The sequence below is a fragment of the Lycorma delicatula genome, chromosome 6 (assembly GCF_047948215.1).
Source record: "Lycorma delicatula isolate Av1 chromosome 6, ASM4794821v1, whole genome shotgun sequence".
NCBI classification, from domain to species: domain Eukaryota; kingdom Metazoa; phylum Arthropoda; class Insecta; order Hemiptera; family Fulgoridae; genus Lycorma; species Lycorma delicatula.
The window spans coordinates 162,177,573-162,412,156 of record NC_134460.1 but is presented as its reverse complement, the minus strand read 5'-3'; the positions used below and the strand labels follow the sequence as shown (position 1 = coordinate 162,412,156).

The window sequence follows — 234,584 nt, the reverse complement described above, 5'->3', positions numbered from 1 at the left end:
CAAAGCATACATATATTATATATATATATATAAATAATAACATTAGTAACTGTAAGAAATATAAAAACAAAATCGTCTTAACATAATTTTAATAAATACTACTATAATATTATTTTTGGAATTATTGAACATCAAGTAAATATTATACAGTTTGGTAAGGCAAACAGTAGTATACAGAAAGGAATGGTATACAAAAATACAATTTACACTAATTATTTTGACAAATATGAAATAAATAAATAATAATATGATAAAAATAAATCTGTCACCATATAATACAAAAAAAAAAAAAAAAAATACAAAATTTGTTGGATTAAAAGAAAAATGAAATTATAAAACTAATACAACTATGGGAGTGATATTTTATATACATATACATTAATAGAAAAAAATTTGGTCTGCAAAGAAATAATAAAAGAAGTGGAACTCAAGTGGAATGTAAGGAAAAAAGATAGATTTAAAGAAAACTACTCCATAAAAACTATGTATTTGTATTCAAAGGAACAAAAGAATTTGTAAAATTGTTTTGGTAATCTTACTGTTTACAGATTGGCACTTATAATCTTTTATATTAACTTTAAGGTAATATCTAAATAGCAGGGTAAGGATATTATTCCTTCTAAGCATGAGGACTCATGTAGAATTACATTAAATGAATTCTAAGAAATAACTTGTTATTCAATGCTGTGTTAGCAAATTTTGTATTTTGTTCAGCATTCCCTTTAACCATTTTGTCCCTTGTAAGCATGCTAGTATAAAAAAAAATTAAAGCGATGATTAAAGGTAAAACGAGCAAGACCTTCTACTTCAGAGAAGTAGATGTTTGTTATGAACCCACTATGGATCAGAATAAAGATTACTTATCCAGCATATTACTTATAGTAGCACATACACTTAAGAATTTCTCCCTCAGAATTCAATTGCAAGACATATTCTATATCGGTTAAGATTACAGTATTTTGGTCAACCTTGTATTATTTAAGTTTCAAATCTGATATTGAATAAGAAATTTACCACCTGTATTTACTGAAGAAAGTGAAGCCTAATGAAAAATCAATGAAATACTTAAAAACATTATTCTCATACTATATGCACATATCGCATAAATCACAAATAAATTACATTTCCATTTGTTTAAGAAAAAAATTGTAAAACGTGGTGCTCTGTTAACATGTAAGTACCTTTTTCTTTTTCACTTATATAGAAAATGATGATCAAATAAGTCATAGAAAATGCAGACAGGTAAAAGAGAGAGCTATTTTTAAAGGGACGTAGAAAAATACTGAAAATTATAGTTTGTCTCACGAAAAAGTGCAGCAAATAAAAAATATAAATTCAGCATGTATGAGTAATATCTCAGTAGTTTAGACTGAATCATTCTGTCATTTCCACATGCAATTATTGCTTTATGCATATAATAATCCACTGTAAGCTATCACTTCTCTAGCACCATGATGTGCCGATGATAAGCAATTAAAAATTTTGTTGAGTCTTTGCTTTATGTTTAATAATGATGAACTCATTTGTAATGCTTCACAAAATTATTCAGTTCGGTGAAAGAAAGTATTTCGATCTAAGTAATCGTGTTATTTTATACGATACAATCCAGTTTTATACTTAATTTTTATAACAATTTTAATCAGTGTTATTTTCATTAATTTTAATTTATCTTGTGTTTTGCCGATTGGGTTTTAGCAATGAATGATTCTGTTATGAAACATAAACTGGGAAAACCCTTATGTAGCTCAAAAAAAAAAAAAAAAAATCAGCAATTTATATATAACCTTAAAGCAAGATAATCCTGCAACTGCAGTCAGAGACATTGCTCGGAAAGCATACTTGCTTTCCAAGCAATGTACAAAAGTTGTTAGGGAAAGAACAATTTTTAATATAATAAAGAAGCACAAAATTGATGGTAAACATGTTAGCCCCAAAACGACTCAAAAGCATGCAAAAACAATTGAAAAGTAGGATGACTTCACTAAAACCGCTAGCAGAAAAAAAGTTCATACCTTTTAATTTCAATAATAAGTTTCCTAATGTGCTAAATATATTAAATTCTGTGAATACTGATTTTGAACTACCAAATTTTTTTATAAGTTTTAAGACTGTTTCTCAACATAGAAATCATAGAGTTCTTAGCGGAAAATATAATAGTAATTATTATCTTAATAATAAAAATTTTTACATTAGATTGTGTTTTAAAATCAATGAATTTTCATTTCAAGTCCCGAAAAAATAATTCTTTATTTATTGATTATTAATTTTTATTATTATCTAGATGAAACTTGAATAAACACAGGACATGTGCAGGAAAAGGTATCAGTGGATAAAGAAATAAAGAGCGCAAAAGATGCTTTTATGAAAGGTTTATCAAATGGGCTGAAAACACGCAGGAAGGGAAGATGGGTTTTTGAACGGTGGTTTATGGGTATTCCAGATTTTCCCAAGAGTACCATGATGAAATGAGTGGTGACAATTTTGTGCAGTGGTTTAAAAAAATTTACTGAAATTGTTGTTGTAGGATCTATCATAGTAATGGATAATGCACTGTACTGATTGTCTGAAAACTGAAAAAATTCCAAACACTTCAACCCAAAAATCAGAAATTGCCAAATGATTAAAATTGCACACGCTGAAAACATGTTAAAAATAGAACTTTTAAAAATAGTAAAAAAGTTAAACAGAAATAAAATCATTATCAAGTAGATGAAATCAAAAAATTGCCGTGTATCTTCATCCATACCACTAAAATTTTAACCCGACATAATTGATAGGGGCACAAATTAAAGGCTACAGTGGAAGTAATAACACGACATAAGTTAAGCGATGTAAAAAATCATTGGTAGAAGGTGTTAATAAAGTATAAGTAAACTCTTGGAAAAATCGCATTCAACAAGTAATTGAAGTAGAAAAAAGCACAGGTAGCGAGCAGATAATCTTGTGTGAAAATATTTTTGAACATATAGTGATAAATTTAAGAAATGATGACAGTAGTTCAACAGACAGTAGCTTATCAGGTATTGAAAAAATACATTGATGTAACAAATAATTTTTCTGTATTACTTGGTGAAATTTTATAACAGCGGCGGTAACATACTTTCTTAAAATTTTTATTTTTCAGGTAAATATATCATTTTATTACAATTTTCTAATATTTTTATTACTAGTTATTTTTACTTCATTTTTATGTTAAAAGTAAGAAGTATATTTGTCAGATGGATTGCACTAAATTAGAATCCCCATACTGTTAGGTTTTGGTTTACTGCATGCTTTGGTGAGACAAATTATAGGGTCAATTAGTGTTTGAAAAAAAACATGATTTTCATGTTACAGAGAAAATAGTAATTTTACAATAATAAAATGTGCTATTTCAATCATCTTTGTCATTTTTCTATCGATAATGAAATATAGTAAAAGGAAATCAATACGCAAATGAATTAACTTTATCAAATAACTAAAACAAAAATATAATTAATACAAATTTAAAACAAAAAGCACTATTTTAATCACATAACTTCATAAAACTCAGGTAAATTCTTACAATGTAACAGTACTCCTTTTCTTAATTCTATGTACACATCGCATACAAATATAAACAATATGTAACATGTGTGTGCACACACACAAACAAAACAAAAAAATTCAATTTTTTGCGGTTAAAACAAGAATCTTCAATATTATGTAAACAGCCATCTTAAACATTTTTATCAGTACAATTTTTTCAAATTTTTATTAATAATTGAAATGTTGATTCTTTACCAAACATTTTTTCATACAAAAACATTAAAATTATATTACAATAATAAAATCGAAAAACTCAGGTTAAAAATTCACAACAGATTTTATTAATAATTATCAGACTAATAAATAAATAAATAAATAAAAAAAGTGATCGCTGTAAAAAATATATGGTTTGAAATATACTCTAATTCTAAAAATTAATAAATATAAAAAATACTTTAGTAATTAACAGCAAGCAAGCTCTCTTAAAAGTAATAAAATAATACTCTAATAAAAAATTACAATGAAACAAGTATCCCTAAATATAGAAAATTGGAGGAACATATTATAGGCTACATAAATAATTTATAATTATTTAACTTTGGTCTTATTTTAATACAATGGTCGTTGTTCAATATATAATTTTTAAAGACTCTTAAAGATATTTTCAATAATAAAATATATTATATTGTCAATTGTAAGACAGCTATTTAAGCTGACATTTGTAGTTAGTCTAATATACAGTCTAGGCTAGTGAAATAATGTAAGTAAGCTTACTTATCTGAAGGCATAATAGTTTTTTTTCTAACAGCAACAATATAACAAGCAGGAATTATCTACTTATTAAAATAATTATGCTCTTGAGTTAATTGTTTAAATACTGAAGTCTGATAGTCTTGCTTTGAATATTATTTCATACTTATGCATTTATAATTCGACTCTAAAGATCTTTGTAGTTAGTGAAGTAAAAGCAAATTCTGTGATCTCTGAAAAATGAAACAGAATTGTTTTATGCATTAATAACAATAAAACTTTGAAGCTTGGTTACATTGATCACATAAGGTGGTAAAATAATTTTTTGTGGTATTTTTTTCTTTTTAATAAATATCATGAAAAGCAATATAAATTTTTAAATTGGCGCTGGAAAAAATAGAACTGATATTAATTACTAGGTCTTTGCAATTTTAGCAAATAATGAAAAAGAATTAATATTCATTCAAATTAATATTTTAAAAGAAAATGCACACAAAACAGGATCACAAACAAAGATTTAAAAAACTGAATTATTCACTAATTTTTAAAACCCAACAGGTAAAGAATAATTGTGTAAGACTGTGAATTACAATGTCAGAAATGTAGATGAAATCTTACATGTGGTCCGTAGTTTGTCCTAAAAAAAAAATCAATTTGGTTATCAAGGGATAAAGAGTTTTCCTGAAGAAAACAACATATTTTAAATATAAAGTTTGATGAAGAGAATTTTCAATTATTTGGAAAAATATAACTTCATTAATCTATTTTTGTAGTAATCATTTCAAAGTAATCCATATCAGATAAAATAAACGATTACTGTTTAATCTTCAAAACATTTCTAAAATGCACTTTACAGTACAAATTTCTTTTCAGTGGTTTCAAAAATTGTCATTTCATGGTTTCTCATTCTTAGAAAGAGAAAAAAAATTACATCAAGCCATTTCTTGTAAACAAGGACAAGAAACAGGATGATTACATTGTTATTTTTAACAAAATTTTCCTGTTGATAAATAACATGAGAGTTTGTGTGCTATCATAGAGTGATTTCCAAAAACAGTCCTTCCACAAATCTGTTTTTTTTTAGATAGCTTCACATAAACAACATTAAATACTCAAATACTACTCTTCACTGATGTTAATACCATTACAGAATTAGTGTCATAAAAATTCACAGAACAGTCAAGAAAAAAGTAGGAAGAATTTATATGCATGTTAGAACTTCAGATACTTTTTTCAGTCTCGATTCATTTGGGATCTTCTGTTTTGAGGATTGGCCTCACGGTCAGAACATTAATAATTCTTTTCACATGGACCACAGGGGGGTTACAAAATTTGTCAACTACTTTTCTAATAGTGATATCATGATTTTCTGTGACTTTTCTTCAATTTATACTTTTTCATCATACACTGATGTCTCAGTCTTCCAAATGTGTTGTCAACTTAACTGAATTCCACGATGGAAGTCTTGGTACTTTGTATTATGTATTTTACATAAACTTTTAGTGTAATTCTTTGTGCCTAAATTTTAAAAACTACAAATTTACCTTACAATGCAATGAACATAACAAAACATTCTTACAGCTTACTTCCAATTTGATGGTCTCAACTGTTGTGTTCTATATAACATAACAAATTGACAGGACGTTAATGTTGACATAATTTTACAATATATCACGACCAACTGTTATATTTTAAGCAAATAACATGACTTTTTTAAATTTTACAAGTGAAGTTTTAATTAATGGTATAAATAGGATGAATATGAGAGTTCCTGAAGATGGAATTTAATTCCGAAAGCGCATGAATGTGTCGAATTCAATCACTGGTAAGCAGTTTTTTGTATATTAACTATATACCAACAGGCCATGCTTAACAAAATTATTACTATAATTTAGCTCACTTTAAAAACTAATTTAAAAAAACTGTTAAATAAAATTTATCACAACTAAACATAAAAAATGAAGCAATAAATATCATATAAATTATCTTGAAATTTTATTAGCCAACAAATAAAAAAAATATTCAAAGCCGTAATCACCTGAGTCTGTTATGTACCATAACTGAAAAGTTGCAAGCAATCAGCCATGAATCACAAATTACTCCCCTAAAAACAGCAAAGCCATTTTCACGAATAACTAATAAATAGCACGTCAGGCTCATAAGGAAAATTAAAGAGTAAAACAGTTTCCTTTTTTCATACAGATTACACTGAATATAGTGCTGATTCTTATCAGCATGCTAAATGATATTGAGCCTCATAAGTGACACTTTCACTTGTTCACAACTCAAAGAAAATAATTATTACCGATGCCCCTTATATCTCTGGTCTTTTATATGCATCAGGCCGTAGGAATGATTGGGAATGTAAAGCAACAAATTTACATATTTCTTTTTACTGAAGAGAAAAAAAACAGATTTTAATATTGTAGAAAGGAGAAGGGTTGTGTTCAAAATAAACCAGTATCACATATCGCTGATTAGTAATGTTTTTAAAAACACAATTAAGTATTAATGTAAATGTAAAAATTACATTACCTACTTAAAATGGAAAAGTTGTATTTTGTATGCAATAAGGCATAATTCGACCATGACTGCAACGATCATCTGAACTAAATCTTATAACGATATGAAATAAACCGACAACAGCTACTGTTATACCAAACAAAGCTAGGCCAAATGCTGGTAATTTCCTTTTACAAAATACAGATCCTTCTTCTAATTTTAAATAACTAGCAGCAGGCAAAATAAATGCAAGCGGAACAGCTGATAAAACACCCTGAAATTAAAAAAAAATTAAATTGTTTTTAAACAAAATACATTACTGATAAAACAAATATTATTTTTTTACTTTAATGCTTATTTTACTGATTTTATGATTTTGAGTAATCAGGCTTTAGCAGTATTTTCACAGCCGGACACTCTTCTCAACATTTACCAAAAAGAGGGGAAATGTAATACAGTAATTTTTAGCGAGTAAAGAATGACAGCACACCTGAACGGTTTTTAAACCTGGAACCTTCAGATGAAAGATGAAGAAATAATGTGAAAACATATAACTTTTGCTTGTTTGGGCTACTCTAACTTTGATATTTTCCTCGCTTCACCATTTTAAAAATTTCTCAAACTACAAACCACTTCATCTTCTTATATATCATATTCCTTCAATTTAATATTTACTTGTTTTCTTTTCTACCACATTATAACTAATTACTTGGTGTTTTCTTATTTATTTTTATAAATAAAATCTCTCATGTATATTTTTAACAAACATTAAATGAATAATTTATAAGAGCAGATACTTTTTTATCCATGGAGTAATATACCTACTCGTTCCTAAACAGGTAAGTGTGTATACATACTTATCCACTTATACTGTAATCCAAGTAGATTACTGTACAATATATACAGAGAATTATTATACACCGATTAGAATACAATATTTATTTATTAATGAATCCTTAAATATTTTTATTTAGTTTTTACTCAGCTAAATTTTTCAATCGATTCTTTCACTGCTTTTACAATTTAGAAGCGATGAGAAAACAGAACTTCCTTTCTGGATCCGTCACCCTAACGTGAATTATTTCAATATCCCCTGTAGTTATAAGCCCTACCAGTGGTTGTGGTATATGATCAGTTCAACAATAATCTAACTGCTTGTAATCGGTTCGAATCTAAAAAGCAGACTCACCATTATAATTAGACAGCTCAGCTTTAGTTTTCAGAGTTTTGTCTTTCAAGAAGTAATGTTTGATTATCACACAAAATTCTCTTTTGTCCATTTTTCTCAAATTGCAATACTTGATTGACTCAGATGAGTGCCATCAAAAGAATTAGGAATGTATCTGACCAAAAGTCGGTGTTTGTTCCTAGTGGATATATGGGAAACTAAGAATGACCTCAACAGTGTACTGTGCGTGTCATCTCTTGATTTTACAGACTTATCATCACAATAACTCTTAAATCATAAGACAAATAAAAAAATTGTATATTTATGCAGGCAAAGAAATCCAAAACAAAAATGATATAAAACATAACTAATACTCATATCTTATAAAAAGTATGTTATATAAAATGCTGCATCCTTATGATTTTTCTAAAAGCTTATGATTTTTTCTTATTCTTTTTTATTTTATTCTTTTTAATAACATAAAGTTAATCATTACCATTTTATAAATGCAAAGCACCATTATCAACTTATATCCAACTCTCACCAATATAAAAATATTTTTCACATAAAATTATAGGAGAGGGAAATAATCAATTGATTAATAATTAATTAAATATTAATAATTAATATTTTTGTTTTTAAGTAATTAATTAATTAATTAAATTAATAAAATCAATTAATGATCAATAATCTGTTAATTGATTAAATCCAGTTAATCAATTAACTGGATAATTTAATAAATTAAAAACATTCTGTTATTTAATTTCCTTCCATATGAAGGTAAGAGTAAGTAGTTAATCAAACCAGTTTCAAAAAAATAAAGTGAATGCTCTGTATATGAATATAAATACTAATAAATTAATTCTTTCAAGTATCAATAATAAAAATAAAAAAATTTAAGTGATTACATTTAATTCAAGGACAACACCAAGACAATCAGTAGCTACAGATAAAATATACGTTATTGAAATAATTGTGAGTGTAACAGCATAATGACGAACAGATGAATCGGCAATATTAACAATTTGATCGATAACAGCTCGAGTCACCATACATTCAATCGGGTAAGTTAATAATATAGTAGCGCTAAATGCAATACGTGCTGCGTTCATCAGATCATCATCCCAACAATAATTTTCCAATAAATCGCCTGAAATAAAAATTAAAGTACAGTCAATAATTATGTTAATCAATTGATAATAATTATCTACAGAAGCTGGTTAAGAATTATAACTGATTTTAAACATAATTTAATTATGAACTTTTTATCTGATGGTAAAATTATGTAAAACAATAACCAAAAATCTAATTACTAAAATAATCGTAAAACTGTTTTTCTTTGAAGCCCCTTAATAAAACTATGAGCTGATTTTATGAAATATTATTATGCTTACATATATTCCTGTGTTAAATATAATGTCTCCCTCTTAAGGCTCCCTCAAAAATTAGAACAAGATTTTAAGATATAAAAATCATTGTTTGTCAGGTTTTACTTACGAAAAATGAACCCTTAGAAATTGTCTAGATCGATATTTAATAAATAAAAAAAAAACTTTCTTAAAAAATCTAAAAAAATGGATTGGTTACCCAGTAAATATAAATAGAAGATAATTTTGTTTTCAACAAAATAATGTGTATAACGTTGTCTATTTTCACAAGACCACAATGAAAAGCATGGGGCGCAACCTCAGTTTATTTTACACCTTAACTAAAGTTAACGTGTAAAATAAACGTAACTAACCTCAGTTTAAACTGAGGTTATTCAAAGAGTTAAAATAAAATTCTAAGAGTTAAATAAATAAAATTCAGGTTCATCCAAAGAGATTTACCAGATATTGTATACTGAAACTATCATCTCTATTTTGCATTAAAACCTTTAGTCGTATTTAAAGAATTTAAGTACATATTGAATATGAAAGCACGCCCATGCTTTTCATTGTGGTCTGGCGAAAATAGACAACATTATACATATCATTTTTTTGAAAACAAAATATCTTCTATTTGTGTTTACTGAGTAGTCCACTTTTTAGATTTAAAAAGCATGTTTTTAAAAATTTTTTATTTACTTACACCTTTTATTAGTATGATGTTTAAATATTTAAATACTATCACAAATGCTACCTAGATCGATGCAAAATGCAGGTATTATGGTAGTTACAGAATATCTTGAAAAGTTGAATATAATATGGGAGTTTTTAATATGCTATTCAAGGGTGTTAGAAGTGTTACTTTGGTTGATCGACTACATCGATGTTCATCCCAAAAACCTACTGCGCATGTGGACTACTCCTCTCCACCTTCTGCACATGAGCAAGTGGTAACCGTGGAATAAAAAAACTGTTCTCTGTGAATAAAAGTGAACTAAAGAAAAGCATGTAAAAATTAAATACGTCAACTTATTCTTTGGTTTATATTTGTGAAAATGCAATCTTTAATAAAAAGAACATCAAACGGACATCATGCCAATGGGTGAATGGTTCTAAGTGGTGAGTGTTGGATGATGTCCTCTGGGCAACTGGATGAATAGTTGTATGTAGCTCTAGCCTCTGTGCGCATGGGCTCTGTAGAGGTGGTCCCGTATATCCTCAGGAATTGTGGAACCAAAATTACTAGTCCTGATTTAAATCCTATGATGGTTGGTGGTCTATTTGAAAAAACAACCACTTGATGTCTTGTGAAAAGACATCACTCAGCGTTGTCTGAGGATAAGAAAAGTATTGAAGAGAATGGTTTAAATGGTGACGCATCTCATCTGCAGTATAAAAATATTATAAGATTTGTAGTTCTTCAAATCAATCAAGAAGGAGGCTCCATTCAAAAGATCTCACCTTTCCTGATAAATGAAGTGATAATGGGTTCAAGTGTTCACTGAAAAAACGTCAGGAAGTTAAGGTATGGATCGATACTGGTCAAGATGTTTAGTGATGAACAGAGCCGATTACTCTTGCATATCAACAAAATGGGTAATTTCAGCATAAAGGCGATATACCACAAATCCTTGAATACCAGCCGAGGAGTAATCTTTTGCCAGTTGTTCTGGAAATTGAAGTTAGTGAGATCGTCGATGAATTTTGTCCCCAAGGTGTTGTAGAGGTGAAATGAAGCATGAAACATCAGAGCAGATTGGAGGAATCTACTCCCCTTCTTATACTAACGTTTAAACTTCCTGTACCACTGGAGAAAATAAGTGTAGGTTACATGTCTATTCAAGTACAACCATTCATTCCCAACCCAATCCTTGGCGATATTTCCAGAGTCAAAGGTATGGCCACACTACAACTTCTTGCTTGAACACTGCTATATGGGACTCTGACTGCCAAGAGGAAGAAAAGTGTGTTAAATGGGGGGGGGGGGTCACAATCAGCTTGTTCACAAGATTGCCCAACTTTTAACGAAGTAAAGGCAATAATCAAAATTTGTACCAAGCAGAAGCTGTCTTTTCTGATCACAAGAAGAGAGTATTAAAAAAAAACTGAAAACTTATGCCATTTAATAAGCTCCCTATTAAGAAGCCCACACAAACACCTCCTCTGTGTTGTCGTCCGCAACTTTCCATTTTTCAAAATCTCCCCCACCAACCTCATATACTGGCGGGTACGATTGAAGAATCACCCAACTCCAGGGCATCAGAGGTTATTAAAATTAAAAATTCTAATAAGAAAAACCGAATCACCTACGATTAATTTTATACATATATGTAATTCTAACAGTTACCTTCATTTATGAACATTATCCAGTGGAACGTTTGAGGTCTTCGGTCCCACATTAAAGATGTTACAGTGTGATGCGTGCACAAAAACCTGCAATAATATGCTTCCAAGAAATGCACCTTCAGCAACAAAATGCAGTAACACTCACGGTCTATTTCTGTGAGAGATCGACTATCTTGTAGACAATAGAGGGAACGGTGGGATTGCTATCTTCATGCAGGATGGGCTGTCAGCTACAAGGTACCACTAGCTACTCTCATCCCTGCAGTCGCTATAAAAATCTCTTTTCCTTTCAAATAGTACATCTGCAATGTGTATCTCTCACTGAACTCCGAATTCAATGCGCTTGATGTACAAAATCTTCTAATCCAAATTGCACGTCCATCGTTAGTAGTAGGAGACTTTAATGCCCATCATATTTCATGCGGCTCAACAGTCTGTTCCTCTTGAAGAAATATCAGAAGCAGAGCGAGACAAGATTTGGATCTCTGCCTGCTGAATGATGGATCATAAATGTCGGTCATTATTGACAGGTATTTTGTCCATCATCAACCTCTCGTTATGCTTACCAAGTTTACTACCTTGTCTTAATTTGTCTGTTTGTGATGACTTTTACAGCAGTAACCGTAAATGATTTATTTTTGATTTTGGTGCTGACTGCTTGGTGAACAAAAGACCACAGAAATGGATTGTTGAAAGAGAAAATTGGAATGGTTATCATAAACTCTGTGTCAAGTAGCATCATCCTGGAAAAATGAAGCGATCCAAGGAACTGAATTAAGTGTCATCTTGTTACTATACCCATCAACAGTATTACTAAACACGTGCAGCCACCTGTTTCATGTTCTCTATTTGTTGATGATTTTGCTACACGTATCAAAACCACATATATCATAGCCACAACTACTACAGCTACAGAATATTATATCTTCCCTTGAAGCTTGATCCAAAGTCACTGACTTCACTCTCACCTGAGAAAACAAAATGTGTTGTCTTTTCTTGCCTACGAGATCCTTTTATTCCACCTATCCTTCTCAACAGAGAGCCAACTGCTATCTCTCCTGACATTAAAATTTTTAGTTTGCTTTTTAGCGGGTAAAACATAAAACAGTTAAAAGCGAGATGTTTAAAAATGAGTCCTTGGCAACACCAAATAGGGAGCTGACCGATCATGTATGTTGCACTTTTATTATTCTTTAGTTTTGTGTCATCTGGATTACGGTTGCATTGCCTACTCTTCAGCGCATCATTCCGTGCTTAAAATGCTGGTTGTTGTACGACACACTTTTCTTTGTCTTGCCGTATCTTTAGGTGACTTTAGATCACGCCCTATTGCAAGCATACTTGTTAAATGCACTGAGCTATCACTTTGGTATAGACAGAACCAGCTACTAGCACCTTACTCTGTCCGACTTAAAGGACAACCAAATCGGCTGGTTTTTAAAGCAGTCCTTGCAAATTCTGATTTACAATGATATGAAAACTACTGTTATACAGCACCAATGGGTATTCGTACCTTGCATTAACTGTACCTTTTAAAGTTTGATAGACCTTCCAGTTTCCCAACTTATACTTGTTCATATCCTCCATGGAGACTCAAGTGTTGTCAGTGCCCCCTCTGGCAAATATGACAGAGAGGCGGCAACGCTACCTTTTTAATCTTTAAAATAGGCTTTTTCAACTCCGTTCTTTCAAATTCATTTTCTTAAATAAAAAAGAATGATTTTGGATATGTGATTTGCGTTAAGTATCCTGAAAAAAAATGTAATCTTATGTGCAAAACAGTTTTTTGATTAGCATTCTTGTTTTTTTATTAGAGCGTATCAAAGTCCCACAGTTAATACTCTAAAAACATTCAGACTTCAGACTTGTGAGTGGTCCAACCGATCGGCCGATACAATAGTGCTCGCAAATAATAACTTCAATAATATATATATTAGGTATAATATACAGCAGCATGTATATATAAGGTTATATCTTCAATCAAGGGGTGCTATTTTAAATGATGTGCATTATATTAAAAAATGGAAATATGATTTAAAGTATTATTTTATTTTTCTTAAAAAAACTACCTCAGAAAATTGTTTAAAATATTTACTCCTATTACTAGGAATAACTAGCCTGTATTGCAACAAACCTTATTTATGAACCATTATTTACTTAAGTTATATTATTTTAATACTATAATTCTTGTTAAATTTTATCAATGTACCTTTATATACATTTCAGTAAGCAGAAATACTAAAATTTTGTAATTTAATATCGATGGAAGCTTATTTACCAAAAGTTATAAAACGGTATTAAATCCTGCACTCCTAGCCGATTTATTTTCCAGTTTTTGGAAAAAATACCAATTACCAAATATTTCAGTGATTATTGCATTGTCCCTTAAATATCTAGTTCTACAATTTGTGTGTATTAAATAATACTCAAATTTGTTATTTTAATTTCATGTTTTTCCATTAATTATTATTTATCACATTTTATTCTTGCTATTAAATTTAATTTATTCTCAGTTTCACAAAAGTATGACCGGAATTTGAACCTTTTGAAGAAAGACCTAAATGTAGCCAATTCAATAGCAGATGTTGACTAATAACAATAATTTATTAGAAGTATAATATTTTCACTACATAGTGGATTAAACTTTCATTCGACAATTTGCCTACAACATACAGTTTCTTTTTCATTTCAATATAAGATATTTTTATTAATTCGAAATGAAATTCTATGGACAATTCCATCTTCAACTTTATGCAAAAAATGAAATCAAAACATATTATATCTGACTTAAACTTTCATTCGACCATTTTCCTACTACGTGAAGTTTCTTTTATATTTCAATATAAGACATTTTTTCTGTATGTAACTCTTCGCCTAAACATAATTATGTTGAACTAATTTTATTTTGCAAACTATTTATGTACTAGATCTCAACAAAACAGTTGTGATAAACAAAATGCATCACAACCTATTTTTAAATAATATTCCTAATAGTGTTTCGTATTTTACTGAATTCATCCTGTAGAATTCGTTGTAGGATAAAAACAATATGTCTTGTATTAAAATGGAATCCCTATCGAAAAATGCAAACAACTAAGTAACCCGCATCGTTACTCAAATTTTCAATCGAAAACCGTACCACGGTTAAAGTCCTGTGTGTTACCATGGTCAAAGTGTCATGTGTTTTTTTGGAGGGGATATCAGTAATGCACGATAATAGTGCACGACTATTATCAACTGAATTGGGATCAGACATGGAGTCAAAATAATAGTAAAACTCAAGTTGTACAGACACAAATCTAGAAGTACACTACACTCACATTCCAGTAATCTTTAAAATAAGTATTATATCAACTTTAAATAACATTAGAGTAAATAATAAATAACAGAAACACAAAAATTGAACACGAGAACAAAAGAGTGACCATATGACAAGGGTTTTAATAGAACTGAGAAGACGTACAAGTTGAACTCATCAAGGGTAATTTTTTTATAAATTTATAAAATTTTATTTTATTATAAAAAAAATATTATAGAAACATATTATTTTCTATAAAAAAAAAAATAATAATAAAAAAAAATGAGCCATTAGTGAAGGATTTGGAAAGTTTTATACAAATATTTAATTTTTATAAAATAATAATTATTATTAAACAGTCTTTTTTAAAACTATAAAATGTTGAAAATATAATATTAGCTAGCTTACCTTGAACAAAACTGTTAAATGTAGCATAACCAGTTACACCAAACAGTACAGATACAATAAAACTAGTGAAAACAGAATAATGGGTTACTTTATCCCATCTAGTTTGATCAGCTGCTTCAATAGAACTATAGAGTAAGAATACATTATGGTGGCACATAAATGCTGAAATCACAATAAACATCATAAAAATTAATAAAATAAAAATAAGTCTTATAATAGCATTATAAATAACAGTTTGTGAGCACTATACTAACTAAAAAAAAAAAAAAAAAAACAGCTTTTAGATTAAATTTACAACTTCAGCCTTATTAATAAGCTGGCAATACGAGCAGTAATCTTCAACTGTTTTCTTTTTATCATTAATTTTTCTGTTTCACATGATAGTAATTTTACTACAGACCTCATCAACTTGACTCTAGATCCTCTGGTTTTGTCTAACCTCATTTATGCTTTTCACAAGAAATAATAGCACTTAAAAACTTGTTTAAAGACATAATTTAATAAAAAAAAATATATATGCATTTTATATAAAGGCAAAACCTGATACATAAATACAGTGGTGGCAAAGATATTTATAAACTATGCCTATAACAATTCTTATTCAAGATTCAGAATTTTCCAAAAGAAATCCTGTTTTAGGGTAGCTCAATAATAGCTACAAGAAAAAGCAATATGTTACAGTATTTATTTAAGTTATTTAAGCCAGTTAATGTAGTCATACAAATCAATGTGTCACTCCCATCCTGGGTAAGTGTATCATGATATCGTGAAGAATTGTGAATAATATGAAGGTCTATTGCCAGGAGAAGGGTTTGGAAGCTTTAAAGTGCTCTTTTGGGTGAGGTTATTAGATTTTTTAATTTTGTGTTCCCTTGATACCCAAAAAGAGAAAATATAAACACCAGTTCATCTTTTCCTATTAATCATAACCTTCCTTTTTATTAGGTCCCTTACCTCGACACCGTTATGCAGGCTTTAGAGGTCCATTGTATCCAATGCTAAGATATAAGGATATTTTTTTTTTATACCTGTTTTCTCGATGCTAATGTAGTTTAAGATCTGATTTCTTCTACGATAATTTTTCAATAATCTATGTCTCCACATCAGATACTTTAATTTTGGGAAGCTAAACAATATTAGTACTAAATACAACAATTAAGTACAGAAAATCTTTAAAAATGACTGCACCCACCCTATGATAGACATGGGTCGGTTTCAAAATCTGGACATAAGTTAAAAAAATATAGACAAATGAAATGAAATTCCTACAGAATATTTAGATAAATAATAAGTAAGGTAGTAGTATATACTAGGGATTAAGGATTAAGGATTAGGGATATTAGGGATTAAGAATGAATAGGGCAAAGTGGAATGAGATATCCATATATCTAAATAAAAAAACTGGGGAAAAAGAGTAGCTGAAAGAGTCTTCATTGGGGGGGAAAATCATGAGACATGGTGAAAAATTAAGAAGAAATGGCAAAGAATGTGCCTGAAGATGTTACAGGAAGAGAATAGGATAACAACATGATTTAGAATGAACAAATAAGTTTCAGAAATTAATGAAAGCTGCTGATCTATCTCTGGGATTAACTGGAAGAGCATAATGATGATAACACTGAACAGAAGCTCTGAATGAATAAACATTAAAGTAACACTAATCAGAATCCTTAAAGTAAACCGGTTGTAGAACCTGATATGTACAGGTGATTCCAAATTACTGGCAATCTCTTGGGAGATGATTCTACAGCCAAAAATAAGAAAAAATTTTCAAATAAACATAGGCAAAAGACAGTTTATTACGGAGTTTTGGCTTGTGAAACATTTAGCCTGCTTTCTGTTCCCTGTGTGAAATTATACCGAACTAAAATTTCTGAGGTACAAATACTCAGTTAAGTTTTAAGAAAAATTGGAGTAAAACACAAAAAGGTTTTGTAGAAAATACATTTATTTAGGTTTGGAATAAAATAACTTTATTAATTTATCAATAAACAAATAAAAATTTCTAATAACTCTATAGAGAAGTTAATCCTCAGAAAATTGATGTAAATAACTTTATTAAAATTAAATAAAAATTTCAGAAGTTCAAACTTTAATCAGAAACAAAACACACAAACTAGATTGTAAAAGTGATACGATTTTAAACAGAACAATTTACATACATATGCTAAAAATAAATTTGAAAAAGTTCCTTCTAAAACGTATTAAAAATTTTTATTTTTTTGTAGGTTGGCAATAACAGCTCATCAACAATTAAGTTTAGCGTCTAGCATTTGAATATTCATTTGCATGATGTTTGTGCTGTTGTTGTTTGGTCGGTCATTCACAATGGGTGATACCAAAAATTTGTTTTCATTTGGAGAGTTGAAGGACATATTGTTAATTAATGGCAAAGTAAATAAAAATGGATTGGCTGCTACGTATGAATACCAGGAAAATTATCCAGATTGAAGAATACTGGATTGTAAAACATTTGAAGCTTTGGTAAGGTGAGTTCGAGAAACAGGTATGAGTATGAGAAACAGGTAACCATTCAATGCTGGTTGTGAGAAATGACAACGCTGAAGAAGCAATATTGAATGCAGTACGATCATCTTCCACCTCAATCACCAGAAGGCTGTCACATCGCTTTGATGTTTCACAATCAACTGTGTGGCAAATGTTACAGGAGCAACAATTATACTGACTCCACACAACACGTGTGTGTATAAGAGTTAGTACCACCTGATTTTGATAAACAGATAAAATTCAGTCTATGATCAATTACAAAATGTGAACATTCATTTTTCCTAAGTAATATTCTAATTACTGATGAATCTTTTTTTACAAGAAATGGTATTATAAATGATCAAAACACTCACACTTGGACCCACGAGACTGCTACAAATCATTTTCAACGCACTTTTTTGTTTATTATGCGGTATGGTCTTTTTGGTGATAATCTCAAAGCCCCTTTTTTCTTACCACCAAGGCTCAATGGAGAGCAGTGCTTACATTTTCTACAAACAAATCTGATGAAACTCTTGGAAGATATTCCGCTTGCAGATAGTGCAGATGTAGTTTTTCAATGATGGCACACCTGCTCATTACTGTCATGATGTGATGAATTATTTAAAAAAGACATTTAGTAAGTAGTGGATTGGTCAAAATGAACCAGTAAAATGGCTATCTCAATCTCCCGATCTCACGCCAGCAGACGTTTTCCTTTGGGGTTGGATGAAATCGTTAATCTACTCCAACTCCACTTCCAGCACACAAGAACTGAGACATCATATAATAGAAGCTGGAGCTACTAATAGGAATAATAATGATACTGTTAGATGTGCTTGGCTAGCATGGATTCGCTGAGCTGAACTATGCACTGAACAGAATGGCGGCCACCTTAAGCGACTGCTTTGAAAAAATGTTTGCCGCTCTATCTAGTAACCGTTTTGATATTTAATAATTTTTATAAAAAAACAAAATATGTGATTTTTATTTTCTTAAATCAATTTTTTATTCATTTCTTTCTATTAGTGATAAGTTTTCTATTTGTTTTCATTTACATTATGTTGTTCAAACATTGATGAAAATTGTTCCGTTTAAAATCGTATCGCTTTTCCGATCCAGTTTGCATGTTTTGTTTCTAATTAAAGTTGAACATAATTATCCACTCCACAGAGGGAGCAGAAAGAAGGGATAAATGTTTAACGACCTGAAACTCACTAAGAAACTGTTTTCTGACCTATGTTTACGCAAACTTTTTTTCTTATTTTTGGCGATAGAATCATTTTCCCTAGATTGTTGTGCAATTTAGAATCACCCTTTATAATGCTCTATCTAAATCCATTTTCTACGTACGAACTTACAAAAATTATGATTTTTTCATACATCACAAACTTGTAGGGCCTGTCACCTAGTTAGCAAATCATCACTGTTAATAAGATGATGCATTTGTCTATTTATACTGTAATAGTGTAAAAAGATAATGTTATTAAAAGCAAAACACTTGAAAGTAAGCCTTTAATTAAAAGACTAATTATGGAAGACGTTATAAGAGATAATCACAAAATAAAAACTAACAGAACCACTATATCCATTAGAGAGTAATAAATTTTGTGAAATTACTTATTATTTACTTGCTTCAGTTTTGTAATGTGTTAATTAAAAGTTTTGATATTAGAGAGGAAGGCGAAAAAAGATCATTAGTAGCAAATTAATAACACAGAGAAGATAATCATGGCTTGTATCTCCCCTTCCAAGAAACTTTTATAAATCTACAATGCATTCTATTCATTATTCATGAGAATAATACTATCAATCTAAGTTGTGTAAACTTACTAATTAAAAATTGATATAATTTCCTAACACAAAATCCTACTTCCAATTCTTTAATCATTTTTACTCATTTGTTAAGATCATGTCAAAAAAGCATTTCTGGAGGGATTAGAATTAGATGCTTTATAACATTTTATATAATTAAGGACAAAAGAGAAGACATTCTAAAACTGTTACTATTATAATGAAATTTATAGCTATTTATCTTAATTAATATGCATACCATTTTATGCAACTGTAAATTGGATATGAATTAAATTGTGAACACATTCTTAGTTTTCTCCAGTTCGATCAATACATACTTCAATAATAATTAATTTTTATTTAAAAATAATCTATTTATTTCAGTTTTAGAGTTAAATATTTTATAAATTTATTTATTCCAGACTACTGCATTAACTAATACTAAAAAGAGTATATTAAGATTTGATGCAAATAAAAATTACCAATTTGTTACTCAGCTTTTATAGATTTTACAAAAAAATTAAAGTTAATCCTTCCATAATGATTAAAATTTACAAATATCTTTACTCTTATTTGTATTATTTTGCTTTTATTAAAACAAATTTAAATATATTAAACCTTATGCTAAAAGTATTGTGTTCTAAGTCATCATAAAATATCAATAAAAAGTATCCTACTATATTTTTTCTGAAAAATATGAGGAGCTGAAATGCAATGCATTCACTCATAACTCGCAAATGAAACAAATATGGAATAAAAGTCCATTCTATTTGCTATAAAAATGTATATTTATTTTTCTACATGGTCACCATTTACAGCTGCACATTTCTCCCAACATGAACCAGTTTTTTCATTCCTTCAATGAAGAATGTTAGTAGTTTTTCCTTGAACCAAGACCTAACATTGCATTCTTCAGTTAATCATCAGCCATATGAAATTAATACCCTTAATATCTCTTTTAAATTATGAAAAGATATGGAAAATCAAAGGGCATCATATCCAGTGAATAGGGTAAGTAGGATGGTGTGAAATAAATTAAAATTTCACTTTTTACCTTGGTAGTTGCACATGGTGAGTGTGGCCGAACATTATCATGTTGCAAAATTATCGGCTCTGTGGGTGATCAAACACAACATGTCTCCTAAGGTATTTTAATATCTTAGTGTATCACACATAAGTTACCCAGCTTCCAAATAGTTGATCATGTACACGTCTTTGGAATCCCAAAACACAAGATTTTTTTTGAAAGAAGAGTTTTGATTCTTGAAACACAAGAATTTTTTTTGATTATTTAAGTCATCTCCCTAGTCATGATAATATTTCACAAGTTGCTCACAACATTTCTTTTTTTGTTTTTTTTTTTCTGCGATTTTAGGTGGCAACTACTGCAAATTGATTTTACAGTAGCCCAGTTGTACAATACTGTGTCATACTCATTCTTTTGATATGCCTGTCTGGGTGGCAATGCGTTGTACGATGAACAGTCATTTTTAAATGATTCATCCACCTCCATCAGTCACAAAAATCAGGTGATCACTGTGAGATTCATCCTCATTATTCGCTTTATCAGCTTCTGTTGCACAAAATTTTATTGCCCGCTTACTCACAATAGTTCAATCAATAGTTTCATCAATAGTTTCATCATCTTTTAAACGATGATGAATGACCCTAGCGTTCACTTTTTCTGCTGTTAAAAATTCAATTACTGCAGGTTGTTATAGACGCGTTGATATAGCAGGCATATTTGACACCATAACAATAGTGACAGATAGAAAAACAGAGGATATAGGTCAATGAGTTTTGGAATGTTAGTAGTAGGAGAATTAAACTCCAAGATGACAGCACCAGTCACTTTTTGTGACATTTGTTCTATTGTTACGATCTAGTGTGTATTACATTTCAGATGCCTGCGGTAAAACTTGGCAGAGTACAGCACCACTACCAAGTATGTGTGCATGATTTTTATAACCAAACAGAGTGCATCAATTTTCCAGCAACCACCGAGTTTTGTTGGTGGTTACTTGTTTATGTGACAGGTGCCAATCTTGGGTAAATATATATAATGGCCCAGAAACCAAACTCAATCCAGAATAAGTCACTACCATCTCTGAGGCCAAAGAAATCAAGACAAGCGAGTAAAGTGAATGTAATTTCCACAATAATAATAGTGGTAACACATAATAGTGTTATGTATTGTTCCATATAATAATGTATGGTTCCGCTATCAATGAATGTTACAGATTAAAAAAATATATATATACTAAAAATGAAAAATATCTGTAACATTCCTCGATCAAAATGATAATTTTTACATTTTTGTGAGATCATCCATGAAATGAACATAATAGTAATAACTTATACGTTTTATTTTTTATATAAACTTCCACTTTAATTAAAATACTACATGTGTAAAATAATAGCTGTTTACAGAACATAAGGAAATAAAATAGTTTTATAAATTATGCATTAATATTTACCAAAAGCCATTATTCCAATAGCTGGAATAATACCCCAATTGAATGCTTGCCAAGAATTAATTCCATGAAAAGGTCTGTAAGTAAACAATAACTAATTAATAAGAAAAAAATTATAAATATGCTAAAAAATATATTATCTTAACTAAAAACTGTTGATTTATGTCTTCACTTGCTACATTTTTATTCCCAGTCTTAATCTGATATTAATAATAATTATTAAAAAAAATATTTTTAAAGGTTTTTTTCAATTTTGGCTAACTATGGACCATGTTTAACATTTTTCTTAGCATCTTTCTCTATCTTTCAAGTCACTACTACTTTTTAAATCTTTCACTGAAGTCTATTAGTATAACTTTTTATTAGAGCTTCTTGTTCATAGAAACCCCTACTTTCTAAGATTTATTTAAAATTTTTCTTGATTGATTCCCAACATTCTAAGTCTGGAATTTCTATTCCTCTTTAAGTTTTTTTTTAAATTTATATGTTTAGTTTTTCTTCCTAGATAAAAGAGGAGGAGGATCTTCTTAGGGATTCTATTTATCAATCAATCTTAAATATGACCTTCAAAAACCAATCTCTGCTCGTACATTATTTCTATTATTTACTTAAATTTCTGGTATAGGATTTAGTGAGGGTGGAATTGATATATATTGTGTTATCTTTTTAATAACAAATAATCTCCTTTTTTATTTGGATTTTTTTTAAAAGGGCCAAGTTGATCATTTTTAAACTGAATACTTTATGTAATAAATAACATTTATATTATTTTATAAATATTTAATTTTATTAAAAAAAAAAATTAATACTGAATATTTTAACGCAATAAATCCACCTTACCTCAAAAATGTTTTTAAACCATTCAGACATGTTTTAAGTTTAATCAAAACAAAAATACAAATCTATGTACAATGCTATATTTTAGATAATTAAAGATATACAAACAAAAATGTATATTAAAAATCAAATAAATATTTGCTTAAAAAGGCAAGTACAATCTGAAAGAAGTTCAGATACATCAATAAAAAGTTTATTCAAACACCCAAAATGATAAAAATGGACCACCCTGTTATTTAAAAAACATAATACTTTTAAAATTTACTCTTATTTAATATTCAATAAGATTTAAAACAAAAATTACATTACCAAAATAGAAAATAAATTCGTTAATAGAGAAAACATTTTATTTTAACTTTGTTTTGATCTGTATATTATTTTCTTTAAACTTTCTTAAAGTATAAATGCAAACCAACATATACTGTATATAATACAAATGCTCAAACAAATAGATTTGGTAGAAAAGCTAATATGAGTTTCAAAATAGTGAGTTTGTGATTAGCAATGAAAACTCCACACATAAATATCAACTCTGTTTTTATGATCTCTTGTCGCTCCAAAGATCACATTTTCAACTTGATCTGTGTCTTTCATAAATAAATAACAATCGTAACTATACAGAAAAACACAAAATAATACGTAAATAATTTTTTTTCAGAATAATTTAAATAAATTGTATCAAAAGATATCAAAGCGTGCTAAAAGCTGCAAAATTTATGCTTTATAGACCTAAACTTATTTCCTCACGAGTGAGTTTTATCAGAAACAAAAGTGAGTTTATTCTTAACATACAATATTTTATTTTAAGATTAATTAAATATTTTTTGTAATTAAAACACATCTAAACTAAGTATCTAAAAATATTTTAGATGCAGAGCTCTCAATAATGATAGTAACTGTAGAAAATTAAAATAAGATTTATTCTTCAAAACAAATAAAGATTTTACACGAGTACATTCTTGAACTTTTTTAATATAGCCCTCTGAAACTTACTTTTTGGATAACATCTCATATAAAATTTTAATAACTTATATAAGTATCATTTACAACATTTATAAAATAGTAAGATTAAACTGTTTGCATATTAGCTATTTCTTTTAACCTTCTAAGAATTATAAGCTTACTTGTTTTAACACTAGTAAATATTCTGATTTAGCATGCGGGTGAATTTGTGTTAAAAATTCTACTCATACAAATTGCAAAATAGATACAAAATCTTATCTTGAAACAGCTAGTGAAGAATGCTGCACATACATTTTAATAAATTACAAAAAATTCCTGAAATGTTCTCTGGAATGTCATACAAGCCATTTAACCAAGAAATCTTACATAAATAAAAATTTAAAATCTTAATGTGAATTTATCCTAAAAGAGAAAAACCCATTACTTCCATTTATTACATGCAATTTTTAACGTCAAAGCGTGTCAAGTGAAAAGTAAAGCTGCACTGACTTTTCTTAAAACCTGCATCACATACCAAATGCAGTTAAATTGAATTATTAAAAAAAAATTTGATTATGTCATACTCAAAAATTAATCGTCTTATTCCAAAAACATTACAAACGGTTCCTGGTTCTTCCTTAAGCTGAAAATGGAATTTTTATTGACATAACTGAAAAAGTTTTACACATGTGCGCGTGCGCACACACACACACACACACATATGTGTGTGTAAAAAAATAATTAAGATTTGATCAATACAAATATATAATTAATATTAATCCTTAAACATGTAACTTGTTAAGTTGGTTGATTTTAAGATCTCAGGTTTATTCCCCTGAAATACATCTTAATTTTCAAAAATATATCTTTAGTTCCACTTATAAAAAATGTTTTCTTTTTCTATAAAATCACAAGCATGATTACTGAATGTATCTGTACTGTAATCCTGAACTTACATTAGTTTCTAATGTAAAGTTAATGACTTAATCAGTTAACCTAACTGACTATTTTACAATGTTTTAAGACCGAAATCTAATTTTTTTTCTTTTTTTAGCTTTGTTTTTAGTACACAAAACCAATCTTTGTTTTTAGCTCATATTTCAAAATTAAAAAAAAAATTCTCACATAGAAAAATGTTCAATATGATGCAATCATACTTTGTAAGTAGTATGAGGTATACTGAAATGAATTTATACAATTAAATTTTTGTTTTTAATCAAAATTAGATTTTTTGTTTTTAAATTATTTTTACATATTAGAATTTGATTGTAAAAATTGATACTGTTAACATCTTTGTCTGCTTAACTTTACCAAAAAAAGAAATTAATGGAAAATAAAATTTGGAGAATAACTATTTTACAGAAAAGTTACTTTTCCATCTGATTAATAGTTTAGGCTTTACAAAATTTTGAAAATATTAAAAAAATTTTTTTATCAATAACTTGTACAACTTTCACTAGGAAAAAATATGTTAATATAAAGAGAATAAAATTTTTTACAATAAAGATGCAACTCCATTATTAAAACTACAAAATTTTAGAAACAACATTTGTAGCCATCTATAAAACTGTACAGCGTAGCATCAATGCTAATATGTAATACTGTATATTAGCATATCATGTACAACTTGCATATAGTCAACAGTGTTGTTTCTCAGTAATTTATGATTAAAAATAGAATTATGTGTTTCAGTTTTCAAATGTATCTTTTGTATTCTTTTAAACATTAATAAAAGTCTTTTCACATTTTCTAAAATAAACCTATTACTAGCAGATGTTTTTTTTTCTGTTAAAGATCGCTAAGAACTTCCTAGCTTAGTGATTTTTATTTCTGTTAAGCCACGGATAGGTTTAAAATGTATAAAAATAAACTTAAAATAAAAAAAATAAATATAAATGTATCAATACATACGTAACACGGTGGCTGAATGTAAAAAGACGTATAATAATTGCAACTAAGATAAATACTACAAAAAATAAAGATATTAAAGAAGCACGAGCCAGTTTTGCCATATCTCTGAATAAACATAATGGTATAGTAATAAATACTGTCGCTAAAAACACAACAAAATCTCTGCGTGCTAATAAAGACCACGGTTTCAGATTAAATATTCTAATTAGAACCTTAGTTACTGTATCGCCAACAACAACATTATAACTGACCATAGCTGAAACAAATGAAAACAATTAATTACATTTTTAAAATGACAGAATTAATACGTATTACAAATAAACCTAAGGGCAAAAATAAACCTATAACTATAAGAATCAATACATAATTACGGAAACCTAATTTTTCAGTCAAAACTACACAAATCAATGATCTGAAACATCAAAGATAATTATGAAATGGTGAAACACCAGTATTCTCAAATTTTTTTCATCAACTCTTTCAATCGATCATCTGTTATTACAGATGGCCAGCTGCTATGATCATCATGAACGTTCATTCGACCTCAAAATGAACAGCACCTCCGACTTATTTTAGCATCGATCATAACATTCAGCATGTTTTTTTAGTCATGGATAACCTATGAAGTCGTTAGACAAATTACAAAACCTCAAGAATTTCTTAATGAGAACTGCAGTATAGTACGATACGCATCTCCTCATGGGTTATTACACTGCCTGATTTTAAGCCAACATTTACGGCCTATACAAAGCAAAGGGAGATGTACTGTGCTGTTCCTTGTAATTTAGCAGGTTATTTATAAAACTCATTAAAAGGAGTAGACTAGGAATTGCAATCCGGTATAACTTGTTTCTATTCAAGTAGTTGAAATACCATCATACCGTAAACCGATACCGAGGATCAATACCATATCAAAGGCCATTAACCTTTGAAAAACACGCTTCTATTGATTCAAAGATAGTTGTGGATACATATTTTTCATAGGAAAAATATAATTTTTTTTTATAGGGAAGTCTTGCTTTTAATTTTTCTAAAATACACAGACTGGTATAGGAATTTGAAGGGACTGACCGGTTCCTTCATAATTGAGAAATTTCTTTATGAAAAGCTGTTATAGAGCTTACACTAAACAACATTTAAGAGCAAGAGATATAAGCAGATGCTGCATATACTTACCGATAAATGGATAAGTAAACTGTAGAAACGTCAATAAATAAAAACCAGGATTACCAAATGCAGCTTGCATTAAACCTTGATATGAAAATGAAGAACTGATGTGAGCCGATCTTACCATTAATATTAATGAATAATCGGTAACTAATGCTATAAAACCAAGTAACAATAGGCCAAAACCAAAACCAGCCTGTTTAAGTGCATACGGTATTCCTGTTAAAACATAAAACAAAATTAAACACCTGAATTAAAAGTAAATAATTTGTAAGTGTCAAACAAAAGAAACTGATGAAATGATTCTGAATGATCTGGGCATTTGCAAAAACCTTAAAATTTGGCCCTTCTCTAGGTGATAAAGTTGGGAATTATCATAACTATTACTTTACTTACTTTCTTATAAAAAGAGAAAGAAAAACATTTTAATAATCACATTTGAAATACATAAAAAATTATTTAAAATTAAAAAAGTCTGTTTTAAAGTATCCTTACTTTTTTGGTTCTAACTTACCAGTTTTCTTAATTATTGCAGGAGTAGAAATTTCATTTTTTCAAAATAATCAATTTATATTTATCTTGGCTTGTAAAATAAAAAAAAGTCCGCAAAGTGTTGTAGAACTTTCTCAGCTTCACCCTTCACAATACCTTTAATTCAAATATATCATTGGGCTTTTAAATGTTATTGATATTTTTATTTAAAATTGATCAAAAAAATTATGAAATAATTAATGTAATTAGATAACAAATTTAGTAAGTGGATTTTACAGAATGTTCCTAGAGGTTCTGGCAATATTTCACTAATCGGTACAAATGTGGCAATATTACCTCTTGTAAAAATTATTAACTCTTATATATTTATTTCCCTTATAAGCAACATTTCAATTAAATCTTGTGCATTAATATAACATTTGTTTAACATTATAAGAAAAGTAATAGATGTGAAATATTTATACCATCTTACCCACTTATCTTTAGGGGGTGCATATTGAAAACATATTCAGTCTCTCAATTTTATACCTGTTTCACGCATAATTTATGCGTTCTGCTTTAACACCTTTTTTTGGGCTTGATGGTACCACCACCACCACACAAGTTTGAGGCTTGGGCATGGGATATGGAAAAATGAAATTTCTGTAGCGTATGAAAAATGTCATGCACAACTGGGATTCGAACCCAGGATTTCAGTCATATTACAGCTGCTTATCGGTCGATTTGAATACACGAGATGTTATTTTATTTACAGTAAGACTTAACAATTTATCTAATAAAACTAGTATTTACAGAGGTATTAATGATTAAAAAATCTTAATCGCTGAGATTAAAAGATGTTGGTACATATATACAAAATTTCATTAAAATATCCTGGTCCCTTCTTAAGATATTAATTTTTATTGAAAAAATACAAAATAGCAAACAGAGGGAAAATAAAGCAAGATGGGGCAATTGTCTGCATTATTTTTTGTTTACTTTGATTCCCTGAATCAGCCCCTTACGTTTGGCCAACATAGGAGGTGTAAAGGCAGAAATGTCTTACAATTAAAATTTTGGGACAATTTTGATGGAAAGAAGCAGCCTATTGTTCCTTCTCCATGCAACACACCACCATATCCTAGTTAATTATACTCAGATATAGATAATTTCTTCCTTTTTTTTCTTTCACTTTCCCAGCTATAGCTATAAGGCTGAGGTCTCCAAAGTGAGGTACGTGTACCCCAGGGGATACGCAAAGTGATACTTGGGGGTATGTCAAAGAAGTAGTATAAATAATAATTTGATTTTTGACTAGATACACCCACCCATACACAGGATTCATTTCAATCACTCCAGTTTACGAGTTTTCTCGTAAACTGTGCACAATACAAAGTAAAGTAAAATTTTCTGCTCTTTTCATAGGTGGGGTCAAAAATAGGTCATTCCAATTGAAAATAATCATGTTAACCTTGAAATAAGGTCAAGGTCAAATCCAATGTCACCACGAGTTACCCTCCTCTTTAATCTGAGTAACTTTTGTTTAGGTAATTTTTTTGTTATGCGTAGTTTATGAGAAAATTGTCTGCTGGAGTGATTAAAATAAAACACCTCTCACACACACACTCACACTCACTCTCTCTCTCTCTCTCTCTCTCTCTTTCTATATATATATATATATATATATATGGGATAAAACTTGTACTACAAAAAAGTTAGGAGATCGCTGCTGAAATAATATAAATATAAAAACATTGCTTCAGAATTTTTGTCTTTTTTTTGGGAATGCTGGCATTTCATCCTGAGATCTAAAAACATAAAAAAGTAGAAATAAAAAATTATAAAAATTTCCAGATGTACATGTGTAAGTGAATCGGTCATTCTTTTTCTGTTTAGCCTGCAGAACCACCGTAAGGTATTATTTCAGAGGACGAATGAAGATGATATGTATGAATGTAAATGAGGTGTGTAGTTTTGTACAGTCTCAGGCTGCCCGTTCTTGAGATGTTTGGTTAATTGAAACCCAACCACCAAAGAAAACCGTTACCCACAATCTAGAATTGTTCTGCAGTTTGATTAATAACTCCAGACTGTTCAAATATAAATTCTTCAGAAATGGCAAAAAAAATTTCTATGTTTCACCGGTAGCATTAAATTTTAGAAAATATTAAAGGAAGGTAGTTTTACCACTTTGAATTTTTGACTTTTATAATGGTTGTAGAGAATAGAGCTTTAGTTTGATGAAAATACTTATAAAGAAATTTAAAATTCTAAAGTTTTAAATAAACAAGATTTAGGGGAGGGGGATATTCTACATTATTTTTACGTAGTTTTCATCTTAACTTGAAATCTCATCGATCAAAAAATTTGAATTTTGGCTGCTGTATATATCCCAGTCTCAGCCTGAATTTTTATCCCATCATCCAGGGGGCATGATTGTAACCGTATGTATTTTTACCCCTCGTTGAGATGTAGGCCAAACTTAAAGGATTTGGGACATCAAAGTTCACATGGAACATTTTTATCGTTTCTTTTTCCATCCATCTGCCATTTTGTGTTTTCTGATAAAAGTTTATATCTTAATTACTAATTGAGATATTTGAATAAAATCTGGTGTATATGTACCGAATGTCTTTTACAAAATAAATATCTGAAAATTTTACCTTGGAAAATTAAAAAACAGCAGCCATTAAAATTCTTTAATCATCGATTAATAATAGTTGGAGATTGGAATGCAAGCATTGGAGAAGGCAAGGAAGGAAATATAGTGGGTGAATACGGGCTGGGCAAAAGGAATGAAAGAGGGGACCGACTTATAGAGTTTTGCACGAAGTATAATTTAGTAATTGCCAACACCCAATTTAAAAATCATAATAGAAGAATATACACTTGGAAAAAGCCAGGCGATACTGCAAGGTATCAGATAGATTATATCATGGTTAAGCAAAGATTTAGAAATCAACTCGTTGACTGCAAAACTTACCCTGGAGCAGACATTGATAGCGACCATAATTTGGTGATAATGAAATGTAGATTGGGGTTTAAAAACCTGAAGAAAAGATGTCAGATGAATCGGTGGAATTTAGAGAAGCTTGAGGAAGAGGAGGTAAAGAAGATTTTTGAGGAGGACATCGCAAGAGGTCTGAGTAAAAAAGATAAGGTAGAAAATGTAGAAGAAGAATGGGAGAATGTTAAAAAGGAAATTCTTAAATCAGCAGAAGCAAACTTAGGCAGAATAAAGAGAACTGGTAGAAAACCTTGGGTTTCAGACGATATATTGCAGCTGATGGATGAACGTAGAAAATATAAGAATGCTAGTGATGAAGAAAGTAAAAGGAACTATCGGCAATTAAGAAATGCTATAAACAGGAAGTGCAAACTGGCGAAAGAAGAGTGGATTAAAGAAAAGTGTTCAGAAGTGGAAAGAGAAATGAACATTGGTAAAATAGACGGAGCATACAGGAAAGTTAAGGAAAATTTTGGGGGACATAAATTAAAATCTAATAATGTGTTAAACAAAGATGGTACACCAATATATAATACGAAAGGTAAAGTCGATAGATGGGTGGAATATATTGAAGAGTTATACGGAGGAAATGAATTAGAAAATGGTGTTATAGAGGAAGAAGAGGAAGTTGAGGAGGATGAAATGGGAGAAACAATACTGAGATCTGAATTTAAGAGAGCATTAAAAGATTTAAATGGCAGAAAAGCTCCTGGAATAGACGGAATACCTGTAGAACTACTGCGCAGTGCAGGTGAGGAAGCGATTGATAGATTATACAAACTGGTGTGTAATATTTATGAAAATGGGGAATTTCCAACAGACTTCAAAAAAAGTGTTATAGTTATGATACCAAAGAAAGCAGGGGCAGATAAATGTGAAGAATACAGAACAATTAGTTTAACTAGTCATGCATCAAAAATCTTAACTAGAATTTTATACAGAAGAATTGAGAGGAGAGTGGAAGAAGTGTTAGGAGAAGACCAATTTGGTTTCAGGAAAAGTATAGGGACAAGGGAAGCAATTTTAGGCCTCAGATTAATAGTAGAAGGAAGATTAAAGAAAAACAAACCAACATACTTGGCGTTTATAGACCTAGAAAAGGCTTTCGATAACGTAGACTGGAATAAAATGTTCAGCATTTTAAAAAAATTAGGGTTCAAATACAGAGATAGAAGAACAATTGCTAACATGTACAGGAACCAAACAGCAACAATAACAATTGAAGAACATAAGAAAGAAGCCCTAATAAGAAAGGGAGTCCGACAAGGATGTTCCCTATCGCCGTTACTTTTTAATCTTTACATGGAACTAGCAGTTAATGAGGTTAAAGAACAATTTAGATTCGGAGTAACAGTACAAGGTGAAAAGATAAAGATGCTACGATTTGCTGATGATATAGTAATTCTAGCCGAGAGTAAAAAGGATTTAGAAGAAACAATGAACGGTATAGATGAAGTCCTACACAAAAACTATCGCATGAAAATAAACAAGAACAAAACAAAAGTAATGAAATGTAGTAGAAATAACAAAGATGGACCACTGAATGTGAAAATGGGAGGAGAAAAGATTATGGAGGTAGAAGAATTTTGTTATTTGGGAAGTAAAATTACTAAAGATGGACGAAGCAGGAGCGATATAAAATGCCGAATAGCACAAGCTAAACGAGCCTTCAGTAAGAAATATAATTTGTTTACATCAAAAATGAATTTAAATGTCAGGAAAAGATTTTTGAAAGTGTATGTTTGGAGTGTCGCTTTATATGGAAGTGAAACTTGGACAATCGGAGTATCTGAGAAAAAAAGATTAGAAGCTTTTGAAATGTGGTGCTATAGGAGAATGTTAAAAATCAGATGGGTGGATAAAGTGACAAATGAAGAGGTATTGCGGCAAATAGGTGAAGAAAGTAGCATTTGGAAAAATATAGCTAAAAGAAGAGACAGACTTATAGGCCACATACTAAGGCATCCTGGAATAGTCGCTTTAATATTGGAAGGACAGGTAGAAGGGAAAAATTGTGTAGGCAGGCCACGTTTGGAGTATGTAAAACAAATTGTTGGGGATGTAGGATGTAGAGGGTATACTGAAATGAAACGACTAGCTCTAGATAGGGAATCTTGGAGAGCTGCATCAAACCAGTCAAATGACTGAAGACAAAAAAAAAAAAAAAAAAAATCATCGATCGTAAATATTATTTTTTTATAAATTACATTTTATGTTTCTTAATGAAAAAAATGACATCATTTGTTCAAATTGGTTGATAAACAAGTAATACATAGATTTATTGTTTAAGTGTATTAAAAACATTACGTGGGAAAACAGTAAAACAAACAAAATTACCGCATAATTTCAAGCATCCACCCCTCTTAACAAACAGGTACGTAAGGCAGTTTTAGTAATTAACACAGTAGTACAATTTTTACAATAAAAAAAAATCATTTGATCAAGAGGGTCATCTGATACCCAAATTTTTTTACTAAGATTTTGACTTTTTTTCTCAATTATAATTTTAATTCCGCATAACTTTTAAGGTAAAATTATTTGGTCAAAATGGTGAAATTAGATCCAAAATTTTTTTTTACCTAACATTTTGTTCAAAAAATTACCTACAAAAAATGTTTAATACACACATTCATTTGAAGTCTAACAGATTTTTTATTGACACCAAAGTCGATTATCCAGATGCTATTGCTTTTCTTGTTCTAAAATTTGTGTAGGAGTTTATCAGTGTTTTTGCTACGTATTTTATTGTGTGCGATTCACTCTAGAACTCTTTTGTGAAAGTTTAATATTGTTCAGTCTGTATATAAATAAATATTCTATTCTGATCGGTACATTACAACACAATATATAAATTATATTGGGAATGAGTAGATATGCTACTCTACGGATAAAAAACGTAACTGTCCTAACATCTGTATGGATGGAGTGAGGAAGCCAGATCCATATAACCCAACATCAAAAATGATTAGGGGTTATTATTTTGATCAGAACAGCATCACAAAGTGCATAATAAATTATAAAGTAAAAATAGATGTGATTTAAGTCCAAATTAATTATTTTAAATATAACACACACACACACACACACACACACACATATATATATATATATATATATACATATATATATGTTATATTTTAAATATAGCATATTGTTGAAATAATATCAACAAAAATACAAGAAAGTTACTAAACATGAAAATAGCTGCTAAATAAATCACAATCAGTAAATGTTAATGAAAATTATTCGAGCACATATAAATCCATATAAAGTGCAGAAAATTCAGGTTTTTTTAAAGTTTTTAATTAAAAACATTATTGAAAAAAATTCATTATCGATTGATATTTAGAAATTATCAATAGAATATTGTTTCTGTAAAAGAAAACATTTTAATTGTTTTTTAGTTAGATCGGTTGAAAAACTTTTTAAATAGTTCAATAATTAATGAAAAATGGCAATACAAACATAATAAGCCCTTTCTTGTAAGCCAAGGTATTGTGTTGAGTAATATGAAGATAATTTTGTCGTCGGTTTTGATCGAGGGGGGATATTGCTACTTTCCAATAAGCGACTATTCTTCTTAGCAAACATCGCATATTCATAAATATAAGAAAACATTGATAAGTTAACGCATTTAAATATCAATCTACAGTAGTTTTTTGACTGCTACTGTAAAATTCTCAAGTCCTTTAAGCAATTGCCTTTACATATTCCTTTAGATATCTTTATATAAAGGTAAGTTGTGTTTTAAGTAAAGAAAGTAACAGTGAATGTTCCAGATTTTGAGGCGTATCATTAATAAACAATAAGAAGAGCAAAGGGCCTGAGGACAGTTCTCTGTGACACTTTGCTCAGAAATTTTATATCGTATGAGCAATTAGAAGAATTGTTTACGATGAGAAAATCAATTACGATAGATATGTTTTCAGTAGATTTTGAATGCGTGTCAATGAATGGAAAGAATGATGTCATCTGTATATGTATACTAATAGATTATTTTGTATTTGTTATTATTTACAAGGACTTTTTAAAAATGTAAAAATATTTCAGCTAATACACCTAATACATTAAATAAGTAACAAGAGCTATAATAACAATAATAATAAATTATGTTTACCAATTACTCCGCTTCCAAGGATAGAATTAATGTAATTAAAACTAGCAAACTCTAACCCAGTAGTTTTATTCGGCTTTTCCTCCTTAAAAGAAAAAAAAAATTATTCTTCAACATGTAGGCATTAATTTAACATATTACTAAAATGATAAAATAAAATTAAATGCACTACAAATTACAATTAGTAAATGTATACATAAACAATTGCAACAAATGAAGTACTACAACTAAAAATATTGAAATTAAGTGTGAAATGAAAAAAAATTATATCACTTATTTGACACATTTCTCCATTTCTTTCTATTCCATTTAATCTTTTTACCCAAAAATATTTGTTACATCTTACAACCTCAATTACCTGCTTCACGTAATCTAATCTTTGTCTCTCCTTATAGTTTTTAATCTCTTTCCTCATTATCTAACCATGGATTAAAACACATTTAAACTGATATAATTCTTTTACAATACCTCTGTTCACAAATTTTTCTTAAAACTCACCAATTTTCATTTTGAATTCATCGACGTTATTTATAAATTCTATTATTTTCTTTACTGGTTTTTCCACTGACCATATTTTATCGATATAAAGTTTAACTTCTTGTGTTGAGAAATTCTTTAAAGGCGGGAAACCTGTGATTTAACAATTTCTCATTCCGTAGTCTTAAAGTATTATAATCCAATTTAGATGTTACAAATTGGACTACAATAAATTCATATGTATGAATGCATGAGGAAGTTGCATCGCTTCAAGTGAATTTACATGTGACGATATTTTGTTAATAAAATTAGACAAAGTATCTACAGATTCTCTTTTTATGGAATCTGACTAACATAGAATGAAAATGATTACATCAATAAAAAATTTTACTTAAAAATATTATTTAAATCAATCACTTGAGATTGGTAACAGGCATAATTTATGCAGGTCTTGCCTGCCATGACGAATCATAATTAGACAGATTGATAAGAATTTGTTTGCGGTAGTGGTAGTACATCACTATAACCAATGTAACTTTGTTCTTTGTTTGAAATTTTTTATTTTGGCCTTAAATCTTGATAAAGATTACGTTTATTATTACTATCAATATTATTATTTTTAATACTATTTTGATAATCAGGATTCTGTTGTTCTTGAAAATAAGGTAACGCATTTAAATCTATATTAATGTTAAGATTTGTTTTTTATACACATGATTGCTTTATTGTGAATTGAAGGTTTTCAATGGCACCTGTAGGTTTTTTGTAAAGTCAAATCGTTATTTTTTAGGGGTTATAAAAAGAAATTTCCTTTTCTTTTTATACAAAAAAGTATTCCCTTTTTTATACAAAATTCTTTCCTAATTTTAAAATCAAAACTTGATATAATGACATCTATCTCTTCCATTTTGCTTTTGTCATCTTCCATACAACTACATCAAATCTTAAGAATTTTATTACATAAATAACAAAATGCTTCAACATTAGGATTACGCATTCACATTGCAATGTAAGGTTTATCCTTATCCCCTTTTCTGTCATATTTCTCATAACTTTTGTTTAATTACCATCATTTCCTCTCAAATAGAAGCGATGTAAAAATAATTTTTTTTCAAAAGAAAAAGACATATACAGATTTGTTGCTTTACACTATTTGCCCGGTCTCTCTTACTACTATTATACTTGTAAAGCACCTGGTAGTAAAAATCAGAATTGCTTCCTCTGAGTTATGATGACTAATACAGCCGGTTTCTACAGTAAACGATGGGGAAACCGCTTTCCTTATACGCCTGACATGGATTATGTTGTTATAAATGGTTTTACTATTTTCTGATGTGATTTGTGTATTATGTCAGTTAGTTATCAATCAATTTAATTATGCATGGTTCCAACATCTATTTTCAATCCTAAATTCTCAGTGGGGTAAAAATACAAAAAAAAAGATATTTGGAATCTTACTTATTCCAAATATCGGATAAAAAAAATCATTAGCAATATTAACCCGTATTTTCTCTCCTGATATAGTTTCTACAGAATTTTTTTCAGGTTTACAGCTGTTTCTATTTGTAAATCAGAAAAACAATAAGAATAGACTTCATTCTTGTTCACTCTTTTCTAAATTGAAGCTTGCCTTGCCTTTTTTTCTTCTATTTGTATCATAGTTTCACAACTTGTACAAAGAATCTAGACAATACGTTCGTTCTTTTTAATTCGATCCAATTTGTATCAAATTTAAAACATTCTATACAAACAATATATTTATTTAAACAGTAAACAGAAATAAATATATTAACTAATAAAACATTGTTAAAGATAAACAACAAATTTATAGGTAATTTAAAATTAGACCATTGTTAACACACAATAAAAAAAACTATTTATAAATTAATAAAATAGAACAAATAAATAACACACACACACACACACATACGTGTGTGTTGAATAATAATAACATTTTCAGACCACCCGACAATTTTATATAATTTTTTTAAAATTTAACTTAATATCTGTATTAACTTAAACCTTTTATCTATAAATAACCTGTTCTGCAGAATAAAGATAAATTTATTTGATAAATAACTTTTTTTCTATGGCTATATTATAACATTCAAATGATGTGGCTGGAACCTGTATAATAATGAGGGTTATTATGATACAGGTGATCAACTGATCAAAAGCCTACTACTATTTTCAGCCACTGACCAATCAGAAGCGAGTATTGTTTAACATATCAGCTGTTTTTTTTACTTTAATTTTAATCTGATTTCTAAATGAACTGAAGGTTTGCTCTTGTCTTTGTCAACCAAACTGTTGTTTGGCTTTGGTGGAATGGGTGAGTGGGGTTTGTTGTACTATCTAACCAGATAACATCATCTGATTACTAACAACATGATTCATTTCTATTTAAATTCATACACATTAACGATTTTGTTGTTACAGTTTAAATGTGAAGTAGTGCGTGCTGTGTAAAATTAATCTGTTTATACTCATCTATATTTTGGTTTTTCTTGTGTTGAGTGCATTATCCGGCATAAAATATCTTTGCACGTGTATTTTAATATTAATGAATATTTATTTTCTTGCATACTTTTAGTGTTCTGTGAACAATTACGGAGGGTTTTACGTTAAAACTTAAGAGAGGGAAAACTCTCTTTAGTCAAGCTCGGGAAATTATATGGAACATTAATCAGTTTTTAGAAAGAGAGGCCAAACAGTTCCAAGAACAAGCGGTTCCAAGCATACCATTTATTATTTCTCTGAAAAAGTGTATAGAGAAAACCAGTCCTGGCCAAAACCCCTGGTGTGGGGTTTTGGCCAGGACTGTTAAAAGTATTAGAAAGGAAAAAATGGGATGTCGGAGGGTAAATGCTTGTTTCAAATCCCCCAAAAATATAAACAGGAAATCAGACTTACTAATTTAGATGGTTTTGGTACATGTTTGCTCAGGCGAATTGTTTACGATTTTTATTAGCAAGAAAAGTACTTCCTACAGCTAAACGTGCTTATAATAAACCGAAAGAGGATATTAGTATTCAGGGTGATGTATGGAGCATCAGGAAAATTTTGAAATCCTCAGGATTTCAAAGGAGAAAAACAAAAAATAACAGAAATATTCTCATCGAAAATTATGAAATATGAGAACAAAGAATACTTTATTTAAGATGTATTAAACGTTAGAGAAGAAATCGTCCCGCTGTTTGTGCAGATGAAACGTACATTTTATCTTCTCATATCTCAAACAAAATGTGGTCGGACAATTTTGATCAGAGCATACATCGTCCTATATCAAAAGGAGACCAAGCGATAATCGTGCACGGTGGCGGTGAGATGGGATTCATAAACAAATCTCTGATGATATAGAAAAGTAGAACAAGTGGGGATTATCATGACAAAGTGAACTTCAAAAATTTCATGAAACGGGTGGAAAGCAAACTCTGTTCAAATCTAAACCTGTGATCAGTTGTGGTACTGATAAAGCGGCGTAACGATAAGGCACCTACTACAAAATCTGAGAAATTGGAAATTGTAACTTGGTTACAGGAGAAGCATACACCATTTCATCCTAAAATGCTTAGACCGGAACTTTATAAACTAGTTAAGCTGCACAAGCAAAGGCATAAGACGTACATTTTGGAACGCCACATCACCTGGATATGAACCCCATTGAAATGATATGGGCAAACGTAAAAGGAAATGTGGCATAAAGAAACGTCACGTTCAAGTTAAATGCCGCGATTACGCTGTATGAAGAAAAAATTACTAATATAACAGAGAAAGACTGGTCACCAAAGTGAAAATGTGAAAAAACTAGAAGATGAGTACTTGGAGAAAGAATATTTAGCTGACATTGAAGAAAAGTCTGTTATCAATTTGCGAAAAAATAGTAATGAGACAGCGGTTATTCATTTACAAGCGAAGATAATTTTGGCGACGAAGATTTAGCGACACCTTTTGGGTAACAGTTTCTCCATTACGGTAAGTTAAAAATAAATACAGCAAGTTCGGAAAGTTGCTGTACACTGGAATTATGGAAGTGTAATGATGAAACTTTGTTAATTATTACTTTGTATTTTTATTTCGTTATTTTATAGAAACGGATATGACAATAACCGGAATAGTTTATTTTAAGGTATAGAAAATGACCTCCTCCAACATTAATACAACACTGTACACATTTCAATTGGTTTTCAAATACTTTAACCAGCTGATGTACTGAAATGTCTCGTACGTATGCCGTCTCGTAATTGCGGTTTTTAGTTCGTCAAGAGTGCGTGATCTGTTGCGATACAGTGCTTGCTTGGTCGCCCTCCCCCTTCATGGAGAGTAATCTGGGAATCAGATCGAGCGATCGTGCAAGGTACAAACCCCTCGAAACGATTCGTTCACCAAAGACATTTATAAAAAAAAGTCACCGACCTGTTAGCTGTGTGCGTTGTGGCGCCATCTTGTTCGAACTAACTGTGACTGATATTATCTTCTGTTAACCGATTATGCTGTTAAAACAGCATAATAACGATCACTATTAATTGTATTTTCCAAAAAGACTGGACCTTAAATGCGCTTTTTACTCGCACCGACCCCCCAACTCCAATTTTGGCTTCGTATCAAAATTGTTCCTGTAATTCATGAGGGGTTAGTTGTCGATCACAGTCGTGCATTTTGCGAACTAATATATCCTTCCAGATGAAACTACGCTTCATTTGTAAAAAAAAAACCCGTAATATCGAGGATACCTACGGAATTTTGGTAAATAAAACGTTTAATCCAGTGACAATAATTTGGTTTTTGGCATGATCTGTAGGTTTCGGTTCTTTTCTTACAGCTTTATGTGCGGTAGCAAGTCCGATATCTTGCTACTGTGCTAGCTTACGCATTGACTTTGATAGATTTTTATACCATCCGAAATACCAAGCAGCTTCTGTTCGTGTAGTTTAGATGGTCTTCCACTTCGATCAGCGTCTTCAACAGAGACGGTTGCCCGAAATTTTTCGATACGAGTTCGAACTGCATCGCTGTGAAAAACAGGAGTATTTGGAAACGTTTTAGAAAATTTGTGCTTCATTAAATCGGTATACTTGTCACCTTCACGAAAGACTTGTTCAACGAGAAAAATAAGTTCCTCTACCGAAAGAACCATTTCGTTTCTCGCAACTACCGATTCCGACAAAAACGAAACAACACGAAACTAAGCGGGTGCAATCACAACTCATCGGCTGACGTCTTGGTTTGCTATTGAGTAATGCCCAACAAATCCAGAAGGCAACCAACCTAACGCCGAAAGAACAACATACGCCACATAATTCTAACGCATACTGCACAGCGACTTTCGGAACGCACTGCATTTTTATGTTAATAGCATTTATCTGTAGTTAAAGTAAATACGTGAAATAAAAACAAGGTAAAAAAATAAATAATATATATTAAAACGCGGGTTAATAAATTTAAATCGTGCATAATAACGAATAAAACATTGGAAATAAAAAAAATTAATAAGAACAGGCGACGAATGTTTTTTGTACGACTAGTATACTAGACACAGCAGTTGGCGAGGGGCAAAACTATCAGCTCATGTACTGTAGCAGTTGGCAAGCAGAGGTTAATTTGAAAGTACAACAAGTAACTAAGTTTCTATACACTACTTATCCTTTCTTTCGTTAATCGGATTCTAAGGAAGAAATGTCTTTAACACCGATCGTTAATAAAGAAATGGCAGAACTTACGACTAATAACCTGTCTAACTAATAATTACCTGATACAAAACTAATAATCTGTTAACAGTGGTATCTGTTTTCTGTGGCAATAACAGATTATTGCCACAAAAATATATAAAGTGTTTTTTAAAAAATTAAAAAAAATATATTCCGTAAACAATGTGTTCTATCGTTGATTTAAATCAATAAATCCAGTATCTTCTCGCTGTGGAAAAAATACGGTGGGAAATTCTCTATAATGGCCATTAATGCACTCTTGAGAGGAACTTACTTCCCAGTCGTGCATTAATGGTTATCATTAAAGGGTCACTGCATAATATACTACTTGAAGTTAATATAGTTAAAAATTAAAAAGGTGAAAATTAGAAAGTAAATAGCCTAACGACTAACAAAACTGAAAAATTTTCCACGATGTTCCTTAACAAGAGATAACTCAACGATTTTTCAAAAACCAACCTTAACCAACAACAACCTAATTTTAATTTAATTGAAAATTGTAAAAATCTGTTAGCAGAAATCAAATGTTTATTAAAACATTATTATATAAATTTATTCTAAAAGTTAAAAATATAAATTACAATAAAAAAATAAACCTAAAAAATACGTTTGGCTTACGGTTCTATTCTTCATCATTTATTTATCATTTTTATTCTTTAACAAAATCGTTTATTTTAATTTGAACTTAGATTCTTTGCATCTTCTAAGGCAAAGAACTGTATGTTATGTCGTTTCCCAGTTAAACTCACAGTCTTCCTTCGTATTTTATTCATTAGATAATATTTTCTACTTATTCAACAAGAAGCTGACACTTTATAACAGCCGCTGATATATGATAACGGTTTTGTAACGAGTGGAAAGCAAATTATCTGGCAGTCCAATCCGGACCCCTCCAGATGAAAGGGGGATACGTTACCGCGTAGCACAGGCAGAGAGAGATACACTGCCAAAGATATCGGCGTTTAATCAGAGATACGTCTTTATTTTAAACAATGATTTCGTCTTCACGATGGAAAATTTTGAATCCAGTACCTTGTCCAAGTTCTAAGGTTCAAATCCTAGTAAAGGCGGTTAATTTTATACGGATTTGAATACTAGGTCGTAGATACCGGTGTTCTTTGGTGGTTGGGTTTCAATTAACCACACATCTCAGTAATGGTCAAACTGAGACTGTACAAGACCACACTTCATTTACATTCGAACGTATCATCCTCTGAAGTAATACCAGAACGGAACGCAAGGATGGCGGTAGTTTATTATTTTCTCTCTACTAATCGCAGAGTCCGGACGAATGTCCCTCGATGCTGTGTCTTTCGTTTATAACATTATTGTTTAACGGCGGTGATAATCGTTTTGTTTTGTTTACGGAAGGAATTGGTATTTGCGTTCCGATCTTTTAGACCGGCGAGAGATTGTTGACAGTAGTTCATCGTGGGAGACTAGCGCACATGAGCTTCCGGCGTGATTCCAGTTCAATCCGTCCCGTGAAGTCCTTTCGGTGATAGCGCCTTTCGGCCTAACAGGAATACGGTTTTCGGGGGCCCTAGTGTTTGGAGGAAGCAATGCGCACCCCTTTTCGAAGGAAGTCGCATGGGCTGGCCGAGACGTAATTGTAAGTATTAGGAAAAGGACGGTGAGTGTTTGGTGAGGTGAAGTTAGGAGACTTTCTTCCCTCGGGCTGTCTTCGGTTAACACTTAACGTGGTTCCGGAGGCTGTACAGAAAAAAGAGAGAGTACCTTGTCTGATACGTTCTATTAAATGTTCCTTTAAGACGTTTTCAGTTCTGGATCTATTCTGACGTGAAATAAAAGAAATATCGTACCTTTTTTTCTATAATAATACCAATGTTTAAAAATGGAGTGTTATTTTAGTAAATTTTGTATTTAAACGTATTTCAACGATATCATTTTATACAATACAGTTTTAAAATTTACAAACGATATTTGTTAGCGTTACTTTGTCGTGCGATGTTTACAATCGGTGAAATAGTGTAAGCCGAAACAATTTAGTCTTAAAAATTTGCTTAGTTCTTAAGTAAAAAATAGGCGAAATGAAACACAGCCTTTTATTTTTACGTACAGTTAAGGTTAAAATAACACAAACACTCAAACACTGCGTATTTTTCTTTGTTTAACGGTTGAATATACAAATGTTTAATTAAAACACAGTATCTGCTCTATTTTAATGATAAAATATCTATATAATTCCCCTAACAATAGTAATAAAGTAGAATTCAACAGGAAGTTATTAAAAAAGTAGTTATTGAACAGGAAGTTCTGTTTCGTTAACCTATGTAGGTGGCTGGTTTATTTTTAATAAAAATATTTTGATACTTTAAAATAAAACATATTATTTACCTGAAATAATTGCTGAGTGTCATGTCCATTTCCACTGTCACTTGGTGATTCCACACTCTAAAAAAAAAAAATACACCAAAATGAAATTATATTGTAATGAAATTTGAAATAAAAATGAAAATGTAACGATACAAAACCGAGCCGCAGACATCTAATTAATAAAATACTATAGTTTGCTAGCAAACAGATTGAATTTACTAACGACTAGTAAAGTTACCCCGTGTAACAATTTTGCTTAGTAAAAAAGTATTATTTTTTTCACTAGCCAAAATGATTGATTTGTAAGTTAAAATTCTCGTAGGTTTGTAGTATAATTCATTCTAGCAATTTAATTTCGATTTTACATTTTAGTTTTTTAGGTGCAAAAAAAAATGTTCGGATGAAAATTTACTTAACTCATTTTATCAACTAGTACACGTTTTTACCATTACATAATGAAAAAAATAAATTTTATGTTTTAACAATAACGATTTCAACTAATTCAAACGAAACTATCGATCGATTATCTATCTGTTTTTATTTAGAAATTTACAATCGACACACAGTACTCAGGAATGTAAACGAAAACATTAATTTACTTGTATAAACGGTAAGCGTTTTAAAATATAAATAAACATTTTTGTTTTACGAATAAACATACACAGATATCATTAACCGAACGCAAAGTAAAAATATACACTGATAATAAAGAAACATTCTTAGTTAAGTATTTAAATAATGTCATTCTAAATAAAGAGTAACTTTGAAGGATCGATAGAAATTAAGGCAAAATTTCAATCGAATAGCATAATAAAATATAAAATTATACGCTAAAAAAAAAGTACGAAACAGAACCGGTTAAACTTTGTATCGGTACAAAAAAAGTAATAAATAATATGAAATATATACCGATGTAAACTTTTGAATAAGCAAAACAGATAAGATCAATACGAAAAAAATATAAAAGAACTCGACAGAAGGACATCGGGTCTGTAAAAAGAAATTTACGTTTATTTTAAATAAATTGGTGGGAAGTTATTTTAAACAGGTCAGTAATACTTGGAAGAGGAAATGAGAAAGTGATCGGACCAGGTACGAACGGTTAAGGGATAGTGCAAGACTAAAAAGAAAGAAAAATTTAAACAGAAGGAATTAACAAGTAAGATTACGGAATTTTACGGTTAACGAAGGCAAAAGAGATGAATAATTAATTAGGTAAATAACACGTTAATTAAGTTTACATAAGTAAGATATGTAGTCTACACTGATAATAATCAGTTATTTCTTTAAACATTTAATGCGGTCACTACATGACTTCCTTGTAAGAATATTAAATTACATATATACATTTTTAAAAGTATCTAAATTTTTTTTCACTAATCACTTCTGATTTTTTTTCATAATTTTACATCCTTGTTCGAAGTAAAGAAAGTATTGTGATCGCGAAAAATCTCGGTTTTCAGATTTCAACGAAAATATCCATTTTGACTGGTTTTGGCGCATAACTTATGTATCTCGCATAACTCGAAAACGATTAGTCGTAGGATGTTGAAATTTTGGATGTACGACTGTTGTAACATCTAGTTGTATACCTCCCCTTTTTATTGCAATCGACAGGAACAAAAGTGTCCAAAAAAATGAATTTTGGACTTTTTCATAACTGCATTAATAAGCCCTCATTGAAAAATGTTTATGGATATATCATAAGCGGTAGTTATTTTCATCGGTTCCAGAGTTATAGCCAAATTAAATTTTAATTAATGAAATATTTGGATCTTACAAGGGGAAGGCACATCGGTTCGAATCCGACTTCATCTCCTTTTTTAATTTAAATATATTGATTTATTAATAATTATTTACCTGTAATTTAAAAAAAAAAATTGTACAATAAATAATAATTCAATAATAACAATAAAAAAAATATGAGAAGCTATTAATGAAATAAAACTTTATGTACTTTTCATTTAAAAATAATGTGTATATTAATTTAATAGGCGTAAAAGGAAGTCATGTGATGCCCAAATCAGATTATTTATTGTTGTTATTGAATTATTATTTACTGTAAAAAATTTTACAATCACAGGTTAATAATTATTAATAAATCAGTATATTAAAATTAAAAAAAAAGTGAAAAGAAAGAAGTTGATTTGAATTGATGTGCCTCCCCTTGTAAGATCCAAATATTTCATTAATTAAAATTTAATTTGGCTATAACTCTAGAACCGATGAAAATAACTACCGCTTATGATATATCGTTGAAAATTTCTTAACGAGGGCTTATTATTGCACTTCAAAAGTCAAAAATCCAAATTTATTTTGATTTAGGGCTTTTTTGGACATTTTTGGTCAAGTCGATTGCAATCGAAAGGGGAGATGCACAATTAGATGTTGCAACAGTCCTAAATCCAAAATTTCAAAACATCCTACAGCTAATCGTTTTTAAATTATGCGAGATACATAGGTACAGACGTCATGCCGTAACTAGTCAAAACGGATTCAGGGATGACCAAAATGGATATATCCGTTGAAATCTGATAACCAACATTTTTGCGATCTTCGTACTTAAACTTTACTTCGTACAAGGAAGTAATAAAAAATTCTAGTAGTTTGATTGAATAATTAGTAATTTTATTATTATTATTATTACGATGACGTTTATTATATTTATACATAATTTCTTTAACGTTACATAATCAAGTACTTATGCACATTAACTGCTTTTATACAGTTTAAAGATCGATATAAAATTATGAAATACAAACAGAACATAAAACATATTTTCACGAGAGCAAAGAAATACAAATTAAAAATTTACCTTTATTTTATAAAATTAGTATGTAAAGAAAAAAAGGATATTAGCTATAACATACATGGCGGCCTCCGTTGCGCGAGTAGTAGCGTTTTGGCCTTTCATCCGGAGGTCCCGGGTTCGAATCCCGGTCAGGTATGGCATTTTCACACGCGCTACAAATCATTCATCTCATCATCTGAAGCGATTCCTAAAGGTGAACCCAAAGGTTAAAAAAATTCAATAAGCTATCCAGTCAGATGTGTTTTTTTAAATTTATTAATCGATAGGGTCAAACGAAAGTATTACTGCGCATAGATACATCCCATTTGTAATACAGTTTGTTGTACATTAAAAAAAAAAGTTTTTAATGTTTTAAATGTTTTTAGAACAAACTGTATTACAAAAGTTTTACTACGTACTTCTATCCAATAATTATACTGGTCGATAACTGTATCCATTTCAAAAAAAAAATTGAAGAACTATCAGGTCCGAAAACTTGCATGTTCCTCCTCAAATATGTCTGATGAGATTCATTAGCGCAATCGATTTGATCGAGCACAGTCATTTTTTTCTAAATCTACATATTAAAATTAACCACAAGACACTGCAAGGTAATAACCTAGTTCTAAATCAAAGTTAAAAGACTGCTTGTAAAATAAAAAAGTGTGAAATTAAAATTAACAAATATCCTGATTGTTAATTAACTTCATATAAACGATCTAATTATAGGAAAGTTTTTTTTAAATATTATTTTGAAAAAACGATACATCAAAGAAATCGTACGTTACAGAATACATTATAGAACCCGGGAAGATTTCTGTTCCTCTACCAGGCGTGTCCCCAGGTAGCGGATCGAGGAAGGCTCTATAGATATGTAGGGTAGATGGGAAATAAAATACCATCCGCGGACCAAAACAGAAATCAAAAACCAAACGCATCTGTTCCCGTAGCGGGCGGCATTTTGATCAGCGTCTATTTGAAAATTCTAGAAGTTAAAACTAGTCTTAATGATGTTTACTTCTTGCACGGCAGTTATTGTCGAATTAACTTCAACGATACGCAAAAAGGTCTTTTTCAAAGAAGAAATCCGCAAGCAGAAAAAATCCACCGTATCTCTAAAAATACGCGATCTTGGATTTTGCGGCGCAGGATTTGAAAGAGAAGAACGAATCGGAGCTTTCTGGAAGCTTAACTTCAAAACTCAAACTTTCTTTAGCATCCTAAATTTTAATTCTCTTTTAAAAACAGGAAAACTGATGGCGCTAATAAAAATTCTAAATAAATTTCAAATTAAAATTTGCGCTGTACAAGAAACTAAATTTAATAATGAAAATAATATTGTTTATAAAAACTTCAAAATCCTAAAAGGAAAACCCGCAGAAATAATTAAGTCTACCACTAACCTTCTAACGTTTGGTAAAGATTTTACAGTGAAACAATCTTATGAAAACAACATTATAGGATTTAACCTCGAATAGAATCTCAATCCTTACAATTATGTAATAAATGAGAAAATTTTATTAACTGCCGCGCAGCAATAAACCGTGATAACATTAGAAACAAGGAAAAAATGGAAAACGTTTGGCATCAGATAGAACATGAAATCTCTAAATTAAACTCTGAACATATTAAAATCCTCCTGGTTTAATTAATGCGCAAATTGGAAAAGAAAAAGTTGTTAATCGGGGAAACATCCAACTCGTAAAAATACAAATGTAAATGGAAAACGATTAACAGATTTGGCAAAAATTTAAATCAAAATTAATGTCTACACGTTTATGAAAATATTCAAGAAAATTAAAGACGTGGAAATCCCCTAACCCCTTGTTAGAAGAGTTTCAAAGAGACCGTGTAGCAATTTCAGAAAATAACATTCGAAAAATTCTTAATGTAAAAGTTAGATTTTGATTCGGTATGTTATCTACGCAAATGAAATTCAAATCCCTGCCAAAATCTAACTAAAAAAAAACAGAAGAATAATATAAGAAATATAAAATAGAAGTGAAGATCGATAAAATTTTTATTTAAAGTATCTGAAAAGACACTTCCTAAAGTGAAAAGAAAGAAAAATGTTTGGTAGAATGAAACCTGTGAACAAATTTTTAAAGAAAAAGGCTATGGAAAGAATTCAACTCAAACCCTAACAAAATTAACACGGAAAGGTGGAATAAAATTAAAAAAGAGACGCCTAAAACGATTCAAAATGAGAAAAGAAAATACGGTAATGAACGATTAAACATCATTACAGGAAAACTTTCAAAAGATCAACTCTCGAGATTTCTACAAGACTTTCAAATTTAAAATAAACGGATAACAACCGCTTTGTAAAAATTTTCAGAATTAAAAACTAGAACCGATAATGAACACGGAAGAAAATCTTTAAGAAGCTGTAGAAAAATACTTTGAAAACCTACTCGACTGTTTGGATCCATCAAAAAACTTTAAATTTAAAAAAAAAGAACAAAGTACACTTTGCAACAACCAGACAAAAAAAGGTTAAGGAAGTAAACAAAATTAAAAAAAAAACAACAAAGCAAGCGAAGAAGACAGCAGCATTATTGTAGAGATGTTTAAATTTGGTACTGATACTTTAGGGGAAAACTAAAAACTATTTAAAGATATCTGGGTTGCTGAGAAAATACCAGATGACTGCAAGGATGTGCTGATACATCTGCTTCTTAAAAAGGGAGAAAAGGCAGATTTGAATAACTATGGAGGGATCTTCCTTTACTCGATACCGTACAAAATTCTAAACAAAGTTCTATTAAATCGAATTCGATTAGAAGAGTATCAGTACGGTTTTTGACTAGCAAGAAGTTGTGCCGAACAAATTTTCAGTCTTAAAACAATTCTACAGTACCGTAAAGTTAAAAACCAAAATTTATTAGCGATTTTTGTCGACTTTAGAAAAGCTTACGAGTCTATTTATAGTGAATCACTTTTACAAGAATTTGAAGTCGATCAAAAAACTGTAAATATTAAACAAGCATTAAAAAAAAAAACATTTTCTAAAGTAAAATTTCTAGGAGCAGTTTCTGATCCTTTTGAAATTAAAACTGGTACGACAGGGAGATAGTCTCTCCTCAATACTGTTTAATTATGCTTTGAAAAAGGTTATAAGAGAGCGGATCAAGAAGCTTATACGGTTAAATATGTATGATTCTGTAAAATTGGTATTAAAAATAAATCTCTGTGGAAGTAATCTCTCCTAATGTTCTAAAAGAAGAAAACACGAAAGCAAGAGTACATAAAATGGTGAAAGCCTACCGGGACAAATTTATTATAAAAAATCAACATCGGGGAATGCTAGATTTAGGCACAACAGTAATTTTACCTGCATCATCATATGGATTTGAATGCTAGTAATTTCTTTACAAAAAGAATCGAAAAGCGTAAGAAAGATAATAAGAAAAACTGAAGGTCAGATTTTAGAGGAAGGAAATTTAGGAAAGAAGATTTTTAAAAAAACGGGACAGAATCGAACATCTTTTGAGAAAAAGAAGATTGAAATTTTACAGTTATCTGTATACAATGGAAAAAAGTAAATTAACAAAACAGATATTTAACTTTTTACTTCCTTGCACGAAGTAAAGTTGTGATTGCAAAACATTTCGTTTTACATAATTTAATGGAAATATCCATTTTGAACATCCCTGAATCCATTTAGACTAGTTCTGGCATGATGTCTGTAAATGCATATGTATGTATGTATGTACATATGTATCTCGCATAACTCAAAAAAGATTAACCGTAGAATGTTGAAATTTTGGATTTAGGACTGCTGTCCTAAATCCAAAATTTTCTTAACTGCAGTAATAAGCTCTCACTGAGAGCTTTTCAACGATATATCGTAAGCGGTACTTATTTTCACCGGTTGCAGAGTTACAGCAAAATGAAATTTTAGTTAATGAAATATTTGGATCTTACAGGGGGAGGCACATCAATTCAAATCAACTTCTTTCTTTTCACTTTTTTTTTTAATTTTAATATATTGATATATTATAATTATTAACCTCTGATTGTAAAAAAAAAATTACGATGAATTAATAATTCAATAACAAAAAAAAAATATCAGAAGTTTTTAATGAAATCAAGTTTTATGTACTTTTCATTTAAAAAAGTACTTAAATGTAATTTAATAGGCTTACAAGGAAGTTATGTGTTGTCCGCATCATATTTTTTGAAAATAAGAAAATTAAAATGAAACGATTTCAAGAAGTCAAGAAGGCTTTTAAGCTTAACAGGTTAAGAGATCAAAAGAACATATACTGGACAGATCTTTTTTCAGAACGTTGACTTCAAAAGCTCAGTTTCCAGAAAAAAAAAACAACTTTTACCGTCATGAACAGTAGAAAGAATAAATTATCACCAAGAATGATTAAATATTGGTAGGGCAGGAAATTGAATGCTATTCATTGCGATCCGTAGATGGTCCAAACGAAAAAAATAATGCTGTTCCAAAAGCCTACACACATATTTTTGAAATTAATTTTTTTAAATTTATTTCATACTCGATTAATAATTTCAAAAAATGTTGGAGATTTTTGGTTTCAAAAGAAATGTTATTTACCATTTACAATTCTGGTTTTTCTATATACAGTGTCATTAACTTGAAACTGAATCGTCAAAAATTTAATTCATAAAATCTGTCAAAGCTGTTATGATATTACAGGGTCTAGAATAAATACTCTTACACATCACCCTTCCTTTGGTATAAATTGATAAATTTACAGATGTCATTGTTAAAGTTGAACAAAAAATTCTCCAAGGCAATTCGATAATGTAATTTGAAAACTGTTGAGTTCAGTTTAACAAAAAAAAAAAACTATGATAAATCTGGTAGTTTTAAAATAACATGTATGATTTGTAGTTAATAAAAGAGAAGAAATATAAAAAAAAAACTACAAATTACTTGTAAATTTACTAGTAAAATTTAAACACAAAAACACATGTACTTTATATATATATATATATATACGTATGTATGTATGTATGCATGCATGTGTGCGCGCACACATGCATGCACACACAATGTGCATAATAATGTACTAATTTTTTTTTTAATGTTTAGTATTCTTATAGAAATCTCTGCTTCATCAGAATCTATAAATTGAAATTAATCTAACAAAAATATATAGTTAATAATTAAAAATATGTACAGACACATTTAACCTAAATTTCCTCAAATACAATCTGATGAAGGAGATCTAAACAAAAGCAGTAAACATAAAAAAAAAATAAATCAATATGAGGCAAAATTTAATTTTTATAAATAATTATAATATTCTGCTGGTAACGTGCAATTTCCTTGATTAAACAGATACGCAAATTATTATTTGTAAATATGATTAAACAATCCCCTATTCAACAGTTTAATAGACCACGGAAGAAATAAATCCTAATATTAAATTACCCGATACAAATATTGTAAGATTAAAAAATTATAGGTACATAAGAAAGAATAAATAAATAAATACATAATAACTGTATCTAGTTAGCACTAGATTTTGCCAAGATCAATTCAGTTTCAGTTATGTCTAGATGGTACCGGACAGAGCAACAAATCCAGTATGAGTGAGTACTGGATATGATTCAAACCAGAGTAGGAAGGAGTAGGGATGATACATTTGTAATGAGAATCGAGCCAACACTAGTGAAATTATTGTGAGAATAATCTGATGTAAAAACTATCATACAAACCGTACAGCATATTTAAATACAACGTAAGAAAAAATAAGGATTCCTAGAGTTAATAAAATAAAATTAACTAAAGAATGCATTTAACCAAAAAATTTGAATTTTATTTAATAAATAATTTTACTTATTTTTATTTTGAATTTTGTTTAATATGATAAAATTAAACAGCATGAAAAAATTACAAAAAAAAAAACAAAAAAAAAACTAGATGTCTATAATTTACATAATATGATTAACATATATATATATATATATATATATATACTGTATAACTACTAATAAAAAAGTTTAGTAACAAAATTTGGGGTTCGATTTGACTCACAAGTACTGAAGTCCATAAAACCCAAACAAAAAAGTCAAATAGGAAAAAAAACAAAACAGTAACATAATATATACACATATGAACATTTTTGATTTTTTGCAATTATATCCTTAATACTGCATAATAAAGTGACTGAGACCTCCCTTTTAAAAAAAAAAAAAAAGTTCCTATGCTGTTTACATTAATGTAGTAGATATAGGCTAGATTTTTAATTTTGAAAATTATAATTTAAAATAAATTTATATTTTAAATACGTGTTCCATTTCAACTCCCTTGTTTTTTGGAGATTAAACATTTATTTATTGAAATAATTATTTATTTCAATAAGTTAACCTGATTTGCCACAAATATTCTTCACCAAGGCTAAAAAATTATAATTTACTTAAAAAAATACCATCATGCCCCTTTGTCTGATGGGGTCAAGTCGGGACAAAGCTGCTACATATAAATACAAAACAAAATATTTGTGCTACACGTGAGTTGAATTTCAACTATTTTTTTTGTCAACAGGTTTTTGAGGCGAGGCAGAAACCGCTCAGAAATAATGTTAAATATCTCCACCCCCTAAATTCGATCAACTAAACTTCAAAATTTTAAATAACTTAATAAATACCTTCATTGTACCATAGCTAATCTACAACCCTACAAAAAAATCCCCTTCCATAAAATTTTACCCCACCACACAATGTTTAATTTTGTCCAAAATTTAACGTCAAAATGCCTCATATATAAAAGTTTTTTTGGACCTATTTTCAAAGAATATATATCGAGCCGATCCAGAGATAGTGGTCACAACACTCTTTTTTTTTCTTCAGTCATCTGACTGGTTTGATGCAGCTCTCCAAAATTCCCTATCTAGTGACAATAGTTTCATTTTGGTATATCCCCTAACTCCTACATCACTAAAAATTTGTTTTACATATTCCAAACGTTGCCTGCCTCCACATTTTTTCCCAGCTACCTGTCCCTCCAATATCAAAGCGACTATTCCAGGATGCCTTAATATGTGGCCTATAAATCCGTCTCTTCTTTTAACTATACTTTTCCAAATGCTTCTTTCTTCATCAATTTGCTGCAACACCTCTCCACTTACCACTTTAACCACCCATCTGATTTTTATTATTCTCCTAAAGCACCGCATTTGAAAAGCTAATCTTTTCTTCTCAGATACTCTGATCATCCAAGTTTCACTTCTATATAAAGCAACGCTCCAAACATATACTTTCAAAAATGTTTTCCTGACGTTAAATTACTTTTTTATGTAAGCAAATTATATTTCTGACTGAAAGCTCATTTTGCCTGGGCTATTCAGCATTTTATATTACTCCTGCTTCGTCCATCTTTAGTATTTCTACTTCCCAAATAACAAAATTCTTTTACCTCCATAATCTTTTCTCTTCCTATTTTTATATTCAGTGGTCCATCTATATTATTTCTACTACATTTCATTAGTTTCGTTTTGTTCTTGTTTATATTCACGCGGTACTTCTTACGTAAGGACCTCATCCATGCCAATCACTGTTTCTACTAAATCTCTTTTACTCTCGGCTAGAACTACTATATCATCAGCAAATCATAGTATCTTTATCTTTTCACCTTGCACTGTTACTCCACATCTAAATTCTTCTTTAACAACATTAACTGCTAGTTCTATGTAAAGATTAAAAAGTAACGGGGATAGGGAACACCCTTGTCAGACTCCCTTTTTTTATTACAGCTTCTTTCTTATGTTTTTCGATTATTGTTTGGTTCCTGTAAATGTTAGCGATTGTTCTATCTCTATCATTGAACCCTAAATTTTTTAAAATGCAGAACATTTTATTCCAGTCTACGTTACCAGATGTCTTTTTTAAGTTTGTCATGCATGTTAGATTGTTTTTCTTTAATCTTCCTTCTACTATTAATCAGAGCGCTAAAGTCGCTTCCCTTGTGCTTATAATTTTGCTGAAACCAGATTGGTATTCTCCTAATACACAATTCTTCTGTACAGAATTGTAGTTAACATTTTTGATGTGTGAGTAGTTAAGATAATTTTTCTGTATTCTTCATATTTATCTGCTCCTGATTTTTTTGGTATCGTGACAATAACACTCATTTTGAAGTCTGACGGAACTTCCCCTTTTTTGTAAATATTACACACCGGTTATCGCTTCATCACCTGCACTGTGCATCAATTCTGCAGGTATCCCAACTATCCCAGCAGCCTTTCTGCCATTCAAATCTTTTAATGCTCTATTAAATTCAGATCTCAGTAGTATTGTATCTTTCTTTTCATCCTCTTTGTCTTCTTCTTCTTCTTACTCTGTAACCACCAGTTCCTAATTCATTTCCTCCGTATAATTCTTCAATATATTCCACCCACCTATCAAACTTTTCAGAAATACACTTATAAGTACATAATTTTTCATCAGTTTCTACAAATTTTTTTCCCTGTTTTTTTAGTAAGGGGTGTAATCTTGAAATGTCAACAATTGCAAAAATCTTGATACCCAAAATTTAGGCTGATCGTTTTACTTTTCCTTTATAATTGTACTGCTACATTTACAGACCTATAACTAGGAAAATAGGTATTGGAAAATTTAACGTCAATATCTTATGTCACTTTTCTGACCAAAATATTTACTGCTATAATCTATCATATAGATTATAGCAAGAATCTGAATTAATATTTAATAGTATATACAAATTTTTTTTTTCAAATCTTTTGGGGTTTCAAATCTTAAAAAACCAATGGGAAGACTCTTCTGGTTGGTTGCAGCCTGGGAATTGTGTATAACAACATAATAAATTATATTGTATATTCACGACTAATTTTATCATGTAGAACTCCAGAAATTTCAAAATTTTACTTGCAAAGTTTTTAAAATTCTCTATCTAGTTAACTTTTTTTTTGTAAATCATTAAAAAAAATGTTTTTCAGAGCGGGACGGTAAATTGATTTTTTTTTATAGAAGATATTTTGACCAAAGTAAATCACAAAAGACATTTTTACCAGGGTTTTTTTGTGTGGCGGGTCAGAGCTCACACAAAATATATATATATGTAGATACTCTTAGGAAAATTGTAGGAAATAAATTTTATGGAATTCATTTCATTTTTAATTGGTTTTTCAAGAAAGGGCAGACACACTTTTTTTAAACCTATAATTTCATTTGAAATCTCTTGCATAAACTGAAAAGTTCATTCTCCAAGTTTTGTTAATTCCGGTAAGTCCATGATCAAGAGACAGCTAAATTGAAATAATTGCCTTTTGGTACAATTTTATAAAAAATACAAAGTATCTTGAAAAAAATGTACTCTTGGCAATATTTTAACAAAACAGCACTTATAAAGGCTACTCAGATGAAGGAAGGTCACTGTGAAAAAATGTATCCTTTCTCACAACAAATGTAAGGAAATAAAATGTTCACTAGATATTTTTAATATATTCAGAATGGATAGCTTAATTTTGATATACTAAAAATCAAAATAAGATTCAGAACACCTTCTAAATTTAACTTGTAAGAACCATATAACTATCTTTTCCATTCAGTTAAAGGCAGGCCACATATTCCTGTATCTGTTCACAGATTCAAAATATCCACGTACATTAAATGATAAAAAAGGCAACATGCTTTTTATTATGTCATAAATCCCTAATTATGTAGGTAACCAGATAAATAAAATAACAAGATAAAATAAAACTTTTTCAAAGTTCAATAAAGAATCTACTGTGATCAGATCAGCAGTTCTTGAAATAAAGCTAGACATTGATACATGCATACATACAGATAATCGTTGTTTGATAAATATGACAACTAAAAACATTATCACATGCAAACACTTAAAAAAATAATGTACACATATGTTTTTCTTTTACAACATATAATTTTCAGCAAGTAAAGAGTTGAAATCAGTTATGCGAGATGACAGTCTAAGCGAGATGTTTTCATGTCAGTCTGTGAAATCAGTCTAAGTAAGACATTATGATGCGAGTTCTATGAGAGTGCTACGATAGAGGAATTATTATGCAAGTTTGACGTGATTAAGGTGTCACAAGTAATTGCAGTACAAGAAAACAAGAAATGGTTTGGTGAGTTACTGTAAGACTATAATTGAAAGAGATAATGCACTAAATTTCATTCGTAAATTCTCACAGTAATTATATTTGTGAAGAGCAAATTTGTAGTAACTTTATACAGTAAAACCTCCTCAAAACGGAATCTGGCAGGACCGAGTAGGATTCCGTTTTGATGAGTTTTCAGTCTTGCCGAGTTTTTTTTAAATCGAGCTAATTTATCGTTATGAATTACACAATTAATTAACACTAATTAGTGTTATGAATTACACAAATGTAAAATGAAGTCAGAGAAGGATAAACGTTTGGAATAATCCGGAAATTATACTGCATACAGAGAACATTAACCACCAATTTTCAAAAAATTATTCAGTTACACTAAAAGAAGGTTTTTTTATTTTTATAAGTAGTAACTTTTAATTTAAAAGTTACTTTTAATTAGAAAAAATATACTTAGCATAAAAACACAAGAAGATCTAACACTAATTCTAAAATAAAATCATTTTCTAAAATAGTCAAGTACAGTTTTCCGTTTCAATTATATACTCTTGGAACTTTCGTTTTCAATAATATTTCTAGCGGTTAACATATTCTGTCGCAATTCATCGCTGTTTATACGAATCGCGAATTCTCCCAGCCGCGCGACAATACCCAATGCTTCTCCGAAACTGTTAATTTTGTTTTCTCTGTCTTCTTCTGAACTTTCGTTAACGTTGCTAGTTTCAGACAAAATAATTTCGACCCACCGGGTTGGTCTAGTGGTGAACGCGTCTTCCCAAATCAGCTGATTTGGAAGTCGAGAGTTCCAGCGTTCAAGTCCTAGTAAAGCCAGATATTTTTACACGGACTTGAATACTAGATCGTGGATATCGGTGTTCTTTGGCGGTTGGGTTTCAATTAACCACACATCTCAGAAACGGTCGAAATGAGAATGTACAACTACACTTCATTTACACCCGTACATATCATCCTCTGAAGTATTATCTGAGAGGTAGTTACCGGAGGCTAAACAGGAAAAGAAAGAAAAGACAAAATCATTTCATGTAGTCTGAAATCCTTCTTCGATCACCAAATCACTATCAATACCCACGTTGTCTTCAGCATGGACCGATGTTTGACCGCTTTCCTGCAACATAAATTTAACTTCACGCAATATTGTTGTATTGCGCAAAGTACATGAATCGGGGACATAATTATTATCGGTTTCCGTTCAGAAATCAGCTTCTTTAAACGCATTTTTAACACGCTTATTTGTAATTTGTTAGTGCGATGAAGAGAGCCGCCTAAGTGCATCCAGAACAATAATTTTATGCGTCAATTCTTAAACGGATGAACATGAATCCATATTGGCGACTAGCGACTGCAGAAAGTGTTTTCGATAATGAATTTTTATGTTTTTAATAACCGCCTGATCCACCGGTTGAGTTACACTAGTTGTGTTTGGAGGAAAGAACACAAGTTTTATGTTAGAATAATTTCCATGAGAATGACACGACGGATTATCTAAAAACAGTAGAATATTTCTATCTTCACTAACCATTTTTTCATTTAAATTATGTAGCCATTTTTCCATATGTTAGACGACGTCATCCAAGACTTTTCATTTGCGTACCATTCCAGTGGTAACTGAACGAAACTTTTGAAACAGCGTGGCTTCCCCGATTTACCTATCACCGATGGTTTAACTAGCGTGCCATCCTCAAAACCGCACACCAGAACAGTCGGTCTTTCTTCATTTTTGAAACACATTGTTTTGTTCGGTAAACTCGAACAGATAAACCGGTTTCATCGCAATTACCGAAATTTTTTGGTTCGTAAGCTGCAATTATTTCTTTAATTTTATTTTTCCAGTCGATAACTATTTCTTTGTTTACATATTTAGCCTCACCTGAAATTTGATTGTAAGAAACAGAAGCCTCATACGAAATTTTTCTACCCATCCATTAGAAGCGCTAAATGTAGGAAATCCTAACTTAGCTGCAATTTCTTTCGCCTGTTGTTGCAGGATAGGCCCCGAAATAGGAAGATTTTTTTTTGATCTTGCTTGTACGAATCATTTAAATAAAATTGAGTTTATTTCTTAATTTTTGTTTATAGTCTGCCGTCTACAATTAGCATTCCTTTCACCTTTCAACCATTCTTCCTTGATTTTAATCCTTATTTTTTAAAATGCCGTAAATTTGTGTTTTTCCACAACTTCTTAAACGTTCGTTTTAGAAATTAAATTAATAACTTGCATTTTGTCCTTTAAACGTAAAGTATTGTTTGTCGGCATAATTATGATCAAAATTTTAAACGAAGAAAAACTCGCGTAACTAAAATAAGTATCTTTTTTAAAGTGTTAGATCAAACTAAAAATATAGGCACGTATGTACTGTATTTAAACGTTCAACAGATAACTAACAGAACCCGTCGGGTTGGTCTAGTGGTCAACGCGCCTTCCCAAATCAGCTGATTTGGAAGTCGAAAGTTCCAGCGTTCAAGTCCTACACGGATTTTAATACTAGATCGTGAATACCGGTGTTCTTTGGTGGTCGGGTTTCAATTAACCACACATACAGAAATGGTCGACCTGAGACTGTACAAGACTACACTTCATTTACACTCATACATATCATCCTCATTCATCCTCTGAAGTATTATCTGAACGGTAGTTACCGGAGGCAAAAAAGAAAAAGATAACTAACAGAACGGGAAACTATAACAATTTACTTCTACGACAAAATGAAAACTATACTGCTGCGTACCACGGTGTTCGAGGCACTGAATGATATTACTCTCAGAACTGTACACCGATTGTTTACATAAGTTGTCGCCCGCTATCAAATTTTATTTCTGACCATCGGCTTATATGTCGGAAATTTAGGGCCAAGAATGTGACGGCTTATAATGCAAATGGACTCGTCCAACATCTGAACATCGCGGCGACGCAGTAGAACACTACCGATAGTAACAACAATGCAATCATAACGTTCAGTGTATCGCTAGAGACAAGATGGTGTTTTCGCTAGAGGAACGTGTTTTCATTGTCGAGTCGTACTTCAGTACGAAATCAGCGGTTGCAGTGCAAGATTTGTTTCGCCATAAGTACCCAGATAAACCGGCTCCTAACAAAACATCAGTATTAAGGTTAGCAAAATTTAGAGAGACCGGTTCTGTTAATAACAAGGAACACAAAAGATCTGCGTCGGTGTTGAATACAGATAGTCAATGAAATCAAAGACCGATTACTCGCCTCGCCAAATAAATCGATCAGACGTTTGTCTGCTGAAATTAATTTGTCTAAATCAACTGTTTATCGGACGACCAAACGATTACAATTACGACCTTATCGCATTCAAACGGTTCATCGACGTCTTGAGCCCGACAAAGAAAAACGGCTACAATAACCGTTGTCAACGGTTCCGTCGATTTCTGCGTAAGGGAATTAATGTTATGGAAACGTTATTTTTCTCAGGTGAAGCACTGTTTCATTTGGATGGCTACGTAAACAGCCAAAACGGTAGAATTTGGAACGCTGAAAATCCCCACGTTTATCACGAAAAACAATTACACCCGCAGAAGTCGAGTGTGTGGTGCGCGATATCGCGGAAGAAAATAATCGGTCCTATTTTTTTCGAGTACACCATTAATGTTGAACGATATCAGGATATTATATTTCAGTTCATCGCACTCTTGGAAGAGGAAGACAGACACACTGCCGGCTACAACATGACGGTGCGACATCGCACTACGCAGGTTCAACTTCTGATTTCGTCGAGCAATTCTTTGGTAATCGTGTTATCGGCCGAGGCTTGTGGCCACCAAGATCTCCAGATTTGACTGCGGCGGATTTTTTTCTACGGGGTTACCTCAAAGAAAAAGCCTACGGCGACAAACCACGAACACTTGAACGATTGAAAGTCAATATTGAACAAGCTGTATTAAATATCCGGCCACAAACTTTGAAAAAAGTTGCAAGAAACGCTGTAAAAAGAATTGAAGCTTGTATTCAAGAAGATGGCGGCCACTTCCAACATTTACTCTAAATGTAAGGTAATGGATAGTAATAATAAAAATTACATTTACATTTACACATGTCTGTTTATTATTTCAATGCCTACCGATATAAGGTTGGGTTGCGTTTTATATGTGACACACTGTATATAATACTCGTACAGTTAGAACAACATCGCACAAAATAAAATTAAAATTACGTTACATATTTAAAACGATTAAATTATTAAAAAAATTTCAAGGTCGTTTTTATAGAGAACCATTATTTCGATATACGAAAGGGTAAAAAAGAAAAATGAGAGAAAGAATGAAATAAGAAAAAAAAAACGATAAAAAGATTGTTGAGGGGACTAAAATGAGAAAATTCATTTTACTCATTTTGCTATATACCTCACAAACTACCCACCCAGCCGGCAACCACCCACTACTCTCCTACTGCATGTAATATCTGTAATGAGAATTCCTCATATAGCCGTCTTTCTCGATCTTCTCAAATTCACGCTTCCCTCCGCTCTCGTCTTCCATGAAACTACCTACCACCCTACATACTGTAGTCCTTGAATCCTTTATACCGCAGTCTCTTACCCTTAAAACACACGTAAACAACATACACATGCGCACACGTTTATTCATAAATGGACACTTACAGTCATCTACATACGTCAAGTATTCGATTTACATTTAATTTGTAACCGGCAAAAGCATTACACAGCAGTCTACAACAAACGCTAATTACGCAATCATTTTTCCCATTATTTTACCGTCACATTTACACCGAATGTAGAAAACTGAAAAAATAAATTACAGCGTATACAAATTTAAAGCATTTTAACCAATTAAATACATATTTCATTATCATTTAAAATAATTCAAATTTAATACCGGCACTTTTTAATGATTGCCATTAAAAATTAACTGTTTCATAAAATTAAATACTCTTACTAAACAAGAAATACCTTACAATCTTGAAGGTATTTTCAGCGTTGGTTCTCTATCCAATTCCAAACGATAGAAAGTAGTTAATTATTAATATATTAATAATATATATTATATAATATATATATTATATATATATATATATATATATATATATATATATATATATATATATATAATATATATATATATATAGAGAGAGAGAGAGAGAGAGATAGAGAGAAACATAAAAGTTTATTCCTGATAATATTAATAAAATATTTAATAATAAGTAGTTAACTTATGAACATTGATAATTGTTAATAAAGAAACTTGGTTTTGCTAGTAAATTCCACATAATACTGTTTTATTTTATACCGTTTTAATTTTTATGTTCTAATATAAACAATTAAATTTATTGACATCAAATTAAAAATGACTATCAACAACCAAATAACCCTTATTAATTTGGTACTAGCTTCAAAAAAAGTTAAAACTGAAAAAAATTTTTCTTGGTATTACACATATACTTACTAATTTATTTACATTTTTAAATTGTATTTTTATTTAAAATACGGATAGGCGAACAAAAAATTCCTGCCGGTATGAGAAAAGTTGTTTGCAAGAAACTTGTTTGTTGTCTTGTTAAAAATAAAAACAACGAAGAGAATTGATATAAAGAGACCGCTATTAAATATGAGCTACGGTTGTATGAAATAAAAGAATGCATATTTTTCTACCGAAAGTTTTTGAATCTTCACAAAAATAATTTGAATACTAGAATGTTAGCAGTTTATGTATAAACAGTTTATAAATCGATTAAACCTCTAATAAGAACGTACTCTGTGACTCTCTGTTCTGTTTCGCCTTCCAGAGGGAAGTCGATGCCTACAAGAAGGGGAATGTGTCATTCGTTTCAATTTCTGGTGACTATATCATTCCGTGACCCCTGAAACACTGGATTCCAATATTTTAAAGTCGGCGTAGGTATAACTTAACGGACCTAAAGAGCATTGTACGTATGCAGAACGTTGTAGACACTGAAATTCAAAAATGTTCTGTAACCGGTAAACATGAAAAATACTTTCGAACTGTCACCGTAGACGTGTAATTTTATGTTTAAACTCTTTGGCATTTACATATTTATGAAACCGCCTGCTTGATTTTATTTTACATATATCGTACGATCGAGTCCATAATTTACGCGTAATTTAAGTACTTTCTGACATTTAAATGTATCATCGATTCGATAATATCTGCCAGGAGTCTTTAATAGTACGGGAATCTCTACGAAAGGGATACATATGAGAATGCAGATAACACATGCAAGTCTACACGATTACCCTCGCTGTACGTCAAGGTTAATTATTTTACCGTTTTTTAATTCTCTCCACGATTCTACAACGTTCTGCATATGTACAATGCTCTTTAGGTTAAGTTATACCTACGCCGACTTTAAAATATTGGAATCCAGTATTTCAGGTGTCACGGAATAATATAGTCACCAGAAATTGAAACGAATGACACATTCCCCTTCTTGTAGGCATCGAAGTCCCTCTGGAAGGAGAAACAGAACAGAGAGTCACAGAGTATGTTCTTGTTGGAAGTTTATTCGATTTATAAATTTGTTTCTTGATTTCCAGACAAATCAAGACGGGATTTGAGTAAGCAGAGAATTGTAGGACAAAATTGTGTATCAACACTTGTTTTGACGGTACGAGAATAGTACTTTGATATTTAAAAGGCTCGATCAAATAATAATCAGAGAGTGCATAATCTCATTGAAGTTAGACATGGGAGTAGTTTTTGGATGAAATCTTCAGTGCTAGAGAAAGCCGCAGGAATCGTGCTTCCATGAATCTGTTAATTTGATAGTTGAGAGAGTTGTAAATTACAGTAGGTGGTTGAGATCGGAAGAAGTCTTATACGAAGGTAAAATAGTGTAAATACAGTGATGAAAATCTGTACACGGGCATTTGCATCGGTAGCATCCTGACAAGAGGCCAAACTGATGACTGTGACGTGTTATCGGGTTTAGAGGATGAAAAACGCAACATCTGCCCAAAGTCATCACGGCTAGGAATGGACGGGACGGTGTGGCTAACCGGATCGTCACAAAGCGTCTTCTTCTACGGGGTCAGAATGCTGCGATATCGATATCCAAGTCTCTTTCATATAAACGTTCGATAATATTAAGCGACCGATAAAGCAAGCAAATGTAAGAAAGGGATTTATTTTTGACAGAGAATTCTTCCAAGTAATACGTAAAAACTTGTACCGAAAGGATAACCGGATAGTTTAGCTTGTGTACAATATTCAAAATAATGAAAAGATATTTCGCTAGATTTCAAAATACGTATACATACCTGCAATTACTAGTAATGTCTGAGTTCACAAATACTAATATCATTAATACAAAAACTACACGACATTTAAAATACGTAATTATCCCAGTTATTAGACAAAGGCCGGTTTCCTTTTCCTCTGCGTAAAAATAAATTTCTATAGCGTGATCTATTATACTGTATGAAAAATAATATGAAATTAATAACCTCTGCCGTACACTATACGATGTAATCTTATTTAATTTATTACTCGGCCACAAGAATGTACACGTGAAAAAACAAAACTGTTGCAACACCAAACATCCTGCAACATTGTTGTTGCACTAAATCCGATCGGAGAATATTAGCATCATGCACACATTAAAATTAGAATAAGAGTTAGATACTACCTTGTATTTGAATTTGTATCGTCGTAGAACAGTTGTAGTAACAACTCTTGTAACATATACGATCACACAAACCCTATACATTTGTGCAAACGGTTGCAATGCATTCTCAAAGATTCTAAATTTGTATTTATCATTTAAAAGGGCAAACTAAGAAATTTTCACAGCTACAATATCACAATTTTCATTAATTTATATTTATTTTTATTAATTTTTTCTTACGGATAAAAAATAATAAGAATATATAATATATTCTAAACGTTATAAAAATATTAAATAAATAGTCACTTTTACCTTGCTCATAACGATTTTAATAACCGATAAAATTAAATAATAGGTAAAATATATTATAGGTAAAATTTTACGTTTGACTGAAAGTTATAATTTGCTTACAACTAGTTCTTGTTTGATGATTCATCAAAATGATGTCACCGATTCAAATAGCATAATTCTTAACAGTATCTAATTAAAATCTAAATGCGAACAGCATAATCAGAATTATTATGATTTACATAATTTTTAAATTAAAACCGTAAGAATGAAACAAATGAATTATATTACACGTAAAAGTTTTAATAAACCAGGAAGATAATTTTGATGCGCAAATTACGTAGGGCACAGATAAGTAATTCTTATAAAATATTACACTTCTGTTAATGAAATTTAAAATATCAAGTCTTTATCAGTTTAATTAATGCTTACCCGGTACCTACTTAGGGACAAATTTTATTTACTAGATAGATTAAATTAATAAAATTTCAATTTTCAGAACCGTAAAATAAATATTTTATACGTAATATACATCTTTCATGCGTAATATATTTTATGGATCGATGAATTAACAAGTTGCTTTATATATTTACACTCTTCATGTATTTACTTTCATATCATTTATATTTTAAATTATAAACCCGGTCTTTAATCGCTTCTATTTTTTACTTTATAATTAACCGTGTGTTTTTTTATTCTGGACTGATCGAGGTTTTACCACGGTTTCTCTTGATCTACCCAGACAAATCCTGAGACGGTGCTTTTGTTTATCAGTAGAGTAACATACCTACCTGTTCCTGACGTAATATGTATAATGCAGTATTACGTATCGATCAGAATAAATGATTTATTTATTTGAACATGCGTGAATCATTTCAATTAAACTTTATGAAATTATTTAACTAGACGTAACAGTTTACAGAAATTTTAACAATACTACCATTTCTTAATTTTAAATATTTATCTCTGGGCCACCCCCCCTCTCGATGAATAACTTTCTGCTTTTGCTCGTTCATGATATAAGGTCAGTTCCCTTTCAGATAATATACGGTATCCAGAGGAAACACTGGACGGTTCAAATTATACCAAATCTAATATAATAATGACGATTAATTAATTATTAATTGATTTGTCGACCACTCGATTTCTTGTGAAAGAATTAATCAGTAAAATAAATAAAATAATGATTAAAATGATTATACAGTAATGCGACTCTTGGTCGACTATTTTTTTTTCTGAAAATCATTTTATAACATGTGAACATCATTTTACAGCATGTGAATGCATTTTTTGAAAGGATGTTTAAAGGACTGTAATACGAGGGTTATTTTTTTCAAGGTCCGATCGATCACGAAATTAAAACCACCGTGAAAATAAATAAAAAATTTATTTGTAACCAGTGCTTACATAGTCACGCTATAACTCTACATAGTCGCCACTCCGATTTAGACATTTATCGTAGCGCGGTACCAACTTTCCGATACCCTCGTCATAGAACGGAGCCGTCTGTGTTTTCAGCCGTGTTTCTACGCCGGTCTGCAGCTCGATGTCTGTGCCAAAGTGTTGTCCTTCTAGCCGGCGTTTCATGTGAGCAAAAGAGGTGAAAATCGGATGGAGCAAAGTCCGGACTGTACGGTGGGTGATCAAACACTTCCCGACGAAAACGCTGCAGGAGCTTCTTTTTTACAGCTGCAGTGTGCGGCCGAGCATTGTCGTGGAGAAAGACAATGCCTGATGACAACATTCCTCTCCGCTTATTCTGAATCGCCCTTCGTAGACGTTGAAGAGTCACGCAGTATGAGGCTGCAGTGATGGTCGTGCCGCGTTCCATGAATTCCACCAATAGAACTCCATTCCGGCCCCAGAACACAGTAGCCATACGCTTTCTGTTGGAGAAGGTTCGCTTGAACTTCTTTGTTTTACTGGAAGAATGAGAATGCATCCGCTGTTTGGATTGTTCTTTTGTTTCTTCGGTTTCGAAATGGACCCGTGTCTCGTACCCTGTGACAATTTTGTTCAAAAAATCTTCACCTTCATTGCGGTAGCGCTGGATAAACGTTAGGGAGGCGTCCATTCTCATTGTTTTGTGATGGTCGGACAGCATCGTGGGAACCCATCTCGCACACAGTTTGCGGTACTGAAGTCTCTCACTCAGAACGGTGTAGAGAGCTGACCTTGAAATTTCAGGAAACGAATCGCTCAATACAGAAATTTTGAACCGACGATTTTCTCGAATCGCCTCATCCACTCGCTCAACCAGATCATCGGTTGACACTCGCTTTCTTCCCTGACCGCCTGCATCATGAATATCTGTACGTCCTGCTCTAAAGTTCCTGCACCATTGTCGCACTTTGCCGTCAGTCATTGAAGTTTCACCATACACATTACCTATTCGTCGATGAATTTCAGCCGCATTACACCCCTCAGCCTGAAGAAATCGAATTACCGCACGCACTTCACACTCGGCGGAAGATGCTATTGTTGTAGATATGTTTACGTGCTAGCTGCGTGTTCAGAACTAAACGAAGTGACGCGGCGTGATTGAAGGCCATACTAGAGACACTGCGCAACACATATACGCAAAGGCACATCCGATTTTTGCGCGGGTTTTTATTTCGCGACCGATCGGACCTTGAAAAAAATAACCCTCGTAATATCAAAAGAACATATTACAATTTTTGTAAAAATGTAATGCAAATTGTAGTCTTCTCAATAAAATTTAATTAGTAATGGTGTAAGTTTTCGTAACAAAACATATTTACAAGCTGCAATGTGCAAAGTTTTTAAAAACGTCTTCAGGTTGTCAAACGATGTAATAATACGCCTTCATAACACGGCGCGTTATGAATTGACCTCGTTTAAGTGAATCGATGTACTCGAAGATTATTTATGTCTTTTGCTGCAAGATCCTTTGCTACCGATTTAAATTGCGATTCCACTTTCATTTTTAATAATACACCGCACGATCTTTATATTATTTGAATTAGATATTCAAATAATATTCAATTGAGGTCAATTCACTTAATATACATCCAATTACCCCAAACAGTTAACTCACTCTGATTCTCAGCAGGAGATTTTACTATTTATACATACATATTGTATCAGTTAATATTATATCTGTCAAGATTTGGACTTTAAACAGTGAAGACTTGTAACGAGTACCGGTTTTAACCGAGCTCATTCACATATTCCCAGCGTTTGTATACAGTGCAATTGATCTACAAGAATTAAAATTTTAAGTTCAAATTTAATATTTTTTTCACGTTTCAATCTGTTTATTTTTGTTTATCTATTATTCCGACTTTATTTTTAAATATTTGGGTACTTTGATTGTTTTCAACATTTTACGTTCTTATTTCTTCTATCGCCTTCCATTTCAAGCGTTAATTTTTGTTATTATTTAGTATATTATAAAATGGAATATTCAAAGTAAGTAAGGTTCCTGACCTGAGGGAGAGATATTCTAAACTTGTTTGCTCATTAACCGGGGAAAAGTATTCGTTACATTATTGGAAATCACCGATGCCCTTGATAAGGTAGATCAGGGCGAAAGTGATTCTTAACATTCAGATATGTTGTCTCTTGACGCGACAGGTTTAGTATTTTATTCTTTGAAACAACCAACAGATCGTGAATGTTTGGTACGATGATGTCTCATTGTTTTTTACGGATCCAAATGCGAGTTTTACACATCAAATGTATACAGCAGAAGGGTTGTATTTAAATTCAGACGGAAAAGCAACGCTAGATGAAGGCTTGTCATGGGAAATTCTGAGGAAGGATTTTTTTTTATACGCTAGAGGAATCCTCCATTTCTGTCTTTGAAACTGCTCTTTCCTCTTAAAATCTTTTAATAAAATCACAAAAACTACTCGGTCTAAAAAGTAAAAGAAATTTTCACAATAATAATATATATTTTTTTGGCTGCAGGAATATTCATGACTTTTTTCTTAATAAAAGTTACAATCACGACAAAATTCTCAACATTAACATTCAGCGCTAAAAAAATAAAACTAAACAAGTTGAAATATTTATTTGAAACTACATCAGATTTTACACATCGGCTTACCGATAAGATCATTTTAGGTTTAGATAATTTTAAGTCTGCTCAAGATTTTTAATAAATCGCACCTAAAAATGAAGGTATTTATTTTTTTTAAATTTCGTTTCTAATGAAATTATTACTTTCTTATTGGAAAGTTGAAATTACGGTGTATCTTGGAAAAAATTAATCTGGAATGATGTGAAAATCAATATCCTAAAGTTTATTTTGACAATTTATAAATCTCGTTTTGGTTGTTTTGAAACCTTCCTAAATAACTTTTTTTTTGAACTTCCATAAAATTCAATATGCGAATCGACATATCAGTCATTATGGCCGCACAGAAAGCTCTCACAAAAATTCAGTTACGAGAAAAATTAATTCAAAAAGAGAACGCCAATTTTAATAAAACCGCATTGAAATCGGTCAATTTAAAAAGTTACGGATACAAAGAAATGCAGATTCTGCTCGAAAAAAAATCCGCTCTGGCAGTCAAGTATAAAAAAAAATATACGACGATAATCGAATATCTAATTCAAATAATACAAAGATTGTGCGGTGTATTACTAAAAATGAAAGTGGAATCGCAATTTAAATCGGTAGCAAAAGACTTACATAATCTTTTCGAGTACATCGATTCACTTAAATGAGGTAAATCGCCTTGAATATTTTTGTTCGTGAAAAAATATTTTTATTTTCCGAAGAATATCCAAAAAGCTGAAACTTATAATTTGACAAAGAGTAAATGTTCAATCGATATTAAAAATTCCTGTCACTATTTTAAAATAAATCGTAGATGAAATAATTATTATCTTTCAAAATATTTAATAAACGGACCTTTAACCGGTGAGATATTTCCCAAAAGCCTTAAGTCTTCAGTCTGTATTCGACTAAATCTGTACTTGATTTACAAAATTACAGGTCGATTTCATTATTCCGTACTTTCTAAGGAATTCAAAAATATTAGGATAGATTATAATCTAGATTTAAATACGGATAAAACCATTGCACCGTGCTTCTTGGGCAGATGTAGCGTTGCTGGTTGTATGGATAGAATTCCCACTAATGATAACCGCAGTATTGTATTTGCTTACAGAATGAAATTTTTGGGTATTTTATTAGACGGCAGGTTCAAGTGGAATGATCAAATTGATTTCACTTGTAACAAAATTAGGTGTAATGTTTTCGTCTGAAGCGGCTTAAATAAAACTCGACACGTAATTATATATTTATTACGCCTACATATAAATTCTCGTATAAAGTATAATGTCATTTCTTGTAAAAAAGTTAGAACGGGTTTTTAAGATGCAAAAATGTTTTATAAGATCCAAAAGTACGAATCGTGAATCGTGTAGACCTGTATTTAGACGATTAAATACATTAACTTGTTCTTAATATTTATATGATACTAGCTCTACCCGCCACGCTTCGCTGTGGCACATTGTGGTTGCACGGATGAGAAATGAGAAACAAAACAAAGCATACGATTCATAGAAGTTTAATTTTGCAATACTTGTGGATATACAATATTTTTTTGTTTTTCCACTGTCTGCGTAGATATACAGGCTATCTGGTTTGCCGACTCGGAAACACGCAACATACAGTTGCCCGTGTGAGAAGCAATCCGCATCTAAATCTAAACCACACGATTCTAAAGATTGACCTTGAGCTTTATCGATTGTGATTGCAAATGCCAATCGAACTGGGAATTGCAATCTTTTAAATTAAAATGGTGTATCGGTCGGGATTACGGGTATTCGAGGAATGAGGACATCTTCACCTTTGAAAGGCCCCGTTAAAATCGTTGCTTCCACTACGTTATTCATCAATATCTTAACTGCAAGTCGCGTGCCGTTGCAGTTTTGGCAGATTAATATTCCGCAACAGGATAATTGTCATTTTTGATCGAACCGTTGCTAGAATCAATCTAATGAAGAATGTTTTCCCAGTTCCTCCTGGCGCATCCAAGAAGAAGGACCCCCCAACTCCATCATTTATCATTTGCGTTATGCGATCATAATTGCCTTTTTGTTCACGCGCTAATTTGGGAATGTTTGATCGGACATATGACTGAAGATCACCGATGTTGTAACTCTGTTCACGGCGTAAATCCACATCAAATGAAGCAGTCGCAGATCGGGTAGGTGCTGGCATTTCCGATCGACTAAGAACTTTATTTGCAATAGCTAAGCACTTGTCTTCAATATTTATCGACGCTTCGTTGTAAATGCCTTCTGTAAATTCCATTGTTATATTGGTATTTTCTAGGCGTACTCTATGCAAAATATCCTCAGCCATATGCGATCGATATCTTTCCCGTAACTCTGTGGGAGATGAAGGGAAGCAAATGCGCGAATAATGCGCGAATTTGGTTTGGATGTGCAGTGTTGCACGCGTCATTAATACATATATCCCGCTGTTGGTCGTTTTCTAATAAATTCGGAGCTTGGTGAAAGGCGCAGCTCAATCACGACACGATCACGCAAAAGTACCTCGATTAAAGTGAATATTTAATTTAGATTGTATAATAATCTGAATCGGATGCAAGTGGATACGTTTTTTTTTTTTTTTTTTTAATATACAATGTAATTGGGAACAGGTATTGTTTCAAATGTGACTGCGGTTGTCGTTAGCTAGTATGGCGAGTGTTCCCCTCGCTTCAGGCAGATGGCACGGTCACTGGTACACAGCTGACCGTTATAAAAACTGTTTTCTCGCGGTCGCGGGTATGTGACTGATGCGAAAAATAGATAAAAACAATCTTTGATGCGGGTTATATATCGTGCTAAAATTTGAGCTCAATCGGTGCAGAACATTTTGAGTTCTTAAAGCGTACACAAACGAACTTAACATTTTTATATATAAAGATTTGTGGGCTGCGAAAAAACACATCATTTTAAATGCTTACAAAAGCAGAGTAATGCTTACAAATTACAGAATAATCAAACGGCGTTGATTTCAGATGTTAATAAACTGCTAACGTAAGTAGAAGTTGTGCTGCTTCAGTATACAACGTGATTCTCGAGTATGAATCTACTAATGAATTACGGTCTCCAAAGAAAACAAAACCCCGCAGGTCGATTGAGAAAAAGGTGAGATTTTGATAAAAACGCGATTCGTAAAAAAATTACACGAATTTGAATTATTTAGAAATAGTTTAGCGGTGTATTATGTCCTTTGGAAGAGAATTCGGTTATTGTCTTCGACAACGCTTCTTATCATTAAACGAAAAGAATTCCAGCCGTGTTATAGAAAAACAATGATATCAAAATGCGGCTTAGTTCAAAAAGAATAATTTTTGAAGAGGTTTAAGTTAATGTTCAATCATCGCAAAGGGTTTCGCGTATTAAAAGTAGTTATAGTCCGTATAAAATTGGTTTGACACAAAGCCATATTGGTAAGTCGTGTTTTTATTCGGTTCCTAACGAATATTTTTGCCGGCCTCCGTGGCGCGAGTGGTAACGTTTCGGACTTTAATCCGGTGGTTCCGAGTTGGAATTCCGGTCAGGCATGGCATTTTTATACGCTATAAATCATTCATATCATCATCTGAAGCAATGCATAACGGTGGTTTCGGAGGTTAGAAAAAAAAAAAAACGAAACTTAGTTGTGTGGTTTCAGTGTTACTATTTGTGAATTTTGTTCTTTGCTTTTACATAGCAAAGAACGCTAAATGACCAAAAAACGATTGTTTGGTCATATATATGTAAAAAAACAACCTATCAAAGGATTTTTTAGTCATTATGTAGGGATATTATTTTCTGTGTATTTGGTTATTTCGACTTTTTTTGTTTGCCTAGTCTTAAGTCTATCTGGGCTATAAGAAAGTCGGGTGTTTTAATTATGTGTCAGGTGTTTTAAAAGATGACCAAGAAATCATCCTTCTTGGTGCCTTTTCTTTTTGTTTTGGTGTTTTTTTTGTTTTTTTAAAATAAAATACAGATGTTTTAGCTGTTAAATATAATTCAAAGAAATTTGTTACTTAATCAGTTGTGATTTTGTTTATATTGGCAACGGCCATACGGGCTCTTTGTGATTGGTCGTTGTGTTTGACAGCGGCCATCTTGCATTGATCTGATTGGTTTTCCTTTGTTTACATTTCCATCTGATTTATTAGCCTCTTATTTATTAAAAAACTGTACAAATTAAAAATAGATGAATACAATCTTTGATGCGGGTGATATATCGTGCTAAAATTTGAGCTCAATCGGTGCAGAACATTTTGAGTTTTTGAAGCCGTACACAAACGAACTTAACATTTTTATATATATAGATAATACAGGCGATTACAAATGAAATATACACTTTCGATATGTTATTAAAAATTTATTTTTTAAGAGTTGAGATGATTACTTACATGATTATACAGAAGAAGTTTTTTAAGTTTTTAAGTCAACGGTATAAACAGCATTTGTGATGCGTTTTAAACCGTGTTTCTTCTTTGGATGATCAATCCATCGTCTGGGAAGGTATTCATCCCAATAATTTCTGACATTTTACACAAAAATGAAGCTGTCATCTTCCTCGAGTTGAGGCATTAGCCATTTACTTAACATGTGCAGATAAATTACTCTGGTTACCGTCACTTCGTGAAAAAATAACAGCCCGTACACCCTTTCATAAGCTACAGCCCCAAACACGTTCACTTTAGGGGAATCGCTTATATGTTGTAAACTTTCTCTTCGGTTTTCTGTACCCCGTATTCTTACATTACGACTATTAACTTTTCCGTTAATGTCAAACGTACATTCATTACAGAAAATTAGGCGATGAAAAAAGCCATCTCATTTTCAACACGTTCCTACAACTTCACACAAAAATGTTTACGTAACACTTTATCGACATTTAGACTTTTTACTAACTGTAATTTATAAGGCGTCATTTTCAAACGTTTCCACAGAGTCGGTTGAGGAATTTGCGATTTTAAACTCGCTGATCTAATCGATTTGCCCGGGTTACATTGATAAACATCACAAACACGATCGATTTGTTCTTCTGAAACAGGAGGTCTTCCAGTAGTAGATTGATTTTCTTGTCGGTGGTAATTTACCATATTTTGTTTTGAGTGTCTGCACGACAATAACAGAGTTTGTTTTGACAATTCGAGCACACGAAGCACAAAAAGCTTTCTCTACTGTAGTAGCAGCCATCTTCCAGACTGGTAACATGATACATCAATCAGACTGACATTAGCAACAGAGCAGATACAACACATAAACTTTAAAAAACTCCCTGTAAAACCATATAATTTACTGTATTCACATACACCGGTTTAATTTTGTATAAGCTATTGAAAGCGTATAAAAATTTGTCTGGCGATAAAACTACCGACTAAAAATTAATATCTTTAATTAAAAGAAAATAATAAAAAAAAAAATCTTTCTGATAGTTTTGCAATCTCACTTAAATATTTAGCGTTTTATTTAGACACTAACTAAAAAAAAAAAAAAAAAAAAAAAAATTATTATATAAAAATTAATTTTTTTTTTTTTTTTTAAATTTTCTAAAAATAATTTGTATGTCTTATTGGACAATTAAGAGTCTTAATAAAACGGTAAATGTATAAATTATTATTAAACATTATAAATAGAAACCTTTATTCCATTATCATACGTTATACGATCTCTTCCACGTAAATTTTTAATTTCTAAATGGCGTTTCTTTTTAAACGCCTATAATTTTTAATATTTTTTCGATCTTTTTTTTTCACACCTTCCATTATATTTTTTATTACGCTTACGAATAAAATCACGTTTAAAATATAATATCATTCCTTGGGACTAAATCACAAAAATCAGACAATCAAACAAGTTTTCATATTTAGGAATTACGTACACCTATTAAATAAAAACTTCTAACTTACCCGTAGATATATATTTATGAATGCACTAGTTTAAAAAAAATTAAACAGTCAGTTATTCCTAAAGGAAATAATAAACACGTTTACCAAATAAGGCAATTGAAGTGCTGTGTTACCGTGAACTCAGCATACGAGAAAGGATCTTATTACGCTTCAGTTTCATTATTAATAAATTATTATGGAGAGGCCTCTTTTCAAATAAACTACATACGTGTATGCGCTCGAATAATTTTCATTATTTTTCTCTTCAGTAATTTGACCGGTTTGATGCAGCTCTCCAAGATTTCCTATCTAGTGCCAGTCGTTTCATTTCGGTAGAGTACACTCTACATCTTTACAGTGTACCTACATCGGTACACTCTACATCCTTAACAATTTGTTTTACATATTCCAAAAGTTGCCTGTCTGTATAATTTCTCCCATCTAGATGTCCCTATAATATCAAAGCGACTATTCCAGGATGCCTTAATATGCGGGCTATAAGTCTCTCTTCATTTAACTAGATTTTTCCAAATGCTTCTTTCTACATCAATTTGCCGCAACACCTCTTCATTTGTCACTTTATCCACCCACCTGCATTTAAATTAATTTTTAATGTAAGGAAATTATATTTCTGACTGAAAGCTCGTTTTGCCTGTGCTATTCGGCATTTTATATCGCTCCTGCTTCGTCCATCTTTAGTAATTCTACTTCTCAAATAACAAAATTCTTCTACCTCCATAGTCTTTTCTCCTCCTATTTTCACATTCAGCGGTCCATCTTTGTTATTTCTACTATATTTCATTACTTTCGTTTTGTTCTTGTTTATGTTTATGCGGTAGTTCTTGCGTAGGACTTCATCTATGCCGTTCATTGTTTCTTCTAAATCCTTTTTACTCTCGGCTAGAATTACTATATCATCAGCAAATCGTAGCATCTTTATCTTTTCACCTTGTGCTGTTACTCCGTATCTAAATTGTTCTTTAACACCATTAACTGCTAGTTCTATGTAAAGATTAAAAAGTATCGGGGATAGGGAACATCCTTGTCGGACTCCCCTTCTTATTAGGACTTGTTTCTTATGTTCGTCGGTTATTACTGTTGCGGTTTGGATCCTGTAAATGTTAGCAATTGTTCTACTATCTCTATACTTGAACCGTAAATTTTTTAAAATGTAGAACATTTTATTATAGTTTACGTTATCAAATGTCTTTATTAAGTCCATAAGTACTATGTATGTTGGTTTATTTTTCTTTAATCCTTATCCTTATTCTTAAAGTATATCGATAGGCCAAAATGTTGGGTATCGCAGTTTTTGCAAACATCGACTTTCAAAACCTTCTTATTACAAACATCATAAAAAAAACGTTATAGAAATATTCGGAAGTTACAAGGAGAAATTTCGACCCTTTTTTTTATTAATATTGCCGGCATTAATACTTCGACATAAATTCTTCGAAAACGGCTCAAAAAGTTTCAGTATACGAAACACTGATAATATTAAATTTTGAAAAAAATTAACAAAGGGCGGGCGACAGGTAGTTTTCCCCGTTTTTGATTTTTGATTTTTAGTACAGTGCTCGTAGAAAATTAAATTTTAGTGCGACGAAAGTAGTTATTACATCATTTTAAATTTCAAAGTTTTAATTCGATGTGATCGATTGTGATTGTGATCGACAAATACTCAAAATTATTTAAACAGTTTTTTCCTCGTATCTTGAAAACTCCAAGAACAAAATAATTTAAGTCTGTCACAAATATTTGCTACACATATTTCAGCTTTGCCCTATTTTACGACCGTATCGGAGAAGGGGATATCACGGTTTATTTTCTTGATATTTATTTTATTTTTAATGGAACCGATTTATTTTGTTTTTTTAGTAAATAATAATTTATTTTTTATCTTTGCTGAATAACACTGAACAGAATCTGGCTACGTTATCGAAGTAAATAGTTACTCGATTAAATAAACTTTTAACCCCAAAAAACAAGTGAGCAGAATGGGACTTAACATATCGATGTTTTAATCTATAATTCGCAAAATCGTAAAGCCCACTAACTGAATGTATTATTGTAGATGACATGGGAACAACTTTAAAAGTAAGCATTTCCAAAAGATCCGGCCTAAGAAATAAAAATTTGTTTTTCATTTTTTTATAATTTCTGATAATTGATCTCTTTTTCAGTTTGTGGCTGTCATTAACAATAATATACGAGATGTTTTGTAAGAGGGACAAACCGCATCCAATTTTTTTTAAATTTCCGGCTACAGCGATATATGTTGCTATAATAGTTATATAGCTATAACGGGAAAATATATAGATCGGTTAAAAAAAGATCTAAAAAATTGGTCTTTTTAAGTTTTGTGTCAGAAGGGGCAAGATCAGGACTATAAGGAGGACGAGCCGGTACTTCAAAGTTGCGTTTCTGAAGCGTTTCAGCAGTGTCGGCAGCAGTATGTGGATAGGCATTGTCGTGCAACAACACAACACCTTTCGACAGCAGTCCTCGGCGTTTGCTTCGAATTGCAGGCTTCAGCTTGGCAGTAAGCATCCTCTTCTGTGCTATCACTATCTTCGTCAGTAGATATAATATGTTCCTTCTAGCGCAGTAACCAATCAGAGATCAGCATTCAGATCACGTGACTTAAGCCGTGCACACTCTATTTTAGAGAAAAAGTTACATATATGCAGCATTTACAGGCAAAATTCACATATTTCGCACTCTTTTGCAAACACCATTTTCTCATTAATGGTTCTAATAATTATTATCTACATTATTATTAAATAATTAATTATCTAATTAACTAATAATTAGTACAGGCGTCAAAGGAAAATACACGATTACGTTACCATCTCGTATATGAACATTTTATACCGCTCGCAATCAAATACAAACTAATACAATATAGAAGCGATTTAGCGAGCATACGATATGCAGCATGATTCGTACTGCTGCATACACAGATTGGCTTTTTCTCCATCCTACAGTATAGGGCCGAATCCGGTACACAGATAAAGTGTCCCTGCGGCAGCTGTTGACCGCAGGCGATCGTCGAAAGATTCGACCCGTTCCCTAGCCGCCTGAAAAAAAAAAATTATTTTCAATTTTCTTCAGACCTGCCGACCCGGAAAGAGCCGACACCTATGCGACGGTAGAGTTTGCAACTTCAATCAATATCATCATAAACAACTTACTTAAGCCGTGCACACTCTATTGTAGAAAAAAGTTACATATCATGCAGCATCTGTGACGCGAATTCTTTCACAATTTTAGAAAAGGCGTTTAAAAAAAATTTAATCACATATTATTATAAAAAATGGAAACAAAACAAATAAAGATATTTATTTATTTTTAAACAGTAAAAGAAATTACGTTCTCAACATCTTAAAATCACACGTAACAACAGACGCTGTAAAATTAAAAATATATTGTTGGAATGTACATATGAAAAAAGTCGGGGCGACCAAATAGATAATCGAGACATTGCTTTTAAAACTAAAAATACACCCATATATAATTGTAATGATTTAGATCGTATAGCCGAAGCGTTTGAAAAACTATTAGCTGAAGAATCCGAATTTCAAGGTAAAGGCAGCAGTTGGTCTTTAATCAGTATCGACAGTTTAATGTTGCGTATAAATAAATTTAAACCGTTACGCGGTTCTTCATATATAGATTTACCCGATAGAATAAAACAAAAAAAGGCCGAGATTAATGTTAACAATGATGATGTTTACTGCTTTAAATGGGCTATTTTATCGAAACATGTAACCAGTCGTGACCCACAACGCTTAGGTAAACGTTATACTGTTGATTCAAAAAGTACATATGACTAGCATTTTAAAGTTTCCAGTTGAGATAAAAGATGTTAAAAAATTTGAATCCACCAACAATGTTTCAATAAATGTATATACGGTGACAGATGATGATGAAATTAGACCTTTAAAAGTTTGCCAAACCATTGAAAAACAAAATTTTGATTTATTGTATTTAAAGAAAAATGATGTTGCACACTATTGCTACATAAACGATTTTTCACAACTGGTTAGGTCTCAATTAACGAAACACAGATCCAAAATAGATGTATCCAAACGTTGTTTTACATTCTATTATAAAGATGGAAATAGTGAAGATAGAATGAAAGCCCATTTAAAACGGTATATGCACAATGAACCGGCACATATAAAAACACCAAAACCAGGTGAAAATATAATGAAATTTAAAAGGTACGAAAATCAGTTTCCAAAGCCTGTTGTAGCATACGTCGATTTTGAATGTACTTTAAATCCGACGCCGATTCATCCAACGTATACAAAATCATATAGTTATACGACCCATGTGCACGAACCGATGAGTTACTGTTTGTATTTCGTTTGTCACGAATCGGTTATCGATAAAATAAAACTAGTCCTCCCACAAGAACCTGTGCTTTATAGAGGCGAAAAAGCGGCTGAAAATTTCATAAATGTTGTATCCTATCTCGCGAATCAAGTTGCGGATGAAATGATACAAGTTGCAATGACACCTCTTTCCGTCGATGAACAAAGAAAATTCGACAACGCTAAGCGATGTGAAATGTGTAATGCAGGATTCGGTTTAGATTGCAAAAAAGCTCGCGATCATTGTCACTTAACCGGTCGTTATCGAGTCGCGTTATGCAATAGCTGCAATTTACGCAGACAAGCACAAAATACGATACCGATATTCATTCACAATTTAACCGGTTACGACTCGGATTATAGGACATTATAAGACAGCTGTCATTATAAGACAGCTGGATTACGATAGAGAGGATATAAACATCATACCTAAAACCACCGAAAAATATACAATGTTTACGAAACGGATGTCTGACGTTTTAAGCGTAAAATTCGTAACTTTTCAGTTTATGGCCTCGAGTTTGGAAAAATTAGCGTCCAATTTACCAAAGCAATCATTTAACCACGTCGAACAACACTTTGCAGCTGACAATTTACCAATGGTCACGAAAAAGGGCGTGTACCCTTCGATTAGTGATCCAAATTGGATGAAACACAGCTACCGTCAAGAGAAAAATTTTATTGCTCCCTCACCGATTCGCATATTACCGACGATGAATATGAACACGCGAAAATAGTGTGGACCATTTTAAATGTAAAACATTGGGCGAATACAGCGATGTATATTTAAAATGCGATGTGCTGTTGTTGGCTGACGTTTTTGAGAATTTCAGATCCCTATGCCTACGAGAATACCGCCTTGATGCCGCGCACTATATTTCAGCACGCGGTTTAGCTTTCGACGCCGTGCTATATAAAACCGGCGTTGAATTGGAACGGTTCACAGACGTCGAAATGTACATGTTTATCGAATCGGGCATCACAGGCGGCATTTCAACGTGTGTGCAAAAACACGCTGTGGCAAATAATAAATACCTCGAAAACTACAACCCCGACGCCCCCAGTAAATATATAGCTTACGTTGATGCCAATAACTTATACGGGTTCAGTATGAGTAAGCCTTTACCATACGGCAACTTTAAATGGGTGGATAAAGAGCATTTATATAGAATTTTAGATTCTATAATGAATCATCCTAACGATGCGGATACAGGCTACATATTCGAAGTCGATGTAACGTATCCGACAAACTTGCACGAACATCATAACGTTGCCGTTTCTGCCGGTGTCGGAAGCACCGCCCGGTTCAAACTGTAGAAAATTATTGACCACTCGACGATAAAACAAACTACGTCTGCCACTATGTAGTGCTCAAGCAGGCTATAGCGAACGGGTTGATTGTCAAAACAAGTGCGCAATATATTGTCCTTTGATCAGAAAGCGTGGCTCAAGAGCTATATAGATTTGAATACTGAAAACCGAAAAAGAGCCGCAAACGATTTCGAAAAAGATTTTTTCAAACTGATGAACAATTCGGTGTTCGGTAAAAGTATGGAAAACGTGAGAAACTACAAGAATTTTAAACTGTTGGTCGACGAAATCAAAGTGAGAAATTTAATCGCGAAATCAACCTTTATAGACAGGATAATATTCAAAGAGTCTTTAGTCGGCGTACAAATGGCCAAAGATACGGTGCATTTAAATAAACCGATTTATGTGGGCTTTACGATATTGGATCACAGTAAAACCGTAATGAACGATTTTCATTACAACGTTATGAAGCCAAAATACGGATTGAAAATCTCTCTATTGTACATGGATACTGATATCATCTACGACATTGAAACCGATGATTTTTACGCCGACATGCGAAGTGATGATCTGTTTCAGCATTTCGATACGTCAGATTATCCGAAAGACCATCCGAATTATTCTGTGAAAAATAAAAAAGTACTAGGCAAATTTAAAGACGAAGTAAACGGTAATCAAATCGTTGAATTTATCGGATTGAGATTGAAAATGTACACATTTAAAACAGCAAACGAAAAAAGCAAAAGGTGTAAAAAAAACATAGTCCAAAAAAGTATTACGTTTGACGATTATAAAGCATGTCTTGACGATTCAGATTTTGAAACTTACAAGACTATGACGCTCTTCAGAACGAGAAAATATACTGTAAACACTGTAGTTACGAATAAATTAGCGCTGTTGAACTACGATGACAAACTTGTGGCCACAGATAACATCAATACGCTGGCTTGGGGTCATTACAATATGCCGTTAGAATTGAAGCGTTTATATGGAAAAAATAAAAACTAGTCTACGTCCATTTTATTATCACAATCGATTTTGTTAATTAGTTTAGTTTTTTAATATACGTTAATTTAAATTCCTTACAAATACTGCAACTTGATCGTACTTTATTTTTTTCAACAACGACGCAATTACGCGACAGAGTTCTTAATCTACATTTCATACAAAACGAATACATTACATCTCCTCTAAAATATGTACATCTTAATAAGGAGCGTGTACAACTTAATATGGAGCGTCAATACTGCATGTAAATTCTATGTCATGATAACTGTGTCCATTATTCATTTTCTTTAATCCGTTATATTCTATATAAAGTTCTTCATTTTTATTGATTTCATCCAAATCCGATTCTGTAAGATTATTAAATCTTTGTGGTAAACATATTTTCCCGAATCCTTCAATTGACGCAATAATCGATTTACCGTTTTTAGTATTCATAAACTCCATCTTTTCAATTCTGTATTCCTTATTACAGGTCAATTAACTGATATGTTTAATAGTATTGCTATAATTTAAGCTATTCAATTTATAAGATATTAGACATTTTTATGATTCTATATATAAAAGTAATGAAACCTAAAATTAGTATTTTATTGATGTTAAAAAATATTTGTTTAAATATGAAATGAGTTTGTTACGAACAGATAAAAGACAACTATTTGGTGATTATCAATACAAATACCAGTTTTTTTGGCTTAAATACATTATTATTTATGTTATTTTTTCTTCTTTTAAGTACGGACACGTCTATTAAAGCTATTTTAGCGAAAGAACTCCAAAAGCCAGCCAGACGCAATTATCCAACCAGAAAAACGGAATTAAAAGTCTAAATGACTTGGTCCAAGCAGACATAGTCGAAATAATACCGTATTCACGACAAAACAACAGCTACAAGTACTTGTTGATGGTTATCGATTGTTTTAGTAAGTTTGCATACGCTATACCGTTAAAGAAGAAGACGGGTGTAAAAGTCGCAGTTACTTTGCATCCAATATTCGCAAATCACAAGATGAAACATTTTCAAACAGATCAGGGGAAAGAATTTTATAATCCGCAAGTTAAAGCCCTTTTGAAACAGTACAACATAAATCACTATTCTACATATTCAGATAAAAAAGCCGCCATAGTTGAACGTTTTAATAGGAAGCTAAAGACGAAAATGTTTACCAAATTTACAGAACACGGGAACTATAAATGGATTGATATGTTACAAAATCTCGTCGAAGAATACAATAATACGGTGCATTCGGCTACATAATTTAAACCGAAAGATGTAAATAAAAAATACAACAGGAAACCGAATATTGTAAAGATTAAATTTTCATGTCGACGATCCGGTTCGTATAAGCAAACATAAAAAGATATTCGACAAGGGTTATTTGGCCAATTGGACGAATGAAATATTCAAAATACACACTGTTCACTCAGAATCTCGACCCGTAACCTATGAGTTGATCGATTCTAGAAATAAAATTCTAAAAGGTCGTTTTTATCAACACGAATTGCAGAAAACAAAACACAAAGACATATATCAAATTGAGAAAATTCTCAAACGAAAAGGCAACAAAGCCTACGTAAAATGGTTAGGTTTTGATAAATCTTACAATTCATGGATAGATTTGAATGATGTTGTGTAGCACTAATTTTTTATTGATAATCACTTTATCAATTTATATAGATTCCCATTATGATGACAGAATTGATTGTTTCAGTCGTGTGGATGTATTATTTTTACTTTTTACTATTATTAATACTCTATTATAAAAATTGCGAATAGTTATTTGAAAAATCATTGGATATTTTAAATATAGTGAGAGATGAAGCTTCGAAATAAAAAAATTATCTGTGAAGATTGTTACTTTAAAAGTAATGATGAGTACGATTATATTCCTTCAACATTTAAGTTTGAATATTCACTACTTTTAGATGAGTATGTGTATAGTCAAATATAGGTAGAATCTAGAATTAAATTTGCACTTGATTCGTTGTATTATATTATTAAATATTTAGATAATTATTGCGAAGCAATATATTTGAAGATAGATTATCACACTCATCATAAAAGCATCACTGTTTTAGATAAAGATTATTTATATGATGTAGACATGTAGAAAAGATTTCACAATGATTTATCAAAAATTAATCGTAACTTTTTACTATTAGTCACTGGAATTGATATAAGTTTAACTTATGAATAATTTATTAGTTTAAATGTATTTTTTTAAGTACAAGAGAGATATGAAGGAAGTGCAACAGAAAAAAAAATTCCCATCATGAACGTAATGAAGGGAAACGGATTCAAAAAACGAAGTGGCACGGTTCCCTCTTTCCAAACACTATCAGATGTATTGCATGCGGCCCATCGAATTGTGGTAAAACAAATGTTGTTTTCAATCTTTTAGTTCAAGAAAACGGAGTACGCTTTCAGAACTTGTACATTTTCTCTAAATCCCTCCACCAACCGCTACATAGAATGTTATCAAACCTGATAATGTTGAATCCAGAATTGGTTTACTATGAATACAGTGAAAACGATCAGGTTCCACAACCGGAAGTGATTCAACCCCATTCGATAATGGTATTCAATGATGCAATCAAACAAAAGCGAAACAATATCGGTGATTATATTTCGAGAGGTCGTCACAATAAAATTGATTGCTTCTATCTGGCGCAAACGTATTAGAAAATACCAAACCAACTCTTGCGGGACAATTGCAATTTTCTAATTCTGTTCAGACAAGACTGTTTAAATTTACTACACATTTACGATGAACACGTAAACGTCGACATGTCCTTCGACGATTTTAAATCTTTATGCGAACATGTTTGGAACGCGAATCGGTATGGTTTTCTAGTTATCGATAAAGGAAGCGATAAAAATAAGGGTCGCTATCGGAACGGTATGGATAAATTTATCATCATCGATTGAACGCAGCGATGCTATATTGAACACACCGTCGAACGCAGCGTTGAACGCAAATAGATTATTTGTTTCAATTTTTTATTTTTTTATATATAGAACAATGTATAAGAAAGAGAAACAAATGGTGGAAATTGATAGACTGAATAAAGATTTTAAACGTAAACACGCGGCTTTCGTGTTGGGTTTAGCCGAAGAAGAAGGTTTAATCACTAAACGTTTCAAACCGATAATCGAACCGATCCAAGAAATTAGAGAAAAAATAACTAAACCAAAACCGCCTCCTCCACCTCCGACCGATGGAGAAATTGATATAGATAGAGTAGGACGCGAATTGGGTGATAGACTGATGAGTAAGTTAGAGAGACATCAAGAGAGATGTGAAGAGAGTTTGTTGGAACAAGATTTAGAACTTTCAGATGATGAAGATGTAGCTTCTTCTACCATGTTATTTGAAAAAACAACTCTACCATGCGAACAAACTCAAACTGCGTATCAAGGTCGCGAAGAACCTGTTAAATTTATAGATATTTTGCCAGACACTCCATCTACACAAATTTCTGAGACGCAAGAAACAATTACAAGTGAAGATTATTCAGAAGCTGTAAAACCGTACATACAAATGTTGAAGACTGGTCCAAAAGTACTAGATCATGTATACGGTGTGGAATATGATAAAAATACAGATACGGCTACATTGGGCGATATTAAAATTGAATTTGTCGGTGATAAAATGCATTTGGAAGATGATATATTCGGCCACACCGGGCGTCCTCGAGTTGTTCAAAAATCCAGATCTGACAAAAGTTCACACGGCAGATATGCAAACTTATGGGGAAATGTTGAAGCGTACCGGTGCTCACTTGACGGACTCCGGCGCAGTAAAAATGAATAAATCTTCCAAATACAACGAAGTCATCGGAAACCTGTTCCCTTCAAACAGACCCGTCATATCAATTTTCCCATATAAAACACCATCGACATCGTTCAGCGGCACCGGGTTGTTGCACGCGCAACTCAATTATAATCCGGTCTATTTATATTGGCACGATCCAAACGATCTGGTAGCTAGATTGCATACTCTCGTAGGCGAATATGACGCCGGAAACAAGGGCGTTTCTAACGAACTGATATCCATAATTAAAGAATTGAAACAAGTTGAATTTGAAGAATAGATTATTTGTTTTTAATTTTTATTTTTGCAAATATAGAAATGTCACGATTAAAATCAGGTCGTAATGGACGTCGAACAGCGGGAAAATGAGGGCCTCCCGGGGAAGGTTTTTCATTGACTGGTGTTGGAAATTATGATATAAATCACCATAGATTGTGCAACGTGTCCGATCCTATCGGTGATTTGGATGCGGTGAATTTGAAACATACCAAACAAATGTCGTCGGGTTTCCCCATCACAACTGATGGAAATTACGATATAAAAAATCATAGGTTGTGTAACGTGACCGATCCTATCGATGATGCGGACGCGTTGAATCTGCGTCGAACCAAAAGTATGTTTGATGAATACACAATCAATCTCTATGAAAAGTTTATAGGTTTGGAAAGATTAAATGCATACGATGTGGTTATTAGAAAATACATAGAGGATAAGGTGGAAACGCTTGCTAACGATACTTTACAATTTATAAATGATGAAAACATCAAGCTTAAAACAAAAGTTGATAGATATATAGATGATGCGATAGACAGCCATTAAGGAAATTTCGGAAGCGATTTATAAAAACAATGATGCCATAAAAATAAATTTGGTTCGTCATGATGAATATGTATTTGAATGAAAAAATAATTTTTTATATATAGCGATATGAAGGTGAAAAAGAAAAATATTTCCAAGAAAAAAGGGGGACGCGGTACAATCGGGTCAGTAATCAACAAGGCTGTAGATTTATTCCCGTTTGAAGCTCATATTCCAGGTTATAATTATTGTGGTCCGGGCACGAACTTGGATAAGAGGTTGAAGCGTGGTGATAGAGACATAAATAAATTAGATGAGGCGTGTAAACCGCAGGATATAGCTTATTCGAAATATTCAGATAATAAAACAAGATCTCAAGTCGAGAAAGCGCTTGCCGAACGGGCGTGGGAACGTGTGCTCGCGCTGGATAGCAGTTTGACTGAAAGAACGGCCGCCTACGCAGTAACTAACGCGATGAAACTTAAATCCAAATTTGGCGGTAGACTGAGATTGAAGAAAGGCGGCGGTACGGCTAAGAAAAAAAAATCGATTCAATACCAAATCGCGCTTTGTACGATCACGAAATGATTGAATACGCGAAACAATTGAAAATTCCACACTTCCGCGGTGTTTTTATGTTGGACGCTTTACCGAAAAAGATTTGGAAAAATGAATGCTCGAAAGTGAATTTAGACACCTCAAAGGGTCGCGGTACGCAATGGGTTTGCTTCCGAAAAATCGACAAAAACGTAGATTATTTTGATAGCATAGGCGATGCGCATCCGCCTCCAGAACTGATGAATTATTTCAGAAACTCCAACGTAACGTACATTATGACAGATAAAAAACCGACGACGATGTGCGATTTGCGGTCGAATATGTTTAGAATTTTTATCCGAATAAATTATACGTTTTTTGTTTTTTATTTTTTCTAAATAGATATGTCGTGTCTATTATGGATTAATGGTAACAGTTCGTTGATTAAAAAATCATTTTTTCCGCCGATCGACCTTTCAAAAGGTCAATACGAATTGGGTCTCAAATGGTTGATGACCGCCAACACTATCCCGAACGTCGAGGAAAACAAAAATAATAAATTTTGTTTTGCTTTGGAAAAGGATGTAAAAAAAAAAAATAATTACGTGTGACAAAAAAACAAAACATAACAATACCAACAGGTAGTTATGAAATTGAAGATATCAGTAACTATATATAGAATAAAATGAATAAAATTAATCAAACCATCACATTGCAAGCAAACCCAAATACGTTACAGTGTGAAATTAAAAGCACTGTATGGATAGACTTTTCGGATACATATTGCAGTAACGGCAGTCTGTTGGGCTACGGGCCGAGAGTTCTGAAAGCGAATACGACGCATCTTTCGGATCAAATAATAAATATCGCTCCTGTGAATGTAGTACGCGTGAAATGTAACATTATTTCGGGCATTTATAGAAATGAAAATCAAGACCGCATTTTATATGAGTTTCTGCTGAGTGTAGATCCGGGCGATATGATTGAAGAATATCCCCCTTATATTGAATTTCTACCGGTAGATTTGAGAACAATTTACGATTTAGTTATATCGTTGACCGACGAAAATGATAATTTATTGAATTTGCGCGGCATACGAGTAAACACGATGTTAGTTTTGAAAGAATCAAGGACCCATCGAAAATTCTGAATAGAATATTGTAATTTGGATTTTAATTTTTGTTATTTTATATAGACATGCCGCTAGTATTTGAAAGTGATGATGAAATTGATGTTAAAAAACGTTACAAATTGACCGAAGAAAGCGTTTAAAAATTAAAATCTTTAGGTTTTGAAATCGTCGACGGGAAACTTAAAAGCACCATTACGTTATTGAAATAAAAAATTAAACTTTGTCTATAGAGATGAATTATTTAACAGTTAATAAAGTAGCGCGTTCAGATGGGTCTCTAACATATAATCAATTTTACAATCATTATTCTTTAGCGAATAAAATCGAAAAGGAGATTAAAATCCCTATAAATCAACCGGACGTGTATACCGTTTCGGGTGAAAGTTATTTGATTGTTTCCGGCGAACTCGTCGGAACAGCCGGAAAAAAATCGACTACTTCAGAATTAGTTAATTTTGGTGTGGCCTTCTTATTCCAGGATATACGATATCTTATTAACGCGCAAGAAGTAGCTTCGGTGAGAAATGTAGGCGTGACAACGGTTATGAAAAACGCTCTTTCAATGACAAATTTTATGTTGACATCTGCCGAAATAGCGGGATGGATTAGTGGAAAAAATAAAGTCGATTTAGATAAAAATGGTAATTTCAATTTATGCGTACCATTATCGATGCTGTTGGGTTTCGCCGAAGACTATAAAATAATAATCATAAACAACAGACAGGAATTGGTGTTGAGACGTTTTGATAGCGATGCAAACGCGATACGCGCTACGATTCCCGACCAAAAATCTAAGATAGAATTAACAGACATCGTGTGGGTTGTCCCATACCTCAAGGTAGCATCCGAATATGAATTGGAATTAGCTAAAATAAGAGATCAAAATAAAGAAGTGCGTATGGCATTCAGAGCGTGGCATCTTCATGAAAATACAGCGGTTCCTCAAACGAATTCTTTTATATGGAATGTGACAACGTTGTCGCAAATAGATAAATCGCGCTATGTTGTTGTAGGTTTTCAAACCGATAGGAAAGATAAAGCCATGAAGGACGCGTCAGAATTCGATTCGTATAACGTTAATATAAAAATATTTGTGTAATGATTAATTCGAATAAATATCCATATGAAGATTTACAGGGAATCAAGCATTGATGTATAGAATGTTTATTAATTTTCAAAAATCATATTATAAAAATATAGATTCGCCGTACAAGTTTTCCGATTACAAAACCAAATATCCTTTATATGTGATCGACTGCTCGCGTCAAAATGAATCCGTAAAGATTGGTGTAATCGATCTGAAGATTAAAGTTGAAGCGGAAGAGAATTTTAAACCAAATACAGTAGCATATTGTTTATTGATATACGATAATGTAATCGCGTATTCTCCGCTGACGGGTAAAGTGATAAAGCAAGAATTATAAGTGAAAGGTCGAAGATATATATTGTTTTGTTACCATCAATAGATTATTAGTTTTGTATTACTTATTTTACGCGAACAAAGGTGAATGCACCAGACGAGGGAATCCCCATGATGTCATGCACACGCTTTATTATGTTATTTATATGAATGACTTACATTTATATACATTTCTGCCGTTTAATCGGTATTTTGCAACATCTCACAAAGGACTGAAGGAACATATACAATAAATAAATATATAATTTTTTTCCCTCAGTAGATTATTAGTTTTGTATTATTTATTTTCTAAATATAGACATTTCAGATGGAAGTTTTTAAAATTAAGAAATTGAATAATTTCGTTGATTTCCCTAAATATGCTACCGAACAAAGCGCCGGTTTAGATTTAGTTTCAACGATCGATACGATTTTAAAACCGGGGGAAATAAAAATAATCGCGACCGGCATTGCTGTATCGCTGCCTAAAAAGTATGAAGCGCAAATAAGACCTAGATCGGGAATGGCGATGAGCTGTGGCATTACAGTTGTGAATTCACCAGGCACGGTCGATGCTGATTATCGCGGTGAAATTAAAATCGGTCTTATAAATTTGGTTGATAAAGAATTTACCGTGCAAAGGGGGATGAGAATCGCACAATTGGTAATATCGAAATACAAACGCATATCGTGGACGGAAAGCGAAACATTAGATGGAACCGAACGTAATGATAAGGGCTTTGGTTCGACTGGTCTGAGACAATAATCTGTTACTTAATTCGTATGAATGACCTACGCACAGATAAATTTATCATCAAGGCCGCGATGTTAGATAATTTAACATTAACAACGAATATAATGTTTATTTATATAAAACGATGAATACATTTTATTTTTTCGTTACATTCCACGTATATGAAATTGTTTTTGCAAATGTTGTTCAGTAACGAATCATTAATGAGAAAATTGTGATTGCAAAAGAGCGCGAAATATGTGAATGTTGCCTGTAAATGCTGTTTTGCTAAACCGCTTCGATATTGTATTAGTTTGTATTTGATTGCGAGCGGTATAAAATGTACATATACGAGATGGTAACGTAATCGTGTATTCTCCATTGACGCCTCTACTAATTATTAGTTAATTAGATAATTAAATAATTATTAGCTAATTATTAGAATCATTAATGAGAAAATGGTGTTTGCAAAAGAGTGCGAATTTTTGCAAAGAGTGATTTTTGCCTGTAAATGCTGCACGATATGTAACTTTTTTCTAAAACAGAGTGTGCACGGTTTAAGTCACGTGATCAGAATGCTGCTCTCTGATTGGTTACTGCGCTAGAAGGAACAATCTATAACTACTTTCGTCATTAATTTGTATAACAAAATTTTCCATTATGTTTTCAATTAGTCCGTCATTTTTCCAATATTCTGTTTCCACATTCTCTAGCCTTTCACAGAAAATTCCCCGATCTTCTTTCTAAATGGATGAAATTGCTTCAGGTGTTTTAGTTATCAGCGTAGTTACTCAGATTTCCCCAACTTTTTCATTTCTTATTAATCTTTTTATTTTAGCCCAAATAAATTCTATTGGATATAATTCACCCATGTACGGCGGAAGCCGTAGCACTGTGTGACTTTTAATTTCATAATTTCATCTACACGTTAGGTCTTCTCTTTTTGTGGCGATCAATTAATGACGATAATTCGAACTTCGTTGAATGGAACATTGTTGCTAGCCAACCAGTTATTTAATTCATTTTTTGTCGCGTATTTTGTAGATGCCTTGTTTAGCTGAACGGTACGATAAGGCGCGCTGTCTATAACAACGACACAATTGTTTGGCAGGTTAGGTATTAATTTTTCTTGCAGCCACTATTCAAAATTTTCGGCATTCATGTGGCCATGAAAATCCCCAGACGCTTTTCCTGCCTAAAAAACAAGTTCTACTCCGGTTATGAAGCCATTTTTTTTGTGCCGGCGTGAACAACAATTAGTCTGTTTGCAGAACTATGATTTGCAGTTATGCCCACGACTTCATTGTTTTGCCGGCATTTTCCAAACGTAAGGTTGTTGTCCACCCGCGTTTCGTCGATGTAGATAATAGTTCTTCCGAGTTCTCTTTGACATTTAATGGACTGGAGATAGCGAGCGCGACAGTTCACAATATCTGGTCTTTTTATCAAAATCTTTCTCATACTTTAACACTTTTTCAATTTGAACCCCAGTTTTTTCAAAATTCTTCTGAGTGTATGCATACTCCGAGAAAAATTAATCGCTCCACCAACAGCCGACCACAATTTTTGTGCTGTTAGAACTACTTTTTTGTTTGTGTAGAAATCTACAATTAAATTACGTATTACGTTTCTATCGAATTCATCGACGGATGACGATGTTGTCTGATGTTTTGGTGTCTTTTTCCTAGGAGTTGTAAGAACACTTTCTCTTGCTTCTAAACTTCCTTCCGTATCTTAGATATGATTCGCTCGTGAACTCCAGTGTATGTCGATGCTCTCAGATTTCTTTTCTGAATGGAATGCTTCACTTTTACCCTCGCTATATTTCCTCATCGCACTTATTTATAACTCTACGAATTATTTCTCGGCCTTCACTATGTACTGTTTGTTCTCGTTTCAGTTTGGAACTCATTTTTTTAGAAAGTAATACTTTAAAGAATTGCTAGTAATGAAAAAACTTATTTTTGTAGCTATTAACTAATATATTTATACAAACATTAATAAAAATATACAATAAAACTTTACTATTTAAGAAAAAATAAAATTTTTAAACAACGCTATGCAGAACCAGCAGTTTCCTTATTGACCGGCAGTTATACACCTTATAAAACATCTCGACAATTAGAACGCTTCCTAACGAATGAACGAAGTAACAATACGTGTAATAATACGGAAGCTGAAATAACAAGGTACTTGCAACTGCAAACACAATGTTTTTGTTCGAACTAGTAAGAGTACCGTCGCTATAGAAACCACATCAAGGACAGTAAATGCCCCTCCGCCCAGCTAAAGCCGAAACTCGCACTCTCATTTGCAACCAACAGTACGTGTATGTATGCTGGTCTGTATTTGGTCTTATAACTGTGGACCCCGGTGACCGATTTCCTTCACGACAAGGAAGGCAAAGAATGTATTAAATCTTTGGAAAAATTGTAAAAAGGGGTGGGGGTGTTTTAGTCCAAACGTTTTTCAAATCTTTACCGATGTACTTTAGCAAAAGGTTTTTCTTATAAAAGTTGAAATTTTTTATCAAGTTCACAAATACCACGTTACCACATCGGGGAGAACCGTCTCGGTCGCGCCGGCGAAGGACAACCGACGCCGACCCGACACTGCGGGGCTCTGGAGGCCACCACTGCCACGCTGTAGTGGGGATCCAACTGCCGCTGAGGAAAAGCCCGGTTGGACTTCAATGGACGAGCCGCAACTCCCCGACTTCGCCGGAGACCAGCTTCCGGACCCAACAGCTCTTCTCAGAGCTAACGCAAGAAACGGTCCCCTTTTCAGGGCCACCACGAGGTTACGAACCGTCGAAGCCAATCGACGACAAAAACGTACCTTATGGTAGCCCTGAAAAGGGTTACCATTAGGTTAGTAAGTGCCACGTACCGTCGGAGCCATTCGGCGACAACCAAAACGTTTATTTAATATTCACCCCTTTCCCAAAAAAATGAATAAATGCTTTTCCTTTTTGAACTGTATCTAGCTTTAGAAAAGGAGTCGAGTGTTTTTTAGAAAAGGAGTTTATTTTCTATATCTCATCTATATTTTCTGCATCGATAGGCTTTCAATCCACTATAAGAATTGTTGGTCCATCCCGTTCCAGTGGTCTGCGGTAACAAAAAATATTTAATTAATTTTTTTTTTTTTAATTTAAATTCATGTCGCAAATTACCCGCCGCATTTAAAATGTAAAAAATCTCAATTTTCTGATAGTCTTTAGCATTTCTAGGAAAAAATAGACAAAAAATTTCACCCCTTCCTAGAGAATTACAACTGTGCTTATTCAAAATTACGGCTGTATCTTTTGTATTTTTTAAACGATTATAAAAGTTACTTTTTTAATATATTATCACCACTTCGGGATTATTTTCATAAAAATGAATTTTAACCGAATGCTTCCCCTCGAATACGAAAGTCCCTCAAATTAAATTTTTCTTTTTGGCTTCTTTTAAGCTAAATCTTAGCTTCAAAGCCGGCAATGAATTGCGTACCTTTACCGGATACGCCGGTCAAGTTATGCGATTTAATGTCTGTTTTTTGTTATTGAACGTTTTAATATTTTTCATAACTGAACTCTAAATTTTGTATTAATATTTAAAAAAAACGCTATGGCTTATTTGAAATAAAAATGTCAAGAGCAAAGTCGGAAAAGTTATGCGTACCTGTGCCTGGTTCTTTTTTATTATCCGCTTACCTGATGTGATTTATGTAATTTATATTATGTATCCCGACCGGTAAAAAATATCTATTTATAGAAATCGCGGACTTATCGAATAACAATAAGCTGTTAATTCCCGAGTAAAACAATTTTTTTTCCTTATTAACAAGATAAAACTATTGATTATAACAAAGGACATATACGAAATAAAAACGAAAGGGCGCAATATTTATATAAGTGCAAATAAAAGTTATTAATGAAATTAATTAAGATTTATAACTACATTCTATTAAAATATTACACGGGTAAAAATGCAGAAACAATTTTTTATTTACAGACAGTGTAGTTATTAACGGTGGATTAAACAAGAGGATTCGGTTGAGAAAGTAAGAAAGCCAAACGGAATGAAGATACAATTACGCGATATCAGTTCCGATATAGATGTATCGACCGGAAAACTATAGCGACTTAACATCAAGTCCTGCTCTTGCTACACGCTCATAAATCAAAACAAATGAAAACGTCTGATTCCTCGATCGTATACGGCAAATTTATTGTATAAATTTAAAAAAGAAAGGAAATATTCAGCGACAAGAATATTTGCATAATTTATTTCGTATTAACAAGGAATATTTTTAAAATCTAGCCAACATTTTATCGATGATGATGAAAATCCTTAATGTAATAACGTTTTGTTTTAATTTTACACTACGTGTTATGCGTTATAAACGATGTACTTATTACATTCGTACACGAAAAGACGTAAAAAAAAAACTTAGTTAAAGCCATAATTAATTAAAAAAATTAAAATAATAATGTAAAAATGTAATAATATGTAAAACATAATTTTTTACCATTAAAAACGATTTATTAGATGAAGCTTTGATATGTTTCGATAAGAATTTTTTTATTATAATTGTACAAATATTATAAACATTTCGGCAGTTATTTAATATCGCAAGTATTTAATACCGCAGCGCATTACTGTGCTGCGGTATTGTCGCCGCAACACAGCTGTAACAGTATGTTGTTATCGCTTCAACATGCCGATAAGGTATAGTACTGTAATATGTATTTGAATAATCGAAAACGATCAAACAAATTTTTTTTTAAATTACCGGTATTAGCCTCATATATACCAGGGTCGTTGAAATGCAGCGCACACCGAAAACTAACGGGAGAACAAAACGTTGAAGCGACAGGTGCTGCCATCTTTTACCTTACTACAAATTGATCCACGCTCTATAATTTTCTATCGGTCGCCATCGCTATCGTTGTAGAGTCGAGTACGTCTGAAAAAACAAGCGTCTAAAAAAAAAAACCTGCGACGATTGAGTTATTAAAAGCGGAAAAAGTGAAGGTCGATGACATTCGTCGCCGCCTAAATCCCGTTTACGATGATGAGACTGTGGATCGAAATACTGCGATGGGCAGGCGATAAAAGATTTCGCCCATCAGAAGTCGATAAAGCGAATATCGAGAACGAACCTCGCAACGGTCGACCGGTTTCTGTGACCGATGAGAAGCACCTCAAGGTGGAAACATTTCCTTTTACGAGGTGTTTTAACACATTCTACTCGTAAAATGCCTTAAGAGATGCGCATGTCGTGTTCAACGATCCGCTAGCCGATAATTCTGCAATACGATAAAGAAACCGCCGAGGCTCTTGTTAAGTTGAAATTTGAAAATATTCAACGCCTATCGTACTCCCCGGATTTAGGCCCTAAAATAGTCAATTATTTCTACAATTAAAAGAAGGATATTAAGGGTATCGATTTCACCAAGGATGATGAACAGAAGGACGCAGAGAGTTTATGGAACGAGGAAAGAACGTCAGCATTCTTCAAGAAGGGAAAGAGAAAACCGCTTCACCGTCGGAAGAAATACGTAACTGTAAACGATGACTAAATAAATGTAACTTTCTGTAGTAAATAAATGTTCTTTTATACCACATTTGTTTCATTTTGACTATCTTTTTCCATTTGCTAGTAACCGTGCATTAGATCCTCGTGAGGATTTATACATATATACCTTAAGAACTGTATTAATTCTTAAAAAAATTTTGTATTCGTTTTTTTTTTTTTTTATTTTAACGCAGATAAACAATTATTTTTTGATTACGAGCAAATATTAATTACCGATAAAAAGTAATACGTTTATCGACAACAATCTCCCGCCACAAGGGTATGCAATGTAATTCAAACATTTAAAAAAATTTAAATACCTAAATACATAATTTTAGATTCGGAGTAACAGTAAAGGTGTAAAGATATGCTACGATTTGCTGATATGTAGTAATTCTAGCCGAGAGTGAAAAGGATTTAGAAGAAACAATGAACGACGTGGATGAAATTCTACGCAAGAACTACCGCATGAAAATAAACAAGAACAAAACAAAAGTAATGAAATGCAGTAGAAATAATGTAGATGGACCAGTGAATATAAAAATAGGGAGAGAAAAGATTACGGAAGTAGAAGAATTTTGTTATTTTGATATATTTGGTAATTACTAAAGATGGACGAAGCAGGAGCGATATAAAATGCCGAATAGCACAAGCTAAACGAGCCTTCAATAAGAAATATAATTTGTTTACATCAAAAATTAATTTAAACGTCAGGAAAAGATTTTTGAAAGTATATGTTTGGAGCGTAGCTTTATATGGAAGTGAAACTTGGACGATCGGGGTACCAGAGAAGAAAAGATTAGAAGCTTTTGAAATGCGGTGCTATAGGAGAATGTTAAAAATCAGACCGGTGGATAAATGATAAATGAAGAAATGTTGCGGCAAATTGATGAAGAAAGAAGCATTTTGAAATGTATAGTTAAAATAAGAGACGGATTTATAGGCCACACATTAAGGCATCCTGGAATAGGCGCTTTGATATTGGAGGGACAGGTAGAAGGGAAAAATTGTGCAGGCAGACAACGTTTGGAATATGTAAAACAAATTGTTAGGGATGTAGGCTGTTGGGGGTATACCGAAATGAAACGACTAGCATTAGCATTAGATAGGGAATCTTGGAGAGCTGCATCAAACCAGTCAAATGAGTGAAGACAAGAAAAAAAACAACATTATTTTAATTAATTTGATGTCGATCGACAAACATATCGTTACAATAAAATCTTTGGTACAGTAATCCCGATTGAAATAGCAGAATTTTTACTTCCTTGTACGAAGTAAAGGAAGTATTGTGATCGCGAAAATTTCGTTCTTCAGATTTCATTTCCTTTTTTCTTTAATTTTTTAAGTTTTTTTTTACTTTCATTTACAAAGAAAAGGAAGTATTGTGATCCCGAAACATTTCGGTTTTCATATTTCAACGGAAATATCCATTTTGACTGGTTTCGGCGTGACGTCTGTATGTACATATGTGTGCGTAGGTATCTATCTCGCATAACTCAAAAACGATTAGCTGTAGGATGTTGAAATCTTAGATTTAGTACTATTGTAACATCTAGTTGTATATCTCCCTTTTTGGTTACAACCGAAATTAAAATTAAAATTCTAATTAATTACAAATTTGGATCTTAAAGGGAAGGCACATCGATTCGAATCAGAGTTCATCTCTGTCTTTTGTTTTTTCTTAATTTTTTTTTTTAATTTAAATATATAGATTTAATAATTATCAAACCGTGATTATAAAATGAGTTTTACATTAAATAATAATTCAATGATAATAAAAAAAAAATATGAAAAAAGTTTTTTGTGAAATAAAATTTAATGTACTTTTAAAAATGTGTAAATGTAATTTAATAGACATCACATATGTGCATGTGTAATAGATTTGAAGTAACATCTGATTATTTAATATTAATTGAAAATTATAATTTAGAATCTTATTATTTTTGGATTTTCTAGTTTAATTTCCGTTTAATTTTTTCTACATTAAAGTTAACTACAGAGCGACTGAAAAATAGAACTTCACAAGAACATATACACTGAGGCATACATATCCGATCTTTAATAAAATGAAAAAAAAATTTATCTTTTAGTTCATTACTCCTCTGATCTTGTCGGACTATATTCTCCCTAAGTCGGAGTTGATTATCATTTCTTTTTTGTTGCCGATCATTTAATCGCTCTTTGGTTTGATACAATTCTTCTGATCTTAATTTGTGTGTACGTTCTCTAGTTTTCAAAATTTCTCTTTATATTCATCATCCTCTCTTAATCTTTTTTATTCTTTCCTTGGTCTTAACGTTTTCTTTATATTTACCATCTTGTCGTTTTTTGTGATATTTTTCTTCATGTTATCTACTTTTTCCTATATGATTATTTCTTTTTAATTTTTGATTATTCATCAAATAATCCAATAATAAAAAGGCTGAATATTTTACACCGTAAGGTCAAAATTAAATTTGTAACCGGTATACAGGAGTTCACTAAACGGAATAAATTTGTTTATACGACGCGCCAGAAATCTGAAACTTTTGTTAATCAGCGACTCACGAGGATACGAGTAATACTGATCTAGTAATACGAGTAAATAAAGGAACTTTTACTCTATCCTAATATTTCATAAGATTGTCGAATTAATAACCGTACAAATATTTGATGTTAATAAAAACTAATATTTGAGCAATTACGTAACTGTCCGCTTTATTAAAGAACCGGAGGATCGTATTTCATTTTCAAATGAAATAAATTTAAATGAAGTGCAGAAACAAGGTGTGTACGTACTTTAATACGGGTACAAGGTCATGCGGTGTCCAAATCAGATTTTTAAATCTAGCATCGTGCCTTTTTAATCTATATTGTACGTACTTAAGTTACAAAAATGTCGCGTGCATGTATACATTGCATTTATAAGAGAAAATCGCAAATATGCTTTAAAAGATCAAATTTCTTATTAAAACTACAAATAAAGTTTTAAAGCGGGAATAATTTAAACCTGAATGAACACAGCAAACCTAACTTTACTGTTCTTTTGCTAAAGTAAAAACGTAAAATTTCTAATCCCATCTCTTTATTTATAGGATGCTTCCTTCGACACGATTTAAATTTTACTTGAGCCCACCCATCTTTATTTACTTCTCTAAATGTTCAATAAATGAAGTAAAACTTACGGTTGAAAAAGAGCGAGAAACGATCAAGACATTTCCACGATCATCGGTATAAAGTTTACGTTAATAATTAAAAAGAAAAACCGACCGGATTCATAACTATAGATCAATAAAAAAAAAATAAATAAATAAAACGACGAGGGCAAACAATGAATCAGGATTTATCGATATCGAGTATCTATATTAACTCTATACCACATCTTGACATACATGGCTCGAGGAGTACGAGAAGAGAATCGCTAATGGCTACTCATAGTAATTAAGCGAGTCGTGTATATATTTCAGGAATTAAGTGTGGGATACAGTTTCAGTCGTTTCGACGTAATACAAATTAATCACGAGGGACTAGTTTCACGCAAATATATTAGATTGTTGTAAACCACATATCCGATATATTTATAAACAAAAACCGTCGCCGTAAATTTTTAAAATAATCGTAGAATATAAATAATTTTATTTTGAATGAAATAGATTTTTATCAAAACTGTTATTATCCTACTCTTTTTTTCTTAAAAGTTGCCATTTTAGTTTATTAAGAACTAATAAAAAAAACTGACAACAAAGTTGTTATACTTTCCCGACATCGATTTATTCTCTTAAAATTGAAAAATAATTATATGCGAAAAAAAATTACCTAACATGTAATACTGGGGGCGGAGGGGGTTATTTACGATGAAGTTTTATTGTAAAATTCACATTATCTGTTTAAATAAAGCAAAAAAAATTTAAAATCCAAAAAAACGGTATATGTTGCTGCTTCTTCACCTCTATAATCACCTTCCAAGTTAATCTTTTCTTTTTTTTTTGTAAATTTACTATGTTAATTGGAAAAAAACTAAAAAAAATTCAACTGAAAATTGTACAACCGATAAAAGTTACCTAAGATTTCTTTTTTAGGAGTAGGGGTGAAATATGATGAAATTTTATCGTAATATCATTACTAAAAAGTTCATTATTTAAAGTTTGAATATTAATAAAATTTTGAAAAATTAAAAAAAATCGATATATCTAAACTTTGTTCGGCTCCCTCATCCCCGATATTGAGACCAAATTTTTGTTTGGGGGTGTCGCTCGCATTATTACTATTTCTAGGAAGAAGTTAAAAATAATTTCGGTTAAAAATTATGCAAAAATGAAAATAGTTTTTCGATTTGTGGGGAAGGAGGAATTTAGACAATTTTTTTTTTTAATAATACGATAAACACGCACGCATGTACTGACCTTAATATAAACTGGAGTTTTGTTTGCATAAGTTTGAGAAAATTGACCCAAAAAATCCCTGGAGATACTTACTTCAAAATTTTACCGACCGATTGCTCCGTAGACACGAGTCTCTGTACAAAATTTAATCCGATCGTAAGTTATTAAGCTTCAAACACGCAAATACACGTATCTACGAACATTTCCACCCACGTTTTTATTTTTTGGGGTTCCTGAATCATGAAACGTCGAGAAATGCAAAAAAAAAACCATACCCCATTTTTTTACTATTACCGTAGTTTCCTTCGAGTTATGATGCCGGAAAAGTGAAAATATTGTTATTTACCATAAAAAAAAACATATTTTCTGATTATTAGAAAAAAAGTTGGAAATATACCGACCGTAATTATGGAGGTCTATTTATCTACAAACAAAATAGTATATACATTTTTTTTTTTTTTGCTAATATTTTAGTCGATAAAAGAAATTCAAGTTAAAAAAACAAAGTTCTACAAAAATTGTATTTTATAAACACAATTTTTCACAAAAATACATACATACTAATTTACAACACTAATTCATAACTATTTAAAAAAGTAATGTTAAAAAAAAAAAAATTATATAACGTACAACTCATATGTACATAAACGCGTAGTTTATCAAACTTTGATCGATTGCAGTATTTCTTTGTTCGGTAGATGACGGTACGCTTTCTTTTCCGTAAAGTTATAACACCGTATTCTATTATAAAAGATACTACAACCGAATTAAATATATATAAGTCATCTGAGTTATTTGAATTAAAATATATAAGTCAAGGGAAAATTAATAAAGCGGGACAAAAAACAGTGACTTGTTAATTTGCACGTAATCTTTTCATTTAGTTTGTTGAAATATTACACCTAAATTAAAATTTTTACCGTTAAAAATTATCAAGGAAACTACAGCTATCTTAATTTTATAAATACGTATTTAAAAGAATTAAAATACAAATCAATATTTACAGAAAACCTGACTTATTATTTGGCAATCTTCTATAAAAACAATTAACAGGCGCGTGCAATCATTCACACACAATTTACAGGAATACTTTCTTTATCCTTTCTTTTTCCTGTTTAGCCTCCCGTAACTACCGTTTAGATAATACTTCAGAGGATGAATGAGGATGATATGTATGAGTGTGAATGAAGTGTAGTCTTGTACATTCTCAGTTCGACCGTACCTGAGATGTGTGGTTAATTGAAACCCGACCGCCAAAGAACACCGGTATCCACGATCTAGTATTCAAGTCCGTGTAAAAATAGCTGGCTTTACTAGGACTTGAACGCTGTAACTCTCGACTTCCAAATCGGCCGGTTTGGGAAGACGCATTCACCACTAGAGCAAGCCGGTGGGTTATGGGAATACTAGCGTCAGTTTTTACGGTACAAAATCAAACCGTTTAGTTTGTATAAGCAAACACCACTACCTATCTAAAAACAAATACAGATACCTACTAAAAATATCAGTACCTGGTTTAAAAACCATTAACTTCACTTGCACGGTGAAAATTGTTATTTTCCATTTAAGACCAAATATTTCAATATAGAACCGAATGATTTTACGGGATCCGGGAAAAACTTTTAGAAGTTTTTAAATAAAATTATATAACATATACTTTACGCTTTTATGTTTAAAGAGAGCAGAATAAAATAATTTCTCGTTGACTTCTTCTCTAAGTCTACATGGATGCGTTATATCGAAGTGCATATTAACATATCCTTTTATGCCACAAATAATATACGTTATATACAATCCCTAAAATAAATTTCAAGGAAAACGTGTCAATAATTTACAAAAGATTAATTTGATATGCTGACAAAAAATATTTACACGAAGTGGAAAACTCGATTACTTTCAAACGGTTTTGTAATCGACCAGGGTTGTCGCTAAATAAAGGTCATTTTGTATGGAAATTAGGAAACGCCACACAAAAAGTTTTATTCAATAAGGATGATGTTTTCTAAACGAGTGTTTTTCTGTACGGATTCACAACATATTGCGGGAAGTTAGTGCGTCCTTGGTGGGGTCCGGCAAAATTACATACTTCATCCTCTGTGGAATGCAAATTACAGTATGCAGTTTAACGGTAATCAGCGATGCCTGCAGGCCCCTTAGAACTATGTTCGATTCATTACAAAAAAAACAATAAACAGAGCTTGTAATATAACATTGATTTAAATATAAATATACCAGGTTTAGATTCAGGGAGGCCGTGCTTTACGATAAGCATCTAAGCCATTAATATGGCTTTTTCTGTAAACTCTGACGAAACAGATCGCCTGGGAGTTCTACAAGTAAAATCATTACCCAAATAAGTTGTAAAAGAATGGTCTGCGAAACCTGCAAGGAGGCAACCTTTACGATAGTTTTTGAAATAATTTCAATAGAACTTATCCGAGGGAAAAGCGATGAAGATACGGTATGAAAGGTCGAGGAAGAGGATTGTCAGTATGTGGAGGGTCTGCTTCTCATGAAAGTGGTTTACCATTCGTGGTTTTTTTTCATAAAATTAACACGCTTTAATATAATCATATGTTGAAATTTCCAGCATAAGTTTAATTATACTTGCACACTATAACAGAAGACTCTCATTCCCAAAATTAGCGACACTTGGAAATGAAGACTGATCTAAGTCTGAGTTACACCAACAATTTTAGTTGAAAATATCCAGAGGATTTTGATATAATAGCTGTTCTACAAATAGATTTTAAATTTAAACTTTTTTTTTAAAGAAACTGTCTGGTGAAATTAATCTCATATCCGTCTAGATACATAACTTCTGATTAAAGATGTCCATATAGGTATAGATATTATTTACTTAATGTGCACAATATGTTTTTTGTAATCGGTCAATGTGACACTGTTTTTATTTCATTTCTGTTTTGTCCTTAATATTTTAATTTGACCTTATTATTACATTCTATGTATTTAAAGATGCGTACATTCATCTTTGTCTTCCTCTGAAATTTTACCTTCAACATGACTTTCTAATACCGTATTAAATAAATCTGGTTGTCAGGCCCATCAGTTTACTTCAACTTAAGTTTCCCTCATAAACTTCTCTCCTCTCCTATTTGCATTAAGACTACTTTATTTTAAATTTTTCAACGTAATTTTGTAAAGGTTGTTTCCTTTCCATTTTCTATTTGTCCAAATTTTTTCAACAGGTTTTTAAAATTTTTATATCTACAGTTAATATTAGCAAACTTCTTTTTTTTTCCAAGATAGCTTTCTTTGCACGGGCTAGTCTGTATCCCTGTCTGTCATACTGTATGAATTTTTTACTCCTATCTGTTTTCAATTTTAATTTCCCTCTAGTAATGAACCCATCTCGATCAGAACTTTTTTAACTCGCTTTTAGTTTCTACCAAAAGAAAAATGTTATTATCAAATTTTAATATATTTTTTCTCTTTGGATAGCTGTATTCTCAAATTTGTCTTTCAATTCTTGTACTTCTTCTTCTGTATACAATCTAAAGTGCAACCGGGCACGATTACATCCCATCTCGTCTCTCTCATTCTTTCTGATCTTACCATTCTTCATGTTCTACTTTTATAATTACTATCCGATTCTTGTACAAATTATACATTATTTTTCTTTCCCTAAATTTAAGTCAAAATTTTCTAATTACTTTAAAGGGTTGGGGAAAAAGTCTCTGTATTTTAATGCAAAAGGTTTTTTTTAATATTTCAAATTAAGTTTATTAAACCAAAGATAAACTATTTTGATTGATCATCTTTTACCATTTTTGAGGTAAAATCATAATCAGATTGTTGTAGAACTTCTTGTTTTCCAGATGAAAAACTGCGATAAGTGATTTTCACAGGCCTCTTTTGAGGCCAACTTTATACCATTAAAGAGAGTTCTTCAGAAACTAAAACAAATGGTAGTATGATGGTGAAAGGTAGGGATTATATGGTGGAAGTATCCAAACTCTTTCAATTTTTGATGGATCACAAAAAGGTGTGGAGTCTGGCACTATTGTGATAAAAGGCAACAAATTTCATACTGATCAATTAATTGCTTTATCTCAAATGCTTGGCACAATCTTTCCACTTGTTGACAGTAGATGTTAGAATCAATTATTTGACCAGGCGATAGCAGCTCATAATGAACAATTTACGCGCGCGCGCAAACACACACAAAACCATCGCATGCAATAACTTTTAAATAAATAAACTAACAATCATAACCTTTCTAAAAATTCTCAGTAATGTCACCTTTCAAAACCACCCAAGTGTTGCCAAATTTGATTAGTATTATCAAAGTTAGGTGATCATACAGCCATCTTCTTCTTCTTTTGTTTTCAATCCTAGAATTGGTTTGTAGCTGATCTCCATAAGTCCCTTCAATTCCATGTAAGTTCCACAATCCATATCACCCATAATCTGATAGATGTACCTCAACAGCCTACCTCTAGCATTTCTCCCTTCCACAGTACCTTCTATTATTGTTTTAATTAACCCGACCCATCTTAACAAATGGCCAACCCATTTGTCTCTTCTTTGCTTTAAAATATTTAATAGATAAGGCTTTGCCATATAGACCCTCCTTCAATATCTCCTCACTGGACACTCCATCCAGCCGTAGAACTTTTATCAATCAGTGGTAGCACCGCATTTCAAAAGATTCATCCCTCCTAAAGTATGAAGATTTTTTCCCCAACCCCAATACTTATACATATAAAATAAATAGGCTATAAATAGCACTTTACATGGTTAATCGATTTAAGTGTTTGAACATTAATAATAAAATTAAAATTTTAGGGAGGGGAATATTTAACCTGGAAAAAGAATCTTCAAGTCTTGGTTAAATATATCTATAAAATATCCTCCGAGTTTACCCAACTATGAAAAGGTATTGCAATGTCATCTGAAGGCTTTATTTTTTAATTTTCTTCTTTTTTTAAGCATATATTAATCAAATGTAACATTTTGAAACATGTTTCATCATAAGATCAAATTATCATGAAAGCTGTAACGATATTAAAACTACAATAAACATTAATCATTAAACAAATTATGTCCAATACACAAATAAACGTTATAAAACAAACAGACAATATTGGTTTGCGCCTCAGCAATGCCAAAAGGAATCCAATCTATCATTATTTGAATCAAAATATACAAAGGGCTATATTGTATAATGAATTGGGTTTGAAATATAATTGGTCATTTAATGATTGATTCCAATTATTTGTATCTTACAAGTTTTGGTTTCAAACCATGTGGTTGTTTCAATTTATTTTCCTTTATTACACATAAGTAGAATTTAAAATTAGCCTAAAAATCAGCAGACTGTGATTATTTTTTAAAATACTCCTTAATAAGGCGACTTTGTAAAGTTTCTTATAAGTATGCTGAGACAACTGGAAGTTACAAATATCATATGTGTGTGTGTGTGTGTGAGCGCGTGAAAGAAGCCTGATTTCCATAAGAGAAGAGACCACTATCAAGTAAAACAACCTTAAACATTATTTGAACATTCATTAATGTAAAGACTACCCTGAATTCTATAATTTTTTTTTTGGAAAGTTCAATAGTAATAACTACACAATTTAGTAACTGTATGTATCAAATAATTATATTAAACTTTATTTAAACCTTATTTTTTGTTTTTTCCCCAAAATAATAACTTTAATTTATTACTTATTAACTTATCTATATGTGTATATAACATATAGATAAGCTTTTCCATTAAATTTATAAATTAAAACTGTAATTTTATATGTAATATTGCATAAAGAAAAATTATTATACAATTAAAAAATAATAATACAGCTTATAAAAACATCATGTAGGCTTTTTATTACTTCTGATAAATATTAATAAAATATAAATTTAAATAAATGTGGACACAAAAAAATCTATAAAATAAAACAATAATTCTGTATGACTGTTTAACAACTTACAAGCATTAAAATGGTTAATATTCAGTGATAAAATTCGAGTTTTAAAATGATTAGGTGAATATGGAAAAAAAACTATTACACTATGAAAAATTGTATCACACATCAAAAATTAACAAATACAATAATAAATATAACACTACAGTACAACAAAAAATATTCATCTTCTTGGATAATAAAGACCACAGATACATAATGTAAAATAAATTATACATCGTAAAATATTAAATATAACGTATTCCTGCATTCATTTAATTAAGATATGTGAGATATATGTAAGATTCATATTACATTATATTGTGTATACAAAAAAAGTATGTACGTTAAAATTAACCAAATATAGCGTGCAACATAAAACAGTTCACGGTTTTTATACCAAAACATAGTATTTTAAGGCTAAAATATTCCACAAATGAAGATGAAAAAATAAAACTTTCTGCATACATCGATTGGTTATTTTCAAAGTAATTTGAACCAACCCCCTCAAACTACCCGTAAACAAAGATGATTGAAGCTTTGTTGATTACGTAATGATATTATATAATTAATTCCAACATATGTTATTACGGTAGTATACATTACGGAGCTCATCGAGCACATTTTGAAATATCCGGGAGCGTAATGTCATAATAAATCAATAAATTAAATATTTCAAAATACCTGTTGCTCCAATACGGCTTTATGTAAATCAAGAATGTAGCTTTTTTCATTTGGAGACGGTTTTTGAGGCTCAGACATTTCAAATATTATTGTTAATTAGTACAATTCACACTGAGCATGACAATTTTGCACAAAGTACTCTTTCCATCTGGGCTAGAAATTTTCATTTAAGCAGCCACCCACGCAGCACACCGAGAACTGTCAAATACATCGTGAACGAGACCGTAGGCAATTCGCGTATCTGCGGTTTGTAGTGATGACTGTATTCGAATGGCAGAGTAAACATTGCAATTCCATTCATAATTTTAAAAAAATAAATCATCATTTTCGATTTATAAACAAATATTAAATGCCAGTGTAAATATTTTTTTTTTATTAAATAAAAAAAAGTTATGTCGAATGAGGATTTAAAAAATTATATTACACATTAATATTTTTTTTAATGCGAAAAATAATAAAGAAGTTAACAGTTTAAGAGTTGAAAAAGAAATAAACTGGTTGCTAAACACCACTGGAACATAATTTTTATCAAATTTTTAATGTCTTCAATATTCATATTTTAATTGTTCTCTTTCAGAGACTGGACATATTATAACAACGATATAACTGAGTCATACGTTGTGTAAGTAAAAAATAATAATAAAAATGGCTGACCCCGAGCTTGAAGAATTACGAAAGAAGAGGTTAGCTGAATTACAGTCTTCTTACAGTGTAAGTTTTTGATCAATTAATTATTTGTGTTTTTTATGTAAAAAGAATTGTCATGTTTATAAAAAAATTGTACTCTTACGTATTAAAAGTTGAATTTTTCTCGTCCTAATTAAACGTGTTCCATGTGGGAGTAAGTGTATGAACAGAATTTAAAAGTAAACATTGTGGCAAATTTGAAAATTTTGTAAATGTGACATAACAGAAGTAAATTTTCTTCACTAATGAGGTAATTTTAATTTTTTTAAATCCCCTTTATAATCGAAAATTGCTTTAATATGATAAATATCTTTGCTACCTGTATTTTTTCTTTGTGGTTATTAAAAAAGCCTTCACAGATATTTCATGGAATTAATAAAAATTTTATATAAATTATCCCTGGCTTCATTTACTAATCCACATTAATTGTTAATGTAGATATATGCAAAATTAATTTAGTAGACAGAATATTAAGAAAAGAATTTTTCCACATTACAAATTTATTCTAGTAAAAAGATAGTATAAAATTATCACTTTGCTTAATCTCATCCTTTCTTATGAATGAATAGAAACATGTATGATGTTGTTTAAGGTGTGAATTAAAAAAATTATAAAAAAGAACGGTAAATGTTCTTTTTTGTGAGTACTATTTGTTTATAATTATGGCATTTCTGATTGTATCCATTTGTATAGGGAGGTCCTGGTGGTCCACAAAATGAAAAAGCAATTGAGGAACGTAAGAGAGAGACTGAAGATCTAAAAAATTCAATTTTGTCACAAGTACTGGATCAGTCAGCGAGAGCACGGTGTAAGATTTTATTCTTTTGATTTTATTTAAAATAATACTGTTATTTTAAGTAGGGTGGAAGTGGAATATAAACAGACTAATTTGACATTTTTTGAGGTTTTAAGCTTGAAATTTATTTTAAGATTACTTATAATATTTAAGCATATAAATAGTAAATATGCACATGTTGATGTTTAGATTTACCTTCTGATGAGAATGCTCATGTAAAATTTATATCCTTACTTCAAGATGTAGAACACAGAGTGCATTAGGAAGTTTTGCAGTCCTTTGCCTTTTTTATTGTCTGTTAATAGCAAAACAGATATTTGATATTTTGATATTTGATATTTTCCCACCATTTGTTTTTACAGAAAACAATATTACTGTGTTGATGAATTTTTAAATAATACTAATTAAAAACGAAAAAAAAGAGCTGTATCCCATTCAATCTCTACATAAATTTGTGCCCAAAATACGAGTCATTTTCAATAGCAGCTGCTAAAATGTAGTTTATTTTATATTTAATTCATTTACCTTAGCATTATTTTTTTGAATTTGTATTTAAATAATAAATATGGACTTCAGAAACATTTTTTTTTATTATTTTTATTATTTGCCTTATATTAACATGAGCTATAATACATTTTATGTTCTGACCAGAATAAAATTTATTTATTACAGTAATTATTTGTTTGTATAATAAATTGTAATTCTCTGTTGTTTATATTTTCATTTCAAATTTATTATAGAAGCTAAGAGCAATCAACGATATACTGTCATAACAGAAACTACTACTTCACTAGCTACAAAGTCCCTATTTAGGTCAGCAGTCAACAGTGTAGGATTAATTTTGCTTTTATTAGTAAGTTTCTTGAATAGCTAGTTTTCTAAACTTTTTCAATGTTTTATAAATGGTACCCAAACCAAAACTATTCTCATTAGCATTTTGTCTAGAATCATGAATGCTTGCTGAGAACTAGTAACTTTTTTTATATGCGTTTGAGGAGATCTTTTACAGCATAAACCTACAAAAATAAATTACATGCACAGGAACAAACTATGGTGCTATTAATAACGTAACTTGAATTATAGTAATTATATTATTCATAAAATGAATAATTCAATATCATGGGAGTCTGGTTGCAGGCCAGAAGTGTTCATAATAACACTTATATTTCCTTCACCCAAATTAATTTGTTTGGTATAGTAAGCCAGGATTTTTTCCACTACAGGACTGCACGGCTTAAACTTTTTTCAATAATGAAATGAGTTATTTATTTAGATTAAAAATCAATGTTGTTATTAATAAGTTGTGTATAATATGTATGTTTAACATTAATTAGATGAGCAAAGCGAGCATATGCTACGTTTGGTTAGGTTTTGTTGAAATTTCCACTGACCGGGTTGATCTAGTGGTGAATGCGTCATCCTAGATCAGCTGATTTGGAAGTCAAGAGTTCCAGCATTCAAGTCCTAGTAAAGTCAGTTATTTTTACACAGATTTGAATTCTAGATTGTGGATACCAGTGTTCTTTGGTGGTTGGGTTTCATTTAGCCACACATCTTAGGAATGGTCGAACTGAGACTGTACAAGATTCCACTTATTTACATTCATACATATCATCCTCATTCATCTTCTGAAGTATTATCTAAAAGGTAATTACCGGAGGCTAAACAGGAAAAAGAAAGAAGAAAAGGTTTTGTTGACATGATTTGTCAGTACATGGAATCAACATAATTTATCCAAACATAACCTTCGCTCACTAATCATGACTAATTAACAATAATGTCTTGATTATTTAAATAAATTCAGTAATTACTGTTATATAATTATTTTAATACCTGACTTTTATAAAAAAATGTTTAAGCTGTGTGGTCCAGTAGTGGAAAATATCCATAAGACCAAATGGTTACTATATCTGGAGCTTAATTATTAATCATAATACTAAATAGAATAATATGATGATAATGAAAAAAATGTATTTGTTTTAGTGAACACTTTAATGCTCGGTAAGCCAGAGAAAGGACATATGGTTGAAAATATGTTATTAAGAATGGCTCAGACTGGACAGATAATGGGTAAATTAGGTGAAAATGAACTAATTAATATATTACAAAGTATCAACCAACAGACTACTAAAACCACTACTGTTAAGGTAAATTAGAAAACAAAATTATGATTTTTTTTTGTGAGTTTTTGTATATATTTATGTAACGGTCTCTAAAAAAATTCTTCATGCAGGGTTTTTAATATTGGTAACAGGCAACCACTAATAATCTCTTTTTTAATAAATTTAAATAAACTTATTCGCAATTCATATGCCATAGGTAAAATTTCATTATCTCTTCCATATAAATCTCGGTCAACTTTTCATTACTTATGAATACATATGACCACTCCATGTACTATGTTTTAGCACCATGGTGTCTTTTGTTATTTCATCTAGTGCTTCTGAAGCTTTCTGCATTCTGTGTTTGTATGTGAAGTAACAATAAAATTAAAGCAGTATTTTTTGCTTCAAACTGTGTCATGTGCAAATTCATAGTTGTAAAACAACCTTTCTGCTATTTTGCAAAAATCATCAGTCATCCCAACAAGTAAAGGTTAAGTATCTCTCAACTTGTATGAGATACTTTGATTTAGAAGTATCTTTATCTTTGTTTTATGTGACTGATTCCTTACAAGAATTTCAGTAGCAGAATCTATACCCCTGTTGGGCCTGGATCATTTGGTCATTAAACTTCATTTATTTTCAATAATATGTATTAATGCCTAATTATAATTTCTTAACGATAGATGTTTTTTGTAATATATGAAAAACATCATGCATAACTAAGAATGTCAATCTAAAGAAAAAAAGTAGCTTTTTATTTTCATGTAATAACCAGTTAAGTCTATTAAATATTTGTTCAAATGAATCAGCTCACCAGGCTGATCTACTGGTTAACTGGTGTACTTTGCTGATTGGGATACAATTAACCACATGTCTCAGGAATGTTCGGTCTGAGTCTGTACAAAGTACACCTCAGTCACATAAGCTGTACAAGACTACACCTCATTTACATATCATCCTCGTCGAGTTGAGGGGTTGCTTATTGTTTCCTTGATGATCAGATTGCAACATACACAGGGAAAGAAAAAATAATAAAATTTAATAGCAGTAGTATAGTAATGGTTTTTTAAATGAATATATTTTTTTTACAGCTTATTCTTCTTGTTAATCTTTTTCTAATTTTTATAATTAAGAAAAAAATAACTACAGTAATTATCAATTTGAGCGAAAATATTTCAAGATATTGATAAAAAAATAGTAATTAATGTGATAATTGTAAAGTATGATATATTGAATAAATTGGTCAAGAAAATGTTTAAAAATAGTAGTAATAAAACCTGAGAATAGAAAAAAGCCTGGAGAAAGGAAAATTTTCACCAAAATTTTAAAAGTATGAGAGCAGGCCGAAAGTAATGAGACAGCAGCTGTAATTAGAAAAAAAAAACTTTATTCTAAATCTCCCTTAAGTGCAGCGCACTGCTTCCAATGCTCTATCCGGTTAAAAACAAAATTCAGGCAATCTTTCAACAGTTCTTGCATTTTTCACCTCCACAGTTTTTCTGATCTCTAGATTCATCTCAAATTTTCATCCTTTCAGGTCCTTCTTCACCTCTGGGAACTGTTACATTTCACGTAGAACTAGATCTGAGCTGTATTGTGGGTGAAGAACCATCCTAACTTTTCTCCATTAAAAATCTGAGGGACATAGGGGTACACATTATCTGTAATTTGAGAGGAAATTACTATTTAGTGTGTTGCGGTGGTACCTTATGAGCTAGCCAATCAAAACATATACAATCGCTAACCGTTAACACATTCTGTTCTTCAGTTTTTCAGGCCATTTACCTTTTAAGCAAGTAAGCATTATCTTCAGCACATTGATGTACCAGAGAGTATTTACAGTTGCCTCTGTAGATACCTGATGTGGGTAAATGATTCCTTCATGATCAAAAAAGATGATCATCATGACTGTGCTCTGCATGCAGCTTTCGCTTTTTCTGAGGTGGTAAAAAACTTTGTCTATGTTTTATCTCAGGATCATAGTGGAACATCCATAACTCATCAATGTTTACTGCATTATACAAAAAGTATGTTCCTACCTTCTTGTAGTGAGCCAACAATTCTTTGCAGACGAATACATGATACTGTATTTGGTCAGGCGTTAAAAGCCGCAGAACCTAACAACATCTAATGCATTTCATTTGCATCTGCTTGCTCAGAATATTGTGTGTACTGCTTTGAGATGTGTAGCAGTTTCTCCAACTGCCACGCACTGACAATCTTCATAACACAGCAAATGATGATGCTTGCTGTGTTTGCCATAAGGCCGTTAATCAGCATGCTTGATCAATCCGCTCCCACCATGTCTTCCGCTCTCTCTCATTGTACCAAAAATTAGACATGGTTATAAAAACATGATACACATTCTTCATTGAATGCTTCTTTCAACAATTTGTACGTTTCAAAAGTAAATATTTTTAGATACAAAACTGAATTGTGTAATACTTGATATTTACTTCATTGATAAGAGATTACCTGACGCTCTTCATGCAAACCATCACTTACATACACTTAACTACAACAGCCAACTTTAAATTCACATGGGAAGTGGACAACACATCCAATTACTTGTATGCACGCAGAACAGCCACTTATTGCACTATAATTTTTCCTTTGAAAATCAGTCTCATTACTTTTTGTACTGTCCTCATATTTTCAAATAATTTTAACATGTAACTGAAAAATAGGTAGAGAAAATTGAAAAATAATAACTTACAGGATATTCATAAAGTTGCTTAACCCTGTTATAGAAAACTTAAATCTTATTTGTAAGATTGGTGTCAAATTTGGGTTCCGTGTGAATTTATGAACACTTTGTGTAAGTATTATAATATTAAAAATAAAAAGAGTAAAAAAAAATGTTATTCTCAAAGATGTAGTGAAATCATCATTAAGACATTAGAAACTCTTCAAACAAAACCAATTGCAAAATCTAAATTGAAAATTGAACAATGAATTGTATAATCAAGTAAGAACTATACAAGAAAAACAGGAACATATACCCAACTGCACCATTTAATCTGAAGATATTTAATATCTTACTAATGCACTGCTTAATAATTTAATTATTTGAAATATCAATTTAAACAATTTGAGATTATGATCACTTTTACAAGTAGTATAGATGTTTAAATACATACTGTTCAGTATACTGTACTAATAGCAAATGTTTTCACTTGTGAATGCAGCAGCGTTTTTACAATTTCTTTAGTAATCTATAGTTTTTTTTTTTTTAGTTTTATACATTTATCTATTTCAATCCTAAATATATAATGAAAATCTATTGAAAAAAAAATTAATTCATCAATTACTTACAGACTGCATTAGAATGTAATAAATTAAAAAGTGAAATCTTGTTTTTATGATCCAATTAAGAAAATTTATTTATTTACTTTTACAATAACAACAGGCTGACATCTTATTACAGCTACTTATGAATGATAATAAATTTTTGTAGCATTTAAAAAAATTCCATACCTCTGAATGAAAGGCAGAAATGCTATACTTCATTATAAAGATTGACATTACTAGATACCAAGATGCTCTTTATATTGAGGAGAAACTTTCAAAAATTATAGTATTTATAATTTTATTAAATCAATTTTATTCAGATGATTATGATGTCTGAATCAAAAATAAATAAGAAAATTTAGATGTTCTCAATAGTTTTTTTTATTCGAGACATAGCCTTGAATAATATCATGTAATATTATCTTATTTATGACAAAAAAAAATTACGTTTGAAAAAATTAATTTTTCTGAAATACTCGAGAGGTTCTGATAAAAAGCCTGTGTAAATATTATGAACAAATATTAAAGTACAAGGTCTGTTCAGAAAATAACCGAACTTTATTTTTTAATTTTTATTATTAATTTTCCAAATTATTGGTCCTTGTCCCCTTCAAAGTACTCCTCTCCCCTATTTACACACTTTTCCCAGCAATGTTTCCACTTTGTGAAGCAGTCCTGGATAACCTCACTTGAAGACGCCTTTAAGGTACGTAAAGATTTGCTTTACTGTCAACAATAGTCTCAAAACGGCATCCTTTCATTACTGAGTTTAATTTCAGAAGTAAAAAATCACAAGGAGTCAGGTCTAGTGACTAGGGTGACTGAGGGAGGACAGTCACCTGATTTTTGGCACAAAATTGATGAATTGACAAAGCTGAGTGTGCGGGTGCATTGTCATGGTGAAAGAACCTTGAGTTGTCTTGCTACAACTCTAGTCCATTTTTGTGCATTTTTTCACATAACTGTTATAAAATGCCTTGAGAGTACGCACGGTTCAATGTTTTACCTTGAAAGAATTCAAAAGCACAATTCCATTAAAATCGATAAAAACAGAGAGCATCCATCTCTTTGACACTGGATCGAGACTTGATATGTTAACCCGGCTTTTGTCTCCCATTATGATCGTTTGCATGAATGTTTCATTGTCATTGGCCTTGTTCAAGAAGTTGCCAACAAACGTCCCACTTGATGTTCTTTCTGCTGTTTGGTCATCAAACGAGGAGCAAACTGCCGCAACTCGATGCATGTTCAATTTTTCAGTCAAAATGTCATGGCATGATCCAATTGAGATGCTAACCTCTTCTGCAAGTTCTCTGACAGTCAGTCTGCAATTTGCATCCACCAGATCGCTGTTTTTCTGAACGCGGGTGTCATCAGTTGAAGGCCTTCCTGGTCAAGGGTCATCTTTAATAGACTGATGACTACTTTTAAATCGTGAAAACCATTCATAACACTGCGTACAACCCAGAGCATCACCTACCTCCATAAGCTTGTTTCAGAATTTGAAATGTTTCTGTGAAGTTTTTCCCAGTTTTATGCAAAACTTTACATTGTATCGTCGCTCCCAAAAATTGCACATTACAAAAATGGCTACTAACACTTAAACATATTGCACTCAAATAACAATAACATGAAAACTAAACGAGATATCAACAATCCAAGAACATATGGTTATAGAGGATGTTATACGGAACACAATGCTGCCACTAAGTATCTCCATTGCACATCACTAAATATCTCCATTGCATGTAATTAAAAATGTTTGGTTATTTTCTGAACAGACTTTGTATTAATACACGGTATGAAGTGTTCAATCTTAACAGAAACTATAATACAGCATTGTTTTTCTTATGTTGATTTTTAAATTTAGTCCATTTAATTTAGTTTAGACAATGATATTATTTCTCTATCTTTCCTTTAATTTTTCTGGATATTACTTCCTGATACAGTTAAACTGCTGTAATTTTATTTAAAACCTTACATGTTCTGCTGAAGGTCATAATATTTTTATAACGAATATTAATAAATATGAGGTGTTCCAAAAGAGACCAAACTTGCGCAATAAAAAGCTTATTTATGTATTCTAACTTTATACAGGCTTATCCCTGTTGTTGACAATACTTCACTCCCAGTGTTTCTTAAATATTCTGAAATGCATTTTTGAGGATAGCATGTGGCTATAGTGTTAAATTTTCCTCAATCTTGTTTATGATTTGAAAATTACATCCTTTCAAGGTTATCTTTAATTGGGGAAACAAGAAAATGTCTGTGGGACTGACTTAGAAGAGTAAAATAAGTGAACCAAAAGTTGTCTCATGCTTGGGTAGATAAGTGATGTATAAACTGGGGGTGTTGCCATACTGCAATCTCAAACTGTGGTTTTCTCACAGCCTAGGCCTCTGCCTATGTACAGTGTCCCCCAAATCCTGTAGATTTTCCTTGTAGTAGAACTTGGCTTAGATCATTATGAATCCATTTTATATAGTCAAACATTAAGTTCTCATTTAAAAAACCATCATCTCCTTCGTGTTTCACAGGTTCATCTTTTGGGGCTTTATTTTTTCAGGATGATCCTTTCCTCACCCATTGCAATGTTTGTGTTTTGGTTTCCACATCTTAGCCATATATTTAAGACTATCGCTTGTTACAATGTTTTTTTAAGTTTTCATTAGCACCGTCACAAAGATCTTGAATGATGTTAACTCGACTTTTTCTATTTAGTCGGCAAGAATCTCACAGAGATGCAGTCTATATTAGGTTTTTCCATTAAAACTGCTTGGTATGATTCTTTGCTGATGTCGACTTCATCAGCAACCTCAGGTGGTTAGCAAGGACCTTCACAAACTAATACGGTAATATTATCATTGTTGATGTAGAAGTTTGTCTGGGTCTGGAATTTTTATTCGCCATGTCTATGCTCTTTAAAATGATTGAACTATTTATATCGCTGATTTTTTCATACAGTCTTCCCCAAATGCTTACTGAAACATTTTAAATATCTCTGTGAAAGTTTTAAGTTTTAAGTTTAAAGAAAATTTTACAAAAACATGTTCTTTAAGATTATTCTTTTTTTTTGTAAGACGTCCAGTAAGAGATTAGCGCATGTGTATAACTGTTGTAATTTGAAAACAAATGACAGTATCATGAGAAGTTGTCACTATTGCTTTCTTATAATATTATTATTATTATTTCAGTTTGATAGACGGAGGGCAGCATTAGATGATTCTGATGACGATTTGTAGCAATCTTTTTATTACACTGCAAATTGAAGATCTGCAACAGTCAGTGATTAAAGAGATTTTATTTTATAAAAAAATATGCATGCAGTTAAGAAGTAGGCTTTTTGCACAAGTACAGAGTTATTTCAAAATTCATGTAATAAAATATATCAAACAATAACATGAATAAAGAAGTGAATTGTCTTGATTTTTTAACCGTTAAACATTACCCATAATTATTTAATTTAAAACACTTTTCCTTGTTTTTAATTTTCTTTATGTAAATAGTTAATCATTATCATAATCTACATACAAAACTAATTGTATTAACATTAATATTAAAAAAATATGAAATTTATTGCTAAATATTTTGTTTATTCATTTTCTCACTTTCCACTATTATTATATGTATTATTTATGATTTTAATAGTTTATTTATGGCTGTGATATAAAAAAATTATTGTAATAAGTGGGATAATATTTGTTAACGTGTAATTTTTTTTATTTACAAATAAAACTTCAAGCTTTATTGTTTTATTATGTTTATTTTGAGTGTATTTATGAACGCAGAATCTTAAATTCCGTTTGAAAACTTACATAAAAAATTACAGAAATAATTTTTCAGTCTTAAAATTTTCAAAAGCTTTATGTGAACTATTTTATATGAATAAAACATTGAAAAGTCTACATTATCTCCTTACAGCAAAGTTCTCAGATAAGGGGCATAAAGATGTAAAGGCTACACGAAAAAAGATTATTTATTTAAGAGGTATTCCATTTCAATTCAACAAATGATCAGTGCAGCACTATATTTGATTTTGGCATATGATAACTAGCCATCTTTTAGTGGCCAAAAAAAATATTTTTATATATAACATTTTTTTTTTAGTAATAGAGTATTTTCTAACTTGCCAACAGGTAAACAGCCATTTTCATCACTTTTCCCATGAGCTGTAGCATTCTTATTTTACATCATACTGAGGTCAAAAAGGGTGTTTTGGAAAGAGTAAAGATGTAACTTTATCTTAGTTTACTCAAAATTCATTTTGTTACATAACCAAATCTTGTAATGTTTACTGAAGTTAATTAAAAAAATTTTTGGCCTGAAATAAGTAATGAAGGACTTAGGGTAACAGGTTTGTTTTTTACCTTTAACTCTTAGGAACTAGTAGTACTTATAAAAAAATGGATTGTTACCAAGTGTCCATTAAAAAAAATGCCACCAAATCGTACGATTTTGAAAATGTCTCATTTTTGGGGCCCAAAAACCACATGTGGGACAGGTGGTAAAAATCTGAAATGTTTACTGCAGTAAGTACTTTTTATATACTTTAAAATTTATTTTGTTAGTCAAAGGGGTTGATGAGTAATGACGCCAACAAAACCACTTAAAACACCGTCCTTCTAATATAAACATATCCAATAATACTGATATGTATTTTTTTCAGATTATAAAAATTACAACTAAACTCAGAATGAATAAATTGATAATAAATAGTCAATTACAGAATGATAAATAACAATTAAAAAATGATGAACAATTAAAATACATTAAGTAAGAAATTGTTCAATTCACTTTTACCTTATTTTACTCCTGCTAATGGAAGTTATGAATAAATCTTGCACTTTTTGATAACAAACTTAACTTATGCTCTTGCCATTTTTTTTATTGAGTAGAACTGATAAGTCCTCATTCATCTTTGATGTAATGTTGTGTCTTCTTCCAGTAGTTGATAGAAAGAACTCTGAAAGCGTGAGAATCTTTAAAATATTTTCCAGTTGAACCCATGTTTCTTATCCCTCAAACTTCTTCAGATTCTTGACTGAAGTACCGGGACCCTGCAGATGGAAAAAGTGTATTCGATATTCCCCTTCATTTTCATATATTTTGACTTCGGCTGACCACCATTTGCCATCGTGTACACAGCAGGCATAATTTTTATATTGTGGCTTTGGTAAACTTATGAAGCAATCAGAAACATTAATGTCCTTGTGTACCAAACTAATATAAATGTTTCTGATTCAGAGGTCGCCCAGACTTTCAGAATACTGACTTGTTGGAACATAACTGTAAAAGGTTCTTGTTTCTTGGACTGTTGTGATTACCTGATAATAAGAACTGAGGTATTTTTCAGTTTAAAGTTGAACATCTTTATTAGAGCAGAAAATAAATGTTACATTTTTAAAATTGTCTTTGGAATAATTGTGCATTTCAGAATGTGTAACAATTTGATTGTTGACTGGCCTTTGAAGGTTTGCTTTAGTCACAGTTCTTTTTACATTTCCACCAATACCATCACATGGTCCTTTTCCACGAGGCAAAAAAATGTCATTCAGCTGCGATTTCAAAATCATCTTGATTGTGGCACAAACTTGTGGTAACTATTTTTACTTTATTTATATAACTTGCTTTAGGAAGTAGAAAAACGATATAGTATTGTGCTTCAAGTACTCATTAATTACATAGTAGCTTTGGCTTTGTAATTTTCCTTCTTTTTTTAAATATATGAGAAATGGATGTACTGTGGCATAAGTTTTTGACCAGTGATATGACTGGACTTCATCCTGTATCACAAAAGGAAAATTTTGAGAGACGTCTCCCATTATAATACATTCACCCTCCAACAAGTTTTTCTTTTTAATGTTGAGGAAATTAGCTTGTTTCTTTGCATCAAAATGATGCCTTTATAGATTATTTAAATTTTCAGTAAGTTTATCTAAATACTCTTGAAAAGGAATTTGAGTAGTTATTTCACAACGGTCAACAGAAACCCACTGTTTGAAGATAATTTCATTCATAATCAAAATCATCCCAGCTTTCTTGCAGTAATCTCAGCACTTCATTAGTGCCTGGACATTATTCACACTGTGACAGCATGCACGTCTCATTTTCTATATCGCATACCGTGGTTGAAAGGAAAATTATATAATCAAATCTCATTTTTAGAGCAGATAACATGAGTTTTACATTTTGATGGATGACACACACAGAGTGAATACCTGACACCCACCAGCCAGAACACAAAATTTAGGTCTTAAATCAGCAAATTTTGAAACACCAATTTTTAGATGATATTTTTCTTTGAAGACTACAATTCGTTTAAGTTACATAAGTCATTTTTGAATATTAATTTTCTTCCCGTCACCTTACAGAGACACAATCCTTCTTGCCTGGCACCATTCGGCTGTGCTCAATCTGGAAAAAATCTTGGACACATTTAATAAAATTTTTATTAATTATATGACTGGATTTCTTTTTGTCGATTTGTGGCAAAATTCCACTTGTTTTAACTAACACATGAAATTTTTTAATGATCCAGGTGTCATTAAATGTAGTGATTAATTCTTCATATTCCCTACCTAAATCAGCACAATTTTGTGGTACTAAACTGGTTTCTTTCGTAGAAATATTTAAATCAAAGGACTTGTTTAATTTACTGGAACTGACTCGGCTATTTTTGTAACTTTAATTTTTAAGATTGGTCCCTTTGCACTGCTTTAAAATTTTTGAACCCTAACGAGGGAAATGCTAAGTGCCTAACAAGCTTTATTCACAGACTACTATAACACATTGAGGCTCAAATATATCTTGACATTCCAGTTTGTTTTCTGCATTATCTTGTGGTTTTTGTATTTTTTAAAAGTATTTTGTACACAGTGCTGTGCCTGACATTAATTTTAAATTTGGATTGCTTGTTGAAAACATCAAAAGAGATTTCTTAACCGGTTTAATACAACAGGTAAATGGGTCGGAGCAACTTTTCCTATTAATATGAAAATATAAATCTAAATATTCAGTTTTATGAAAAGTACAGATATTTTTTGTTTCAGCACACCCACTTAAAGATATCAATATAAAATGGAAGGGTTCTTACAATAACAATACAGTTAGTATAAATTATAAAACTACCAATTGCACCTCACTTTGTCTTATCCCAGGTTCTCTATAGCTAAAATAAAAATTTCTCTAAAATTAAAAATAAAAGATAACGCATAAAAGTGAAGTGCACTGCTAATATAATTACCTAACCACAGAGTTAACACTAACATTCAGGATTACGCAAACATTCATGTTCATGCATGTCTATTCTATCTCATTACAGACATATAAATATATTTTGTATAGTAAGCATACATTATTATCTGAAAAAATACATGCTGTGAATTTTTTGGATACATTGTTCGTCGTTAGAAGGAACGTTGTTTTTAGTGGTTTTGATAGCTTCATTACTCGTCTACACCTTTCAATAACAAAATAAATTTAATATGATTTAAATTTAATATGATTTGGCAGCCATTTTTTTAAATGAAGGACACTCGGTAACAGTCCAGTTATTTTTTTATAAGTGCTACTAGTACCTAAGAGTTAAAGGTAAAAAATAGGCCTGTTACCCTAAGCCCTTCATTATTTATTTTGGGCCAAAAATTTGAAAAAAAAAAATTTGTAAATGTAACTTCAGTAAACATTACAAGATTTTATTATGTAACAAAATGAACTTTGAGTACATTAAGAAAAAGTTCTGTCTACTCTTTCCAAATAGCCCTTCTTGACCTCAGTATGATGTAAAATAATGTAAAATAAGAATGCTACAGCTCATGGAAAAATGACGAAAATGGCTGTTTACCTGTTGACAAGTTAGAAAATAGTTTACTCAAAAAAAATTTTTTTTTAATAAAAAAATAGTTTTTGGCTATTACAAGGTGTGGATAGTTATTGTATACCAAATATCATCAAAACCAAAATTAGTGATGCAACAAAATTTTTGAAAATTTTTAATTAAAATGGAATACCCCTTAAAAAATGTTACAACCATTCTACTAATTTTCCTGTTTTATTTTGAAATCAGTTACAAATAGATGTTTGGAAATTTAGCAACATCATTGATGACTAATCTGAATGTGGCTGTTGTAAAAGATAATGTAACTTTTACTACTTTTATTATAAATTCTTCCCTTATGCATAACTTATAACTTCATTTATAAGTTATTAGTGATATAAAAAAAAGGAAGAGATTCAAATAGCATTTTCAAAGACTTGCTCCTACAGATAGATGATTAAAATATAATTTTTTTTTTTAAATAAGAATTTTATTTTTTAATTACATAAGCAATATATCCTTTTAAAATAATTTATTACTTAAAAACTGAGGGAAAATGTTCTTCTGTTTATAAATAAAATTTATAGATAATTTATAGAAAATAATTTTTTTTGATAGAACTATAAGTTAATTCTTTTTTTTTTAATGCTAAATATAATCTGTCATGTTTATTGAATCATTTTTGGCATGAGTCTAGTAACAGATTCTTTAGTGCTTTCGTAGAACTGCCCTAAATCATAACCTCTCACAGGGTAAATCATATTCTTTGTAAATCCACTAAAAAATATTAACAGTGTGAAATCTGGATTCAGGCGATAGTTAGGAAATAGGGCTTCTCTAAAGATCTAACAATTAGGACAAGATATAACCATTAAAAAAACTGAGTGAGCTAGATTGTTTGTAGCTGTGATATATTTCTTTAACTAAATCCACATGAAAGTTGCAATTTCACTTTTTAGGTTGAATCCAATTCTACAGTTATGCCAATTCATACGACTGCTGACACAAAATGTTGCCTTAGAAGATGACTGATATCTTACGGCATTATTCTGTTAACTTGATATCTCTTCTTTAGCGCAAAGCTTTCCAGATTTACACTTTTCTATGCAAACTATTTCTTAAACTTTTAAAAGAATGCAGTTATAACAGCCATTAATACGAGGTCTGTAAATAAAGTAATGAGACCAGTTTTTTTGGCAGCCAAAGTGGCAACACCGTAAAGTTATTAGTAAACATATGGTTTTATGAACAGCTGATTTATATTAGGTATTAATATTTTTAGTCTATTGTTGCCACGTGAGACGTAAACAAACTTTTCATGAAAAGAATTTTTGTTGTGCATTACAAAAATGAGTGATACTAATTATGAGCAACATTGTGTAATCAAGTTTTGTGTTATTTCAAAATTGATTGGAGATGACGCTCTGTTACAAGCCCAAGTTTTTAGGTGGTTTAAAGCATTTTCAGATGGCCGAGAATCAATTGCAGATGATCCACGCTCTGGAAAACTGTAGCGTCAAAAAGTGATGACAATGTTGAGCGAATTGGAGACGATACAGTACGACAGATGATTAACTATCAGAATAACTGGAGAACAATTGAATATGAACCATACCACAATCCATCAAATTTTATCAAACAAATGGAAAAGATTTGTGCAAAATTGGTTCCAAAAAACCTCACTGTTAAATACAGAAGTGTGCTGCGATCTTCTAGGGCAAATTGAAACTGATCCTGATTTTCTAAAAAATGTTATTACTGATGATAAATTTTCGGTATTTGAGTACAATCCAGAAACAAAAGGAGTACGTCAGAGAGCAAGGAGTGGCGTGGCATACTTCAAACTCACCATATCCCAAAAAAGCAAAAATCAGCAAATCAAAACCACGCTAATTTGTTTCTTTGATAGTAATGGCACTGTCCATAAGGAGTTTTTGCCTACAGGACAGACTGTAAATCAATTTGTTTACCGAGAAATTCTTGTAAGACTGGTGGAAAAGAGTTGCCCGCGTGAAACCAGCCATTAGACAACTGGATGCTGCATTATGACAATGCACCAAATTAATGAGTTTTTGGCAAAGAAAAACATTCCTGTAGTTCCTCAACCACCTTATTCACCTGACTTTGGTCTCTGCAACTTTTTCCTGATCCAGACTTTAAAAAAATGTAAACTGGACCATCTGAAGGATATTCTGATTTTTGAGTTCTAACACTGCTGTGGGAAAACAGCTTTTTGAAGGTGATCCATATATAATTAATTGGATTGTAAATAAAAAAATTACAATCCAAGAGTATACTATATAGAGTATAAAAGTTATTACAATATTGAATTCTGTGATTATGTTCACAGAGATCCTACATTAACCCAAAAATATTTTACATCATAGTAAGTGGAAATATATATAGAGTAAAATTTGTAATTAAAATAAAGATCTTATTCTACTAATTTTGGTTGTAATATTACATTACTTAAATTTAGGAACAAAAAAAAATTTCTAAGAAAAATGAAGTTTTAGATAATTCATTAAGATTATTTTATTAACAGTATTGCATCAGATAGATAAATAAATAGACATAAAACAAGAACTAAAATTTATTCTGATATATATACAAATGTACAAGTTAATGGAATGGAAGCGTTAATAAAAGTTATTACAATTGTATTTAAACTTAAAAATAATTTACAATACGCGTTTCAGGAAATATGAAATGAATGTAATGTACTGTTCAGAATTGAAGATATTGTGAAATTGTTTTTAGCGATGTCTTTTTTTAATAACTCAAAATTTGTATTCCATTACTTTATTCCTTCTTCTCGTGGGTTTCATCTGAAAACAGAAATACAAAATATTTAGTTAATTTAAAAATAAAAGTATTTTTAATATTATCTGTAATTTCACTGACGTAATGCATTTTTCATTCCTTACCTGTCCGAGTCTTTTATAATCTCAATATATATAAATGTTGCATGATTCTCAACATACATAAAATGTTGCATGATGTGTAATCTTGCTGTCACCTCTCTCTCTCTCTCTCTCTCTCTCTCTAATGAATGTTAATTAATCTATATATATATATATATATATATATACTCAAATATAGCAATAGCGAAGCATTGCTGGGTCTGCTGGTACATCAATATTATAAAAACACAATTTTTTTTTAAATTTTCATTCGTGTTTTTTTTAAAAGATTACCTTTAAGAAATTTTTAAAATCTAACTGCTACTTAAATAGTTATAAAATTACAGAACTTTACTTCTGCTGTATCTGTGAAATTCTGTATAAAAAAAAAAAATGATTGGTTAGTAATAAAATTTACCTTCTTCATCGTCATCTTCATCAGCATCCATGATATCAGCACAGCATATAGAATAACAGATAAGACTCAGGAATCCTAATGGTAGTCCGAACAGAACCGATGTCAATACTGGGTTACCTTTCCACATTTCACTTAATGATGAACGAGCCTCAAAATATGAACGATACATACGAACTAACATCGTGTTACCACCATATGACTAAAAAAAAATAAAAATAAATATCATTACCTCTTTATAAATAAAATATCAAACAAAAATTTAGATATAAATTTTACATTTAATCACAAAAATCTTTATAAAGGATTCCTGTCCTGCATTAAATAGTGAATTTCACTCCTCACATATGACGTCTGAAACACTTAAAATTTCTAAGGGAGAACCATTTTGAAAATAAAATGATCTGAAGGGTAAACACAACCATTAAAACTGGTTTCTGTAGACTTCTGAAATTAATCCTTATATCACAAGCAAGCCAATATTGGAAAGTAGAAAATGCACAATCATTTTTGTGGGTTTATAATTGCAATAACTTTATTGTAGAAAAACATTAACATTGTATTTGTCAGAATTCTTATTTAAATCAAGAAATACATATTTATTTAATATATAACAAAAACATATTAGGTAATCAATAGTTCATACAGTAGCATGCAAATTAATCCAAACACAGATGTTATTTAATAAAAATTAACTTTATTTAGAAAAACCATCCATACCTGTACAATTTGTGAATATCTAATAATTAATATGTCCTCTATTCTTAATCACTTCACATACACAATCTGGCATCAATTCAACAAATTTACCTCACATTTTTTTTATTTCATCCTAAAACCGTACCAATAATATAACATGAGTCAATAATATACCCATAATAGTCAATTTTTGTGGTACTATTCATTTTTTAGAGTCATTTTTTGACAATTGCCTAAAAAGTTTCAATTTGATTTAAGTTTGGGAAATTGTCTGGCCATGAGAACACTTTAATTTTTGTTTTTCAAAAAATCTTTATCTTTCCAATTTTTTGGCAGTATTGCCTGGCATAATTTTTTTTTGGGACACTCTGTTGCCTTGTAGGAATTTGTTTTAAAGTTGTGTCACAACCCCTTTCCTTTAGAAAATTGAAATATCCATTACTTTTCAACATTCCATCCGCTACAAGTAATAAACAAGGGCCTTTAAATGTGAAACAACACCAAAAAAAATTTTCTGGGAATGTTTAACTGATTGTTGGATATGAGCCAGTGATGCATTTTTAATACATGGAACCTTTTTGCTCCTGAATATAAATATGTAACTCATCTCAAAATAAACATTTTTTCTTTGGAACTGTTAACATGTGCTTTGGCCCAAAAGAACCTTTTTTTGCACATTGTTGAGGTTAAAAGCTAGCTGGTTTTTAGCTGGCCAACAAACTTTCCATCCAGCTGCAAGAAGTCAGCGTCTGACAGTTGTCATGAGTAAATCTGTTCCATTGGCTGTTAATTCTCGATTTAAGTTCACAGTAGATAATTTTGGATCAAGTTTACTTTTTATCACTAATAACTGAAATTGTGTTGGGAGTATTTTGTCTTTTATGCTCAGATTTTAATTTCCTTTGAGGTATATAGGAACCAATTTCTTTAAATTGTTTTAAAATAGCATTCACTGTCTCTAGTCCAGCACCACATTCAGAAGCTATCTTTCCTTGTATCATAACTGGTATGCTCTGAAAAAAAAAGTTTTCAAATGTTTTCTTAGATTTATGTCCATTATTGTATATCCAAAACACAACAAAAAACATGAAAATATGATTTTGTAATACAAAATCTGATGTGAACACCACATGACTTCCTTGTATGCCTATAAATATTAAATGACATATACACATTTTTTGCTGCACTTCATTTAAAATTATTTAATCTGAAAGTGAGATACAATCCTCCAATTGTTACTTATTCACGAGAATGAGTACTTATCTTGCAGACAGTTTACACATTGTAAATATTCTTGTAAAATATGATACAGCTGTTCATGTGATCTACCCATTGTCTTAAAGAAAAAATGTCATTTTTCAACTGTCTAGTATTGGCTAGTTATGATGTGACAATTAATGATTGTACACGTGTAGATATGGTAACACTTCACCTGGTCAAGTAGTAGCGATGGTTTGTAACTACAGCCAGTATCTATGAAGAAATTAGATTCCCTCCACGAAAATTCTAGTGTTCAACTCTGAAAAATACATGAGTAACGGGCATTAACATATTCTAATTAAATATCTTCCTAATTCAATAAAACTGCTGATAATAAAAGCGATAAACAACTGCACCATTCACATGACCACAAAATTGGCAAACTATTTCTTTTAATTGTTATATTTAATAAATTTGGTTTGATATTTGTGATTAAAACACAGTAGTAAATTACTCATTTATACAAAATAGATTAATATTCAACAACTTACTGGAGCCGACTGATTTAGTATGGATTCTAAAAATAACTGAACAGCATCAGGGGTTAATCTATGTGGCTCATCATCAGGCAAATGGTGATGATTCGTTGTGGAATTTAGAACTAACAAATACGGCAGCGGTAATTCTGTCATCGCTATAGAATTTGCCAATTCAGGACTACCAACCCATCCAAACTGAAACCATCTGTAAAAAAAATGATGAACATTAATAGCTTGTTGATACTGAATAATTGTATTTAACATGATTACCAAATTTCTGTTTTATATTGTGCTTAGCGATATAAAACAATTTTGACTAAGTCTTGAAAAATCTGAATTATTTATACTACAATAAATTTAAAAAAAAAACTAGTTTCATTCTAGGGATTAATTAAAAAAAATATTAGAAAAAATCTGTCGAACTCTCAAAATTTTTTGGGTTTAAAAAATAAAAAAATGTGTTAGAATATCTAACTGCAATCCCAATAAGAACGTAGTCAATTAGACATTAAAAGCATTACTTCTTTAAAAACAAAGTTTTTCTTTAAAACAACATTATTTTAAGGATAAACCAGAGTAATATGTACCACATACAAAATAACCTGCCTCACTGGCTGGCAAAGAAAGAAAGGGTCAAAGTATTCTCAAACAAAAGATATAAAGAAGTGAAGAAAATAGTGGTAATCTTAAAATCCAATTCAATCCAAAATTATATAGTTTGACAAACAGTTGCCAGAACAGTGATATCTTTCTTTATAGCTTCACCTTGATGAATTTTATGACAGTATGATTTATGCACACAAAAGCACTTATACCCTTAAAATGTGAGCAGATTGAGCTTATAAAGCCTGAGTGCTTATGGCTGTTTTCTCCATTATAAAATAAATTAATAGAACTTATTCATACATAGATTTGTAAGAAGTAATGTGTTATAAGATTCTCTTGATGAAGGATACCCGTAAAAAGAAATAAGTAAAATGTATTTTTTAAATAATCCCAAATGCAAGAGATATGTCTACAAATTTACTAATGCACATTCAATTTACCCTCGCATGTGAAAAAAGTTTGGTTATTCCATCAACTGCAACATGTCCACGATATTAATAGTGACCAGACCAATATAGTGTTGATATTGTAGGTAAGTAAACATTTATCTTTACTAGACTTATTTACAATAAAAGAAGTATTACTTTTGGATTTTCTCCATGGACATCATAAAATGCTGCATTTTATTGCCAGCTTTAAAAAATAAAATGCTGTGAATACTGCCAACAAAAGCTTTATTGTTCAAGGTGGTATATCAACTTGGCTATTTTCTATGTCGGGTTTTCTTTTTGCTGTGATGCATGTCCAAAAGCTGTATTCACAGCTTTGTAGCTTTCACTTTGTCCAAAAGCTGTATTCACAGCTTTTGGACAAAGTGAAAGCCACCTACAGCAACAAAAGGCTCTGTCACCTAATCACCGATGCGATTCTCTATGACAATACCTCACACAACATTTAGAACTTGGCATAAACTGCACCCTGAAATTTATAAGGAAACCTTACAATATATCTCATACAGTCCAAATTTACTTCTCAGCAATTTCTTTTTGTTTGGGCCATTGAAGAAGGCACAGGAAGAACATCGATTCCAAAGTGAAAATGAAGTAGAGGAGTTCATGCAAAAATTGCCACATGTTCTTTAATGTTATATGAAGAAGGGATTCATAAGCTGCCAACACGGAAAAATTATATAGATCTTAGGGGATACATGAAAAAACTGTATTTTGAATTTTTATTCTGTACTAATAAATATTAACAACAAAAGTACGGTCTTATTTAACTGATCCTTCTAATTTCAAATTAATAACAGTCTCTAATCATTCACTGAATGATTACATAATTAGGAAAATTTTATGATTTTTCTCAATCTGCCTGTCTGCAAGAGGTATATATAAGTTGAATGCAATCTGATATGAGACATCGCATATCAAACTGAATAACAAAAATTTTCGCTAGAGAAAAAGAGAGTGATGATGTGGTTGCTTCTTCATTCAACAAGCCATATATACTACTCTAAATAAACATTCCAAGCCCAATTACATGCTGCACTATCACATGAATACACAGTAAGAATATTTGGTTAAGTACAGCAATGCAACTACACATCTAGTTACCTCAGCTGCTTTACATGCATCACAGCCAAAAGAAAACCCGACATAGAAAATAGCCAAGTTGACATACCACCTTGAACAAAAAATTTTAATTTAAAAAAATTTTTTAAAGTAATAAATTTTAATTCTAGTTAAAGATTTACAATAACTAGAATTAAAATTTAATACTGAATCAAATACTAAGAAATTTCTCACATGCTTCAATAAAAAAACAGTTTCAATCCAATATATAAAGTGGAGTTTTAATTTACATAAGAACCTCTCATATTAATATTTAATACTATAAATCTTTCTTACTGAAAAAAATAGTGAACATTTTGGTTGATTGAACATCGATTCTAAAAATTAAAAAATTAAAATTAATCATTAAATGAGTAAAGATAAAAATCTACTTTTAAAACATATGCTTCGTATTTTAGTTAAATTATTATAATTACCTGTGGAATTTATCTCTATTTCTCATTATGACGGATTTAATCATATCTCGAAACCTAAACAAATATAACCAGAAACTAAATTAAAAAGCACGTAATAAAAAAAATTAAATATGCGTAAAAATAATATATCTACATCATGTAATTCCAAATGTTAGATTTACTCGTAAAACAATAAAAAATATTAAGTAGGTTAATTTATTTTATCTTATTAACACAAAATAAATCTATTATGATTCAATACATTATTTAGTACAGTTTCTCAACACCTCAAAGTCCCTGGAGTATTACTTTGAAAAACTAATCTCAACACTTGGGAAGTTATATATAGTATCATATGCATCTCTTTTCAGCTATAATTTCAATTTTGTGATTCAGGATTAGATGAAAAAAAAATTTGATGTATATAATACACAACCTGTACAGCGTGTCTGTAAAATAATAGTGGGGTTTTAAATGTTTATAGCTTAAGAAAAAAGCATTATAGAAAGATGAAATGTATGTTAAATGAAAGAGAAACACTTCAAGTTTATGTGTGTAAAAGCTAGCGCATGCGCGTTGTGTTTCCAGTACACACAGCAGCACATGTTCATTAGTCGTCATGTTTGCAGTGCAGACGAATGTTTAATGATGTTGTGCTTGCTATGTTTAAGTCAGTTACATGTGTTAGGCGATGATGACAATCACGTAAAATGACATTCGGCGACGGGACAAACAACTCAAAGAAACAGGCAGCCTACTGAAACAAACACATTCAGGATGACTATCAGTGTCTGATGATGCGAACAAGTTTCTCATGTAACTTGAAATCCAAATGGAAATGTTCTAGACAGATGAGCATTTCTAAAACAACTATTCACAATATGGTGGTTATGTTTCACTGCATACAAAATTCAGGTGTTACAATTTTAGGATAGTTTCATATTTCTGGACAGGTACACAGGCGTGACAGTGAATGTGTTGTGCACTATTGGATGAGACGAGTTATTAACCCTTTCTTTTTTGCTGAAAAAACAATAACGGGGAACTTCTTGGATATGTCAGAAGGGTATGTGGCACCCCAAATATCAGAGAGTTCCAGTTAGACAGAGCTCCTCCACAGTTTGCTGCAATTGTGCAGGATTTTCTTAACAAAACATTTCCTAGCGATGAATCGAACAAGAAGGGTAGATTGTCTGGCCCCCCACGGTCTCCAGACCTTATGCCCATGGATTTCTATTTTTGGGGTTATGAAAAAAAAACAAGTGTATTCCATTCAGTTTGAAATCTGGACAGTTTAAAAGTAAGGATCACTAAAGCTGTTTCTTCTATCTTGCCAGATGTTCTCTGCCATGTGGTAATAGATTTAATATTGTCTTGATGTCTGCAGGGCGACTAAGGAAGCACACATTGAAATCTACTGAACAGCTAAGAAACTTGGAGTGTTCTTTTTCATTTAATATATAGTTCATCTCTCCACAAAGCTTTGTTCAAAAGCTATAACCACACCATTTTTTTATACACATGTTTTATTTGTTCCAAAAACTGATTATAGCTATTACCTGGAAAGCAGCAAAATACTAAAAATGCACTATCTAAAAACACCTGAAATTAGACAAGTAGAATGGGAATAGATCAGTTATAAAGCACAGCCCATAATGTTTACAAAATGTTTTTATCATTTTACACATGCATTCAAATCAAAATAAGTTGATGAGAGGGTAGCTATAATCAGTTAACTGCTTGCAATTGTGACTAAATAAATAAGCTTAAAATTAGGAAACAATTTTATTCTTTAATATTATATGAGACTCTCAGTGAACTGAAAAACATTTTTAACTAATGTCTATATTTATACAGATATTACACATGCCAGATAGATATTATCTCTGAACAGTAAGCTCAGATGTTCTTTCATTGTGTTCTGTATTTCTAGAATTTTGTAGAATATGAAAAATTCCAAGCCTAATTAGGATTCAAACTGAGAACCATAATAATAAATTTAACAATAATAAAAACTTAAGAAAAAAATATAAGTATAGTACTTACTCTATCATTTCAATAGGTACTTCTTGCAATTTATTTTCATTTACAACAGCAAGAACAAGATACTTGTTTGTTTGTAACACCTATAACATACAAGAAAAAACCAAGTAAATATTAAAAGTATTTTGTTTTTGTTGAACTAATATTCTATAAACTCTTTCAAGTAATCTAAGCAAAAAATAAATATTCAAAATAAATTAATAGAAAAATAATTATGAAAAAGACATAATTTATTCATAAAATGGTTCATTTACCTTTTTTTTATTTGAACAGTTTTCTTCTTTTTATCCACAGCACTTTCAAAATATCTAATGCTTCATCAGGTAAATAAAACGACGTTTAATCAATTAGTTATTTCCAAATTGATAAGCAGAAGTCTTTCTACTTCTCAAATGGCTGTCTAGTCTTTCCTCAGCCACAAATTAAAATTTTAATCAATTAAACTTATTTTTTTTATTCACCAGATGAAACAATATGTACTACAAAAGTGCTTATAATAAAAAATAATTATCAAGTAAACAAAAGTTACTGAAATTTTTGACTAATTAATATCAATACCCTGACATGACATGTCGGAAATGGAATCGACAAGAAAAGAAACTGAGAAAAAATGTAAACAATTAAATGCAAACTGAGAAAAATGTATAAACAATAACAAAGAAGAGTGATGGAAGAATTAGTAATAAATAGTGAAAAATTAGTAATAAAAAGAATTCTGGAAAAACAAAATTATAGTCTGAGTAATGAGTGTGTTTTGAAACCATTATACTTGAATGATAAAGAGGACGAATCACCCTGCTTTTACTAAGGAAAACCACTAGGCCTGGGATTATAAATAGTGCTAAGGACTAGAGGTACACAGTAACAGTCAGAGTGTACTTATGAAGAGCGTGTAATGAGTGTACTCCGTCTTGCGATTAAAGTGCAACAGGGTTCTGTTTGGAGATTTAGTGCGAGTTGCTGTTTTGTGGTTTCACTGTGAACAGGAGATAAGTTCATTATTTATCGTTAAAATTATAACCTACTTTTTGTAATATAATATAAGTAAATAATCAATCCTATAGTGTTTATTATTATCAATTTTTTAATTGTAATCTCACTGCCATAATCACTTCTTACTTTTGTATTTATTTTCATTAATTTTTATAAATTTCATAGGAGAATTAGAATTATTATTGATGACATACAATTTACTTATTTTGTAAATAAGATACTAGTTTGAATAGATTATATTTCTATAAGAATTTTAAATGTGCATAACCTCTCAATATCCTTGTCAAATCAATAGCTTGGGATACTGGGATCAGGAATTTTCTTATTTTCAGTTCTTATACTAACTTTTTTCTTCAATCTCCATAAACACAATCTTTCTTTTTGTTGAACTTAATTGGATATTCTTCAAAATTAATGCTGAATTTTTGTATCTTCATCACAATTTCCTTTTAATTTAACTTGAACAATCTATAAACCACTTCATATTCTCTATGTAAAAAAAAAAATCAAAATATTTGTTTTATGAAAATGTCAGTGTAATGAAAATGTTTTATGAAATATTTGTTTTATAAATTAAAATGTCAGGCTCTTGTGGACAGACCTGCCACTGGATTCCTTGCGGCTGATGCAGTAGAGGTCACACTACAAGGGGCCTCACTCCAATGGGGTGAGGAACTGGCCATCAGGGAGGTGCAGAAGCAGCTTTCCAAAATCATGGACACGTCAGATATGATTATGCTGGGTCTCAAAGTTCTATTCGACAAGTCAGGCTTTATGTTACTTTTTATTACTTCCTCTGAAGTAATACCATACGGTGGTTCCAAAGGCTAAACAGGAAAAAAATAAAAAAGTGCACATTGTGCAAGACCAGCAAAAGCACAGACAACATGCTGCCAAGTCATTTCACAAGACCTTAAAGAAAAAGATTGCTGGAGCTGATGTAACCTTCAGAGGGAACACCGATAATAAATCCTTCATCCACGTGAAGGAGATGATGAGACCACGACCTGAAATGTGAAAGAGGGTGTCTTGCGAGACCTTGAGGGCAAAGTCTCAGTGTCACCAGATGGGAGGAAGAATCAAAGTGCTTCAGATGCTAGGATACAGGCCACCTTGCCTCTAAGTGCAAAGGCTCTGACTGCTTGACGCTTTGTTTCAACTATGGCAAGGTCTGAGTGCAAAGAAGCACGAAGTGCGCACCCACCCTGCAAAGATACCAGCCACAGGACTGGTAATAAATAATGCCATAAAAATAGGAAATGAAAGTCCTCCAAAGCAATTCAAACAGGAGGAGCTGGGAGGTCTACGACTTGGTCTCACAGATCGCAAGATGTGAAAAGCTGCCTTTAGGCCATGCAGTGATCCAACTATAGTACTGGTCATTGAGAGGCAATAAGTCTGTGATGCTGACAGCAGCACCGCCATTACCGAAGTCTCTGGTGCCTTGCCAGTAATTCGCTACGGCAGCAGCCCAGGTATACCTAGTTAGAGACTTTGACAGCACTGTTGTTTAGTTGCTATATCTTGCTGAACCCGCAAAGAGCTTTGGCTCTGGTTAGGAATAGGCTTATTTCTAAGGTAATGGAATTTAAGGTAATGTTCTCTGCCACGGCTCAGGGTTTTGAGGGACTACCTTCTAAGTCAATTGGAGTAAAGGAAATAGTAACAGTTCCTACTGGAATTTCTAGACCTCTGGACACTCAATGGAAAAATACGCAGAGTTTTTGAAGGATTAGCATGAGGCAGCCAGAGACTATCTTACTGAATAAGCCGAAGGATTTGGCAAAAACGGCCAAGAAATAAGAAACGATTTGCAGGTTGTTCTTCATAAGAGGTCCAGCCTGAAGATAAGAAATATATGGGAGACTCAGAGGAGATTGGCTGTCATCACTGATAACAAAGACACTGTTTTAGGTTATCTCAAGAGTATTTAAAGGCTGAAAAAGTAGAGGAATGGGTCGATTCTAAACGTAAATGGCAACCAAGAGTTATTGTCTATGACATGGATTGTCGTCTCTCTGACGATGAGTTTATGACTTTGGTCAGAAAGCAAAATACCTATTTGGATGAGGTGACTTTTCAGGGTGTATGTTGGTTCCTGTTTAAGACAGGTAACATGAGGCAGAGTGTTACCATGCAGTGTTGGAGAAGGGACCTGGCCTTCTACAGAAGTTTGTTTCTGGAGGCAGGTTGTGAACTTCTCGTCTTGTAGGGTGAAGAAATATATAAATGTCCAGGGTTGATATAAGTAATGTCGTTATGGCCACAGGGCGAAGTTCTGCCAGTTTCTGTCACTATCTGCTCATTGTGGAGAGGAAGGGCACAAGCGAGAGGATTGTCCCAAGAAGAACAAGACATCGATTTGTGTCAAATATAAGAAGCTGCGCTAAGAGCATAAGTACTCTGTGGATGGTAGGATTGTGGGTCTTATTTGAGAGCTGTCGAGATGTACTTCAGTTCGTTATATGGTTAATTTTGGGCAGCTGAATGCTCAGAGTGCTTACATTGCACAGATTGAATTAGGTGAGGATGTAGATATTAGGAATTTGGATGAGATTCTTTTGCAGGATCATCTTTATGTTGTAGTGTATGATCTACCTGGTTTTAGAGGGTGGCAGAAATTTCTGTGTTGTCCTGCTAGTATGTGTGCAAGAAACATCTGGATTGTGTTTTTGTTCAGCAGCTCTCTAATTTTCACCATGTTGTTGTGAAGCTGGTAATTGGGGACATGCAACTTTATGTTGTAAGTTTGTATTTTCAATATAGGGACCCTGTTGAGCATCATTTTAGAGAAATGGAACAGGATTGTCCGGTTTGTTGGTGGCTGCCCTATTCTGATCAGTGCAGACATTAATGCAAAATCTTTGTGGTGGCACAATACTTTGACGGTTGAGAAAGGGAGCTGATGGTGGAGTTTCATTGTACAACATGGTCTCAAGGTTTATTGATTTGGGTGAGTTGCCAACCTTCGCAGGAATGACAGGGGGTAGAAGGTTGTTTTCTGGCATAAAATAGATGTGACAGTTGGAGAGAATATTCCCGGCACTGTTTGTTGATGGACAGTAGCTGACCATTCCAGTGATCACTGTTTGAGTTTCAGATAGTGAATGTCCACAGCGAGGTATACCAGTGTAATGTTCCCATTCAGCAGGGGCGTTTCCTGTACAGGAGGGCAGACTGGCAAAAATTTTTCAATATATTATCAGCCAGACATTGTGTCTTGAACCGGATTTTGGAAGTTATGGATTTGGAGGAGTTGGCAGAAGGGCTTTCTGTTGCTTGTGGATGCTGCGAACACTCTATCCCCCGTAGTTCTGGTGGAAGAAAATTGGAGAAAGGGAAGGATAAAATAGATAGGGTATGTTTTCATTAGAAGCTTATTAAATTTGTGTATTTGTTTCTTGATTTTTGAGTTAATCAAGAAGATTTTGACTCGATCAAGTAATAGATCTCAGCATGTACTCTAATTAAAGTTAGAGAGTTTTATATGAAACCTTCAGTTTTTGAGGAAGGCATGGAGATCATGCTTGGTGAATCAATTACTTTGATAGTTGAGGATTGTAAGATATGGTTGGTGGTCGTGGTTGGAAGAGGCCATAAAAAAGGTGTTACACTAAGTTGTGTAAATACACTGATGGAAATGTCTGTCGAGATATTTGCATCAGTGACATCCTGAAAGAGACCAAACTGATGACTGTGATGTGTTCACTGGTTTAGAGGATCTAAAAGATGACTTCTGGTAAAGCCCATCAGGATTAGGAATGCAGATGTGGTGTGGTGACCAAAATTGTCACAAAGAAGGTATCTTCTCTTATGGGGGTCAGGTAGTCCACCCTATTCCTGTAGTGAAATACTTCAGGGTGTGGATAGACAAGAATGTCATGTTTCAGAGGCACTTAATAGTGTTAGTTAAAACTGAGAAAACAGCTGCCGCTTCGGTTGGATAATGACGAACATCAGCGGTCTCTGCACATCGAAGTGGAGGATCTTGTCTCAGGTAATGTTCTTAAAAGTATTGTATGGAGCACCAGTCTGGTCCATCACGCTGGAGAGGAGGAGGGCCTGTGCAATTCTTAATCAGCTGCACAGGGATGTCTCTCTTAGGGTATGCTGTGGGTGCAGGACCATCTCAGGCTGATGCTGCCGGTATAGTGGCCAGACTTGCGCCCCTGGATCTCCACATCCGGAAAAAGGAGGAGATGTACAGGAGAGTGGGTGAGGTGGGTACCAAGGCATTGCTTGTCCACATATGGCAAGAAAGATGGGATCAGTGAATGAATGACAGATGGAGCTATAGACTAATCCCAGATCTCCAGAGATGACTGTCTGAAAACATGAAGGAGTTGGCCCAGTTTCTTACTGGTCACCATGGTGCAAGTAGTAGCATCTCAGCCTTTCATCCAGGGGTCCCAGGTTTAAATCCCATTCAGGCATGGCATTTTCACACCAAAAAATTGTAATTTCATCTCATCCTCTGAAGCAATACCTAAAAATGGTCCCAGAGGCTAAAAAACTTCCTTACCGATCATGGATATTTCAAGGCATACATATGCGCATGGAAATTGAGATGTGGAATGAAATTATTGCAGGGGTGGAGGAGTATACCGCAGAACACATGGTATTCATGTGCAATCGGTTCCTGCAGCATTGGGAAGCATGTAAGAGAGAATTCGGTGCGCTTACCCCAGAGAACATCATTGACTATGCTACACAGACTGAACGATGATCCTGGCTCACAGTGTCCATGATGTTGGTTATAAATATCCGAACAAAGTTGGCGGAAGATGTCCAGGAGTGAATTACTACCTCTGTATCTCCCTTGAAAAGAGGTTAATAAAAATCCGCAGGATTCTGAAAAATTTGAGGCATGAGGCCAGCCATGAAGCTGTGGATGTAGACAAGATGCTGTGGATGCTGTGATATTACCATAAGGTGGGTCCAGCATCCCATGTTGTAGAGGGGAAAGAGTTTTAGTGGGTAGTCCCACATTACTATGGCGTACGAGACCACATGGTGTCTATAAAAGGCACCATCTGATAATGAGAAAAAAAAAATCTAAATTTTGTAAACAAAATCTATCACTAAGTATATTTACTTTTTAATAAAATGTACGATGTATGAAGTCTGAATATATTTTCTTTTTAGAACAGTTGCGAGTTAAAACTTGGAGTTTAGTAAGGTAATATAGCACCACTGTGCTATAAGTCTTGCTTCACATTCAAAATGTTAATTAATTTTCCCGAGTTATTAATAAAATCACATAAATGCTTTAGTAGTATTATGATTATTTGTTTATTTTCTATCTACATTGAGGCCTGAAGTACACAATCTGCATGTGTGTGGTGTATATAAATGCGCAACACACACCTTCAACCAGTTGGTGCAATCCACCGGATGGACAACAATTATACATAACTTTTAAAAATAGCTATCACAAGATAAGAACATTAATCATTAGTTATGCCTGTCATTAATTTCATATTGTTAGTTATTATTTTGTAATTATAAATATTTTAGGTCTACAGCAATGTAAACAATGAACTGTTATTGAAAAATTTATACTAATTTCAAATTTCTACTTTTACAATATTCATATTATTTGTTACTTGAGGATAGAATAAAAAATGTTCCTTCTGTATGTTAGTGCAAGTATTTGAATTGCAATTTGTATTGCTATCTATATAAACAACAGCAATACTTTATAGCTATTTATAGATTTACGATAAAAGTTAAATTATAATATTTCTGATACTATTTTAAAAATGATTACTTGCTCTTATGTGAAACTTCATCGTTATTTTAACTATGGCGTTGTTAATTTCTTCTGATAGAAGTTATTTTGAGCAAGGTTGTTTTTTTCATTGATTTGATTTAAATAAGTATCATACTGAAATTTATGACTCATTTGCTTTATTACAATACTACCAATACAGGTTTTGTTTATAAATGTTTTTAAGTGTGGTGAAATTTAGTAATTATAGCTGAAAGTCCTTCTCGTTGTATAGTTAAACACAGAAAAGGTAAAATATTGGGAAATGGTGGAAAAGACAGTTCTTAATGTTTTCAATAAATTTCACAAAAAATACGCTACTTTAGAAATTAAACTAGTAGAAGCATTTAAATCTGAATTCACGGATGTATCCATTTCAAGTATTGTGAGATTGTGAGCCGAGAAGAAAAAATATGGGGTAGTGTACATGTCAAAAGAGAAAAGAAAATGTTCCAACCCCTTCTATGTCAGTTTTACAATTTCAGTAAAAATTCTGTTGGACCCAAAGTCCACATTTTCTTTCTTATAAATGAATTGCCCATACTCAATAAGGTACTTTCAGATGTTAAAAGTGAACTGAATTTACCAAAAATCAGTCAGGCTAGTTTACATAAACATATTTTATCAATGGGTTTGCAGGAAAAAATAGAAATAATTTTACACTGATAAGTTGAAATAAATATCTGGGGAAGGAAATATTTGAAACAAATTAAAGAGTTTAGAAAAATGGGAGAAAATATTTTTTATCTGGATGAAATTTAAGTTTGAAGATTAGTGTAAGACCACATTAAATATCATTAATCCATCTTAAAATTCATGTTACAAAAAAAAAATAAATAATATGACGTGTAGTTATTAAATAACAAGACTAATACTGCTATAGAAGAACTGTGTATATGCCAAATTCATACGACCGACAGCTTTCAGTTTCAATTGTTGCCACTTCAGTTTCTGTAGACATATTACTCTGGCCGTGGCCTTCGTTTGAATAACATCTGTTTTCTGTTTTGCCGAAAAAATGATAAGTGTTTTATTAGAGCAAAGAACTGTCATGAAATTTCATATGAAACTTGGTAAAACCGCCACTGAAACTTATCTTTTATTAAAAAAAAAAGTATATGGCAATGAATGTTTATCACGTGTGCGGGTTTTTGATTGGTTTAAGCTCAAAAACCAATCAACCTAAAGCAATTCCAAGATAACCAAGAAGATGTTGATGATGATGTTCACCCGGGTCGCCCGTCCACATCAAAAATGGATAAAAATATTGAAAAAATTGGTAATCTGACCATCGGTTAACGTGTGATTGCTGAAACTGTAGGAATTGACAAAGAATGTGTAAGGTAAATTTTATATAACAATTTTAACATGCAAAGAGTGTGCATGAAAATGGTGCCTAAAATTCTCACAGTTGAACAAAAAGAAGCTCGTGAAAATGTTTGTTCTGACTTTGAATGCCATTGAAAATGACCCAAACTTCTTGGAAAGAGTGCTAACAAGTGATGAATCATGGCTTTTCACTTATGGTCCAGAAACTAAGCATTAATCCATGCATTGGAAGGCCTCAACTTTACAGAGAGCTAAAAAAGCTCGAATGAGCAAATCAAAATTCTAAGCGACGATGATTGTATATTTTTTTATATATTCAATTTTTTTTTTATATTCATGGGATTATGTACCTTCACTGAGTTGTTGAAGGTCAAACTATTAATCAACATTACTACCTTGGGGTCCTTGCTCAACTCTGTGAAAAAATAAGAAAAAAACAACTTGAATTGTAGAAAAATTCATGGGTTCTTCATCAGGACAACACACCAGCTCATGCTGCATTGGTTGTCAAGATGTTTTCAGCCAAGTATAACATCCCAGTGTTAGACCATCTACCTTATTTGCCTCACCTGGCACCACGTGACTTTTATCTGTTCCCCAAGGTCAAATCTGCATTAAAAGGAACAAGATTTCAGATCAATGAAGCTGTGAAAGAAAAAGCGGCACATGTCATGAAACAGCTCACAGAAGAAGACTTCCAGCACAGTTTTGAACAATGGAAAATTCACATGGAGCATTGTAGGGATAGAGGAGGGATGTATATTGAAGGTTATAATAACTAAATATGTATAAATTTAAAATAAAATATTTTATAGCATTAATCTCATTATTTAATAGCCACACCTTGTATATAAAATCGGAAATCAACTATTACCAAGGATAACATGGAAAGTCATACAGCTTCACGGATATATATTGATAAGGTTTCTTTATGAAAGTAAGGTTCAACTAATTTAAAATCACTGTAAAATTTGATAACATAACAAAACGTCAAATGCATAACACCAAAGGTTGGTTTATATTAGCATTGTAATAAAAATCTGTATAGAATAATATAAGATATACCTGATGAATATTTCCTCTAGTAACTTTAACAAAAGTATTAAAACGTTCACTGTTGACCCATTCAGTGAGACTTGAGTTGAGTTCCAACCAACCCTTTTCATCAACTGAAACAAGCAGATAAAAAATATTCATAACTTTAGTAAAAAATTTACATAATCTAATATGAAGTTTTAGCCGATTGAACTTGCTATGAAGAGCCCGCATCAATTGAATACGCCATATTAGTGAAGCATATGAGATATTAAGCTCACTTTTTTTGTGAACATTATACACCTTATACAAGTGTACATAGATGTCATTACAAAACATTACTACCACCATAGCTTTACGCCTACTCTCTGATTTGTTTGCACAAAAAGTGAATCGCAAACAAACTTTCAGCTCATAAATTCCTTAATTCTGATCATGAGAAATTTAATCATTCCCACAGTAGTATGAGCATAGTCACATAAATTGTATACCAAATAACAGTAATTTTAATTATATTATCAATGAATGTCCACTAAGTATTTTTTGACATTCATTAAACTGTAAGTAAAATAAAACATACTGGAAGTAGAACTTTTGGCTATTTTTCACAAAAATGAATAATTATTCATTATTTGGTGTGAATGAATTAAAATAGCACATAAAAATCCAATGTTCATAAAAAAAAGGAATATCTAAAAAAAAAGTAAAATAGGTTAAGTTAAATAAAAAATTGGCATAATAATATTAGTTACTTTTCTATGCGATTAACAGATTTGTTCAACTCCTAATAAACTTCTGAATATCTTTCAAGTAGAAAATCTCCAATAAAGAAATTTTTTATTCTGATTAGTACATAATATAGATCATGTAAGGAATGAATATATAAGACACTCCAAGGTTAAGAAAAGTATCTGCTCTAGCATTTACTCGGATGGATCAAAAGAAACCGCGGTTAAACCTTGATCACAAAATACACATTAATTATAGAACTGGATGTGATTAAAGTCAATTTTAATATTTAAAATACACACACAAAATAATGTTAACATAAACACATGAAGATATTAATTATAAAAAATAGCAACAATTCACAATTCAAATAATTCACAAAATCATTTGAGCATACATTTTTTTTTTGTTAGAAGTTGAAAGACACAGAAAATTCATGGCTTTTAAAATTTTGTAATATAATTTAGAAATTTAACATTACCGTTTCAATTTAATTTAATTTATTTTCATAATAATGTTTCTAAAAGAAAATCTTTTAAATATATGGTTTGTAAAAGTGACTGTTATTTTTTAAGAATAAGTAACCGTTTTTTAAGTAAATGTAAATAACACATTTTTAATTTTCTAAATATGGTCAACATGATTTATTTTTATAGGTGTCAATAATGCGGAAATATGGAAGGTAAATTGAATGCTTTATTGAGATGGTAAAAATTTTAAAAATGGAAAAATTGTTCTAAAAACTGGCAAATGGTCATGTCTGTAGATAATTTTTCCTAAAACCAGCTAAAGGTTTGTCAATACATAATTCTTTACATGAAATATTAGAATTGTATTTTTTATAATCTTTTCAAATACTTTAGAAAACTATTCTTAAGGAGGGGACTAACAATGGAAGTTTTACGGCAGCTGGAAAATACTCAGTTGGTGAAAGACTCTTTAATTAAATTTATAGGAGGAATAAACAGTATCTATAACTTTTAAGCAGTAATTTCATCTGTACCCACTCAACGTTTATTCTTAAAGTTTAAAATACAAACATTAACAACAAAACCAAAAATACCAATTCATTACCAAAATTATTCAAGGTGGATGGCTTTGTTTGAAATGGATCAATATTACTGTTACTTTAATTATTAAATTATTTTACTCCTACGAATAGGGGATAGATAATGAAGCTGAGTCCTTTTGTATTTTTAGTGAAGCAAGATGATCTGTTTATTTTCAAATCTACTTTCATTTTTAATAATTCTCTACATATTTTTAGATTTATTGTTTAAATTAGGTATTACATACAATATCATAATATAACTTTTTGTATTATCGATAACTTCACCATAAATCTTTTTATAATTTTTCAAATAATTAAGGAGTTATTAGACAAATTATATTCATGCAAAAATGGGCTGTCAGATCATTATCTGCAGCCCATAAGTATGAATCGTGTACATCAATATTTAAATATCAAATACGTCAATCTATCCTTATTCATATTTATGAATGTGTAATCTTAACTAAAAAGAATGGTCACTTAATCTTAAAAAATAACAATACCTATTTTTACCAAATCAGACAACAGAAATATTTTCATATAATTCCACACAATACTTCAGCTTAGGAGAAAAGGCCTCATTATACTTCTGTAGCCATTTTTAATAAATTTCAAAACCATTTGAAAAATCTTTCTGACAGTTTACTTAAAATCCAATTAAATTTTTTTTTATGGAAATTATTACTCTGTTGATGAATTTTTGAATAATACTAATTAAAAATAAAAATTATCAGCATCCTGTTCAACATGCACATAAATATGTCCTCAAAATAATTTTTAATAGAGGCTTCTGAAATGTGAATTATTTTGTAGTAATTTTTTAAATTTCATTTATTTTCCATAACATTATTTAATGCGTATTTAAATTATTCAGGTTTTTGACCTGACAAAATTGAATAAAACAGCTTTCAGAATAATATCTCCCAGTAGGTTTCATAATATCAAACGTAAAACAGAAAATTTGTCTACAAACATGTTTTTTTGTGTTTGTAAAACAAAAACTTTGTTAAATGATTAATAAATATGTAAAATTTATTATCAAAACTTGTATAGAATTTAAATATGAGAAAATTCATACAAAATAACCAAATAAAAACAAATACAAGTTTAAGAAATTTGATCTATACTAACACATTCTGTACGAAAACTTTAAATGTTATCAACTACTGAAAATGAAGTCAACATAAACGATACAATGTTAAAAATATTAAAATGTAACTGATACATTTAAAAAGTTTACAGTGAATTTTCAAAAATCTTTTCTTCTACTTCAGTACATTTGGCCCTGAGAAAGGTGTCATTTACTAACACTCGGACTGCATTGAGTAGTCTCTATGATGGTTTCATCTGTATCGGCATCATGATTAGCAGAATGGTCGCAGTGAATACTAATGCTGAGAAGTGTACCCATTTCTCCTAGCATATGGAATGTTCCACTAAATGTTTTAGGAATTGGAACTCTGCAGTTAGGCAAATGTCTGATATTCTGCAGCAGCAGCAGTTGCAGTTCCATCACATATCCCAAAGATAAATAACATATTATCTAATATGATATTTATCTTGATCATATTTATTTACGACTGAGGAATATCTATTCCTCAGTCGTAAATAACAAAGGCACTGCTGCAGTAAGATACCAATTAAAACACACACACTTAAATTATTCTGTACTCGCAAAAATTCACAGCAGTAATGCAGAATACGTAATGCACTGATAACACAACATATAATGTATTGTTGGCCAGCTGATTTCTGCTTTACTGGCAAATAATAATTCTTCAAATTTCCAATTTGTGAATTTGAGAGCGATACATAAATCTTATTGTCTTAATAATATGATTCAGCATGCGACACCAGCGGGATCGGATATATTTGTAATAGCTCCACTTACAGTCTATAACAGCAGTTGTTTAGTTATTAATTAAAAGTTTTCTTGAATTACATAGGTTTTGTCATTTTGGTTTGGTTAATATTTTAGTGGTTAAAGTTAATCTTTATTATTAAATTTTAGGATTGTGGTTTTTGGATGGCTTATAGCCTATCTATATGACTAGTTTGAGTGAATGGTTTATTTCTTTAAATCACTCCCCTGTATCTGAACTATCTATGTGTTATTTCGTTTATGATTTTGTTTTGCAGTTTGATAATTTGTGATATTTATTTTTAATTTTTTTTGATATTATAGTTGTATAGTTTGTTGTTAGAGTAGACATTTTGTTTTCGTTGTCTGCCATTAGTTACTTTGTTTACAACGATTTTGATTGGTTTATTTTGTTGTTTGCGATTGGTAAGTTTTTATTTATATTGTTTTGGATTATTTATTTTGTTTATTTCTTTGTGTTGTATTTTGAGAAGAAAACATGCATTGTAAAAATTTTTCATTGAAATTTTGGTTAATTTGATCTACTCATAAATATGAGTAGCTCGGTTGAGTCTGCTAGGAGACGACAAAATCGTATTAAAGCGGATCGAGTTATAGCATCTCAGAAAGCAGCAGATGAAAGGAGGAGGTTGATAAGGGATGCAAAGGCTAGAGAGGCTGAGGAAAAATAGCAAAAAGAGGCACAGTTAAAATCGCAACGGGGGCTGAGGAGAAGTTGCAAAAAGATGCACAATTGAAATTGCAACACAGGAGGCTCAAAAAGCTCGTCTGAGATCGGTCGTGAAAGCTGCTGAGGGTGATAGTAGTGATGGCTTTAACAGCGACATTGTAAGTGTAGCTAATGCAGCAAATGGGTCAAGAGGAAACAACAGCGGCAAAAACCAGAATGAGATTGTCAAAGAAGGGGATTTCTGATTTTTTCTCGACTTGTGTAAAACAGTCATAAGCCTAGGAAGGCAAAGATTATTGGGCTGACATTTGCTGATGGTGAAAAGGCACAACAGATTGCAGGGGTTTATTGAAGGGTTTAAAGCTGGAATGGCTGAGCGGGCTAAGACCGATTCACCACAATCCACTAAGAAGCTGGCCTCTGATGTCATTCGAACAATGGTGTCAAAGCTAAATATTTTGTTAATAGGCAAACCAATTGGTGTCACTTCTGTGGCTTTTAAGGGTGACGTGGTGGATAAGTTAGAGGCTAGGAAGAAAGGTTTCAGGATTGCGAGCATCGGAGATACACCTAAAGGAGTTAAGATCATGGCAAATGATAACGAGATGGAATGTAGCATCAAGTGTAATGAGCGGATTAGTCAATATCTCATTAAGACGATGGCCACCAAGTTGTTGAGACCACATATGAGTGTGTATGATGCTTATCAAGAATTGGGGGAAGAGGTATTTTTGGAAGCAGTAAGGGAACTCACAATATTCTACACAAGAGTTCGCAACCATGATTAAGGTGGTTTTCCGAGCCGGTAGGAAAGTAAACAGCACAGCTGCAAGCAGAGAAGCAGCTACGAGCTGCTTTTGCTTCAAAAGGTCGAGTTTTCATAGATTTTACATCCTGCAAGATCAAGAATTATTTGAATGTAACATGGTGTTTTAGGTGCTGTGGATTGGAGCATGTGGCAAGAACTTGTTCTGTCAAAGAGCTTTGTTTGCATTGCAGCAAGGAGCGCCACTATGTCAAGGGTTGCTCAGTATGGAAGGATGGGGCTTCTCCTTTCTGTGTTAATTGTTCATGTGTTGGGAAGCCAGCGCAGCATAATTGTAAGTCAGATGAATGTCCAACATATAAGCGTGCGCGGGAGATGTTGAGCAATCGAATTGATTTTTAGATGCAGACATTCCAGTGAGAAATGGTAAGGGGTTTTTGGTATTCTTTTGGTTTATTATTATTGGCTTTTAGGTCATTGTTTATGTTCTTTGTTTGTTTTAAATTTTTCTTTGTTTTATGGTTTTTCTTTAGTGTTGTTGTTGGTGTATGTTTTTGTTTTCGTGACTTTGATGTTTTTGTTTTTGGAATAGTTGTTTTGTTTTAGTGTTGTTTATGTTTTTGTTGAGATTGGTATTACTGTTTTTGTAATAGTTGTTGATGGTGTTATTGCTTTGTCTTCTAAGTTATTTTGTTTGTAGTGTTTTTATTTATGTCAAGTGCTTTAGTTTCGTTTATGCTTTACATTTTGTGTTTTGGTTAGTATTGGGTTCTGATATTTATTATTCTTTGTATTGATTTTTCTTGTTAGTGTGTTCAGTTATCATTTATGTTTTGGTTGGCTTTGTTTTCTCTTAGATGTTGTGTTTTTTGTTATTTTCTGAGTTTTTCTTTACGATTAATTCTGTTTCTGTGATTTTGGCTCAAGTTGCTGTTTTGTCTCTGGATTATTTTGTTGATTGTTTTAGTTCAGTTATAAAGTTTTGTTGTTATTTTGGTTACACTGTTGTTTGTTTTTTATTAATGTTAATGTTACATTATTATTTGAGTTCTTCTTTTTTATGCTTAGTTCCATTTCTGTTGGTGTTATGTGTTGGGTTAACCTTTAGGATTGGTTCATGATGATTTCAGCTTGATCGGTGTAGTCTTGTTTAAAATTATATTTTGTTAGGGTTTGGTATTGTAGGATCCGTAAGGCATTTTTAACCCGATGGGAATGTCAAATGTGGCATTCACATAAATGGCATCTTGACTGTCGCTGGACTGCAATATGTCTTGAAGTTTTGAAGATGACCTCTGCTAAAGCCCCTAATGACTAGGTATGGAGGGGGTGGCATGACAATTGGATTCATCACGTAGCGGGTGCCTTCCCATCACGGTCAATAACATTAGTACATTTTATTCTATTTTTATCTTTAATACAACACTATTTTTGTATCATTGCTTTGTAGGAAAGCAAACATGCTTTGCACATTTAATCCCTTCGTTTTCATATAGTAAGTATTATTAATATAATCAAATTTCTTGAACTTGTATTTTTTTTATACAGCTATATTACAAGAATTTTCTTAGAATTAAATTCTCTACTAGTATTGATAAATTTTATGAATTTATTATTTAAAAAAGTTTTTGTATTGCAGACATAAAAAAAATGTGTTTGTACATAACAATTTTTTCTACTATTCAATTTTTTTCTATTATTTTTTTTTTCTATTCTTCAATTTTTTCACTATTGGAGATATGATTCCGGAATCTATTTTATTCAATTTTGTCAGTTTAAAAACCACAAGAAACCATCAAGTTTAGCCCTTATTTAGGTTCCTAGAATTTAAGTTTGGTTTTATTTCACTTTTTGCCCAGGAATCAGGATGAAATGTTTCATTAGCTATAATTAGATAATGGAGCATTTCCGGACTCATGTTTATATGAACTTTTTCATTATTTTCAGTATTAGAATAAGCTCAAAACGTGCTGGCAGTACTATGTGAATCACTCTGTATTTATATCTCATAGTGAAGTGATCTATATAATTTAATACTACATACAGATTGAAGTAAAGGATTTTTATTTATTTTTTTTTTATTCAGAAATTTCACAGAAATTCTTTAGAGCACAGGAATAATCTATTAGCATTCCCTTAAATAAACAAGTCCATAATAGAATCTTGCGCAACTCAGAAACTATTAAGATTAATCCTAATGTTATGACATGCTAAAAAAGAATGGATTCGTCGAGCAAAATCTTGAATTGAACAAAAGGTGAGCCACTTCAAGCAACTTTGAAGATGATTAATAATGCCTTCACTAATCATTTTTCCATTGTTTTCAAAGTTAAATTACATTTTATGTTAAAACTGTTTCCAACCCATGAACAAAATTAGTTATTTCATTATGTTAAAATTTTTTTCACAATTCAGTCTGTTTTGTTTTTTTAATAAACTTAAATTTCAATATTCTGTACTAAGTTTTTGTTAAGTAATTTACATAAATCTTTTCATAATTAAATTTTCTACTTTCTAATTGAAAAAAAAAAATACAACTTAATTAACAGTTTAGCAGTTTTCTTACATTAAACCCAAAAACATTTTATTTTTAATGCCCAATTTTTGTGTTTTACCACACATCTTTAAAACTAATGAAGGTACAGTTCTGGGACCCATTTTTTTAATACTTTCATCAAAAACAAATATGTTCTTAATTTACCTTCCCAGAATTTCAGGAAGTCTTCATTTCCCCAGGGAAACCGAAATCCGGGTGAAATCTTTCTTTCACTAGCTGTAACTTGCTAACGAAGTGTTTTTGTGCATATGTTTATATGAACTTTTTTCTTTTTTTAGCTACAGTATCAGCTCCTGAGAGACTGCCATATAGTTCTGAATCAACCTGTATATTATGAAATATTCTTTATTAATAAACATAGTTACAGATATGTGTATGTATAATAAAGTTGATAAAAATATATTTCATGTGAAATCTGTCACTTATTTTCAGATAGTTTCTTAATAGCAGGTTAATATTCCGAATTCTTAGTTTAACACATTTCACATTCAATCTATTTCCAAGTTTATTCCTGTTATAGATTTTATAAAGTGCATTGAGGAAAACAATTTTTCACACGAATATATGGTCATACAAATATATGGCCAAACGTCATTAAAAGAGCAAGTTTCTTCATTGATATAAAATTGTCTGGTAAAGAATCCTATATTTTTAATATCATATTTTCAATTTTTAGTGTGGGACTGTTATTACCTGCACTAATTTTAGAAATTTTTTCTTCTACTTTGGAAATAAAGTTTTCAATTTTATTTTTCCACACTATGGTGCTTTGAACTTCAGCTAATTCCATTTCTAAATCATGAATACCTAGCTAAATAAATTCAGTTAACTCCATTGTTTTAAATTCCATTTTGTATGGATATAAAATAAAGTGAAATGTATTTTAATTTTATACTGATTAAATCTCTCCTGAAAAGCTTGTTTTATTTCCTGTATAATGATTAAATATTCATCTATTGAATTTTCTTCAATGTCAAGCGTATTTTCAAAAATTATTGTGTTTCTGTAATTGAGGAAAATATTTCATGATTTTCATTTCCAAATCTTTAGTGAAGATGACAAGTCTCATCATAAATATTTTCAAACATCATTAATACAATTTACCCAATTCCCTGAAGTTTTTTATTCGGTTCATTGAAATGCTGAGTGATACAAGAACATTAAAGTTATAAGAACCAATCAAGTTATAAGAATCATTTAACCAATCTATATTTGAAAATTTGCCATAACTATTCTTTTTCTCATTCAAAATGAGCTCATTTATTCTAATAAATTGACAAACAGATTAAGAACTTGACCACACCTGAGCCATCGAACACTGTTGTACGTTAAAATCCCAGAATATTGGCACTCAATTTCTTCTAATAATTGTGCAAATTCTTGTTTATTAAGACCTGTTGCGTTTATAAAATTGATGACTAAATATTATGCAATGAAATTCAAACAGAGAAGGTCTAATATTTTGCTTAAGTTGCTGAATAAAACCAATATTTTTTCCCCACCATATTGCGTGCACTGTCAGTTGTTACAGAAAAATTTTCTGTAAGTCAATATCCATTTCTTTAAATGAATTATCAAATTCTTAAAAAAGTCAAGATCAGTACAATTCCCTTTCAACATTATTATTTTCATTAACTCTTCTTTCATTATGTTGCCTGATTTATACTGAGCAACAACTGCTAGTTGTGTTTCACCATAATTACTCTCATCTAAAGCAATTGAATATATTTCTACATACTTTAAAGTCACTTTGTATTTGCAAAGAAATATTTTTTCCTAATTCTATTACTCGATCTTTAATTGTATTGTGACTTACTGAAAACTCATTTATATAGTTTATCTTTGGAATCAATAAAGTTTTAAAAAACTGGTTTGTGAATGATTTTGTTTTTTCTTCTGTAAAAAATATTCTCTCCTTTCTTCATCTGCTGAGAAGCCGAAATCTGAATGCAACTTAAGCAAAATGTCTTTTTACACTGTATGCACGTTAAATGACTTTTTCATTACAAATTAGACACAAAGTCATTTTATTTTTTTTATCACATCATATTTATCAAACCATTCTGTTTTATGGTCTAGAACTTGTATCGTTTGTTTTTATTTTTTTAACTGCCAACATAGTGCAGAGCTACAACTAAAAATATTTATATTTAGAATACAATAATTTTAGAAGAAATTTCTTATTAATGAACTTGATGTACACACATATGTAGATGAGAAAATTTAATATTAAAAAAATAATAAAGTTGAATTATTAAACATCTTGATCCTATAGGGGAAGACACCCTCCCTTTATGTGGCAGTTTTGGTCGCCACACCACTCCCTCCGTACCTAGCTTTTATGAGCTTTACTGCATCTTCAGAACCTCAGCAAAAGGCATCTCTCAGCCTAGTTCTTACCTCAGTCAGGATGCCACCAAAGTGAATAATACCACGTGTGATATTCCCATCGGTGTACTATGAGGAAATGAACTGAATTAAAACAAAACACATCTATGTTGACTCTTCAACAAGACTGACTGAGATGACTTGAGAATGATTTGTGTTTTGAAAATGTTTTTGTAATTGAGGAAAATATTTCATGTGCAACGGGTCAATTATTAAACAGTTCTAGATGCATACTCCAAGGCTGTTGATTAGTTCACACTGCGAACTGGTACATCCCTGTTCTAAGATGCAATGAATATATGTGCCATATTTATAACTGACTGTCATGAATCATACAAAGTGCAATGATGGAGAAAATCAGTTAGCCAACATCCACTTGGAAATATTTATTTTTATGAATTTGACATTAGATATTTACAATTTAACTTTTTAATATTTTTGATTATCTGTTCTCACTTTTATTATTATTATCTTTTATGATCAGATAGGATCATTTTAGTCAGTCCATTATCTAAGTCTCTTCAATGGGACTGTTTGGGCCTTGCGTCCTTCCAGTACCTTTTCATACACTCTAATCTTTGTGCCCTTTCTAGTGTTGAAAATGTTCGTGTTGTGAGTTTTTTCTTGTGAGTGTGAAGCGAGTGTTTTTGTTTTTCTTGTTTAATTTTATTTTATCTGTGGTGTCTTCTGGTGTAAGGCCAATTTCCTTCAGATCCTCTCTTTTTTCTCTGATCCATTTGCATCCTGTCTTGGTGTTTTCCAAGTTGAGATTGTACCGTACTAGATGTTTCAGAAGTCTTGATTCTTGCATCCTTATATGTCCAAAGAATTCTAGTCTCCTCTTATAGACGGTAGCAGTGATGGCTTCTAACTCTTTGCACACGAATTTGTCGGGCACAATCCACCACTGCCATTGTTTTTAGTACTTTTTATTGATGCAGGTTCTTCCAATTCTTTGTTCGATTTTTTGGAGCCTGTCTGTCTTTGATTGTTCGTTCAGGTGGAAGAATTTTTCTGCTGCATAAGTGGCTTCTGGTTTTATAACTGTATTGCAGTGACTTATTTTTGCATTTATTGATAGGCATTTTTTATTTTAGTGTACCAGGTTCATTTCTGAGCTTTAGCTGATTTGTTTCTTCTTTTTTGTATCAAGGTTTTTCATTCAGATTGTTTGTTATTACTTTGAAGTATTTAAAATCGGGTTAATATTTTTATTTTATAGTGATTATGTTTACTTCTTTTGATCTTGTTGATTTTTGGGAGCATGATTTCTTATTTTCTGAATGATATTTTGAGGCCAATTTTATTTGCAATGTTTTGAAGTTCTAATATCTGTGATTTAGCTTCATTGATCTTGTTCTCTCAATTATGATATAAAATATTAGTTTATAAAAATCAATGTGTGGTTCATTTGAAAGCCTTCATAGGTCAATGTCTGACCCCTGGGTCATAGGTTTGTCACTATTGGTTTAAGGGAAAGGGATGGATGGTGATTAACAGACCACAAAGGACCAGGACACAAGTCAGGAAATCAGGCATCATTTCCCACAAAGAAAGCAATTCTACACAGACCATCTTAAATATAACAAAAATTATTTCTCTAAATCCTAAAGAGCCCCTTTAAGCTTCCTTAAAGAAAAAAAGGTTTTGCTTAAGGAACCCTGAGCCTTATGCAAGGCTACGGCCTATTCCAGAATTGTTCTTATAGCTATAGCACCTTATAGGTGTATATTATAATTGCAAAGAAAGTATGTAACTAAATTATACTAATGTTTAAGCCAGATCCCCACTGAAGAGCTGATATTGATAATATAATGCCTAAATCTTTATTTTCTGGTTCACTGATAGCAGCTCGTAACAGCTGTTAACTATTAATGTTTCACCTTTATGATCAACATAGCCAAAACTGGACTTTCCATACCTGGGATTAGTCATTATCAACTTTTCTACAGAAATGTTAGTTTGGAATTTTTTGCTGCAAAGATAATGTTACCCATTAAATTCCGCTATCCCTCAATGGTTATTATTTATGTCAGAAATTAATATACTTTGTCTTCATAACGTTTCAAATATCTTTCCTCATATTTCCAAAAAATTCTGTTAGAAAGTATATTTAATTTAGAATTTTTCACAGATGATCTGCATGAACAATTCAAAGAAAAGGACTTTCTCTCATTGTATATAGTTTGAAGTAAATTTTTTTTTTTAGTCTATTTAATTCACATTTTTAACTAAAATTTTAAATATGCTTAAGGTCGGTCTACCACAATAAAAATTATTATAGGTGATCGTCTAAATTTATAAATCATTCATCAATAATAATAATGATAAATTCATTTTAATAATATATAAAATTTTAACTATAGGTGTGGATTTAATCGATGAAAGTATATTAAGTAGGGGAGTAAAAGTATCTATCGCTTTCAATTATATCCAGGTTGTTTTAAAAATAAAAATGTTTTAATTCAATTAGCTTGATACCGTAATTGTAATTATAATTTTTAATAAAATGTGAACTAAATCATATCTAACTTAATAACATTTATTAATACTTATACGAGGGTTATCTTTTTTCAAGGTCCGACCGGTCACGAAATTAAAACCACAGTGAAAATAAAAAATTTTTTATTTGTAACAAGTACTTATATAGTTGCGGTATTTCTCTACATAGTCGCCACTTTGATTTAGACATCTGTCGTAGCGTGGTACCAACTTTCCAATACCCTCATCATAGAACAGAGCTGCCTGTGTTTTCAGCCATGTTTCTACGCTGGTGTGCAGCTCGATGTCTATGCCAAAATGTTGTCCTCCTAGCCAGCATTTCATGTGAGCAAAAAGGTGAAAATCAGATGGAGCCAAGTCCGAGCTGTATGGTGGGTGATCAAACACTTCCCAATGAAAACGCTGCAGGAACTTCTTTGTTACAGCTCCAGTGTGCGGCCGAGGCATTGTCGTGGAGAAAGACAATGCCTGATGACAACATTCCTCTCTGCTTATTCTGAATTGCCCTTCGTAGACGTTGAAGAGTCACACAGTATGAGACTGCAGTGATGCTCGTGCCACGTTCCATTAATTCCACCAAGAGAACTCCATTCCGGTCCCAGAACACAGTAGCCATACACTTTCTGTTGGAGAAGGTTAGCTTGAACTTCTTTGGTTTACTGGGAGAATGAGAATGCATCCACTGTTTGGATTGTTCTTTTGTTTCTTCAGTTTCGAAATGGATCAATGTCTCGTCCCCTGTGACAATTTTGTTCAAAAAATCTTCTCCTTTATTGTGGTAGCGCTGACGAAACGTTAGGGAGGCGTCCATTCTCATTGTTTTGTGATAGTCAGACAGCATCTTGGGAACCCATCTCGCACACAGTTTGCAGTACTGAATTCTCTCACTCACAATGGTGTAGAGAGCTGACCTTGAAATTTCAGGAAACTAATCACTCAATACAGAAATTGTGAACCGACAATTTTCTCGAATTGTTACATCCACTCGCTCAACAAGATCATCGGTTGACACTTGCTTCCTTCCGTGACTGCCTGCATCATGAACATCTGTATGTCCTGCCCTAAAGTTCCTGCACCATTGTTGCAATTTGCTGTCACTCATTGAAGTTTCACCATACACATTACTTATTCATCTATGAATTTCAGCTGCATTACACCCCTCAGCATGAAGAAATCAAATTACCGCACGCACTACACACTTGGCGGGAGATGCTATTGTTGTAGACATGTTTACGTGCTAGCTGCGTGTTCAGAACTAAACAAAGTAACGTGGCATGATTGAAGGCCATACTAGAGACGCTGCGCAATACATATGCGCAAAGGTTCATCCAATTTTTGCACAGGTTTTTATTTCGTGACCGATCAGACCTTGCAAAAAAATAACCCTCGTATTTTTCCACTTAAGTAAAAAAAATTGACATACCATCAAAGAAATAATGAGAATTTTCTTTGTATACTAAAACTGCAGGAGGATCTTTCAGCCAAACATGCTGTAAAAAAAGAAAACAGATATATTTTAAATGATAAAATAAGAAAAAGATGAAAAAAATACTAGTTATTTTATAAGCTTTAAAAAAAGGAATGGATATGCACTTTTCTAGATTTAACAACATAACACAATTAGTTATATAATACATAACACTAATTTATTAGTTATTTAATAATTTGGAGGATTATTATTAATAACATTATGATTTTTACTGTAGTTTCTCAAAATTTTCTTTTTCAATTTATACAATTACAACTGTACTATATTCAACAATTCTGAAACCTAAACTTGGACAGAGTCCCAACTTTAAAAAACGAGATGTTCATTTCTTCTTCTCTGACAGATGCAAAGAAAATAATACAAAAAAAAATAAGAATAGTTTCATAAAATGGATAATCTGACTAGGACAAACAGGATCTTGTGAATTAGCAAGAACACATATTATCTCAATAAATATTAATAACATATTAAAATATTATATATTAAATAGAATTAATCAGTAAATATTACTTAAGCTTAAGTTGAGGATAAATATCTCAGAAATATTAAGTCTTAATTTTCATACAGTATACATAAAAAATTAGCTTTGATTTTTCATATGCTACAAAAACTGCATTTCCATATCCCATGCAAAAGCTTTCAAGCTTATATCATGAAAAAAAATGTATTCAATGTCTATTTTTAAAATTTTCAACACTTCATCTGACACTTTTTTAACTGTTTAAAATTAGGACACTAACTATTTTACTAATATTATAAAGATAAAGCAACATTGTTTCTGAGGTTCAATTGTGTACCATTATCTTATCAATATAGATATGTTATGCAGCACAGTGTTCACCCCAACTTTTAAATAGCAATTATTAGTCCACTGTCAATCATGGCTTCATGTTCCAATTACAATCCCTCTTTTGCTCGTCACAAGTGCAAACTCAATTTGTTTAATTTAATTCTCATTACGGATGGTGAAAGCAAATCAGATAAATATTTGAATGAACATAATAAGGTAATACTGATGGCATGTAAATGTTCAGAGTGTAATAATGATATGGCCCTAAATAAAATCTGTTGTAATAACAATTATAAACAATAAGTGTAAAAAATATTGAAACGCTGCAGTATTAATTTTGCAATTATAAAGTTGAAAAGCCAGGAAAAAGGTAAACAGTTTTATAGTTTTGGGTGCTTTCATCTCCTCTGTGACAGGATTTCATCTCAAACAAGCTCAAAATATTTAGCGTTGATTTTAAGGATATTACGGATTTAAGTCAATGTTTACGTTTTATTTATAACATTTTTCAGTATTATTAGATCTCAATTTCAATAATCTAATACTACAGGAAACTATGTGCTGTAACAGGTTATCAGAGAGCCTGATGTCTCTTTGGATGAATAATGGCGTAAGTTACAAAATATTGATTTTTGGATCTTTAAAAGTATTTTAAATCTATAGTAAACTGAGCACTAGGAAGTAATATTATGAATATTAACAAAATTAAACTTGGCATCCTAACAGTAAATAATAACCTTTTTTTTTTTAAATATTATTTAGAGGAATGATTCTGAAGGTCTTCTTTGGCTGGTAATGACAAGCAAAATCTATAACCAAGGGATTATGTATTAGCATGCAGGCTTTTCATACAGGAAGTACAAAGCTTGAGGCCTGGCAAACTGATTACAGGTTAACACTAACGGCCCCTCGATACCATCCTCTGGCCAACTTTCAGGTGTTAGGTTCTAATTTATAAAACATTCTGGCCTAATAACCCAGCATGCAACAAGATACAGTTGTACCCTGTAAAGGAACAAGCAGACACCTACAAGTCCTGAATCAACAAAGCTCCACAGAGACTTCCAGAATACCATACAAATCGGTCAATACATATAATACAATTATTTAATTGTAGGTATAATCTGAAAATCATTGTCTTACATGCATATGTATTTGTCTTACAAATATATTGAGAATGTAAAAATAATCTGTATGTTCATTATCCTACGAGTACAAGATTAAATAAATAATATGCCAAGGGTGAACGTGGCTTTGGATTGTGTTATTTCCATAAAGCCCCATCGGGATAAAATTTTTATAAGCGGAAAAAAAAATTATGTATAATCTTATTGTCATTTAAGTTTATTTAGATAAATCGAAGGAGATATCTTCTTCAGTATTTGAAAGACTAATACAGTGTATAATGATTTTTTTTCAAAATTATTTTTAAATAATCATACAATATCAAACTGGTAAATTAGATAAATTTTACAATTTCCCCCTTTCTACATTACTGTTGGGTAAAAATTATTTATTAAATACATATGTTTCAAATATATCATAAAATATGTATATAATAAACTCATTATAAACATAAAATGCTATAATGTTTATTTAATATTAAAATATTTTTGTTAATAACATTAAGTAAAACATAATTATTTTCATAAAAAAAAAACAAAGATGTATATATAACAACTATATATATTTAGGAATATGAATGCAAAATAAAAATTCAATAACTCAGTTAAAAACAAAGTACAAGAGCAGAACAAGTTTTCAGGAATCTTTTTATTTTATATTTTTATATCTTTGTTCAGTAACAAAGCCTATAGGTCTATTTTGTTATGGCCATAACAAAGTAAGTTGTAGGCAACCTGACATGAGATACAAGTTACTGCCAAAACTAACATAATGATTCTCAAGACAACAAAAACCCCAAGCTAGGTTTACTAAGGAAAGCGAAGAGTGATGTGGTTTCCCATCGTCTTGTTCACAGAATCAAACGTGCAGCGGTAGATCACCACGCCCTGCCCATCAAAATAGAAGAGATACTCAATTGTAAAAGTGACACTTTCACTCTGTTCAACACAGAACTGGCAGTATAATGAACACCATTACTCTTAAAGAAAATAATTCTGACTATATCTCAGGTGCTTTGCATGAATCACAGTCGCAGTAAAGTTTGAGACAAATAGTACAAAACAACAAACAATCAACAATCATACCCCTTCTGTATAGAAAGAATACATCTTAAAAGTATATGATATGTCTTACTAGCAAAAATCAGATGATTGTGACAGGCAGGTAAAACATCATGCATGGTAGAGTTTGAAAGTAACTCAGAAATGAAATATCAAATTTTCATAAACTATTCACAGAAGTTTTACCTAATCTGTTTTTAATTTGTTAATTGTATTTGAACATGTTTTAGAAAATTTATCCTAGAGATTTTTTAAGATTGCTAAGATATCTGTTTTTAAAAGGTTGTTTTAAATTGCAAAGATCGTACTTTGGATGATTATCACTTTCGTTCACAAAACTTATTACCACCGTTTCAAATTTTGAAACATTAGTAATCATAGTGTTTTTAAATCAATCTACTAAATTTCAAATCGCTTAATTTTTATACTTTTCCACTTTTTATGAAGATATAATAAAAATTAATGGTGATACGGGACATACTGGGTTGATTTCATTAAAATTCTTTATTATAAATTAATTATTAAAGAGAGGTTAGGATGAGCAGATTTTTTTTATTACAATTATTTTTATATATTATTCTACAGTAAATATGACAGGGAGGGGTTCGATAGTGCCAGATTATTTTTGAGGAACTAACTTTTACAGATGCTAGAAGGCTTTTCTATTTTTCAGATGTAAAATTAAGCAGACTTGTCTTTTATTTGATCGATTTATTTTTATAGCTGAAAGTATATGGGTTAATTACTATCTATTGATTAAATACTTTCATTTAACCTTTACACTTTTAGTAAACATAAAAATTTCAAACCATGACTCAAACTACATGATTTATCTCATTAGAAGAAAAAAAAAAATTAATGGATTTATGAAACTATATGTATATCTGTTGCTTGAATTTGCCTTAATTTATTCCTAAAACTAAATCTGCAATGATCGTGTTTGTTAATTTCATCAGTCAAATGACCTTAAGGATCAAGTTTCAACAAAGATTAGTTTGGGAATCTTAAAAACTAGCATTTTACAAAAAAATTATGCTTATTTAGATGCTGTGGCATTGAGATGGCAGATCAATTAGTTAAAAAGATATGTGAAAACAGTTCTATGAGCCATGTGATAGAATTAAGACCCTTATTTAGAAATGAGCACTGTACAGAATATATATAAAGTGATCCTGAGGTGTCAAAACATGGTATTCTTTTTAAATAAAATGAACTGCAAAGTAATTGAACTATAATTGTGATATTCAGTGTGAAGGATCCTACAAAAATACTGTCAGATATATTAGTTAATGACTTTATGAGGCTTAAGTGAGAACTGTAAGCTGCAGAAGTAGGAATATACTTTTCTGTATATTCCCACCTTTTCTGGTAAGAATGAGTTTCAGCAGAGCTATTCAACCTTTAAGTTATGTTTTTAAATAAATTACTTATTGGAACAAAAATTTTTGAAAATGTATCTTTTCCATATGCATAAATAAATACACTTCTTCAAGATTTTAGTAAAATATGTATTTTAACATATATTACAATGCCAAAATTTTGGTAAAAAATCTTTTTGTAATTAACCAAATAATATAATGTAATAGAATTTGTTGCAAACCACAATAAGTTTGAAGGGAAAGTAATTGACATCAGAGAAGGAAGAAAGAATAAAGGAGAAGTGGCACAGATAGTACTCTACTATATACAAACATTGATCTGAACTGCTACTTATCAAATTCAAATCATAATGTTTTAATTCTTGATCTCATCACTGCTTATTTTGTCACCGCTTATATTTAAATCACTATCATCGCTATCACTATTTACATTAATAAAGACAATTTCAGTGCTTTATCAATTGCAGGTTCCCGAGGCAAATAAGATGTTTCTATTTTCTTGACGTGGTCGCACCTTGATTTCCATTCAGCATTTGTAACTGAATTTGCTTGTTCAATTAATGCAACAGCATCATCTAATTTAAAATTAACTTTTTTTTTACGACCAATAGTAGTGATAAAAGAGTAATGCATTCACCTTAATCAATCTGAAAATTATAAATTGCTTCACAAATGACACTTTTATCACAATTATCCATGGACATTTTACTTTTTTTGGTGTTACAATTTTTTTTTAGGAGTGCTAAAGCCTTTATTGGGCTTAGTTTTTGTTTCATTTTTTGAATTTTTTGAACACTACAGAGTGTGAAATTCCTATACTTGGGCGACACAATTCTGAACTTGTTTATGCAAGATCGGTCAATCTTTTGCCTACTTTGTCATAAAGTAAAAAAATTAAACATGACTTCTCTCATCTTTTTTTTTCCTGTTTAGCCTCCGGTAATTACCTTTAAGATAATGCTTCAGAGGATGAATGAGGATGATATGTATGAGTGTAAATGAAATGTAGTCTTGTACAGTCTCGGTTCGACCATTCCTGAGATGTGTGGTTAATTGAAACCCAACCGCCAAAGAACACCGGTATCCACGATCTAGTATTCAAATCCATGTAAAAATAACTGACTTTACTAGGACTTGACGTCTCTCATCTGGTTAGAGAATAAGTTTACGGCCCCCAATTTGTTTCTTGTACACCCCACTACTTTCACCTTCCATGATTAATAAAGTGGAATTATAATACTATCCTACGTTAAACTTATTGTAAACTAAACAAACAGAAACCGTAAAAATTTAAAAATTGTAACAACGCTGATAATTTTCATAAAAAAAACACAACATGATGTTTTCACAAAACTAATATAACATACTCACACAAAGACAGTAACAAACACATTACAACAGCGAAGAAGCAACTTAACAAACGCATACCACCCACTGCTGAAAATATATTGTCTCTAAGGAAATGCTTCACGGACAAACTTATTGTAGTTTGCAACTAGCTCTAAAATACTTCTCAATATTTGAAAAATAGTCACATATTTTTCTGCACCAATCGCATTTGTTATAATAAATTTTAATTAATAATAAGTATACATACTTTACTAGCAATTTCTGGTGGTACTGAATAAAAAAATCCATGCGGTTGAAATCTTTCAGCAACTTCACTGTATGTCGTCTGTAACATACAACATAACATATAGTTTTGCTAAATTAAATAGCAGTGGAAATAGACTTTTTTTTAAAGGAATAATTCTTTAACATATATTTATAATTAATATTTATTACTTAAGTTATCAATTTATTGATTTTAGTTAAATCAACTATAATAGAATAGTGTAATGCAATACAGTATTAGCAAAACCCAATAATAATCATTTAAAAGTAAGGATTAAGAGCAGCAGTAACATAGTCTGGGAATGTTAAAAGAAGGAGGAAAGACAGAATAATACTGAGATATTTAACTGTTAGAAAATGAGATGAGATGAAGAGAAAAAGCATGAAAAACGGCCAGTCACATTTAAATGGGATGATATTATATGTTGGAAAGGAAATGGTGCATTCATAAATTTCTGGTAATACCCCTACTACTGGCATAAGCAGCTATATATACAGGGTGGAAATCACTAATTGATAGGAGATCTAAATCCCGATAAACGCAACATGTAATAACAAAATTATATTATATACCTAAGTACCTACACATAATTACTGTCTTAAAGATTTCATTGAATAATAAAAAAAATGTGGTTTGATCAAATCCATTTTAATTTGTTATAGAGATAGGGGAACCGGTGTAACATTATTCTTCTGGAAAAAGTTAAACAATACCTAGAGACGGTTTGTTCATATTTAATTATATTGAAAATCAGAGAAGTTATTATCACTTGAAAATCAAACTAAAATAGCATAATACTCTATAGATAAATGAAAAAATAATTTTAATATTTTTTAAAGAAAAAGCTGAAAAAGAAAATCCCATACAATTATATCAAACCAAGAATGTTGCAAATATAAGAACATGAGAATATTTCATGTAAGAGGGCAGATGTCGTAGCTGCAACATTAGTAAACAGGAATGCTAAGAGCTCCTGTCAATATAGATTTCAATGGTAAATATTCTGAATTCTGACAAAAATAAAATTAATTTAATAATTTAAAAAGTTACATATCAGCCGCATGGCCATTTAAATACAGCTGATTCTGAACGCTAGTTTGAATTTTCAAGAGAATACCACATAATATACAAAATCAAAGTAAATGTGATGGAGTAGTATGCAATGATTATTCAAGAAGCATATCAGTACACAACTGGATGATGTATATGAAATCAACTTATCACTGCTGGACTTCTACACAAAAGATGAGTCACCAACAATTAGAAGAAACTGATTATTATTAGAGATACAGCAAGATGCACTTTCTTTTATTTTCTATCCTTGCTACAAATAAGTAAATGAAAAAACTTTCAGGCAAGGGTAAAATTTATATTACATTAAACTATTTTTTTAAATTTAATGTAGAACAGGAAACATTTTTTAAAAATTACCCAAAGCGGTCCTTCATAGCTTCCAACATAAGCAAAAAATAAAGGATTTGTAGCTTTTAAATTTTCAAGGCTTTCAGGTCTTGTTATTTGTTGTACTGGAGGTCCGCTCACTCGTATTGCAAAACTGATAATTTCTTCCTTAGTTCTGTCACCACGAAATGTATATTGTTGTGTATCTCCTTTTAAACTGTAATGAAATCAAATTAAAAAAAAAACATTTTTATATACATATCTTGTTACTACAAAAAAATGGTAAAATCAAATTATTCATTTGACTTAGAAAAAAATTTTGTTTAGTGTTTGTGGAAAAAAAAATATTGAAAATATATTTTATTTAATACAAAAATGTAAATTAAATTCAAAAGGATGCTTATATGTGGTGTTTTTATTAACATAACAGAAAAATAGTGCATACTAAATAACTTATGACTATTTTGCTCCATCTAAAAAAAAAAGATCACATAAAGAGAGCACAATCTCTACACATATTTGAAAAAATACAAAGTATTTTTAAATTATGTTGTAATTTAATGATGGAAAAATATCTTTAAACTATTTACAATTCAATACGACTGCTTCATTCAACATTATTAGACTGATGAGTGATTTCTTCTAGAAAGACAATATACGGCTCAATGTAAGCAGAGAATCATATAATAACAGAAAATATCTGAAATAATTTTATTAAGAATTGACTATTCTTTGTAGAATTCATAATGCCACTGTAGCATGGAAATAATTAAAGCCTACTACACTCATTATATAAAAGAAAAACAATTTATGCAGATTACATGTTAAAAAAGATACCAGCTTAAATACAAAATACAAATGATGATGCACTCAAAATAAGTGATTGCAGCTCATTTAGTACAAGTACTTCAATAGAGTTTCAGGAGGTGAACAAATTGATACCAAAAGTATGAATAATAAATTTAAAAAAAAAGAAAGGAAAATGATGTGAAGAAATAAAGAGAATATGGTTCATTTTGAATGAGTTTAATTTTGAAATAGTGTGCAAATCGAAATGTTATTTTTGAACCAGCCTTCAGAAATTAATTTGTAACTGTACAACAACATTTTTATTTTACTTATTATTTGTTAAATTTTAATAACCTTTAAATGTGATTCCAGTCATTTCAAATGGTTAAAAGCTATTAGAACATGTTTTAAAGGTTACAACAAACCATTTTTTATTAATTTTTATTTTTTAATAAAACTGATTTTTTCACACAATATATTTGTCTGGTGTTATGTGATATTACTTAGTCAACACCATGTCAAAAGCAAAAATAAAAATTAAGAAACATTTTTAAAAATATTTTTCATTTCTTTATTTTATGCTAAGATTAATGCTAGGATTAAATATAAAAAAAATCAAAGGGTTGGATAACTTTCCTGGGTTTACTATCGAAAGAATTTTACTTCAAAGACACCATATGGTTTTTAAATAAAGGGTGGGTGGGGTATATAACACACGTCAAATAGTAATCCACCTTCCCCTTAACTCAGGCACAAGAAAGGTGCTTATCATTTTAATGTAAAGCTCAGCATTATCAGCAACAGTACACCATTTTAATCAAAGAAAGGACCAATGATGTAATTCTTCCCAAATGTGAACCAAACTGTAACTTTTGGGCAGTGCAGTGGTTTTTGGTGGATTTCTTGGGGATTCTCAGCAGCCAAATAGCGACAATTTTGTTTGTTAACTGCACCATTGGGGTGAAAATGAGCTTCATAACTTATCAACAAGACTTTTTTTTTTTTTGTCTTCAGTCATTTGACTGGTTTGATGCAGCTCTCCAAGATTCCCTATCTAGTGCTAGTCGTTTCATTTCAGTATACCCTCTACATCCTACATCCCCAACAATTTGTTTTACATACTCCAAACGTGGCCTGCCTACACAATTTTTCCCTTCTACCTGTCCTTCCAATATTAAAGCGACTATTCCAGGATGCCTTAGTATGTGGCCTATAAGTCATCAACAAGACAATGTTTTCATTTTCCTCAAAAAGTGACAACATAGTGCATGTAAAATTCAATCACTGAGGATAATTGTTTCTTTCCCTTCCAGCACAACCACTAACTTGTATGGGTAAAAATGTAGTTCTTCATGTAAAATATACCTCACCGAGCAACTGCTGATTTGAAATTCCGCAGCATGTCTCCGAGCAGAGCAACCTGGACTTTGTGGCAATACTGTTCAACCTTTTCCGTATTTTCCAGTTCTCCAGAAAATATATGGAGCATCTGGTGATCTGTTTTTCTCCAACGAGCATCTTGAATGGACATTATTAACCCAACATAATATTGTGCATTGTGTTATGAGTCATTGGGAACAGTCATTTCAGTGGATGTTAAATTTGGTCAAAACTCGCATTGAACCGTGGTCACCGATTCAGCAATCTTCACAAAACACGTCATACAAAAACATTTTGTTCTAACCTCTATGGCTCCATTATGCCAACTTAAAGTAAAATCTATGAACAAGGAAATGAAATGCCCCTACTCACAATGTTTTCCCACTTCTACTGGTCGAATACTAGCTGCTACAAAATCATTCTACTCCTCTACCTCTCCCTGTATTAATAACTTAATTAATATTCAGAGCAAAATTGTAGAAAAAAATAAAAGGTTCAGCAAAAATTTGGTTCCCAACTAACCACTTGATCAAGTATCAGAAATTATAAAAAAAACTCCAAAAAAATGAATAACCTGTTGTATGATTCTTTTATAAGAAAACATTTTAAATAGATTTTGTGCTTTAATATAGAATCTTTTAAATGATGTTACAAGAAAACTAATAAACTGCAAAATTATACCACTCAATTTATATAAGTGCCTTAACTGCTTGACATCATCAGACTGGAGATTATGCAGTCTTACAATTTTGTGCCTGCTTTCACACATAATTTTTGTGATCGGCCTAAATGATTTCAGCCATTTCTCAACTCACCACAAGCTCATACCAATGTGGATTAATATACCTATCTGCTTAATATACCATTGTGGATTTTTTTGACCAAGAGAGCAATTTTTAAGTGTCCTGAGCATTCATCTTAAATGAATGAAAAACCAAATTTAAATTCGGCAACCCACTTTTTTACCATCAAAAACAGTGGTGAAGAATCCTTAAAGTGGAATGTAGCTTTTTTTGTATATCTGTTGTGGTTAAAGCTTTAAAAAACAAACGAGTTTTATTCTTATAAAGAACTTTGGATAAAATTATAACAAAATAATATCTTTATTGTTATAAATGTGTAACCATTATAAATTTTGACCAAATTAGGCTCATAGGGCTTAATTAAGTTGGTTACTTTATTTGTATTTTATACATTTTTTATTAAATCGACAAGACAATTTTAAAATGCAAGGTTAAATGGATTTATTCAAAGACCGATTGTGGATAATCCCCCATGATTAACTTTTTATTGTATTCTTTCTAAAAATAAAATTTTAATCACAGTTTGTGATTACATGTGCTGTTAGTAACATTTTTTTGATGTGTTGAGTTATTGTAACTGGTTTTTTTTTGTAAAACTCAAGATAGCAATCTTAGGATGTAATTTATCAAGCAGCATAGTCTTAGTACATTGTTTTGCAAATCCCAAGAATAGTAAGTTCATATATTTTATTCTTTAAAAATATTTTTTTAAAGTTAAATTTTTATTTTTGTAAATAATTTAAATTTAATTTAGTTCAGAAGCTTACAAAATGGCACCCGAACAGGGATCAGAAGCTTACAAATGGATAAATAAGAAGTTCAAGCTGTTGCTCTTGATAAATGCTGTAGTTATTTGGTCATACTTGCGCATCACCATGTAAAGCTGAAAACCTTCTGAAAGACCCTTGTACAGGTGGATGGGAAGTCCCTTTACACTGTAATAAATCCAGCTTAATCAGGCTCCACTTTTGACAATTCTCACAGTGGATATTACTCATTGCTGCTGGAAAAGGTGGGGAGGTTTTGCCATGGTGAATATCGTCCAGTGTATCCATTCATGGTTGGATGACCTTAGTCATAGTCGAGTGTGAAATGATTTTTTTTCTTTTTTCTTTTTAGGGCGAAAAACGATTGGTCGTTATCATCGCCCGGAAAATAAATAGATAAATAAAAGTAATTAAAACTTAAAACTACTAACACAGGAAGCAAAATCCGGAATGGGTGTAAAAGGCCCATTCTCAGATAACAAAAACACTAACATGTAACTTAAAACTACGTTAAAAACTATCATATTACAACTAAATAAAACTTAAAACTAAAAAAAGAGATAAAACTTACAACTAATATCACAACCGAATTTAAAAAACATAAAAAAAAAACAACAAAATATGAATATATATATATATTAAAAAAATTCCGATAGGGAGTGTAAAAGGCTCGCTATTCGGATAACAAAAACAATACATAGGAGTAGGGTAATTAAATTTTTTGTATTAACCCTATACTACGCAAAAACAGAAACATCCGGTTTAAAACCTCTTTATCATTACACAAGATACCACGGATGTTTCTGGGTAGTTTAAATTTATGACGCAATGCCGCATAACATATGCAGTCCACGAGTATGTGGCACACAGTCACGCGGCAGTTGCATCGTGCGCATAGCGGTGGTTGTCCTCTTGTAAACAGGTACTCGTGTGTGACTCTCGTGTGTCCTATCCGCAATCGACAGAGAACTACTTCCTCACGCCGGGGTTTTCTGTATGAGGAGTTCCATGGTAACACAGAATCTTTAATCTGACGGAGTTTATTATCAACGGTAGCTGTCCAATCACCTTGCCACCTTGTTCTTAATAATTGTTTTACATAGTTAATGAAATCAGAAGTAGCAACTCGGGTGGTGAAAGGAGGCTGGTTACATGCTTCTTTGGCAGCGGAATCTGCATGTTCATTACCTGGAATCCCTACGTGGCTAGGGACCCAGCAAAAACTTAATTCTGTGTTGCGATTATTCAACTCAGCGATTGCGTTGTAAATTTCAATGACGATAGGATGATTGGGATAAAAGTTTTTTAAGGCTTGGAGAGCACTACACGAGTCACTGCAAATAAGAATTTTTCTATATTTAGGGTTAATGATGTTTAGAGCCTTATTTATAGCGTATAGTTCAGCGGTAAACACACTCGTAACACCGGGTAGACCAAACATATAAGTTCTCTCATTAACAACAAATGCACACCCAACTGTATCATTTTGTTTCGATCCATCAGTGTATACAACCGCGTCTGGTTTCATCTTGGAGAGAACACACTGAAACATTTGGTGAAAGACAATAGATGGTGTTGATTGTTTATTGTATGTGGTCAGGTCAAAATTAAAATTTATAAGGTTTATTCTCCACGGAGGATATGAGCAAGGATATATAGGAAAGAATGACGGTTTGTCAACATTTATATGCTGCAGCAGACGCCAGGTACGGATACCTACCGGTGCAGTACGACGTGGATGGTCCTCATACTTTCTTAGATTAGGATTTCTAAAGACCGACTCAAGAGCCGGGTGATTTGGTTGTCCTCTGAGACGAGCAAAATACGATAATAAAAGCTGGTCTCGTCTATCCCAAAGTGATGGTTCACCACAGTCTACAAGTAAGCTTGTGACAGGACTAGATCTAAACGCGCCTGTGGCAAGCCGAAGGAAAGCATGATGTACACTATCCAGCATTTTAAGCACGGTTTGACGAGCTGATGAGTAGGCCACACAACCGTAATCTAAACGGGAGCGAACAAAGGAATAGTAAAAACGTATCATACATGATCTATCGGCTCCCCAGTTGGTGTTAGTAAGGACTCGCATCATATCTAGAATTTTGGAACATTTTGTTTTCAATTCTTTTAAATGTTTGACCCAAGTAAGACGGCTATCAAAAAATAAACCTAAAAACTTGACGTAATTAGAGATAATAGTCTCACCGTTCAGAAAAATTTGCGGAATAGAGGGGTTTCGTAGCCGAGAAAAAACTACACATTTTGTTTTTTCGGATGAAAATGTGAAACCCGTAATCCTGGACCAAGCTACAAGGTGATATATAGTGTTCTGCAGTAGTCTCTCTGCTGTAGGTGCCGAACGGCTTGCAATGTAGATAGCAAAGTCGTCAGCAAATAGAGAGCATGAGACAGGAGCCTGAACACATTTGGTAATATCATTTATGGCTACAGAAAATAAGGTGGCACTTAATACACTACCTTGGGGCACTCCATTCTCCAAGATGACACTATCTGAGAGCGAATCATCCACACGAACACGAGCCGTTCGGTGATTTAAGAATCCCCGGATAAAAGCAAGCATATTGCCCTTGATTCCCCATTTTTGGAGAGTGTTAAGAATACCACGTCGCCAGGCTGTGTCATACGCCTTTTTTATATCGAAGAAGATAGCGACGAGGTGCTGCCGATTTAGGAAAGCGTTTTGTATGGCTGTTTCTAGTGACACTAAATGGTCAATAGAAGATCGTCCTTGTCGAAAACCACACTGTTCTGGAGATAGAAAGCCATGTTTCTCCAAGTACCATGTAAGTCAGCGGTTTACCATTATCTCCATTATTTTACACAAAACGCTTGTTAATGAAATAGGGCGGTAGCTTGAGGGGTTCGTTTGGTCTTTACCAGGTTTTAGTATTGGTATAATAAATGCTTCTGACCAGCCGGGAAGACTTGTTCGGAGAATAAACCATTGAAAATATTCAAAAGTTGCGAAATGATGGCCAATACAAGTGGGTTCATCAAAGAGCATTTGTTAGCTTGTGCGCGAGTCCATGAACATCCATATGCTGGTAAGGCATTGGAGAACATTATGAATGATTTCTTTGAGTTTTGGGAAATTGTCATTATAATGGCAAATGTTACTGACATGGGAGAAGAAGACTTTTGCATCAAGAAAATGTTCTTGATGTACCACGCAGTGGGGCAATCGAGTTGAGACATGTGCTGCTGTGGAGGCATCAATTCAACAATCACCAATGAAATCAATTTGCAAACATTCAGTGGAGTTAGAATTTCGTGATTGATAATGTGAGACCAAATTTGAAAGTTAAAAACGTTTTCATTTAGCTACAATTAATGAGTCGAATGAAATGACCTTGATAAACATATTTATACATGATAATTATTGTTTGAATGCTTTCCGAAAGCAATAAAAAAAATGTCATGTTCTCAGATAAGTGTGCGATTTATCAACGCTCTTGAAACTGAAATGATTTTTCTGGGTGAAGACAATCCTCATTTTTCTGAGGAACCTAAACATCATCCACCTCATGTTACAGGGTCATTCACGGGAACCGGATGTTTTTGAAGTGGGTTGTACTCGGTTGTTCGTGGTGGGAGGGGCACGTGGATGGTGTCTGACGTTTCCTTTGTTCATAGCATTTACATTTTAGTCGTCGAGATGGAGCCGTGGACTCTAGACCACCGCCTGTACGCGTATGACAGATTTGTGCGAAATTACGAATCCGTAACTGCTGTTCAACGAGATTTCCGCCGCCAGTTTAATATCCATCGTAATGCAAGTGTCCCTTCTCGTAACACAATATTGCAATGGGTAAACAACCTTCGAACAAGCGGTTCAATATTGAAGAAAAAACCACCGGGTCCCCGACGAACTGCTAGCACTCCTGAGAACATCGAAAGAGTAAGGGAAGCCGTTGTCAGAAGTCCACGCCGCTCTATTCAGAGGCATTCAGCAGCGCTTCAAATGAGCACAAGTACGGTAAGACGAATTCTGCATACAGACCTGCATTTCCATCCTTACAAGATAGCCGACGTCCAGCAGTTAAACGAGCAAGATTTCACGCACCGATTACAATTTTGTCGACAAATGCTTACCGTTTTTGAAGAAAATGAAAATCTGTTATTGTTAATGAGTGACGAAGCCCATTTTCATCTGAATGGCTTCGTCAACAAACAGAATTGCCGGTATCGAGCAGAAAGAAACCCACATCGGCTTCACGAGAGACCACTTCATAGCCCAAAGGTGATTGTCTGGTGTGCAATAGGAAAGATGGGTGTTATTGGACCGTATTTTTTTTGAAGAGAATGACACTGCCGTAACTTTAACAGCCGATCGTTACATTGCGATGTTGAATACGTTTTTCATCCCTGAGTTACGAAACAGGGGAATCGATTTTCAAAATGTGTTATTCCAGCAGGATTGAGCTACAGCGCACACAGCGAGGGCAACGATGGCTGTTCTCCGTAACTTGTTTCCGGGACGGATCGTTTCCAGATTCGGCGACATTCCTTGGCCCCCTCGGTACCCCGACTTGAGTAGTTGTGATTTTTTTCTGTGGGGTTTCTGAAATCGCGTGTGTACGGCAATAAACCGCGTACATTGGAGGACCTAAAGATCGCAATTCGTCATCGCGTCACCCATATATATGTAGACATGCTGCAAAGAATTGAGGCCAGTTACCGTGAAAGGCTACAACAACAATGTATTGCCCACAATGGATATCACTTGCCGGACATAATTTTTCGTTCAGGAGTAAGTAACAAATGCTTTGATTTAACAAGTGTTTCAGTACCGATAAAACTTTTTTAAAGTAAATATTCAATTTTTTATGATTATTTTAAAAACATCCGGTTCCCATGAATGACCCTGTATAATTTGGGCTGGGATGACAGCTGAACACATCTCCTTGGTCCTTATTTTTTTTATGATGCAGTTAATCGACACATTTATCTGTGAATGATCAACAAGTGATTGCTTCCAGAATTAATGCCAAAAGGAATCACTGACGTCATTATGTTTTAGCAAGACAGTGCTCCAGCACATTTTGCTTTGAATCTCTGCAGATGTCTCGGTCAAATTTTTCCAAATTGCTGGATCAGATGTGGAACAAATGAGTTATCGGTTCCATTGTCTTGGCTAGCACGATGCCCTAACCTCACCACACCTGGCAATGCACTCTGGGGTTTTGTAAAAAAAATATCTGAAAACGCAGATATATCAACAATGAACAGTTCCAAAATGCTGTTCAGTCACCATTTGAAACGATACGCTGTTGCAGATGAACAACTGGATATGGAGGCGCATACAGCTATGCTTTGAACAAGTTTTAGATCCATATTAGGTAAGCTGCACCTATCCTAATAATTTCATAACTAGCATAAAGGGACTTCCCATCCACCTGTACATAGCGATTGAAACATTTTACGGATATTTATTTTCATTAGAAATTGTTTTGCGGGTACTGATAAGGAATATTTTATATCAAACGAATTAATAATAAAAAAGGGAAAATTATGTAAATAATTTAAACAGATTTTAAATGATACTTACAACATAATAGTCGGGAAGCCAGCAATATTAAATTCAGTTGCAAGATTAGTAAATCTTGTACAATCAACTCGTCCCACTCTGATATTAGTATTGTACAGGGCTTGAGCAACATGTGCCCATATCGGTTCCAATCTCTTACAGTGAGCACACCATGGAGCATAAAACTGGAAACAAACAACTATTATTATTTCTTATGTCTTAAAAACATTATCTGGTTTGATATAAAACTACTTAAAAACAAATATGGTTGATAGGTTCCGGAAAAGACAGTAATCTGCATCCCTTTCAATCTGTTGTTCCTATCGTAAAAATTGTCTTTCTATTCATCGCCCTCTATCGGTTCCTATTCTTTTAATCATTTAAACACAGTTGTTCTAGCTATTTTAAACATTTAAAATGTTTCAGCAGCTATTTCTCTAATCTTATAAAAAAATTAGTACTGGTCTTTGTTGTAATTTTAAACTTAAATACAAATAAAATCAAACCTCACAATAACAATTTTTGACTCTTGATTACATCGACTGAATTTATGAAAACAATCTAACTGGTGCCATTGATTCTCAAAAGATAGTGTATGCTTGAAATTTTATTAGCCTAAGAACATAATTTCATATTGTATATAAACAAAAATCTTAAAATTATTTCAAAATTTAAACATAAAAAATTTGATTTTACATAACTTCTTCAATATATTAAGATCTGAACCTTATTGACATCATAACCCAGTAAATAAGTTTCTTTATTAATTTTAAAATGTGTTATTAATGTTAATTTCACTTAACATTAACAACAAAAGCTTTGCAGCTTTTGTTGGTGATCTTTCAGCTTTCTTAAAGAAACCAAATAATTGTAAAACTCTACTGTTATAATTTTTAATATTCTATGATTTTTGTTTTATACATCTATGAGTTTTTGTCAGGCAAATTTTGTTGAATAATAATAATAATAATATATAAAATTAATGCATTTGCAGTGTATTATGTATTATGCCAATGTTGGACAGTTGGCACCCTTCTGTTCCATTACAAATGGACAGGCATTTTCTGGATGTATTAGTAATATTTCATAACATTAGTATTTTCAGAAAATGTAATATGATTTAATAATACTTATTATAAAATAGTATATTTAATTTATTAACTTATTACATCAGATAGAATAAATTTAATTAATTAGTAGTAGTTTATGCATATATATATATTTTTTAAGTAATAATTTTGTACAATATTTATTTAAATATTATTATTTATATATAAATTAATTTATTATTTTTATTTTTTTGGATGACAGCAGTAAAAAATTATCAGACGATTTGTGCCTATTGGTTGAATTGAACATATGTTTAAATTACATGATGTCAGAGATTCCTTAAATATGATAAGCCCATTGTGCTGAATTATATGAAAACAGTTCCACTATCTAGTTTGGGAAAGGTGGATATATTTGTTTTTTAAGAATAAGTGACCATTGTTTTTAGCAAAGACTGCACATTCATAAATATTAACACAAGGAGAAGATAACAAATTTAATTTTCTTAATTCCACCAGATTCATACTTATGGGTGCCAAATAATGATCTGACAACCCATTTTTGTATTTTAAAAGTTCATTTTTACTTTTTGAGGGAGTCTCGAGAGATGATATTAAACTTTATAAAAGAATATGTAAAGGCATAATAAACATTTAATAATGACATGCTTAGTGTTTTATTTAGATGTTTTGCTCTCAAAACAACATGGTTTGATTCTGTTAGAAACTAAATTAACTTAATCATCCCTTGAGAATTTGTCATCAAATAAACATCCAGATATTTCACTTTATAGGCAACAAAAATCGTAGTGTTATCATTAATGGAAATTCTATTCTTTTTATCAGCAATGTTATGTCAACCTGAGAAGCACAATGCAACAGTTTTATCCATATTTAAAATTACACGGTTACAATCCATCCAGTGAATAATTTTTGAGCTGTGTATCGTATAATTAAATTTTTTTTTTAAATATCTATATCTTCAAATAAAAACACAATTGTGTTATCTGCAAAAAAGGTTACAATGAATGGCTTAAGATTTTGAGGCAGGTCATTAATAAACAAAAACAAGCAGCGGTCGAGAACACTTCCCTGAGACACTCCACATTTGTACATCTTGAAATGAGAACATAAATTTTACATGTGTATTCTTAATAAAGGATGAAATTTCAACTACTTGTTTGTGGTTGGTAAGGTATAACTTCAACCAATTATAATCAGCTCCTCTGATACCATAGCTACTAAGTTTTTCATTAATAAAAAATATGAAACTAATTGAATGCTTTACCGAGATCGCAAAAAATTGAAATATGAATGATTTGTTAACTATGGAATCTAAAGTATTTTCAAAAAATTGAAAATGCTGTCGGCAATTTTTTCCTAAAACCATGCTGTAAGTTTGTTAGTATGGTAAGCTTTTCACGAAATCCTTAAGTCAATTGTTCATCATTTTTTCAAATACTTTAGAAAATATGGGCAATAACAAAATTGTACTATAATTCTGTAAATTACAACTATAAAAAAGATGTAAATTTTAAATATACACATAAAATATCTTTTTATATATTTATTGTATAATAAATAAAGAGTGTATCATGAAGTTCTCCTGGGATTTCATAACCTATTCTACTCGTGAAAATAGTGGAAAAAGTTCATACAAACCTATGTCCTACTAAAATGCTTTGTTCACGAGTTACAACTAGTGAAAGATCTTGCTTGGATCTCAGCTACCCTTGTGAAATGAGGTCATACTGAAATTTTTAGGACATTAACTAAGAAGCAAAATTAGTGATATATGGTTTTTGACCTTAAAGATCAAATAAAATGGGTCCTAAAGCCTTATCTACATTAGTTTTTGAGAAATCTGGTGTGAAAACCATTAAATTGGGGTAAAAATCCCTGTCTTTTACATTTGTCATACAATAACTTTGTTAAATATGCAATAACACACTGTAATAAAATATAAAGCTTTAAACAAAACTTGTAGAGCACTTAATTCTCAACAAAATGATGTAAGATAAGTTGAATAAAATAAAGGATAGTTAGAAAAATTTGGATTTTATTTAGAAATAGTACATTACTTCATTTGTCAGAAGAGTACCTATTTAATGTAAACAAAAACCAAATTCTTTTTTGGTGATGTGAAAAATTTTTAAAAACAAAATTTACTGATAAAAAATTAAAAAAAGGAAATTACACAAAAATTGTAAAATAGAAATTAATAAATAAAAATTACTTTAATAATAATTTTTTTATTACTACAGAAATACAATAAATTATTTGAAAAATTATTATATCAAAGTTAACTCTAAAATAAAATCAGCTGATCAATACACTGAGGAATATGCTGATATGGTGTTCATTTTGGGTGTATATAATGGTAATGCTACAGCTGCTGCAGTAGAATATTTTGCTTTTCTATTGTTTGGAACCTTTTTCCCCTGAAAATAAAAATATGACTTGACGGAAAACAACATTTTTGCAGTCATCTAACAGCTGTTACTTGAGTTCAACTGGTTGCTAATTCTTAATTTAAATCCACAATAGATAATTTTGGATCCAGTTTACTTTTCTTCTCAAAATAACTGATCTTGTGTTGGAGTAGTTTTTCTTTTAATACCACATTTGCCTTTCCTTTGAGGTGTAAAGGAACAGTTATTACCTTAAATTGTTTTAAAATAGCACTCACTATCTCTAGTCCAACACCACATTCAAAAGCTATTTGTTGTTGCATCATACTGGTATACTCAGAAAGGGAAATAATTCTTGAATGCTTTCTTGGATTTATGTCCATTGTTATATATTCAAGATGGACAGAACAAAAAATAAGAAAATATGATTTTGTAATAAAAAATGAAATAAAATTTTACAAAACTCTATTTATAAAATGAAAATAGTCAAAGAAAAAATAACTTCATGTTACACAGACAACTTAAAGAATGGGTGTGGTCAAGCACTGTACCCACAACATAGAAGTAAAAAATTCCCTGTGTTCGGATTAATTTTCATGCTACGGTAGCTGTGAAAAATATTAGACTGCTGCTATTTTACTTAGGTTGTCAGGGCCCAATGTTTCTTTTGTCAAACTTTTTTGCTTTTCAATGCTCTTTAAAAAATAATGTACCATTTTCATTTAGATTTTCTTACTTGCCCTGTAGGAGGCATATATATAATATAAACTTTTTCATCAACATTTTTTATTGTGTGGTATGTGTTTGTGTGTGTGTGTGTGTGTGTGTGTGTGTATGTATATATAATATTTATATATGTGTATGTATATACACATAAATGTATATACACATATATGTATATGTGTGTATGTATAAATATATATATTTAATGTAGAACATTAGAATACAGATATAGAGCAAATCAAAAAAAAATTATATATACAGGTGATTCCAAATTGCACGGCAATCTCTCAGAAGATGATTCCATAGCCAAAAATAAGTATTAGTTCATATAAACATAGGTCAGAAAATGGTTCATTAGCAAGTTTCCACTTGTGAAACATTTAACCCTGCTTTCTGCTCCCTCTGTAAAATTAAATCATACTAAAATTCTTGGCATACAAATTGAGGGGTAAACTTGGTGCTTCCATTTGGTTTTTGGTCTAAGAAATTGAATAAAAGTGGCCCCAGACTTCTATCTTCCTTAGGTTTTAAGAAAAATGGAGTAAAACATGAAAACATTTTATCGGAAAATACACTTTTTTAGATTTGTAATAAAATAAATAAATGTTAATTTACCAATAAACAAATAAAAATTTTTTATTTAACTATGTTTGGAATTGAATTCTTCATGGCATTAATTAAACAGTAACTAATATGTATTAGTAACTTTTGCAATACTATCATTACTATTTAATAATACATGTATTATATTCAAAAATATTTTTCTTCTTATTGCCATTTCACAACCTAACTAAGAACGAGTAAATCCTTCTTCTTTAATTTTAAAATTTCTTAACAATTTTTTAATACTTCTGATGAAATGTTATGCAATGTAGGATGTGCTAATACGGAAGAATTAAAAAAATAAGCAATAAGTGAATTTTTATTTTATTTATTATTGATAATAAATAAAATGTGCACACACACACACTTTCCCATTTAGAAGGTAGAGATGAATAGTTTTTATTTTTGTCTACACAACTAACTAACTGTTCTTGATGACATGATCTACTAATGATATAATATTAACTTTTTTAACAAGTAACTAAGAATAATTTTTTTTATTTAACAGGAAATACGATAAATAATGATAAATAAATACTAACAGGCATGCGCCCCATTGAATAATACTAATATTACAAAATAAAAAAATCTACTTAAAATAACTCAAATAAAAAACATTTATTAAATAATAACTCACCATAACTAACCACATTCCATCCTTTTTTATATCCAGAAAGCTAAAAAAAAAAAAAAACATAATTGCAATATGTTTACAATGCAAATATACATCGAAGTCTAATAACACCTCTTTCTTATTTATTAATTTTAAATTTGTGATATTGGTCCAATCTAGGTTTTACAATAATTTTTGTTGATCTTCCTGATAACTGTCAGAGCAATTCCTTTTGTTACTCATAGAATAGTGCATCTAACCAATCACAAAGTTTAGATTGGATTAGATTAATGAGGGTATAATCTTTTTATTGCTAGGCGCACCTCGGCCTCTACTTTGGCTTTTTATGCAACTTCGCAGGTAGGAAACAGATTTTTTTTTTTTTAAATGACTGTAGATAGAAGCAGAGTAAAGGCTAATCTACCAGTGACACACTCATTCATGGAAAGGGAATAAATAATGAGAGATCTAGCTGTATTTGATTCCAGTAGATCAGATAGTTTATAATTTGCCTGGCACCAAATCTTAAATGATCTGCATAATTGTATGTACATAATGATTGAATCCCTTGCAAATGTTGGCAATAAACAGAATAATCTTCTCTGCACAACAATGGAAGTGCCATCATATTGCCTGCCACAGTGGTGCAAAAGTGAAGGTGTACACAAAGGTTGCGTTGGTACTTTCTCTGTAGTTAAAGGGGGGAAGAAACACGTTTCGATGGGCTTGGCACTGACGAGGGAGACAGCAATGTGAAAATCTGAAGCCAGTCCTTAAAGGTAATGTAAAGGTTGAACATTGGGCCAACAACCCACCTCAGAAAAAAAATCAGGTTACAAAACATCAACACAATGCCTCGAAAAAAGGACAGGGACAATGGTATAAAAAACGAATTCGTCAATAAACCTTGAGATTTGGAAAATGGAATGTCCAAATATTAGCAGCACCAGGAGCTAGACATAGTAGCCGAAGAACTTGAAAGGTACAATATGGGCCTTGTAGACTTACAAGAAATCTATGTAGCAAAAATCAATATTAAGGAATAAATCATAACATCATATTCTACACTGGGAGTTACATTATTTGGAAACATACAGAGGGGAGTGGATTTTGCAATCCGAAGAATTGCCAGTTCTGTGATATGTTGAAGTCAAAGATGACAGGGTATGTAATATTAGGATTAAGGGAAGGTTTAAGAATGTATCAGCGATACATTACTCTGCACCTGTAAAGGATGCAGATGATGGAAAAGACAAATTTTACAAAATTCTAGAAAATGAGTAGAACAAGTTACTTAATTACAACATAAAAATCATGCTGGAGGATGCCAATGTAAATGTGGAAAAGAAGGTATATGGAAAAAGGTAGCAAGAGCAAAAAGTCTGCACAGGGAGTCAAATACAATTGGTCAAGACTACTCGGTCTAGCAGTTGCAGGAGATTTAGTGGTGACCAGCACTTTCTTTCTAAGAAATCATATACATAAAGTGACATAGACTTTCCTGAATTTGGGAAGTCAAAAATCAGATTGACCATGTCTTAACAGATCACAGACATAGAAGAACCATTTCAAATGTCAGAAGTATGAAAGGGACAGAAGTAGGTTCAGATCATAATTTAGTACTAGTTAATATAAACCAAAGAGTTAAGTAGTAAAAAAACAACAAACAATATCTTCCAACTATTAGCAGTGGAGAAACTGGAAGTAAAGAGACGGCTGAAGAGTTTAGAATAAAACTCGCTAACAAATTTCAGGTTTTAGAAGACAGTTTCCTGTACCCTTCACAGGATACAGGAACCAAGCTTAGAAAAGAATTGGGCAAACTTCAAACACATAGTTAGGGTGTACACCAAAGAGGTCTGTGGTGGTAGACAAAAGATGAAAAAATCCCTGGTTTGATGAAGAATATGCGAAGTTGATCAATATGAGGGAATAAGCAAAACATAAAATTTTGAGGGAACAAAATATTCTGAGGCTACTCAGAAGTGTAATACAGGTTCAAAAAAAGGAGAGTTAGTAGTACGGAAATAGGAGTACGGACGCCGGAAATGACATCATCCAAGATGGCGGCCGTCTGCCATATTGGAAAATGGCGGAAAAGGTGGCGGTGGTAGGCCATCTTGGATTGTGACGTCGGTGGCACCGTAGCCCGCAGTCTTTCCAATCTGTTTTTTAGGACGTTCCTCGAGGATGATCCTGGTCGTCGTGGCGACGATGACAAGGTTCTCGTCGTAGATTGTGCACCGGGAGGCGGTATCTGATGCGCGTGTGTTTGCGTGCGTGCGTCAGCGGAGCGACGTAGGAGGATGTTTACCGTACGGGATGCGGCGCTCGACTGACGAACCGTCCGGCCTACGCGTGACTTGAAGAGAAAACAGCTGCCTATCACCCCTCACATCCGCTCGACTCCGATTAAAACAAAAAAAAAACAGGAAAAAACCTGATTATCTATAGCCCACACACATACGCTCAATTTTTAACAACTATTTTTCCTTATGCACATTATCGGTCACTCACACATACACACACACGTGTGTGTGTGTGTGTGTGTGTGTGTGTGTGTGTAGGCAGTTGCAGAAAATTACAACCAACGATGTTGATGGTGTGGGAGTTCGAGTGCGACTGACACGAACAGTTGATACAATATATATACTTCCCCTTTGCAAAATTGTTTCATTCATTTACCGACTTGTGATCAGTGAACACGGTATTATTGTAAAGTTAAAAAACTATTAAGTGTAGTTTTTTCATCACCTTAAGCAACTAGGTAAGTTTGAATATAAGTTATTTTTTTTTAATATGACTAAGGTAAGATAAAATGACATACAATGAAATAAAATAAGTAATATAAATAATTTAATTAAATTTTAACAAAATAAATACATATAAATAAGATAAATAATATATAAATTAATAAAGTAAATAATTTATATGTCTTCTGTTACTCTCTGAAACACACAAAAAAACAATTACCTTTTTTTAAAAAAAAACAATGTTACGATATATGTTATTTTAATTTGTTTCAGATATTACAAAAAATTGAAATGGTATCACCGGCAGTTATCCAAGCAACAAATAACAACGTCATCCGTCTTCGATGGGACCTGTCTGACTTTGAGGAGATGTATCTCCTTTCAACCCTTCTATGAACATCTTGAACTGTTTGAAGGAAGAAGGCAGACGTTTCGACGGCAACATAAAATGGTATTTGAAAAACGTCAATATTTTTTTGTAAATGTACTGCTTTTATCTTTAAAAAATAGTAATCAATATGTACTACCCACTTGTCGCTACACAAAACCTAAACCAACATTTGATTGAGTGTAAGCGACACGGTGCACAAAGGATAAGAGTACCCGATCCCGCTAAAGAAAAGGAATGCGGTATGAAATTTAGGGACTACTCGTCCGACTACGCGTTCCGTGTATACGGTGTATGCAGACTTTGAATAGACTTTGAAGACCGATAAGGTAGCCCATCATCTTCTGTTCGGTTACGCATACGTAAACGTAGACGAGGAAGGGCAGATTTGCGAAGGTCCTGTAGTCTACTGAGCGAGAAACGATGGTGAAAATATCGTTGAAAAGATGCTGGCTGAATTGCTCTCTGAAGCAACACTGAAACATTTCAAAGGGCTACCGAGTGTTTTCTTTGTCATTGTGAGTTGAACGACGATCGTGTACGTCATCACTCACATACCACAGGACGGTTTCTTGGTGCATGTCATAACGAGTGCAATTTAAATTGTAAGCGCACCGAGCATATTCCGGTATTTTTTCATAACCTCCGCGGTTACGATGCCATCACATAGTTCAAGCTTTGGGAAAATATAAGGACGATGTAAAAATAAACTGTATCGCCAACACATCCGAGCGATTACAGTCACTGTCCGACAGTCCATTGAGGTTCTTTGACTCTACAATTTCTTTCGTCGTCCCTCGAAAAACTTGTAGAAAATCTAGTAGAAGATTGTCAGGACAAAGAAACCGTATTTAAACGTCTCACGAACTGTTACCCGCTACCCGAGAAAAGAGATTGTTTAATCCGTAAAGGCGTTTACCCGTACGAGTACATAACCCATATAAACAAGTTTTTCGAAACCCAACATCCACCGCACACGGCATTCTACAGTACGCTTCTTCTTCTTCTTCTTCTTTTTCCTGTTTAGCCTCCGGTAACTACCGTTTAGATAATTCTTCAGAGGATGAATGAGGATGATATGTATGAGTGTAAATGAAGTGTTAGTCTTGTACATTCTCAGTTCGACCGTTCCTGAGATGTGTGGTTAATTGAAACCCAACCACCAAAGAACACCGGTATCCACGATCTAGTATTCAAATCCATGTAAAAATATCTGGCTTTACTAGGACTTGAACGCTGTAACTTTCGACTTCCAAATCAGCTGATTTGGGAAGACGCGTTAACCACTAGACCAACCCGGTGGGTTATTCTACAGTACGCTAGAAAGAGAGAACATAACGGACGATGATTACGTCCACGCTCAAAACGTGTGGGAAACGTTTGACTGCAATAGGTTAAGCGATTACCACGATATTTACCTTCTTAGCGACGTAATATTGTTGGCAGACGTATTTGAAAATTTCCGAAGTACGTCTATAAAATATTACGGTTTGGACTCCTGTCACTTTTACTTCACCCCCCATTTCACGTGGAATGCCATGTTAAAATTTATCCGTCAAAAATTGGAACTATTGACCGACATAGATATGCATCTGTTTGTTGAAAAAGGAACACGAGGCGGTGTAGCCATGATTTCAAACAGATACGCCAAGGCGAACAATTCAAACATTCCAGATCAGTATGACCAATCCGAACCCACGTCCTGGGTTCAATTTTACGATTGCAACAACCTTTCGGGACAGCCATGGTTAGCCCTTACCACACGCTAAGTTTAGGTGGTTGAGTACTGAAGAGATTGACAATCTCGATATTAACAGCGTTGACGATCATGGTGAAAAGGGCTACATCTTGGAAGTGGATCTTGAGTATCCACAAGAATTGCACGATCGTCACAAGGATTACCCTCTCGCACCAGAACGATTAGTACCAACCGATGATATTTTATCCCCCTATTTGAAGGACATAAAGAGATGTCCCGTAAAGAAATTAATGACAGCATTGTACGAAAAGGAACGATACGTTTTACATTACAGAAACCTAAAGTTGTACACTCGACTAGAACTGAAAGTGAAAAACGTTCACAGAGTTCTGGAATTCTCCCAGTCGCATTGGTTGAAACCGTACATCGACTTCAATACTGAAAAGCGTGCACAAGCACGAAACAGTTTTTAAAAGGACTTTTTTAAGTTGATGAACAACGCGGTATACGGTAAATCCTTGGAAAACGTTCGAAACAGAATAGACTTCCAACTGATCACTAACAAATGTAAACTGGATAAGGTGATTGCAAAACCAAGAGTTAAGGCTTGGTACATCTATTACAAGGATTTCGTCGGGATAAGTCTGAAGAAAACGGAGATATTCCTCAATTGTCCGATCTACATCGGACTTACCTACCGTATTGGACATTACCAAAACGAACAAGTACGAATTCCACTATGGTTACATATTGGAAATGTACGGTCATAATATAAATCTTTTAATGACCGATACGGACAGTCTGATGTATCATATCGTGACCGATAACGTTTACAACGATATTCTTCACGATATCGTTCGGTTCGATACTTCAGATTACCCTCGCGATCACGTATGTTTTAGTAATACCAATAAGGAAAGACTTGGTAAATTCAAAGACGAGATGAATGGAAAAGCTATTCGTGAATTTGTCGGACTTCGTGCTAAGATGTATAGCATTCTCGATTTCAACAAGAAGAATGTTGCAAAGGGTATTCCTAGAGTATCCATTGCAAAGGATATTAGCCACGATCTGTACAAAAAAAGTCTTTTTAATAATTTCCGTTACGTACACAAGCGCGTACGAAATCATAAGCACTCTGCTCAATATATTTTCTATGAACAAGTCAAAGAAATCACTTTCGCCTTACGACGATAAACGTTACATATTAGAAAATAAAATCAACACAGTTTCATACGGGCAAGGGTTTGATGGAAAACAACACAGTTGGAAACATAAGGCGGATTTACTGCGGTGAACTGATCAGTCATAAACATGAAGTTATAACGTCAACAGGCTGGTAATATTACACTTGAAAACTTTGACGAATATACAGGGGCCGGGTGTGGAGAGGGAAAAAGGACTCGTCAAGGTCCTCTTTTGCCGAATACAACTACCGTCTAATTGCGGAAAAACAAATGTTCAGTGCAACTTGTAGTTCTCCCCCGACGGATTAAGATTCAAAAATATTTACGTGTTTTCCAAATCGCTGTACCAACCGAAATATAAATTTCTAGAATGTCATGACCGGTGTTCCGGAGATCAGCTATTTTGCCTATTCTGAAAACGATCATGTGATGGCACCTCTCTCTTTTTCCTGTTTAGCCTCCGGTAACTACCGTTTAGATAATTCTTCAGAGGATGAATGAGGATGATGGTATGCGTGTAAATGAAGTGTAGTCTTGTACATTCTCAGTTCGACCATTCATGAGATGTGTGGTTAATTGAAACCCAACCACCAAAGAACACCGGTATCCACGATCTAGTATTCAAATCCGTGTAAAAATAACTGGCTTTACTAGGACTTGAACGCTGTAACTCTCGACATTCCAAATCAGCTGATTTGGGAAGATGCGTTAACCACTAGACCAACACTAGGGTGTATAATGTGATGGCACCTGACGAAGCGGAACCGAACTCGATAATGATTTTCGACGATGACTTGCAACAATATTCGCAAGTACTTTGCAATGGGACGACACAACAACATCGATAGCTTTTATTTGTCAGACATATTCCAGTGCCGGGAAGCACCTTGTACGGGACAACGCAAATCTCCTTCTTATATTCAAACAAGACGATCTCAACTTACGTCACATATATCAAGATCATGTAAATACCAATATGAAATTCGATGGGTTTAAAAAACTGTGCGGTGTTGCATGGAGAGAACACACGGATTTTTGGTTATGGATAAGGAGAGCGATATCAACGGTGGACGGTATAGAGTAGGCTTCGATGTTTTTGTATACCTACGAGGACGGTATACCGTACGCTAACGCGATACATTTTATACAAAAACCACAAAACAACTTGTGTTCCAAATATTTTAGCGCCCGTCAGAAATTTTGCGGTAACTACGTTTGTCGTAAAGCGAATTACTGTAAAAATAAAGACCGACAATGTTGGCGACATGTAAAAAGAATGAATCGCGACTATCCGTTGGTTGTTTTGTTGATGATTACTAGCGAAGGTAAGATTTTCAATAAGCGTAATATGGTTAAAATTTTTAGAAGAATGCGAAAACTACGAGATGCCTATGAACTGGTGATCTACGATAAAAACATGTTCAACACAACGGTCCGACACGGATGGAACTTTATTTCAAGATTAAGACCCTCTCCGCTCGTGTACAAAAGCCTTTATTGGAACTTCGAAATTGTCATGCATCTATGGACTACACAAAAGTTTACATATTTACATGTTGGAATACGGTAGTCGTCCTTGCTCTTAATAATTGTTTTGCATAGTTAATGAAATCAGAAGTAGCTACTCGGGTGGTGAAAGGCTGGTTACATGCTTCTTTGGCAGCGGAATCTGCATGTTCATTACCTGGAATCCCTACGTGGCTAGGAAGACCCAGCAAAAACTTAATTCTGTGTTGCGATTATTCAACTCAGCGATTGCGTTGAAAATTTCAATGACGATAGGATGTTTGGAATAAAAGTTTTTTAAGGCTTGGAGAGCACTACACGAGTCTCTGCAAATAAGAATTTTTCTATATTTAGGGTTAATGATGTTTAGAGCCTTATTTATAGCGTATAGTTCAGCGGTAAACAAATACGTAATACCGGGTAGACCAAACATATAAGGTCTTTCATTGACAACAAATGCACACCCAACTGTATAGTTTTGTTTCGATCCATCAGTGTATACAACCGCGTCTGGTTTCATCTTGGAGAGAACACACTGAAACATTTGCTGAAAGACAATAGATGGTGTTGATTGTTTATTGTATGTAGTCAGGTCAAAATTAAAATTTATAAGGTTTATTCTCCATGGAGGATATGAGCAAGGACACACAGGAAAGAATGACGGTGTGTCAACATTTATATGCTGTAGCAGACGCCAGGTACGGACACCTACAGGTGCAGTACGACGTGGATGGTCCTCATACTTTCCTAGATTAGGATTTCTAAAGACCGACTCAAGAGCCGGGTGATTTGGCTGTCCTCTGAGACGAGCAAAATAAGATAATAAAAGCTGGTCTCGTCTATCCCAAAGTGATGGTTCACCACAGTCTACAAGTAAGCTTGCGACAGGACTTGATCTAAACGCGCCTGTGGCAAGCCGAAGGAAAGCATGATGTACACTATCCAGAGCATTTTAAGCACGAATTGACGAGCTGATGAGTAGGCTACACAACCATAATCTAAACGGGAGCGAACAAAGGAATAGTAAAAATGTATCATACATGATCTATCGGCTCCCCAGTTGGTGTTACTAAGGACTCGCATCATACCTAGAAGTTTGGAACATTTTGTTTTCAATTCTTTTAAATGTTTGACCCAAGTAAGACGGCTATCAAAAAATAAACCTAAAAACTTGACGTAAGTAGAGATAGTAATAGACTCTCCGTTCAGAAAAATTTGCGGAATAGAAGGGTTTCGTAGCCGAGAAAAAACTACACATTTTGTTTTTTCGGATGAAAATGTGAAACCAGTAATCCTGGGCCAAGCTTCAAGGTGAGATATAGTGTTCTGCAGTAGTCTCTCTGCTGTAGGTGTTGAACGGCTTGCAATGTAGATAGCAAAGTCGTCAGCAAATAGAGAGCATGAGACAGGAGCCTGCACACACACATTTGGTAATATCGTTTATGGCTACAGAAAATAAGGTGGCACTTAATACACTACCTTGGGGCACTCCATTCTCGAAGATGACGCTATCTGAGAGCGAATCATCCACACGAACACGAGCCGTTCGTTGATTTAAGAATCCCCGGATAAAAGCAAGCATATTGCCCTTGATTCCCCATTCTTTGAGAGTGTTAAGAATACCACGTCGCCAGGCTGTGTCATACGTCTTTTTTATATCGAAGAAGATAGCGACGAGATGCTGCCGATTTAGGAAAGCGTTTTGTATGACTGTTTCTAGTGACACTAAATGGTCAATAGAAGATCGTCCTTGTCGAAAACCACACTGTTCTGGAGATAGAAAGCCATGTTTCTCCAAGTACCATGTAAGTCTGCGGTTTACCATTATCTCCATTATTTTACACAAAACGCTTGTTAATGAAATAGGGCGGAAGCTTGAGGGGTTCGTTTGGTCTTACCAGGTTTTAGTACTGGTATAATAAATGCTTCTGACCAGCCGGGTGGAAAGACTTCTTCGGAGAATAAACCGTTGAAAATATTCAAAAGTTGTTGTAGTGCCAAATTAGGAAGGTGTGAAAACATGGAAAGGCGAATGTTGTCCGGTCCAGGGGAAGTGTCCCGTGAGTTTTTAAGTGCATGTAACAATTCTTTAAATACGAATGGAGTGTTTAATTCACCAACCGAATCACCAATGTTTAACGATAATACTTCTATTTGTATCTTGTAACGTTGAAAATCGTTATTATATGATGAGGTGAGAGACACCGAGCGGAAAGATTTTGCTAGACTATTTGCCACTTCCGAGGATGATGAAAGGAGTTCTCCTTCATCAATAAGACCGAGAATAGATTGTTTCGGTGATCCGAAAATTGCACGAATTTTCTTCCATACAGTAAACGTGGGAATAGGGCGTGAAATAGTGCTCACGTATTTCGTCCATGAATTCCTCTTAGCGTCCAAGAATATTCGACGGCACACCGCTCTAGCCCTGCGGTATAAATTTAGATATTCTGTTGTAGGCCTACGATTAAATTTTCGTAGTGCCTGCCGTCGATTCCTAATAGCATATTTGCAATCATCGTTCCACCATGGAACGAAAGGACGTCTAGGATTACCCGACGTTTGTGGGATATATCTGTTGGCATTCTCAAGTATCATGGACGTAAAAGAAGAATATTGGTCGAGGATGATCGCTCCATCGTCATACTGAGATTGGAATGCTTTATGGTATCCGTTCCAATCTACCTTTTCAACAATCCATCTCCGTGGCCTTCTTTTAATCTCGCAGTCTACACAGAAACCAATAATAATTGGTGTATGATCACTGCAGTGAAAGTCATCACAAACAAACCAATTAAAATGAGGGAGCACATTCGGTGAGCATATGGAGATCAAGGTTAGATACAGTATCAGTTGATAAGGACATGAATGTGTGTGATCCATTATTCAGTAGGAAAAGATCAAAGTCTTGTCTCAATCTGTTTATCATATTTCCTCGAGTGGAGCAGAAGGTTGAGCCCCAGGAAATATGATGGGCATTGAAGTCTCCTACTATTAACGATGGAAATGGTATTTGCGTGAGGAGATTTGAGACATCTAAAGCACTGAACTCAATGTTCGGTGAGATAAAGATTGCAGATATGCAATTTGAAGGGAATAGAGACCTTTACTGCAATAGCAGGAATGACAGTGGTTAGTTGAATTCTTGTAGCTGACACTCCATTCTTCATGTAAATCGCTACTCCACCACTCTCCCTACTGTCTACTAGGCAGTCGTATCTCTCACAGAAGTATCCTCTGAGTGTAATTGGGTCATGTTGTAGAAGGTGGGTTTCTTGGAAACACATGATTAGTGGATCATGTGCGTGCAGTAGTACTCTAATATCTTCAATGCGGGACCGAATACCTCTAACATTCCACTGAATAATGTTCATAAGTGTAAAAAAATAAATAAAAAAAATTAAACTTCGGAAATTATTTCGGTTTTTCTTTTTTGTATTTTTTATTTTAAAGAACTCCGATGCCCTGGGGTCGGGTGGTTCTTCAACCATATCCTCCAGTAAATGAGGTGATGGTGGAGGAGATTTATTTGAATGGGATGCTGCAGTTAACATCCCAGAGGTGGTGGTTACGTGGGTTCCCTTTCCGGGGAGCTTATTAGGTGGCTTACTGCCAGCTGTGATAGTCGCTACTCGTGCCGGTACGACTTTGGGAGCAGGAACTTTCGTGTGTATCACACTGTTGGACTCACTAACTGCGACGAAAGACGTTTTCTTCATCTTTGTCAGCTCTGAGATAGTGGCTGTAAGTGAAGCTACTTGATCAAAAAGTATCTGAACAAGTTTTTTAAGCTCATTGCAGGATCCGCACTGCTGATTATTAACATTTGTAGGAATTTGTTTAGATGTAGCGGTGGCAAAAGATACATCTGGTTTAACCAGGTTCCGTGAATTATTTAACTTTTTGTATTCTCTTCGTGCGGCCGGGAAAGATAGCTTTTGCTCCGTACAGATTTTGAGAATTGCCTTTTCTTCTTTAAAGATTGGGCAATCTCGGGAGCGGGCTGTATGTGGACCACTGCAGTTTGCACATTTTTCACTTTCTTCGCAGTTAGTGTCGTTGTGACCTTCTTTACCACATCGAGCACAGATCTCAGTTTTCGTGCAAGATGTTGTAGTGTGACCAAAACCTTGGCATCTGAAACATCGCCGTGGGTTGGGTATGAATGGTCGTACCCGAACCGAGAGGTAACCCACTTTAATCTTTTCTGGTGGAACAGGGAGATTAAATGTTAATATAAGAGACGGTGTCGGTTCTTCTGTTCCGTTCTGCCGTTTCATAATACGTTTCACTTCAACAACATCTTCGTGGCAAAGCTCGTCAACTATTTCATTGATATGTATATCTAAAAGGTCTCGACAAAAATTACACCCCGGCTCGTATTTAAAGTTTGTGGCTTTCAGCACTTATATTTAAACCACTCATATTACGGAGACGTAAGATTGATCAAATCTGTTCGTCGTTGAATGTTTCAACCAGAATCGATCCGTCGCGTAATTTCCTGATGTTCTTTGGGGAGCCACTTGCACCTGTTACAGTTTTGTTTATTAGGAAAGGTGAAACCTTTTGGAGGGAGCCACCTTCCTGACTATTTCGGAGAACAACGAATCGAATATTTTTAGTGTTCAAGTCTAAAGATTTGTAGTTCTCTTCCATAGGACTTTTATCCTCGTCAGACAAAGCTGATCGAGGTCTCTTCACAAGACTTAATTTGGTGGTGTTTTCAGATGGACCACCAACCATCTTGGAATTTAATATAGGAACAGAAATTTTGGTCCCACGAGTATCGGCGAAAAATGGACCACTCCAGCAGAGCGCACGCGTACTGGAGCTAGAGCTAAGTACAACTGGGTTCGCCCTGGTGCCCAGAGGACATCGTTCGAGACTCACTACGTAGAGCCATTCACCCATCGGCACGATTTGTTCCCACCTTGGGTTACGGTTGCGTTTCGTAAGATGTCGCACCACCACCGAGTGTTAATGTAAGAAATATCAGTGTAGGATGTTGTTGTGTAATTGTGTAAGTGTGTATGTTGTAATTTATGTAGTGTTCTTGGTGTAGTATATGAGTGTTCTGCAGCTCACTTTATAGTGGGAAGAATAGCTGCAGAGGCTAGGCCCGTGGGGACGCCAACCCCCAAAGTCTTAAAGAATAAGACTCCCCGTCGGGGTCGAAAAAAGCGATGCCGTTAACCGCAATTATTTACATAACAACGTGTTTGGTGAAAAGAATATTACTGATATGAAAGGAAGCGTCCTGATGAATTCTGGAAAGGCGATAAGAGCAAAGGATCTTGTCACAAGGTGGTATGTTGATCAAAGGGAGTTTCGCATAAAAAAAGATATCGATGATAGGTGTTTAGGAAAGATGGAATGGTAGATGTCAAACGAAGTGTTGTTACCAACGCTATAATACCAGTAGAGTGATCAGATCTAACTACAAAAGAATACATTGTGGAATATCTGTTATAATGCAAATTTATAATGCAATATTTAGAGGATTTTCCTAATTATCCGAATTATCCTAATTATCCGAGTTGATAGAGACGCCTTTATGCAACTTTTAGACAAAGCCAGGGTGCCAAGCAAACAACAGTCTGACGAAAATTGAAAACAAGATTTAGACAATGTTAAAGTGGAGTTACAAAAAGATCAACCGAACACAGATCTACAAAGACGCATTGAAGATAAGGGGAAGGAGGAAGTGACTAAGAATGAGGTTCGTCTACCAATCACAGATATACGACGAAGGAGAACGTGAATAAAAATATGATACGCCCTCCGATCTTGGATTCAAACAAACTTGGTTTTACAGTTTTGGTGAACCGTAATGGCAGGAGTGAATATGTTAAACGTCGGTGAAAGTGTTTCTTTCGACAACACCATCACCCAGTACGAATATCACACTCATCTACCGTCGCATCGTCGACTTACAACAACAACGATGAAATCCGGATACCAATACACCAACAGGATTTGTACACGTTACCGCATAAAAGCTATTTGATGGTCGAAGGGAAGTTATATACTATGGCAGGCGATAACAAGGCAACAGAATCGTGGTTAACAAACAACGCGATACCGTTTCTCTTCGAGGAGATACGATATGAGATAAACGGAACGGAGATGTGTCGTGTACAAAAGTTAGGAATAACGACAACGATAAAAAAACATCTTATCGTTGCGTAAAAGCGAAGAAAATATTTTGGAAAACGTCGGATAAATTCAATTTGGAAGAACAGACGGGAAGATTTTGCTTCTACGTACGCTGATGGGTTTCGCCGAAGACAACAAACACATAATATTGAACGTCAAACAAGAATTGGTTTTGCTTGGATCTTCCAACGACGTTAACGCACTAATATCTTCCAAAGAAGCACCCGATTCCAAGTTGAAAATTAGGGTAGCGTGGAAAATTCCATATGTTCATGTTTTTTTTTTTTTTTTTTTTTTTTTTTTTTTTGCGAAAAACGGTTGAACGTTATCATCGCCCGGAAAATAAATAAATAGAAAAATAAATAAAAATAATTTAAGGTTTTTAGATAACACTAAAACTTAAAACTACTATCACAGAAACAAAATCCGGAATGGGTGTAAAAGGCCCATTCTCGGATAACAAAAACACTAATATGCAACTTAAAACTATGTTAAAAACTATCACATTAAAAATAAATAAGACTTAAAACTAAAAAAGGAGATAAAACTTAAAACTATTACGTTTACAGTCTTACAACTAATATCACAAAAATCTTACAACTAATATCACAGACGAATTTAAAAAACAAACAAAAAAACAAAAAAAAATATGAATATATATATAGGAAAAAAAAAAAAAAATCCGATAGGGAGTGTAAAAGGCTCCCTACTCGGATAACAAAAACAATACATAGGACAATACATACAATTACGAAAGAATACATACTTATTAAATTTTTTGCATTAACCCTATACTACGTAAAAATATAAACATCCGGTTTAAAACCTCCTTATCGTCACGCAAGATACCACGGATGTTACTAGGAACTTTAAATTTACGACGCAATGCCGCATAACATATGCAGTCCACGAGTATGTGGCGCACAGTCACGCGGCAGTTGCATCTTGCGCATAGAGGTGGTTGTCCTCTTGTAAACAGGTACTCGTGTGTGACTCTCGTGTGTCCTATCCGCAATCGACAGAGAACTACTTCCTCACGCCGGGGTTTTCTGTATGAGGAGTTCCATGGTAACACAGAATCTTTAATCTGACGGAGTTTATTATCAACGGTAGCTGTCCAATCACCTTGCCACCTTGTTCTTAATAATTGTTTTACATAGTTAATGAAATCAGAAGTAGCAACTCGGGTGGTGAAAGGAGGCTGGTTACATGCTTCTTTGGCAGCGGAATCTGCATGTTCATTACCTGGAATCCCTACGTGGCTAGGGACCCAGCAAAAACTTAATTCTGTGTTGCGATTATTCAACTCAGCGATTGCGTTGTAAATTTCAATGACGATAGGATGATTGGGATAAAAGTTTTTTAAGGCTTGGAGAGCACTACACGAGTCACTGCAAATAAGAATTTTTCTATATTTAGGGTTAATGATGTTTAGAGCCTTATTTATAGCGTATAGTTCAGCGGTAAACACACTCGTAATACCGGGTAGACCAAACATATAAGTTCTCTCATTAACAACAAATGCACACCCAACTGTATCATTTTGTTTCGATCCATCAGTGTATACAACCGCGTCTGGTTTCATCTTGGAGAGAACACACTGAAACATTTGGTGAAAGACAATAGATGGTGTTGATTGTTTATTGTATGTGGTCAGGTCAAAATTAAAATTTATAAGGTTTATTCTCCACGGAGGATATGAGCAAGGATATATAGGAAAGAATGACGGTTTGTCAACATTTATATGCTGCAGCAGACGCCAGGTACGGATACCTACCGGTGCAGTACGACGTGGATGGTCCTCATACTTTCTTAGATTAGGATTTCTAAAGACTGACTCAAGAGCCGGGTGATTTGGTTGTCCTCTGAGACGAGCAAAATACGATAATAAAAGCTGGTCTCGTCTATCCCAAAGTGATGGTTCACCACAGTCTACAAGTAAGCTTGTGACAGGACTAGATCTAAACGCGCCTGTGGCAAGCCGAAGGAAAGCATGATGTACACTATCCAGCATTTTAAGCACGGTTTGACGAGCTGATGAGTAGGCCACACAACCGTAATCTAAACGGGAGCGAACAAAGGAATAGTAAAAACGTATCATACATGATCTATCGGCTCCCCAGTTGGTGTTAGTAAGGACTCGCATCATATCTAGAATTTTGGAACATTTTGTTTTCAATTCTTTTAAATGTTTGACCCAAGTAAGACGGCTATCAAAAAATAAACCTAAAAACTTGACGTAATTAGAGATAATAGTCTCACCGTTCAGAAAAATTTGCGGAATAGAGGGGTTTCGTAGCCGAGAAAAAACTACACATTTTGTTTTTTCGGATGAAAATGTGAAACCCGTAATCCTGGACCAAGCTACAAGGTGATATATAGTGTTCTGCAGTAGTCTCTCTGCTGTAGGTGCCGAACGGCTTGCAATTTAGATAGCAAAGTCGTCAGCAAATAGAGAGCATGAGACAGGAGCCTGAACACATTTGGTAATATCATTTATGGCTACAGAAAATAAGGTGGCACTTAATACACTACCTTGGGGCACTCCATTCTCCAAGATGACACTATCTGAGAGCGAATCATCCACACGAACACGAGCCGTTCGGTGATTTAAGAATCCCCGGATAAAAGCAAGCATATTGCCCTTGATTCCCCATTTTTGGAGAGTGTTAAGAATACCACGTCGCCAGGCTGTGTCATACGCCTTTTTTATATCAAAGAAGATAGCGACGAGGTGTTGCCGATTGAGGAAAGCGTTTTGTATGGCTGTTTCTAGTGACACTAAATGGTCAATAGAAGATCGTCCTTGTCGAAAACCACACTGTTCTGGAGATAGAAAGCCATGTTTCTCCAAGTACCATGTAAGTCTGCGGTCTACCATTCTCTCCATTATTTTACACAAAACGCTTGTTAATGAAATAGGGCGATAGCTTGAGGGGTTCGTCTGGACTTTACCAGGTTTTAGTACTGGTATAATAAATGCTTCTGGCCAGCTGGGTGGGAAGACTTGTTCGGAGAATAAACCGTTGAAAATATTCAAAAGTTGTTGTAGTGCCGAATTAGGAAGGTATGGTATTAGAAAGCATGGAAAGGCGAATGTTGTCCGGTCCAGGGGAAGTGTCCCGTGAGTTTTTAAGTGCATGTAACAATTCTTTAAATACGAATGGAGTGTTTAATTCACCAACCGAATCACCAATGTTTAACGACAACACCTCCATTTGTATCTTGTACCGTTGAAAATCGTTATTATATGATGAGGTGAGAGACACCGAGCGGAAAGATTTTGCTAGACTATTTGCCACTTCCGAGGATGATGAAAGGAGTTCTCCTTCATCAATAAGACCAATAATAGATTGTTTCGGTGATCCGAAGATTGCACGAAGTTTCTTCCATGCAGTAGACGTTCATGTTGCCGATACGTGCGATGGGAGTTGTTGAAAGTAGTAGAACGAGATAGACCGTTAGCGATAGCTTTTCGTACATGGCAAATCCACGAATATCCGGCACTACCACAAACAAACATACATTCATGGACGGTAAAGACATGTGCGCAAACGGAGAAACCGAGATACGTGATAATCGGTTTACAGACGGACAGAAAAGATAAAGCTACAAAATCACTGACGCTCTTCGATATGTGCGAATTGGTAAACGTTCGTCTGTATTTGAATTCGCAATACTATCCGTACGACAGTCTACAGGGTGATGTGAATATGATGTACGAAATGTTCGCAAGCTTTCGGTCCGGTTATTACAACAAACCGGAGGACGAGTGTCCCGCTTACAGTTTGGCAGATTTCAAAGCCAGTGTACCATTAATAGTTATCGACTGTTCTCGTCAGAACGAATCGCTTAAAACAGGAAAAGTAGATGTGCGTATCGATTTCGAGACCAAAAACAATATACCCGCCCACACGACCGCCTACTGTCTTATTATACGTGATAGCATCATCACGTACACTCCGCTTACGGAAATAGTGAAAAAGGTTATGTAATGACGGAAACGTTTCCATTTGATGAAGAAAAAAAGGGAGGCGGGTACGATGAACGTTCGGCATCACGATGGTAGTGGTGGTCGTTTAAGTTGTGGTTGGTAACATTGGGAGTATTTAAAACAGGCTTATTAAGCGGATTACTTTTGTCAGTATTATTTAACATCTATCCGGTACTATGTCCGAATATGAAACCGATAAGATGTAAAATTATTTTTTCTTCGTCACAGCCGTCGGTACCGTTAATATGGTGTAATTCATCGTCCGTGGAAGCGTTGTCCATTTTTTACAACACTTCACCTTCAAAAACACATCATCTTCAAAAAACATGTCTGCTGATACTGTTAGCAACATCACTGCATAACTACCTGCAGAGAAAGCAAGGGTGTTACCAAGGGTGTTACCAATGGTTCATGTTTCTAATACGAGATTCTCATTACCTAACGTAACGTTACACGCATTGAAGAAAACCAAAGTGAATGTTACGTCATCATTACCTTCAGCGAAGACACAGTACTACCAATAGTAAACGCTACTAATACCAATATCTCATTACCTAACATAACGTCACATGTACATAATGATGATGATGACTATGATAGATTTTTAAAAGAAGAAGAAAAAACTGTGGAGGGGGTTACCCCCACTACTTCTACTTTGAAAGTATAAAAAGGCTTAATCCGACTGCGTGCATACAAATCAGTAGTTGTTGGCCATCGGTCATGGAAGGAGGAGGTTCTTATTCGCCAGACGACACTCAATCCTTTCAATTCATGGAAGAAACTTTACATAACCTCAAAAACCAACCAGAAGTTACAAAGTCGGCTGAGAAGGAGGTGAAATCGAAACCAACGAAGTTCCGCAAAAGGAGAAATCTGCGTAAAAAATCTTATGATAAACCTGAAAAGACGATCACAAAGACCAATAAAAAGAAGAAGAACAAGAAGTTGGATAAGGGGGAGTAGAACGGAGGGGTATCCCCCACCGCCAACATTGTGATTTCGTAGACATCGTTGGTGATTACACATTATTGTGGTATATACACATTACGGTTGAGCGTTCGTCATGGAAGGAAATCGAGTATCACGGCTTTCTCGGCAAACGAGGTGAGTTTATAGTTAAGGAACTTGCTGTTGTCGCTAAAGGATGCTATATGATTCTTCATTTTCGATCATAGTACCCAAAGTCCGAGATGTCATCTAAATACAAACGGAAGGCCGGATAGTTAGAGAGGAATTTTTACAAAATCGATTGGAATTATGGCGAAGTCGTTTACAACGACATCATGAGGGCGTTATGTTCGCAGGTTGCCACGATATACACCAAAGGGCTGAAAAAAGTGGAATTTTTGCGTCGGTTTCATAACGATGTTCGTCAGATACCGGACGACGCACCGAAACCGAAATTAAACTTTATCGTAAATTGTCCGTACCACACCGCGCAGCAGGCGAGTGGAAAATGTGCGCTACATTCCGGTTGTTTCTACATGGAGTGGTTGAAGTTGAGTAAGAAGCCGTTGGATCTTGTAAGGGAAGCCGATGCGTTCGTTTGTGAACACAAACGCAGAAAACAAACAGGAATTGGAAAAAAAAACGGTTGTTACTATTCCTTTAACGAATCGTGTGTAAAATGTTGTTGGTGTAACGGAAAGGATGGATGTGCATCACCACTCACCTCGTTGTCAAGACTGCATCAAGGAAAACGTACCGCTTTCGTTTGAACATGTTGTTCCACGTCGAGAACCGCTGTAGAGCTCAGTCTGCTGCAAGATGTTGATGAATCAACAATCTTTGGTTAGAGATCTCAATTATAGTTATAGCCTTCCATCTTGGTTTTATGCCAGAAATATTATCTATGCTTGCACTGAATCACTTACAAAAATTTCCAAAAAAAAATATAAAAAAAAGATTCGAGTGTTTTACAGTAGGCCTATTGGGGAGAGATTTCATTCATGTAAAAAAAATCTCAACGCGCCACGGTTACTACCTTGTGGGTGGTGTGGAAACGTAACCAGGTTTACATCGGGAGGTTTACTCCCGATGTACAATTCTATCCGCAGTTTAGCGATGGATGTTGATATAGCCGCATCGGTGTGGACGATTAGATTTTTTCCGAATCGACGCGTAAGAACATTGCGTCATCTTATGAAACTTACAACCGCTGCGTTTCTATACGCAACAAGTATAATTGCAGACTTACACCGTTTCAATACCGTTAGAGTGGTTTTCAATTACGACGCTACTTACGCTGAACTTAACAACGGATTACAAGAATATTTAGACAGTTTAAAAATCGATACCGTAGACGGAATGTGTAGACATTATATTCGCTATAGTGGTTGTGGTGGGGGGTAAGGTATAATATAAAACCACAAAGCAGTAGACAATCATGCAAGCTTTAACGATGGAAGTGTCCACATGGATTACCGACTAGTCCGATAACAAATCTAATGCATTTAAAGGATATAGTAACGGTTCGATTTCCGATTTCAATAATCACAGAAACTGAGACTTTACCAAATACCGTACTCTTAGGAATACCGTACAAAACACACATTCAAAATACTGAAAATAAACTGACAGATATGATAGATTGGATTGTGGTGAGCGAGTGTTATATGTACATATTTTTGACAAAAAAACTAAAAAACTTAACGAAATAATCGCAAAGACCAATCGTAACTTGAACGATTACAAGGAGATATTGTTTTCCTGTAAAAAATTATCGGATTTGTATTAGCGATGGAGAAGACTTCTACCGATTCGGTTAACGAATTGAAGTTTATTGCATCGAATATTTGTAAATATTGTTTTATGGTGCTTGTCACTCACTGTTCACTGTGGTGGTGGTGATGATGATTATAAAACACATGCTATCGATTGTAAGAAATTCAACTATTGCGGACGTAAACTACCAGAATACTTGTGTTCGTGCGATTTGATTATTGAAAACGTAAAAAGAATGTACGCTATGGTACGTGCAAATAAATACGAAGTGTTGTGGGAAAATCCGTTTGGCTGTAGAGTTATCGACGGTAACGAACTCTACCGATTACTTTGCAAAATTACTGAGGGGTGTGGAGGGAATATAAATATCTACACGGTATTATCGTTAACCAATCATTTGAGTGTTAGCTCTGCGGGTGTGATGATGGATGCCATATCATTTGTTAACGCTTTCAACGATGAAGATTGTTTTCTCAAGAAAATACCCGTAGAAAAAGTTGTCCGATCCTTATGTTGGAGTAGACTACGTATTGTTGGATATGAGAAAGGTATTTACACCGTTATATGAGTATCGTATTTGCGCTATATTGTACGACACCGAAGCGGATGAACTTGGTTGCTTTCGAATCTATTTACCACTGAAATATACAAATAGATTTACCGATGACGAAATGACCGTTGTAAGACTTCATCCGATGAAATTAACTTATTACGGAATGAAAGAAGACGGCTTCACTGAAGATATAAAAGTAAGTTTGTAAAACTATACGTCGAATGTTTATAGGCCTCACGGGGAGAGATATCACTCGTTAAAAAAAATCTCAACGCGCCATGTTACTCATGGGTGGTGTGGAAATTGTAACTTTCATTCACTTGTCAGACCTTACAATGTTTACTAATAGCGTTTGTTATGTCTATCAAAGAAGGAAAAGTACGGGAATATGTGACTGGTGTTCAGTCATTAGAAGCATTAAGATGGCAAACAACTCTTAATACTATTCTAACGCATACTTCAGTAATTTACTATTATTCAGATGAAAGCACCATAAAGAAAGATCAAACGTATCAATTTTTAAAACGATATAGCGCGTTGGTACCGCAAACGTTTTATGTCGTTTGTGTTTGGTCTTATCCGAATATTAAAGAAGACGATGTATTTGAATTGTCGATGGCATTAGATAATTATATTTGGTGGATTGGCAGATTACGTGATCGTAGTGGACATGTAATGTGTAAATAGTCCTTTTAAGGACTACAACACTTAACACAAACAACACACATACACACAAAACAGAAACACTTTAAACCGCCATACAATAAGTTGTTACTAACTATTGTTTTAAAACAATATTTAATTGCACTTATTGAATGTAGTGGTTCCAAGGCCAGTGGCACGATATGATAGTGGATTTATCCACTATCAATTGTGTTACAAATGGTGAGGAGAGTGTTTACATTTAGTTTAAGGTGGTCATGAAAAGGACCGATTTTTTGGATAAAAGGATTGTTATATTCGTAAAGGTTTATATATTTTATCGTATTCAATAATTTAAAAAAAAAAATTTTTTCTTAAAAGATCTTCTTTGGTACATATATGTATTACGTACTGATTCAAAATAATCATATACTTCATCAATATTAGGAGAAAAGTTTTCAAGTGCATCGCTTTCAATTACGTACACTACAAATTCTTCATCTGCTAACAGATCCATTTTTGAAGTGGAAGTGTACTAGTTAAACTTCACTATTTATACAAATAGTGTTGTAGGTTGATCGTGTTTTCCTGTTTTATAAGGAAAAGATTAATTTTTTTTTTTAATCGGAGTCTAGCGAATGTGATCTTTGATAGGAATGTCAAAACATGTTCATGCGGTTGATAAGCAGCGTTTCCTGTTTTAAAGGAGAAAATAATTTATTTCTGTTTTCTTGTTTATAAGGAAAAAATAGTTGTTAAAAATTAAGCGGATGTGTGGACAATAGATAAGCAGGTGTTCTCCTGTTTTATAAGGAAAAAAATAGTTGTAAAAACTTGAAAGGATGTGTGTGCAATAGATAAGCAGGTCAAAAACATGATTATGTGGTTATTTAGCATTATCATAAGGAAAATAATAACGATTTATATGTATATCTTCGTTGACAAGCGGATGTACCGGGAGTATAAATAGCCACTCGTATCCGTTCTAGAATCATTCTAACAGCAGCTCCTGTAATAGAAACATCATCATGACTTACGGTAACAGAAAAAAATTTATTCATCAATTGAATAAGCGACTTATTGCTACCAACTTCGAAACAAAAAGCGTTGGTGATCTCACTATCGGTAAACCTTATGAAATTGTATGGTTAAGGAAAATCGCTACACGTTATGGGAAGAGCATAGTATGTCGTTTACGAGATGGCGAAGAAGAACAACCATTTAACGTATATTTACCAAGACGTTTTACCGAAACGCTTAATGAGGATGAATTAGAAACAATGGTATCTATGAAATTAAAACTCATATTTAAAGAACTCATTGGTAAAGCTTTCGATGTAACATTCGAATAATGATTAACAGGTAGCTATTTAAACTGTCCTTTTCAGAACAACAACACATTAAACAAACAACACAAAATTAAACATAAATGCACAAAACAAAAAACACTTTAAATCCCCATTCAATAAAAACTGCAACTAACTATTGTTTTTTTTAATGTGTTCTTTTAAAGAAAACTATATTTAATTACATTTATTGAATGCAGGTTCCAAGGCCCGCGACATGATGTGGTAATAGATTTATCTACTATCAAATTATGTTGCGAATGGTGAGGAGAGTGTTTAATGCATTGTTCTATTTTTTGAAAATGTTTCAGAATGCTGCTGTCAGAATATCAGATGATTTTTCCCGCGTCGTGGGGTGGGGAGACTGTGACGTTCTGATTGGTAGAGAGAGTAGGACGTGGTAGGTGTGGTGGGGAGTAGTATATAAATACAGTGTAACCGGGTGAAGTAGTGGGGGGGATTCTATCCTTGGCTTCTATAGTGAAAGGACGTGAATTATAGTGTCCCTGTGCAGTGCTACTAGGAACCGGCTTCTGCAGTACTTTATACCGGGATCGACTGGCTACCTGACCGACCATGTAGAGGAGTGCTGTTAGGACATCCGCTGGGCCGCACCTGCCTGTATAGCAGGCTATTGTCTACAATCAGATAAGCTTAGAATAGATTTTATTTCCAAATAACCATTGTATTATGTAAATTGAACTTTGCTAAGTCGTTAATAATACATTTAATAGCCTATACAAATTTTGTATAGGTCTATTGTTAAGCCATACAAAAGGAAAGACTAACTTTCCATTCTTTTTATCTCTTGTGTATTTTATTATTACAGGAAGTGTAGTTATAAGAAGTGCTAGTCTAAGTTTTAATTTTTAATTTTAATTTTTAAACAATTTTTTGGTTTTATTTTTTCTTTCATGGAAGGAAAAATAAGGCCTCCCCCACCCCGTTCTCCCACCCCGGAACTGTCCGACGGTGGAGAGGAAAGCGGGTCTGGCGCTAGGAAGCGCCAGAAACGCCGGAACTCCGCGCCTCCCATGGAGGCGGAGCCCGTAGCGGGCTGCAGAAAGGCTGCAGCAGCCGCCAACCCGCAGGCTGATGATGGGGCCCCATCACAGCCTGCTACCGTCAGGCGGGAGAAAATCCCGCCAATTATGCTGGACTGCCCTAAGGAGTGGCCAGCATTAGCGCGCGACATTAAGTCGCGTATCGGGGGACGCCTGGTGGCGAAAAGCACCGGGCTGTCGATCAGGCTGCAGCTAGGCAGCGAGGCGGATTACCGGGCGGTGCAGAGTTTCCTGCACTCAAAGGGAATCGCCTTTCACTCCTTTCAGCTCCCGAAGGATAGGGAGCTGAAGGTGGTTATACGGGGGATCCCCTATGGGGCTGCCCCGGAAGAAGTAAAGGAGGAACTGACCTCCCTTGGTTTTGAGGTGACTTCTGTCAAGAAGCTCCTCACGAGGGACGGTCGGGAAACTCCGACCTGCCTAGTGGCCCTGAAAAGGACCCCAAGCGCGAGGAAAATTTATGACCTCAGCAATATTTTCTATTGCAAGGTCGCAGTGACTGCGTTTGTGTCACGAGGGGGGCCACCCCAGTGCCGCAGATGCCAGAAATTTGGACACTCGTCCAATTACTTTTACTATTTTTACATAGTATAGGGTTAATGCAAAAAATTTAATAAGTATGTGTTCTTTCGTAATTGTATGTATTGTCCTATGTATTGTTTTTGTTATCCGAGTAGGGAGCCTTTTACACTCCCTATCGGATTTTTTTTTTTTTTTTTCTCTATATATATATATTCATATTTTTTTTTTTTTTAACTCGTCTGTGATATTAGTTGTAAGATTCTTGTGATATTAGTTAAGTAGTTAAGTTTTATCTCCTTTTTTAGTTTTAAATTTTATTTATTTTTAATGTGATAGTTTTTAACATAGTTTTAAGTTACATATTAGTGTTTTTGTTATCCGAAAATGGGCCTTTTACACCCATTCCGGATTTTGTTTCTGTGATAGTAGTTTTAAGTTTTAATTTTATCTAAAAACCTATAATTATTATTTTTTATTTATTTATCTATTTATTTATTTTCCGGGCGATGATAACGTACTTCCGTTTTTCGCCCTAAAAAAAAAAAACAAAAAAAAAAAACGATTCGAGCAGTTGTTCGAAACGACCTCCCTCCTCATATCTCCGAGGCCATAACGGAGAAACGACGATTGAGGAGGAGATATCGAATCACCCTGTCCCCCGCTGATAAGCGGGCCTTTTATAATCAAACGGACAGGGTAAAACAACTGCTAAAAAGCCATCGAGAGGATTCGTGGAACGAATACCTCGCCTCGGTCTCTGACGACATCTCCTCGGTGTTCAGGTTGAACAGGAGACTGCGAGAAGGGAAGAAGCCTCGCCATCCGGTTGTGGGGCAGCGAGGTTTTCTTGCATACTCGGAGGCGGAGAGGGCCGAGGTATTCGCCGATACCTTGGAGGAGCAGTTCACTCCAAACCCCCCTCCCTCCCCGAACGACGAGCACACAACCGAGGTGGAATCCTTTCTTGTAGATTATTTCTCACAGGTGGAGGACGCCCCTCTAGAGATTGACCAAGTCACTGAAGCGGAAGTTTCCGCAGCCATTAAGGCCACAAGCCCCGACAAGGCCCCGGGTGTCGACGGGATCAGCGCCCGTGCATTCCGGAACATACCGGCCTCCGTGATTACAGCAATTTCGGTGATATTCACGTCCATTTTGTACGTTGGATATTTCCCGAATTGTTGGAAAACGGCCAAAGTCGTATGTTTACCCAAACCGGGGAAAAGTTTACTTTTCCCACGGAATTATAGGCCAATCTCCCTGTTACCGGTATTGTCTAAGTTGTTCGAGAGGATTTTTCTCGAAAAACTGAGGCGATACATGGAGGGAGAAGTGCGGCCCGAGCAATTTGGGTTCAGGGAGGGTCACTCAACTACCCTCCAACTGGTAAAAATAATAGACGACCTTGTCGGAGGCCTGAACAGGAAACGGGTGACTGCAGCCGTTTTTCTGGATGTGGCCAAGGCCTTTGACAAAGTTTGGCATAGCGGGCTGCTTTATAAGCTAGCGCGATCGGCGATCCCGTACCGCTATGTCAGACTGATGCGGTCATATCTACTAGACCGACATTTTGTCGTGCGCGTAGGGGAAACGATTTCCTCTACCAGAGAAATAGCCGCTGGGGTTCCCCAAGAAGCAGTACTTTCCCCGTTCTTGTACACTGTGTACGTGAACGATATGCCGCTGTCGGAAGGGGTCAAAACGGCCCTTTACGCAGACGACACGGCATATTTCTACGAATCCGCAAATGTGGATTACGCGGTCCGGAGGCTCCAAAGGCAGCTGGACTTAGTGGAACCGTGGCTCGACATGTGGAGAATCAGGGTCAACGGTGAAAAATCGGTGGCTGTGATGTTCACATGCAAGACACGAAAACCGACCAGAGAGCTGGAAATCTCAGGGGAGAAAATCCCTTTTGAGAAAACAGTTAAGTACCTGGGGGTGGTGTTGGACAGGCGGCTTACCTTCAATGAACATGTAATTTATGCGACCCAAGGGCTAAGGCCGCCAGAGCCTCGCTATACCCAGTGCTGAACAGTGCCAGCCCGTACCCACTGGCAACTAAGCTCCTCATTTTTCGGCTGTACGTACTGCCGATTCTAACATATGCTTACCCGGCATGGGGGGCAGTGTTGAGCTCCTCGCTTCAAAAGAAGATCGAGGCCGTCCAAAACATAGCGTTGCGGACGATCTTTGGAGCTCCGTGGTTCGTCAGGAACGCCACTCTCCGATCTGATGCGAGATTTCAATCCGTGTCCGAGGTGGGGGTGGCGCAGGCGCGCAGACTGTTCGGGAGAGCGGCTGTGTCCGAACACAGTCATCTTCGGGACATCTGCAGAGAGGACCCAACTCCGACAGTTGTAAGGAAGCGGCCTCACGCCGTACTGGACGAACCACCGTGATGGTGCGGTGCGGTAGCCGAAAATCGACAAACCAGGCTTAGGGGGCTCCATATCGCATGAGCCATAAACGGAATAGTGCGTCAGACGCGTTTCCGGGGTCGCGAGTGAATAGTTTTTCGCGAGTTATATAGTTTGAAGACTTCAAATACGGTAAGTCGCGCGTACAACAAAAACGCGGTCGTAATTAAATTTTTTTTTTTTTTTTCGCGTGTGTTTTGTTCTGTTTCTCTTGTTTCAGAAACGGGAGAAGCGTGGATGTGGAACGACTCGATGTGCCGTCTCATCCTGCCAGTTGAAAGAAAGTAATAATTAAATTTTTTTTTTTTTTTTTTTTCGTGTGTGTGTTCTGCTTCTTCTGTTGCAGATACCAACAGCCACCACAAAAACAAATTTCTTCACTGCGGCCACGCGGTCCCCCCAACCCCTTTTCAGGCACACGTGTGTCTGAAGGTTAATAATTACGTGGAGTGAATAATTACTGTTTACTTCTTTCCACAAAAATCGCCGCCCCAAAACCGCGATCGCGAATAGGTACCACCATCTGTAAGTTCCCTATTACCTTCCTTTCCTTTCAAGAAAGAAGAAAGAGGGAACGAGCCCAGCAGTCGCAAGCCTAGCAGCCACCTGCCCAGCAGTCACCTGCCCAGCAGCGACCTGCCCAGCAGCCACTGACAGCACAGAAGAGCGAAGAAACCTGCACTTTCCCCCGTCCAGCCCTTCGGGGCTTCGGGAATTACAAGGTTAATGGTATGTAACTTCGGTTACTACCAATTCTTGGAAAGTGCAGGCCAAAGAAGAACGAAGAGGTCTTCGGGAGAAGAAGAGGGAGAAGATGAAGAAGAAGGAAGACCAGCCACTCGTCTCAACATCACGGACTGGAGTCCGGAACAGAGCCCAGCAGAGATGCGTCCTGAAGGGCAGCCATACCAGAAGCGGATGAAGAGCTTCTTTACAACCTCTCCTATTTCAAACTTACAATCAGACAAAATAACCCAGCAATTGCGACTCCTCCGGAAAAGGGGACGCATTGCTCCCTCCTTACAGGTAGTGCCCCGTTGTGGCGTATTCCTGCTAGCCTATTAAAGAGTTAGCACCGAAAGGACTTCAGTGGACGGTCTGAAGGGGAATTACGTCGGGAGGACAGGCTTTATAAGCCTAGCCTTCCGCGGTCGGCCCATGAAATGGGTTCGATAACGCTAGTTTAACAACGGAATTGGAATGCAATTAAATCCGTCCTTAAAACACTAAATTAATAAACAAAACTTGTCAAAATTAGACCCGCTATATCAAATTAACCAATTAAAAAAAACAAGCCCGATTAGAATGATCCAGCAGCAAGGGACTCTGTCCAGGTTCTGCGATGGAGTAGGGAGTAATAGACTCCTGCCAACTTTGCATTCCATTCCATTCCGTGAAGTAGTTTATTCTTTGGGAGACACTCGAGGTGTAAACATCATGATTCCTGTTAGTGAAGATGTGCGCGTACGTGTTTGTGTTTGTGTCTGACGCCTGTGTTTTAAATTAAAACACAGTTACGCAAATGTTGTCGACTTAACTGAACACGATTTAGATAAAAACGGTGATAACCTATTGGTGAAGGTAATTTTCAATGATGAGATTTCGGATGTGGACGAAAATATTATTGCGAATTTGAATGTGGTGATAAAGCTATTGCACTTATTGAAAGTAAAGAAGTGCTATTTTCCGGATTCTACGGTGACGATGGTAACGTAAAGGCGTTCAAATTAAATCATTCGTCGAATATGAATTTGGATGCGAAGGTGTTACGCGATCTCAATACGTCTCATCGAAAAAACAACGTACTCTCTGTAAACGTGTATGTTGCAAATGAAAAAAGAAGAGTAACTTCTAATGTAGCGACGGACGGAGGACTTTTCTTCAGAACCCGCGATGAGGTAGATTGTTCTAACAACTGTGGTGATGATACCCAACCTCTCTTGGTGGCGTACGACACGGATGAAAATTCAGAAATCGATTACGTTAAAACCAATCGATATATGAGAGGACGTCATATCGCTTCTTTTTATTTTATTTTATTCAAGAATACGAAACGTAAACAAAAAGACGAAGAAGGGGATAAAGAAAACGAATTATCGAAACGAATTTTTTAAAAATTTAAACAGTTTTTCTTAAAAAAGTCCTTTTAAGGACAACACAAAATTACACACATACACAAAACAAAAACCCTTTAAACCCCCATACAATAAGTCGTAACTAACTATTGTTTTAAAACGATATTTATTTACGTTTATTGTATGCAGTGGTTCCAAGGCCCGTGAGACGATATGATATTGGATTTATCCACTATCAATTGTGTTACAAATGGTGAGGAGATGGTTTAACAAATTTTAGGTTTTTTCAAATAAAAGGGAGTGGTACGATAGACATATGCGTGCAAGTTTGCAATATTACGTTTATGTATGCGAAACATTATTTCTTTACTTCTTTACAAGAGCGTGATGTTATAAACGACAAACGCAGATGATGAGTAATGATAAACTTGCACAAGAAGGTGGGTATCGCATACATAAATTAGAGAGTTTATCTTTATTAAATGGGATTTTTTTGTTTCTCATAGATGTGCTTTCTTGTGCAAGTTTATCATTACTCATCATCAGCATTTGTCGTTCATAACATCCCGGTCTTGTAAAGAAGTATCATGAAGACGTTTCTTAAGATATATAGTCGAGTGTTTTGTAGACCTCTAGGGGAGAGATCACTCGTTAAAAAAATATCTCAATGCGCCGGGGTTGCTACCTCCTAGGTGGTGTGGAAATGCAACCATTTATTTTTTATTCACAGATAAGCAAGTATGTGTAAACCGATAATATGTATAAGGAAAAATAGTTGTGTGGAAAAATTGAGCGGATGTGTGTGGACAATAGATAAGCAGGTTTTTTCCTGTTTTATTGTTTTAATCGGAGTCGAGCGGATGTGAGGGGTGATAAGGATGTCAAAACAGTTGATAGGCAGTTGTTTCCGCAATTTATTTCTGTTTTCCTGTTCATAAGGAAAAAAAGTCACGCGTAGGCCGGACGGTTCGTCAGTCGAGCGCCGCATCCCGCACGGTAAACATGTCTCTCTTCGTCGCTCCGCTGACGCACGCACGAAAACACACGCGCAGCAGACACCGCCTCCCGGTGCACGATCTACGACGAGAACCTCTTGAGCGGCGACGACTCCCGACGCCGTCGCCTGAACGACCAGGATCATCCTCGAAGTACGTCTCACATCACCTCCCGGTGCACGAGCCACAACGAAGACCTCGAGCGGGGCTGGCGACGCCTCCTGGTGCAACGACTACGACGGCTCGGATCTTCCTCGAGGAACGTCCGCGTCGAGGCGAAGACGACAAGGATCAACCTCGAGGAACGTCTTAAAAAACAAGTTGGAAAGACTGCGGGCTACGGCGCCACCGACGTCACAATCCTAGATGGCCGACCACCGCCGTCTTGGCCGCCATTTTCCAAGATGGCGAACGGCCGCCATCTTGGATGACGTCATTTCCGGCGGCCGTACTCCTATTTCCGTACTACTAGAGTTGTCTAGAACAACTGAAAAGGAAAAAGAGGAAATGAGTCAACAGACTTATTGAGAAGTCAGAAAACGATCCTGCAGCCATTAGTTCATAATGCATTGGGGATAAAGAAAAAATCAAGACAAACAGTAGTGCAAAACGCTGAAGAGCTAGAAATCTTGAAAGACTTTAATGATCTCAATGGAGAATAAAGAAATTAAGAAGAGAATATCCATGGGTCATACTGAACAACCTCAGTTCAGTTCTGAGCCTTCAGTTCCACCTCCTATTTTAGTTCAATCAGAAAAATAATACTAAAGCTAAAAAACAACAGGGCTCCAGGAGGAAATAGCATAGTAGCAGAAGCTCGAAAGGGAGGAGATGACACAATAGCCTCCTAGATACTCATACTTTCAGAAATATGGGAGAAAGAAACCATCCCAAAGGAGTAGAACGAAACCATAATTATACCTATTCACAAGAAGGGAGACAAGCAGGAATGTTCTAATTATAGGGGCATATCTTTACTAATTGCAACTACAAAGTGTAACCAAAAATAATTTAAAAAAGAATGGAAAATATATGGACACAATTATTGAAGATCATCAAGCAGGATTTAGCAAAGGTTGATCAACAACAGACCAAGTATTCATACTAGGAGATTCTACTGAGAATTCAACAAGAGTTGTTTTTGCCTGTTACAGACTTCACCAAAGCCCATGACAGTTTGGATTGGAGGGAAATATGGAAAAAATAGAAAGATTCGGAAAACGAAATAAAACTCATAAGACTACCATGTCTAAGTGTACACAGCTCCAGATATAGGGTGAGATTAAATGGAGAGCTATCTGGAGAATTTGAAGTAGACATGGTAATCAGTGAAGGAGATGGCTTGCACCCCCCCCCCCCCCCCCCACTATTTAATATTGCTCTCTGGAGCAGTTGCTTTGGAAGATGAGAAACTCAGACCGATGAATAAAAATAGTGGACAAAGATTCCCAGATTCTAGTATTTGCAAATGAGATGGTTATTATTGTAGAGAGATGGGTCTAAAGATAAATGACCATAAAACTAAGTTCATAAATGGTAAGAGGGAAATACCAACACCAGAACAAGGAAAATCAAGGAAATCTTAAAGTTGCTTGAGTAACTTAGATAATTTAAATATCTGGAAGTAATGAACAACAAACAAAAATGAGGAAGGTCTGGAGATATAAAATAGAATCAATAGTGGAAATAGGAGCATGTTTACATACAGTAGGCTTCTCACTTCTAAAGTACTTGTACTTTCCAAAAGGATGAAATCAGTTATATACAAAAGAATAATATTCCCGACATTGATATATGGAATGGAAAATTGGATTTTGAATATGAAATCAGAAAAAAAGTAAGTTTTGTGAATAAAATATTAAGAAAAATCTTTGGAGAGTGGAGAATGAAGCACAATGAGGAAATTTCTTTTTTAAAGAACCAGATGTGGTTGGGGACATTAGGAGTAGATGACCGAGGTGGGATGGCCATATATTATGTATGAGTGAAGGGTTATTGGTTAAGGAGGCATGGAGAGGTCTATTGTTAGGCACAAGGTCTCTGGGAAGACCAAAAAGGAGATGTTGGATGAAACTATGAAGGAATTTACTGCGGAGAATGCATGGAATTGAGCAAGATGGAGGCGATATGCTGGCAAGGCCAAGTACCAATTCAGATATTCATGGCCATTGCAGTAAGTAAAAGTAATAATCTGAATAAAATACTGTATTTATTTATCTATAGTCTGATTCAGTTTTGTTACTGCCCTACTATATTTAGTACAGGACATCCAAAATGTCCTCTCTCCATAGCATCAATCTTTCGACTAAGTTTGGATATTAGTGGTCTTGTCTTGTCCCCCTCAAATCATGTCCTGTCTTTTCTCATCTAGATTTTATGTCCAAATCACCATCCAGTATGAAAATTATAATTGGTAAGTATTGTAGACAAGGTATGGTATTCTAGATTGACTTTAGATATTTGCCATTAATAAACATTCCCTTTAACATTTTATTATAAACTTTTAAATGTAAAATAACATTTCCTGCATAAACCCTCATCATATCATATAAACAAAAATATCTATTTACACCTTTCAACTGCCTCAGTTAAGCTAACAATGCAAAATAAAAAACTACAGTTATAGTATTAAAATTTCATATACTGATTTAGGTCGATCAACAGGGGTGGTAGGTGACTTGACATAAGCAACATCCAAATAAAGCATAACTGCTGTTGAGAATAACCTGCATCTCAACTTAAGACTTACTAAATTAAAGTGAGCAGCAAAGTAGTTTCTTCCTGTTGCTGCCTTCTTCATCAAGAAAAATATACTTAACTCACTGAAATACAGGTAGTAGTGACACCTTAAATCTGTTTACCACAGGAAATGGGTGTATAGTTATCATCATTATCTGAGATATAGTATATATAGTTATCATCATTATTTTTGGTCCAGAGATTACTCGCACTCAAAATTGAAGCCTTGGGAAATAAAAAAACAAACCATTGAATTTCAAAACAAGTTACATCAAAATTTATATAATTTTATTTGGCATTTGGTGATGTTACACTTTTTTTTAAATAATTTCTTAGGCTATTTTTTCCTGTGAGAACAGAAAAGGACACCAACATTTTGAGTCTTTTGATGCATAAGCTTGACTATGATCACACATCATTAGAGAATTATTGTACGAACTCTACTCAAATTTTTACATAAGGGTGCCCATTTTATTAACTTATCATCCACCCCTTAAATTTTAAATCAGTATCTTTCTTGTTTATTAGTTGTTATTCAATCTGTTAAACCTTTTTATCTTCAGAATTATGGGACATTAAACATGACGGCTCTGGCTTTGTAATTATTTTAAACTGTTGAATGTATTTTATAAAATTTATTGAAATTTTATTTTAAAAAATTTTCATTAAAGAAATTATATTATTTTATTAAAGAAATTTTTTTTTTTTTTTTATTACTGAATGTGATTAAAGAAATTATGTATGAAGAAATAATTAATTAAATTGAACTGCTAAAAGAAAATTATAGACTGTCAGTTCTCTCTTTTCGTTGCATGCTATAGGTACATGGTTGCCAAACTGTTTCTATTAAAAATATCATATAACATATTAGTACATACCAACTGATGCTAGTTTGGAACTCTCATTTTATTCTATTTCCCTTTCTTTTAGGGATTCATTATAAATATTCCATACTTCAAGATAGTAGTTAGTTGTAGAACTAATTTATTTTTATTTATTCATGATTATTTCAAGAATTGTTAATTATAATTTTATATTAAACAATTAAGTTTTAATTAATTTTTGGAGGTATAAATATATTTTTGTAGGTTTTCTTTTCTACATTTTTTTAATTTTTGTTTTTATTTATTTATACTTTTTGATTATTTTTTAAAGAAAGTGTTTTTTTGCTTTATGAGTTTGGGAAGAAAGTAATGTGTTTTCACAAATAGACAGCTTTATGTTTGTTTTGATGGTCTTCTGTCAATGTTATGATATTTTTCTTTTGACATCTGATAACTGTTACTTTCAGCATACTTTAGAAGGAAATTGCGTGTAATTTTTTTTGCATCTGATAGTTTAGTTTTTAACATGGAATGCAAAAACGAATATTTTCAACATATTTTATTTTTTTATTTCCGTAAAGGCAAGAAAGCTGCTGATGCTCACAAAGAGATATGTGAAGTTTATAGTATTGTTTGCATAACAGAATCCACATGTCTGAATCGGTTTAAAAAATTCCATTCTAGTAATTTTTCACTCAAGGATGGCCAGTGTTCTGGTCAGTCTACTGAAATCAAAGACCAAATCAAAGCCATAACTGATCGGCTCATCATATAAGTGTGTGAGAAATTGAAGAGGGGTTTAATTTAACATACAATTGAAAATCAAACTTAGTGTCTTGAACTTGTTAAGCGCACATTATTTGAGTTCTGCATTAACTAAAAAAAAAGATTAACAACAAATCTATATTTGCTGTAAGGATCTCAAACATGACCAAGTTGACTCTTTTTTGTGGCGATGAAAAATGGATCTTCTACAATAACAGAACAAAAACAATCATGGTCCAAGCATGATAAACTGGCATAAGCTACATTGAAAGCTGAATTGTATTAAAAAAAAGTATCATATGTTCTCAATTTGGTGGGACTACAAAGATGTTGTGCATTTTGAGCAGCTTTCAAGAACCAAATGATGAATTCAGATGTTTACTGTCAACAACTAATGAAACTGGAGGAGAAAGCAATCAAAAAAAAAAAAAAAAAAAAAATGGCCAAAATTAACAAATCACAAAAGAATCATGTTTTATCAAAATGATGCAAGGCCTCCCACATCTTTGGTAGCTCATGAAAAATTATTGGAGGTTGGTCTGGAAGTGATGTCTCATACCCCATATAGCCCTGATCTTGCACCATTGCTATTTCTTGCAGATTACAATTTAATTCAAAATTTGTGAAACTATTTGAATGATAAACTTTTACTAATATCATATGGCCTGAAATTGGACTCAGTTCAGTTTTTTACTGATAATAACCAGCAATTCTATGAGCATGGAATCATGAAGTTGCCAGAAAAACAGCAAAAAATTACTGGATAAAATGGTGATATAACTGATCAAAGTTCATTCTTTGTATAAAAAAAAAAAGAACTGATTTTTATTTCACACTACATAACCAAAATTACTTTATTACCAATTTATAGAGAGGCAAATTTAGTTATTAGTGTCCTTCTTACACACTATCAATAAAAAAACTACATTATTAAAATCAATTTGTGTTGAATTTGGTAAATTAGAGCAAGAAGCTCTATACATCAATTAACAACAGCTGTTACTTAATCTACAGTCTTGAACTAGTCCTTTGCTGTTCTTTTTACCTTAAGAAATTAATAAAAAAAATAAAAGTTTAACATCAGATGCAAAATAAAATTATGTAAATTTTGATGCGAGTTGCTTCGTAATCAAGTGGACAATGTGTGTTTTTCTTAAAATATTATTATATATTATAATTTATAATATTAATTATTATATTACATAATAATTAATATAATTATATATTATACATAAAATAAGATTATACAAAGTCTTAAGTCAGTGGATACCATTGATTATTAAATAAAGATAATAAAGCTTAAATATTATATGTAATTTATAAACAGTTACCGATCACTAAGTTCCAGCACTCTAGAAGAGTCAACCAGCCCTACAAGGGAAAAAAACACAATTTAATTATATAACCTAAAAAATATATTAAACACTTTACTGGGTGTTCAAAAAAGAGCTCTGCGGATTCAAGAACAAATATGGTTTTTATTATGCAGCACACTCAATAGTGTTTTATGCATAATTTTGAAGCAACATAAATTAAGTTTTAGCTTACACATCTTTTGTTAGGAAGCAGCTGTGTTAAGCCTGTTGCACAGGCCAAGCTGTTATGAGCCAGAGATTCAGTGCCATGGAGTTGCCACAGGAGAAAGTGTGTGTGTGTACTGGTTTGCAGAAACAAAATCAGTGATTATCAAACAAAGAAATTATATGCAAGTCTATTGTACAAATTCCCAGAGTGGTAAAGCATACGTAAGTGGTGCAAACACCTTTTTGAAAGGACAGTCACCAGGTAGGCCTAAAACAAGTGCAAAATGTTCAGTTCATTGTGTACTTGGACATGTTACAGAACTTTGTATTTTCGCACATTAAAGATATTATTCAACAGGATGGAGCTGCTCCACATCATGCAGAAGCTGTGCAGACTGCGCTCAATGACGGGTTCCCAGAAACTTGGATAGACAGACAACCTCCCATTGCTTGACTATGCAAAGCCTCAATTGGATGCTGATGGATTTCTTCTTTTGGGGCTATGAAAAAGACATCATATACAAAAAAAATACAGATGGTCATGTAGCTTGACCACCTGTGCTAAAAAATAACAGCCGTGTAAGCAATTCAGAGTGTGAAATGAGGTGAATTATCGGTTGTGACATCTAAAGGGCTGTAAACAGTGCTCATACTATTGAGTTACATTAATAGGTAAAAACCTTTAGACTTTGTACTGTCATGTAATAAAACACATACAATTTGTAATAATAAATGTAATAAGTACATTTAATTTAAAGCCATAGAGTCATTTTTCAAACATCCAGTAAACATAAACTTTTTTCAAACATTATATACCATTGTATCAAAAAAAATTATTTTTAAAGAAAATATGACTAGTGTCATAGCAAAAAATTCTTACATCTACCACATAAGATAATAAGATGAATAGTATTTATCAAAATACTCAATCGTTATGTCAGATCTACCAATTTAAACAATGTATTAACATATTCAGTTTGTTTATTAAATATGTATTTAATTCTACTATTACTATGTAATATAATATTCCTGTAATATATCAATTTCTTTATAATTATAATTAATTAATTATGTCACCATCCATCGTCAAGCTGCAGCTGCCGGTGATTGTTGTCATCATTACTATTATAATTAAAATAAATAATTACTATTCTACACTTCCCAAAATAAACTGTCACTACACAGATTACTAACATATTCATTGCTAATAATTGATAAACCGGCCTCATCTTTTATTTTAAAAAGTACTACTTTATACAGAAACTGTAATATTTATTTAACTAACTATAATATTTATATAATATAATACAATTTATACAGTACTTGTTTAAAAAAAACACTTATTTAAAAAATTTAAGAAAAATGATTAATGTAAGAAAAAATACATGATTTTTTGATTAAAAATGTTGAAATTTAATGATTATTTAAAAAAATATAACATTTTTGGTTTTGCTCAATGTCGATCTTGGTTTGTGATCTAACTTATTCAGACCTAATAAATGGAAATTTTAAAATTTGATATAAACCTCTCTAAATATTGTCGATTGATTAACTTTATTGACAGATGTGTTAAAACCAGTAAGAAAATGACAATGTTCTGACCTGTGTGAACAAAAAATCAATCATTAAAAATTAATTTAAAGTTTACTTGCATCTCTTCAACTAGTTTTTACAACGTTAACTGAGGATGAAGAATCTATAGTACCTAATTAAGAAAAGCATTTGCAAAGTTTGAATCTGATAATCTGAAACATCCATAAGACTGTTTTAGAAAAAATTTATATTTTTAAAATTTATCAAAATAATAATTACAATTTTAAAACTGAAATATTTGTCTAATCTTGGCAGTAGCCTGACTTCTGTTCTGCAGGTATTTTTGAGTGGGTCGAGGATTGCCAAACTACACCGTACATATGAAATCGCGCAAAACAATTCCCTTCTTTGACAAAGTTACAAATACTCTTGTTATATTGCTGCTGTAGTTATAAAATAAACTGAAGAAAATCATGTTGCCAGTAGATGAAGCCGTGCTTGCTTGTTTGCATCTTTTACTTTTCTTGCAATTAATAATAATAATTTATTTTCCAAACTAAGAATAAATTTTTTAAGACAAACAATATCATTTACAATATGCAACAGAATTACAAAATAGACATAGCTTATGAATTATATAAATACTTCTGTTGACCTGTAACAGTTTGTACACATAGCTTTTAACTGAACTACAACAGGCTCACAAGAGTAACTATAGTACAATAATTTATGTTGAAATAATAATAAATGTAATAATAGTTTGGAAAATTAGGTACTCCATGAAGACCAGAATCCTGTTTTAGGGGTTACCATCAATTTATGATTAAAATATTGAAGATTATTAAAGATATATAAATAAGGACAAAAGTGGCTGAGTAGAATTTAACAATTATTACAAATTATAGAAATATTAAGGAGAGGGAATATCATTCAGTTTGATAATAGAAGTCAAAAGATGATTCACAAATGCCATTAAGCTTTATGCTTCCCTAGGATAACTTGTCAATTTTTATCACAACTGAATCAAAAAAGAACTCAATGTATTCATACTAAATGAGACAGAGCTTAAGAGAAATTCTGAACAAATTTAAACCTAGATTGTCTTTCACACAATCTGACAATTATACATAAACCTTTGGTGCCATAAATAAAATATTTTCAAAACACTCCTTCTGGGGTCTAAGAAGTACAAATTTACCCTTGGTTCACATATCTCAGTCAATTGGTTTATATTTAAGAGCCTTATCTCCACTCCTAGAAAAGAAAGTTTAAGTACCTTAAACAAACAAAAATGCCTCAAAGGGAGAAAGTTTAAGATACAAAAAAATGGGAATGAATGTGTCCTAGTAGGAATATACATGTAAGATGTTTCTAGCCTAAGATCACTATAGATTGGATTTTATTAAAATACACACTACTCCAACACTCAATTCCATATCTTAATCGAGATGCAATCAAAATCAAATAAAACATTTTTAGAACACCAATTGGGCAGAAATCCCAAAGATAATAAAACATTCTCATGTAACAAAACATTTCATTTCTTAGACTAAGAATATGTGTTTCCCATGAAAGATTGCAATCAATAGTTACCCCTAAATATTTCATACTATCGATTTGATCAATACTATCACAATTACACTCAGCTATTCTAGAACAAGAGAGATTATGATATCTAACATGTGAGTTGCTAGTTTTCTTTCCCTTTAACTAGAAAACTATGTATTTGAATTTAGATACATTTAACATAATCCTGTTTTTTGTAAACAACAACTTAATTTTAAATACGTCCTCTTCAATAGACTTCAAAACACGGTAAAAAAATTTTGCTGTACAAAAAAGGGCTGTATTATCTGCAAATGAGGTCAAATAACGTTGAAATTTTCAATAACAGAAGTTGTTAATATAAATTAGTTAACAGAATTGGGCCCAAAACTGAACCTTGAAGGGCACTGAATTATATTACTCCCTCGTTACTGAGCGTATTTTTAATTTTAACCTTTTGAGTACTTCTCTTTAAGTAGGATTCAAACCGATTAAAGGCTAAACCTCTTATACCTGCTTCCTCCATCTTAGTTAATAATATATTATGATCAATGACATCAAAGGCCTTCTGAATATCCAGAAAGGGGGCACCACCAACTTTAGAATCTTCATTGATGCCATTTACAAATTTAAGTAAGGGATTTTCAGTGTCTAAATTTTTCTGAATGCCAAATTGATTAACACTGAAAAAATTATTTTTATCAAGAGAGTTAATCAGTCCTGACTTTACCACAGTTTCCAGAATCTTTGAAAATTGTGAAAGCAGAATTATGGGCCTAAGGTTCCTGACATAATTATTATCTCCTTTTTTTATAAACAGTAACTGCCACTGCCTGATTAAGTTTATCTGGAAATTTACCCAACTACAGACTTAGATTTCATACATGGGCAAAAACATGAGTAAATATGCTCACATGCAAATTTTAGCATACAAAGAAATCCCATCAAAATCAGATGACATTGGTTTTCATAGACTTTATAAATTTTTTCGATCTTGAGATAATGAGTAGATTCTTAGAAAATAGTAGCTTTGACTTTGGTTGAGGTAAAAATATTGTTACGTAAATGTTGATTCTGAACTATAATATTCTCAAGAGGTGTTTTTGATTTCTCTGAGATTCCTAAAAATATAGCTATTAAAAATATCCAAAACCTTTTGAACCTCACTAAATATCTAGTTACTTATCTCAGCTTTAATTTTGTCTATTTAATATTTTTTACCCTCTTTACCTATTAACAGATCAATCAGTTTCCACTGTTCCCTAGTATTACCAGTGTTATTAATAAAAAAATTTCTAAAATATAATTCTTTAGACTCTCTTATGTCGCAGATAAGTCTATAGATGCACCTACTGAAATATATTTTTAAATCTAAACATTATATATGGTTGATTTTTAATTTTTTTAAATTGTGGTGTTAATTGCTTCAATCAAGCATTATTTTTAATCTTATTAATTGAAATAGAAATTAAATATATTTCACAGAATATTTTAACATTTATATTGTGTATCTTTTAATATAAAACTGGTTTGTAACAAAATGATTTGTTATTAAATAGCAAGTTTATCTTGTTATTAAATCTGCATAACCTGATATGAAATTTTTCATTAGTTATGTAGTTTTAAATAATAAATAGAAAGAAGTCATTAATAAGAGCCTGTTAAACAATATTTTTGAGGAAACACTTTACTCAGTTATTAGGTTAAGAACACTTAATTGTGTTTTCATAAGCACATAAAATAAAACACAGCAAATCAAAAAATGTATTTTTCATGATGAATTTCTGTCTAAATATATACCTTAGAACTGACTTCTCTCTTGCCTTTGAGAAGGCAAAAGAGAGTTGGATGAGAAACAAGCATAATGAGATAAAATGGTGTGAAAGAGAAGGAAAATTTGATATGATGTACAGACCAAGCAGTTATATTTTCAAGGAAAAGGAAATGCATTAAGAAAGGAAAATGAAAAAAAGATGGGACAATAGCCAGGAATTCTCAAAAAGTTCTGCAAAGATGGAAAGAATACATAGAAGAGCTATATGATCTAGAACACCGACCAAATGAAGTTAGCTTAGAAGAAGAAGCAAGAGTGTGTGAAGAAGAAAGAGGCTATCGTATTCTGGAGGTAGAAGTGGACAAAGCTTTAAATGAAATGAAGAACAAAAAGCCTTAGGACTTGATGAATTACAGATAGAAATCCTAAAACATTTGGGAAGTAAAAGAAGGAAGGAAGTTGTATATTTGTGTAATGACATTTATGAAAAAAGCAGATGGTCAAGAGACTTCTTATCAAATGTGATCATATCAATTGAAAAAAAAAAGAATGCAAACAAGTGTGAGGAGTTCAGAACTATACGTTTGTTGTTCCATTTGGCTAAAGTGCTTCTGACAATTTTTAACAGGGTATCTAGCAGACTTTCCACATCAATTGCTGAAGAACAGTTTGGTCTTCAGAAGGAAAGAACATGACATGTTATTGGAAACATGCTATTGGTTACTGAAAATTATTGGCTAAAGGTACATTGAAAAAGGAAGAAATGTGTATATAGTTTTTGTAAATCTTGAAAAAGCTTTTGATAGAATACAGAAGGGCAAACTAATTATCATTCTAAAAAATAAGGGTGTTGTCTGGTAGGAAAGAAGGCTAATAAGTAGTTTGTATCTTGAACAAGAAGTGAAACTTCGAATAGGAAATGACTTAACAGAGGAAGGAAAGATTGGAACAGGTGTTAGACAGGGATGCTGTCCTTCTCCTACCCGGTTTAACAATTACCTTGAGGAGATTATAGTAAAGTGCATGAAAAGAAAGGGAGGTATGTGTGTTTTGGTGGGAAAATTGTAGAATGCATCAGATTTCCTGATAACATGGTATTGCTGGCAGAAAATATCAATACACTTGCAGGAATGCTGGATAACAGAGTGAATAAGAACTTTGGTATGAAAATCAACAGTAAAAAAACTAAATGTATAATGGTTGACAAGGATGAGAAAAAAATGTTAGTTAATGCAGAAGGAGAAGAAATTGAACATGTGGAGTCCTTCAAATATCTTGAGAACATTCCGGAGATGATATAAGATGCACAAAGGAAATAAAAACGAGAATTGCAATGGCAAAAGAAGCTTTCAATAGGAAGAGGAGCTTGTTGTACAGTAAGCTTGATAAACATCTGAGGAAAAGGCTTGTCAAATGCTTTACATGGAGTGTATGATTATATCCAGCAGAGATGTGGACTTTTATGCAAGGAAGATGAGAAGAAATTAGAAGTTTTCAAAATGTGCATCTGGAGAAGGATGCAAAAGATAAAGTGGACAGACAGAATTAGTAAAGACTAAGTGTTGGAAGAGTATGAGAGGGTAAATCACTACTGTAGATGTTGACAGGTAGAAATATTAAATGGAATGGGCATATGTTATAGAAGGACTGTTTGTTGTTAAAGAGTGTCTTAGAAGGTACAGTGAATGATAAGAGAGGGAGAGGAAGACAAGACAGAAACTGCTCGATGATATTAAGGTACAATGAAGTTATGTTCAAACAAAATGGTTTGCTGAAAACAAAAAAGAATGGAGAGCTAATGTTGTGTAAAGACCTTTTTCTCGTTTGCCTCCAGAACCACTATAAGGTACCACTTCAGAGGATGACATGTGTGAATGTAAGTGAAATGCAGTCTTATACAGTCTCAGGTCAACCATTCCTGAGATGTGTGCTTAACTGAAATCCACCACCAAAGAACACAGGTATCAACGATCTAGTATTCAAATCCATTACTAATATTTCTAGTATTTAATCCATTAGTATTCAACTGCCTTTACTAGGATTTGAACCTTAGAACGTTGAACTTTGAAATCAGCTGATTTGCTATGAATTAAGCCACTAGACCTGGTAAACGACAGAACACTGATGATGTACTATATTATAAAGTTAAATTCAATTACATTTAATTAAAAATACAGAGACCAACCAGTCTATTACTTTTTCCCCACAGTTCACCAACCATTTTACTTAGAAAATCACTTATTTTAGCAAGTGCTGTAAGATTTGTTTATACAACCAACAATTTTTATAAAAATTTCCAGCAAAAATTTATATTATATTCTATGTAAAAGAAAAGCAAAAATAATGGCTTCAAATGTACACACATATGCACTAAATAGAAAAAAATCTACTCTAATCATATTTAATAAAAAAAAATCTTTTGAAACTGGTAATTAAAGTACAACTTGGACAGTGAGAGCAAAAAGCAGCCAATTCATTTAGCTGCTAGAATTGGGATGCTTAGCATCAACTGCCCGACGTTTTAGTAACAACTTAAAAAAAAATTGTACAATAGATGATAATGCAGGAAATATACAGCATTGTCAGTAAACTAAATACTGTAGCTTATAATTAAAGTCAAATAAATGGATTACTTCAAGTTTTTGATTTAACATAAATAAAACTCAAAGATATTTAATTTGTAAACATACCTTGTAAAAGAACAGAAATGGAGAAAAGCAACATTAAAATATTCATTTTATTTAGAAAAATTAATCTTTACACAAAGATCATAACAAAATCATATTTAATTTACTTAAGACACTGTCAGCAAAACATTACTGAACTATTAAATTTAACAGTATCATACATTTTTATAATACAATAGCAAAGTAATTACGTTAACGTAATAACACTTAGTATAAAATACAAACAACTAACAGCTGACTTTATTGATTTTGGTGGGTAAAAGTTTTCAATCTCGTTAGGGAGACTTATTCAACCGCGGTAGAAAGTAATATCGGTAATTAATAACGATTTTACCGCTTAAAAAATTATGGTTTACAAAAATTATTTTGAAGTATTAATATGTTCAACTTTCAAGTATTAATTTTCATTCTGATTCCTTATTCAGGTAAAAAATTACTATTTCGCAAAACATGTTGGATTTCTTGTTTGTATATTTTAACGTTGGCAATGCCGAATAATCGTCTCAAAACCAGCTGAGTATTAGGTTAGCAAATCATCATAATGGTGTCGAAAAGAAGACCTCTGCATCAAAATAGTTCATCCAAATTAAATTTTCGTCCAAATGTTGCCGAAACACAAAAACAAGAAGGAAGAGGTTCAAAACCCCTACCTGAACCTTCAACAGTTTCAGATATATTATTAATGATGATATTACATGGATGCAGGAAAGTAGTATTTTTTGATACAAAGATAAAGGTTGCAATTTATTTATCTAGTTTATTTATTGTTTCTTTATTAGCTGATGTGTTACCATTTCCAAAAACGTATTTTTCTCGCAAAGATAATATATTAAATGTGTACTTTGTGAAGATAGCATGGGGATGGACATTATTATTAACATTGCCTTTTGTAGTTTTAACAAGTTATACTACTTGTTGTGGCAAACGTGAAAAAGTAGTAAAGCATCTTAGTAGATTAGGTATTGCTACAGCTACTTGGTTCATTTGGGTCAATTTGTTTAATTATATTGAACGTTCATATGGTAAATGCAATGTAAAAAATGACATTTATCAGTCAAAATCAGCTTGTTTAGCTAAAGGATATTTCTGGCAAGGATTTGATCTTTCTGGACATGCGTTTTTATTGGTGTATAGTAGTCTTGTTATTATTGAAGAAGCTCGTGCTGTGATTGGTTGGGAAGGTATTCGTGATATGATAAGAAATGAAGATCATGCAAGAGCAATTAATGATAGTAGTACTATTGGAACATCATTAAAAGGATTATCATTAAAAGACTTTGAGTCTTTGAAGCAGTCGTATGAAAAATTTACCCCTTATGTCAGAATTCTGTTCATTTCAATGTCTGTTATTACAGTGTTATGGGATTTTATGCTTATAAATACTATGTTATATTTTCATCATATGGTTGAAAAATTTCTTAGTGGACTTATTGCAGTGTCAATGTGGTTTATTACATATCAAATTTGGTATTCAACACCAAATATATTACCAGAACTACCCGGTGAAGGTATGTTTAAATATAAGGATACAAAACAATCAAAAGAAGTACCATTAAAAAAGAAACCATCTCTGTTATTGAAAGGTGAGCTTCCTAAATTTATGGGGATGCCATTGACTGGATTAAGAAATCAAGATAATGTTGAAGAAAGAAATGGTTCATTTTCAAGTGATACCGATGTATCTACATTATGAACTATAGTGTGTTTGTGCAAAATGGTAACCAGGGTTGGCTCTCTATTAAGTTTTTTTTTAAGGTGATATGGTTGCTGTAATTAAGAAAAATTTTTAAAGTAAGTTTGCTGAATTTAAACACAAAATCTGACCATGCTTGAAAATTATAAACAGTTAACTTTTAGATTAATGAAACTATATCTTCTGGATGTATTTATTAAGCATTTTTTTTTTCAGTATAGCTTCTGGTAATGTAACTAGAAACTCCACTGAAGAAGGTGCTGATAATTAACAACAAACAACCTCAGGAAAAATAGTTGCTTTAATTTGAAAGTAATGATTCATTTATAATTTTTAATAATGTTAAAATCTATCTCTTAATTTTCTTTAAGTTTTAAATATTGTGTCAAGTTTTTGTAAATTTTGTAGGCTTCTATTACTTGAGAAGTGTAGGAAATAAAAAAAATCAAGATTGTTAAATCATTTCAATTTAAAGTGATAACGGTAAAGCTAAAATTGTGTTTGTAAATAAAAAAATGTGTTCTCAAAAATTCATACTTGTCATATTTATGATACGTTTAAATTGTTACATTTATATTATGTAAATTTTATATTCTTATATGAAGAATTATATATTTATACATTTATTTTCACATTAATTTTATTTATCAATGCATGTAAGCCTTTTAAGATAATATTTTTGAAAATGTGACAATGAACTTTGGTATAATTTATTAGTTATAAAAAATTACATTATGTATGTGTTCTACACGTAAAAACAAATTAATAATTTATATTTGTCTAACAAATATATCTCTAACTGAAGAAAATCCTCCCACGTACAAAAGGCTTGGATCTTGAGTTTCACTTAGGCATAAAGATTATATTGCTATCCTATTTATATTGAGAAATTATATTTCTACTGAGATTTCTATTGTAAAATTGATTCTCTGATATATTTTGTTTATTTGAAAAATTCTCACAAAAACTACCAATCGACAGAAATATGTCAATTTTTTTAACTTAAGTGTAATCCATACCAAAGTTGATGGATATGGTCTTGATTGCACACAGACATACATTTATGTTTAATAAATTTGTATTACATTAAGTGTATTTGAATGTATAAATATGTACATAAACTTGTTAAAATACTTGTACATAAAATAATTTTTTTTAAATATGCATTCATTTATAATCAATACTGTAATTTTTTAATATACTGTACGTTGTAATAATAAGGTAGATGTAATAAAAGTGCTCTTTAATATTGAAAAGTAATTTTTAATTACAGTTATGGTTATTAACTCTCATTAACTTAAATTCCTAAGGATCAGGAAACATATGTAAAACAGAAAAAGTTGGTAATATTTACGTTTTAGTAAAAAAGTGATGAGTTGAAAACCATATTGCATTTGCAGTAACATAAAATATCAAAAAAGCACTAAACAAATTTTAAAATACTTTTTTTTTAGGCTAAGATTATACTCTTTTAAAACAGGCAGTAAGGCTTAGCCAGATCTGACCAACCAGTTCGTAAGAGAACATTGTCTAAAGTTCACTGGTAATTTAGGTATATCAACAGATATACCTAAATAATAGGTAGGTAATGTTCCTCAGTAAACTAATTTCTAAGAAATTAAATAAATGATGACTTATTACAATTTTTACAGTTAATTAATTCTTTAATTTTTACCTTAGATGATATTGGAATTTGTTTTAATGAGGGTTATATATATATAGATATAGTATATATTTTATAAATAATGTTCATACTGATATTATCTGTAAATTTATTTTATTAGCATCTAATCAAACTCAGCTACTCCACTTAAACTGTCCATTTATATTAACATTATATTATTTATGAGTTACATTTATTAAATCAAAGTTTTCAAAAATTGTAAATATTGTTTTTTTATGTAATAATGTATGTAAGTATTTATTAAAATTAAAAAAATATATATATATTATATTTTTATATATTTTGTAACACTTAATTATATATTGTAACACTTAATTGAACATATACATATTAATGCAATATTCTTAAATTTTATAGTTTTATCTTTGAATATTTAAAAATGTGCTTTTATGGAATTATTAAAATTCGTAATTTTACTACACAAGTTTGATTTACATAATTTTGACATTAGATTTTTGTTTAAATTGTTATCACACAGGTTATGTATGTTTTATGACATGTATGGTAGCTAGACTAATAATATTAGTTGATGCAATTTCAGTGTCATTTCACTGATATGCATTGTTGCCAAAGCATACAACCAGATCTCAGTCACACTTTAGTTGCTAAATGGTGTATGTATATAGTTGCTTTTATTTTATTTAATTTTTTTGTTTTTATATTGACAATATTAAACATCTATGTTACATTTATGTTACATTAGATGAAACAGATTGGGTTAGATAAAATGAGTAGGGAATAGTTTTAGGTAAGATTAAGAAGAATGTAAGCTGATATAACTAAACTTTCAAAATATTAGTATAATTTTACATGCCACAATTATATGTTAGTACAGCTGAAGATGAACTAAACAGTTTATTCAAACTTAGGCTACACTAAGTGAATTTGATTCGCATATGATTAGATGTTTGTATATATTATTACACGTAGGTTAATATTATAGGTGATGAGAAAATTTTCAGATCTTGCCAGGAATTATAAATATAGGTTGTTAAATATGATCATCTATTGTTTTAATTATCAGACTTTATTCTTTATAGAGTATAATTTCTCCTGTAAGGTTATTTTGATAACCTAATTAATTCGTAAATTAATTTTGTAAGGTTATTTTGAAAACTACTTTGATAATCTTATTGCACAATTATGTTAATTTGTTATAAATCTGTGTTTATATATTTATTAAAAACAAATTTTACAATATGTTTACTTTTATTTTAAAAATTCTAATGTATTTAATTTGAAAACTGTAATTATGCATGTCACTTTTTATATCGTAGTTTATCTAACCCAGAATTGTCATTTGTAATTTAACACATTATAGGTAAAGGGATTCTAATTTCTACTGGTGGATGAAAAAGTCATTAAGACTGGTATACTTTACTCTGCCAGTTGGTCAAATAACCAGTCTGTCAGGTCCCAACAGATTGGAGCTCAGTCTACACACCATTATATTTTTGATACAACACTACATAATGTGTGATACCAGTAGGTTTTATAAATTTCAAAATAATTTTAACTCATTCATTTCAGTACTTTCCAATAACATTGAAGATTTTTTAAATTAACAAATTAAAAATTTTAAATACTAATTTCACAAATGACATGAACACATTGATGTTTCAACATTGCTGGTCTGTCTGACAATGTTACTAATATCACCCAACAATAGGGAGAAATGGTGAGGGAAATCCTAAAGTTCCTACTTGCTGCCTTAACATTGGACAACTAATTAAGATGTACAACAGATCTGCACATAGTGTAGTTTGGTAATTTTGCCATTTACCATGAATATGTTGCAACAGTGATTGAATAACAATACCTTCACTCATCTTTAATATACATCAAGTTCTCAAAATAATTTGCTGTGCATAAAGAATATCTTAAAAAGGCTTTGCAAAATAAAAGAATATTAATGACTGTTCCTTTAATATAATTAGATAATTAACTCTACCTAATTACTTCTCTCCCAGCCTATTTCACTCTAATGAAGTTTGTAAATCAGTCCTTTCTTCTTAAATTGACTTTACTGGATTAAATAGATTCAAATTATATTTTATTTGAATTATTTACTAATTCTTTATTGTAAAATAGAAATATGGAAATCTTATAATTTCCAATAGCAGGGATTCATTAAAATGGAAATATCTATGGTGGCTAATATTAAATAATTTTATAATTCCTTAAATTAGTATTGCCAAGTGTAATTCATAACAACACAAGAAAATTAATTATTTTTGTTTTCAAATTAGTATTGTCTCAATATTTGCAAATTGTACAAAAATAAATTCAACTGTACATTAATAAGTTTTTGTAGTTATTTTCAATTTCATCATTATGTTTTTTTTTTTTTTATTTTTTGAACAATGTTCCAGCTTTTAGATCAATATTAAAAGCTTTTATGGTAATTTTTCAACTTTAAATTTCTAATTATGTCTCTGTAAACTATATTTTATTTCTGCAAAACTAGTATATTTTGGCAAAAGATTTTAAAATTAATTTAGACCTATGTAATATAAAAAGAGTTTAAAGGGCAAAATAATAGAAATTAATGGGCAGACATTAACGCTCACGCATTTCCTGATGATACCCAAAATAAACATTAAAAATATATCTGAAAGACAAAATATACCAGCAGACAATATGCATTATGGAAAAATGTATTAAGTATGCAAGAAAATAAATTGAGAAAAATAACTAATAAATGCAGATTCCATCTTGATTGTGCTGGTTGTTAAAATAAAAATGATAACACTTAACCTTGTTTGAATTTATGAATGTTCAATCTTTGCTAAAAAAAATTTTCCTATTCATAAAAAAATAACTATCTCAATCTCTATAAAACCAGACCACAGAACTGTTTTTTGTAACAACACTGGCTTACACGATTATGCTTTAACATTTAATAAAATTTACTTAAAATACTTTTAAAATATTTTGTTACAGAAACTATGAAACACTGTTATGAATTTTAAAACAGTACTAATAAAAAATGTTAAAAAGTTTAGAATGTTTTGCATTCTGTCAATGTGTATAATATAAATGTGTTAAAATAATTTTCAATAATGCCTTCTGAATTGTAAATAATCTGGTAGTTATATTTACATTTAATATCTTTAATGTTTACCATAATATTTCATTTTTTTAATATTTAAAATAATATGGATTTAAACACATTTTTTATTTTTTATAATTTTTGTTTATGATTAATTAATTTTATATTTAGTTGATGCTGCTCTGATCACGGTTTTCCTTGAACTATCCAGGAAAATGCTATGGAAGTTTTTCTTAATTAATGGAATATCATATCTCCCATTCCTAACATGATAGATCATTATATACTGATTACAATAAAATATTTATTTATTAATTTAGTTTTTTCATGAAAAATTGTTTTTGTTACAATTACAAAATAGTACTTTGTTCAACAAAATAGATCATGAACTCTATACATTTTTTTCTAATATGTAAATAACCATAAATATCTTTTACATATCACATCACTTATGGGGTGAATTTGTGCTACAAGATAGGCAACAGAATGAAAATTTTTATAGAAAAAAATGAGAAGCATTAACAATTAATATTAATATATGAAACAAATTATTATATGATATTTGAAGATAATTAATTAATAATATAACAAATTTAGACATTAATTGAAAAATACTGAATACATATTTATGTTCATATTAAATGAGGATGCAGGAAATTCAGGTTCATTCTATAACCAGTATTATTTAAAAACTGTAACAAATTTTACATCATTTACTCATTTTTTGTAGCGGAAAATCTTTTAATTTTACTTCTGTAGAAAAATATTTTAGGTGGTTTGGTAATTTATTGAAAATATTAAGTATGCTCAGTAGTAAACGGTATGCTGTATAACATTATACTAGTTCTGTTTCCTGAAATGATAACAGTGTAATATTATTTTATATAAATACAATTTTTTGGGTTTTTGTTAGGGAGGAAATCACAAAGATGCTAGGAACTATAACAATTTTTATTTCATATTTTATAGAAAAATACACATAATTTTATTTTTTTATTTTTTCCTAATGTGTATGTTGCATGTGTAAGGTTCATTAATTGTTTTAATTTGTTTAGAGAAGCAGAAAGGATTAATCATCAATCTTTATCTGTTAATCATAACATTTATTTCACCCTTAACCTTGAATGTGATAGATTGATATATATCAATCTTTATCTTTCTTTATACTTTTTACCCTTATTGCAAAATAATTAAATCTGGATATCTTAACATATAGCTGATTCATTTCCTTTCAAGGTTTTATCTTTCTCTTGTAGTCGGCTTAAAGATACCTTCATTTTGAGCTTTATCGATCTATCTGATTCTCCATCTCATCGTGTAATATTAATTTCATAAGTCTCTGTCTGTCTGTTCATTTTCTTTTTGATTTTATTATAATTTATGTTAACTACCATTTATTTACTGCTACATTCAAATGTTTAATATTTAGAAACTTTAAATTCTAGAAATTTTTCATTAATACTAGCAAAATTATTTTCTGCATGAAACTTCTGTTTAAAAATATTTTGGAATTAAAATATTAGGGAAAGAAGTAAGGACTGCATAAAAGCAGTCAGTTAACTGACGATAGAAAAAAAAAACCTATTATGTACAAACTCCTACCTAACTAATCGTTTACCGCAGTATTTTTTTTATTTAATTAATTTTTGGATTTGAGAACATAAATTAAAAGTTATTAAGTAATATCTTTTTTACGCTTTTGATTTTATTGTAAGAGACTTTTAATAAAATTCTTTTACCACAATATTCTAAATTAAATAAAACTAATTTTTATTATTCTAATGCTCTACACTATTGATGTGATTTAGTGTATTTGATGTGTTTACATGTCTGATCGCTACAAGTCTGTTAAGTACATCTAGTAATCTATCAAATGAATATAATTCTAAGTATTGTAACGTAAAACTTGCTAAGGATTCAATAAACAATTGCTCAGATCTTGAAATTTCTCTGTAAAAATGAGAAAATTAATGAAAATACATAACCAACCCCTAAGAGAGGCTTCTGGAAGGGTAATTTCTTATCGATGCATGAGATATAAAATAAGTCAAGTTTCATCTCTCCAAGCCATTTTTAAGATAAATTTACATTGTACAAAAAAAATTAAGCGGTTGAGCATAGTGAAAAAAAAAATCTATCGATAATGATGAATTGTTTCAATTCAAATCTTAGCAAAGATTTAACATATTTTTTCCTTGATTTGAAGAATCTGTTGGTAGTTAATTATTAAAAATAAAATGAATGTGTTTAAATTTATTTCAATCAGACTAAATGAAAAGGAATAATAATTAATTTAGGTTAGTGTTTGTAGCTTTAATTAAAATTAAGTAATTAATTATCTGGTGGTAAATGTGATTATAATTGTAAGAAAAATAGTGAAGGTATTGGTATGGTTTTTTTAGTTTAAGAAAATTTTGTATAAATTTTTATTACAAATGCAATGCTACTGAGTACAATAAAAACAGCTTTTTAGTACTTGTGTAAAGACTTTACGTACTCTTTTTTAATATCTTAAAGCAAAGTTGATTTATTTTTGATCTATATCTAAATATATATTTTTTAAACTGCTGCCTAAATGGTATTTAATTTTAGAAGTTATATAATTATAAAGAATTTTCAATGAAACTATCAAATTAGGATAACTATGACGTAGCTTCTTTCTATACAGTGTATTCACCCTCTATATTTCAAGGCACAAGTATTTGTAGTATTTCTGCTTAGGTTACAGACAACCCAAAATCATTCTTTACTTCTAATCATAGTTTGAAATAATTGTTGCTAAGAATTTTGCACAGTTTTTATATAAAAGTTTATTAATTATTGGCCTGGCTGAAACACGATCATTGAATAAAAACTCAGCTTTTTATCTTAATTAGAACTGAACTATAGACATTTATTTTTATACATTATACAAATCAACTGAATAATATATTTATAAGTTAACAAAATAACAGTTTTAATTTATATTGAGAAACTAAGAAAATAATAATTACAATTTTTAGCGATAAATATTGACTTTCATTAACCAGAAGACTTTTATCTGTCATTTAGAACTCTGTTACCGCAAAAACCTGTGATTCGCCTTTATTACCTTTGAATACTTAATGAAGAGAAAAACAATACCTCGTTTAATAAATATAAAAGAAGGAATTTGTTTTATAATTGTTTATAGTGTGATTCATCTATAAGGAGTTACGAAGGTTATTACTCAAATCATACTGTTCATTAGATTTGAGGGGTGTAATTTAGATTTAACAAAAATTAAAAATAGGTTTGTGGTGGATCCTAACTAATAATTTGATTTCAGAGTTGTTTGAATATAGAGGATAAAGCATAAAACTCAGGTCATGTTGTTTCCAAAATTTTTGTTGGATCAATAAGACGGTTCTTCTTAGGGAGCGGCAATGAATCGCATTGTAGTTTTTATTTAAAAAAGGAGATGGAATTGCTCACTCCAATTACTGTGGAATATGTTTGTTGAACTCTGGGATATTCTAAATGTTAAGCGTAGAATTTGGAGACCAGTGAATTCAATGATTTTTAAAGAACTATTTGGATTTCTTGTAGGTCAGTCAGTATTGATAATGCCCTTTACAACTTATTAAAAATAGTCAGGGAACCGGCTTGTAAATTGCTCGGTGTCTGTGAATTAGGTAAAGCATTGGAAGCATTGACAGAAAGAAGACTATCGCATTACATTTCTTGTTAGTAAAGAGTTTGTTTAGATGAATGTGAATTTAAACTGGTAAATAGGCCAAATTACATAGATTAAATAGAAGAGTCAAACAAGCTGCATTTTGTTACCTGTACTTTTTATATGTAGAATTTGATTGAAAAAAGGTAATACGCATACTGATGTGTATTATTATAAGTAATTGTTTTATAAATAGTCTTCTGTTTACAGATGACTTATGACTTCTAAGGTGACCAAAAAATATGACTGCAAGATATCTACTGTAAAAATAATGGCATTTGTTCGAAAAGAACATATTAGATTGAAAATAATTATAAACAATCAAGTTCTAAAACAAACTAAACATTTCACTTACCTAGGAATTGATTTGTTCTTGCCAAGTCAGCAGAAAAATTTAAGTTTATAGAATAAAGTCACTGGACACAATTATGAAATTTTATAAGCTAGTACTAGTACGGTATCTTAATAATAATGATGATTCTCTCAAAAAAAAGCAGGACCATTTAGATATCTGAGATGAGGTTGCCAAGAACTGAGACTGAATGTATGGAGAAATGTTGAGTTATAAAGGAGCTACATGAGTTGCAATTAAAATAATGAACTGTTAGATTATATCTCATGTGTACAGTGAGAGATGTAATTATTGATAATTTCCCTTATACATCATTAATTATAAATCAAAAGAAAGACAAAACAAATGATAGACTGAAGTTATGATGAATAAAAAGGGTTCAAGAACCTAATTTCTGAACATTAAAAGTAACGATAAACACACAGTTGTTAAATATACAAGTATTAAGATAATGTTGCTTTATATTTTTTCACTTGGTTAACTCTTTTGTCAGTTAACCATCATTATTACTGTTTTTTCTTTCCCAAATACCACATTCCTCACTACTACATACATTGTTATAACTATTTCTTACAACTAATTGTTATACATCGTTTATTTAGGAGTTCTCATTTTCTTATAACTAAAAACATTTTAAAGATAACACAAGAGTAAAAATTTGCCTTCAGTCAAACCGCATCATCAGTTGTACTCTTTATTTTCTATATGAACAATAAAATATTGTATGTTAAAATAAGACAAGCTTTTTTAAGATTGTATGTTCCAGTGCAGTACTTTTCCAATCTAGTTGTAGATATTCATGAGTGCTATAAAACTTTTATCTAATGTACTTATGCTTAATATTTTGTAAAATTCTAATAATATATTATTTATTGCGCTGATCTTTAATAACAATAAACAAAATTTAAAATGAAATTGTGTTAAATGTATTTTATTTAGTCACTTAGGCGATAATGCAAGCAGTTTATTTAATTATTTTTTGGCTGTTTATTTCTCTAATATAGATCAGAAGTAAAGAAATATGTTTTATATTAATAATTAGATAACATTTTGTATTTTACCAAATATTTATTTTTATAAAGTCTTATATTAAGTCGGATTGTTTAATTTATAAATGGTTTTTTTTTATATTATTGTTATAATATTTGTGTTATTTTGTTAATATACTCGGGTTTGTTTTAAATAAAGCATTTTAAGTACTTTTTTTTTAGTTTTGCCCAATATAATGCATCAAGCATGTGCTATTATTACCATCTGAAAAAAAATCTGATGTGGACACCTTATACGCCTTTTAAATTACATATACAGTTCTTTTTTTAAATGAAAAGTACATAAATTTTTATTTCATCAGTAACTAATAATATTTTTTCATATTTTTTTAATTTATTGTTATTAATTATTATTTATCATAAAAAAACATTTTATGGTCAGAGGTTAATTATTTTTTAAATTTAAATCAATAATTTAAATTTAAAAAAGATAGTCTGATTTGAACCGATGTGCCTTTGCCTTGTAAGATCCAAATATTTCATTTGGCTTTTTGTCTGGAGCCAATGAAAATAATTACCAATTATGATATAAATTTATAATTATATAAATGGTATAATAATCCAATATATATATTATGGTATTGGAATATTCCAATACCATAATATTATGATATATATCCAAATTTCTTTTGGATTTTTTTGGACAGTTTTGGTTCAGTTGATTGCAATCAAAAGGGGAGGTGCACAAATAGATGTTAACAGTCCTAATCAACATCCTACAGCTAATAATTTTTGAGTTAAGCGAGAAACACGTACGTACATACATCACACCTAAACTAGTTAAAATGGATATTTCCATTTGAAATTTTTCATGATCACAATACTTCGTAAAAATTAGTTGGTCATTTTAATTGTTAAACAGTCATCATTATTAAATGAAAAAATGTATAATTAAATCAGAAATAGTAAAAATAATAATAATAAATTAAATAACATTACAAAATAAATATTTCTACTAATATTTAAAATGAAACAACTGTTAAGCAATAAGTAAGAAGTTCTTTTTTAGGCAATCCCAATTGAAAACTTAAAATAGGGGTGTAAATAATCGAAACTTTAACTTGAAAGTGCAAGCTATTTATATTTGATCTGGTCATCTGAAAATTATAGTGCTTCACAAAGATACAAGGTTGTCAAATGTGAACGATCATTTCTGGAATAAATTGTCTAACTGCTTAGCTAAATGGAACTTTGTTCATCATACTGACTATTATTTTTTATTAATAAAAAATAACTTTGATCTACTTAATAATTTACAAAAATTAATATTTAATAGGGTGAAATTTTTGTCTCTTGAATTATTACATTATATATCAGCATTCTGTTCAAGGAAATGCAGAAATGAAATTTTTTTCAAAAATAGAAATATGTGGATGAGATTTTTGTTATATTTGACACTTCCAATCAATCACATTGACAATTTTGTTAAAACATTAAATCTGATTAATGAAAGCATTAAATCAAAAGTAAACCTGTTTTCATTTTGTTGATTTAAAATTAATTTGCAAAGATAAAATAAAGATTATTTGATATTTATAAAAAGTCCAAACATTGGTAATTATATTACTAATCGACTCCATTTTATTCAACAAAAAATAACAGTAAATTGGGTACCACTCAGTTTGGACTTAAGAGACATTAATTTTATTAAATATACAGTTGAGTTCAATGGTTTTACTAGAAAAACCACTGTAACAAACAGAAAACAAATTGACAAAAAAATTTCTTAAACACAGCATAACAACTAAATTCAGAATAACAGAGAAGTATGAACGGATAAAGGATGACAAAAATTACACATCGCTTTTCATACAGTAGTAAGTTGTGTTTTGCTACCTCTATATTTTTTTAAGGTAATGCAATCTGTAATCTGACCCTATATTAGAAGCATTCATTAGCTTGTGGTGAGCAATCTAAGCAAGAAGTTCATGCATTTATATTTTTTATGTTGCACCTTCAACTGTGATCGCCTAAAACAGTACTTCTAACTCTAATAAACAGTTGTTTTTATTTTGTACACCAATAAGACATACTGTTTCATAGTAATACTTTCAATTAATTAATTAGTACTAGTATTTCTTGAATTTATTTATTATCATTTATTTTTTGTCATCATACTATTTCTTCAATATCTCGTTTTAGATATAATCAATTATAATTGGTCATCAAGATATAATTTTTTTATTTTGTAAATTGTATTTCTTGTTTTCTGATTTATTTAAACTGTTTAGTGTAGCTCCTTCTTAGTACAATAGAATCAGTTTGAATTTAATTCTTATAGGTGTTACCTAGACTTCCATTATTGACCAAACTTCCAGATTTACTACACCTTTCCAAGCTGCTCATGCACTTAGTTTTGAGCTTATCATGGATTCGTGCTAAATAAATAAATCTATTATTTCTTTAAACAGACAATGAACAAATTACTTTTTATTACGATTTTTTTTTTAATATCCATGCATGATCAAGGACTTAGTGAATTTATATTCACTAATTTTGCAATATATATTTATATTGTTATTAAAATTCAAATGATCTACAAGTCACCAACATGATTTCTGATAGGATGAAATACTTTTTAAATCTATCTAGATTTGGTAGTCAACTGAACAGTTAAAAAAACAATGCAATCTTTCCCTTAAATTATTAACCTGTGAATTCTTTCCTCCTTATAGTTTTACCATTAAGTTCACCAAAATTATTTTTGTCCATCTTATATTCTATATATAAACATTAAAATTTTCTTCATAATTTTCATAAATTCCAATTCTTCTGTATTTAACTAAAACTTTGGTATTACTCATTTTATTGTTCAACCTATTTTAAGGACCTTCCAGTACATCAACATAACAAAATCTGCTTACTTTTTAATTCCGTTTATTAGTCCATGCTCTCAAACAAGTGAGTACTGAAAAACATAATACAGTACTGGAAGTTGTGTTTAATGTTATTTTATCTAGCATATTTTTGTTAGAATGGTTGTAAGCTGCTGTTCTTGTTGATATTTTATCAACCAGTAGATGACTTCTTGAGGTCCGTTTGATAAAATATGGTCGGATAAAATAATCGTATGTATTCGACCATATTGCCAATTATTTTTTGCAATCTGAACATCCTCCCTGACAATTTCTTCTGTCAATATCTTACCTTTTAACATTTTCTCCTAAGGGGACCTGTTTGATTTACTGGAGTATTTTAGTGAAAGGTGATTCTGCTTCCAAAATCTAAAGATTTACTCTGTTGAAGATGTAATTTGGAATAATTTCTATAGAAGTAAGCTAATTTTAATATACTTTTTGTAATTAAAACTAGTTAGATGGATGAAAATGATTAAAAATGTACAGTAACAATTCTGAATTTAAAGAATCATTCCGTATAAATAATTAAATATATTTGCCTTCAATATATCTAAACTTTCTTGGTACTTATACAGCTTAAAATTTAATTCTTTCCCTGATAATAAAATTGAAAATTATTATTACTTTCAACATTTTATTAAAAAAAGAATTATAAAATAATTTATTGAATTATGAGGGATGGCAGAAATGTAATACAGTCATTCATAATTCATAAATGAAAAGAGGTAGTCGAATGAAACAAATATGGCATAAAAATACATGTTATCTGCTACAAAAATTTACATTTATTTCTAAATGTAGTCACTATTTATAGAAATATCCTTCTCCTGACAGTGAACTGGTTTTCTCATTCTATCGGTGAAGAATGCTAGCAGTCTTTCCTTAATGCACAAATTCACTGTGTCCTTCAGTTCATAATCCATGGTGAAATGTATATCCTTAATTTAACTGTGGAAAGGAATGAAAATCACTGGACACTCAAGCTGATGAGTACAGATGGTATGGAATAGGTTTAAACTTCAACTTCACAAGTCATTATTCTTGTTGCTGCATGTGTGTGAACAAGCATTATCACGTAGCATAATTATCAGCTCCATGGATTGTCAAACATGACACACAC

General features: G+C 32.2%; 4 protein-coding genes across 5 annotated transcripts; 2 read left to right on the top strand and 2 right to left on the bottom strand.

The window, feature by feature from the left end:
* Positions 1 to 334: 334 nt before the first annotated feature.
* Positions 335 to 105,637, bottom strand: LOC142326439 (putative sodium-coupled neutral amino acid transporter 11). 2 transcript variants are annotated; one of them, XM_075368939.1, is made up of 10 exons: positions 105,385 to 105,637; positions 43,094 to 43,150; positions 34,554 to 34,635; positions 26,968 to 27,177; positions 25,792 to 26,047; positions 22,105 to 22,178; positions 15,347 to 15,508; positions 8,836 to 9,077; positions 6,793 to 7,033; positions 335 to 4,490 (listed from the first exon to the last, which is right to left on the bottom strand). In XM_075368939.1, the coding sequence occupies exons 1-9, from the start codon at positions 105,460 to 105,462 to the stop codon at positions 6,797 to 6,799; spliced, it is 1,398 nt and encodes a 465-aa protein (XP_075225054.1). In that variant the 5' UTR covers positions 105,463 to 105,637; the 3' UTR covers positions 335 to 4,490; positions 6,793 to 6,796. The 2 variants fall into 2 exon arrangements, with proteins under 2 accessions (XP_075225054.1, XP_075225055.1); XM_075368940.1 differs by having other exon boundaries at positions 6,797 to 7,033.
* Positions 105,638 to 105,935: 298 nt separating this feature from the next.
* Positions 105,936 to 116,010, top strand: PDCD-5 (programmed cell death 5). The gene is made up of 4 exons (XM_075368941.1): positions 105,936 to 106,095; positions 106,765 to 106,879; positions 108,851 to 109,014; positions 115,458 to 116,010. Exons 1-4 carry the CDS (start codon positions 106,030 to 106,032, stop codon positions 115,503 to 115,505), a joined length of 393 nt encoding a protein of 130 aa, XP_075225056.1. The 5' UTR covers positions 105,936 to 106,029; the 3' UTR covers positions 115,506 to 116,010.
* Positions 116,011 to 122,654: 6,644 nt separating this feature from the next.
* Tmx3 (Thioredoxin-related transmembrane protein 3) lies at positions 122,655 to 219,295 on the bottom strand. The gene is made up of 13 exons (XM_075368938.1): positions 219,086 to 219,295; positions 211,352 to 211,391; positions 175,693 to 175,732; positions 170,291 to 170,454; positions 161,013 to 161,199; positions 159,564 to 159,641; positions 153,546 to 153,612; positions 139,608 to 139,711; positions 130,454 to 130,533; positions 128,429 to 128,482; positions 125,848 to 126,040; positions 123,401 to 123,599; positions 122,655 to 122,907 (listed from the first exon to the last, which is right to left on the bottom strand). The coding sequence occupies exons 1-13, from the start codon at positions 219,129 to 219,131 to the stop codon at positions 122,882 to 122,884; spliced, it is 1,278 nt and encodes a 425-aa protein (XP_075225053.1). The 5' UTR covers positions 219,132 to 219,295; the 3' UTR covers positions 122,655 to 122,881.
* Positions 219,296 to 219,600: 305 nt separating this feature from the next.
* Positions 219,601 to 224,736, top strand: Fitm (acyl-coenzyme A diphosphatase Fitm). Its single transcript, XM_075368937.1, has one exon. The coding sequence runs from the start codon at positions 219,624 to 219,626 to the stop codon at positions 220,773 to 220,775; it is 1,152 nt and encodes a 383-aa protein (XP_075225052.1). The 5' UTR covers positions 219,601 to 219,623; the 3' UTR covers positions 220,776 to 224,736.
* The last annotated feature ends 9,848 nt before the right edge of the window (positions 224,737 to 234,584 follow it).

Coding starts and splice junctions, on each gene's coding strand:
- LOC142326439 (XM_075368939.1), bottom strand. CDS start 105,462: ATGTCTGAGCCTCAAAAACCGTCTCCAAATGAAAAAAGCTACATTCTT. Junction 27,178..34,553: donor CCTTGGAAGCGGAGTAATTG/GTAAACATAATT, acceptor ATGTTTTAACAG/GAATACCGTATGCACTTAAA. Junction 26,048..26,967: donor GTTTACTTATCCATTTATCG/GTAAGTATATGC, acceptor CATTTGTTTCAG/CTATGGTCAGTTATAATGTT.
- PDCD-5 (XM_075368941.1), top strand. CDS start 106,030: ATGGCTGACCCCGAGCTTGAAGAATTACGAAAGAAGAGGTTAGCTGAA. Junction 106,096..106,764: donor AATTACAGTCTTCTTACAGT/GTAAGTTTTTGA, acceptor CCATTTGTATAG/GGAGGTCCTGGTGGTCCACA. Junction 109,015..115,457: donor CTAAAACCACTACTGTTAAG/GTAAATTAGAAA, acceptor TTATTATTTCAG/TTTGATAGACGGAGGGCAGC.
- Tmx3 (XM_075368938.1), bottom strand. CDS start 219,131: ATGAATATTTTAATGTTGCTTTTCTCCATTTCTGTTCTTTTACAAG. Junction 211,392..219,085: donor CATTTCTGTTCTTTTACAAG/GTATGTTTACAA, acceptor TTTCCCTTGTAG/GGCTGGTTGACTCTTCTAGA. Junction 130,534..139,607: donor CTAGAGGAAATATTCATCAG/GTATATCTTATA, acceptor TGTATGTTATAG/GTGTTACAAACAAACAAGTA.
- Fitm (XM_075368937.1), top strand. CDS start 219,624: ATGGTGTCGAAAAGAAGACCTCTGCATCAAAATAGTTCATCCAAATTA.